The following is a 288,358-nucleotide window of genomic DNA, read 5'->3' on the forward strand; positions in this document are numbered from 1 at the left end:
AAACACTATTGTTACCTGTGCAAAAAAAAACTGACATTTTCCGCATTTAAAAGACATTTTTGCCCTTGAAACTTAAAAATCGATTTTCTCAAAAACTATAAGGTCTTTTTGAAAAAAAAATTTTCCTCTTATTCCCACTGATCCCCTTAATATACCCTGTGAATTTGGTGTTCCTAAATTTTAAGCAGGCTTTGCTATTAACCGTTAAAGTCGGCGGGTTTTTAAATGTATATATTTTTCCTTTGAAACTTTAACATCGATTTTCTCAAAAACTATAAGGTCTTTTTGAAAAAAAAAAATTCCTCTTATTCCTTCTGATCTCCTTAATATATTCTCCAAATTTGATGCTCTTAGCACTTAAGGGGGCTTTGCTATTAACCCTTAAAGTCGGCGGCTACCTAACATTGATCCATGCGTCAACTTTTCCGCTTGGCAGCATGACCTTACGCATTAATTGCTAGTAGGATTTTACGCGTAAGCCTATAACGTAATAACCTGAATTACGGTATACTTACGCGTAATTGCGTAAGGACTATGCGTAATTACAGACATGTACCGAAATTGAATGTCTATGCCGTAAGCGTAATTTCGTAATGCGTAATAGCGTAAAATTACGCGTAATGATCCGTAAGCGTAGTTTTTTCCATTACGACCAGCACTGGTCTCCCTTCTCCCTCCTTGCTTGCCGATTTGCTGCTGCGGGGCGGGGGTGTGTCGGAGGGATGACGTGCGCCTCCGCTATTGGACGGATGCCGTGGTTGGCCGGTTCCACCCCGCCACATTGTCATTGGCTGGTTGAGTCAACTTAGGCTCAATGAGAATATACTGTGGTGAGCCACGCCCCCTGAGGAAACGAGCACGGAGCTCGTGAAACATGTCGGGGCTATAGGTGGCATCACCGCATGCTTGTCCGACACTCTCTCTGCCTCCTTGCCTCACTGGAAGTCCCTCCACACTGGGATACCCTCGACCAAACTCCATGCCACAACGGTATTTGACTGCCCAGTCCTGTGAGCTCCAAGGACATATGAACTGCCATTTGGTAGGGTGAGCTACTGCATAGCCGCTTTGCACTGCAAGATTGCCAGCTGAAGGCATTTTGCCTGTACGTAAGGTACTCAGCTGTGGACTTTCCTTATGCTGCACTTTTGCTTCACGCTTTGCCAAATCTGATTAACTGCTGTGGACATTATGGGCTTATGCTCTGCGTTGCTGCAATAGTCTGCCGTGGCTCATAAGTGCTTTGTTTCCTGATGTTTGCACATTCAAAAGGGACTGTGATTACCATATTTTTGTGAGGAACTGCTAGAAAGTGGACATTTGCTACTACCATACACTGTGGAACTGTGATGGAATATTGTGACCCTAGGGTCTCCAGCAGAGACTTTCAGTTAATACATGTGACCGCACAATAATATATTTTTCTTGTTCCCTATGAGATCTGGGTGCAACTGGATTACTGGCCTTGTGCGATTGGGAGAGATGGATGTAGCGAGTGCTTGTGGGGCTTCAGTGTGTTGGGAGTCCAGGGCGTGGGGGCTATAGGGGAGTGTGTTACGGGACTAAGCCTCTTTTAATACTTTTGTCTTTTTTGATAAATAAAATGTATACAGTTTTTCATTAAATTCGTTTTTTGTGTTTGGTGTGAACCGTCCACCCTTCTACTTTCCTTCCTATCAGGTTTTTGCTATTAACTCAACAATTAGCCACATCCCAACAAACTATCCAGCATTTAAACAGTCTGAATGTGCATAGATTGCAAGCTCTTTGGGGCATGGTCCTCATTTCATATTTTTTTATGTAACAACCAGGGGAAGGTGGGGATGCCATACAGCAGTACCAGTTCCCTGAGGATGGCCCTGCCCTTAACCCTTTGGAGTGTAGAAGGCATATTCACTAAATTACTTTAGATTACTTTACTAAGCAGCACAGTAATTTCACAAATGACATAAGTGCATGATATGCTAAGTTGTATTATATACACAACACGTGCTTCACTATTTGCAACACACGGTGTGCATAGTTTGGGTAATTTGCTTATGCATGTTAAATAAACTATGTAATCTGCAATTTATGTAACAATACCTGTGCACCTTAATTTCCTAGTGTATTTTATTACTGCAGTATGTAGTGGCATCCACAAATCACATTGAATATATCTGCACCCATACAAACTGTGCTACACTGGGTTTCTCAAATATAGCCACACACCCTTCCCCACCACAACTATACTCTTCACACATGCCATAGATCCCACATAATGGTGTGCTGCCCCTGATCTAAGGTAATGCTGCTAGGGACACCATTTTACTGAGTAAGGCCCCCAGATATGCATTGGTAAGTGGTCTGTTGTATAAACTGAAATATGTGGTATTGTCTGATCAGCTTCTGGTATTTCTATACAGCCCCACATACTTTTTTTTTTCTTTTAACTGCCAAATTAAACTCCCCTTATTTCCATGTACTGATGAGAAAACCAAAATATTTCAGTTTTATTCATTATGGTGCTGAGCATTGCTGGGTGCAGTGCCTGACTGGAACTAGTATGCAGCTGCTGAGTCAGATACAATGATCTCCATAATGAGATAATCACATTAAACTTATTATTTCCCAGACTGTTTGCTGTACAACACAAGGATGCTATTAAGCAGATACTGTTTCATGTTGATAAATGGAAGGTGAGTTTTGTAGCCTTTCTTTTCTGAAGGGATAGGACAGATCAAGCAGCTAATCTGCTCATTGACTCTGCCTCAAGTCACCAGGTAACCTGGTTTGTCCCAAACAAACGGCAGCCAGGTGAATGTGATCCTTCCTGCACTACCACTCCCTGCAGGTGTACAAACTTCTAGCGGAGACAGACAAAAGGGGAGGGGGTGGAAGTGAAGGAAGTATAGAGGGAGAAGACTTTACAGAAAGGGAACGTGAATATAAAGGATTTTACGTGAAACTAAGTTTCTAATGTAGCCATGCCAGCCCCAGCTGCACCTCCTGCTGTCCCACCTGGGCCACCTCGCCTGCGTTTAGAGGACAAGGTGCTGTCTTTAGAGTTCCAGCTCCTGGATGCCCAGTTTAATGAACCAGGACAGTACAAGCTTCACCTGCTTGTGGAAAATCCATTGCTAGATAACTCTGTGGAAGAGGTCACAGTGAGGACCAACAATGGGGACATGATTCCAAGTAATCAGGCTGAGACTGATATTGTGGAGCAAGGAGATCTCACAGAAACGCTCTCATTTCAGAAGAATAGCTTTCTGTTTGTCCTGCCAAAAGGTAACGTGTGCTGCCTGCACTGAAACTGTGACTACCATTTATATATGTGGAGACTATGCCAGCATTTTTACTGAAAATGAAAAAAATGAAAAAATGTAATGTTTTTCACCAATGTTTCCTATGATGTAGAGGAGGTATTGTAAGATATAAATGCATAAGCTTTCTACCTCCATATTCTGCTATTGGTTTATAAAAATGCCAACTGTGATGTAAGATGAAGGCGCATCTTTTGGGCAACAGATTACATATAGATTTTGGAATCTTGTACCCTGCAATAAGATAGTTAACAGCCAGGGTCAGCCAGGGACAGGTAACAATCAGATCTGATTATTTGATGTTCTATGTCTATATCCTATGTGTATTTCGAGAAGAATAGGAGGTGCCCTTGTAATATGTTCGATGTTCCCTTATATCAGGAGACTTCACTTGGTGAAGAATTAGATTGTTTTATTGACATAAAGCACTTCGGACAACGCGTTTTGCGGTACAAACTGCTTCCTCAGGTCAAGTAACGGTGCTCCATCAGGTGACAGGTCAGGATCATCAGGTGACGGGGCAGGAGATCCTCAAGGATGACCAAATCTTTGTAACAACAAAAGATTTTATTTAGTGATATCACAGGCAACGCGTTTCGCGGGTCTGAGCCCGCTTCCTCAGGCCAATAGCAGTGCCAAACTAAGTGGTAGATTTAGCTGGGGGAGCCTCCTTGAGGATTTCCTGCCCCATCACCTGATGATCCTGACCTGTCACCTGATGGAGCACCTTTACTTGACCTGAGGAAGCGGTTTGTACTGCGAAACGCGTTGTCCAAGGTGCTATGTCAATAAAACAATCTAATTCTTCACCAGGTGAAGTCTCCTTATATAAGGGAGCATCGAAAATATATTACAAGGGCGCCTCCTATGCTTTTTGAAATACGACTTTGTATTACCCCACCAGTGGGGTTCTTCACGACTATCCAGGAGTGAAGCCTTTTTTTCAAATGAGCAGTGACCAATCCTCAAAAATACTGAGTGGGGATGGTACTTCCCTACATGCTATACAGAGTGGTTGCTTTTTTAGCAACCCACACTTGTGAGTATAACTACTATTTTTACTTTTAAGCCATTTGACCTGAAGATAATACACCAGAAGGGCTCCTGGTACCCCTGTGGTTTTTTTCTTTCTCTCCTTCTCTGTACTTGTTACAGCCCCCGAATATCCTATGCTGTAAAAAAAAAGGGCGCTGGAGAAAGCCGCTAGTAAAATATTGTTAAAATTACAGATATTCTACTAGTTAATTCTGATAGTAAATATTGGTAATCTTTTCAGATATTTTACTATTACCTAACCCCATCCTATCATGAGCCCTCCCTCTCGATGTTTAAAGGCCCATACACACGTCAGACTTTTGCGAACGACGGGTCGTTTGAACGTCCCGTCGTTCAGTCGTCCGCACGCCAAATCGGGCGTGTGCACAGACTGTCGTTCAGGTGATAAGACGGATTTTGAGCGATCCGCCTATCGAGTTTCATTTGGCAGTTAAAAGAAACAAAAAGTATGTGGGGCTGTATAGAAATACCAGAAGCTGATCAGACAATACCACATATTTCAGTTTATCCAACAGACCACTTACCAATGCATATCAAAGTCCGACGTGTGTATGGGCCTTTACACTAACTGATCCCCACTGACACTGCCTAAACCAAAGACCCCCACCACCACCACCGCAAAGTCTAACCTTAAAGCAGACCTGAACTCAGAACATCCTCTCTGCTCTAAAAGATACGCAACACCACGATAACCTTTAAAGAAAAACATTTCTTTGTTACAGCTGGTACAAATCCTGATATAAATCTGCACTGTTTCTACTTCCTGCTTTCATGGAAGCAGACATATTGATAACATCCTGTGCTTTCAAATGAGCTTATCTGCCTTATCTGTCTTTAAAGGGAAGGTTCAAGCAAAAAAAAAAATGAGTTTTACTTACCTGGGGCTTCTACCAGCCCCATGTAGCCATCCTGTGCCCTTGTAGGCACTCACTGCTGCTCCAGTCCCCCGCTAGCAGCTTTCTGACCTCGGAGGTCAGGGCCACATTGCATACATTTTTACGCATTCCAGCTAGTGCAGGAACAAATATTTACGCGTTGCACCACTAACGCGTAAAAATGTATGCGTTAATGTTCCTGCACTAGCGGGAATTTGTAAAAATGTACGCAATTCGGCCCTGACCTCCGAGGTCAGAAAGCTCCCAGCGGGGGACTGGAGCAGCAGTGAGTGACTACGAGGGCACAGGATGGCTGCATGGGGCTGGTAGAAGCCCCAGGTAAGTGAAACTCATTTTTTTTTTTTTGCTTGGACCTTCCCTTTAAGACCCACCTCCTGGCAGAACCTAACCCTAAACCCCCCTGGCAGTGCCTAACTTTGATCACCCCCACTGACGTTTAACAATAAGAACCCCCTCAAGCACCTGCCTAACCCTATCTGCCAACATTTTGTTAATAGCCGCAATAAGCAGCCATTAGTCAGAATATGTAGCGGGTGGTCTCTGGCATCTAAATTACCTCTAATAGCTGTTACTCAGGGATATTGACATTGCCACCTATGGCTGCACCCTTTTTACTGTGTCACCTCTGACGCCCTTTTTACCTGTTGTGACCCAGGTTTGTATTGTATCGCAAGACATTGAACATTTAGACGATTGCTAGAACAGCCGACCAGTGCTTGCGGCTTCCATCTGCAGCCATGTGATCATTGTACTTTTTCTTTTCTGGGCATCAAGAAGCATTCTAGGGGTGTTTGAAGTAAATGTTGAGTGCCCACTAATGGTGTCAAAAAAGGTAACTGGCTACTGGGATCCATCTGAAAATGGCGCCTGTGAATAATGGCGCATGCTGTTGCTGCTAATCCGTTTGCCGCTTATCGCTATTTAATGTTAAAGCCTTATTGTTGTTTAACGTGAAAGCCTTATTGTTATTTAGCGTTAACACACAGAACCCTCTCTACCTATCCCTAACCCCTAACCACCCCCTGGTGGTGCCTAACCCTAACCACCCCCTGGTGGTGCCTAACCCTAAGACTCCCCCCCCCCCCCCAGTGGTGCCTAACCCTAACTTTGACAGTGTTACATTAAATCCATTCACCGTTTTGCAGTTAAATAAAGTCTGCAGTTTGGCTTATGTAGGGTGCTATTGATAAATAACGTTACTGTGGGCAATAACCTCTGCTGTTTGGCAAATGAACGGCACTATTGATAAATAACGTTATTGTGTGCCACTATTGATAAATAACGTTAGTGTGTGCCACTATTGATAAATAACGTTAGTGTGTGCCGTTTTTCTTCTTTTTTTCCCTGTGCGCCATTATTATGCAGTACTAACGATATATAGCGATAAGCGTATCTTTTTAATGCGGCGCCATTTGTATGCATAGGCGCTGTGCGCCATTATTCACTGATCCGGGCTACTGAGGTAGGAGCAGATATACAGTAAATAATTTAGTCTGTAAAAGGATAATTTGTTCTATAAAAGGATGTAGACACAATAAATTGCTGATGCTCACGATGACCTCTCAATGATTAGGTGAACAATTCTGGGGGAGAGCACTGTACAGACATGCTCTTTGGCTGCAGGCAAACAGCATGTGCTGTTCTAAGGAGAGGGAAGGATGGATGACAGGTGGCAAACAAGCATTCTACAGAACTTGTAGGTAATGCACTTGTCCAGCCCATATAATTTAGCAATCTGCCACAGTGGTGCAGTTATACACACTCTAGATTCTCAAGCAAGACTACCCACAAAAATCGTTTTCTTTAAGGATCATCTATAGTGTTTAGGAGGTTTGAAACTCTGTAGATGATTTTGGTGGTAAAAACAATCCCCCCTCCCCCATTCCCAACTAATACCGATGGAAGTAACTCAAAATTGCATGGAGGACTCTATCCAAGACATTTCTTTAGATAATGGATTCCATATACTCTATAAACGGTATAAACGTCTAGTCTAGTTGAAATGTCTTAATGACACATTTTTCTACTTTGAAGATTTATTTTGTGTCCTGATTTATATCAAATGATCAATGTCATTTTGTCTTTTGATTTTCTTTTTCTGCTTTTGACACAGGACTGTGTAAAAACGATAAACACCATGATGTAAGACTGTCCATTGATGTTCTGAAGTTGTCAGCTGGCCCGCTTAAGTCAGGCAAGAAGGTTGGGCAAGCACTGTTTGCTATCTACCCCCGCACTAACCAGCCTCGCATTAGTCTGCGCGCTGCACCCTTCGAGCCACTCTACAATTATCATGGCATCCTGGCACTTCTAAGAGTTGGAGGCGATCATATGGCAATGCACTGTGGACGTCTAGCATACAATGTTTGCTTTAGAGAATACAAACCTCCAAAAATTGAGGAAACTCCTGAATCACCCACTCCCATACCTATCAACTTGAAACCTGGCAGCTCTAAGCCTGGAACCCCCCACAATGACCAACTGCAGCAAAGCAGTCACCAAATGGCCTCATCTAGATTACTTAGCAGTAGGTCCAACATCCTTCAGCCAGATAGCAGTAGATCAGTCCAAATCCAAACTGACACTTCAGCTCGAAGATCTCATCACAGTATCCCTGTTATAGCACTCAATCAAGATTTTGAGAACGATGAATCCTCAGATGATGAGGAACACATGTCATCTCCAGGGAGTCCTCTGGAAACTGAGGTAAGACGTTGTTTTGTGATGTCAGACTAAGGCTAAACGTCTGTATGTACAGGTATGTCTTCTAATCAAATGTTGTAGCAGAAACTTGTGTGAATAACCTATAACCTGTGCATAAACCTACTTTTTGCCTCTTCTTTTTAGTGTCTCCTGTATTTAACCACTTCAGGACTCAGCCTTTACCCCCCCTTAAGGACCAGCACTGATTTCTAAGATCTGTGCTGGGTGAGCTCTACAGCCCCCAGCACAGATCAAATACCAGGCAGAGCGACCAGATCGCCCCCCTTTTTTTCCCCACTAGGGGGATGATGTGCTGGGGGGGTCTGATCGCTCCTGCATGCGTGTGCAGGATTCCCCCTCTCCCTCTTCTCCCTCCCTGCCCCGGAGATCGGAGGCTGCACAGGAATGGATCATTCCTGTGCAGCCTCTAACAGGCTCCTGCCTGTCATGTGACAGCGATCCCCGGGCCCCTGATTGGCCAGGGATCGCTGATCTAGTACAACGCTGCTACTGTTAGCAGCGTTGTAAAAATGTAAAATTTATTTCCGCTTGTGTTTACATTTAGCCTGCGAGCTGCAATCGGCAGCCCGCAGGCTATTCACGGAGCCCCCCGCCGTGAATGGACAGGAAGCGCGAGCGGCTGTTTCCTGATTAATTAGCCTGGAGCCGGCGACGCAGATGTGCGTCGCTGGTCCTGCAGCTACCACTTTGCCAACGCGCATTATGAGTGCGCGGTTGGCAAGTGGTTAAATCCCTAGTTCTGTGGAATATATACATTTTTATTTATTAGGAATAGATTGTGAGCCCCTCTGAGGGACAGTTAGTAACAAGGACAATATATACTCTGTACAGCGCTGTGTAATATGTCAGTGCTGTATAAATACTTAAAGGGGCGCTATGGCGAAAAATTTTAAAATTTAAAATATATGCAAACATAGACAAAAAAATTATAAAATAAATGAGCCATAAATTACTTTTCTCCTATGTTGCTGTCACTTACAGTAGGTAGTAGAAATCTGACAGAAGTGACATGTTTTGGACTAGACCATCTCTTCATAGGGGATTCTTAGCAAGGCTTTTATTCTTTATAAAGATATTCCCTAAAAAGGATTTAAACAATGATGCTGGCCACCTTCCCTGCTCCCTACACAGTTTTTTGGCAGTTGGACAGAGTAACTGCAATTTACTAAGTGCTTTTGAAAATAAATAAATCCCTGAGAATCCCCCCGTGAAGAGATGGACTAGTCCAAAAAGTGTCGCTTCTGTCAGATTTCTACTACCTACTGTAAGTGACAGCAACATAGGATAAAAGTAATTTATGGCTCATTTTAATCTGGAAAAAAACGTACTTCTTATTTGTTTATGTTTACACGTAGTTAAAATTTAAAAAAATTTCACCATAGTGCCCCTTTATCAGGGGCGTAGCAATAGGGGTTGCAGAGGTTGCGACCGCATCGGGGCCCTTGAACCAGAGGGGCCCCGCAGGGCCCTCCCTCTACTACAGTACTAGCTCTCTATTGGTCCTGTGCTCATAATAATCACTTCTATAGATACTTTGAATAGTGGTGATCATTAACAGACTGTTCCCCATTCCCTTCTTGCACCTCTGACACTGTAGTTGCCATTGGCAGGTTTTGGTGCGCTGTTTCAATTGTTATGTATAGAGTGCTTGGGGGGCCCCATTGTAAAACTTGCATCGGGGCCCACAGCTCCTTAGCTACGCCACTGCCCTTTATATAAATAAATTTTTAAAAGTTTGCTGGTTGGCTTCATGCTGACATACTGTGTCAGTATCAAATGCTGCTTGGCTCGACTGAACAGCAGTCAATGATCCATATAAGCTCCTCTCCTTATCCCATCAACATCACCAACATTCATCACCAGCTGCTACCTGTCACTACCCATCAACCATTACTTACTGTAATTCATCATCATTATCCATTACCACCTGTCACCATGGCTGGCCTTTGACAGGAGCAACCGGAGTGGTCGCTCAGGGCATGCGGCTTTCAAGGGCGCACGTGCACAGCTGTCTCCACTCGCCGCAATGCGCTCCTGCACACACAGACCTGTCCGGCTGCATTAAAACAAGTTCCCCTCACTCGCGGCTCCCTCCGATACACCGCACCCAGACTGTCAGCCCTGTAGTTCAGCCATGGGCGACCCGGCAGCAGTGATGTCAAAGAGAGCCCAGTGGTGGCCCTGTGTACCTCAAATACAGGAAGTGCTCATTTCCTTAATGAGCACTTCCTGTATTTGAAGTATACAGCGTGGCTTCACTCGCTCTGTCATCAATGCTGCCAGGCAGCCCACCGCTGAACTACAGGGCTGACAGTTGGAGTGCTGGGGATTGGAGGGAGCCACGAGTGAGGGGAACTTGTTTTAATGCAGCCGACAGGTCTGTGTGTGACAGGAATGCATCGCCCCAGATCACCCAGAGTGCCGGGGAGCACAGCAAACCGCAAGCAATGGGGACTTTAGCACAGAGATAAGTGAGTCACTCATGGGGCTTTACATAGAGTAAATTGCAGCCCTAATGGACTGGACTTTGTGCAGCAGTCAACTAGTCGTTTTCCAATGGCATGCTGAACGTGGCTATCTACAGTCTTTCTCTCTCTCTCTCTCTCTCTCTCTCTCTCTCTCTCTCTCTCTCTCTCTCTCTCTTTCTCTCCATCCACCTCTCTCTCTCTCTCTCTCTCTCTCTCTCTCTCTCTCTCTCTCTTTCTCTCCATCCACCCCTCTCTCTCTCTCTCTCTCTCTCTCTCTCTCTCTCTCTCTCTCTCTCCATCCATCCATCCCTATCTCGCTCTCTCTCCAAATCCAAATCCAAAAAGCTTTATTGGTAGGACCAAATACGTTTAGCATTGCCAAAGCAAAACAAAACATTAACATTGGGGGGGGGGGGGGGGGGGGGGGGGTTGTGGGAGTAAGGGAACAATATAGGTATACAGTCCATAGGAGTGTGGAGGATGTAAGGGATGGTATGGGGGGATGAGATATATAGTCCATAGGGGAAGGGGGTATAGATATACAGTCCATAGGGGAGTATAGGGTTATACAGTCCATGTGGTATCATGTTCCTCTCAGTTTGTGGCAGGCAGTGATATATCGGGCTGCTATTTGCACAGTTTTTTCCTCTTCCCCCAGTAGGATGTAGAATTTTCTCTCCTCATCTGTGGAGGTGAAATCTGGGATGTGGTCAGAGAATCTCTGGAAGTGGCCGGTCCTCAACGGTGTGTATTTTCTGCAGTGTAGCAAGAAGTGGGCCTCATCCTCCAGGACCCCCTGGTCAAATTGCCTGCACAGTCTCTTCTCCCGGGGCTTCCATGTCTGTCTGCGTCGCCCTGTCTCTATCTCCAGGTTGTGGGCGCTCAGACGGTATAGGCTCAAGGTCTGTCTGTCTTTGTGGTGGTGTAGCCTCTCCAGATACAAGGCCATTGTGTACTTTCACTGCAGTGATTGGTAGACGGCAAGTTTCTGGGATTTCTTTATGACACTTCTCCATTCCTCTAGGTATCGGTCCTTGCAGCTTTCTATCGTCCCTTTTATTTGGGCTTTTGTCAGCCTGTGTTGGTGGTCTTGGCTTGGCTGGCTGCTGACGCTTTGTTTCAAAACGCATGGTATGGCCTCGCCCCCCTGGCTCAGTGAGGTTTTATGGTGGTAAGTGCTGGGGCTGCTGCTCTGTATATGCGCCCAGTATAAGAGCACCCTCAGCTGGATAGTCAGTCATAGTTGGAATTTGCCTAGCTCTGCCCGGCAACCTGAGTTCGAAGTGCTTCAATGGACTTGGAGAAGATACTTGCATAACTCTAGATGGAAGATTTCTGTTGGGCTGGAGTCCCATTTTGATTGGTCAGGGTAGGTGACCGGGCCCCATACCTCACTGCTATAGAGTAGGATTGGGGTGATGATGCTGTCGAATATCTTTACCCAGACTCTCACCGGTGGCTTTAGGTGGTAAAGTTGTCTTCTGATGGCATAAAACGTTCTGCAGGCTTTTTCCTTCAGGGCCTCTACTGCTGTTTTAAAGCTCCCTGTTTGGTTAATTTCAAGCTCCAGGTTTATTAGCCCAGGGTATATTAACTGTTAGTGGTCACCAGTGGGCAGCCATTTAATATAAATGAGGAGGTGGATGTTTTATTTACATTTTTCCTTTGGAACACTATCACTTTTGTCTTCTTTGGGTTGATGGGCAGTGCCCATGTGGTGCAGAAACTCTCCAGTACTGCCAGGCTATCCTGTAGGCCACTTTCTGTTGGGGAGAGCAGCAGGAGATCATCTGCATACAGCAGGAACTTCACCTCACGGTCATGCAGGAGGAGGCCTGGTGCTGGGGAGGATTCCAGGGCTACAGCCAGTTGGTTAATGTATATGTTAAAGAGCGTTGGGCTCAGACTGCAGCCCGGCCTGACTCCTCGACCCTGCTTGAAGAACGCGCTTCTCTTCCCATCCACTTTTACAATGCATTGGTTCCCAGTATATGAACTCTTGATGACATCATAGGTTCTTCCTCCTATTACACTCTCCAGGAGTTTTATCAAAAGGCCTGGGTGCCACACCAAGTCAAACGCCTTCTTAAAATCCACAAAGCAAGCATGTATTTTGCCACGTGAGCTGTTCACATGGGTCTTGATGAGGCTGTGCAGTGTGTAGATGTGGTCGGGTTTGCGGTGGTTTGGCATGAACCCAGTTTGGCTTTTGCTGAGTACGTCCTGCTGTGTGAGGAAGGAGAGGATCCTTTTATTGATGATGCTGTTAAACAGTTTCCCCAGCATGCTGCTGACACAGATTCCTCTGTAGTTTGCTGGATCATATCTGTCCCCATTCTTGTAGATGGGTGTTATGAGGCCTTCACTCCAGGCCTGAGGAAAGAAGCCTGCACTTAGGATGAGGTTGAATAGTCTTGCGAGTGCCTCATGTATGTCTGGGGTGCTGTATTTGATCATCTCTGGCAGGATGCCATCAGTACCGCTGGCCTTCTTACATTTTATCATCTTTGTTCTTTCTCTTATATCCTGCACCATAATTGGTGTATCCAGAGGGTTTTGAAAGTCCTTGATTGTCTCTATGTCCTTCAGTTTTGCGGCTATATGTTTCTGTTCCAGGGTTTGGGCATTTTCTGGGATGTCTTTGTAGAGGTCCCTGAAGTAGTGGAGCCAGATGTGGCCATTTTGGATGTGAAGAGGGCTTTTCTTGGGCTTTGTGCCAATATAGTTCCAAGTCTAACAGAATGAGTTGTCTTGGAGGGAGTCCTCCAGCTGTTGGAGTTTGTGGGAGATATGGTTCTGTTCTTTCCGCCTGAGAGTGTCTTTGTATTGCCTCTGTAGGTGGTCATGGGCTTCCCTTAGGTCCCGGTTGTTGGGGTCTCTGTGCTTTTGGTTGGAGGCTGCTCTCTCTCTCTCTCTCTCTGTATATAATGTATATATATATATATATATATATATATATATATATATGTATGTATATATATATATATATATATATATATATATATATATAATGATTGTATGTGTCTGTCTGTCTGTCCATCCCTCTCTCCCTATTCATCCGTCCCTATATTATCTATTCATCCCTCTGTCTATCCATCTATCCATCCATCCCTTTATCTGTCCCTGTCTGTGCCTTTCTCTCTCTCTCTCTTTCTCTCTCTCTCTCTCTCTCTCTCTTTCTCTCTCTCTCTCTGTGTATCTGTATGTCTATCCATCCCTATATTATTATTTTTTATTAATATTATTTATATAGCGCAGAGCCTCAGAGGACGCTCATACGAGCGAAACGTGCGTCAGGCAAGCCACCGCTCCCACTTCACCCCACCAAGCACTGGAACTGGTAGGAACGTTTTAAAGTGATTGGAAATTCATTTTATGTTTTCCCATGATATACAGCCGGATCCATTAAAGCTGTTTTTAAAAACAAGGAACTGCATGTGCCAATCCTGTGTATCTCCTATTGTGCTATATATATTGTGTATTCTGTCTGGATTTGAGCACGCTATCCTTGCCAGATATACACCAGACCAGTGCTGCAGCCCAAGATTATTACATCTATGCTGAACATCTGTTATTGCGGTGCCTGTTGGCCTCTCCTTTCGTCTCATTATTTATATAGCGCCAACATCTTCCATAGCGCTGTACATATATGTCTCCCTTCCCTCACTCTCTATTTATTTATCCCTCCATCCATCATCTATACCTACCTACCTACCTACATCTATCTATCTATCTATCTATCTATCTATCTATCTATCTATCTATCTATTTATCTATCTATTTATGCTGAGAAGGGCGGTGTCATCTGGCTAAAGGTAGCCCAGAAGGGGAATTACCTATACTGAAGGGGTGGCATGTTCTACTTATACTGAAGGGGAACATCTGGCTACCTATAATGGATGGGCTCCAGCCTCCAGTTTACTACACTTTCATCTGTTTACTGCACTAACATCTGGCTACCTATACTTAAAGGGGGTCAGTCATCTGGCTAACTTTACGGAGGGGGGACATCTCTGGCTACCTATACTGAAAGGAGGACGATCTGGCTGTATATGTATACTGGGCGCATCTGGCTACCTACACTGGGCAACCCAGCTGCTCTTGCTGGAATTATAAGGTTTGTGTTCATGCATATGTGTGTCTTGGTTGGGATACTTTTTCAGGAGCGGCTGGTGATAGTGGGCCTTGGGGAGCAAAAAGTACAAATAAGGCCCTGGGTGTCACAGAGATCTGAGCATTTGGCATGATGCGTCAAAGTTCCAAAAGGTTGGGAAACACTTTCCTAGGAGAAAAGGTGAATTGCATATGGGCCTGTGTGTGTGCATGCGCAGAGGGTGAAGGGGGGGGACCAAAATCAGGCTTTGCTCAGGGTGCTGTGAAACCTAAGGCTGGCCCTGCCTGTCACTACTCAAAACCCACCAATTGCACTTCCTTGTCAGCTTCTATCTGGCGCTGCTCATTACCCACTATCTACCACCACTTGTTACCCACTACATGTCACTACTTATTACCCAATATCTGTTGCTATTTATTTCCTACTACCAATCATAATCATTAGAATCTAGTGGCAGGCAGGTAGGGATTAGTGGATGTAAGAGTCAGGCAGGTAGAATATAGTGGCATGCAAGCAGTGATAGTTAGGTTCTAGTGGCAGGCAGATACTGACAGTTTCATACCAGTGGTAGGTAAGGCCATAGGGGAAAAGTATTAAATGGTAGGACGTGACAGATAATAGTAGGAGTGTATGGCGAATAGTACTGCCGCTGCGTGCCAAGTGGCAGATAGTGGTGTTATGACTAATGACAGCAGGTAGTGTGTGTGACAAGTACTGATAGACAGAAAAGGGCTGCCTGGCTATCAGCAGAATCTAACTGTCACTGCCTACACATCTAAGTGGATGCAACATTTTTCTGTAAGGCCCCTGGCAATGGGCTTACCCAAAGGGTTGACCAAAATTTTACACTCCTTAGAAAAGAAAGAGTGTTAAAATGAAGGATTTGCAAATTCCTTAGTTGATCCTTAGATGGGGGAAAACAAAAGTAGCAATGCACCTAGTTTTTGTGGGGGTCCTGTGTGCAAGTCGACCCCCTCCACAAGCAAACAACAAATTGTACCGGCATATATGTGTATATCATATATTTTTCACAGGATTTCATTGTCATAATTGGAGTATCCCAGTGGAACTATAAGGGTATTCTCCTATGATAAAAAAGAAAAATAGTTAATAGCAGGCAGCACCGTCCGCCCATGATGCCAAATGACGTCTGGCTGCGTGGGACGCAGGAGCCACAATCTCGCTTGCCTCCTGCCCACCCTACCTGCGGCCGCCGATCATATTACCTTCTCAACGGCCGCTTCCTCCAAAGTCTCCATCCTCTTTCATGTTGCCACTCGCCGCTAAACTGCAGGCCTCATATCAGAGAAACCCACTGCGTGCTGTAACAGAATAGCGGCTGCCATAGCAGTGTATATACAGTGCATATACAGGACGTAATTACTTCTTTGATATGCACTGCCCCCAGTGACTGGTTAGCAGGCACCGGAGGCAGCTAAACTACCTATAGTGGGGCAACTGTACTAGCTACAGTACCCATACTACTGGGGCAACTATACTACCTGTACTGGGGGCAACTATAATACCTATACTGGGGTATCTATACTTGCTACCTATACTACTGGGGCAACTATACTACCTGCACTGGGGGCAACTATAATACCTATACTGGGGCAATTATACTAGCTACCTATACTACTGGGGCTACTATACTACCTGTACTGGGGACAATTACACTACCTATATTGGGGCAACTATACTAGCTATCTATACTACTGGGGCAACTATACTACATGTACTGGGGCAACTATAATACCAATACTGGGGCAACTATACTATATATACTGGGGCAACTATAATACCAATACTGGGGCAACTATACTATCTATACTGGGGCAACTATACTACCTATACTGGGGGCAACTATACTAGCTACCAATACTGGGGCAACTTTACTGGCTACTAATACAGGGGCAAAAATATTGGCTACCTATACTGGGGGCAACTATACTAGCTACCTATACTGGGGGAACTATACTGGCTACCTATACTGGGGGCATCTATACCTGGCTACTCTATACAGGGGGCACCTGTACCTGGCTACATACCTACCTATACTGAAGACAAACATTTTTGATATAGAAAATGGAGTCACTTCAATAGTTTTTGGAGTGACCACTGTTTAAATCAAAGCAACCCTTTGATATTATCTGGCTGACTATTTGCAGCTGGCTTGGTATAATTTTCTACTTAGGATTTAAAGTTTTCGAAACTTGATACAATATTTTGTTCTTTATCATCACTTTTGGATCCTCCCATAGAAGGCATAGTAGGTTGTAGTTCTAATGATATACTGTATTTATTTTATAACATTTAATTACAAAATGACTTTACACATATTGGAATTTATACATTTATTTATTTTAATTTTATTTTTTAACAGATGGAAATTTTCAATGTAAGACCAAATTAAAGCAGAACTTTCCAGGAAAAAAAATGTTACTGATGCAAGTTCAAACAAGTTCAGTCTGATCCCAGGTTAATTCAAGTTGTCCATTCACTGGCAGAGCTTGGACATGAATTAATGTTAAATTTAACATAAACTGAAAGAGAACTAATCTTAAAAAGATCCATTGTACACTAGTCCCTAAAATGTTATCCCACCTGCAGATTGAAATGGAAAATTCATTTTAATTCCATTGATTTGCAAAATGGTTTGTGAACCATTGATGTATACTATATACCATTTGTTAGATGAAACTGAAGTAAGTGCATGAAACACTTGTGCCAACTTCTAATTTACTTCAAGGATGGTCACTGCTGTCTCCTCTCATAATATATTTAGAGAAATGTTACAAGTGTTTTCAGAAAATACTGCCATTGTTTATTTTGCCAACATCAGAAACAGCTTCACTTAGCAACCTAGTCCTTACATACAAACCCCAAACCTCACCTCTTGTTTATCAATCTTCACCAACTGACTGAATATATTCTCTCCACTTCCATCTCTAAATCCCATCCCATTACCTGCCCGCTTGATCCTATTCCCTGTCTCCTCATTACTCACCTTTCCTGTTCCTTCATAGATGCCCTAACCTCTCTCACCAACTTTTCTTGCCCCCCCTGGCCTCCCCAACTAAATCACATACAGGACTACTGAAGAAACAACCATGTCCTGATTGTTTCATGTCCTAATCACTGCAACTACCTCCTACCTGCTAACCACCTGGCCCGCTCTGCTCTGGCACATCTACTCTTGCTTCTCTAATGCTAATATGCTCTGACAGTCCCCCCCATTGGCTGCCTATCACACCAAGGATACAATGCAAGATTCTAAACCTTACCTATGAAGCATTTTACTGTCTAGCTCTTTTTTACTTAATTATATTTGTCTCCTCCATTAAATATCCACTCAACTAAAAGTATTCCTTTCTAGCCACTGCTTCTCATTCTTGTATATAAGACTTCTCTCAAATTTCCCATTCTTATCTGAACTCCTTTCCACAATCTCCAAGTGGGGGTGAGGTGAAGTATCTTCTTAGGAAAAAAAACACGGAGACAATGGGAGCCCAATAGCACAATATCTCACTATTTTCTGAAATGAATAAGTCAACATCAATCTGTACATGATTTGGCCACACTTCCCATTTTTCAACAATGAGTTCACACTTACCATCTTTAGGTGCAACCTGAAAACTTAATTCTTCCGGCAAGCATATACCTTACCTAAAACACTACCAACCACTACACTACCACCTGGTACACAGCTTCTTCTTACCAACAGTTGTACCCCCTTAGACTGTAAGATCAAATGAGCATTCATATATTGTTTCCCCTTATGTGTTATTACTGCTATGTAGACTGGGTGCTTTTTCCCACCTCTATTTATAATGCATTAACCAACCTGGCTAATGCCACTGTTAATAGTTTGCATTTTCTATTGAACTGCATCACAGATGCTGCCGGCACTATATAAATACACAATAATAATAATGATATGATGTGTTTAATCCAGGTTGGGTTTGGCTGATTTGTGAAAGCTTTCATATATACAGCATGCAGTCTGCTGAATTGAGTATTCAAGGGAAGTGATCCTCCTGGATATTCTCCATCTGCCTGTTAAGGCCACGAACCTGACAGGTTTACCTAGAGATTTTACTGCTCTCTAGTGGTCACAAATTTAGCATCTAGTTTGAGGTAATCAGACATTAATAACGCAGACAGAGTTTATGGACAGATTTGTGCATAAACAGCATTCTCTATAGCTATATATTGATTCATCACTTAATTAAAGTTGTGGTAAATGTCCCATAGGATTCTTATAGTATAGCATACAAAATATGAGACGTTCGTTCATTCGTAATTGACCCACTTTAACATACATGTGTGAAGGAAGGTGAGGAAAGAATTTTTAGGCTGCCTCGGCTGATCATTTAAAATGTTTAATGGGGAGGGGGGGGGGGGCATATTGGGGGGTGTTCAATATTGATCTTTTAGCGATAGCTCACTATATGCAGATTGCAGTGGCAATCCTTTGATAATTCCAATTTCTATGACTATTCCTGGTAGTTTATTCAGATGTGTTAAAGTGACACTTTACACACACAAAAACAAACTTATGATATAAAGTATTGTATGTGTAGTACTCATAATTAATATAACATTAGTAGCAAAGAAAAGTCTCATATTTTTATTTTCAGTTATATAGCTTTATTTTTATAACATTGCATTAATCTCTAATATCTGCAATTTACACACCATACTCTGCATTTTAAACCATGAAACAGAGCAGAGCTAATGACCCTTTGAACGTCCCTGCAGTAAAATCTTATCTGATCTTATTTGGTTTCTTTGATGTGTAAGTGTTCAGGCAATAGCATTTCTCTCTGACTAAATTAGTCAGAGAACTCAGAGAAGCACTTTTGCAAAGATAACAAGTGAAGTTTCTTAACTCTTCCTGTACTGGAAACAATGTGAGACTCATATCTGTGCTACTGATATTATATTTCTTAGCTGTACTACAAATACAAATCGTTATATCATACGTTTACTTTCACTTCAGATTCCCTTTAAAGCCAGGTTACCATTATAGCAAAGAAAATGGCATTTTCAGGAGGCCAGCAATATTTTCAGGAGGCCAGCAATATCATGGGATTTGTGGCTGTTGCAGGAAAAGCATGTCTGGAAAAATGATAGCTGGTGTGTTCATAGGTCTCTCATGTTCATAGGTCTCTCCTCTGCACTGCATTGTAGCAAATCCACTCCAGGATTTAGTGTTCTCCCTGAGGCAGGTGCTCAAGTGAGATAGAAAGGCTGATTCTGGCAGTCCTGTTCTGGGAGCCACATGTCTGTGGTGGACTGATTAACCACTTGCCGACCGCACGCTTATACCGTGCGTCGGCAAAGTGGCAGCTGCAGGACCAGCGACGCAGTACTGCGTCGCCAGCTGCAGGCTGATTAATCAGGAAGCAGCCGCTCGTGCGAGCGGCTGCTTCCTGTCAAATCACGGCGGGGGGCTCCGTGAATAGCCTGCGGGCCGCCGATGGCGGCTCGCAAGCTAAATGTAAACACAAGCGGAAATAATCCGCTTTGTTTACATTTGTACGGCGCTGCTGCGCAGCAGCGCCGTAAGGCAGATCGGCGATCCCCGGCCAATCAGCGGCCGGGGATCGCCGCCATGTGACAGAAGACAGCCTGTCACTGGCTGCACAGGACGGATAGCGTCCTGTGCAGCCCAGATCTCCCGGGGGAGCAGGTAGGAGAGGGAGGGGGGAGAATGTCGCCGCGGGGGGGGGCTTTGAGGTGCCCCCCCCCGCAAAATGCCTGCAAGTAGGAGCGATCAGACCCCCCCTGCACATCATCCCCATAGGGGGGAAAAAAGGGGGGCGATCTGATCGCTCTGTGTGGCCGCGGATCTGTGCTGGGGGCTGCAGAGCCCACCCAGCACAGATCCAAACAAACAGCGCTGGTCCTTAAGGGGGGGTAAAGGGTGGGTCCTCAAGTGGTTAAATTGTTTTTGGATATTAGGCTGGTAAATCACTGCTCTTCATGTCTGTTTGTTTTGGGATAGACATTAGATTTGCATCCAGTAAAGAGGATTTTCAGCTTTATGTTATTGTTAGTCGCTCATCTAATGGCAAGGTTTTTGTTTATGTCTTGCTTCTTTTTTTCCTGTATATAGTGTAAATAGCATGTACAGTACAAATACAGTTGAGGTGTTGGTGAACTTCAAACACTGTCTCTAGACTTGCTTTGCACCGTGCCTGTCCCAGAAGGCAAAAGTGCCCATTACCTGTCTTCTGGGATGACAGGGTATACATTACAGAAATGTTTGTGCTTGCTTGCTAATTCCTTTCAAATGCATGTATTTGATTGTTTATTACTATTTTAAGCAGTTCTTTCAGCCTGTAGTGTAATATTTAAGACTGTATCCATAGGTCATTCTGTCAAAGGCATTTTTGAGTGATGGCTCCCTTGACCTTGTGGTAGTAGCTGGTTAACCATGCCATACACAGACCAGGAGTAGTGAATGGCTAACAAAGGCAGCCTAGTGGTATCGAAAGCTTAATTCTGCAAGCCCCGAGGTACTGAAGGGCATCATCATAAAACAGAACTAGGAATGTTCTGGATACTCTCGAAGCTTACCTCCATGGCATATTATGACCCAGGACCAGAACAAGAGCTAAGCATCCAAAGCTACAGGGCCTGGTGAGTGTGGGGGTGGGGGGAGGGGGCGTTGTCTTCCCCAGTGCACATAGAATACTCGCTTTCACTGGAAATAGGCAGTTTGGAACTAACACATGCCCAGTTCAAAATCGCTTGTTCATTGGTGGGTGAAGATCCAGGAGGCTGTGGGTGAAGAGATCCTGAAAGGTTTTAGCTCAGATGTTATTACTGATTCCACACCATATCCTAAAAAAGACCACAATATTTCAGCTGTCTTCTTCCACCACACTGAGGTGCAAGCTATGAAGATGCACCATCTCTTTCTGCAAGATGGCTTCTGCGGTAACAGTAAAAAAGGGCGCAGGAGGCTAGTGGACAAATCGGGCGCCGCCATTTACTCCTATAATAATTATCGTTTAATGGGCGCCGAACAGGAAAAAAGGGCGCCCGAGAATAATAACGTTTTCCAACGGCGCCCGAAGATTTTTCATGTTTTATAACTGCTTGTGATGATTTACGTTTCTTATTTCAATAAAACATTATTTTAAATGTTATCCCTTACTGTTTGTAAAACATTATTATTCACAAAACAAAGCGATCAGTACGTAATGTAAATTGTAATATATTTTATCCCTTACTGTTTTTAAAACATTATTCTACACACAATACAGTGAGCACTAAGGAGGGTCTTAGGTTTAGGCACCAACAGGGTGGTCTTAGGTTTAGGCACCAACAGGGGGTCTTAGGTTTAGGCACCAACAGGGGGGTCTTAGGTTTAGGCACCAACAGGGGGTCTTAGGTTTAGGCACCAACAGGGGGGTCTTAGGTTTAGGCACCAACAGGGGGGTCTTAGGTTTAGGCACCAACAGGGGGGTCTTAGGTTTAGGCACTAACAGGGGGGTCTAGGGGTTAGGGGTAGGTACAGGGAGGGTTACTTAGGCACCAACAGGGGGGGGGGGTCTTAGGTTTAGGCATCAACAGGGGGGTCTAGGGGTTAGGGGTAGGTACAGGGAGGGTTACTTAGTAATTTTTTTTTTAAACGTTATTATACGTTTCACTATTTAAACGGAAGATTAACGTTTTTACAATTGCCGATTTAATGCACATTATTTAATGATTTATAACTTTATAAAACATTAATTTTAAACGAAATACAGTACAATACATTTTTAAACGTTATCCATGCTTATCGTTTAAAACCCCGCGCCCTTTTTTCCCAGCGCCCCTTTTTAACGTACGCGGCTTCTGCATCTCACCCCTCCCAGTAGTAGTAATTAAGGGAAGAAAAGAGAGGGGTCTTTAATTGGCATAGCCTCCTAGAGGGCACAATGTGAATGACCAGGGAAGAGCACAAGGAAACTCAGTCACTCATATTTACTATAGAATTTGGGAGAGGCTCAGATTGCAGAAGGGAAGAAGTGAAACCACATGTGGCCTTACTAGAGAGGTGTGCATTATTTCTCCCAGTTGTGTTTTTTTCTCTCTTTTTTAGCCTAAGAGAAAGTCTTTTACTTAAACGTGTTAAAAATAACTTACAATGAAACATTGATTAATAATGTAAACCACTTGCATTATTTATTTTACCTTTTTAAGATACAGAAATCTCAATCCAAGCATGTGCAGCATAAGCTATTACACTGTGATTATACTGACAGGTGAATAAAAAAATGGCGAACGGTACAAATCCCTGCTTGAATAATGTGTTTTGAAGCTATCTCTATTGGTTCTACAGGGTTAAACTGATCCTCTAAAGTTGTTACAATATCTCTGTTGATCTCCTGATTCCATCTGCAAGCACTGAGCAAAGTATATGGCTTCTCCTGACTGGTGTAATGTAAACATTACAGGAGATAACATTGCATTTTATAAGTCCAGCAATATCAGTAATAAAAAGTATATTGTATTATTGTTCAGTGTCCTGTTTTGAATCATTTGTATAATGATAATGTAATTATGCATGAGGAATTTATCCATGCCATGATATATTAAAACACTTAAATAAGTAAAAAACATTGAAATGAACTTCTATTTGTTGACCTCATTCAGAAAACATTCTTCACTTCCCAGCAGCCACCTTTGTTTAAAAAAATAACCATATATTTATGGATGATTCTCAGTTTAGCCTAGAGTTTAGTCAGAGATTCATTAACTACTTAAAGTGGATCCGAGATGAAAAACTAACGATTACAAGTAACTTGTCTATATATCTTATCTAAAGTTTAGATAGTTTACACAGCAAATCTAGCTGCAAACAGCTTCAATAGAATATGATTATTTCTTCCTGTGATACAATGACAGCAGCCATGTTGTTTGTAAACATTACAAACAGGCAAGCTTATCTGCATCTTCTGTGAAAAAAAACCTTATCCCCCTCCTCCTCCCTCTTCCTCTCTCCTCACCTCTGCCTCTGAAATCTCTGGCTAGTAATACCTTCCCCTCCTCCTAAGCTCCCATGAGCCCTTGCTACTGCCAAGGCTCTCTGAAAACCTGTGGGCGTGGCTTGTTTAGTTTATAGGGAATTAGAGTACTAAAACAAAAACAAAAAAAGTATTTGGCTTGAGGAATGCCCTATAAACAATAGGAAAGGAACACAATTATGCAATAAGTAAAAGTTCATCTCGGATCCACTTTAAGGACCGTCGTAGTTAAAATCTATGCCCTGTTTTGATGCTGATCTGGCTGCCAGGGCTTAGATTTCAATTACCGCTGCTGCGCGCATCCGCTGTTTTCATTGCTCCCGCCGGTCTCGCTGCTGAATCCCCGCCATCTCCCACCACAGCTCACTCGCTCTCCCTGTCTTTATGACGGCAGAGCCCTGTGAGTGGGTCAGGAGCCAATTTCATTGGCTCCTGGCCCTGTCTTTCAATGTAAGCAACTCTCATTGGCTTACATTAAAAGACAGGGTCAGGAGCCAATGAAAGCGGCTCCTGGCCGGCTCACAGGAACTCTGCCGTCGTAGAGACGGCAGAGTGGGTTGCCCAGGTTCCCGACGTGCGGCGGTGATGTCGGTTGCGGCGGGTATGTGCGGCTATTCGTCAGTGTTTCGCCGTTTCTTGTACCAGCGGTCTCTGGTCCTTAAGAGGGCAGAGACCACTGGTACTTAAGTGGTTAAGAAGGTGTTAATTGTTCAAGTGGCATGACTAATGGGGTAAAAGCTTTAAAAAAGGGTTAATAGCTGTTATTGGCAGTGGCATATTTATAGGAATGCAGAGGTTGTGACTGCACCAGGGACACCTGGACCAAAGTGCCCCACTTGTGGCCCTATTTCAACCAGCCGGTCCAGCCCTATTTTAACCACTGTATTTGTTTTTCATTGGTGCTACACTGGTAATAATAATGCTTTTGAATAGCGGTTTCGTTAACAGAAAGTTCTCCTGCTCTTTTTAAACCTTTCTGACACTGTGGCTATCCTTGGCAGGTTTTGCTGCACCAAATCAATTGTTATGTATAGAATGCCCAAAGTAAAACTTACACTGGGGTCCATAGTGCCTTAGCTATGCCACTGTAGAACATGTAGATGCCATTAAAACAATAAGCTGGTGGGGAGGATATATGCTGCCACAAATGAGCCTCTACTATGCCCTGGTGTGTTTTAGTGGAGATCAGGGCAGGGCCGGGCCGAGGCATAGGCTGGAGAGGCTCCAGCCTCAGGGCGCAGTGTAGGAGGGGGCGCAGAATTCATTCAGCTGTCATTCCTAATTGTGTTTGAAGCAGAAAGAAATAAGAAAAGGGGATACATGGCATTGACTGCAAGCCAGATAACTAGATATTAAGGTGTTGGGGAGGTTGTGGGCCCATGGGGGCCTCTTAGTCTAATAGCAATCAGTGTGTGACGACTGGGGTGGGAGGGATGGAGGGGCGCACTTTGGTGTCTCAGCCTTGGGTGCTGGAGGACCTTGTCCCGGCTCTGCTGACTTGGTGACCCAGCCAGCCCTGTTCTGTTCATGCTGTGTCTTTTCCCGTTCAATGTTATGCCTCCATGCCATATTCTTCCTGTGCTAGCAACACAGCCCTCCAAGTCCCTTAGTATATCATAGTGATATCATCACTATCAGGTGACTTCAGAGTAAACCTCCAAAACATAAAACAGGTTGTGTATATAAAAATGCATGCATTTTTTATGCCAAGATAGAGCATGCAACAAATTTTTGAACACACACACACACACACACACACACACACACACACATTACGTAAAACCGAACTGGTTGTGTGACTACAATTGAGAAACATACTAGTTTCATAAACTGTGACCCTAACAATGACAGGATTTGTGTACCTGTACATCAATCTAGAAACAAAAGTTATCTCACTTGAACAGTAACAGAGAGAAAAAGTTTAGTAAAGGCACAATCACTGCAGTCAAATCCTGGCTATATCATGAAAACAAACTGGATAAATGGTGTGGATGGTCAGGAATAATAGCTAAATAATTAATGTGATTATTGGAAGTTCCAAAGAAATGTATGAATGACTAACAGGAGTTAGTTACAGTGGGTTGCAAAAGTATTCGGCCCCCTTGAAGTTTTCCACATTTTGTCACATTACTGCCACAAACATGAATCAATTTTATTGGAATTCCACATGAAAGACCAACACAAAGTGGTGTACACATGAGAAGTGGAACGAAAATCATACATGATTCCAAACATTTTTTACAAATAAATAACTGCAAAGTGGTGTGTGCATAATTATTCGGCCCCGTTTGATCTGAGTGCAGTCAGTTGCCTTTAGACATTGCCTGATGAGTGCTAATGACTAAATAGAATGTATCTGTGTGTAATCTAATGTCAGTACAAATACAGCTGCTCTGTGATGGCCTCAGTGGTTGTCTAATAGAATATTGGGAGCAACAACACTGTGAAGTCCAAAGAACACACAAGACCGGTCAGGGATCAAGTTATTGAGAAATTTAAAGCAGGCTTAGGCTACAAAAAGATTTCCAAAGCCTTGAACATCCCACGGAGCACTGTTCAAGCGATCATTCAGAAATGGAAGGAGTATGGCACAACTGTAAACCTACCAAGACAAGGCCATCCACCTAAACTCACAAGCTGAACAAGGAGAGCGCTGATCAGAAATGCAGTCAAGAGGCCCATGGTGACTCTGGATGAGCTGCAGAGATCTACAGCTCAGGTGGGAGACTCTGTCCATAGGACAACTATTAGCCATGCACTGTACAAAGTTGGCCTTTATGGAAGAGTGGCAAGAAGAAAGGCATTGTTAACAGAAAGCATAAGAAGTCCCGTTTGCAGTTTGCTACAAGCCATGTGGTGGACACAGCAACCATGTAGTAAAGGGTGCTCTGGTCAGATGAGACCAAAATGAAATTGTTTGGCCAAAATGCAAAACGCTATGTGTGGCGTAAAACTAACACTGCACATCACTCTGAACACACCATCCCCACTGTCAAATATGGTGGTGGCAGCATCATGCTTGGGGGGTGCATCTCTTCAGCAGGGACAGGGAAGCTGGTCAGAGTTGATGGGAAGATGGATCGAGCCAAATACAGGGCAAACTTGGAAGAAAACCTGTTGGAGACTGCAAAAGACTTGAGACCGGGGCGGAGGTTCACCTTCCAGCAGGACAATGACCCTAAACATAAAGCCAGGTCAACAATGGAATGGTTTAAAACAAAACATATCCATGTGTTAGAATGGCCCAGTCAAAGTCCAGATCTAAATCCAATCGAGAATCTGTGGCAAGATCTGAAAACTGCTGTTCACAAACGCTGTCCATCTAATCTGACTGAGCTGGAGCTGTTTTGCAAAGAAGAATGGGCAAGGATTTCAGTCTCTAGATGTGCAAAGCTGGTAGAGACATACCCTAAAAGAATGTGGCAGCTGTAATTGCAGCAAAAGGTGGTTCTACAAAGTATTGACTCAGGGGCTGAATAATTACGCACACCCCACTTTGCAGTTATTGATTTGTAAAACATGTTTGGAATCATGTATGAGTTACATTCCACTTCTCACGTGTACACCACTTTGTATTGGTCTTTCACGTGGAATTCCAATAAAATCGATGCATGTTTGTGGCAGTAATGTGACAAAATGTGGAAAACTTCAAGGGGGCTGAATACTTTTGCAACCCACTGTATATTTTTATGTTTAGTGTTAATAGTATTGTATGCCTTGTTTAACTGTTTAATTATACCTCAGCCTTTTTTCTACATATGTATTGCTTAAAGGATGATGTAGGACCCAAAGCTGCTAGGCCTGTGCCTCGTTCTTCAGTGCATTCCCCACCACGTAAGATACCTGATGACGTTCCTTTAGTGCTTCCTTCATCTCCTAAAACACCCGCCACCACTCAGAAGACTCATGTGAGTATGCACTTTTCAATTATAACTAGCAGCAAGGGCCTATTATAAGCAGTGAAGGTTGCAAACTGTACCCTATGTTTAGATGATTGCTGTTTAAACTGATGGGTTTAAGCGACCCATTTCTTCTAAGCCTACAGGGCATGAAGCAGAACAAAAAATGAAATTTGATCTCATAGCTAGAAAAATTTATATTATTCATAATTCTGTATCAAATAACCTATTCTGCAAAAAAAATAGAACAACGATGACATTAGAATAGCATTTTTGTCCCATAGTACTCAAAGTGTTTAATCATGTCTCACACCAGTCATTGGTGGCAGGGTGGATTGTGCTACAGAGGTAAAATGTACATGCCCAAAAATGCAAGTCTAAACAGGTGACCTTTCAATCTGGATTTCACCTCTAAGGATGGCACTGTTTTGAGTGTGAAAGGGAGTTCTGAAAGGAAGGGGCAGTATGGTAAAGGGTCTGGCTCCGAAGGCTGTAATGTGGGGTGACTAAACTACTAGATCCTCATGATCATGATCTGAGGTTGGAGGTAAGGGGTGCGCTTGCAACAAATCCTTCAGGTATTCAACAGGACTGATAATGTACAGGGATTTTAGCTGGTAATTCTTAAAGACGTTTTTTAATTTTATGGGTTATGATTAGAGTGGGCATGACATCAGTATTATTACGCAATGGAATGGTTGGCTTGTTAAAAACCGGGCGGCAGCGTTCTGTACTAACTGCAAATGGTGCATTGTTTCGAAGGACTGTATAGCAATTATTGCAATAGTCTAGTCATGATCTAATGAAGACATAAACTAGGGTTGGAAGACCTTTTGGGTATGTGAAGAGTAAAAGTAGGAATATAGCAGCAGGAAATTCATTTCTGAAGTTTAACCACTTCCCGACCGCCTAACGCACAGAGGCGGCCGGGAAGTGGACGCCGCAAGGACCGCCGCATGGACAAATGGCGGCGGTCCTTGTAGGGGCATGGGCGGAGCGATCGCGTCATCCGTGACGCGATCCTCCGCCTGGCGCCGCTCACCCGCCGCAACATCCCGCCGGCCATACGGAAGCGCCGGCGGGATGTTAACCCGACGATCGCCGCATACAAAGTGTATAATACACTTTGTAATGTTTACAAAGTCTATTATACAGGCTGCCTCCTGCCCTGGTGGTCCCAGTGTCCGAGGGACCACCAGGGCAGGCTGCAGCCACCCTAGTCTGCACCAAGCACACTGATTTCCCCCCCCCCTGCCCCAGATCGCCCACAGCACCCATCAGACCCCCCCCTGCCCACGCCCCAGACCCCTGTTTGCACCCAATCACCCCCCTAATCACCCATCAATCACTCCCTGTCACTATCTGTCAACGCAATTTTTTTTTATCCCCCCCCCCCCCTGCCCCCTGTTCCCTCCTGATCACCCCCCACCCCTCAGATTCTCCCCAGACCCCCCTCAGACCCCCCCCCCCCCCATGTACTGTATGCATCTATCCCCCCTGATCACCTGTCAATCACCTGTCAATCACCCGTCAATCACCCGCCAATCACCCCCTGTCACTGCCACCCATCAATCAGCCCCTAACCTGCCCCTTGCGGGCAATCTGATCACCCCCCCACACCAATAGATCGCCCGCAGATCCGACATCAGATCACCTCCCAAATCCATTGTTTACATCTATTCTCTCCTCTAAACACCCACTAATTACCCATCAATCACCCATCAATCACCCCCTATCACCACCTGTCACTTTTACCTATCAGATCAGACCCTAATCTGCCCCTTGCGGGCACCCAATCACCCGCCCACACGCTCAGATTGCCCTCTGACCCCCCCCCTTATCAATTCACCAGTGCATTAATTACATCTGTTCTTCCCTGTAATAACCCACTGATCACCTGTCAATCACCTGCCAATCACCTATCACCCATCAATCACCCCCTGTCACCCCCTGTCACTGCCACCCATCAATCAGCCCCTAACCTGCCCCTTGCGGGCAATCTGATCACCCACCCACACCGTTAGATCGCCCGCAAACCCGCCGTCAGATTACCTCCCAAATGTATTGTTTACATCTGTTATCTTCTCTAAACACCCACTAATTACCCATCAATCACCCATCAATCACCCCCTATCACCACCTGTCACTGTTACCTATCAGATCAGACCCTAATCTGCCCCTTGCAGGCACCCAATCACCCGCCCACACGCTCAGATTGTCCTCAGACCCCCCCCCCCCCCCCCTTATCAATTCGCCAGTGCATTCATTACATCTGTCCTTCCCTGTAATAACCCACTGATCACCTGTCAATCACCTGCCAATCACCTATCACCCATCAATCACCCCCTGTCACTGCCACCCAACAATCAGCCCCTAACCTGCCCCTTGCGGGCAATCTGATCACCCACCCACACCAATAGATCGCCCGCAGATCCGACATCAGATCACCACCCAAGCTCAGCGTTTACATCTATTCTCTCCTCTAAACACCCACTAATTACCCATCAATCACCCATCAATCACCCCCTATCACCACCTGTCACTGTTACCCATCAGATCAGACCCTAATCTGCCCCTTGCGGGCACCCAATCACCCGCCTACACGCACAGATTGCCCTCAGACCCCCCCCCTTATCAATTCGCCAGGGCATTATTTACATCTGTCCTTCCCTGTAATAACCCACTGATCACCTGTCAATCACCTGTCAATCACCCATCAATCACCCCCTGTCACTGCCACCCATCAATCACCCCCTGTCACTGCCACCCATCAATCAGCCCCTAACCTGCCCCTTGCGGGCAAACTGATCACCCACCCACACCAATAGATCGCCCGCAGATCCGACATCAGATCACCACCCAAGCGCAGTGTTTCCATCTATTCTCTCCTCTAAACACCCACTAATTACCCATCAATCACCCATCAATCACCCCCTATCACCACCTGTCACTGTTACCCATCAGATCAGACCCTAATCTGCCCCTTGCGGGCACCCAATCACCCGCCTACACGCTCAGATTGCCCTCAGACCCCCCCTTATCAATTCGCCAGTGCAATATTTACATCCGTTCTCCCCTGTAATAACCCACTGATTACCTGTCAATCACCTATCAATCACCCATCAATCACCCTGTCACTGCCACCCATCAATCACCCCCTGTCACTGCCACCCATCAATCACCCGCTGTCACTGCCACCCATCAATCAGCCCCTAACCTGCCCCTTGCGGGCAATCTGATCACCCACCCACACCAATAGATCGCCCGCAGATCCGACGTCCGATCACCTCCCAAGTGCAGTGTTTACATCTGTTCTCTACCTTAAACACCCACTAATTACCCATCAATCACCCCCTGTCACTGCTACCTATCAGATTAGACCCCTATCTGCCCCTAGGGCACTCAATCACCCGCCCACACCCTCAGAATGCCCTCAGACCCCAGCCCTGATCACCTCGCCAGTGCATTGCTTGCATCTATTCCCCCCTCTAATCACACCTTGAGACACCCATCAATCACCTCCTGTCACCCCCTAGCACACCTACCCATCAGATCAGGCCCTAATTTGCCCCGTGTGGGCTCCTGATCACTCGGCCAAACCCTCAGACCCCCTTCCGATCACCTCCCCAGTGCATTGATTGCATCTATTTTCCCCTCTAACCACCCCCTGAGACACCCATCAATCACCTCCTGTCACCCCCCTAGCACTCCTATCCATCAGATCAGGCCCAATACAACCTGTCATCTAAAAGGCCACCCTGCTTATGACCGGTTCCACAAAATTCGCCCCCTCATAGACCACCTGTCATCAAAATTTGCAGATGCTTATACCCCTGAACAGTCATTTTGAGACATTTGGTTTCCAGACTACTCACGGTTTTGGGCCCGTAAAATGCCAGGGCGGTATAGGAACCCCACAAGTGACCCCATTTTAGAAAAAAAGACACCCCAAGGTATTCTGTTAGGTGTATGACGAGTTCATAGAAGATTTTATTTTTTGTCAAAAGTTAGCGGGAATTGATTTTTATTGGTTTTTTTTCACAAAGTGTCATTTTTCACTAACTTGTGACAAAAAATAAAATCTTCTATGAACTCGCCATACACCTAACGGAATACCTTGGGGTGTCTTCTTTCTAAAATGGGGTCACTTGTGGGGTTCCTATACTGCCCTGGCATTTTAGGGGCCCTAAACCGCGAGGAGTAGTCTAGAAAACAAATGCCTCAAAATGACCTGTGAATAGGACGTTGGGCCCCTTAGCGCACCTAGGCTGCAAAAAAGTGTCACACATGTGGTACCGCCGTACTCAGGAAAAGTAGTATAATGTGTTTTGGGGTGTATTTTTACACATACCCATGCTGGGTGGGAGACATTTCTATGTAAATGGACAATTGTGTGTAAAAAAATCAAACAATTGTCATTTACAGAGATATTTCTCCCACTTAGCATGGGTATGTGTAAAAATACACCCCAAAACGCATTATACTACTTCTCCTGAGTACGGCGGTACCACATGTGTGGCACTTTTTTACACCCTAAGTACGCTAAGGGGCCCAAAGTCCAATGAGTACCTTTAGGATTTCACAGGTCATTTTGCGACATTTGGTTTCAAGACTACTCCTCACGGTTTAGGGCCCCTAAAATGCCAGGGCAGTATAGGAACCCCACTAATGACCCCATTCTAGAAAGAAGACACCCAAAGGTATTCCGTACGGAGTATGGTGAGTTCATAGAAGATTTTATTTTTTGTCACAAGTTAGCGGAAAATGACACTTTGTGAAAAAAACAATTAAAATCAATTTCCGCTAACTTGTGACAAAAAAATAAAAACTTCTATGAACTCACCATACTCCTAACGGAATACCTTGGGGTGTCTTCTTTCTAAAATGGGGTCATTAGTGGGGTTCCTATACTGCCCTGGCATTTTAGGGGCCCTAAACCGTGAGGAGTAGTCTTGAAACAAAAATGACCTGTGAAATCCTAAAGGTACTCATTGGACTTTGGGCCCCTTAGTGCAGTTAGGGTGCAAAAAAGTGCCACACATGTGGTATCGCCGTACTCGGGAGAAGTAGTATAATGTGTTTTGGGGTGTATTTTTACACATATCCATGCTGGGTGGGAGAAATACCTCTGTAAATGACAATCTTTTGATTTTTTTACACACAATTGTCCATTTACAGAGGTATTTCTCCCACCCAGCATGGGTATGTGTAAAAATACACCCCAAAACACATTGTACTACTTCTCCCGAGTACGGCGATACCACATGTGTGGCACTTTTTTGCACCCTAACTGCGCTAAAGGGTCCAAAGTCCAATGAGTACCTTTAGGATTTCACAGGTCATTTTGAGAAATTTCGTTTCAAGACTACTCCTCACGGTTTAGGGCCCCTAAAATGCCAGGGCAGTATAGGAACCCCACAAATGACCCCATTTTAGAAAGAAGACACCCCAAGGTATTCCGTTAGTAGTATAGCGAGTTCATAGAAGATTTTATTTTTTGTCACAAGTTAGCGGAAATTGAAAGTGTCATTTTCCGCTAACTTGTGACAAAAAATAAAATCTTCTATGAACTCACCATACTCCTAACGGAATACCTTGGGGTGTCTTCTTTCTAAAATGGGGTCATTTGTGGGGTTCCTATACTGCCCTGGCATTTTAGGGGCCCTAAACCGTGAGGAGTAGTCTTGAAACGAAATTTCTCAAAATGACCTGTGAAATCCTAAAGGTACTCATTGGACTTTGGGCCCTTTAGTGCAGTTAGGGTGCAAAAAAGTGCCACACATGTGGTATCGCCGTACTCAGGAGAAGTAGTATAATGTGTTTTGGGGTGTATTTTTACACATACCCATTCTGAGTGGGAGAAAGATCTCTGTAAATGGACAATTGTGTGTAAAAAAAATTAAAAAATTGTCATTTACAGAGATATTTCTTCCACCCAGCATGGGTATGTGTAAAAATACACCCCAAACCACATTATACTACTTCTCCTGAGTATGGCAATACCACATGTGTGGCACTTTTTTGCAGCCTAACTGCGCTAAGGGGTCCAAAGTTCAATGAGCACCTTTAGGCTTTACAGGGGTGCTTACAATTTAGCACCCCCCAAAATGTCAGGACAGTAAACACACCCCACAAATGACCCATTTTGGAAAGTAGACCCTTCAAGGTATTCAGAGAGGGGCATGGTGAGTCCGTGGCAGATTTCATTTTTTTTTGTCGCAAGTTAAAAGAAATGGAAACTTTTTTTTTTTTTTGGTCACAAAGTGTCATTTTCCGCTTACTTGTGACAAAAAATAATATCTTCTATGAACTCATTATGCCTCTCAGTGAATACTTTGGGATGTCTTCTTTCCAAAATGGGGTCATTTGGGGGGTATTTATACTATCCTGGAATTCTAGCCCCTCATGAAACATGACAGGTGGTCAGAAAAGTCAGAGATGCTTGAAAATGGGAAAATTCACTTTTTGCACCATAGTTTGTAAACGCTATAACTTTTACCCAAACCAATAAATATACACTGAATGGGTTTTTTTTTATCCAAAACATGTTTGTCCACATTTTTCGCGCTGCATGTATACAGAAATTTTACTTTATTTGAAAACTGTCAGCACAGAAAGTTAAAAAAATCATTTTTTTGCCAAAATTCATGTCTTTTTTGATGAATATAATAAAAAGTAAAAATCGCAGGAGCAATCAAGTAGCACCAAAAGAAAGCTTTATTAGTGACAAGAAAAGGAGCCAAAATTCATTTAGGTGGTAGGTTGTATGAGCGAGCAATAAACCGTGAAAGCTGCAGTGGTCTGAATGGAAAAAAAGTGGCCGGTCCTTAAGGGGTAGAAAGCCCTAGGTCCTTAAGTGGTTAAGGGCCCGTTTCCACTTGTGCAGTGAGAATTGCATGCGGATGCGAATTTCGCATGTTGGTGCATGCGAATTTTCATGCAAATTTGCATGTGAATTCGCGTGGATGACGATGTATGCAAATTTAACCATGGCAGTGCTGTTGTGATTTTCCATTGTTTCTATGCAAATTTGCATAAAAATTCGCATGCCCAAACCACATGCGAATTTCCTATTAAATACATTGTATGTGATTCGCATAGCGTTATGCGGTATGCCAATTCTGATAGCTCTGCCATGCGATTTTTTTCTGCACAGAAAAACGCAAAGGAATCCTGACAAGTGGAAACAGTCCCATTCACTTGTATTGCTATGCAAATTTGCATGCGAAAAACGCATGCAATTCGCGATAGTGGAAATGGGCCCTAATTCCCCTTCAGTTAATACACCCAGACAATGTACAAGGTCAGAGCTACTTAGGTCTGAGCTCCCTACGCTCTGTGGTGCTGATTGACAGTGAAACTATTTTGATGGCAAATGCTGACTTCTGATGACAATAACCTTAGTTTTGTCAGCATTTAATTTCCGTCAGTTGTCATTCATCCATTCCTGTAGCTGAACAAATGTTTATTTTTGGACCGAGGGCATAACCAGAACACAGTCCACTGGGCAGTGGGCAGGACATAGGCCATTTGGCCACGAACAGATCAGACTATAGTTTACTACAGAGTTTGTGGTATGTATATAGAGTGGGATATAGTACTGTAGTAGCTAAGCCTGTTTTTAAAATTGAGTCTCAAGCAGCCAATCCTCGTCGGTGCCGAATAACCGAGACTCTACCTTAATAAGATGGACCTTCTGTATTCATCTCACTTCTGCAATTCAAAGCAGTGCGAGCTGGATCTTGAGATGAGAGAGAATGTACAGTACATTTGTGTATGTGGTAGAAATAATGTCATTGCTACAAGGAGTGTACTGTAATTAGGTATGAGGCTGCATTTGCCAGCAAATGAGTAGGTAAAAGTGCAAACTGGTGAAGCTGTGAGATTACAGTAAGGCACAGTATGTTCAATAAATTGGCCTTTGCAACAGTGCTAATAATCTAAGAGGAGAGATATAAGCTTAGATGTAAATACAGATAGCTAGAAAGTCTGAAACAGATCAAGAGGGAAAGGTCACTTAGATAAACAGTTTCAAGAGTAACACCAGCTTGGATTTGAATTTTATACCATTAATGCAAAATCTTAAAAATTAAATGAAATGCCATGTCTGTAATCTTCTGAATTGTTTTAAGAAACTTAGATACTGCTGCCGGTCTTCTCTATCTCTAACACTGCTCACTTTACTTCCTGATTAGCGGAAGTAGAGTGAGCGACGTTGGAGACATAGAAGAGCGTTGGCATGCGGAGCGCAATCATTGCATGGAACCCGGAAGAGGTGAGTCCTGTGTTGACAGCCCATGCCTGCTGCTCTAATTTCTAGAGTGGGGAGCGCTGAAGCGGGGCCTGAGGTGAGGGAGAAGCAGTGTGTTCTCGCTGCTCTCTCTTCTGAGCTATAATCCTGGGGACACCTATACCTGTCTACCTATATTGGGGGTACCTATATCTGGCTACCTATATTGGTGGCACCTATTACCAGGCTACCTATACTGGGAACACCTATACCAGGCTACCTATACTGGGGGCACCTACAGTGATGTGAAAAACTATTTGCCCCCTTCCTGATTTCTTATTCGTTTGCATGTTTGTCACACTTAAATGTTTCTGCTCATCAAAAACCGTTAACTATAAGTCAAAGATAACATAATTAAACACAAAATGCAGTTTTAAATGATGGTTTTTATTATTTAGTGAGAAAAAAAACTCAAAACCTACATGGCCCTGTGTGAAAAAGAAATTGCCCCCTGAACCTAATAACTGGTTGGGCCACCCTTAGCAGCAATAACTGCAATCAAGCATTTGCGAAAACTTGCAACGAGTCTTTTACAGCGCTCTGGAGGAATTTTGGCCCACTCATCTTTGCAGAATTGTTGTAATTCAGCTTTATTTGAGGGTTTTCTAGCATGAACCGCCTTTTTGAGGTCATGCCATAACATCTAAATTCTATTCAGGTCAGGACTTTGACTAGACCACTCCAAAGTCTTCATTTTGTTTTTCTTCAGCCATTCGGAGGTGGATTTGCTGGTGTGTTTTGGGTCATTGTCCTGCTGCAGCACCCAAGATCGCTTCAGCTTGAGTTGACAAACAGATGGCCGGACATTCTCCTTCAGGATGTTTTGGTAGACAGTAGAATTCATGGTTCCATCTATCACAGCAAGCCTTCCAGGTCCTGAAGCAGCAAAAAAAAAACAGACCATCACACTACCACCACCATATTTTACTGTTGGTGTGATGTTCTTTTGCTGAAATGCTGTGTTACTTCTACGCCAGATGTAACGGGACACGCACCTTCCAAAAAGTTCAACTTTTGTCTCGTTGGTCCACAAGGTATTTTCCCAAAAGTCTTGGCAATCATTGAGATGTTTTTTAGCAAAATTGAGACGAGCCTTAATGTTATTTTTGCTTAAAAGTGGTTTGCGCCTTGGATATCTGCCATGTAGGCCGTTTTTGCCCAGTCTCTTTCTTATGGTGGAGTCGTGAACACTGACCTTAATTGAGGCAAGTGAGGCCTGCAGTTCTTTAGATGTTGTCCTGGGGTCTTTTGTGGCCTCTCGGATGAGTTTTCTCTGCGCTCTTGGGGTAATTTTGGTCGACGGGCCACTCCTGGGAAGGTTCATCACTGTTCCATGTTTTTGCCACTTGTGGATAATGGCTCTCACTGTGGTTCGCTGGAGTCCCAAAGCTTTAGAAATGGCTTTATAACCTTTACCAGACTGATAGATCTCAATTACTTTTGTTCTCATTTGTTACTGAATTTCTTTGGATCTTGGCATGATGTCTAGCTTTTGAGGTGCTTTTGGTCTACTTCTCTGTGTCAGATAGCTCCTATTTAAGTGATTTCTTGATTGAAACAGGTGTTTGCAGTAATCAGGCCTGGGGGTGACTACAGAAATTGAACTCAGGTGTGATAAACCACAGTTAAGTTATTTTTTAACAAGGGGGGGCAATCAATTTTTCACACAGGGCCGTGTAGATTTGGAGTTTTTTTTCTCACTAAATAATAAAAACCATCATTTAAAACTGCATTTTGTGTTCAATTATGTTATCTTTGACTAATAGTTAACGGTTTTTGATGAGCAGAAACATTTAAGTGTGACAAACATGCAAAAGAATAAGAAATCAAGAAGGGGCAAATAGTTTTTCACATCACTTGTATATCAGACTACCTATATTGGGGACACCTATACCTTGCTATCTATACTGGGGGCACCTATACCAGGCTACATTTACTGGGGACACCTATACCAGGCTACCTATACTGGGGTCACCTATACCTGGCTACCTATACTGGGGTCACCTGTACCTGGCTACCTATACTGGGGGCACCTATACCTGGCTATCTATACTGTAAATATTTTGTTTTTGTTTTGTTTTTCAATATCCTGCCTGGCTTTCCTTTCCATTTATTTTGTTTGTTTTTTTTGGGGGGGGGATCCATCCAAAGTTTTGCAGGGGGCCCGGTGATTTCTAGTTATACCCCTGACTCCCACTACTATGTCACATTTCTACAGGGTTGATAGAGACCATCTATCAGCCCTCACTCCAGGAATATTAACATGTTTCCCTTGCAAAGAGCCCAAATAATTCTGTGTGGACAGTTGAGAGGTATCACCAAACATTTCCCTAATTTCAGTGCACTTTTTCAGCACTTCAAATAAACTTCCTGTTGCATTGTATACTGAAAGCTGTACAAACAAATGAAACCCATCGGCTGCCAATCAACTAGCTGAGTGCTGTATAAATTTAATCGGCTGTAATCTAATTGGTCAGCTGTTAGTGACTTTTATTTGCTAACATGGCTTCCACTTCTCTGGTAAATGTTAATTTGTTAGTTATGATGTTAGGAGAAATTTCCGTTCATCCTTATTATAAATTACTGCCAAAAATACTGTATTGTTGGTTTATAAATATGGCATACTTACATATCATATCAACCTTTGCATATTTCTTATAAATAGGACCTAGCTGTAGAGTGAGTTTATTTTTTTAAATTATATTGCTTGATAATATTATGTCTGCCTTAGGTTACAGAGAAACCTCCAGCACGAGGTGATCCCGTATATGGAGCTGACAGAGACGATAAACTCCTACCCTTTCCTGGAACAGAGAAAATAGTTGTCACCCTCCACTCAGCCAACCACATCCCCTCTACCAGTACTGGTTCTATACCATCCCCATATGTCAGCCTGTAAGTATGAAGCCTCCATATATGGGTATGGAGCTCTTATGACATGAATTAAGGAACAGACATCTCACTCTGCCATTATTAAAGAGGTGTTATCAAAGCACGAAAGGTGTGTGGTGAACAGCTCTACAGGTATCAAGGTACCTGTGTCTCTGCCGGTGTCCAGTCTCAGCCGGATTGCTCTAACGGCTTCACAGATAGCCAAACCAGAAAGAAGAGACGACACACAACTGACTGCAAAATGACTTGCTTGTATTCAGCGAACACGAACACTACATGTTACGGATGTGAACCATCCTTCATCAGGTGTAAAACCTGATGAAGGATGGTTCACATCCGTAACATGTAGTGTTCGTGTTCGCTGAATACAAGCTGGTTAAAGAGGTGTTACTTGGATTGCAGGGGATCTGAGCCTCTTGGGTTGTTTTGGGAATGGAAGGCTTATTGTGCACTCAGTATGCTTTATACTGTATATGAACGTGGAATCATCAAATGTCCATGTCTTCATACAGAAAGAAAGGACTCAGGATCCTGATCCTGAAACTATTTACCGGTATTTTCATCATAAAAAGCAACAAATTTTAGACGATTAAAATTTATTCAATTTATATATTTTTAAATATCTTTCAAGCTACCAGCAACCAAGAAAACATTCAATATCATTTTGATAGTACTTTTCACATACGGTACATTCTTGGTACTTTTTCAGTTGCAAAATGCAAAAACTTTATATTTTATAGAGAAGATAAAAATTATCTCCTAGGAAAAAACACAGGAGAAAAAGTAAATTCAATAAAGGTCTATGAGTTTTATGCACCATTCAGTAAGAATGCTGTAACACGCAAATAAATAAGCACATACTACATTTTGCGCACTTAGAAACCCTCGGCTGATGCTTCCGTGCTCCCGGCGGTCTCCAGGATGTGAGTGTGAGGCAATGGTGTCCTGGAGGATGTGGTGGCTGAGGGTTTCTAAGTGTGCCGGTGCTCGCAGCCTGCCGAACTGAACAGGTGCGACGTGTAATGCGCAGCACTGCTTCCGGGTCAAGGATAACGACCCAGGGGAGGGTCGAGGCCTGGTATGGGCTGTTGGAGGCAATTGGACGGGGATGGAGGAGGAGGACGCAGTTTGCGTCCCAAATACCTATGCAGCAAATAAGGTAAAAACTTTTATGCAGCTCTGTCGCCTCACTTATTGTTTAAAGTAATGGGTAAAATTAGACCTGCCAGAGTGAGTCTAACAGCACTGAAAAGCAACGTACTTCTGATGTGCTATGTGGTTATTTGCCTTGCAATACTGTCCCTATGGCTGCAGTTCCTACTGCAGAATGGCACTAACTAGGGTGCACATTGACAAACAACTACTACTCAGCTTGAGCATTGTTATCACTATTGACCTATATAGAACCATCATCTTCCGTTGTGCTACACAGAGTAAGAAGCACGCAAAGACAAAGAGGATTAGTGCTCAATCAATCACAGGGACGTTGTCCTTTATTGAATTTCAATGCTGTAAATACATACAATCTTAATAAGACTTGTATGTATTAATGCCACTTAAATTCCACTTAACTACTGCCACACCTGTACAATGCCAGCTTCTTTTTCTGTGCATTCAGAATATAACAAGTCCAACATTACAATTGCGTGGCTTTTTGTCAGTGTCTTCGCACTCATTCTTATTTATCACCTTTATGTTGTGCCTTCTCCATCCCTGCTAGTCAATTCTCTCCCAAGCTCAGCGGTCGGCTCTCAGGCCTCAAGCCTTAAACACTTTCCTTTCAGCAGCAGCTAATCCCGTCTGAAAATTGTTTGTGTGGTGCTGCTAATGGGATATTGCTGCCCCTCCTTTGCTTCTCAGGGGGTTCTGTTGGCATTAATATTTCATCCACAGCAAGCAAATCACATGGCAAAGACCCCTGTCCAGTTTCTCTCCCCCACTCATTTTGTCAGTCCCAACCTGATGATTGACAGCATGAAAAAAAAACCAGTAAAAATACACAATATATTTCATATAAAAAAGAAGTCCTGGACATATAATGACATAAATGACATTAACAGACTTTAGATAAGCAAAATCACTTCCCTATTTCCCTGACCATGTATGAAAATACTGTTTTATACCAACGATTGTTTGCTATTGCCTAACCATATATGGAATGATTATACAATAATACATTCATGTCTTTTTCTTTCTTTATTACCATTGGAAAGAATCGCTTATTGCTATATTTTGGGAAAATCATATACCGGTAACTAATTTTGATTGCATAGAATATTTATGTATATTTGTATATACTGTACTGTATGTCTGTCTTGTAGAATGAGCAGTGCAGATGAGAACAGAGGAACATCAGCACAAAGTGTTTCCCATGCTGCTCTGAGTCCAACTGAGAGCCCTATATGGGGGGAAACCCTGACCATGACAGTGACAGATGAAGAGGCCGACCAGGAAGGTACCTGCATAGTACATGCCTATCATTGCTCCCACCTTCTGTTATTTATCTTATTCTCAATGACAACCCTTTTCTACTGGAATACATTCTCTTCATCCACCATAAATGTAGATACTATAGGGCAGGTGCAGATGTGTAGTAGTTGATCAAAGTGACCAATCAGAATCCTTAATCAGGACATGTGCTTCATTTTTTCACCAGTCATGCTTCAGTTTTCCTGCACTGGTCTTGATAAACCTACCCCAAATTATATCACACAGACATCCCAAGATCCCCTTGCCTGGCAGTCTTTTCGCTGTTACTTGCCATCAGTTCAGCATATCGGTACATTGCCTATAGTACAAATTGCTGTTCATTCTTGGCATTTATTACATATCAGTCAAACTGGGCAGAAAGAAACACAGAATGCAACATATCAAGAAGCAATTGATTTGAATAGGGAGGATTCCTTAATGTAATTTCATTGAAAAAGGTTAGCACACCTGGTTCACACACCTGTACAACAGGTATAAAGCATAAGTAGCACGTGGGTGCATAAAGTTTGTAAACCGGACTGAACAAATAGCCCTACACATACATAGTAAATACTAAATGACTTGCACACCAGCAACAGGGGTCAATTGCATAAAGGTTTGTATTGAATCAAAAAGTACACAATATTGGCATAAGCCACAAGCAACAACAGCAGCCATTGAATAAGCCCACACTTATACCCTCTGACGAAGGGAAACCCCCGAAACGGCGCTGTCAGGGTATTAACCCCTAAGGGATAACCTTGTTCACTGTAATCTATGTGTTTACTCTTGCATCTGTTTGTATTGTCGTTTGCTATTATACGATTGTGTACATAGATTGTTGATATCTATCACTCTCCTGCTGTCTTACAAGGTTTATTACCCTATGGGGATACAAGATTTGCTCCCATCTCTTGTGTATATTCATGCTGTATATCTCTGCTTGCTTGTGGCTTATGGCAATATTGTGTACTTTTTGATTCAATACAAACCTTTATGCAATTGACCCTTGTTGCTGGTATGCAAGTCATTTAGTATTCACTAGGATTCCTTAATGTGCCACAAAAGTGTTTGTCACATTCCAGAGAACCAGTAGTAATAGACCAATCCTCAAAGCACAAACCACTTCTAGTGCCCATTCCACAGCTGATAAGCATGTTGAATGCATGATACATTACTACTAGTACTATGAACAACCCTGGTGAAAATGCCAGTGGTTAGCAGCAGGCCAGCAGCACTTACATATAATAGAGAGGTGGCTGGAATAGCTTTGAGAATTAAGCCTGTTACACACATCCAATATGACCAATGGCCAATTTTACCATCTCCATATAGTATGAGAGCCCTACACAATCGGTACACAATATTCAAATCATAATCTGTTGGCCCTCATACTACACTAGGTGGAAAAATTGGCCAGTGATTGGTAGTGTGCACCAGGTTTTGCCCTTACTCTACTGTTACATTAACTTAAAATAATTTTTAAATTGATGTTCATATTTTTACCAACTTACTTTTCCATGTTTTAATGATTGAGGCTGTTTGTACATCAGATATGCAGACAGCAGCACAGTAGATCAAATTCTGAAATTCCACAATAAATGAGGTTAATTCACTAGCAAAAAAAGAACAGCTGTCGTGAGTTTATTGAAGTTCATAAAAGTCACTGGTGCACAGAAGCACAATCACACATTGTTGTATACTCCAATGTACTCTTTATTCCAAGGGTTAACCAGTTACATGCACAAACTTTTTTGTTATCCCAGACCAGTTACATGAGGGTATTGCTTTACAATAGTTAATGCAAAACTATATTTTACTCACTTTATTTTTTTCATTTGCACAGGAATGTTAAGCTTACTCACAGTCATAATGTAAAAAACCACCCTGCATTCAGGGCAAATCATAAGAATTAAGCAGTAATATTGGCACTGTAATCTGTACGTAAACTTGTGCATTGCAGCATAATACTAGTGCATGCATCAACCTCTACATGAGATATTCACTATCTAAATATTTTGAGGATAACGAATTGGATGGTATAGACAAGGGCATAGTATGGTCAGCTCATAAGGCGGTGGTGAAGGGGATCTTTATATCCTTGGGAGCCAAAAAAAAAAAAGAAAGAGTATAATGGTAAAATTGCAGAATTATTATCAGAAATAGGAAAATTGGAATTACAACATAAGAGTTCATTAGATCAGAAAGCACTAGATAATTTGAACAGGGTAAAAATTAAATTGTCAGAGTTATTAGAGGGTAGACTGAGGGAAAAAATAGAATTTATTCTGCTAAATGGTTTGAAAATGCAAATAAAAGTGGGAGGTGGTGTGCAAGAGCATTAAAAGGACAAAGGAAAAGTGCATATGCATATATTCCAAGGATTAAGAAGAATGGGGGGGGGGGGGGGTGTTGGCTGCAGGTACACAAAATAGCGAATGTTATTAAGGAGTATTATTCTTCACTGTATGGACTTCCGAAAAATGAATCCAGGGATTTTGATAAAGGGATGTGGACATATTTAGAGGAATCTGGGATGGTGAAAATATCACCGGAAAACAGAGATATAATGGAAAAAGAGATTAGTGAAGAGGTGTTAGCTATGATAAAAGCTATGAAGGTGGATAAGTCACCGGGTTCTGATGGTTTCATAAAGCAATATTGTCACAGGAGCCCTGGTGGCTTACCGCAATTGGCCTTCTAAACGGTGCCAGCGCACAGATCGTGCGAGCTCTGGTCGCAGTCAATGCGCAGGAACCGCTAAGAATTAGCCGCAGACAAACCAGAAGGGAGCCTGTGAGATACGGGTGATTACAACTTCACACACTGGTTCAGGGTAGATCTGCCAGCACCGCGGTTACCATGGGACCGAGGAGCCCACTGACTGACTAATCCTGCGAATAAAACGGTTAAACACACGATATTCTGTCTAGCCAACAACAAACAAACAGTAGCGTATCTTCAGAGACCCGGGATCAGTTCTGTGTGTGCTGATAAGCAGGGTAGCGGACAGTGAATGACTTGGAGAAAGTCGTTTATTCACGCAATATAAATAATTAATATATACAGACAATTATTAAAATCAACAATTATTAAGACAGTAATAGCCAGTATGAAATAAAAAGGGAGAAAATACTTATGGTTTGTGGAAATATGTCCTTTTGTGGGAAAATCATAAAGTTCAAGCAAAACGGTTTCAAGTTCTTAAAGCTCTTGGTTTCAATCAAAGTTCAGCAGAATTCTTTGTTCCAGGTTACAGAAGATGGCCAATCAAGATGGCCGCTAGCACATGTGTCCTTTGTTTCAGAGCTTCATTCAAAGTTCAGCAAAATGGCCACCAGCCCTATGTCCTCTGGCTGGCAGCAGGATGTTCTCATATGGAGGGAATGGGAGGACTCGATGCCCGCCTGCTGGCCAGGTGCTTTTGATGAAGCTGGTTTGGGGGTTTGGCAATGCCGGCCCCTCTGAGTCACCAACCAATGACAGTTCATTCCCTCTGAGAGATTTTAGGGCTAAACTTATGAAATGCTGTAACTCCTGAACCATACACGTTATATTTAGGGGGGTAACAGCTTCATACTTGTTGGAAAATACAGATTAATATAATATCCGACATGGCTAGTGCAGCAGATCAGGTTCCTGAGAAGATTCATACCTGGGTTGTAGGGGCCCCGGGCCCCTCTCGACTGGTATCAAGAGATCCAGCATGACCCTACGGATCCAATGATACCGCTCTCATAACCACCCTATTTATTGTATTCTGTAAATGGGCAAAAGATTATATAGTACATTCATTTCTTCCTGCTAAGGCTGGAGCCAGGCTGGCTGGAGTCCAGCTGTGTCTAGCTTCCTGGGATCTCCCTCTATGAAAGGCCCTGTTGGCTCCTTTAATTAACATCTGAATGTGAGATCAGCTTAGACAAACTTTGAGCCAGTCTTCCTGCCAGCTGCTAACAGGTGAAAAAAAACTGCCTATTTAAAAAAACAGGAATGTCAGTCTCTAAATCGCTGGCCTGACTACAATCAAGAGAAATCGGCGCAATAAACTGATTGCGTTCTCGTTTCTCACGGCTGTTCCGTGACAAATATTTTTCCATTTTCAGTGATGTGTGTGCCACCAATGTGTAGATTATTTAATTCCCTCAAAGAGGGTAGAGAAATGCCTAAAGATGTGTTAGAGGCCCATATAACAGTTATTCGTAAGAGTGGAAAAGACCCAGATTTGTGTCAAAGTTACAGGCCTATATCATTACTGAATTTAGATATAAAACTTTTAGCAAAAATTTTAGTTGAAAGAATTAAGCAATGGCTGGGATTAGTAGTTAAAGGAGATCAGGTTGGGTTTGTGCCTGGGAGAGAAAGGAGGGATAATGTGGCAAGGGCAATGGCATTGTTTAAGTGGTCCTTAATGAAGGAAGTTCCTATGATGGTGTTGTCGACGGATGCGGAGAAGGCATTCAACAGGGTAAATTGGGACTTTATTATATCTACTTTGAGATTTATAGGATTTGGAGAGAACATGTTAAATTGGGTGGGTGCACTGTATTCTAGTCCAACTGCAAGGGTTAGAGTGAATGGTGCCCTGTCGGATGCCTTCTCCTTGTCGAATGGAACGAGACAGGGGTGTCCTATGTCACCGGTTATTTTTATTTTGACCTTGGAAGTTTTTTTGTGTACTATTAGGAGGTCTGGAAATATCCATGGAGTTAGAGTTGGAGATGAGGAACATAAGATATCGGCTTTTGCGGATGATATCTTGTTTTATATTTCGGAGCCTCTGGTGTCTTTGCCAAATTTGGTTAAAGAAATTTAGAGATATGGGTTTTTTCAAATTTCAAGATTAATATGACTAAGTCTGAAGCACTGAATGTGTCATTGACACCAGGAGTTGTGAAGTTGGTAGAAACTAATTTCTCATTTCCTTTCAGGAAACAGGCTATTATATATTTGGGAATAATGTTACCAAGTGATCTATCGAGGCTGTACTCCCTAAATTATCTTCCATTATAAAGTGTAATTAAAAAAGATCTGGAGGGATGGAATGGTATGGGGTTTTTAATGGTTTGGGTGTATAGATTTTATTAAAATGAATAAAGGGTGGTGTTCTGTATGTCCATGATCCCAATTTGTGTGCCTGCAGCTTTTTTCCGGTCTCTTAACCACTTAAGCCTAACTAGACGAAATTTCTCATCCAGTTAGGCTGTGCGCACTCCCGCGGTTCGCGCACGCTCCCGCGACCCCCCGTGCGTGCTCCCGCCACCGGCTGCTAGTCCAGCGATCAATGAAAGGGATTATAGATCCCTTTCATTGATTGGACCCCCCCAGAGAAAAGCCGACAGTGTCTCTTCAGACGCTGCGGCTTTTCTGAGTTAAAAAAGTTCCTGGTCTTCTTTCTTCTTCCTGGGAGCTTTGTATTTAATAAATACATTTTTAAACATTTAAAATCCCCTGTTTACCTCCCACATCAAAAAATACCCACATACAAGTTTTAATAAACAATAAAATAAAAAATTACAATTATTAAAAAAAAAAAAAAAGACATAAATTGTTACCTAAGGGTCTGAACTTTTTAAATATTCATGTCAAAGCAGTATATCAATATGATTTAATAAATTATGGGCTTTTAAATAGTGATGGATGCAAATTGAAAAAATGCACCTTTATTTTCAAATTAAATATCGGCGCCATACATTATGATAGGGACATAATTTAAATGGTGTAATAAGCGGGAGAAATGGGTAAATAAAGTACATGGGTTTTAATTATGGTAGCATGTATTAATTTCAAACTATAATGGCCAAAAGCTGAGAAATAATGATTTTTTTTCCATTTCTTTCTTAACCACTTGCCGACCGCACGCTTATACCGTGCGTCGGCAAAGTGGCAGCTGCAGGACCAGCGACGCAGTATTGCGTCGCCAGCTGCAGGCTGATTAATCAGGAAGCAGCCGCTCGTGCGAGCGGCTGATTCCTGTCAATTCAGGGCGGGGGGCTGGCGGCTCGCAGGCTAAATGTAAACACAAGCGGAAATAATCCGCTTTGTTTACATTGTACGGCGCTGCTGCGCAGCAGCGCCGTAAGGCAGACCGGCGATCCCCGGCCAATTAGCGGCCGGGGATCGCCGCCATGTGACAGAAGACAGCCTGTCACTGGCTGCACAGGACGGATAGCGTCCTGTGCAGCCCGGATCTCCAGGGGGGGCCAGGTAGGAGAGGGAGGGGGAGGATTTCGCCGCGGAGGGGGGCTTTGAGGTGCCCCCCCCCCGCAACACCCGGCAGGCAGGAGCGATCAGACCCCCCCCAGCACATCATCCCCCTAGTGGGGAAAAAAGGGCGGCGATCTGGTCGCTCTGCCTGCACGCTGATCTGTGCTGGGGGCTGCAGAGCCCACCCAGCACAGATCAGCTAAAACAGCGCTGGTCCTTAAGGGGGGGGTAAAGGGTGGGTCCTCAAGTGGTTAATATTCCTGTTAAAATGGATTTAGAATAAATTAATTCTCAGCAAAATGTATCACCCACAGAAAGCATAATTGGTGGCGGAAAAAACAAGATGTAGATCAATTCATTGTGATGAGCAGCGATAAAGTTATTGGCAAATGAATGGGAGGTGAAAGTTGCTCAGATGCAAAAAAAATCTCAACCCTGTGGGCTTAACCTTATTAGGTTTGTTTGGTAGAATAAGCCCTCAAGATTAGCGTATGAGATTTTGGTACGCCCTAAAGAAAATGGGGGGTGGGGGGGGGGGGCTGGGGGCTTCCAGATCTGAAACTTTATTATAGAGCCTGTGTTCAGGGCCGGATTTGTACTTCTTACCGCCCAAGGCCGACTATTACCAGCCGCCCCAACCGAAACCGTATCCTACCACCTCTCTCCACACACACACACACAAAAAAATTTGGGCCGCTGGTGTCCACTATTGTGGCTAGTGCCGAGGTCTCCATGGCAACGTGAAGTGAATCAATCACGTCACACGGGGGAACTGGTCAATCAAGCGATCTACAGGTGATGGGCGTGGTGGGAGTCGTCCACCACACACACATTGTCAAAAGTGGCTCACAATTGGACATTGGGTGGGGTCAGCAACACGTAAAAGTGAGTCCTGTACCCACTGCTGTCTCCAGGGTAACAGCGCTGGCCAATCAATAATTAAGAAATGGGTACTGTGAGAAGCTGCCTTCTGTATTCTGTACTATTTGCTGGTGCTGCCCCTGGTCCTTTCATCCCCCACACCAAGTGTGTGAGACCCGGCCTTCTGTAACTGCCTGCAGCTGCTGCTATGTCATTGGACAAGGTCTGGCTTTTTGCTAGTCACACACTGTTCACAAACATTTAATTAACGGACTGCAGCTGCCTGTAGCACTGCACAGGCAGATGCCAGCTGGTACTAATAGTGCAGTTATCCTGACCCCTTTCATTTGTTTGGCCACTTGCAAATAATGCCCTGCAAATAATGCCCACTGCCTGCAGGCCGCCCCTTGTTTATCTGGTGCCCTAGGCCATGGCCTATGTGGCCTTGCCAGAAATCCGGCCATGCCTGTGTTATGGTAAGGCTTTTTGATTGGACGTATGGGGGTTGAGGTAAGAAATGGGTAGATATTGAAAATAAATTGGTTGGATTGGATTTGGCAAAAGTTTTTTGGCTCCCGGGGAGGTTTAGAGATCTACCAAGATGGACACCGTCTTGGATTAAAAATGTATTTAAGGTGTGGGATGTTGTTAAAGAGACACTGAAGCGAAAAAAAAATATGATATAGTGAATTGGTTGTGTACTATGAATAATTACTAGAAGATTAGCAGCAAAGAAAATATTCTCATACTTTTATTTTCAGGTATATAGTGTTTTTTCTAACATTACATCATTCTATAATATGTGCACATTACACAACACTCAGCATTCAAAATGAGTCTTTCAGAGCAGTCTGTGAAGTAATGACCTCTCCTCTAGCAGAGGAAAAGTAAATAGTCCAGGAACAGTTGAGATAATAAAAGTCAGATAACAGCCCTCTCCACGACTAACTTAGTCGGAGAGCTTAATGGCTTGTTTGCATAGAGATAACAACTGGAGTTTCTCAACTCTTCCTGTACTGGAAACAATTACACTGATGTATCTGATCTTAATGTTTTATTTCTTAGCTGTGCTACACACACAAATCATAATATCATCATTTTTTTTTCGCTTCAGTGTCTCTTTAATAAAAAGGGGGGGTTGGTCTGTGGGAATTTCCTTGTTGACTCCTTTGGAGGGATTCTCCTATTTTTGCCAGGGAAAGAAAGGGTTTTTTTTTGGATCATGGGGTGAAAGGGGAGGTATAATGTTAAGAGATATTATAAATAATGGAAAAATTTAAACTTTGATCCAGTTGCGTGAGGAATGTGGGCAATTTCCATTTGATTTTCGGAGACATACTCAATTAAAACACTTTTTGCCGGAGAAGGGGAGAAATCTTTCCATTTGTAATGAATTCTCAGAATCTGAGAAATTGTTTGTGAAGGAGGCTCCTCCTATGCATCTGATATCATTTTTATATAAGAGTTGAATAAAATGAGGGAGGGAGAATTTCCTAAATATTTGAGTAGATGAGAGGAGGGCGCTGGCATCTCTTTAGACGATGGGTTGAAAAGGAAAATACGCATTTTGGCTCATGTTACATCAGTTAGCTCTAGAATTAAGGAAATTAATGTTAAATTATTGACAAGATGGTATAGAACACCGGATAGGTTGGCTACAATGTTTCAGGGGGTGAGTGATAGATGTTGGAGGAGGTGTGGAGCAAAGGGGTCTTTAATGCATTTAGTGTGGGAGTGTCCAGTAATATTGGGTTTTTGGAAGGGTGTGTTGGATTGTATTAAGGAATTATGGAAGATTGTGGAGATAGGGACCTAGTAAAGGTATTGCTGCATGGAACATCTATGTCTGTTGGTAAATATAAGAGATCTTGTGTTCCGCAGCTCCTGATTGCAGCTAAAAGTTTAATCCCGGTTAAGTGGAGATGCCAGCGTTCTCCTACCCTGAAAGAATGGGTTGAGAGGGTTAATAAGGTGAAGAGCACGGAGAATCAGATCGATTGGCAGCAGGATAGATTAGGAGCATTTAATGTTAAATGGGGAAAATGGAGAGAATTTCAAGATACTAAGGAGTATGAAGATATGGTGGAGATGTAGGGGAGGGAGCCTCCTGTAATTATAATTATAATTTTTGTAATTTTTTTAGTACTTTGGATGGTAATTGGTGGGGGGATCTTTGAAGAAGAAATTCTAATGATGTTGAATTATTTGCAAGGGTGTTGATCGAAAGATTGAGGAGAATAGAGGGTGGCATTTCTTTTCATTTGTTTAATATGTATTCTATAATTTTGAAAATGGAAGAAGAGAATATGATGATACGTTGTATTGAAATTGATATGAAAGATGGAAATATTCTTACTTCTTTAATAAATTATATGAAAAAAAGAGATATTCATTATCCACCAGACTGTGCCCTGACACTAAACTGATAATGGCCTGGGTGGGCTACTGACCTTTTTTCATGTATATTGTTTGCAAAACAATAAAATGATTTGTTAAAATTGGTAAAGGCCACACCTAAGGCTGGACTCACATTAGACTGCAGCCACACCATAGTCTGCTGTGCCTTGCTTTCCATCACCAGAATGGACACAATGGACATGTCAGAAAATGTAGTGGATCCTATTGCTAACATAGGATCTATTTGCAGTGCCGGTTTGGCCGTTGTGGAAAATGGACCAATTTATCTCCTGGTGTAAACCTAACCAGTGCTTTATGAGAAGTTCATATTCTGATCATGGTTTGCGGGAACTATTGCCTTAAGGATTGATTGTCTGGGCTCAGGAGGTTATAGGGAGGGGGGAAATGTTGTGTTTATTAACTGGATTGGGATTATACCTATAATATGCAGAAATGTGTAATATTTTACCTTTTTATCTTTGTAGAACTTATCCTTACAGTGGCTGATAATCCCTCCCAAGAATTTCTCCTTCATTACCGATTGCCTTTACAATTGCTGCAACCCTTCCATCCATATCATCTGTGTTTGGCAAAGGTACTACAGGAGTGTCCGTTTGCTTAAACAAGTCTTCACACAAGAACAGAGTTATATGCAAGGGCCTGTTCACTTGGCTTTAAAAAGTAGCTTGTACAATGTGTTATAGGCATATGAAAAATGATTTGACTTGTACACATTATTGACCTAAAGCATATCTATAGGCTAAATAGTACCATATTCTTGCTCCAGTTCTCCTCCTCTTCAACTAGCAGGCAACACCTGTTGTGTTGTACTTGTAACCCTCTCTCTTGTCCCAGCGACTAACTCAGGAAGAAGAGAACACCCCCGGCACCCCCAGCTAAGTGGGAAAAAAAAATAATATCAAAGAGGGGAGAAAAGCATGTTAGATGACCCCCATCCCCTTTGACTGCCATCCGTGGTACTGCTTAAAGGTGCCCATCAGTTGTACAATCTTACCAAATCTATGTGGTAGAATGGTAAACTGGGAGAATATGTCCCTCATATTATATAGAACTGGTAAGATTATACAATTACACAATCAAGATTGTATCATTCATAGACACCTTAACTGTAATTAAAGCCCTGACAAGGAGGGAGGATGAAACAGGGAGCTGAAAAGAGAAACTGAGGAGACAAAACAAAAACTGGTAAAGCAATAATTTTCCTTATTTACTACATCATTTATTTAAAATAATGTTTTGTTAAATGCATATAAAAATGTGTGCATGAACTTTGGGCTTTAAGTCCTGCTAAAGTTAAATGACTGAGTTTAATAGTGCTTACTAATTCAACACTATGTTACACATCTTAAGGCTCCACCCCTTATTTTCTCTAGATAGTGATATAGGAGGCTCTATCTTTTTCATTCCAGCAATGTCCCAACATAAAGATGGGACTATGTCATCTGTTTCTAGTTGCAGCTGGTTCTACCTAAGTCATAAGTCACACTGCTAATGTTCAATATACTATTCATTAGTGAGTGCAATAATAATTATGATGCTAACCACTTAACACTGTGTACATTTTTAAATAATTAAAATAGGTGGCATTCTTGTATAATTCCTTTTTTTTCTACCCTTGTTACTATCACTATTTTCCTTATATGCACCAGGCTGACACGAAAAAAAGTCATTTTGTTGTGTTAAACAATGACAATAAAGTGTTTGAATCGTGAATCTACTAGACCACTGTTTGGCAGTACACATGGATAACTGCCATTAAGGATGGAAGATGGCGCCTTAATTGGCAGCCATGGCCACAGGTTTCTGTTTTTTTCTGGTTTTCCTTCCCTTTTCCCTACCAATTCACCTTGTTTTCCCCCCTGAAGGTGTTCAGTGTGGTCCGCTGTAGCCTGGTAAATTGGTGCGGGTCGTTGGGAGTCTAGGACCTGGAGTTTTTTCCACCTTGCCGCTGCCTGGGTCTATTGTCTGTGCAGGTACAGGCCGTGTAGAGTCTTCCGCTGCTACCCAGGAGGTCGAGGCTCTACTGAGGTAGGAAGACACCTCGCTGATCGGGAAACCTTTGGCCTTGCTGAATGCCGGCTCCATTCATCCATATATCCATTGGCTGCCGCTGCTCCACTGCAGCAGGGACACCTCTGGCTCAGCCCCTCCATGATGCCAGCCACTAAACCAGAAGTAAGGGCCGCCACAGCCGGACTCTTCTTTGACAGCCAGATTATCTTGACCAGCCCTGCTGAATGCTGCCCAGGAGTCGGGACGTACACAGAAATTAACACTACTGCACCTTTTGAACTGGAATTCCTTTTCCAGAACTGACAGATGTCAGCAAATCGGGATTCTCAGTAGCATCAGCCATCACTACAGGTTTCTTTCATGAAGAACTGGATCATCATTGCTCAACCTACACCTCCCTCTGCGCCCCCCCCCCCCTTTTCTTATGGATGACAGATGATTGCCAAGTGTGGCTGGCGCTGCCATAGAATGGTAGTCTTGGCTCTTGGCTTTCGGACATTATCCCCCTCCCCCCACATCCTTCCAGAATATGTATGAGCCAAAACCAATTCCGGGTACAACCCCTGTTTGTACTTGGCGAAATACATGATTCTGATTCTGTTTCTGGATGGTAGCATTTAGAAAAGTGCTGATATTAATGGCTTACTTTTATGACTTTAGGGCCCAGGCACACTGTTGAATTGCTCTGCAACAAATTGCTCTGGTACCAGTGTCACTCTCTGTTGCAGCCCTGAACATATTAAATTCCACTGAGTGGGGCAGTACTTGGCTGCACACAGAATGCATGCAGGAGACAGTAGTGCGCTGTCAGAATGTACTGCTGCCCAGCACAAAGGTCAGATAGTGCTGCCTGATGTTTGTATATCGCACACTGTGGCATGTTACTGAAATCACCTCAGCAATGCAACAGTCTGTCCGACTCCAGGCCCTTAGGCAAGATACTAAAAAAAAAATGAAAAGGCATATGAGTTTTAGAGTCATGTCAGGGAAATGTGTTAACTGACAAACCTTTAAAATGCTGACAGCCGTAGGGAAGAGGTTAAGCGATCAATTAAGGTGGTATTTCTCAGTTGGATTGTGCTATGTCCCTTTTAATGCCAGATGTTTGCTATTTAATAAGAATGTCTGTATATGTTTATAAGCAAATATGTATAGCGCACATTTATCTAAGAGACCCAGAATGTTTTTTTAAAGGTTTATAATACGTTGGTTGGAATGTTTCCTATATGACTCATTATTTCCGAGAGACTAAATTGGGACTTATGAGTTTAATTTAACAAGCACAAATACTTCCGAAACCATTCAGAAGAATCCCTGCGGGTACATGTACTTTACTATTGGTTAAGGGACCATGTTTTACAATAATGATACATTTGCTCAGAGAATGAAGTAAAAGCAAGAAATACTCAGGTCTCTTGTAGGCTAATTCAAATCATGCTTAATTAACTTACATGGTTCAATTTAAAATAACAAGTCAATGAGGTTCACTGAGGATGAAAATACTAAAATACGCACTGCAGCAAAATTGGACGATTCTTGTATTTGCAAAGCTTTCCTGTCAAACCATCAGGATAGTTTCCTTTTTTTATAACATATAGTTAACTTCCTCCTGGTTAAAAAGAAAATAATGTGTGTAGGGGGGTGTCACTATACAGACAGTCACCTACTTGCAAATTACTTGAGTTATAATGTTTCAGAGATCCAACCAAAGCTGTCTTAAAGAGGACCTGAGCTCAGAACATTTAAAGAAAAATCATTTGTTTGTTACAGCTCAGACACATCCTGCAATAAATCTGTAGTGTGCCTACTTCCTGCTTTCATGAAAGCAGACATAGGGCTTGATTCACAAAGCCGTGCTAACTGTTAGCACACTGGTGAAGAGCCCATTATCACGCCTAAACGCAGTTTAGGCGTGATAAAATAAACTCGCGCGCAAAGTTTTGCGTGTAAAGTTTTACGTGCGTAAACTTTATGCGCGCAACGCCATTAAACCCTATGCGACGTTTTGCATGCACTGGACTTTGTGCGCAAAGTAGTTTTTCCCTCAAAGCGGTGCTAGCCTACTTAGTGCAATGCTTATCACACCCAAAAGTCTTTAGGCGTGCTAACTAGCTTAGCACCGCTTTGTGAATCAAGCCCCTAGGGTTAACATCCCATGTTTAGCTGCTCTGCTGAGGCAGCCTAGATTTCTGGTCAAATTACAACTTGTGACAGACGAGGGGGAATAGTCACAGATGAGGGGGAATTAGACAGGCTAAACTCTCTAAATACATACAGGGTGCATTTCTCTATGTTTACATTCTGTCCTGTGCAAGAGTTCAGGTCCACTTTAAAGTAAGACACTTTTAATTCTGTCATTTTTTTTTGTTAAATGTTACAACATTGTATCAACTGTTATAAGTAGTTAACTTTAGAACACTTTAAAAGCATATTTACAACAATAAAAAATTGACCAAATCCAGAGTTGTCCAAATGTAAATAATGTATCCACGTTGCACCATGTCAAACACAGGTCTCAACTTACAAACAAATTCAGCTTACAAACAATCTCTTTGACCAGAACCTGTTTGTAAGTACGAGGCTGCCTGTACATTGATTTTAAAATGGCACTGAAAAAATTTATCCCCTAGAGCTAAGTTAATAATAAGTCTATTCTAAAGCCTCTAGCTGATACGTTCTGATACTGACATCACATCATTTGCATTTCTCAGCCACACGGTCAGAGCCCTGGAGAATGCCATCTTTATGTCACCATTGAACGCAGAAGCAGCTCTCTAGTTCAGCATAGTGGATTCACTTACAGTGCGCTGCAGGTGAGTTACACATAAGTCAGCACTCAGCAACCGCTCAATCATCTCTCTATTAAGTTCCCATACGTAAGTCTAACAACTTCTCTGACAGGTTCTTCTTGTTGGGATAGAGTCTCCTCTTCAGGGTCAGTCTCAGCCTCTTTTGGTAGTGGCACGCATTGTTCCCAACTACAAAGATTACAGGTAAGATAAACAGTATTTCACTGATACAAATATCCAGGCAATGCTATCATCAAGGGAGATACAGGTGTTATTCAAGCACTGGGTCCAAGGTAGAGAGGCCCATACCTTTCAAGGGGTCCCCAGTATCTTGTATGGTTCCCAAAAATGTTTTATGGATTCTGATGGCAGCCCATCTTACTGACATTGTACATATATCAAATATCCGTATAATTTATAATTCTGATACATATCCTCTTATTCTTCTCATATTCTCTCTATGTGCCTATTCTTGCAATTGCTGCCAATGATAAAGATAATACAGTCCAAACCTCTAAATGTTCTTACAGAGCACTCCATAACCTTTGCCCTCCATACTTTTCCTTGTTTTAGAAACCATCTGAGTTGCAACTTCTGCTATACATGTTCGATTTTCCTATCTTCCACCTTGGTCACCACCTCATACCCTTGCTTTTCAAAAATTCCCACAAACTTCTCTGATATTGTTGAATTCTTTTCTTATCCACATCCTCAGACATTGATCTACTGCTGCTTTCAAATGCGCATACTGTAAAAATTCAGTTACCATTTACTTGCTGCCTAATGTCTGTATCGCCTATCTTTCAAAACGGTAAGCTCAAAAGGGCAGGGCTAATGTAATGATCGGTGAAGCACAGAGAGGGTCTGATTACCAGTGATCTGCAGAATCACTGGGAATACAGATGTATACCAGATTATACGTGATCTGCAGTATCACTGATAATCCGATATACTAGCTAACCTCTGTTCACCTGAGTAGAGTGTAGTGTTAGGTGTAACAGTAACACTTAGAGGACTAGGCCTCAGTGCAGCAAGGGGTACTGCACAGATTCCTTCCGCAGACCTGAGCTCTCCAAGACGGGAGGAGTCAGACTGACAGTAGGAAGGACAGACTGGAAGTAACCTTCAGGAGGAAGGATTACTAACAGAGCGAGGAACCGCCTCTAACAGTAAGGTCGGTTCTCGAGGTCGGACAAGCCAGGTCGAACACACACGGACAGATAAAGTACAAGATCAGGAGGCTAAGGCGGAGTCAAAGTACAGGCAGGGTTCAGCAAGGGGTATCAGATATATCGGGGTACAAAATCAGGAGGCAGAAGCAGAGTCAAGGAACGAGCCGGGGTTCGGCAACAGAGTATCAGAAATATTGAGGTACAAGATCAGAGTTCAGAAGGGTAGTCAAGGCAGGCAAAAGTCATAACAGATAATCACAATCAAACTAGTACTTTAGCTATCAACAGAATCTAGCTAAGTGTAGGATACAGCTCCAGCTGGTCCCGGCACACTTGCGGATCTGACTACGGATCTGGGTGCTCCCACATATGTGATCGCACGCCAGACAAAGAGCAAGTGAACAACCAGCAGTATATATACTCTAGGACCTTTCCAGGACCTCCCTAATTGCTGGTCCAATGAGAGCAGTGGAAATTGTCAGCTGACCCAGCTGGTCAGCCGACTCCCTTCTAACAGTTATTTAAACTCTGCCTCTGTGCTCGCGCGCGTGTAAGTCTGAATCTTGGTGGACCATCAGTCCCAGCCACACCAGTACTGTCATGCAATGTATCTAGTGCGGGGGCCGCCTCTGATGCGGATTCCGCCGTTACCAATGCGGATTCCGCCGCACTGCCTATGCGGCATGCGGCGTTTTTTCCGCGTTGTGACGCCATGCTGGACGCGGAAACAGCCGCCTCACCCTGAGAGACGGCGGCCTTTCCGCGTTTCCTTACAGTACCCCCCCCCCCCCCTGAGGAGTGGACTCCGGACAACTCCCACCAGGTTTCTCGGGGTGTAAGGCATGAAACTCTCTCACCAACTCATCCGCATGCATACGGTTCCCAGGTACCCATTGCCTCTCCTCGATGCCATACCCTTTCCAATGTACGAGGTACTGTACCGAGTTTTGTACCTTGCGAGAATCTAATATTTTTTCCACTTCATATTCGGGTTGGGTATCTACCAACACGGGAGGAGGAGGAGTGGGACCCACCTGGACTGCTGGTTTAAGGAGGGACACATGAAAAGATCTTACGCCCCGCATGCTGGACGGAAGATCAACGGCATAAGTGACGTCGTTGATCTTTTTGGTCACAGAAAACGGACCCACAAACCTGGGGCCCAATTTGGCAGAAGGCTGCTTCAGGGCCAAGTGACGTGTGGACACCCAGACTAAATCCCCTGGCCGAAACCTCCATTCCATGGAACGTCTCTTGTCTGCTTGACCCTTTTGACTTTGGAACGCTTTCTCCAAATTATCTCTAGCAATTCCCCAATTGTCCCTGAGTGACCTCTGCCAATCCTCCAGCGCTGGGAACGGAGAAGAGGCAACTGGCAAAGGGGAGAACTTGGGCGACCTCCCTGTCACAATCTGGAACGGGGAAAAACCAGAAGAAGAACTCTTTAAATTATTTTGCGCGAATTCTGCAAAAGCCAGAAACTTCACCCAGTCATTCTGTGCCTCCGCAACGTAACATCTTAAGAACTGTTCTAAAGATTGGTTAATCCGTTCAGTCTGCCCATTGGTCTGTGGGTGGTAGCCTGACGAGAAAGACAGCTTCATGCCCATTTGGTGGCAAAATGCCCTCCAGAATTTAGAGATAAATTGGACTCCCCGATCGGACACAATGTTCTCCGGAATGCCGTGCAGCCGGAAAATGTGGATGATGAATAGGTCAGCCAATTCTTGGGCCGAGGGGAGTCCTTTCAAAGGCACAAAATGGGCCATTTTGCTGAAGCGGTCGACTACCACCCAAATGACCGACATGCCTTCAGACCTGGGGAGCTCACCCACAAAATCCATGGACAAGTGGGTCCATGGTTCACTCGGGGCGGGCAAAGGCTGTAAGGTACCGACAGGTGCCTGCCGGGAGGGTTTACTTTTGGCACATACCGCACATTCCCTGACATATTCCTTGCAGTCTGCTGCCATAGAAGGCCACCAAGCACACCTGGCAATCAGATCCTGCGTTCTGGCAGCACCAGGGTGACCAGCACTCTTATGGGCGTGAAACATTTGTAAGACCTGTAGAGAAAAAACAGTGGGATAAACAAGACCCCCTCCGGTTTTCCCTCAGGGACATCCTGCTGAAAGGGACCCAAAACCTTTGTCCAATCCTCCCAGGTCTCTGTGGCTGCTAACACCAGCCTCTGCGGGATGATGGACTCAGGAGCGGGGGGCTGTTCTGTCTCTAATTCGAAACATCTGGACAGGGCATCTGCCTTGATGTTTTTGCTGCCTGGAGTGTATGTGATAATAAATCTGAACCTCGTAAAAAATAACGACCAACGGGCCTGTCGGGGACTTAGTCTCTTAGCCCCCTCGATGTATTCCAGATTCTTGTGATCAGTATACACCGTGATAGTGTGTTCTGCCCCTTCTAACCAGTGGCGCCATTCTTCAAATGCCAATTTAATGGCCAGAAGTTCCCGGTTGCCTATGTCATAGTATTTCTCTGCCGGTGAAAACCTCCGAGAGAAATAGGCACACAGGTGCAACCTCCCCTGCAGCCCAGAGCGTTGAGACAGCACAGCCCCTACTCCAACTTCTGAGGCATCTACCTCAACAATGAATGGGTAAGAGGTGTCTACGTGTCTCAATATGGGTGCAGAGCAAAACAATTTTTTCAAGTGAGAAAAAGCTGCCACAGCCTCAGGAGACCAGTGGTTGATATCTGCCCCCTTTTTTGTGAGACTGGTAAGAGGGGCAATCATCGTGGAGTATCCCTTTATGAACCTCCTATAGTAATTTGCAAAACCTAAAAATCTTTGCAGGGGTTTCAACCCCACTGGCTGTGGCCATTCCAGGACAGCTGTGACCTTGGCAGGATCCATTGACAGGCCTGAGGTGGAGATCACATACCCTAAAAATGTGACAGTGGTCACCTCGAAAATACATTTCTCCACCTTAGCATACAGCATATTTTGCCTCAATTTGTCCAACACGAATTTAACGTGGGCCCTGTGCTCGGGGAGGTTGTTGGAATAGATTAGTATATCGTCAAGGTATACTAGTACAAATCTACCCAACACCTCCCTGAATACCTCGTTGATTAATTCTTGAAAGACGGCTGGCGCATTGCACAACCCGAAGGGCATCACTAAGTACTCGTAATGCCCGTCGGGAGTGTTGAAGGCCGGTCTTCCATTCATCACCCTTTCTAATGCGGACCAGGTTGTATGCACCCCTCAGATCTAATTTTGAAAAGATCTTAGCGTTCGTGACTTGCGTAAATAAATCGTCTATCAACGGTAACGGATAACGATTCTTCACCGTGATTTTATTCAGGCCACGGTAGTCGATGCATGGTCGCAGCCCTCCGTCTTTTTTCTTAACAAAAAAGAAACCGGCCCCTGCAGGCGACCGGGAGGGGCGAATGAACCCTTTGGCTAAATTGTCACGAATGTACTCCTGCATCGCTATTTTCTCTGGTCCAGACAGATTATACAGGTGACCCCTAGGGGGCATACAACCGGCACGGAGATCGATGGGGCAATCGAAAGGGCGATGAGGAGGTAACTTGTCAGCAGCCTTGGGACAGAATACATCCGAGAACTCGGAGTATTGCTCGGGAACCCCCTCCACATGCAACTTGGTCTGACCTAAAGTCACCTTCCCTAGACACTGTTGGGAACAGAAGTCTGACCAACTAGTTAATTGTCCTGTAGCCCAATTAATATGTGGCGAATGGAGCTGCAGCCAGGGCATTCCTAAAACAATTGTGGAGGTGGTCATGTGTAATACAAATAAACTTAGACTTTCGTTATGCAGAACCCCAATAGTGACTTCCACCTCTGGTGCCTGAGACAGCGGACGGTCCCTTTGCAGCGGGGAGTCGTCCACAGCAGTAACCTGTATAGGTGGGTTTACTGGGGTGAGCGGAATGCCCAACTTTTCTGTGAACTCTGAGCTCATAAAGTTAGCCGCGGAGCCTGAATCAACAAAGGCCTCTGTGGCTTCAGATTTGTCCCCCCATGTAATCATACTTGGAAGGAGCAAACGTTTTTCGTTTAAGGGTATGAGCCGGGCACCTAGGGTGCTACCCCCTACCACTCCTAAACGGTAGCATCTTCCCGGCTTATTAGGGCAGTTCTGTACTATATGCCCCCCTTCAGCACAGTACAGACACAGCTGTTCGGTCATTCTCCGTCTTCGCTCTACCTGGGTCAATTTTGACCGAGCAATCTGTATCGGCTCGGATGGAGGCAAGACGGGAGAAGGTGAAATAGTAGGAGGTGGAGTCACTGGGACAGTAGTGTAAGATACCCCTCTGACACGGGAACTACCCCTGGTCTGTTTTTGGTAGCGCAGCCTGCGGTCAATTCGGATGGCCGCTGAGATGGCCTCATCGACTGTTCTGGGCTCGGGCTGGCTTGACATCAAATCAGAGACCTCATCGGACAGCCCTGACAAGAAACGATCTAATAGGGCATAAGTGTCCCACCTGGCCATAACTGACCACCTCCTAAACTCGGCCGCGTAATCTTCGACCGGACCTTCGCCTTGACGCAAAAGCTTGAGCTTCCGCTCAGAAGTCGAAGCAAGGTCCGAATCGTCGTAAATTACTGCCATAGCTTTAAAGAATTCCTCTACAGAGGTAAGAGCTTTGTCTCCGGCGGGCAGGCTATATGCCCAAGACTGGGAGTCGCCGGACAACAAAGTCTTTATAAACGTGACCCTCTGGGTCTCAGTACCCGAAGATTAGGGTCTCAACTCAAAATAGGACAATACTCTACTCCTAAAATTCCGGAAGTCAGATCTGTGACCGGAAAAGCTTTCAGGTACAGGCATACGTATGTCAGAGCTAGGAGAGGATCGCACATGATCCACTGATGTCTGGAGGGTTTGTACAGACCCTGATAGGGCATCAATAAGAGTCATGTGGGTGCCCAGTACTTGATTGATGTTGTCCATCGAAGTGGCAAGTACACCCAGACAATCAGTGTTTGCGTCCATTTTGTATTTGGTCTGGCGTTCTGTAACGATCGGTGAAGCACAGAGAGGGTCTGATTACCAGTGATCTGCAGAATCACTGGGAATACAGATGTATACCAGATTATACGTGATCTGCAGTATCACTGATAATCCGATATACTAGCTAACCTCTGTTCACCTGAGTAGAGTGTAGTGTTAGGTGTAACAGTAACACTTAGAGGACTAGGCCTCAGTGCAGCAAGGGGTACTGCACAGATTCCTTCCGCAGACCTGAGCTCTCCAAGACGGGAGGAGTCAGACTGACAGTAGGAAGGACAGACTGGAAGTAACCTTCAGGAGGAAGGATTACTAACAGAGCGAGGAACCGCCTCTAACAGTAAGGTCGGTTCTCGAGGTCGGACAAGCCAGGTCGTACACACGGACAGATAAAGTACAAGATCAGGAGGCTAAGGCGGAGTCAAAGTACAGGCAGGGTTCAGCAACGGGGTATCAGATATATCGGGGTACAAAATCAGGAGGCAGAAGCAGAGTCAAGGAACGAGCCGGGGTTCGGCAACAGAGTATCAGAAATATCGAGGTACAAGATCAGAGTTCAGAAGGGTAGTCAAGGCAGGCAAAAGTCATAACAGATAATCAAAATCAAACTAGTACTTTAGCTATCAACAGAATCTAGCTAAGTGTAGGATACAGCTCCAGCTGGTCCCGGCACACTTGCGGATCTGACTACGGATCTGGGTGCTCCCACATATGTGATCGCACGCCAGACAAAGAGCAAGTGAACAACCAGCAGTATATATACTCTAGGACCTTTCCAGGACCTCCCTAATTGCTGGTCCAATGAGAGCAGTGGAAATTGTCAGCTGACCCAGCTGGTCAGCCGACTCCCTTCTAACAGTTATTTAAACTCTGCCTCTGTGCTCGCGCGCGTGTAAGTCTGAATCTTGGTGGACCATCAGTCCCAGCCACACCAGTACTGTCATGCAATGTATCTAGTGCGGGGGCCGCCTCTGATGCGGATTCCGCCGTTACCAATGCGGATTCCGCCGCACTGCCTATGCGGCGTTTTTTCCGCGTTGTGACGCCATGCTGGACGCGGAAACAGCCGCCTCACCCTGAGAGACGGCGGCCTTTCCGCGTTTCCTTACAGCTAACCCCCTTTGTGTTGCATACTCTACAATACTTTGTACAGTGCCTGAGAAAATACTGCGATATAAAGTAATAATAATATATTCTTACTGCAGTCACACCAACAAGCCTCCTGGTATGAGTGGAGTGCCTCATGATACAGTTGCATTTCCAGACCCATCACCATCTGCTTTCCATGTACCACAGCGGGCCACGCAAGGACACCCACAGGTAATAAAGATGTGTTTAATCTATATGACTTTATATATACATTACATATACATTATATATATGATATAAATACATTTTGTTTGGTTTGAGGCCTTCATTTATTATCCAGCAGTCTAAAAGCATGGGTATGTTAGTAGACTTAAGGGCACATATTATACTTTTTATGTTTGGCAAACTCACCTCACAGACAAATGCCCTATTTCCACATTTTTCCACACATTTATGTTTGCCAGCGGCTTTTCTCAGACACCAGGCATATTGATGTCTTCCACAGCCACACAATGTAATTAACAGGACAAATGTGTAAGTTGTCAAGGAAAAAGCTACATTCTTCAACCCACAAAAATCATATTAGATGGAAACAGACCACCCCTTGATTTTTACATGGGTTGCCAGATCTAATGTTTTTGCATGCAGAGAAACACAGACGGTTAGATATACTGGAAATAGGACCTAAGATGACAATTTTTGTTTATTATGGTGAAGCATTAATATAAGATATTTTCCAGACCTAGTACCTGACAGTATTACTTGACAGCTTGGATTAAATACTTTTGCAATGTACATAACCAAAGCACAGTCATTGTGAAAGACCAGCATGTGAACCTGTGACTTGTGAGCGAAGCTGAGGTATGAACAAGAGACGTCCAGCTGTGGAAGGAAGTCATAAATCAACTTCAGCTGATTGAGCAGGATCATTACAGATATTCAGAGGCAAAAAAATAATTCTGGTGATAAGATTTATCACTTAGGGTCAGGAGGTTAGGATTAGGAAATTATTAGAAGAGATAGGCCAGAGGGTATGATGAGGCGAATTTTATCAGTTAGGGTTAGAAGCTGAGTTTTAGGCATAGGGTAGTGGTTCATTTTAAAGCATACCAGTAATTACATTCTTGCATAACACAATAAACCTGACTCATAGCTCTGTGGTAGCCATATACTTATCCTACCTGCCTTGGTCACAACATGGTGTGATAGCAGGTAAGAGCAGACATTATGGACAGTTTTTTTTAAAGTAAAGTTTATCTATTTCAAAAAATTGAATCCAGACAACAACATTATGTATAGTAAAGTTGTATCATACTTAGAGCGAGCTGAATATGTGAGGGGAAAAAAGCATTCTGTTGCTTACAATCAGTGCAGTTGAGCCCATGTGACTTTTCTTTTTGGATGTGTCTGTATGGCCAACTCCTTGTTCCACATTTGTATGTAGCACAGTTCCTATCAGCAAAATCACATGAAAAGGATCCAGGGAAAATTAACATTTTTAACTATTTCAGGCATGTTTTTTTTACTTTATTCATGGTGTAGGGAAATTATTGTAGCAAGTGAGAAATGTTAACTGCAATTCCGCTTTTAAGGATAGATGTTAAAGGACCACTATTGCGAAAATTGTAAAATTTAACATACATGTAAACACATACAAATAAGAAGTACTTTTCGTTCCAGAGTAAAATGAGCCATAAATTACTTTTCTCCCATGTTGCTGTCACTTACAGTAGGTAGTAGAAATCTGACAGTACTGTCAGGTTTCCGACTAGCCCATCTCCTCATTTATTTATTTATTGTATTTATAAAGCGCCAACATATTACGCAGTGCTGAACATTAATTTAGGTTACAGACAATATTTAGGGGTGACATACAGCAATATGACAATACAGGAATACAAGAAAACCAGATTACACAGCACAGTATGAGTACCAGGTAATGCTTAGTCAGTCACTGGATGGAGCATGGAGATTAGGCAAGTTAGGTTCACTCAGATGCATAGCATGGGTTCACAGTAATGGAGATGCATGATCAGGTAGGACACAAAAGGAGGAGGACCCTGCCCAAAGGCTTACAATCTAGAGGGAGAGGTAAGGACACGAACGGTAGGGGACCAGAGTTCAGCTGTAGGTTTAGAGCACTTGTGAGGGGTAGTAGGCCAGAGTGAAAAGGTGAGTTTTCAGGGCTTTCTTGAAGATGTTGAAGGAGGGGGCTGCCCTAATGGGTGGAGGTAGGGAGTTCCATAGTGTTGGAGCAGCTCTTGAGACATCCTGGAGGCGTGCATGGGACTGGGTGATGCGGGGGGTGGTTAGGCGAAGTTCATTGGAAGAGCGGAGTGAGCGGCTAGGTGTGTACCTCTGAGTAAGATTGGAAATGTAGGTTGGACAGGTTTTGTGGACAAATTTGTAGGTCAGACACAGTATCTTGAATCTGATTCTGGACTGGATAGGAAGCCAGTGGAGGGATTCTAGGAGGGGATCTGCCGTGGTGGAGCGATGGGAGCAGTGGATAATTCTGGCTGCCGCATTCATGATGGACTGCAGTGGGGCTGTTCGGGTCATAGAGAGACCAGACAGCAGGGCATTGCAGTAGTCAAGGCGGGAAATTATGAGGGCATGGATGAGGAGTTTGGTGGTGGCAGAGGTCAGGAAAGGGCGAATCTTACCGATGTTACAAAGGTGGAAGTTGCAGGACTTTGTGAGGTTTTGGATGTGGGAAGGGAAGGAGAGTGCGGAGTCCAGGGTGACACTCAGACAGCGGGCTTGAGAGGTAGGGCAAATGGTAGTGTGGTTAACAGTGACATGCACATCTGGGAGGTTGGTGGATGGCCAGGGTGGGAAGATCATAAATTCCGTTTTGTCTAGATTTAGTTTCAGGAACCTATCGGACATCCGGGAGGAGATGGCTGATAGGCAGGAGGAGACCTTGTCCATGGTAGTGGTGGATATGTCAGGGGTGTGAAGGTAGATCTGGGTGTCATCTGCATACAGATGATAGTTAGGACCCATGGAGGAGATAACCTTGCCAATGGAGGATGTGTATAGGGTGAACAGTAGGGGGCCAAGGACCGAACCTTGGGGGACTCCCACCGAGAGGTGGTTGGGGTTGGACGAGGACTCATTGGGCCTAATGCTATTCCAGGTGATTAGTAGCTTGCAGATGCGAGCTACTTATCACCTTGCCATCGCACGAGGATTACCGGCAAATCCTATTGCCAGTTTCACTCGTGCGATGGCCGATCATTAGGGAGCATTACTCAGGCGAAAGCCTGAGCGATGCTCCCTATTACCGGGCAATGGGGAGCGAGGTTTGCCCTGTGGTGCTGTCCATCAGCACCACGGCCTCGCTCCCCACACATGCGCACAACCCGCCGAACATCCACCGCCATCTTCCGCCGCTGCATCTGGGGGTCTCCTTTAATAAGGAGACCCCCAGAGCTCCCTGCCAGCCGCCGCTCGTCTCCGCAACCCCCCACAAAGCTACAAAGTTAATTGCTTAAATTTCTTACCGCCGATTTACACCCGTCGGCCGCGGCATCTCGCCGCAAGTCCCCGCTGTGTATTTACAGTGTACGAGTTAATGTAATTACACTCGCTAATAACAGAGTCCCGGCAAAGCATCTTTGAATCAGCCGCCGGGGCTCCCCATTGGTTCACAGGCTGGACCATTGAAAATGGCTCAACCTGTGAACCAATGGGGAGCCTCGGCGGCTGATTCAAAGATTCTTTGCCGGGACTCTGTTATTAGTGAGTGTAATTACAGTAACTCGTACACTGTAATTACACAGCGGGGACTTGCGGCGAGATGCGGCGGCCGACGGGTGTAAAGCGGCGGTAAGGAATTTAAGCATTTAGCTTTGTGGGGGGTTGCGGAACCGAGCGGCGGCTGGCGGGGAGCCGCCAGATGCAGCGGCGATGTCGTGCGTTAGCATGTTTAGACCTGCATTTTGCAGGTCTAAGCTAACGCTCATGTCTGCCGGGAAGCATCGCTTCCCGGAGGCATGCAAAGTGCAATAGGTTAGGGTGTAAGGAACTTGCTGGGCGATATTATCGCCCAAGCGAGTTCTTTTAGCACCCTGCCTAGGGCTCAATGCAATTGGATCAGGCGACTTTATAGTCGCCTGATTATCGGACTCACCAGCGTTTAACACTGGCGAGTCTGACAATTGCATCAGGCCCATTGAAGGCTGTCGTGAAGGAGCGGTTGAAGAGGTAGGATGAAAGCCAGGACAGGGCGAGATCATGAATGCCCAAGGACTGGAGGGATTGGAGGAGTAGGGGATGATCTACTGTGTCAAAAGCTGCTGAAAGGTCAAGGAGGAGGAGAATGGAGTATTTACCTTCAGCTTTAGCTAAGGCAAAGTCGTTGACCACTTTGGTGAGAGCAGTTTCGGTTGAGTGAGCAGGCCAAAATCCAGATTGCAGTGGGTCTAGCAGTGCATTGGCATTGAGGTACTGGGTCAGGCATCAAACAGTCTCAGGGGTTTGTTTATTTTCAAAAGCACTTAGTGAATGGCAGTTACTCAGTTCAACTGCCAGAATAGTGTGCAGCGAGCAGGGATGCTGTCCAGCATCATTGTATAAATCCTTTTCAGGGAACTACTTTAATAAGAATAAAAGCCATGCTGAAAATACCCCATGAAGAGATGGACTAGCCCAAAACCTGTCGGTTCTGTCAGATTTCTACAACCTACTGTGAGTGACAGCAACATAGGAGAAAAGTAATTTCTAGTTCATTTTACTCTTGAAGAAAAATACTTATTTTTATATGTTTACACGCATTTTACATTTTCGCGATAGTGGTCGATTAAGGATAGAGATTATAAAGAGGTTTTCCTTAGGTTAACTTTAAGAGGGCATATTAGAATAAGGTGTAAGGAAGAGAATAACATTAAGGACGGGGGGGTATGGGTCAAATGTCATAAAGTGGCAAGGTAAAGTTGACAATTAGGTGTTTGGAAGAGCTTAAATATTAAAGGGAGAGGTTAAGGTTGTAAAGCAAGTTTGGCCCGGTTCACATTGCGTTTTTTAGCCAAACGGATCCGGTAAGCGGTCTCCGCTTCACCAGATCCAGATGGCTCTGTGCAAACTTCAAAATGGAAAGTGAAAACGGATCTGATCAATGATTGATCGGATCAGTTTTCATTCAATTTCGGCAGCAAATACATACCTAATGCTCTGTAGCAGCCAGCAGTAGAGGCTTCCTCTTCTTCTGCTCTGACTACACAGCGAGTCATGTGACTAGTCACATGACCCGTCATGTAGTCACATGACGCAGAAGAAGATGGAAGCCTCTACCGCTGGCTGCTGCAGAGCATTAGGTATGTATTTTACCCTCCCTCACCCACCTGCTTGGCTTCTGCACCCTCCCTCACCCTCCCGTCGCTCAGGTTCGCGTCGTCACATGCCCCCATCGCCCGCGGAACGGTCCGTTTCTTCACTAGTGTGAAGAAACGGTCTGTTTTCCATTGCCCCAATGCTACAGCATTTTTTGTCTGGATCCGTTCCGCTGGGCAGAACGGTCCGGAAAATGAGGGCCTGCAGCAATTTTTAGATCCCGGGCCCAGAACGTACGGAAAGTTTCCATACCAACGGACGCATGTGAATGGATCCATAGATTAACATTGGATCCTTTCACATCCGCTCAGTTTGTACAGTATACGCTCCGGTTCCGATCCGCAAAAAAACTCTAATGTGAACCCAGGGCCGGCCTTTGACCTGAGCGACCGGTGCGATCGCTCAGGGCGCCGGCTTCCAGGGGGCGCTCCTGCCGCCTGTGTTTTAATGCGGAGCTGCGGCCCCGGCTGGGTCCATCTCGCTCCGCCCCCTAGTGCCGCTGCTGGGGGGCAAAGTTGGCAAACATGCTGCCCGTGATAAAGGGGGAGCCGCGGGGAGGGCAGCCCGACCTCTCCCTCCCTTCCTCTCCGGGCCGCCCTCCGTGCTCCCCCCTCCAATGCAAACTGCAAAGAGAACAACTCACCTCCCTGGTTCCGATCGCCGGCGCCTCTCACTTTCTGCTGGTCTCCTCTTCTACATTGTCACTGATGCACACTAAACTTCCTGCTTAACAGGAAGTTTAGTGTGCATCAGTGACAATGTAGAAGAGGAGACCAGCAGCAAGTGAGAGGCGCCGGCGATCGGAACCAGGGAGGGAGGTGAGTTGTTCTCTCTGCAGTTTGCATTGAAGGGGGGAGCACGGAGGGCGGCCCGGAGAGGAAGGGAGGGAGAGGTCGGGCTGCCCTCCCCGCTGCTCCCCCTCCACTATGAGGGGGAGGGGCACCTACCTATCTAATCTATACTGGGGGCAGCTACCTATCTAGCCAATACTGGGGCACCTACCTTTCTAACCTATACTGGGGGGCACCTACCTATCTAACCTATACTGGGGGGCACCTACCTAATCTAACCTATACTGGGGGGCACCTACCTATCTAACCTATACTGGGGGGCAGCTACCTATCTAACCTATACTGGGGGGCACCTACCTAACCTATTTTGGGGCAGCTACCTATCTAACCTATCCTGGGGGGCACCTACCTATCTAATCTATACTGGGGGCACCTACCTATCTAACCTATACTGGGGGGCAGCTACCTATCTTATCTATACTGGGGGCAGCTACTTATCTAATCTATACTGGGGGGAGCTACCTATCTAGCCAATACTGGGGGCACCTACCTATCTAACCTATACTGGGGGGCAGCTACCTATCTAATCTATACTGGGGGCACCTACCTATCTAACCTATACTGGGGGCAGCTACCTATCTAATCTATACTGGGGGCAGCTACCTATCTAATCTATACTAGGGGCAGCTACTTATCTAATCTATACTGGGGGCACCTACCTATCTAACCTATACTGGGGGCACCTACCTATCTAATCTATACTGGGGGTAGCAACTTATCTAATCTATACTGGGGGCAGCTACTTATCTAATCTATACTGGGGGCAGCTACTTATCTAATCTATACTGGGGGCAGCTACCTATTTAACCTATACTGGGGGCAGCTACCTATCTAATCTATACTGGGGGCAGCAACCTATCTAATCTATAATGGGGGCAGCAACCTATCTAATCTATACTGGAGGCAGCTACTTATCTAATCTATACTGGGGGCAGCTACTTATCTAATCTATACTGGGGGCATCTACTTATCTAATCTATACTGGGGGCACCTATCTATCTAACCTATACTGGGGGCAGCTACCTATCTAACCTATACTGGGGGCACCTACCTATCTAATCTATACTGGGGGCAGCTACCTATCTAACCTATACTGGGGGAAGCTACCTATCTAACCTATACTGGGGGCAGCTACCTATCTAATCTATACTGGGGGCAGCTACCTATCTAACCTATACTGGGGGCACCTACCTATGGTAGATCCCCCCCCCCCCTTAGTGTATATAGGCTACTAGTCTTGTAGATGTAGGCAGATTCCCCCTTTAGTGTATATAGGCTACTGGTCTTGCAGTCGCAGATCCCCTTTTAGTGTATTTAGGCAGCAGATTCCACCCCCCCCCCCCCATTAGTGTATGTGTGTGGTGCGCTCACACGCAGAGAGGATGAATTGGAGGGGGGGGGGGGGGGCGCCAAAATCTGGTTATGCTCAGGGCGCTGTGAAACCTAAGGCCGGCCCTGTGTGAACCGGGCCTTTCTGTTTGGGTAATTGGTACCATTAGCGGGGGGAGAAACTGAACTAACATACATTTTTTTTTTATTGTCATTATTATACTTTACACTTCTCATTAGTTTTTCCCACCACTCTCTCTCTAGCAGCCAGACATTTGTACTGAAATCCAATGGTGAGACAGAAATGGTGCTGCGCTGTGCTGTGCAGTTGTATATAACTTGCAGAGAGCACAACAGGGAGTGTGTTGTGATATGCTCTCTCCTGACCTCTCTCTGATAACTTCCCAACACCACAGGTGAAAGAGAGGTTATTACTGGAGCTTCCTTTGCTAGTGGAAGAGAACTAATGGTGGTCAGCATCTGTTTATACCTAGATGTCATTATTACACTTACAGTACACTGTCATCTCATCCTCTCACTATATCCTAGGAGAAGGTGAGCAGAATTGTGTGTTATATGGAGAGAAGCAGGCTTCATTACTGTGGACGCCACACTTGGTAACCAGTGGCGTAGCTAAGTAGCTGTGGGCCCAGATGCAAGTTTTACATCCCCCCCCCCCCCCCAATCACTCTATACATAGCAAATGATACTGCGCACCAAAACCTGCCAATGACAACTACAGTGTCTGAGGTGCAAGAAGGGGATGGGGAACAGTTAGTTAATAATTACCACTATTCAAAGTATCTATAGAAGTGATTATTATGAGCACAGGACCAATAGAGAGCTAATACAGTAGTTGAGGGAGGGCCTTTCGGGGCCCCTCTGGCCCAAGGCCCCCGATGCGGTCACAACCTCTGCAACCCCTATTGCTATGCCCCTAGTTAATACAGCCCTGATCCAATCTATAGCTGCATTCCCCAAGCAATCACTTATGTATATAGTCCAAATGATATGAAGTGTTTGTAGTCAAGATCTACTTTTACCACTGACACATAATAGCAATATTATCTGGCATATAGCCATCCAGTAAGAAGGTGGCATACAGGAAATCAAATCCCATGCATACAAGGATAATGACCGCTGAATTAGTAGGGAATCAAATGACAGAGAAGTTGCTCACTGCATCATAAACTGCCTTTATAAAAGGAATGTTCTGTGTCTCGAGGTGGATAAAGGAAGGGATCCTGTAAATTTTGAGAAGGAAGTGCCACCCCTTACCCTTGGCTTTGTTCAGCTCGCTGGTACTGTGTCCAGTCCTGCTTTGTAAAAATGTGTCATCCAAAATAGCTTGGCAAGCTTCAATCAGTGCCAGAATTTTGGAATTACAGAATGGAGGATTGTTTACATTTTGTTACATAATGTAACACAAAAGTATTTTGGTCTAATTTTTCCAACAAACATCACGCAACACACAACATAAACAATGTCAATAATCACTGTGAATTCCCGCTATGCTGTCACTATAAAAACACTGATGTTAAATGAAGGTTGAGCACTCCATCTCATTGGAAGTGGTTCAAAACCATTCATTACTAAAGGACCACTATTGCGGAAAATTGTAAAATTTACAATACAAGTAAATACATACAGATAAGAAGTATGTTTCTCCCAGAGTGAATTGAGCGATACATTACTTTTCTCCGATGTCGCTGTCACTTGCAGTAGTTGGTAGAAATCTGAAGTAACTGACAGATTTTTGACTAGTTCATATTTTCATGTGGAGTTCTTAGTTTTTCATTTTTTCTTAACAAAAGCACTCCCTGGAAAAGATCTATGTCAGAGTTCCCCAACCCTGTCCTCAAGGCTCACCAACTTCACATGTTTTGCAGGAAACCACAAACATGCACAGGAGAGGTGATTCGTGTTTCAGCAGAGCTGATTAACTGCCTCTGTGGATTTCCACAAAACATGCACTGTTTTTTCTTGAGGACAGGGTTGGGGAACACTGATCTATTTACAAAGATGCCAGAGGACCACCCTACCTGTTTGGACTTGATTCTGACAGTTGGACTAAGCAACTCCCATTCACCAATGCTTTTGAAAATAAAAAACCCGGAGGAGATTGGCTATTTCAAAACCTGTCAGTTCTGTAAGATTTCTAATATCCACTCTAAGTGACAGCAGCATAGGAGAAAACTAATTTATAGCACATTTTACTCTGGGTAAAATGTACTTTTTATTTATGTGTTCATGTATTTTGCAATTTTTTATGATAGTGATCCATTACTAAGAACCTCCTTGTTTCACTGTGAAGGATACAGCTGCAGTGAACTATTGTGAACTCCTTACCAGTTAGCAAGTTAAAAGTTAGAATGAAATTAAAAATACAAGTTTACCTGCAGTTCTGGTCTTTTTGGGCGAATGGCCCTATGGGCCTCTCTGATTCAATAAACTTTACTCCTGAGTATTACTAGCAAATGTAATAAAAAAATAAATACAAACTCAATTAGACTGCTAATACAGTAGTTTACAATGATAGAAATGATAGCCATCTTTCCTTGTTTCCCTCAGATTTCTTCTCCTGGGCTGCCTCCATCACACCCCATATGGAATTCCTCTTACCTCTTTCAAGGAAGGGATGGGGTGACCCTCTTCAGTGAAGGAGCAGCACTGATCCTGGAATATTACCCTGTCACTTCTGGTAAGCCTGGAAGCATTGTCTATTTGCCATTCACATCAATAAGGACAGTCTCAAACTATACACACTGCTTCAATTACTGAGAACAGTGAAAAAGAATTAAAGTAAATCTGAGCTAAAAATAAACATATGAGATAATTAGTTGTATGTGTAGTACTAATGGTGAATAGAACATTAGTAACACACAACTGAGTCTGATATTTTTTAGTTTTAAAGTAATCCTGAAGTCAAACTAATTTCAGGTTTGATACTTACTTAGAGGAAAGGCTCTGTGTAGCTAGTCGACATCTTGAACAAATGACTTCAGAACTCCTCGTGTTCTTCGGATCTAGTCAGGTCTCACGTCATTGTTTAAGACAATTTCTTAGTAGGACTTGTACTATGTGTACCTATATTTATTGCATTATGTCACGTCAGGTCAAGTTGCCTTTAATAACCTTTAATCTTTGGTAATAAGTCCATCACGTTACCACTGCTTGAAGGGTCTGGCATGTATGTTGCCTGAGAGGCATCCCAATGGCCGGATTTCAGGCAAGGCCACAAAGGCCATGGCCTAGGGCACCAGGAAAACAAGGGGCGGGCTGAGGGCAGCAGGGTGGCAGTAGTAGTTAGCTTGCCGAACATTCGTCCTGCTAAACAGTTTGCACATAGCGGTTGGCAGCTACCAACAGCCAGATCTGGCATGCAGGGGATGAAGGGGCAATTTACTTACAGTGATCTCTGAGCTGCCTGTCACTCACTAAATGTGCCACTCACCAAGGAGTTTACAATCTAATCCCTGCCAATGTGTCACTAACTGTCCTCATAGGAATTTATAGTGTAATCCCTGATATCACTTCACTTACTGTCCTCAGAGGAGCCTAAAATCTAAGGAGAGGAGTTTAGGATGCTGTCGGTCCATGGGCAGCTGGTGATAGTGGGCCTTGGGTGGTAAAAAGTATAAATCCGGCCCTGGGCATCCCATTTCACAAAGGTTAGTAAGGCTTAAGGGAAATGTGTGCCATCCCTGTGTTTTGTAAGGGCCAGGCTGTATTATGTATGTATAGCCTTACCTGCCTTCCTACTAAGAGGCTTCAGGAACTGTATCTGAAAAAAAATGTTCTCCTTCTTCATTTTCTGGAACGGGAGTATAGCCATGCCTCCACCCATTCACATGACCCTACACCAGGCAGAAACTGGCTTATGGTCATGTGTGCAAAGAAAACATGGGCATCTCTCACAGTGCCCCACGTCAGCCTAACATAAAGCCAGCCTCCAACAGTCAGGTGTGCAGACAGGGTTCAGCCAATATTCTGCTGAAGTGCAGAGCTACATATGGTTATTTGGTCAGGTGAGAACGGAGCATGACTTTGGTTGCATTTGAGGTCTGCCACAGCTCTCTGCAGTTCTCATTTTTCAAAACAAGCTCTATAGAGGGGATAGTAAGAGGATAGTGAGTCAGTATCCAATACACCCTTACCCTTAGTGACCACTGTGTCCAGTTTCATACAAGGTCACATTACTAATGAACACTAACAACCCGTGATAATCCTCTTACATACAGTCCAAATAACATTAGAGTATATTATGCATCTTTGTAATGTACAGATTGCAAATGTCTCTCTGCATTCTTTAAAGCATTGAACAATATGCTAGCACTATATAAATACAGGAAGTAAAATATACAGGACCGGATCTCTGGAAAGGCTAAAAAGGCCCAGACCTTTGGTGGCTGCAGCCTAAGAGGAAAGTTGGACTTGCTTAGAAGAGGAGGATAAAAATTGAAAAAGAAGACTGCAAATGGACAACAAGAGGTGCTGCTGTACATGGATAGAACACATGGAAATGGGAAACTGCGCATGGAATGGGGAGGACATGTACACTGTTGCACATAGAAGGGAATAGTTGACCTAGGTGTGCTAAGAGTAGAAATCTGACCTTGTTACTATATAACCCGGAATAAAGAGAAACTCTTTCCTAAAATGTTTAAATTGGAGAGTGTGTAAACAGTTTTCATAACTTCTTCTTGTCCTACATATAAAAGTTGCATGATCTGCTCAACAGGACCACAGAGGGAAGACAACACAGGACTGTTGTTCATGGATATTACATCTGAAATTGCAATAGTTTGTTAATTACACCATATTCTATTTATTGTGGATTAATCTGAGGTCCCTAGAATTAGCCTTTTACAATTTCCATTGTTTCATAGCTGACTATTATTTGCTAATTTCTGATCCATGAAAAAATAATCCAAAATATTCTAGCCAGCTATCCCAGAAATAATAGAGTTTTACCATCGGCATTCTCCCAAATCACTATACTATTGTACTATGAAGGGTAATTAAAGGCCATCTTTAAATAACCTCATTACAGATCAATCAGTCACCCTTCAGGAGCCTGAAGTCCTGGGCAGAAGGTTAACAGTAGTGCTGCTGATGTGATGCAGAAGTATACAAAGAATACCACATCTTATTGACAATTACTGGATTTATTAAGAGAGAGAGAGAGAGATATTTGAATGTATTAATCTGAAAGCAGAACTAAATTTTAATTACATGTTTTATTTAGAGTCAAAGCGTGTTCCATGGCACCTTTCTGAGGACTGTGGCTTCTCTGTCATCCCTTTGGACACAGAGGTCTATCATAAATTGATGTCAGGCAGTAGCAACAATGCTACCACATTAACCAACATACCCATAGAGGTAAGTCCAAGTAGAAAATAAACAGTTATGCACACTATATGAGCACATGATGGGGGCACAGGCTAGAGTAGGATCATCCACAAGGCAATCTAGGCAGGTGCCTGGGCCTAGTGGTTGCCAAGGGGCACCACTGTTACCTTCACTGACACCTCTCCAGACCTCATCTCAGCTTATCAAAAGAACCATAAGGCGGAGCCAAATCTAATACCTTATTTAGAGCTCCATTTCACCTTAATCCATCTCAGGCTGTATGTGGTAGATTATGTAAATATGATCTGGGGTAGAAGGCTGAAGATGTTATCTGCACGTGTTACAATGTATGTGCACATACTGATTGCATATGTGACATAGAGCAGTGTTCCCCAACCCTGTCCTCAAGACCCACAACAGTGCATGTTTTGTGGAAATCCACAGAGGTAGTTAATCAGCTCTGCTGAGTCACTAATTACCTCACCTGTGAATGTTTATGGTTTTCTGCAAAATATGTACTATTGGTGGGCCTTGAGGAGAGGGTTCGGTAACTCTGACATAGAGCACATGTGATGCTAACACATGGAATGGCTTCAGTATTACACTGGTGACTTTCCTTTACAATCTTGTCCACGGTTGTTGGTCCATCATCAGAAGAACATTGTGAGGAATAGTCCCAGTAGCTGCGTGTACTGCTGTATGGAGATGGAAAGAGGGACAGTGTGCTGCAGAGGGATGAGTAGTGTTCCACAGTGCATAAAATAAAAAAGGCAATGTGCTCATTCATTGTTAGTTAGATTGCTAACCTGTACACACGCTAGAGCCCCTGTCTAGATAGCTCAGAACCATCATCTCAACCAAGTTTTCTCGTGTGTGTGTGTGTGTACGTGGTGTGTGTGTGTGTGTGTGTGTGTGTGTGTGTGTGTGTGTGTTTGTGTGTGTGTGTGTGTGTGTGTGTGTGTAACCCCTTCCTTCCCAGTAACCCACAGAAGCCATTTTTTTTAAACCCTGTGGGCCAGAGGCTATTTTTTATACCTAACACACCAGAACCAATGTTATCATTTTGCAATATTTACTGTACATTTTGAACTGCTTTGTGTATTAACACAAGCACTGCAGGCAGGGTATTCATTTGATGATATTTTAAAACTACTTATTTTAATGTATACCTGTTATTCAACAAAACAAAGCTGGCAAAAATAACATAAACAGTAATTGTCTTTAATTTCTCTTATAAAGTGTTGTCAGTAGTGTCTGCCTAGATACAAGATTAAGCATATTCCTGTGTTTCTTCCAATTTCTGAGCTACCAAATATTATTTTGCATAATACAGGTTAATTATGCCCTCCCCAAATAAGCATAATATTCATTTTCATAAATGCTTTTAAGCAGCTGCCATTTAAAAAAAAATGCTATAAATACTGGTAAATGTGCTGAATTTATACCGTCAGACACAAACATGTATTTAATATTAAACAGTGTTAATTGCTCTACATGTTATTATTTTCTGCTTGTTTATGAATGAAAGATGTTTGTTTTTACATATGTATTTTTTTTTTTTTTTTTTTAGATTATTATTACAATTTATTTATTTTAATACTTTAAAGGGTACTTATCCGTTAGCCGGGCGCATCCTCTAGGTGGCGACAAAACTCCACCAGAGTTACATCTTTCTCTACTATCCATGGTGGCCTGGAGGGGGGATAGTAATTAGCGCCACCTGCCGGATGCGCCCAGCTAACGGATAAGTACCCTTTAAAGGGTTATTGAAGTGAATACAAATGGTTTAACTTACCTGGGCTTCTTGCAGCCCCCTGCAGTCATCCTGTGCCCACACTGTCCTTCTTAGACCCTCCAGCAAGCAGCGGCAAACCCCTCAAAGCTGGCCAGTCAAAGGCTGCTGTGCATGCACGGGCCCGAGCTGCATGCGCCCTGATCGCACTCCTGTTGTCGGGAGCATTGTGAACATGTGCAGTAGCGATTTTCCCGTGATGACGTGATGAGGAGGCGCGTAACCAGCCAGCTTTGTTGAAGTCACCACTGCTGGCTGGAGGGTCTCGGAAGGACGACATGGGCACAGGATGACTACGGGGGCTGCAAGAAGCCCCATGTAAGTTAATCTGCTTCTTTTTTTTTTCTTAAGGGGCCCATACACCTAACGATTTTCCTGCCGATATACGGCCAATTCGATCACTGTGATCGAATCGGCTGTGAAATCGCCGCGCACACCGCTGACCGAACGATCGATTTCCGTCCAAAATCGATCGTTCCCAACGATTCCCGTCGATCCGTCCGAGCGGAAGATTTTTCTCGATCGCTGATGGGTCGGGAGTGCGTCGATAGCGGCGGTCGAATGCCCGATGACCGACGCAATACAGCGGGTATACATTACCTGTTCCGGCCGGCGCGAGTCCCCTGGTCCCCGTTGTCTTCTTTCCGCGCTGGGTTCCGGACCGGCTGCAGCTACACAGAACTTCCTGTCCCGGAAGGAAGTTTAAACAGTAGAGCGCCCTCTACTGTTTAAACTTCCCCTGGACAGGAAGTTCAGTAGCTGCAGGAACGGTCTGGAGTCCGGAGCGGAAAAGAAGACAGCGGGGACCCGGGGACTCGCGCTGGTCGGAGCAGGTAATGTATGCAGGGGGGGGGGGGGGCGGCAGCAGCGGCAGCTCCACAGATTGTGATCGGTTTCGGGCTGAAATCGATTCACAATCTGTTTGCAGTAAAGATGGCCATACGATCCCTCTCTGATCAGATTCGATCTGAAAGGGATCTATCTGTTGGTCGAATCTGATGGCAAATCGACCAGTGTAAGGCCACCTTAACCTTAGATTTCCCTAAGGTACTCTTGTTTCTACCCACACAACAAGCAGAAAGGGATACATGCAGTGTGAAAAAACTGTCACAAAATCTTAGAAGTTTTCCTTCTTTTGGGCTGTAGGAGGGGGAGTGAATAATTGTTGCACTTGAGGGGCCTGGATGAATTATTGGCTGCAATGATGTATGCAGTACAATCATTAACCCCTCTTGCTCCCAAAGTGCAGCTGTTAATTCTTCCTGGTCCCCAAGTGCAGTCATTAACTTTTCGGTTTAGAAAAATTCCAAATTAAAAGGGTCAAATGTTGGAGTTGACTTGTACACGAGGTCAACTTGTATTTGAGTATATACAGTATTCAGGCTGGAGTGTGCATATGATGTCTCCTACAATGTATCACTGCAGAATATGCAAATAATCTCTTTATTGTCCCTGAAAGCTAAACACACCTTCAGAACCACTGGAATGCAATGATGTGTCAACTTGTTAATTATACAGAGCAATACTAGTACAGCATGGATGCAGACTGTTTTAGACTGGTTGACCTTCATAAGTGCATGGCATGGATTAATATGACTATATGGGTTAGGACTTGAAACACCCAGAGTTACAGATTGTCCAGCAAGCTCATGGTAAACAAGAACGCCTAGGAGTGTGTAAGGGCCTAAAAAGGACTGAAAAGCCCTCTTACTAAAAATGGTATGAAAAACAGAAGTTTGCCTTCTTAAAACAGAAGGTATTTGTGTTTATTCAGGTGGGCAATCTGAAACTCTGGGTGTTTCAGGTCCTACCCCATAGACCCATATTAATCCATGGCATGCACTGATGAGGATTAACCAGTCTGAAACAGACTGTATGCATGTTGGATTAATATGGCTCTGTATAATTAACAAGCTGACACATCATTGCATTCCAGCGGTTCTGGAGGTGTGTCAGAACCAAATATGAGCGCACATATCTGAATATGAACCGCAACACTACTAAGAAGCATGAAACCTAACTTTCCTTGGCCTGCATACGCTGTGAAAAAAGCATGGGATTCTATGTTCTGATAATTTCTCTGTGATTACTCAGAGCTCAGGCAGATAAAGAGACCTCTTAGCTGAATATTGCTGATAATGCTTAGCATATAGCAGCTAATGTATTATCGCAATCATCAGAAATATGTGAAATTGCTATTTCTGAAGAGTGGAAATGGTAATGATACTGTCTTACACCTTTCCTTCCCTTAGGGAACAGGACTGAAGTCAGTCTCTGGTGGAACTCCCACTGTGTCTCTCCAGTTGTTGCTACTGAAGTCGGAGGTGAGGGGTGAAATGTATTACCCTTCCTTTTACTTAGTATTTTTGCTGTTTGTTTATTTCTGTTTACTCATAATTTGTTTGAATTGCTTACCTATGTTCACTTCATTGTTTATCTCTTATTACTTTCATGACTGGTTGTCATGCTGTCTGTCAAAAGAAAAGGGTTATTTCTATTTGTGCCTTTCTGTGGTGCTTTGTGACTGGCTGTGGTAACGTTTTTTTTCACTTCTCACATCATGTAAAGGCTCAGACAGAAATGTTTATCACAAGTGCCTGAACAACTGGTGACAATACAGGATCCAACCACCTGTCAATCTCTCCCGCTCTCCTCCTCATGTTCCTCTGCTTCTCTCTCTTCTCTCATTTATAATCTGAACTAACAAGCTGTCGATATCTTTTCATATCACCCCTCAGGGCTAGTGGGAGGTGGACAAGGGGAAGCTTCTGCCTAATTTCCCCCATGAGACAGTAGGGGAAAAAAAGAGGAGGGGTCCTTTTGAATAATTCAGGGGGTTTCTTACCCTTGAGCTGCAATAAATAACCTCCCTCCTCCTCTAATGTCAGGCGCTGAATTAATTCACAGACACGCCACTTAAACTCAATTTCTCTCATAGTGAAAGATAAAATGAGAGTCTCGGAGAAAATGTCTATACATTTGGGGTGTTTATAAAGCTGGTGGGACATATAGGAAGGGTGCATGTATGGAAACTGAGGTCGATTTTTATGACTGTGACAGTGAGGTTATTACACAATTATGTAAAAAATAAGGTGAAAAAGACCGTGAAAATGGCAAGGAGACTGGGCTGATGAACTGTATATAAAAAGGGGATAATTAACTAGAGAACAACTGAATTTTGATCTAAGAGAGAATAAATAATGATGAATGTATTCTGTTTTTGGTCCCTTTAGTTCTGTGGCATGAGCTCCCATGTTAATCACTATCTAATGAGTGGAGCTCATGCAGAGACACACAGGCAATACATCCCAGATGTCCATCATTAGCCTCTATTACCAACTAATGTTCTCATTTTTAGGGACAGCATAAAGTACAGAGCAGTAAGATTGGTCATTTTACTGTTACATACTCTACACCCGCAAAGCTATACATCACTGTGCACACGTACTTTACATTGCATACATTTACATTCATAGTCTGTGATCGTTCGTGACCATTGTATTTATCTATGTTATCTGTAGCATAACAGTAATATCACTTGTTCCTCAGCATCCGGAGTTCTTTTTGACCCCATCAGAGATACGGACCTCTGCTGAATGGCAAACACAACATCAGCACTCTGCAAATAACACGACAGAGGTGCCAGGAACCCTCAGCAGGGATGAGGTAGGTCCATCAAAAAAGGTTGTGTTTTATTCTGTATTATATAAAAATGGAATATTCACCTACAACATTTCTCTAGTGGTGAGTGCTGCTTTGCCAACTACTGCAGAATGCAAGATCTAGTCGTTTATATTCCTTAATTACTTAGATGCAGTATTTGATACTCAATAAGATCACTGTCAGTGGTGTAGCAATAGGGGGTGCAGAGGTTGTGAACACACCAGGGCCCCTGGATCAGAAGGACCCAAATGAGGCCCTCCTTCAATTACTGCATTAGCATTTGAGTGGTGCCGTAATTGCAATAATCACCTTGTATGTGTTTTGAATAGTGGTAATAATTAACAAACCATTCATTTTCTCCTGCTTACACACAGTGGTGGTCTGTATTATGTGATTATTATACATACAGTAGTGGTGCTCAGCAGAGCTCGAATATTCGAGTAGCTCGAATATTCGAGCTCTTTTTCAGCTATTCGAGCTCGGTATTCGAGCTCCGAATAGCTGTAGCTATTCGAATGGGCTATTCGAGAACACTCGAATAGCCCATTCACTATTCGAGCTATTCGAGCAAACCGGCGCTATTCGAGCTCGGTACCGAGCTCGAATAGCGTCATAGCCCAGATTGATGTGCTTAGAGCCAATCAGAGGGCTCCCAGGCCCTCTGACGGCAGCCAATCACAGAGGGGGACCCTGGCCAGCCCCTACCCTATAAATAGCGGCCGCCATGTTCGGGTTTTCCATGCTTGCCTGAGACTTGTACAGAGAGAGATCTGCTCCTTTGTGCTTTGGCTTAGCAAGTGCTCTATTGTGTTCATTTACCTAGCGTTTTTGCTCACCTACACCTGCCATATACACCTGTATTGTTGTTATTTAGATAGACATTGTATTTTAGTTAGTAGCTTGTGTGTTACATTAGAGACAGGCAGCTGCTGCAAGCTTACAGGTTTAGGCCTCAGGGGGGCCTTGCCTCTGTGGGCAGCTGTCCTCTGTTTATTTCTCTCATCATCTATACCAGTATTTCTGCTGTCCTTTACTAATAGTATTGTAGTTATACTGTACTAGGAGTAGGACACTCACTGACTGTCACTGTTTATAGGCTACTAGCTAGCTCCTGCGTGTGTGCACTCACTCACTGTCTGTGTGTACACACACTCTATTTCCTTCTGATTACTGATTGATTATTGTTAGTTGTACTTACTTACTACTTACTCTTACTGTACCCGTAGGGACACTCACTGTCACTGTTCATATAGGCTACTAGCTCCTGCGTGTGCGCACTCACTGTCTGAGTGTACACACACAACACACACTCTATTTCCTTCTGATCGCTGATTGATTATTGTAATTAGTTAGTTCTACTTACTGTTACTACTTACTCTTACTGTACTAGGAGTCTAGGACACTCAGTCACTGTGTTCATAGGCTACTAGCTCCTGCGTGCGTGCACTCACTGTCTGAGTGTACACACACCCACACTCCATTTCCTTCTGATCGCTGATTGATTATTGTTATTAGTTAGTTCTACTTACTGTTACTACTTACTTACTCTTACTGTACTAGGAGTCTAGGACACTCAGTCACTGTGTCCATAGGCTACTAGCTCCTGCGTGCGTGCACTCACTGTCTGAGTGTACACACACCACCCACACTCCATTTCCTTCTGATCGCTGATTGATTATTGTTATTAGTTAGTTCTACTACTTACTGTTACTACTTACTGTACTAGGAGTCTAGGACACTCAGTCACTGTGTCCATAGGCTACTAGCTCCTGCGTGCGCGCACTCACTGTCTGAGTGTACACACACCACCCACACTCCATTTCCTTCTGATCGCTGATTGATTATTGTTATTAGTTAGTTCTACTACTTACTGTTACTACTTACTTACTCTTACTGTACTAGGAGTCTAGGACACCCAGTCACTGTGTCCATAGGCTACTAGCTCCTGCGTGCGTGCACTCACTGTCTGAGTGTACACACACCACCCACACTCCATTTCCTTCTGATCGCTGATTGATTATTGTTATTAGTTAGTTCTACTTACTGTTACTACTTACTTACTCTTACTGTACTAGGAGTCTAGGACACTCAGTCACTGTGTCCATAGGCTACTAGCTCCTGCGTGCGTGCACTCACTGTCTGAGTGTACACACACCACCCACACTCCATTTCCTTCTGATCGCTGATTGATTATTGTTATTAGTTAGTTCTACTACTTACTGTTACTACTTACTGTACTAGGAGTCTAGGACACTCAGTCACTGTGTCCATAGGCTACTAGCTCCTGCGTGCGTGCACTCACTGTCTGAGTGTACACACACCACCCACACTCCATTTCCTTCTGATCGCTGATTGATTATTGTTATTAGTTAGTTCTACTACTTACTGTTACTACTTACTTACTCTTACTGTACTAGGAGTCTAGGACACCCAGTCACTGTGTCCATAGGCTACTAGCTCCTGCGTGCGTGCACTCACTGTCTGAGTGTACACACACCACCCACACTCCATTTCCTTCTGATCGCTGATTGATTATTGTTATTAGTTAGTTCTACTTACTGTTACTACTTACTTACTCTTACTGTACTAGGAGTCTAGGACACTCAGTCACTGTGTCCATAGGCTACTAGCTCCTGCGTGCGTGCACTCACTGTCTGAGTGTACACACACCACCCACACTCCATTTCCTTCTGATCGCTGATTGATTATTGTTATTAGTTAGTTCTACTACTTACTGTTACTACTTACTGTACTAGGAGTCTAGGACACTCAGTCACTGTGTCCATAGGCTACTAGCTCCTGCGTGCGTGCACTCACTGTCTGAGTGTACACACACCACCCACACTCCATTTCCTTCTGATCGCTGATTGATTATTGTTATTAGTTAGTTCTACTACTTACTGTTACTACTTACTTACTCTTACTGTACTAGGAGTCTAGGACACCCAGTCACTGTGTCCATAGGCTACTAGCTCCTGCGTGCGTGCACTCACTGTCTGAGTGTACACACACCACCCACACTCCATTTCCTTCTGATCGCTGATTGATTATTGTTATTAGTTAGTTCTACTTACTGTTACTACTTACTTACTCTTACTGTACTAGGAGTCTAGGACACTCAGTCACTGTGTCCATAGGCTACTAGCTCCTGCGTGCGTGCACTCACTGTCTGAGTGTACACACACCACCCACACTCCATTTCCTTCTGATCGCTGATTGATTATTGTTATTAGTTAGTTCTACTACTTACTGTTACTACTTACTGTACTAGGAGTCTAGGACACTCAGTCACTGTGTCCATAGGCTACTAGCTCCTGCGTGCGTGCACTCACTGTCTGAGTGTACACACACCACCCACACTCCATTTCCTTCTGATCGCTGATTGATTATTGTTATTAGTTAGTTCTACTTACTGTTACTACTTACTTACTCTTACCGTACTAGGAGTCTAGGACACTCAGTCACTGTGTCCATAGGCTACTAGCTCCTGCGTGCGTGCACTCACTGTCTGAGTGTACACACACTAAATTTACTTGTGATTACTACTACTGATTATTGTAACTGCTAGTTGTACTTCCTGACTGTTAATACTTACTTACTGTACTAGGGGACACTCACTCAGTCACCTCACCAACCAACCCACTCCATTAAAGTACCCCACTTTTCACCCGCCCTTTTACAAAACTTTTGTCTATACGCCCAAAACATTGAAGATGTCTGGAAGTGGCAGCCAGCGCGGTTTGGGCAAGGGGAAGGGCAGCAAGGGAATCAGGAAGAGAGGGAGCAGCATTGTGGCAAGCCGCGGCCGCGGGCGCGCCACCATGCACAGTTCCGCAGCAGCAGCAGCAGCGTCAGTGGCTAACATTCCTCCCATAGCCACTGGCCGTGGACGCCTTGGGCGCCGCCCAGGAGGAGCATCTGCAACTCACGCTGCAGAGACACAGCAGCAGCAGCGTGTAGCACCTGCTCCCATTTTCCTCCAGCCGGGTCGGAAACGTCCCATTGAGGAAAAGGATGCAGACACTGTGGTGCAACTCATGACGGAGGATGAGCAGCCCGCCATCAGCTCTGCATCCGAGGCCTCCACCCTCACCACCACCACCACCACCACCCCTGTTCGCAGCAGCCGCCCAGCAGGGTCTGGGGAGGAGGCCAGTTCACCGTCAGTCGCCGACCTCTCATTCAGCACTCTTTTGACCCCAGGCATGATGAGTCAATTGAATGCTGTTGTTGGCGATTTGGAGGAGGAGATGCTGATGGGCACTTTGGGGGAGGAGGGATTGGACAGCAAGACTGTGGCGACAGTCAAGCGTCCCATCCATGCATCAGCAGAGGAGTTTGGGGGGTCATCATCAGAGCAGGACATGTTTCAGGAGGGGCATGATGATGATGACCCGGTGACAGACAGAGACTGGGTGCCAACACATCCAGAGGATGTCGTCCTCAGCAGCTCTGAGGAGGAGGAGGAGGATGCGGTTGTGGGCCTTGCAAGGAGGCGCATCATTGCAAGCATTGGCAGCGTCCCACAGCCTGCTGGTGTCTCAGGCTCAGCAGCAGCAGCAGCAGCATCAGCCAGTACCACCACCAGCCGCACCCAAGACCCCCCCCCCCCCCCAACCACCACAGGGAAACAGGCAGCAGCGCTTCCATGCCGTAGGGGGATGTTTTTGTCACCAATCTGGCGGTTTTTCACCATGCCCACAGTGTACAGCAAGTACGCCACTTGCAACCACTGTCAGCGGAAGTTGAGCAGAGGTGCAGACCCCTTGAAGTTCAGCACCAGCTCGCTGATCAACCACCTTTCTGCGAAACACTTCCACCAGCATGAGGAGTTCCAGAGGCTGAAGGCATCTGGTGCTGGCAGTGGCACCAATCCCATCACTGCACAGCCTTCAGCAGCAGCAGCAGCAACAGCAGCCACCCGCCCTCCTGCTCCTCCAGCAGCACCAGCAGGAGTGCGGAAACGCCCTGCTCCTCCCCCCTCTGCAACTCCTGCCGCCGACACTGAGGCCTGTTCTGGCAGCCAGTCCTCAGTGGCCTCCTCTGCTCCGTCTGCTGATTCCCGTGCCAGCAAAAAGGCACGCCAGAGCCTTTTGAGCGAGTCCTTCCAGGGGGTGGTTAGGGCTCTGCCTCCCAGCAGCCGTCGCGTGCGGCAGCTGAACGGCTTGCTGGCACGGGCCATGTGCTCCCAACTCCTGCCGTACACGCTCGTGCAGGAGGGGAGCGACATGCGGGCGCTGCTTGCTTGTGCAGCCCCAGACTGGCAGCTCCCCAGCAGACACTTCTTCGCCCGCAAGGCCATTCCTGCACTGCACCGCTTTGTGATGGCCAATGTGGAGCGAGGGCTGGAGCACGCGGTTGGTGAAAGGGTCCACGTCACCATGGACTCCTGGAGCAGCCGCTTCGGGACAGGCCGCTACCTGTCCTTCACTGTCCACTGGGTCAGCTTGGTGGAAGGGGGTGAGGATGGGAGAGCAGCAGCGGGCACAGCAGCAGCAGCAACACAGTGGGTGGTGCCACCCCGCAGGGTCAGGGGAACTGCAGCGGGTTCCTCCGATCCTCTGCCATCCTCCGCCACACCTGGCCAAACCCCCCGCCTCAGCAGCAGTGTGAAGGCCCGCCACTGCCAAGCGCTGCTGCACTTGGTCAGCCTTGGCAAGACCAAGCTGACGGCAGCCCACGTGTTGGCCAAACTCCAGGAGCAGGAGCGGATTTGGCTGACCCCCAGAGGCCTCAGAGTCGGAGAGGTGGTGTCCGACAATGGGGCCAATCTGGTTGCTGCCATAGACAGGGGAAACCTGACCCACATCCCCTGTCTTGCCCACGTGCTGAACCTGGTGGTGCAGAAGTTCCTGCGCACCTACCAGGGGATGGACGAGCTGCTGGAAACGGCAAGGAACGTTGTGCGTCACTTCCGGCGCTCGGCTGCAGCCTGTGCGAGCCTGGAAGACGTGCAAAAGGAGCTGGATCTGCCACGCCATCGGCTGATCATTGACGTTCCGACTCGCTGGAACTCCACCCTGGCGATGTTGGAGCGTCTGGTTGAACAGAAGCACGCTGTCAACCACTACCTTGCCCTGGCCACTGTTTCCGCAGCTCAGAGAAGGGACAAGACCAGCAACATCCCGTCCATCGTCCCCGATGATGACTGGAGGCACATGCAGCAGGTGTGCTTAGTGCTGGCTCCCTTCCTGCAGGCCACAAACATGGTGAGCAGGGACCATGCTATGGTCTGCGAGTGGGTGCCCCTGGTTTCTCTGCTGAACAGGGCACTCGATGCTTTGCTGGCACAGGGAGCGGCAGCCTTGGACCAGCAGGAGCGGCAAGCAGCTGCACAGTCCACCTCTGAGGGGGAGGAGGAGGAGGACTTGGTGGAGGTCCCTGACCTGGCTGCTGATGAGGGGGATCAGCGCAGTGCAGCTGAGTTGGTGCGGGGGTGGAGAGAGGATGAGGCAGCAGAGGAGGAGGATGAGGAGGACAGCACTGACGTCGATGTGCCAGCAGACGTGGCCCGCCTCTTCCCAATGGCAGCGCACATGCTGACGTGCCTGCGCAGGGACCCCAGGGTGATCCAGATGAAGCAGAGGGAGGACATCTGGATCAGCATGATGTTGGACCCACGCCTCAAGGGGAAGTTGAGCCAGTTCCTGCCGCCTGCAGGAGGAGACCCAGCGCAACAAATAAGGAGCTTGCAGCAGGCCCTTGTTGAGCGCTTGGAGGAAGCCTTCCCCCAGCCTTCCACCCCCACTGTCCAGCAGCCAGCACAGAGGCAGCAGCAGGTGCCTGCATCCAGCAGCAGCAAGCGCCCCACAGACCTGCTGTCTCTCAGCCACGAGCTCTACAGGACTGTAGAGGCTCCGGCAGCAGTGACTAGAGAGGAGATGCATGCAGCAGCATCCTCCTCCGGTCACAGCCAGCGCCTGACCCGCATGGTGGCTGACTACATGGGGTCCTACAGCGGGCTTGACAGCGATGCCCCTGTTGATCCCATGGAGTATTGGGTCAAGCGCATGGAGATCTGGAGCGAGCTGGCGCAGTACGCCCTGGAAGTGCTGTCCTGCCCCCCTTCCAGCGTGCTGTCCGAGCGCTGCTTCAGTGCAGCTGGTGGCGTGGTCACCGAGAAACGCTCACGTCTGTCTCACAAGTCTGTGGACAGACTGACGTTTCTCAAGATGAACCAGGCGTGGGTGGAAGGCGAGTTCCTGGCCCCTGTTGTCGGCGAGAGGGGGACATGAACTGGCTGCCGGAACTTAGTACCATCGTTAATGTGCCTTACCACCCTTTACCACCTCCTGGCTCCTGCTCACTAAGCCAGCCTGGTTCACTTTGACTATTACGTCGCCTGCAGCCACACATTTCACACCTACAGTGGGCTGCTGCTGTGTACTGCCCTTCTGCTGTCTGTCTGTGTTTCCCACTGCCAGGGTACACAGAATTACCGTCTGCTGCCACTCTGCCACCAGCTATTACGTCACAACAATAGCTGCTCACACTGCTCCTCCATTCCTCCTGCTGCTGCTGTCTGTCTGTGTTTCCCACTGCCAGGGTACACAGAATTACCTTCTGCTGCCACTCTGCCACCAGCTATTACGTCAAAACAATAGCTATATTGGTTGTAAAACCAAAACCAAAAAAAACCAATAAAAAAAAAAAAAGGTTTAATTTTTCTGAGGTGCCCGGGTTGAAAACTGTGTTGTCCCAGTTGTGTATTGGACACAATGTGGGCTGCACGACCGCTGTCTGGGACCTCCTGTTGTGTTTATTTACAGCCCTGGTATCACCGCTAGGTACCAGGGCTATTATGTCACGCTGCCTACCTGCTGCCACACTCACACTGCTCCTCCATTCCTCCTGCTGCTGCTGTCTGTCTGTGTTTCCCACTGCCAGGGTACACAGAATTACCGTCTGCTGCCACTCTGCCACCAGCTATTACGTCACAACAATAGCTGCTCACACTGCTCCTCCATTCCTCCTGCTGCTGCTGTCTGTCTGTGTTTCCCACTGCCAGGGTACACAGAATTACCTTCTGCTGCCACTCTGCCACCAGCTATTACGTCAAAACAATAGCTATATTGGTTGTAAAACCAAAACCAAAAAAAACCAATAAAAAAAAAAAAAGGTTTAATTTTTCTGAGGTGCCCGGGTTGAAAACTGTGTTGTCCCAGTTGTGTATTGGACACAATGTGGGCTGCACGACCGCTGTCTGGGACCTCCTGTTGTGTTTATTTACAGCCCTGGTATCACCGCTAGGTACCAGGGCTATTATGTCACGCTGCCTACCTGCTGCCACACTCACACTGCTCCTCCATTCCTCCTGCTGCTGCTGTCTGTCTGTGTTTCCCACTGCCAGGGTACACAGAATTACCGTCTGCTGCCACTCTGCCACCAGCTATTACGTCACAACAATAGCTGCTCACACTGCTCCTCCATTCCTCCTGCTGCTGCTGTCTGTCTGTGTTTCCCACTGCCAGGGTACACAGAATTACCTTCTGCTGCCACTCTGCCACCAGCTATTACGTCAAAACAATAGCTATATTGGTTGTAAAACCAAAACCAAAAAAAACCAATAAAAAAAAAAAAAGGTTTAATTTTTCTGAGGTGCCCGGGTTGAAAACTGTGTTGTCCCAGTTGTGTATTGGACACAATGTGGGCTGCACGACCGCTGTCTGGGACCTCCTGTTGTGTTTATTTACAGCCCTGGTATCACCGCTAGGTACCAGGGCTATTATGTCACGCTGCCTACCTGCTGCCACACTCACACTGCTCCTCCATTCCTCCTGCTGCTGCTGTCTGTCTGTGTTTCCCACTGCCAGGGTACACAGAATTACCGTCTGCTGCCACTCTGCCACCAGCTATTACGTCACAACAATAGCTGCTCACACTGCTCCTCCATTCCTCCTGCTGCTGCTGTCTGTCTGTGTTTCCCACTGCCAGGGTACACAGAATTACCTTCTGCTGCCACTCTGCCACCAGCTATTACGTCAAAACAATAGCTATATTGGTTGTAAAACCAAAACCAAAAAAAACCAATAAAAAAAAAAAAAGGTTTAATTTTTCTGAGGTGCCCGGGTTGAAAACTGTGTTGTCCCAGTTGTGTATTGGACACAATGTGGGCTGCACGACCGCTGTCTGGGACCTCCTGTTGTGTTTATTTACAGCCCTGGTATCACCGCTAGGTACCAGGGCTATTATGTCACGCTGCCTACCTGCTGCCACACTCACACTGCTCCTCCATTCCTCCTGCTGCTGCTGTCTGTCTGTGTTTCCCACTGCCAGGGTACACAGAATTACCGTCTGCTGCCACTCTGCCACCAGCTATTACGTCACAACAATAGCTGCTCACACTGCTCCTCCATTCCTCCTGCTGCTGCTGTCTGTCTGTGTTTCCCACTGCCAGGGTACACAGAATTACCTTCTGCTGCCACTCTGCCACCAGCTATTACGTCAAAACAATAGCTATATTGGTTGTAAAACCAAAACCAAAAAAAACCAATAAAAAAAAAAAAAGGTTTAATTTTTCTGAGGTGCCCGGGTTGAAAACTGTGTTGTCCCAGTTGTGTATTGGACACAATGTGGGCTGCACGACCGCTGTCTGGGACCTCCTGTTGTGTTTATTTACAGCCCTGGTATCACCGCTAGGTACCAGGGCTATTATGTCACGGCGAGCTGCCTGCCTCATTGACTGCCTGCTGCCACACACTCATCCTCCTCCTCCTGCTGCTGAATTTACCTCCTGCTGTCTTTGTGTTTCCACTGCCAGGGAGCACATACAATGGCGCTTCCAACATGCGTGCGCCCACCAGCTATTTGTTACGCTCAAAAATAGCTGCATTTCTTTAAAAAAAAATTTGAAAAGAGAAATACGTGAAGAAGAAGAAGAAGACGATATTGAAAAAGAAGGAGAAGGAGAAGATGAAGAAGAAGATGAAGAAGAAGATGAAGAAGAAGAAGATGAAGATGAAGAAGATGAAGATGAAGAAGAAGAAGAAGATGAAGAAGAAGAAGATGAAGAAGAAGATGAAGAAGATGAAGATGAAGAAGAAGAAGAAGATGATGAAGAAGATGAAGAAGAAGAAGAAGAAGATGAAGAAGAAGAAGATGAAGAAGAAGAAGATGAAGAAGAAGATGAAGAAGATGAAGAAGAAGATGAAGAAGATGAAGATGAAGAAGAAGAAGAAGATGATGAAGAAGATGAAGAAGAAGAAGAAGAAGATGAAGAAGATGAAGAAGAAGAAGAAGAAGATGAAGAAGAAGAAGAAGAAGATGAAGAAGATGAAGAAGATGAAGAAGATGAAGAAGAAGATGAAGATGAAGAAGATGAAGATGAAGAAGATGAAGATGAAGAAGATGAAGAAGATGAAGAAGAAGAAGAAGATGAAGAAGAAGAAGAAGAAGATGAAGAAGAAGATGAAGAAGATGAAGATGAAGAAGAAGAAGAAGATGATGAAGAAGAAGAAGAAGAAGAAGAAGAAGATCTAGAAGAAGATTAAGAAAGATAAAGAAGAAGAAGAACAAGTATATACAGTAACACTACACTACTGAACCAAATTAAGGACACAACTTCTCTTTCCACATTTTTTTTTAAAGGAACATCCCCACATAATCACTTGCTGTTGTTACTTGGAAAAAAAGATGTTTCTTGCATCATTCACCCTCAAAACAAGTGTTGGAAGCTATTTTGGGCCAATTCGAATAGTCAGCTCGAATAGTGAGCTCGAATACCGACTCGAATAGTGAGCTCGAAGTCCGAGGTCGAATCGAATAGTAAAAAATATTCGACTCGAATATTCGACTGACCTCGAATAATTTACTATTCGAATTCGACCAAATTCGAATTTTTAAAAGGGGTATTTGAGCACCACTGACATACAGTTCTGGAAAGAGGGGCCCAATGTGAACGGTTAAATTAGCAAATATAGTTTGAATCAATAACTTAGATCAGGGTTTCTTAACTCACTCCTCATGCTCCCCAACATTGCATGCTTTGTGGAAATGCATAGAGATAGTTAATAAGCTCTGCTGCATCACTAAGCTGGAAATCATACATTGCAGTCTGAGGACCTTGCACTTCTGAGCACCTTCTATATCATGCATTATGTGCATTGCTGGAATGTGCACAGCAAGGCACAAGTGGGGACACAGCCTAACAATCAGGATATATATATATCTCACGAGAGGGAGGGAGTGCAATAGCCAAGGCAACAGGAGCAGTGGTAGGTCCTTCTGGTTGGGTGTTGGGGGGCCCTCATCTATATGCTAGCATGAATGTCATCTTTACTCTCACTCTCATCAGCAGCAGTACCAGCAACTGCAGGATGTTCTCAGGCAGGTGCCCACAGCAGTGACACTTACCTGATCTACAATTTTTTGGGAGGACTGTTTGGCCCATACCCCTGCAGCAGAGGTGGTGTGTGGCAGTGGTGGATTGTGTCACACCTCCACCGCATCCTCAGACCTGGCTTCAAAGGGCAACAAAGCATCACCCAGTCACACTAAGCATTGGTCCAGAGAGGAGGACAGCATAGAGGACCTCTTGGAGGAGGCTTTGAGGGAGTCAGGGAGGACCCTGAGACTTGACTCCTAAGAACAAATGGCGAGTGGTGAGGAGAAGAAAGAACATATTCTGCCATCCCTTTCACCTACTCCCACAATTATCTCAGCAGGGTAACTGGGTTTAGCAGGCAGCCCCTTGCTGCCATCCAATTGCACCTAGGGGCCAGGGAGGAGCATGAGATCCTGTACTGAACACCCACAGAAGAATACTTTTACTAATTGTATATTTTAAACACATCTATGTACATTTGTTAGCATCATTTTTACCTTAAAAAAAGAAAAGTGTTTGTTTCCCTATTGACTTTAGTGCACTTCTTTAAAAAACATGAAAGCCTAAAATTCCAATTCCCAATTCCAATTTGCGATTTTGACCTGATTTTACATGCAATTCTGATTTGCGATTTTAAATCAATACTGCATGCTGTGTTTTTTTCTGCGTGTTTCTTCTTGTTTTGATAGCATCCATGGAAAATCAGAATTGCAAATCGGAATCGTAGTGTGCAGGCGGCCTCAGTCAGTGCAGTGCCATAACTTGTACAACACAAAACAAAGTAACAGCAAACACCAAAAACACTGTAATGTGTACGTGTGAGATCACCTTATAACCCAGTGCCAATGTGTGTATACAGAATTCTGTGCTGTATACCATGACATCAGTTTTATGTTCACGTTTTACATTCCAGTATAGCAGCACAATGCTATTAATGCAGAGTATTGTCAAGTCACTGAAGTGTGTCACACTACATACCGAGATATAATTGTTCAGTTCTAAGACACTGCTTCATAGCCCAGAGCTGAAACCTCCTCACTTTATGCTGTATATTAATATAGCTGCATTTTCAAGTGATGTGGACTGTGATCGGCTACTGATGTCTATCTATGGGAAAATAGCGATTCGGCTTGTGATCTTAACAGATTTCCAGTGACATTGACAAAACACACAGGAAATTATCACTGTGACTTAAAATATGATGGGAAAAATCTATTACACAGAGATGAGCTGAAAAAGGCAGAGGAGGAGACAGCAGCCATGCTTTACATAGCTAAGTCTCCCATCCTTGGGGTGCCTCCACATATGGATTAGTCCACATAAGCAAAGGATGAAAGCAATGGATGAAAGACAAACTGCAGCTTTTCTCCTTATCACCGGAGCCCAGAATTGAAACTGTATTCCTGCAGAGACCACTGAGACGTCTCATCTAGGCCTGGGCCTTTGAGGAAACTGCTGAGCCCAGTCTTCAGGGGCTGTTTAACTTTGAGATGTAATCCAGCTACTGTGTACATGCATATCCTGCTGCTGGGATATTATTTAGGCTCAGAACTCTGTTGACAAACACTCTCTATGCGCTCATAAACACTTTTATATTTATACTCTTTTGTGTGGACTGTAACCATATTACAGTCACTCTGATGCGGGGGGATTCTCCTGGCTGCAGGGCACCGTGAAAATGGTTCATCGTACACACTCACAAGCTAATTATTTTACTGATTAAGGTTTTTTTTAATTAGCCGACAGTTAATCAGGCAATCTGACTTTCATAAGGTAAATGTTATCCAAATATGAAGGAACTATCTGAGGGGTGTGTTTCTACATGTGATCTGTGGAATAAGTAACTGTTTTCTCCCCTGCATGCTGCACAAGATCATCTTGTGTGCTAAAAGGGAGTTTAGCACACAAAAATTAAACTTACAGCTAGACTGCATTATAGTCTTGCCACTTCGTGCCCCGCTTATTAAAATGATCCCCTGTTGAACTCTACAGATCCCTTGAGAAGCAGGCAGTTGCATGATTGTAGTAATGTTTGTACCATCTCTCCATCTGTCTGAACACACTGCGACCACTGCATATATGCAGAGGCTAAATGATGTAATTAGGAGAAGAGGCATGCCTACACCTCCATGCATACATTTAAAAGCACCACACACTTATTTGGGTGTGGCATAAACCGAAAAAAAATTCAGTTGAAAGGACAATAAGAAATTTTACATTGGCTCTTGCAAGCACTTTATACATAACACTTCATAAGGAGTACCAGAACCTCCCAAGGACACTCCAGTAACAGAAAGGTGGAAGTAGGATAGGGAAGAAGTTTGCGAAAAGTTCCCACTATTCAATGCATATATAGAGGTGATCATAAGCATAATAGCACATTTGAATAGCTAACACAGTTATTGATAGAGGACCTCTGGGCCAGGGGCCCCAATGTGATCACAAACTCTGCATGCTCTATTGCAATGGCTGGATAGTGTAATGGTTAAGGGCTCTGCCTCTGACACAGGAGACCTGGGTTCAAATCTCGGCTCTGCCTGTTCAGTAAGCTGCACCTATTCAGTAAGTAGTTTCTTGGGCAAGTCTCCTTAACACTGCTACTGCCTACTGAGTGCGCTCTAGTGGCTGCCTCGCAAGCGCTTTGAGTCCGACAGGAGAAAGGCGCTATACAAGTACTGCCATTATTATTATTATTATTATTGTGCAGCTCTGTACCTTTAAGATGGAGGCAGCCTTATTGGTAACAATCCCCCCAGACTGAGCCTCAGTGGAAACACATTGAGCAAAACGGCTGCCAGGCCTGTCAGTTCCCCACACCCATCATCTTGCTGCTGCACCCCTATCACAGGGTGGGTGGATTATTGCTAATAAAGCTACATTGCCAGAATGAGCAGTGGTAAAATGCAGGAATTCTCATTTCTTCTTGGCGGACTTAACAATTGTACAGTATCATACTCCAGCAGGTCCTGGTGTGTTTTAGGTTTGATACATACACTGCAGCTTACTCCCTTTTAAAGGACCACTATCGAGAAAAAAATTAAATTTAAGATACATGTGTGCGCATATTTATACGAATTATATTTATCCAAGATTAAAATACACTATAAATTACTTTCCTCCTGTGTTCCTGTCACATTAGGTTGTAAAAATCTTGACAGATCTGACAAGTTTTGGATTAGTCCATCCCATCATGGGGGACTCTTAGTATTTCCTTTATTCTTTACAAAAGCAATCACTAGAAAGGATTTATAGTGATTTGCACAGTATTTTGGCAGTTGGATTAAGCAACTACTGTTCATTAAGTGCTTTTGAAAATGAAGAAAAGTGTGAGACTCCCCCATGAGGAGATGGACCTGTCTGATCTATTTTTGCTACCTACTGTAAGCAACAGGATCATAGGAAAAAAAGTTATGTATAGTGCATTTTAATCTGATAAAAATGGGTAACAGCTGTTACCAGCCCCAATCACTGTGGCGGTTATGAATCAGAGCTTCCGGCAGCAGCTTAGGCTCTGATAAAAAAAAAAAAAACTCCCACGGAAACACAGTGTATATACTTGGTTCCCTGTTCTATTTAGAAAACGGAAGTTAGTGTAGCACCATCTTGTGGCCAGAAAGTAAATATTCAACCAAATACACTTTCCCATAGAAAAATTAAATACATTTTTATTATTTTTTTTAACTTCCAACCCTACCCCATAGTTACCAAAATAAAACACTTGTTAAAAAAAATTACATCATAAAAAAAACTACATAAATAGTTACCTTTTTTTTTAATATGTATGTCATGAGGGTATATTACTGTTGCTTTTGTAAATAAAGGCTTGTAACTATTATTATAATATAAAAAAGACACCTTTATTTTGAAATAAAATATTATTGCCCTTCCTTGTACTAGGGAGGCCAATTATATGTTGTAATAGCTGGGACACATGGGCAAATAAAATGTGTGTGTTTCATCGTCAATAGAACATTTTATTTTTAAACTACAATGGCTAAAAGTTGAGAAATTGAGATTTTTTTTTCTTCTTCTTCCCTGCAAAGTGCATATAAAATAAAATAATTCTTAGCAAAAAGTACTGCCCAAAGAAAGCCTAGTTTGTTCCGCAAAAATAATATATAGATCATTTCAGTGTGATAAGTAGCGATAAAGTTATTGGCGAATGAATGGGAGGAGCGTGATGTGAAAATTGCTCTGGGTTTGAAGGGGAAAAAACCTCTGGTCCTGAAGTGGTTAAACTGAGCAAGAAGTTGTTAGAGTCTTATGAACAGGAAAGTTTTCTGTTCCTCTTCTCCATAGAAGAAGCAACTGATACTTTTTATACACAGATTATTCAATAAAGTCTGTGTGTTCAATATAACGGCAATGCTGACAATTAGAGCTGCTTATTACTGCATTCCAAGCAACCTCTACATCTGCCAGTCCTCATTCAATGTTCTGCAGTGATTGGTTGCATCACTTTCCACCAATCACTTGAGAAAAATAGATGCACTTATGTGTGGATGACCTTCCGCTTTTTTCGAGGCCAAGGGCAATTTCCATTTATTAAAACTTCCCTCCTCCTGGGAGAGTACAACAGATAGGTTCAAGTATCATACAGGCTGTAGGGCAGCAGGGTCTTGCCTCAGGTGGGATACTAGGTACACACAGGCTGCCTGATACTAGTGCATGTCCAGGACCGATTTATGGCCCCTCAGGGGAACATGATTAAAAGCTGCTTCTTATTAGTTTGTAAACACAGAGGAGAATAATGAGAGAGAGAGATTTATGTTGATGAGGGGGAAGAAATCCACAGGAAGATGGGGACCTGGGAGGACTCCGGTTAAGGAAAAGGCTACAGCTAGAAATACAGTATCTACGTTAGGAAGAGAGGTTATTTATTCATGTCAGAGATTCTTTTATAAAATTCATTGAGTAACTTCAATATGTTTTAGTACCTCATGGGCCAACCTGTTAAAATATTCCATTTATCTAGCATTTATTACAAATATTACACCCTTTCATGCATTGCTGAGACTATTCCCTGCTTCTCATTTCTCATTATTAAAACACAACTGATTTATGATGTTGATAAGCCTTGGGCAAAGTTTAAATTACTGAGACGCCTACAATAATATATTCAGACATAGTTTTTCAGTTCTTCTGAAACAAAATGAATTCCTACTGGGTGTGAAGCCCTCACAGGGCGGCTGCATGTTGTTACAGAAGCTCACGCTGTGTGCCCTGGTCAGAAGATACAGAGCCAGCACCATATAATCTGTGAACTCATTCTATAGCACAAGGCTCGTAATAATAGCGGACATAATAACAGCCAACTAGAATGCATGATCTTATCAATGGCATGTTACTGTGTAACCTACTGGGGACCGGCTGCCTAACCACCCCCCCCCCCCCCCCTTAAGGACCAGGCCATTTTACATCATGCGGGGGGGGGGGCGCATTTGAGGGGGTTAGTTAACATTTGAGGGGGTAGTTAGCTAGGCATGGTGTCCCCAGTGTAGCCAGGTGTCCCCTGTATTGCCAGCAGCCTTTACTTACCTCCCAGGCTTCAGCGATGAGCAGCTCTAGCCCCATCCGCTCTGGCCGGCATTCCCGATCACACTGCCGCTAACTTCCGGGTCGTGGCTTGATGACATCATCAAGCCGGGACCCGACACTTAAGGCAGAGGGAGCAGAGTTGCCGGTCAGAGCAGAGGCATGCGACGATTGCCGGGGGAACATTAGGAAGGTGAGTCCTGTTCCTCTTCTTCCCCTCAGACCGCCGCTGCCATTAGTGATCACTACGATCGGCCGGTGATCATAGTGATCACAAGCCAATCGTGATGGCTCCTGATCACTGAGGGGAGATGTCAGCTGTCATATGACAGCTTAATCTTCCCTCTCGGGTGCACATGATCGCGTCAGGAGCGCAAATGGCAGGAGGCATAAATCCTAAGCCGCATCAGGGATAGGTAGCCACAAGTGCGGCGTAGGATTTACTACACGCGGTCCCCAGAAGTTTAATAACTATTAAGCAGGCATAATAGAATTGTATGAGGTGGGATGCAGAATTATTCTGCAATGCAGCGGACTTAAGGTGGCCACACACCATACAGTTAAACAAACCAATTTTACACCAATTTGATAAATTTGATTTGTTGTACCGAAAAATGAAAGTTTTTTTTTCTCATACATTCAATAAATCTGATTGAATTTCCCATTTTTAATCGATAAAAGAAGATTGAGAGTGTTGGATTTTTCTGTCCAATTTATGTGAAAATGGAATGGTGTGTGGTAGATTGACAATTTCTTTATGTACAACCCCAAGTATGTTTTTCTGAGTTTTCAATCATTTATATCATAATTGAGGAAACATTGAACCCATGTGTGTGGTACATTGGTCAGATTTTTGAAATGTTACAATCAATTAGAAAAATTGATTGCAATTCTTGAATTGGAACGATATTTAGAAAATTGAATGGTATGTTGCCACCTTTACTGTAAAAGGCCTTTTACACTAAATAAGTGGATGTCAGTTATAACGGAAATGACAACTGAAGTGCAGCCTAGCCATGTTTCCCTATGTGTCAGTTCAAATTATATGTGTTTAAACTGAAACCACAAGAACACTGTACATTTAAAATTGATGCCTTTTAAAGGGTACCTGAGAAATATAAAAAAATTATTCATACCTGGGGCTTTCTTCAGTCCCCTTCAGACTAACCGGATCCTCGCCGTCCTCCTCCGGCCCCTGGATCTTCCGCTATGTGTCCCAGCCGGCACAGGGATTGGCCAGCCGCGTGTGCTCCCTCATTCTGCTCCCAGCGACAGGAGTGCAACGGGGTGCATGCAGCCAGGCCATGCATGCGCACTACACCCCGACTGCCTGAAGTACCAGGGCCTGTAGCAGAAGATCAAGGGGCCAGAGGAGGACAGCGTGGGACCAATTAGCCTGGAGGGTCTATATACACCCAAACAACTCAACTGGTTAAAACTTGTCCTCTAGCCCAGGGCTTTTCAACCTTTTCACTAATTGTACCACTTTTATCGCCTGAAAAACGTCAGGTACCACCACTGCGCCTGCGCAGTAGATCTGACCCAATCAGGCTTGGCTGTTTCCACTGGAGCCCAAGCAGAGAGCCGCTGCTGTGCATGCGCTCACCTCAACAAGGAAATCTTCGGGGGGGGGGGGGGGGGGTCCAGCACTGGATCCTTTCTACTGAGGGAAAAGGGGGATGCCTATTTAAGATCCAGAGGTAAGTACCACCCAGGAGCACTTTCTTCTTACAGGTGCACTTTAAGAAAAGGGGGGCATATGGGAGAGCAATATCAGATATCAGGAGGCATTGGTGGGGCAAAGGATAAAAATTAGATTGTTAGCCTACAGATTACAAATATAGGCAATACTTCAGACCTCATATCAGTAGTAACCCGGCCGCAGCGAAGAGATAGCCAGGCGATTGGTGCAGTGACGCCACGTATACGTCAATTACAGGAACTAAGCAGTAATGTAACTTCCTGTATTTGAAGTATACCCGCTGTCATTGTGCACCATTTGCCTGGCTGTCTCCTCACTGCTGATCTGAGGTCTGAATTATGCTGCAGGGCAGACAAACTTGGAGTGTACCAACTGGTCAACAGCAAAGTACCACTGGTGGTACACGTACCACAGGTTGAAAATCCCTGCTCTAGCCCAACAGCAGTGCTTGTCTTCCATCCTCCTTTCCTGGTTCTCAGACGAGGCATTTTCTTCATTGGAAAAAGACTTAGCAGGTGGTGATCAGTTGATTTAATCATACAAAACTCTTCTCTAGTCTCTAGGCCCCATCCTGTTAGTTGTGTCTATATTTACAAGACCACTTTATATTGCTTAAGTAACATGCAATGTAAGGTGTACTTTTATGTAGTTCATTACTCAATTAGCGCAACTTGCTACACAATTAGCATAAACGCTGCTATTCTTAACATGCTGTCAGAAATCCTGTGCTTACCAACTAAGTTGCGGCTGCCACCACTGGCAGTGCATCTGGGACTTCCGGTGCAGCTGCTCGCAGTGGCAGAGATAGTGTCAGCAACGTTCCTGCGGGGATCCGGCCGCATGATACTCAGACTGTAAATGAGGGCGGACGCATGCACTGGCAACGTCGCTCCTCTTATGCCCTAAGGAAGTGTGTCAGCTGATCAGCTGTTAGCTGACACGCAGGACTCCACCTCCGGTTCCTGATTGGCCAAGCGGCTGGGGGGGGGGGGTGTTCTCCTGCTTACCCGGGCTATTTACGCTCTGTTCTGACACTTGCTCACTGTCTGCTCTAGCTAACACTTCGCAGTGAAGGCTTCAGACCTTAGTCAGTTCCGTGTGTGGCTTGAACCGGAAGGACCACGGGGATTCCATACTAGCTCAGCTATTACATATTGTATTACCTGTGTATTGACTTCTGCCTGTTTTTCTGACTACTCTCTGCCTGCCAATTTTGTACCTTTGCGAATCTGATCTGTTGCCGACCTCTGCCTGTTTACTCACTTAGATTTAGCCTGCCGATTCTGTACCTCTGCCTATCTGACCAGTTGCCGACATCGGCTTGATTACTCACTTTGTTATTGCCTGCCGATTTTGTACATGACCAATCTGATCTGTTGCTGACTCGATTGCCTGACCATTCTATATATATCTGTTTGTACTGCCTTCTACTGTCACTGTATGTAAGACTTTACCCTTTCAGGGAAAGTATATTTATTGTCTGTCTGCTAGTGCCCACACACACTAGCAGATCGTTACACATGTGCTATCTGCACAAATTACGATTAAAGTTCTTTAGTGAATCAACCACAAGAGGAGAAACAAGTTTGAATATGAAAGATTCTGTCACTTGGCTAAAGTTAGATTTTGATACAGGAAGAGGCATGTTCCTTCAGATTACCCTCCCAGTCCCTCCTTTTTCATGCCCCATAGGGGAGTGAATGGGGCGGGGTAGCAGAGGGAATGGGAGAGTGATAGGAGGAAATATTGCAACAAGCCTGTTTCTTCCTGCTAAAAATGTGACTTTAGCCAAAGTGAGTGATTACAGGGTCTGGGAGTAACGAAGAGAGGGATGGACAATGCACAGAGGTATGCGGATCCAGCATGAGCATACCTCTGTGCTTACCTTAGGTAGCCTTGCCTCTGGTCAACTTACTGTAATCCGCTTATTCACATTCAGGATACTCTACGCTTCTACAGTTTCCCCATTGTCTGTATTGAAATTAAATGCTTGTCATTAGGTTAAGGTTGTCATTTCCAGTCATGTTTCAGGTTGCACTAAGGACCATATCACATGGCTGCTGTAAAGATATGTAGAGAAGGTAAAGTCTGCAGAGACTCCAACATACCTGTAAAGTCTGCAGCATTTAGCTAACAACAGGCTAGCACCGATGCTTGAGACAGTGTCACAACTCACAGAAGGCTGACATCATTCAGCCTGTGAGCGAGGTGGAATCTGTACAAAGACTGTGTAGTGAAAATATGCTGGCTACATTGTGACACTATCCCAGACCTGGAAATGTTCTTGCTACAATGTGAATAAGCTTTACAATGTTTCTAATCTGTGCAGCTGCCTAGGAAGTGCACACATTACAGTGTAACTTGTTCAGAGGCGTAGCTAGGGTTTTCAGCGCCCGGGGACAAAGACTTTTAATGCGCCCTCAAGGTGAAGGTTGCGCCGCGCCAAACAAGGGGCGTAGCCAAATAAATGTGTGTGTGGTTATGGGTGGAGCCAAATGTACATGGAGGTTAGCAGGCTCACGCTCACCCACCCTCCCTCAGTATGTACCTTCCAGCATGTTCCAAGACAAATTCAGCAATCATGAGCCCCCCCTCCCCCCCCCCCCACACACACACACATCAAGACAAACTCAGCAATCATGAGCAAACATTAGGCCCCCAACATGACCAACTCAGCAATCATGAGGCCCCCAACAAGACAAATTTAGCAATCATGAGGCCCCCAACAAGACAAATTCAGTAACCATGAGACCCCCACCAAGACAAAATCAGCAGTCATGAGGCACATAAATAGACAGCATTTCACATAAATAGGCAGAATGTCCCCTTAATATGGTAGACACCTCTCACCTGGCAGCAGTTCCCCAAAATACATTCAATCTGACAGCAGTGGTTCCCCAAAAATAGGTAGCCCCAGGTCTATAGGTGTCCCCAGAATAGGTGTCCAGCAGTATAGATGTCCCCAGAATAGGTGGCCAGCGGTATAGATGTCCCCAGAACATATAGCCAGGGATAGAGATGTCCACAGAACAGGTAGCCAGGGGTATATGTGCCCAGTATATGTAGCCAGGGGTATATGTGCCCAGTATATGTAGTCAGGGGTATATGTGCCCAGTATATGTAGCCAGGGGTATATGTGCCCAGTATATGTAGCCAGGGGTATATGTGCCCAGTATATGTAGCCAGGGGTATATGTGCCCAGTATATGTAGCCAGGGGTATATGTGCCCAGTATATGTAGCCAGGGGTATATGTGCCCAGTATATGTAGTCAGGGGTATATGTGCCCAGTATATGTAGCCAGGGGCATATGTGCCCAGTATATGTAGCCAGGGGTATATGTGCCCAGTATATGTAGTCAGGGGTATATGTTCCCAGTATATGTAGTCAGGGGTATATGTTCCCAGTATATGTAGCCAGGGGTATATGTGCCCAGTATATGTAGCCAGGGGTATATGTGCCCAGTATATGTAGCCAGGGGTATATGTGCCCAGTATATGTAGTGAGGGGTATATGTGCCCAGTATATGTAGCCAGGGGTATATGTGCCCAGTATATGTAGCCAGGGGTATATGTGCCCAGTATATGTAGCCAGGGGTATATGTGCCCAGTATATGTAGCCAGGGGTATATGTGCCCAGTATATGTAGTCAGGGGTATATGTGCCCAGTATATGTAGTCAGGGGTATATGTGCCCAGTATATGTAGTTAGGGGTATATGTGCCCAGTATATATGTAGTCAGGGGTATATGTGCCCAGTATATGTAGCCAGGGGTATATGTGCCCAGAGTAGGTAGCAAGGTGTCCCCCTCCCCAGCAGGAGGGGAGCAGCGCAGAGAAGAAAGAGAGCTGTGAGCAGCGGTAGGGAAGGGGGCCATCTCCCCCCCTTCCCTCACCTTAGGGGGCTCTCACTCGCTCGCTCTCCCCTCCAGAAGTAATGTCCGGGTGGCTGGCAGCGGCGGACGGAACTTACCTCCGTCTCATCGCAGCGCGGAATGGATTTGCCGCTACTCTGGTCTGGTCCAGACCAGAGTAGAGGCTGCAGGACCCGAACTTCCGGCGCTGGAGCGAGACGGAGGTGAGTTCCGCCCGCTGCGCCAGACACCCGGACATTAATGGAGGGGACAGCGAGGGAGGGAAAGCACTGTAAGGTGAGGGAAGTAGGGGGGGAGATGGCCCCCTTCCCTACCGCTGCTCACAGCTCTCCCTCTTCTCTGCGCTGCTCCCCTCCCCAAACCCCCCCCCCCCCCCCCAAAAAAAAACACTGCAGTTTAGCTGGGCACCCTTGGGGACCCGGCGCCCGAGGGCACTTGACCTACCCCGACTCCCCTAGCTACACGTCTGAACTTGTTGCTTTCTTATGTGTTGTATGAAATAGAGAAAAAGTAATTCTAAATAGAAGTGACTTTGTAAAAATATGAGAAGGGTGTGGAGAAGTGAAACATACATCTTTTTTTCACCTCTTTCATTCAGAGATAAATTGTAATACATTTGTTTTTATAAATGTAGACTGTTTTAAATAACCCTGAAACATATTTTTTCATATAATAAAGTCTTATTTATTAGTTCAACACAATGTGTTATCTTTGCAAGGCCCTACCCCATCATTTGAATCATTAAAGCATTGTAATATTATTTTGACTCGATTTAAAAAATGTTCCACGGGTGATTGATATGCAGGATTTTACTTTCAGGCTTCTGAGCTATAATGTAATCAGGCAATGGGCGTTAAAGAGAAACCGTAACCAAGGATTGAACTTCACCCCAATCAGTAGCTGATACTCCCTTTCCCATGAGAACTCTTTTCCTTTTCTCAAACAAATCATCAGGGGGCTCTGTATGGCTGATATTGTGGTGAAACCCCTCCCACAGTGTGATGTCAGCACCATGGTCCTGACATCAAAATGTGGGAGCATTGTGGGAAATAACAGCTGTTTCCAGATGCCAAAAATGCATCATGTCTTATCACTGACATCACCTGCCAGCAGTAAAAATGTCACCATGTGATAAATGTCAGAACGTAAATCAGGGAGATGAAAGATTTTACAATGGGCAAACACTGACTAAATCATTTATAAATAATTATTGTAAATATTAAACACTTTTTTTATCACGTTATTTTCACTGCAGTTCCTCTTTAAGGTTCCACAGGCCTTTCCTGAACTGCTGGTAGCATATCTCAAGCAAGAACAACCATATGTCTGTAATAAGAAGTCACTTCAGATGCTTTTGAAATATCTTGTAACTAAATAATATTGTGGATCTGATTTACTAAGCTTATCTCAGAATGGATATATATGGAGAACATAAATGGTCTCAGAACTTGGGATGGATTTATTATAAAATGGCTGCTGACAATTTAGTATATTTTATTTTAATTCATCTTACACCTCCCAACCGTCTGAGAGTAAAAATACATTTTAGCAGAGACATATTTGGTCAAAAACACACCCACCACACCTCCAGTAAAGTTTTTTTTATAATTTCTTCAATCATGCCCTCACTACATCACAAGTCACATCTTCATCCCACACCTAGTTACACCTTTTAACCAAGCTCTAATCACACCTTCACCACACCTGAAGTCACATATTTACCACATCATCAGTCACACCTTCATCATACATCTAGTCACCCCTCTAACACAGCTCTACTCACACCTTTATTATACAGCTCTACTCACACCTTTAACCCACCTCCAGTTACACCTTTCCACACAGCTCCAGTAGCACCTTTATCACACCTCTATTCACACCTTCAGCATACATCCAGTGACACTTTTACTACACAGCTCCAGTAGCACCTTCATCACCCCTCTACTCACACCTTCATCACACATCCAGTGGCACCTTCACCACAGAGCTCCAGTAGCACCTTTATCACACCTCTACTCACACATTCAGCACACATCTAGTTACACCTTCACCACACAGCTCCAGTAGCACCTTTATCACACCTCTACTCACACCTTCAGCACACATCCAGTGACATCTTCACTACACAGCTCCAGTAGCACCTTTATCACACCTCTACTCACACCTTCAGCACACATCCAGTGACATCTTCACCACACAGCTCCAGTAGCACCTTTATCACACCTCTACTCACACCTTCAGCACACATCCAGTGACATCTTCACTACACAGCTCCAGTAGCACCTTTAATGCTGGGCATACACGGCTAGATAGTGCGCCGGTATCGAGCCAGAGCCAGCTGCTCGATGCCGGCGCGTCACCACTCACCACTCGTCCGTGCGTGCGGATCGATTCCCGCTTGTCCCCGCGGTCGCTTTCAAATCAGCGCTAATCAGCGCTTCGTTTTTTCTATTGTTCTGGCCGCCGGTATCGAGTGCGAAATCGATCCGGCGGGCAATCGGACCTGTCGGAATTGATCAATCGAGCCATCAGCGGCTCGATTGATAGGAAGAAACGAGCCGTGTATGCCCAACATATCACACCTACTCACACCTTCACCACACACCCAGTAACACCTTCACCGCAAATCCAGTCACACCTTTCCACACAGCTGCAGCAGCACCTCAATCACACCTCTACTTACACCATCACCACACATCCAGTCACATCTTCATCGCAAATCCAGTCACACCTTTCCACACAGCTCCAGTAGCACCTTTATCACACCTCTACTCACACCGTCAGCACACATCCAGTGACACCTTCCCTACACAGCTCCAGTAGCACCTTTATCACACCTCTACTCACACCTTCAGCACACATCCAGTGACACCTTCACCGCACAGCTCCAGTAGCACCTTTATCACACCTCTACTCACACCTTTAGCACACATCTAGTGACAAGTACACCGCACAGCTCCAGTGGCACATTTATCACACCTCTACTCACACTTTCAGCACACATCTAGTGACACCTACACCGCACAGCTCCAGTGGCAACTTTATCACACCTCTACTCACACCGTCACCACACATGCAGTCACATTTTCACCACACATCCAATCACACCTTCCCCGTACATCCAGTCACACCTTCCCCGCACATCCAGTCACACCTTCCCCGTACATCCAGTCACACCTTCACCATACAGCTCCAGAAGCACCTTTATCGTACCTCTACTCACACCGTCACCACACATCCAGTCACATCTTCACCACATATCCAGTCACACCTTCCCCGCACATCCAGTCACACCTTCACCACAAAACTAATCACACCTTCACCACACAGCTCCCATAGCACCTTTATCACACCTTTACTCACACCTTCACCACACACCCAGTCACACCTTCACCGCACATCCAGTTACACCTTCCCACACAGCTCCAGTAGCACCTTTATCACACCTCTAATCACACCTTCACCACACACCCAGTCTCACCTACACCGCACATCCAGTCACACCTTCACCGCACAGCCAGTCATACCTTTAAGAAAGTTGTTGGACTAGTAATGACTGGTTAACTCTTAACTGTGTTTACTGCTCTTTTCTGTGAGTGAGGTACATGAAGCCTTATATTTTCTACCAGGTGGCCATCTCAACCATAGCTACGACTTCATCAACTGTTTCTATTACCTGCTGTCCTGACCCTCAAACACTAACAATACATGGCAAATAAACATGCTACATGTTGTTATTATATGGTAGGTAGGAAACAGAAAACAGCAGGAGAGGATGATGGGTGCCTGGCGATAAGAGGAGCCCTTACCTACTATACATACAAAAACGGTTGTTTGTGTTTTCAACCGTAGGTTTTAAGGTTATTATTTTACTATACATTGTGTCATGCAGCTCCTACCCTATAGAACGCCTTGCCTCATTCAGTCAGAACAGCTCCATCCCAGACCAGATCAAAACTCACCTGTTAAGTCTGCCTTTTACAAACATATCATTCTTTCTGCTATGACAACATTCATCGTCATGCCCCAAAATACTGAACTCAGACATGTTATGCACTTTGGGCCTTACTGGAGAAAAGGACTTTTCTACAAGTGTTTTTTCTGACAAAGGCTGAATTTACTCAGTGTCTGTACCCTTTAAAGTATTTGTGTGGGGCAGGAACACAATAGGTGTGTTATATCTCCAGGCTGAAGGGGTCTATCCAGTTAGTCCACAGACTCTCACAAAATAACAACCATCTTTCCACAGCCATGGGCTCTGGCAGCCATTTTATAAGAACATATAAGAATCTTCAAAGCCACAAGTGTTCTTTGAAAACAGTGCCAGGCAGCAATGAGAATTTCTCAGTCATGGTTGTGAAACTGACCTTGCCTACAAACTGGCCAATCCCAACGTGATATTTTAACTTTAGGCAGAATTTCCATCACTGTGGAACATTATATTTGCTATTGACATTTAGTTCTGTTTACGGCTAGAAAACATTTATAAGAAACGTTTGCAAAGTTCACATTTTTCCTGCACTCCTCTCAGCTGTAAAATGTGAAGCTATTCAACCATGCCACGGCAATTTAAAATAATACCTACTAAAGTTAAACTAAATGCAAAATTGAAAAGGACAAATTTTCAAAGAATTTGTGTTGATTAGTACAAATTGTAAGTATTACCTTTGAAACTAAAACTAAAAAAAAAAATCCATTTTGTTGTGGTGTTTGCCTATAACTTTACAAATATCTCTACAGACTGAATACTTTTATTGAGCGTACTGTGAAAACAGATCTTTGCTTTTCATTTGTTCAAAATTACAAATCCACATCCTTATGCTGAAGTTGCGTGTTTTTTAGTGTAATGCAGGGATGCTGAGAAATGTAGTGTGTGATCTATTTTTCTTCCTGCTTTGGGTGACATGTGGTCACACTTGATTAAACTAAGTAGGAGGAGAAAAACAGTTGTAGTGGATTTTTTGTGGAAAGCAAGTGTGGCCCATAAAACAGGAGTTTTGTGCACCACTTTGCCTCTATACTCACTTATAATCCTGATTTCTATTGTCATTTGTTTAAGTTTGAATTCAATTGGGCACTACATTTGAACTAAATATTAAAAATAAAACTAATAAATTCCATCTATAGGATAGTTATGGAAGATAACAGTGATGCAAGTTTTTCTAAAATACTGTAAGATGATGTGTTCACTGATATCAAAAGGAAAATGCCCTGCGCCATGCAGCCATTAAGGACAGTGGAAAAAACAAGGGAATGTAATTGTGCTCTATCTAAAAGCTGCATGAGCGTCCCGGTGCCATGCGTTTCCTCCATCAAGCTTCCGTAGGCATAAGTAAAAACTGCTACTGTGCATGCGCAGACTGCTCCTGGCCCCGGGATCATGACTGAGGAGGTACGCGGCCTGTGCTGCGCATGTGCAGTAGTCTGCAGCTGACCAAGTCGGCCAGCTTTTTGAGGGGACAGCAACTGGGCAGAGCAGCGCAGAATGACAGCGAGAGACCAGGAGGGCTTGAGGGAGCTGGGAGAAGCCCCAGGTAAGCTAAACTGGCTGGTACCTTCTAAGGCCAAGTACTGGTTCATAGGCTAGGAATGGGTTAACACTTCATTACAGGAAAAGAAATTACTCTGACACCATTTTCCACTCTTTTTGCTTTTGAAGCCCTTAATAAATAATTACTTCTGTTTGCTACAGTAGCAATCATTCACTTTTAAATGGGAGCATGTGCATGCACCAGCTCGTCCATGTGCAGTATTGACAGCTCACCCTGCTCCTGCACAAACTCCAGGCATTGATTCCGATGTAGCAACTCAGGGGGACACGTCATTTACTTTTATTTTTACTAATTTATGTGGTACCCAGGTGAAACTGCGGTTGCTCAAATCAGATGCAGCCCTGGCACTGTCTGATCTGCGCTGCAACGAAATCAACTGGTTCACCAGCCTACCCACCCATGCCCCACCCCCAGGCTCCCATGGGGTATATCCACTTGTCTAGGCAGGGGTGTAACTAGAAATCACTGGGCCCCCTCTGTGAAACTTTGGATGGGTTACCCCTCCCTCCGCTTTCTGCACACAACCAATGTTATTCAATTGACTAGTGCACACTTGAATGTGCTTTCCCCATGCAGATAAAAACTGACAGCAGTGAAGCACTGCACACATTTTCTCTATCAATTACTTTAGCTTCTGTGACAAAATGTGCATGTTTTCACATACAAACACACATGGTGTATAGAATACACACACAGAAACTGACAAACGAGTGTTCTCCCAGCCACAGCTTATTACATTCACTCTGTCCATTACTGATGGAGCAGAACTGGCTCTGCAGACTTCTCCAGAACCACTACAGTGAGCACTTGGGGATGGGTAGAGATGTTGGAGGCTGGGCGCTGCACACTGAATAGAACTGTCTGCAAATCTTTGCACGATTCCTTGCCAGTGGCTGAGCAGATGCAGTCATCAGAACAATTGTGCAGAGAGCAGAACGTTTTTCTTCTCTCCATGCCCTTAGTTATCGGTCTTTCAGGACAGGGAAAAGAAACTTCTCCCCATGCTGCTTCTGCCCCCACTCCCCCCTGCGGCTGCAGCCCTTGCCGGGTCTATTGTTACACACCTGTTGTTAGCAGTCCACACATCGTTGTTGCACCATTTGGATTCCTTACTTAAGCTCTGGAACTGTATCCTCTGAAAATATAAAAATGCTCCACCAAAATGTTATCCAATGTGTGCTCTACACACCTACATGATCCCAGTGTGTGTTCTGTGGGGGGGGGGGGGGGGGGGGCTACCTGCACCATCCAGCAGACCTTACCATAAGTTGGATAGGAAATTGTACACATAGCTGGGCTTATCTGCAAGCTATATACAGCCTAGGTACACTTACTCAGGGGGTACTTCTAATGGGTCCAGAGGGTGTTTGGGCTTGACAAAGATAATAAAGAAAATATAAGAGTCTGAGCTTTAGAAAATCATAACTCAAATATGAAACTGAATAAATATGTTAATGAAAATGGTGAGGAATGTCTGGCAATCATTTATACACAATTCGGCCTACTAATAAATGTAAATGTGTCAGGGGGTACTTGAGATAATATTGCCCATAGTAAGTACAGGTAAGTACTTGAAAAGCACATGCTTTTATATGGGATACATATGAAAACACAGGGCACTCCATTGTCTGCTACTAGTTAAACCTGCTTATTGAAGGCTGAAAAAGTCTACACACTGTTTTTTTGTGATTCACAAAAAGAAGAAAAAAGCAATCCATTTCCTGAAAAGTGTGTTTATTTAGGACAGAATTAGTCTTTAGATAAGATTTTCTTATGTGTAGGTGGCTATAATATTGGTTTAACACTAAATTCAAGAGTCCCAGTCTACTTTTAGCAAGGGTCTTGTTGCAATCAAATTTGCACAGCAGGGAGTCTGCAGGCTTCACCAATCCTACAGACCATCTGTAGGAATTGTTTAGTGATAGTTTCTAGTTCTTTATTGATCTATCTTTAAATACAGGTATAAAACCTGCAATTGCTGCCTGTTACTTTGAAATGAGTCCAGGCTTTGCTGCAGCGTTCTGAGGCTAAAGGCTTCTAGCCCAGGCCCTTCCCTCATCCTCTTGGTCACAGTATCCAGGGAGATTCATTGTTGTGACAACTTGCATTCATAGTGAGTGTCTCTAAAGAATTAAAGAACAACTATGTAGGAAGACAGGCTGAAGGGCCACATTCTGTTAGAGAGAGGTTTAATTACACGGTCCGTAAAAGATAGAGTCCAAGAAAGATTTCAGCACTAACAGCTGAAAGTGGATACAGAAGTGAGGCAGGAGGAGGCAACCTAAGTGTGGCGAGTAGAAGTACTAGTCAGATAAGAGCAACCAAGGTCAGGGGATATATGTAAATAAGAAGCAGACTGGAGGGTGTGGATGTTTACCTGCACTTAATTCTGCCCTCAAGCCTTCTGAGCGTACGTCTTGTCCACACTGGCTGCATTACAACAGGTGAGTAGGATGCATAAAGTGAAGCAAGTGGTTGCTATTTGGTCTAAAGAGGAGGGTGTGTGTTTGGATGGGAAGGTAGCTGTGCAACAGTTATCTCTCTAGGATACTGTGTAGGGCTGGGTGCTGGTATCTGTCACTAGCATACCACAGGTATTCCATATACTGTATACCTTAGCATTAGATAGTATAGCACTGTGCAAAGCACAGCACAACATTTTTCTACAAAATAACAAAGAAAAGGATTACGTGGAACTGGGAACACAGACTTCCATTGACTTATTGGGTGTATACTTATACCTGTGAGCTATTTCTTGCAAACAGCTTAGGTTGTACTTGTTATAGCGTATCATATAAGTTCAGAGGATCTGCTTTCTTTCATGGATGGATAGTTTTTATAGACCATACTCCTCTTCTGTAAGTAATGATAATATTTTTTCTGTTTTCTTTGGTCTTATATAATTGTATGTTTTCTGACGTTCTTTTTTACATTTTAGCTACACAAAGATGGGCCATCGTTGCCCCCCTACAATGCACTGGCTGATATCCTTCCCAATCCATGGATCCAGCAGGCCAGAGAGCCGAAGGTGGCGGATCCTGTGGCACTTCCAAATCAGCTGAACACTCATCTATCTCAGCAGCTTCTCAGGTAAGTTTTTTTCACAGTTTACCTCAGTGTGTTTTATAATGAGACCCATGGTACTGATGCTATAGAGGCATTTCACTTTGCCTGGTTTCCCCTCACACATAGATAGGTCCAGGAGAAAAATCATTAACCATAATCAGAGTAAAAACTTCTTTCTTCATCCACACCAGAAGCTCTTCTGGGGGCTTTAGAAATGTCTTAGTATGGTGTTTCTGTAAACACCCCCTTTCACTTATACACTGTTTGGTATCTGTTGTGTGTAGTGTAGTCCATCTATCAGTATCCTTTTATAAACAGAATGTAAAAAACACTGCAAATTAACTAAACTTTTCCAAAGATTCAGCAAATGTAGATAGTTTTATTGTGATGAGTTTATGTATCATATTTGTGTCGGCTTATAGACTATAGTATTATCATAAGAAAGGGCCCTTCACTCCCTTAACCCCTGACTACCTTACACACCCTGACTACCTGAACTGAAATTGTGTGTCCTTATTCTCTTTTAGTAATAGTGTGGAAATGCCAGGTGACCCAGTAATGGAGCATCAGGAGCAGGTATGTACATGCTATGTACACTGTGTTCACATACTGCATGTGTATACTGATCTGTGCGCATGTGTTGTGCATGATTACCTTTTCAGATTAATAGACTTTACATAAAGCACATTAGATATTGCTTTCCAGCCTCAGGGTCTATGTGACCTTTCTGGTAGTGCATTGCCTCACACATTTCAGAGGTATACAACAAGATGCTAAGATACTACTATGTGTGTGTGTGTGTGTGTGTGTGTGTGTGTGTGTGTGTGTAGGTAGGGGCGTAGCAATAGGGGGAGCCACCATAGCACAGCAAGGCTGCAGCAGCCTCTCAGCCAGGGGCATAGCAATAGGGGTTGCAGAGGTTGCGACCACATCGGGGCCCTTGGGCCACAGGGGCCCTAAAGGGTCCTCCCTCAACTGCAGTATTAGCTCTCTATTGGTCCTGTGCTCATAATAATCACTCCTATAGATACTATGAATAGTGGTAATCATTAACAAACTGTTTCCCATCCCCTTCTTGCACCTCTGACACTGTAGTTTCCATTGGCAGGTTTTGGTGCGCCGCATCAATTCCCATTGTAAAACTCGCATCGGGGCCCACAGCTCCTTAGCCACGCCACTGTGTGTGTGTGGGGGGGGGGGGGGCGTAGCAATAGGGTGTGCGTTAGTATTAGCTCTCTATTGGTCCTGTGCTCATAATAATCACACTGCAATTTACATGTATTTTTGATACTTTTTTTTATTTTTTAGAAAAAAAGGGGGGTGAGGAACTATTTGAAAATATTTTTTTTCACTATGTTTTTCTGCATGGACAAGTGTTCTCCGTGCCTTGGTGTTGGTTATAAATAAATTTCGTTTTTAGAGAAAAAGTGGAGTATTTTTGTGTCTGGTTGGTATACTATGAGCATGTACAGATATGACATCCTAATTGTGCACTTTGAAATCAAACTGGGAGCCATACATTTATGCATTGTGATTGGCTACACTAAGCACAGGCTTGAAAATAAAGATTGGCTGGTAGTGTGGGTGGCTTATCCAAAATAAAGGCACTGCAATTGGATAATAATGTAATCAGAATCTGGTTTGAGTTAGGGGATTGTTTGGGTTAAACGTCCATTTTTTTTAGCCCTTTTATTGGCCCTGTTGGGGATTATTTATATTTGAAGAGTGCAGCCATGACAGCCTGCATTATAAGGTAAGGGATTTAGGGATATGTGGCAGCTTCATGTTGCAGCCAAAGTGTTTTTGGACAGTGATAAGTGGCAGCAATGTCCATAAGGTCATAACTAATGTTGCGGTGTTTGTGCTTTGCCAGATTTCTTAATTGTGGAATCGGCACTGATTTGCTGCCCTATCTCCTGTACCTCTTTGGTGTGCAGCATGTGCAGTGAGACTCCTGACCAGGATCAGTTCTAGACTTTTTTTCAGCCTGACTTGTGAGGATTCCCCCTTCCCGATTTGGAGTGATCACTCAGCACCCGAAAATGTTCACCCACAGTATAGGTAGTTAGTTAGCCAGGTGTAGGTGTCCCCTCTAGAGGATAGCCAGGTATAGTTGCTCCCAGTATAGGTAGATAGTATAGTTGCCCCCAGTATAGGTAGCATAGTTGCCCCAGTATAGTTAGCTAGTATAGTTGCCCCAGTATAGATAGTATAGTTGCCACAGTATAGGTAATATAGTTGCTCCAGTATAGTTAGCTAGTATAGTTGCCCCAGTATAGATAGTATAGCAGGACAGCAGCTCCTTGTAGTGGTGATGTATATTGCAGTATGCGCTGCTGTGACAGAACGTCTATGACAGAGCACACGCGGAGGAGAGGGGGTTGACGGGGACTATAATAGAGGAAGCGTCCGCCAGCTCAACCGGTAACACATGCGGCAGCCGCGAGGGGAGGGGGGGTGAGTGGCGGGGGCAGGGGGCGGAATGCCGCTTGATGCAAATGCATCACTTGGTGTCATGGGCCAACCGTCCCTGCTCCTGACAATCCTCATCAAGTTTTACTGTGTATTTTTTCAGTGCTTATATTGTTAGTAGATTTTATTGCTGTGTGTGTCATCGCTAACTGAAAGAATGGTGCATACTTGTAGTAGCTGGCTTTGTGATGTAATGTATTCATTTGTTTATGTCATATGAAGTGTATTTTTGTCAACTTCAGTCAAACTTGATTATTTATTTATTTATTTTATTTATTTATTTATTGTATTTATAAAGCGCCAACATATTACGCAGCGCTGATTATGTCTGGCTCATCTATACACTCCACCCCACTATCTTGTGGACCCCAACTTGCCTACCTGTCCTATCTAGAGTTGGGCCAAACCTCCGATTTTAGGTTCGCGAACCTGGTTCGCGAACTTCCGCGGAAGGTTCGGTTTGCGTTAAAGTTCGCGAACCGCAATAGACTTCAATGGGGATGCGAACTTTGAAAAAAAAAAATTTATGCTGGCCACAAAAGTGATGGAAAAGATGTTTCAAGGGGTCTAACACCTTAAGGGGGGCATGGCAGAGTGGGATACACGCCAAAAGTCCCCGGGAAAAATCTGGATTTGACGCAAAGCAGCGTTTTAAGGGCAGAAATCATATTGAATGCTAAATGACAGGCCTAAAGTGCTTTAAAACATCTTGCATGTGTATACATCAATCAGGTAGTGTAATGAAGGTACTGCTTCACACTGACACACCAAACTGTTCACTGAACAGAACAGGTATACAGTGGCGGGTTCACTGAACAGAACAGGTATACAGTGGCGGGTTCACTGAACAGAACAGGTATGCAGTGGGGGGTTCACTGAACAGAACAGGTATACAGTGGCGGGTTCACTGAACAGAACAGGTATGCAGTGGCGTGTTCACTAAACAGGTATACAGTGGTGGGTCCACTGAACAGAACAGGTATACAGTGGCGGGTTCACAGAACAGGTATACAGTGGCAGGTTCACTGAACACAACAGGTATGCAGTGGCGTGTTCACTAAACAGGTATACAGTGGCGGGTCCACTGAACAGAACAGGTATACAGTGGCGGGTTCACAGAACAGGTATACAGTGGCGGGTCCACTGAACAGAACAGGTATGCAGTGGCGGGTTCACTGAACAGGTATACAGTGGCGGGCAGGACCGGATTTGTACTTTTTACCGCCCAAGGCCAACTATACCGTCTTTATGGTTGCTATCTCTGTGTGCCCCAATGAGAATTCTCCTTACTTTCCATCATTGGTGTCACAGACAATAACTATTTTAGTAATACGTGTATAAATTATTAGTTATGTTTTCCTTAAGAACTTTTATGTTATGTTTGCCATCTCATTAATGATGGACCCATTGTGTCACCATGAGAGTTAGACTGATGTGTACCTGCAGGATAGAGCTTACAGGTCTTGCAAGGACGACACAAGTACAGGACAGAGAGTTCAAAGGATACAGCTGTCTTTGTAGATAGAGATGGCTGCATAAAACAGCTTTACTGCCCCTCACTGAGCCGCCCCTAAATTTCTGGTGCCCTAGGCCATGGCCTATGTGGCCTTGCCAGAAATCCGGCCCTGATGGCGGGTCCACTGAACAGAACAGGTATACAGTGGCGGGTTCACAGAACAGGTATACAGTGGCAGGATCACTGAACAGGTATGCAGTGGCAGGATCACTGAACAGGTATGCAGTGGCAGGATCACTGAACAGGTATGCAGTGGCAGGATCACTGAACAGGTATGCACTGGCAGGATCACTGAACAGGTATGCAGTGGCAGGATCACTGAACAGGTATGCAGTGGCAGGATCACTGAACAGGTATGCAGTGGCAGGATCACTGAACAGGTATGCAGTGGCAGGATCACTGAACAGGTATGCAGTGGCAGGATCACTGAACAGGTATGCAGTGGCAGGATCACTGAACAGGTATGCACTGGCAGGATCACTGAACAGGTATGCACTGGCAGGATCACTGAACAGGTATGCACTGGCAGGATCACTGAACAGGTATGCAGTGGCAGGATCACTGAACAGGTATGCACTGGCAGGATCACTGAACAGGTGTGCAGTGGCAGGATCACAGTACAGGTATGCAGTGGGCTGAGGGCTCACTGAACAGAACAGGTATGCAGCCAGGAAAAGCTAAGCCTAACTAATCTTTCCCTAGAGACAGACAGCAGCTCGCCCTACTCTCTCTAATGCAGGCACACGAGTGGCCGTAATGGCCGCCGCTGCCTGCCTTATATAAGGGGGGGTGGGGCTCCAGGGGCTAGTGTAGCCTAATTGGCTACACTGGGCCTGCTGACTGTGATGTAGAGGGTCAAAGTTGACCCTCAGGTGCATTATGGGGCGAACCGAACTTCCGCAAAACGTTCGCGTGCGGCACCCGCACGCGAACCACCTAAGTTCGCGCAAACCACGTTCGCCGGCGAACCGTTCGGCCCAACTCTAGTCCTATCTACCATCACTATATTTCCCTTCCAGTCTAGTCAACTGTCCTGCATACCAACATGTCTGCTACCCCCGCACCCTTCACCTCCACAACGTGCTCCAATCATCTCCTGCCCTAACCACCCCTATTAAATGCCAATAAACGCCAATGTTAAGAAAAACATAGGACACCATTTTCTGTCCAAACAGGATTTTGAAGGCATGCCTGCTTAGTTATATTATTTGGGTGACATGCTGTCTAGACATGATCTTAGCTTTCTAGAAGAGGGTGGAGAAAACTCTGGAGGAGGGCCCATTATTAATTTATATGTACACCCCTTCTAAGTTTGTGCACTTTTATGTTACAGTGATGTGAAAAACTATTTGCCCCCTTCCTGATTTCTTATTCTTTTGCATGTTTGTCACACTTAAATGTTTCTGCTCATCAAAAACCGTTAACCATTAGTTAAAGATAACATAATTGAACACAAAATGCAGTTTTAAATGATGGTTTTTATTATTTAGTGAGAAAAAAAACTCAAAACCTACATGGCCCTGTGTGAAAAAGAAATTGCCCCCTGAACCTAATAACTGGTTGGGCCACCCTAAGCAGCAATAACTGCAATCAAGCGTTTGTGATAACTTGCAACAAGTCTTTTACAGCGCTCTGGAGGAATTCTGGCCCACTCAACTTTGCAGAATTGTTTTAATTCAGCTTTATTTGAGGGTTTTCTAGCATGAACTGCCTTTTTAAGGTCATGCCACAACATATCAATAGGATTCAGGTCAGGGCTTTGACTAGGCCACTCCAAAGTCTTCATTTTGTTTTTCTTCAGCCATTCAGAGGTGGATTTGCTGGTGTCTTTTGGGTCATTGTCCTGCTGCAGCACCCAAGATCGCTTCAGCTTGAGTTGACGAACAGATGGCCGGACATTCTTCTTCAGGATTTTTTGGTAGACAGTAGAATTCATGGTTCCATCTATCACAGCAAGCCTTCCAGGTCCTGAAGCAGCAAAACAACCCCAGACCATCACACTACCACCACCATATTTTACTGTTGGTATGATGTTCTTTTGCTGAAATGCTGTGTTACTTCTACGACAGATTTAACAGGACACGCACCTTCCAAAAAGTTCAACTTTTGTCTCGGCGGTCCACAAGGTATTTTCCCACAAGTCTTGGCAATCATTGAGATGTTTTTTTAGCAAAATTGAGACGAGCCTTAATGTTCTTTTTGCTTAAAAGTGGTTTGCGCCTTGGATATCTGCCATACAGGCCGTTTTTGCCCAGTCTCTTTCTTATGGTGGAGTCGTGAACACTGACCTTAATTGAGGTAAGTGAGGCCTGCAGTTCTTTAGATGTTGTCCTGGGGTCTTTTGTGGCCTCTCGGATGAGTTTTCTCTGCGCTCTTGGGGTAATTTTGGTCGGCCAGCCACTCCTGGGAAGGTTCATCACTGTTCCATGTTTTTGCCATTTGTGGATAATGGCTTTCACTGTGTTTCGCTGGAGTCCCAAAGCTTTAGAAATGGCTTTATAACCTTTACCAGACTGATAGATCTCAATTACAGTACTTTTGTTCTCATTTGTTCCTGAATTTCTTTGGATCTTGGCATGATGTCTAGCTTTTGAGGTGCTTTTGGTCTACTTCTCTGATTTCTTGATTGAAACAGGTGTGGCAGTAATCAGGCCTGGGGGTGACTACAGAAATTGAACTCAGGTGTGATAAACCACAGTTAAGTTATTTTTTAACAAGGGGGGCAATCACTTTTTCACACAGGGCCATGTAGGTTTTGAGTTTTTTTTCCTCACTAAATAATAAAAACCATCATTTAAAACTGCATTTTGTGTTCAATTATGTTATCTTTGACTAATAGTTAACGGTTTTTGATGAGCAGAAACATTTAAGTGTGACAAACATGCAAAAGAATAAGAAATCAGGAAGGGGGCAAATAGTTTTTCACACCACTGTATGTCTATTATTTGGCACCGTCCACCAATTAGTCATGGCCATGTCCTCTGTTTGCTACACAATCCCCCCTTTGTTAGCACTCAGAGGGGGACCATTTCAGCTGGGATCCTGGTAATATCCCTGGTACATTTTACCTAGAAGGAGATTGCAGACACCAGGGAAAACGTTTACACTGGATATCTTGTGAACTATGGCAGCCCTGCCTACACATAACTGTAGTTGGCAGCTCCCTGCAAGTATAATCATGTGACCACAGATCCAGGAAAATGAAAGTAAGGATCTTTAGGTTAATTAGAAAAATAGTTTTTGCAATTATGTATCTTTAATGCTACAGAAAGTAAAAAAAAATATGTTTGACAAAAGAGTATTTTGTGCCTTTGTTTCTCATTTACCACACATCTCTGCATGTGCAGCCAAATGAAAATACTCTCCATGCTTGTTGCCAGGCTACCCTGTTTACTTGTTTAATGTTACATATAATACTAACCATATAGTCCTTTAATGAGTGGTTTTATCACATAAATATAGTGATTTGCCAAAAAATTATGCATTTGGCCTTTTCAATTTATTTCGGTTTAGTCAGTAGATCCTTACAGTGATCCTTCACATCAAATCTATACCATTGTATAAATATATACTGTAATAGCAATGAGTGAGTGAGAATGATCTGTATGGTATAGAATCTCCCTCTTCTGGCCACAGAAACATATTGCAAGTTACATCTGCTCAGCAAGCTATAAATATAGATACACATTCTACTTAGATTACAGAGAACAGAACAAAAAAACATAAATGTAATGTGTAATAAGTATGCAGCTTGGAATTTGCACAATCGATTACACTTCCTGTGGAATTATATTGACCCAGTTCCATACATTTTACATGAAATGGTCATGCAAGCCAGAATAAAGTGCATCTTGACCATATTTGGCTGTGACCAATCACTGGTCAGACACCAATATGATCAATGATCATATTTAAATGCAAGTCAAATATAAATGTCCATTGTTACTGCATCTCTTGTTTTCTTACCATGTTTCTGTGCTTTGTTGTCTCCTGTTACTTCTTTGCATGCCTCTCATCCTTTATGTCATCACGCACTTCACACCTTTGGTTAAGGAAATAGAAGTATTTAGCTCCCTATTTTCCTAGAATGTACCACTGGTGCATCAGTGTAGTTCAGTTTAGGCACTAGTATGCAAGTGTTGCCAGTCTCCACACAATCCAGGCAGACTGTTCTCTGTTAAGTCTGTTCCATGTTCCATCTGCTTTGTCTGGAACATGGGTTACCCTGCAATGCTGACACAGTTGCATGTCCAGTTTATTTCCTGCCTTGAATCTATGACCTGAATATTTTGATCACGCCTTGCATCTAAATAGACAGCTCCATGTTTAGCCTGCTTTAATGTCATGCCTTGAATCTTGAACCCAAATAATCCAGATTTAGTGACTTGTCCTGAACCTGTGCAGTCTTGATTTCCTGCTTGACCTCAGCAGCTGGTATAGTCAGGGTGTGAAGCCCCAATCGGTCGGAGCTCCACATTCTGGCTACCCCACCCTGCATGGGGACAAGGGGTTAAAAAGTTTCAGGAGGGGGGACCCCACATCATTTTTTTTTAAAAAATTCCCACACTCTAAACATTAAAAAAAAAAAATTGGGAAAATAGGAAAAAATGCCAGGGATCTTCATTAGAGATGTGGCGAACTGTTCGCCCGGCGAACATCTCAGGGGCTTTTACTACTTCCGGGTCGCACTGACCCGGAGTAGTACGCCTGCGCTGCCCGGCGGAGCGCGTCCTAGATCGCGCTCCTGTTGTCGGGCACTTTCTGCGCGTGTGCGGGGTGACGTCACGCACACGCGCAGAAAGTGCCCGGCAACAGGAGCGCGATCTAGGACGCGCTCCGCCGGGCAGCACATCTCTAATCTTCATGCAGCCATATTGCGGCTGTATAGCGATCCCCGGCCAAAGCGCTGCGGCTGCGTATGGACCCCCAGGAAACCCCGTCAGGAAATTTATTGCTCTTTCTTTTGATGCATGTAAAATTACACTACCGTTAGGTTTGCTACTAAAAGTGACATTTACCGCATTTAAAAGTATACTTTTTTCCTTCGAAACTTTAAAATCGATTTTCTCAAAAACTATAAGGTCTTTTTGAAAAATAGTTTTTTCCTCTTATTCCCAATGATCTCCTTAACATATCCTGCAAATTTAGGGTTTCTAGCATTTAAGGTGGATTTGCTATTAACCATTAAAGTCGGCAGGTTTTTAAATGTGTATTTTTTTTCCTTTGAAACTTTAAAATCGATTTTCTCAAAAACTATAAGGTCGATTTGAAATTTTTTTTTCCTCTTGTAGCCACTGGGGGCCCCTACAAGCTCTGGGCCCCTGGGGCAATTGCCCCCTTTGCCTCTGTAGTAGCGCCGGCCCTGCTTGAGATTCACTCCTGTGTCCTAGAATTTAATCTTTTCTATAGTTTAGATTCCTGCATCAAGGCATAAAGTACTAAGTTGTGATACTAATGCTTTAAATCCTTTTCTATACTATTATGTGCATTTTGTGAGTATTTTCACAACTTATCATTTTAAAGAACTCCCAATACTATGTGTTAACCTTTTGAACCATGGAACATGGTTTATTACATATACAGCTATTCAGTTCTTCATAATTTTCCCCTGCAGGAGTTGGCAAACTATCGCCTTGCTATGCAGAGGATGGCAGATGACATCATCACTCTACGCCGTCAGATGAGTGGACTGGAGGCAGAAAACAGTGCTCTTCGTAGTGAGCACAGTCTGCATCAGGATCTGGGGCGCAGTCTTCTCAGTGACACAGACATTGATGTTATGACCAAAGCTGAAATAGCTGATCGATTAGGTAAAGAAACAATTTTCACTTTCTGTTTACCCCCAGATAATGATTCAAAGACTATGGTGTCCACTGTACAAATTCATTAAAAACATGACTTTTCTCACCTTGGCCCTGATTCAATCTGCAGACAGAATTCACTCATAAATGTATGTACTTAACCACTTCACAACTGAGGGGTTTTACCCCTTCAGCATCCGAACAATTTTCACCTTTCAGCTCTCCTTCCATTCATTTGCCAATAATTTTATCTGTACTTATCACAATGAAATGAACTTTATCTTGTTTTTTTCGTCACTAATTAGGCTTTCTTTGGGTGGTACATTATGCCCAGAATTATTTTATTCTAAGTGTTTTTTAATGGGAAAATAAGAAGAAAATTGGAAAAAAAATCCTTATTTTTCAGTTTTCAGCCATTGTAGTTTTTAAATAAAATCCACGTAATTTATTTGCTCATTTGTACTGGTTATTACACCATTTAAATTATGCCCCTATCACAATGTCTGGCGCCAATATTTTATTTGGAAATAAAGATGCATTTTTTTCATTATGCATTAGTCCATCACTAATAACAAGCCCATCATTTATAAAGTAACAGTAATATATCCTCTTGACATACATATTAAAAAAGTTCAGTCCCTAAGAAAACTATTTATATATTTTTTTATTGTAATTTATTTTATTTTTTTTACAAAAAACAAATGTTGGTAACTATTGGTGAGTGTGGGAGGTAAGTAGTTAATTTAAAATGTAAAAATAGGCCTTTGCATTAAAAAAAGATGCTTTTAGATGTAGATTTACTATTTGGCCACAAGATGGCCTCAGTCATTTTTTTAAATGGGTCCTGTAAGCAAAATATGTACGCTTACAGGAAGTGTACTGAGGACGGGAAACTTTTCTTTATTAGAATGATTACGCAGCTTCTCATAGAAACCGCCGATCATTGCTACGGGGTCTTAGATTAATGAATGGGAATTGCTTTCCCATTCATCAATCTCCTGGTGAGCGGACGGCAACGTGAACGAGCGCCCAAGTGATTTCATTCAGCTCTAATAACACTAATAAAATGTATTCACTTTCTTATCTACTTTTCTGCATAACTTTTATATTCTTGTCTTTAGGAACAGAAATATGTTTTCGTCTGTCTCTTTTAAATATATTATTAAGTGTATGAAGAAAGGGGTTGCCAGTGGTATTCTGCTACAGCATGTGCTCCGGACAATAAGAATAGTCTATTTATCTTCCCATCATAGTGACTGTGAAACAGAAGCTAGCAAGTGAAACGTCCGAGCTTCGCAGCATGAGAGACCGGGTCCAGCAATTGCAGAATGAATTAGTTAGGGTAAGTACTGTATCTGCCAACAGTCAGTAATACTAATCATAATAAGCACAGGCATGACTGCCAAGGACCTCCCAAGTCACTCTTGCGCTAACAAAAACAGTGCAGATTGATGTAGTGATAATACCTCCTGCAGTGTTGCAAGCGGTTATAGGAAAACTCCATTTTCTATACAAAATATACAGCATGTGTTATATCTACAGCCATTTGTAATCTAATGTTGTTAAAATCACCATCCCTCCTCCACTAGCATCCAGTATGATTTTCTAAATTGGCCAGAACCTTCACAGTTTGCTTCCGTGTAATCATAGCAACAATACGTCACCAGGGCTGCATTGGTACTCATTAAATGTTTTGGGCTCAACACAACATTGCACTTTTTGGGATCACCCGTGGGAGGTAAACTTCTAGGCCTTGCACATTGGGCCTGGTACTACTGGTGTACTACTTGTGCCCCTTTTTTGGTGGCCCTGCAATACTCTATTTTGTATGTATGGTTTGTCATGATTGTCATTGACCTACTCAGAGAAGAAAAGCTCTGTTCATACAATGTGACCAGATATTTACTATCCTGATAGTTACTGAGAAGTCCTGCCTGAGAGGAGCACAAGTGATTGTAAGGTGGTGGAAGGACACAGGACACCACTGACGGAATACAGTGCATTCCCCTCCTAATGGCAAAGATGTTAATCACTCCGTAGAAAAGGACCTTGCTGACCCCACTGAACTTACCGTAATTGATGACCAGTACTTATTTGAAATCTAATTCTTATGGGGTTGGGGTGCTGAGAGTCCAACCCAAAAACTCTTGCACTTCCACTGGGATGTAAATCTTACACACCTTACTAGTAATAAAACAAACACTGTAAGTGAGTAGAAAATACAGTCTATAGCATTGTCAGATGAAGAGCTGCTTAACTAATGTTATAAAGGGGTTATTTTGTGTGGTGTCAATAGAGCAGCTGCCAAGTAATCTTATCAGCAAGCAACAGCCCTGGAATAACTGGAGCAAATGACAAGGTTTTTTGTCTGTGCTGTAGTTTGAGCTCCACAGCCGTGTTTTGTCTTCAGTAATAACCAGCTTATATACAAGCAAAAGTCAATAAGAATCTCGTTATAAATAATGCAGTGCTTTGGCTTAAAAAGGCAATGCACTCATATGGAAATCAGTGTATTGATCCATTATGAGCAAACTTTCTTATCTTAGCATCATGGAGCACTAATGTTATTTTCCAGAGAAATGACCGGGAGAAAGAGCTGCTTCTGCTACACAGAGCTCATCAACAGCAGCAGGCTGTGCTAAGCCAGTACCACCAGAGACTCGGCCGCTCAAAAGCCTTGCAGGACACTGTGAAGAAGCAGGAAAAGGTAGGGAGCCAATTCCAACATTGTAACCCTTTAAGTGTCAGTACATAACAATGCTTTAAAGCAAACCTGAGGTGAGGAATAAAAAATGTTTTATACATACCTGGGGCTTCCTCCACCCCCATTCAAGCTAATTGGTGCCTCTCCTCACCATCCTCCTCTGCTGCCTGGATTATACAGTGGGCGGGCCGGTAATCTCTCAAGTCGGGGTGTACTGGGCATACGCGGCCCAACCATGTGCACGCCCCCTATTGCGCTCCTGCTGCTGGGATAGTTCTGCACCTGCACAGTAGTACTGCACAGGCGCAGAAAGGTCCCGGCCGCAGGAGCACGATGGGGGAGCACACACGACCGGACTGCGCTTGCGCCGACTTGCAAGATTACTGGGCCGCCTATAGGACAATCCAGAGGGCAGAGGAGGATGGCGAGGGATTGATCAGCCTGAAGGGGGCTGGAGGAAGAACCAGGTATGTATAAAACTTTTTTTATTCTCATCTCAGTTACCCTTTAAAGAAAACCTGTTGCAAAAAAATTTTTTTAGATACTTACCTCAGTAGCAGGCAGCCACACTGGATGATCCGGAGGCTTCTCTGATCCTCCTCCACCCCACTGCTGCTTCTTGGGACCTTATTATTGTTTTCCAGTCCATGTCTGTATACAAGCCTCCCTGCTGGCCCGTAGCATCTGATCTCCAGAGTGCCGGGTATCTGCTGCACAGGTGCCACATCACTTACACACTCTCAGCAGATTAGCGGTGGGATCACCAGCTACACAAGAAGTCCTGCTTCCTATCTGACTACAGCAGCACCTCATGTGACCCGGCAGCACATAACAGGTCACATGAGGCACCACTGTAGCCTTGGATACAGGTTGTTGGACAGGTGGATGAAGATCTCATTGCTGGAACCCAGCACTGCTCTGCCCTCTGTTCAAGTCACAAACAGTGTGGCCCCTGCTGTGAGTGAGGCCCAAGTGGTCATGTAGATTTCCTGCTTTAGGGCGCAGGATCTTCTGCACCTACAGACTCCCAAGATATAAGTCCAGCCTTGGCTAACACACTTTCTACTTTTCTTGATACCGTGTGAAAATGCACATGTTACATAGCATGCTATGAAAATAACATGCATGTTTAACATGCGAAGTGTGCATTGTATTATGCCTACTTCGTAAAGTAATGAGTGTGGCCTCAGCCTAAAGTTCATTGAGTAGACTTCCCCAAAATGAGTTAATGTAGCTTGTTTAATTCTTTCTAAATAAACAAAAAAAGTGCTTCTGGCTTCTGAGCTATTCCCAGTGTAGGAATGTGCTAATCCTAAAGCTAAATCCCTTTCTGCGCACAGTACTGATAGAAGCATTTACTGAACCTTTTTATGCTCAGTATTCTAGAGCCTGACTTGTTCTGAGTGGTGTGCAGTAGAAGGCTGTAATGCCCTTTACCCTTACAGCCCACCTGTTTCACCAGGCATATTTCATTGGTTAACCTCTGTTCACCTGAACTTTACAAATGTCTGTTGAAGACTAATCGGTCAATATTTCTCATTTACCGTGTGGAATTATTTGTGAAGATAAAAAAGACATATAGTAGGATTATTCTCACTTCTGTCCATTTTCCCTCCTGTAAGCAGAGGCCATTTGCGTGTGATGGTAAATTTGTGTTGTCCTTGTTTTTATCTAGGTAATTGAGAAAATGGAAAAACTCCTAGACAATAAACTCAGGGATGAGAGGAGGAGTCGTACTGATGCAGGAGACAAAGGTGATATAATAGCAGGCATTTACCAATGTGCAATATTCTATAAGCTTAGCACTAAATGTTCTTCTGTTTTCACATCGCAAACTGAAACCTCCTTTTCCTAATATGCCCTCTGGTAGCTTAGCAAGCAGAGAGCCCAAATGTTGTTTATTTACTTCAAATTGGGCTTCTATAGCTGAAAATTCTTCGTAAAAGATTAGGTCATGGGAATCGGCTAAGCTAATCTTTAGGTTCTATGAGAGGAGCTGTTCTGCTGCTTGGCATCATAATGCTGCTGTTCACACTGTAGGCAAAGAAGCACAAACAGAACTGTGAGACAAAATTATAGCTTGCAGGTCTGGACAATTGTGTTGCAGGAAATAGCTGAAGAAACACCTCCTGAGCATTTACTTTAGAGGCTACCCGAGGTGGGAAAAAAGTGGAGTTGTACTTAACTGGCGCTTCTTACACCCTCCTGTAGTCTATCAGGTCCCTTGGAGTCTCCCAATCCCCTCCAGTGTACTGCTGTCTCTTCTGAAAGATCCACTAGTCGTAGTTTTTCCTTAATCATGCTTTCATGGCCGGGAGCTTTCTGTGCATCCACTGTTCATAGAAACTTAAACTTTGCATTCCCAGAACTTCTGCGACAATAGGAGTGCAGTCAAGTAGGCACGCAGCTGGGACTGTGCATGTGCAGTCATAATCTTTGGGAGGTGGACAGCGGTACAGTGGAGGGGATTGGGAGGACTCCATGGAACTTGATAGACTACGGGACCGGGTGGTTGAAAAAAGTCCTAAGTGCTGTAGGTAAAACTCCACTTTTTCAACTGCCTCAGGTTTTTTTTTTAAAGTGGCTTATTTGACATTAGCTAATCAAGGAGCTTATATGCAATACACATAGAAAAAAACCCTGGCCTTCCATGCATACTCAGTATTAGGAAAATATTTAAGCTTGGAGCTGGTCTTTTATAACCTACCAAGATTCAATATTTGGGGCTGAACAGGTATCAAGTAAAAGTAAATATCATCTACTAGGATGTTTGTTCTCCCTTGGAAACAGCAGGGGTCATACAGGGTAGCCAGTTACATTTTGGAGAACCTCAGTCACCAGGATTGTATGAAAGCAAAACTGGACAACAAACATTATTAGATCTACGGTTGACTTTGTACATGATCGCTATTTCCCTGTTTGAATTGTTTTCTTGCATGCACCACTAATTATTAATGAAATCATGTAAAATGCAGCCTTATCATTTTTTTCTAAATATACAAAAAAGTGGTTAAGGTTTTCCGGGATAGAGGGGAGGTAAAGTTAGCCGTTCGGGGGATGGTTAAGGTTAGGTATCGAAAAAGGGAAAGGTTATGTATGAGAATAGTGTTAGGTTTTGCTGTAGTAAAATATTGGTACATTTTACCGATATTTTACTAATGAAAAATACCAGTGTTGAATAGTAGAATATCAGTAAAATACCAATATTCTACTCTTGGCTCTTCCCGGGCGCCCAAATTTTATGATGCCTCTATTTCATGCACGTGGTGAACACTATGCTACTGAAAAGATTTGCATTTCATGGTGATTGTTCCTCTGTCAGGATCACCAAGAACTGGCCTAAGGGGAACCCTTCTCATTTGGGACACAGGCAAATGTGAATATCTGATGGATAATCTAATGTTTGCCATGAAACAGGTGATCGCAGACTGATCTGCCAAAAATGTACTCCCATTTAGAACCCATGTGAAGCACGGGCAACAGTTTTACATCAAATGATGAGACTGCAGATTGCTGTATCGGGCAGCTTTGTACTTGCTTCACCATCCAGTCTCTGATTATGACAATCGGAAAGCTCCTGACCTTCCCTAAAGGGGCCCATACACTCAACCGATTTCTGGCCGATCGATCGATCAAAATCGATTGATCGATTGGCCGATTGCAAATCGATTGACCAATCAGCCGATTTCTATTGACTTTTGGCAGGCTGGAAAATCTAGGTGGATCTGTTGAGATGGCTTATCATTTTACATTGGACCTAATGGAATGCAAAAAAATGCCATCAGATCGATTTTCAATAGATTTCAAACTGAAATTGTAACGACCGGTGAAGCACAGAGAGGATCTGATTACCGGTGATCTGCAGTATCACTGGGAATACAGATGTATACCAGATTATAAGTGATCTGCAGTATCACCGATAATCCGATATACCAGCTGACCTCTGTTTACCTGAGTAGAGTGTAGTGTTTGGTGTAACAGTAACACTTTGAGGACTAAGCCTCAGCGCAGTAAGGTATACTGCACGGATTCCTTCCGAAGACCTGGACTCTCCAAGACGGGAGGAGTCAGGCTGCGAGTAGGAAGGATTGTCTAAAAGTAACACTCTGGAGGAAGTGTCACTGATAGAACGGGGAACCGCCTCCAACAGTGAGGTCGGTTCTCGAGGTCGGACAAGCCAGGTCGTACACACACGGACAGATAAAGTACAATATCAAGAGGCAAAGGCGGAGTCAGGTACAGGCAGGGTTCGGCAACAGGGTATCAGAAATATCGAGGTACAAGATCAGTAGGCAGAAGCAGAGTCTAAGGACGAGCCGGGGTTCGGCAACAGGGTATCAGAAATATCGAGGTACAAGATCAGTAGGCAGAAGCAGAGTCTAAGGACGAGCCGGGGTTCGGCAACAGGGTATCAGAAATATCGAGGTACAAGATCAGTAGGCAGAAGCAGAGTCTAAGGACGAGCCGGGGTTCGGCAACAGAGTATCAGAAATATCGAGGTACAAGATCAGAGTTCAGGAGGATAGTCAGGCAGGCAAAATGTCAAAACAGATAATCACAATCAAACTAGTACTTTAAGCTATCAACAGAAACTAGCTAAGTGTAGGATTACAGCTCCAGCTGGTCCCGGCACACTTGCGGATCTGACTACGGATCTGGGTGCTCCCACGTATGTGATCGCAACGCCAGACAACCAGCCACTGAATAAGCAGCAGAATATATAGTTGCTGGACTCTGCTGCCCCGCCCGAATCATTCAGCCAATCATGAGTCCTGCAGGAATCAGCTGACCTTCCTGATCAGCTGACACTTCCTCTGCAGGTATAAAGGTCCTGAATTCAGGCCCGCGCGAGCATAGCTCTCCATCTGCCTAGGTGCACTAACAGACCCAGCCACACCAAGCACATGCTGCTGCATGCAAACAGCCGCTTTGCTGTCAGGACATGCGGCGGCTTTTCCGCGTTCCACCACACCACCAGATGCGTGCAAACCGCCGCGTAGGACGCGGAGTCAGCCGCCTAGCTCTTGGCACACGCGGCGGCTTTTCCGCGTTTCCTCACAGAAATCTATTGGAAATCTGTTCCTAGTAAAAAATGTTCCTAAACACATCAGATAGATGAAAAATCTATCTTATGATCTATCTGCTGCTAATCTAACGAGTGTATGGCCACCTTAATTCTGCCATTTGGCATCACCTTCATTCTAGGCAGGAATTGAAATTCCTATTCACAATAATAACAGTTATCCTGTCTTGCACTTTACTGGTTTACGTGATGAACAGTGCCAGTGATTGCTCCATTTCAAGGTGTTATTTTTTATCAAACGTTATTCTTTCCGAACCTTAAGTGTTTGTTCACATTATACGTGACCTGACTTGTTTTTCATAAAGTGTCTGAATCGTGATGAACAATGTCATGCATTTTCTCCTAGAAAGCTCATGTTACCATTCACAAGTGCGCTGTGATACAGTGCGGTATGATAAGCATTCCTGTCCGATACTGTGCATTGCTTCACTCAGTGTAATTGATTGGGGTCTGAAAATGCACACAAAAATGCATGCTAAAGTGAGTTGCCTTTAACTATGCATTTTGTACTGTGGGTGGTCCCTATCAGTCTGTTGTTCAAAATAATAATCATCATAATAAAAAACAGGATATGACTGTGAAAGAAGAAAAGGTGCTTTATTTTGCAAAAAAAATACTGTATTAAGCAGCAGCTATAGGTGTTCTTTCTGCTTATGCTAATCCGGAACAGGTGCCCCTCCTGCTTTCTCTTCCTGTAATTAGGCCTATGAATGCCCATAGTGACAATGATCTGATCATATGCTTGACCTGAACCCCCATGTAAAGTTCAGGCCAGAACATTTTGGAACTGGACTTTGTACACACTAGTGTAGTTTAGGTATTTATAGTGATTATCTTAACAGATAATTTTTACTGAAAATATCTGTTGCAAAGAAGTACATCAAGTGATACTAGAAATCTGGAACCAGGATGATTGTGGGAGGTATTGAGGTGCATGCACAGCCTCCTGGTGTTTATGTCAGTTCCCTTCCCTGGTATATACCGGCTCTGATCAGGATGAATTATGGATTCAATACATTTGTTGGCAAGGACTATGGCAAAAATGTTTGCATCAGAGGTTATGAGCAACATTGGCCGTTAGGAAGGGCAGAACTCAGGATCCTTACCAGGCATAAGAACAAGAGTTATCATATGGGTCATTTCAGTTTTGTTGCAAAAAAAAAAACACAACTGTACAGCTAAATCCCTGTCATTCCCTTTAAGACAATCACCTCTCTGATCAGTTATGATAGAATCGCCTCTTGGTCGAGCTCAGGCATGGGCAAACTCGGCCCTCCAGCTGTTGCGGAACTACAAGTCCCACAATGCATTTGCCTTTATGAGTCATGACTGTGGCTGTCAGACTCCTGCAATGCATCGTGGGACTTGTAGTTCCTTAACAACTGGAGGGCCAAGTTTGCCCATGCTTGGTCTAGCTGGTAACAGTAACAAGATGTATGCAGTGAATGTATATGGATACACTGCAACTCAGTGACTTAGCTAAGGAGCGGTGGGCCCAGTGCAAGTTTTAGATGGGGCCACCAAGCACTTAAATGACATGGAGCCTAAAACCATCCACGAACCTCTGTAGTATAAGAGGTGCCATCAGAGGAGGGAAACCATTTGTTAAAGGACAACTGAAGTGAGAGGGATATGGAGGCTGCCATATTTATTTCCTTTTAAAAATACCAGTTGCCTGGCCGCCCTGTTTGATCTATTTGGCTTCAGTAGTGTCTGAATAACACCGGAAACAAGCATGCAGCTAATCTAGTCAGATCTGACAAGAATGTCAGACAGATCTGATCTGCTGCATGCTTGTTCAGGGTCTATGGCTAAAAGTATTAGAGGCAGAGGATTAGCAGGGGTGCGAGGCAACCGGTATTGTTTAAAAGGAAATAAATATGGCAGCCTCCATATCCCTCTCACTTCAGTTGTCCTATCATGATATTACTATAGAATGCACATATAAAGAGTGATCATTATCAGCAAAAAAAACAGAGGGAAGCTAAAAGGATGGATGAAGGATGGTCCCTAGTGGGCCCCTCTAGTCCCGGTGCCCCTTTACAGTAACAGCCTCTACATCCCCTATTGCTGCACCACTGCTGCATCTTATACAAGTACATCTTGCTGACTAATCTCAGAGTGGAAATAAAAAAATCTTGCCTGAACTGGATTTTCTAGGGTGACAACTCATTTTCCTGAGGTAATTTGGCTCTAGAGATGTCTGCCACCTGCATCAATACACACATTTAGCCAAAACAAGCATCTATATTTATGGAAAAACATTTTTTTTTATAAGAAATATCTTTCTTACCTGCCAACTAATGTTGGGCCTGCTTCGTACACAAGCCTTTACCTTCAGGCACTCCTGAGGTCTGGCTGGGCATTCGTTTTTCAAGCGCATGAAATGCTAAAAACTGCAGCATGCTATATTTCTCATCCGGCAGTATCTGCCACAGTTATGATTTGTTAGAAATGTTTATATCAACAATATTTAGCTAGAACAGCTGTAAGATATAGGAGCTGCTATAGATGGATGAAAGGAGATATTATTGATCCCAAACCAGAAGGGAGTCCCTGGGTATCTTGAGAGATTGCAGTCATAAGGGGTAATACAAATGAATGAGAACATGGAAAGTGACAGCTGGAAGTGACCGCATTAAGAAGCATGTGGCTGCAATGAATACATCATTGTAAATTCACATCTGACACGTGAAAGATTTCTCATCCTGCACATTTCATTCACTTCCTCATTGAACACCGCTGACTACTTAACCTAGACAGCTCACCATACATCTTATAATGTCATCTGTGATGCATTATAGACCAAAAGAAAAAAAATCACTAACAATAGCAACAAATAAAGCAAACATGTCACTGCTTAGATGGGTTAATGCAGGTGGCCAGCAGTAACATTAGCATGCTAGGCAATATTGCTTGCTCAGTTTATTCAGAAATATCAGTAGCATGTAAAGCTTCTGTTACAATCCATCTCTGGCCACAACGTTCTTCCTAGTCGTGTGTAGGCCCCCAGTGGTAGAACTTGGTATCATCAGTGTATAAGCCCTCTGTTACCTGATGCTGAATCATTCACAAGCACAGCACTTGGCTAGTAGGACTCCTTTCTTTCACATACAGGTGCTATGATCCCAAAAAGAACTGGGCTGTATGCAGGACAAAGATGACTGCAGTACATCGGCTGGAGACATGTATATCACTTCATCCTAAGAGCTCTGTCCTGTATATGCGCCAATCAGAGGCGGCCTTAGAGTATGCGGGGGCCTGGGGCGAGTGTCACACGCGGGGCCTAGAGCCATAAGTGCTAGTATAGTGCCCAGTATACAGCTAGTATAGTGCCCCAGTATATAGCTAGTATAGAGCCCAGTATATAGCTAGCATAGTGCCCAGTATATAGCTAGCATAGTGCCCAGTATATAGCGAGCATAGTGCCCAGTATATAGCTAGCACAGTGCCCAGTATATAGCGAGTATAATGTCCAGTATATAGCGAGTATAGTGCCCAGTATATAGCGAGTATAGTGCCCAGTATATAGCTAGCATAGTGCCCAGTATATAGCTAGCATAGTGCCCAGTATATAGCGAGTATAGTGCCCAGTATATAGCTAGCATAGTGCCCAGTATATAGCTAGTGTAGTGCCCAGTATATAGCTAGTATAGAGCCCAGTATATAGCTAGCATAGTACGCCCAGTATATAGCTAGCATAGTGCCCAGTATATAGCTAGCATAGTGCCCAGTATATAGCTAGCATAGTGCCCAGTATATAGCTAGCATAGTGCCCAGTATATAGCTAGCATAGTGCCCAGTATAGAGCGCGTATAGAGCCCAGTATATAGCTAGCATAGTACGCCCAGTATATAGCTAGCATAGTGCCCAGTATATAGCTAGCATAGTGCCCAGTATATAGCTAGCATAGTGCCCAGTATATAGTTAGTATAGTGCCCAGTATATAGCGAGTATAGTGCCCAGTATATAGCTAGTATAGTGCCCAGTATATAGCAAGTATAGTGCCCAGTATATAGCGAGTATAGTGCCCAGTATATAGCTAGCATAGTGCCTAGTATGTAGCTAGTATTATGCCCAGTATGTAGCTAGTATACAATAATTATGCTCCACCAGCCCCAGTGTCCCGCCCAAATTTACTAATTAGCTAGCGGCCCCACAAATAATCCTCCTACTTAGTACCGGAGTCGGACCGGTATCTGCTCTGCCTGGCCTCCGTCCGGGGCCGGTGGCTGCTGCTGCAGACAGTGGCTCCTGCTCGCTCAGTCCTGGTTGGATCTTCAGGTCGGGCTGCCGCAGGGAGCGCTCTCTCTGCGCATGTATATGACGTCATTCGTGACTTCACCGCAGAGCGCACCCAGCAGCCGGGCAGCAGAGGAGGGAAAGGATGCCGATGCGCTCCACACATACAGGAAGCGCATCGGGTCAGTGAGCGATCGGAGGCAGTGGCCGCCCGCGCAGCAGACAGTGAGTATTAAATTAGGCCGGCTCCGAGTGGCGGTGCGCGGGGCCTCTTCAAGCGCGGGGCCTGGGGCGATTGCCCCACTTGCCCCCCCCCCCCCCCCCCAAAGGCCGGCTCTGGCGCCAATGGTGACTGTAGCAGATTGGCTGGGGATGTTTAGCCAGTAAATTACTGTTCTCTTCTCTTAGTGAAGCTAATAATATGCTGCCACACTCACAGTGAAAGTGAAAAACATGTAAGATGTAAATTGTCAGTGAGTGAGTGAGAACCTGAATGTAAACCACTTACACAGCCCTGCATGTTAGCAGAAATAACCCTGGTGGATAGTAACAGAAGGAAAATCATTTTTATAGAGATTATGAATACTGCCATGGTGGATATAATTAGTGAACAAAAGATAGAATAGATTGATTCATACTGGAACTTGAGTAATGCAGCGTGAAAACAGGATGCAACTTCCAGTCCGATCGATGGGAATCGGATGATTATTTCAAACCTGACCTATGTATCTAGGTTTTTTCTAATCAATAAAAGGATTGATTTTGCGAAGTTGTCATCGGAAAATCGATCCCTTTATTGAATGGGAGCAGTTTGGACATGTACAGACAAAACAACTTCACCATCAGATTACCCATCGGTCGGGTGGGACATTGCATCATGTGTTCCCAGCATTATGCTTTCAGAATACAACACTGAGGCAGACATAGGAGTATTGCGTTAGAGCAAGTGTGACAACAACTCACTCTACATTAGGACTCGGAGCTGGACAGGCAGCAGAGCGGGTGGCGGTGGGAAGAAGAGGAGACCAGACACGGCGAGAGCAGATAGATGTATTTAAACAGAGAAGTGTAGTGGACCCCTATAGCCTGGAGGGAGGGGGTGTGGCTGTCTGTTAGCTGCCGAGGGCCCTGTGAAGGTTGTGTTTGCTGGGGGGCCTGGAAGAGTATAGCTATCCCCCCCCCCCTCCTGCTTTCACGCATCAGTGGTGTCTAAGTCCCATAGCTGAAACAAGCATGCAGCTAATCCAGTCACACTTCAGAGAGAACATTTGATCTGCTTGCTTGTTCGGGATCTATGGCTAAAGGTATTAGAAGCACATGATGAGCAGGACAGATAGGCAATCAGGGGACAGATCAGGGGCATCACGTGATTCAGAAAGCAAAATCTTGGGGGTGGCATTTAGACAAACAGTTTGGACAACCTGGCGCCTGCCTCTTCTCCGCTCTCCTGCCCGCCATCATGGCACAAATACTACCCTCCTCATCCACTCACCCCGAATCCCCGTCTTTATTCCACTGGTGGCACCTGCCACCGTTCCCTATAACATCATAAGCAGGTGAGGTGTCGATATATGCCTCTTTTCAAGGTATGCTACGGTAAAACCGCATCACCAGCGAGAGATTACCATGGCCAGTAAGAGGGGAATCTTTTGCATGCGCCAGTGACATCTGATAAGTCACTGCTACTGATCAAGTGCAGTGACTGGCGCGATGACAGTGCCGTGGTCCCGTCCACGAGACCATCTGCACTAATTAGTGTTTAGGGGGCTGGGAGGGGGCAACGCATCCTCTGAAGTTTGCTTCAGACAACATAAAGTCTAGGACTGGCCCTGCAGTTAATATTGTTTAATAGGAAATGCATAGGTCATCCTCCATATCCCTCCATGTTGTTAGAAGAAATAAGGCAAAATAACTTTTCATGTGGTCAGGCTGAATTATTATTGATAGAGATACTTTTCATTGCATCCTGAAATTCTGAGCCTCAGACTGGTGTATGGGTGTCCTCTGTGCTTGGGCCTGACTTCAGTTGCTGCCTTTGCTCCTTTAGAAGAAATCAGGTCAGAGCAATGCATTTCTAATGATCTCTTACCCAATTTTCTCCCTCTCTTATATGTTGTGCCTGTAATAAATCCTTTGAGCAGCCTAGAATTTAGAGTTTTTCATCTTAATTATATTCTATTTACCTTATGCAGTGGAGGAGGGAAGCAGAGACAGAAGATTCTTGGAAACAGTCCATAAACATTTCACATTCACTTATTGTTTTCTGCTTATAATGCTTTCAGGGACTCGAGTAGAGGCTCTTCAGGGAGAGATTCATGCTGCATTACTTGCTGAAAACTCACGTTTAAGGGAAGAACTGGAAAAATCTCAAACATCAACAACAGTATTGACTCAGATCCAACCTGTGAGTAGAGTATGTGAACCTGGTTATGTCTCTCGGTAACAAGGAATAATGTAAACATTATGTTAACAAAATAAATAGGTATCTTTTGTAAACAAATAGGTATCTTTTGTAAACTTGTCAAATTATGAAAATTTGAACATATGAAACTTTTAAACGCAAATGTATTACAAAGATAGCAGAATACTATGCCCACTGGACTATAGGTTGTACTGGGATCTTGTATACATTTAAGGCCCTTTCACACCGAATCATTTGCGTTATGGTAACATCGCAAAGCAACAAAGCAAAAAAGAGGAATTGGGGCTGTTTAATTAACTGGATATAGGTTTACTTTAAACAGCTAAAGGATAATTAACCAGAACAGATATCAAGAGCAATGGTTTTGTACTATGTTTCCTCCTTAAAACAAAGTACAACTACTTTTTCTTCAAAATGAATCAATGGAAAGTTACCATTTCCTAGTATAAGGGTCCTTTTACATTTAATGTGTTGGTATGGGTTAGTGTACATTAGTATGTGTTAGTACCCATTGGTACGTGTTTTTTCCATAGCAGTGAATTGTGAAAAAGCTTTCAGTTAAAATGCGTATAGTGGGAACTGAGCCATAGGAAAACATGGGCATTACTTTGAAAATCAGTTATAACTGAGAGCAACTGATTAAGTGTAAATGGGATACACACTGCTGCGCTTGCGCTACTTTTTTAAAAATCGCATGTGATTTTTAAATCGCAAAGCCTTCATGAAAATAGAAAAATCGCATCGCACCAGTGTGTACAGGTCTTCATGATTTCATGATTTCTCAAAAGACCTTGCGATTAAAAAATGCATGCGATTTTAAAAGCACAGCGCAAGCGCAGCAGTGTGTACAGGCCCTAAGTGTATAGTTAGCATGCGCCCTCCCCTTCCCTCTTGACCATAATTCTCACTGGTTTGCTTTAAATTCTTGGTGTTGGGATACCTTCCTTTATCTATCTGACCCTCACAACTCACTACATGTTGCTTGTCTTCAACTTAATTATTGAGATGGGTGAATACTGGTCTCTTCATCAACTGGAGTGAGTAGGCCTAGATGACCCAAATGTATCTGCCTCACCACTACCATGCACACTCTGATGGTTACGGCATCCCCAAATGTTATTACTCAGACAATGTTGCTCCTCTACTTCCTCTAATGCAATCTAAACTCACAGCTTGGACCAAATTATCACTATCTGTGATGTGGCAAGTTAATGTGCTGGAAATGGTTCTATTACCTAAAATCCTTTGGGCTCGATCCAATTCACTTTTTCACCTAAGTTTTCTCCTTGGAGATATTTCACATCTTATCAATACAATGCCTTACAAGCCACCAGTCCAGCAAGCCAGAAAATAGTCAGAATAATTTTGCCAGTACTTACACCTACTTGTTAGTACTTTTCAGTTGCAGAGTGCTGAAACATTATTTTAAACAGAAGATGAAAATTATCTCCTAGGAGAAAACTCAGGAGAAAAGCTGAATTATGTCTTGGAATTATATATTGTCCACAACTCCCGTGTATTTCCCCATGTGTTTCTTTAAAAATAAAGGCATTATTGTATGGCATAAATCCAGGACTATGCTTAGATACCAAATACTACAATGTCCCATGAAAATTATTATTTATTATTATTGATTTATAAAGTGCCAACATATTCTGTGGTGCTGTACAAAGTAAGAAACAAACATGGGGTACATAATACAGACAATGGAGTACACCGCATATAGTTGCAGAATGCTGAAACGTTGCTTTAAACACATGATGATCTCCTTGGAGAAAATTTAAGAGAGAAAGTAAATTGTATCAGTGATTAAATATTGCCCACAACTACCCTTTGTATATCACAACGTCTTTCTTTGTAAAAAAACAAACATGGTGTGCATAATAATACAGACAATGGTGTACACCAATATAAACATATAGGATTATGTTTGTATTTTATTGCCACATTTCTATGCGTAATACTAAGTAATGTGTCTACCTGGTTCTTTTATGACTATAACTGTGATCGACTATTTATTCACTTTCCTATGTGAATTGTGTGGAACTTAATATGCCCCACTTCCTCTTTGATTGTTCTATTGATATGCATTTATTTTATCAATAAAATAACCTTTGGTCAATTAAAAATAAAATTCTTAGGGTTGTTAGTCAAGTGTAAAATACCAAGACCAGAAATGAAATAAATCTTCTGAACAAGACTACAGACACGAATGAAACCGTGACAGGAATTCTTTTTTTTTCTTTCAGGTTCATGACCCATTCACAGACAGTGAAAAGTTTTCTCTTCTTAGCAAATTAGAAAAGTCTCAAGCAAGAGTTCAGAGTCTGGAGAAAGAGGTGAGAGTCCACTCTATGGAACTGATTTACTTCGCTATTCTGGGGTTGGAGATCATTGGGGATCATACGTTATCTGGGATTCTGGATCACATATATTTCACAACAGCCCAGGAAGCCAGTTACAGATGTATAGCAGCACGGTGTGGCAAGCAGTTGATTACTTCCTTATCAGAAGTCAATCTGGTAGTAGTGATCGGTGATGTACCATATTGCTCCACTTAATCTCAATCAAAAATTCATCACCATTCCTAAATACCATTTTGATCAATAACCTGTCCATGATTGAACAGAAGTTTGCCAGTTGAATGTGTTGGGCTCAAGAGATCACTGGCAGATCTGAGGAAAGTGATTTAATAGACAGCAGAATCAACCTTTATTTGTGAACCTCTGTGCTGCAATGATTCTGATAATTTGATTGTGTGTTCTTCTGTCACTCTATTACCTGTCCTACTGGCAGCTGGAAGAGGCAGCTCGCCGATGGGGCCGTGAAAAGCAGCAACTCCAGACACAGATCTCCGAGCAGCAGATGGGGTTCAGCCGGACGCAGACTACTATCCTGCATCATTTTCCTGTTGTAAGGAATTACAGTAAACATTATTATTTCTTAATTCATTTTCTGCTTTTTTCACTGATCTTCTGCTTTTTCACTGAAGATAGGGCCTGATTTACCCTGAACTGAAGAATATTGGGAACATGCACACATCTTCAGGTAGAACAGGCTTACACAAAAATAATAATAAAAATAAATTTAAAAAGCAATAGCAAATCACTAATTGACAGCTTGCTATGGACCAAAGGGTCTGATGCATGAAAGGTTAGTAATTTAACCTCCTTGCCGGTTATCCCGAGCTCAGCTCGGGGTAACCTGCGTAGAAGGATTTCTCAGGCCCTGCTGGGCCGATTTGCATAATTTTTTTTCCCTACACGCAGCTAGCACTTTGCTAGCTGCATGTGGTACACGATCGCCGCCGCCACCCGCCGATTCGTCGCTACCCGCCGAGCCAAGCGGCCCCCCCCCTCGTCCCAGACCCCTGCGCAGCCTGGCCAATCAGTGCCAGGCAGCGCTGAGGGGTGGATCGGGATTCCCTGTGACGTCCCGACGTCCATGACGTCAGTGACGTCATCCCGCCCCGTCGCCATGGTGACCGGGGAAGCCCTGCAGGAAATCCCGTTCTGAACGGGATTTCCTGCTTACTCTGATCGCCGGAGGCGATCGGAGTGGGTGGGGGGATGCCGCCGCTCAGCGGGTATCATGTAGCGAGCCCTGGGCTCGCTACATGATTTAAAAAAAATAAAATAAAAAAAAAAGTTCTGCGCTGCCTCCTTGCCGGCGTGAATTGAACCAGCAAGGAGGTTAATTTTGTTGGTCCTAACACCAGGAGAGCAGCAGTCAGTACTCTATTAGTACTATAGTAATGTGCGTGGTGCTAATAGAGTAATGGGCAGTGCTCCCATGGCATTCATTTTTAATGCTTTAGACCAGTGGCCCTCAAACTACGGCTCGCGGGCTGAATAAAGCCAGCTGAGGCTTTTTCACTGGCCCCCCCCCCAAACACTATTACTTATACTGTAGATGCAGCTCACTGCACTTTTCAATATCGACAGCCTGCATATAGAATAGCAGTGCTGGCACCACCCATCCACATACTGTAGAAGCCAGTGAGCAGTCATTTGCTGGCTTCCAATCCAATTCTGCATCAGGTGACACTGCTGCCCAGCAGGTTGTCACCTGGGTATGCTTCTCTATCTGGTGCAGGATGTTCTTCGGGCGCCGCATGACTGAATGGCTGCTGCTGGGAGTTCTCCTCCGGGCTTGATTGAGGGGAATCAATGCCTAGATTCAATGTAATGTTTTCAACATCATTGTATGTATGTTCCGGCCCCCCAGCAGTCTGAAGTATGTTGACCCGGCCCTTGACTGAAAAAGTTTGGGGACCCCTGCTTTAGTCTATAGATAGACATTTAATGACAATACCAATTTCATGCTAGATACACACGATACAATTTTCTGGCAGATTTACCTGCCAGATGGATTTTTTCCAATATGTCCAGTCTGAATTGTGATCGATTTTCTGATCAATTTTCTGATCGATTTTCCGTTCACTTCTATGGAAATTGATCGGAAAATGGATCAGAATTCAGATCAGACATGTTGGAAAAAATTGATCTGGCAGGTAAATCTGCCAGAAAATTGTATCTGTGTACCTAGCATAAGGCCAATCATATATATATATATTTTTTTATACTGATCAGAACTAACCTCATAGTATGTCCCTAAAGGATTTCACAATGTAATGTAGTGACCACCTGGAGGATGCCAATTAGCACACCAATACGTTTTTGGCATGTGCCAGGAGAAAAACCACACAAACATGGGAAAGCCATTCAGTCTCCATCCATGCAGACTACATCTTGCCTGGGAAATGGACTTGTTATTCTAGTGTTTACAGCCACTGTGCTGCTCATTTATGTTCTCAAATGTTCTTTAGCTTAGGATAACCATAGTAAATCAGAACCAGGGTATCCTCTATTTAAACATATTTCCTAATGCCTCCATGGCAGCACCTACGGGTAGTTGCTCCGCCCACTCACCCCTTATAGGACCAGTAATTAGATAAATTAAAGCCACCCACTTTGCCTACCTGTCTGTTTTTTTCGTCCCCACTTCGGACAACAGTAACAAAGGTGCATCCTGCCGGCCGTCTATTGATGGTTTTTCTTCCCAGGTTCAGCCTCTCCTGGTGAGCTCTGTGTGTTCCAGTGGTTCACCTGTAGCAGACCCCCATTCTGCTTGGTCTTAGGGGGTCACTTGCATGGCTGCTGATGGGGCTGTCAGGTAAAAGCTAATAGCTTTTCTTTCTTGCAGCATGCTAAACTAGATGTACGCGGATAGGACTAATAGTCCATAGCGGGCGGGTCACAGGAACGCTGGCTGCGTTCCACGCGCTCTCTTCCTCCTCCAATCCCCTTCCGGCTTACAGTGGCCCCGATGTGCTCCACCACCAGCCACTTCCGCAACGTCACTTCCGCCGGCAACGCGATAGGCGCGAGGTGACTGGGAATGCCCAAGGGGAGGTACCTGGCCCATATACGGAAGCAAACTCCGGCTTCCGCGTCCTCAAGCGTGGAGTTGGCTGTGCAGGACGCGGCGAGCGAGCACAGGAGTTACGTGTTAAGGTAGGAATCTTTTTAACAGACGTGGTACAAAAGGGTGGCGGGGGGAAAAACCCTCTACTTAGGTATTTAGCCATAGCTATTGTTATATTTTTTCTTTTGACCTACGCACAGATGGAGGAGGAAAGAGAGGAAGCTACCTCACAAGGTGAGGAGGCGGAGGATCAAGACGCACAGTTAAAAGACCAGCAATATGTAGAAAGGTAAGGGTGCACTAGGTAAGTATTTAGTATAGGTCTAGAAAAGAGTGCAGAAGCTAAAGGACATTTTCTTGTCCCCTGACAGCCCCAGAAGACAGAATAAAGAGGCAGACTATCAGGACTACTACAGAAAGCCTCGATCGCCTGAAAGATCACGTTCATATTACTATGAGTATAGATCAAGAAGCAGATCGCCACGGGATTATGAACGTTATCGATATCACCATCATAGATCTTCAAAGCACTGCTGGGCATGTGGAAGGACCGCCCTGCCGGGGAAACTTGTATGTCATAGATGCTTTTCACAGATGTCAGCAGAACAGCAGCAGCCGATAGAAGTATCAGAACTGATTAAAAAGGCAATCCAAGATTCCATGGCAAGCTATGTGGCTAGTATGCCTCACACATCCCAGACAGAGCAGACCCCGTCACAACAGGAACTTGAAGAAGAAGAGGAAGGACTGACAGGCTTTGACTTCGCACTAGTAGAACCTTACATTAAGGCAGTAAGACAGGCCATAGAATGGGAAGAGGAAGAAGAAAACCCGGAGGCCAAGCAGAAAAAAACGTATTATAAACATTTAAAAAAGAGTAGCACATTCTTCCCTTTTATGGAGGAGATCGGAGATATCATCCAGGAAGAATGGAGCAAGGTGGATAGGAAACTCAATATGAGCAACCGTCTGAATAAATTATACCCATTACCGGGAGAGAAAGTTAAAAACTTGGAGGAAGTCCCGACAGTAGATGCCTCAGTCATGAGACTGGCTAAACACGTCACGCTGCCAACTGAGGACGCAGTTTCCTTTAGGGACCCTAATGACAGAAAGATGGATAGCGACCTAAAAAAAAGTTTACGCAGTTACAGGAGGAGCCTTAAAACCGGCGATAGCGTTAACGTCAGTAAGCAGAGCAGTAAAGGCTTGGACAAAAAACCTACAGATGGCCATAGCAGCGGATACGGACAAGAAAACACTAATAAGGTCACTTCAAGAATTCAATCTAACAGCCGATTTTATAGGTGAGGCCGCCATTGATATAGTAAGAAGTTCATCAAGAACAATGATGTATGCAGTCACAGCACGCAGAGCTAGAGTTGAGCCGAAATTTTCGTAATTTCGCATTACTAAAATTACGCATGCGAAATTTGCGATTACGATGCGAAATTACGGTAGCGTAATTGCCATTAACATCATAATTCAAAATACCGTAAGCGTAATTTACAACGCGTAATTTCGCGTTTCGTTCATGCCTGTAATTTCGCATTAAACGCTACCGTAATTTCGCGTTAAACCGTAACGCTCCGTATAATATAAAAAAGCCGCCGACTTTAAGGGTTAATAGCAAAGCCCCCTTAAATGCTAAGAGCCTCAAATTTGGAGAATATATTAAGGAGATCAGGAGGAATAAGAGGAAAAAATTTTTTTTCAAAAAGACCTTATAGTTTTTGAGAAAATCGATGTTAAAGTTTCAAAGGAAAAATGTAAACATTTAAAAACCCGCCGACTTTAACGGTTAATAGCAAAGCCTGCTTAAAGTTTAGAAACACCAAATTCCCAGGGTATATTAAGGGGATCAGTGGCAATAAGAGGAAAAAATTTTTTTTCAAAAAGACCTTATAGTTTTTGAGAAAATCGATTTTTAAGTTTCAAGGGCGAAAATGTCTTTTAAATGCGGAAAATGTCAGTTTTTTTTGCACAGGTAACAATAGTGTATTATTTTCATAGATTCCCCCAAGTGGGAAGAGTTTTACTTACTTCGTTCTGAGTGTAGGAAATATAAAAAAAAAACGACGTGGGGTCCCCCCTCCCAGACCTCTTTAACCCCTTGTCCCCCATGCAGGCTGGGATAGCCAGAATGCGGAGCACCGGCCGCGTGGGGCTCCGCACCCTGGCTATACCAGCCCGCATGGTCCATGGATTGGGGGGTCTCGGAAGGGGAGGGGGAGCCAAGCTTTCCCCTCCCCCTCCGAGCCCTTGTCCAATCCAAGGACAAGGGGCTCTTCTCCACCTCCGATGGGCGGTGGAGGTGGAGGCCGCTATTTCCTGGGGGGGAGGTTCATGGTGGAATCTGGGAGTCCCCTTTAAAAAGGATTCCCCCAGATGCCCACCCCCCCTCCCAGGAGAAATGAGTATAGAGGTACTTGTACCCCTTACCCATTTCCTTTAAGAGTTAAAGTAAATAAACACACAGACACTTAGAAAAAGTATTTTAATTGAACAAAAAACATAACCACGAAAAAAGTCCTTTAATATTCTTAATTAACCATTAATACTTACCTGTCCCTTTAAATAAATGATCCCTCGCAATATCCTCGGAAATGTTCTATCAGTTACAATGTAACAAAGTTATTACAATGTAACAACTTTGTTACATTGTAACTACGCCGCACCCGACGTCACTCGCCGCCGCCGCTGCGTCTGTGCTGCACGGACCCGACAGAGCTCTGAGCTATAGCTCAGAGCTCTCTAAGCATCTTTGTATTTGGGCTCCAAGGAGCCCCATTGGTCCTTAGCAGACCAATGGGGTTCCTTCTGATTTAAAGGAACCCCATTGGTCTGCTAAGGACCAATGGGGCTCCTTGGAGCCCAAATACAAAGATGCTTAGAGAGCTCTGAGCTATAGCTCAGAGCTCTGTCGGGTCCATGCAGCACAGACGCGGCGGCGGCGGCGGCGAGTGACGTCGGGTGCGGCGTAGTTACAATGTAACAAAGTTGTTACATTGTAATAACTTTGTTACATTGTAACTGAGAACATTTCCGAGGATATTGCGAGGGATCATTTATTTAAAGGGACAGGTAAGTATTAATGGTTAATTAAGAATATTAAAGGACTTTTTTCGTGGTTATGTTTTTTGTTCAATTAAAATACTTTTTCTAAGTGTCTGTGTGTTTATTTACTTTAACTCTTAAAGGAAATGGGTAAGGGGTACAAGTACCTCTATACTCATTTCTCCTGGGAGGGGGGGTGGGCATCTGGGGGACCCCTTTTTAAAGGGGACTCCCAGATTCCACCATGAACCTCCCCCCCAGGAAATCGCGGCCTCCACCTCCACCGCCCATCGGAGGTGGAGAAGAGCCCCTTGTCCTTGGATTGGACAAGGGCTCGGAGGGGGAGGGGAAAGCTTGGCTGCCCCTCCCCTTCCGAGACCACCCAATCCATGGACCATGCGGGCTGGTATAGTCAGGGTGCGGAGCCCCACGCGCCCGGTGCTCCGCATTCTGGCTATCCCAGCCTGCATGGGGGACAAGGGGTTAAAGAGGTCTGGGAGGGGGGACCCCACGTCGTTTTTTTTTTATATTTCCCACACTCAGAACGAAGTAAGTAAAACTCTTCCCACTTGGGGGAATCTATGAAAATAATACACTATTGTTACCTGTGCAAAAAAAACTGACATTTTCCGCATTTAAAAGACATTTTCGCCCTTGAAACTTAAAAATCGATTTTCTCAAAAACTATAAGGTCTTTTTGAAAAAAAAAAATTTTCCTCTTATTCCCACTGATCCCCTTAATATACCCTGGGAATTTGGTGTTCATAAACTTTAAGCAGGCTTTGCTATTAACCGTTAAAGTCGGCGGGTTTTTAAATGTTTACATTTTTCCTTTGAAACTTTAACATCGATTTTCTCAAAAACTATAAGGTCTTTTTGAAAAAAAAAAATTTTCCTCTTATTCCTCCTGATCTCCTTAATATATTCTCCAAATTTGAGGCTCTTAGCATTTAAGGGGGCTTTGCTATTAACCCTTAAAGTCGGTGGCTACCTAACATTGATACATGCGTCAACTTTTCCGCTTGGGAGCATGGCCATACGCATTAATTTCGTAATACCGACTGTAATGCGAAAATTACGTGAAAATTACGCTTACGCGAAATTTTGCGAAATCCTTCTGCATTACGATTATGTACTTACGGCCATAATCGTAATTACACTAATTACGCGAAATTTCGCGAAATCGTAATTAGATCATTACGCTCATCTCTACGCAGAGCCCTATGGCTCAGGTCATGGTCAGCAGATTCCACCTCCAAACAAAATTGGTGTAGGATTCCGTTCGATGGGAAGACGCTATTTGGAGATAAGATGGACTCCGCAATTTCTAAAGTAACAGGAGGAAGATCAGGCCTTATTCCCCAGGATCGGAAGACAAAGAGGTTCTTCCCGGGGCAACAATACAGGTCTCAGCAGGCTAGGTTACGAAATTCAAAATCTTACAAACCTGGAAAAGAGTTCAGGAGGAACTGGCAAGGAGGCCAAGCCACACTTCAGAGGCTGAACAAACAAAGACCAACAGCCCCTACACCAAGCACATTGAAGAGCTTTTGATGGTGTCTCCGTCCAGCTGTGCCCAGTTGGGGGAAGACTCCGCCACTTCAGACACAGGTGGGCGGAACACATCCACAACCCTTGGGTTGTAAACACCATAATCAAGGGTCATCGGTGGAGTTTCAAATCAAATCCACCGGAAAATCTATTTGTCCCAACAAAGATCCCATCCTCACAAGACAAACAGGAGATATTGAGATTGTACATAGAAGATTTAATCTTGAAGAAAGCTGTCGTGCCTGTCCCGCACGAAGAACGTGGCAAGGGCCTATATTCACCCCTATTTTTCGTGAGGAAAAAGACAGGAGACCTAAGACCAGTCTTGGACCTTCGAGAGCTGAACAAACACATAAGATTACACAAGTTCAAGATGGATGTAACGATTGTGGAATCGTCTTCGTGGTCAGCGCACCAGACGTGCGCTGACGCGGCGGATTTCCTCCACAAGCGTATAATTGAGGACACCCAGGCTAGGTGCTATGCACCCGCAGAGGGCAATTCCCACCGGCAGATGGTGCTGTGGAGTGCAGGCGAACACAGCCGCTGCACAGCCTCAGATGCCAAAGGAGAATTGTACAGATCCAGGACAAGGTACAATCAGGCAGGGCTGGATAGCCCACAGGGAACAGAGCAAAGGGACAGAACCAATGTGTGCCCACCAAACTAGTCGCCACCCAGCAACGGCGAACACACAACGGCGGAAACGAAGTAGGAAATGCAATCGCAAGAATGGCGATTGCCAATAGTGACACAAGACTGAGCAGGACAGAGCACCAGGGTAGCAAAGGCACAGTAAATCATACAAAGAGAAAGATAAGGAAAATAACAAACGCTAGCTGAACGCGAACACCGCACTCATTCGCAACAGTGCACGCGTTCGTGCGCGGTCTCCACGTGATAAGCACAATAGAGACAAGCACGCCTAACTAACCAAGACAAGACAGACACCACACAAACGCGCTTACTACACGGTTGCCTTACCGCAGGCACAAGCAAGCGCACGCAAACAGACAGACAACGAGAATCGATCAAACAGGAACCACTGCTCTTACCGTCAGAGCCAGTGCGAACCAGGTATCAGAAAGATCCACTGCTCTTGCTGTCAGAGCAGTGTGATCCAAGCACACGACAAACAGAAGGAGTAACCAGCAGCGACCGCAGCCGAGGTTAGCTCGAGGATCCAGACCAGAGGAATCCACTGCCACTAACGCTAGGGCAAGTGCGATTCAGACAGACAGAACAGAAGGATCCACAGCACTAGCGAAAGTGACTAGCGCGATCCAGGAAGACAGAACAGAAGGATCCACAGCACTAGCGCAAGGCGAGTGCGATCCAGGTACAGAGTAGCAGGACAGAAGGATCCACAGTACTAGCAAAAAGAGGCTAGCACGATCCAGGGAAACAGAACAGAAGGATCCACAGTACTAGCGAAAAGAGGCTAGCACGATCCAGGGAAACAGATCAGAAGGGGCTACCAGCAACAACCGCTGTTCCGGTTAGCACCCAGACACACAGAACGACTTCCTATCGACCACCGCTGGGAAAGGACAGTCGCAACTGACGAACAAACAGATAAGCAATCCTGACGGCACTAAAGAAACTGCCTAGTGCAGTCCTCAGAATTACTCCAAGATAACTTCAACAAGAAGTAGCATGGCTGACACTCTCTAGGAGTGTGTACTACAAACCCTGAAGGAATGACCAGCAAAGGACTGTGGGTAATCCTAACCTTTATACTGCCAGTCATCACAGGAGGCAGGTAGGGGATTTGCATAACGAATGTATGCAAATTCCTCAGTAGCAAGCTGCAATACAGACAAAAAGTCTCTCTTAAAGAGACCTGCAGAATGCAGACCTGAACAGTGGTCAAAAAGCTGCCCGTCTGCACAGGCAGCTGAGCAGATTCTCACAATGGAATCACTACATTCAATAATAACATCAATGAAGTGTGCAGATTGGATATTATCAGTCGACCTGGAGGACGCTTACCTCCACATACCCATTCATCACAAATTTCAACGTTTCCTAAGATTCTGTGTAGGAGAACTACATCTACAATTTGTATGCCTACCATTCGGTATAAATACGGCCCCTCGAACCTTTACCAAGGTCCTTGTACAAATTATAGCCCTACTACGATTAAGGGGGCTGAGAACACACCATTACTTGGACGACATCATTCTGTTGGCCCAGGACAAGAAGGTCATAATACACCAGAGACAGATCCTGCTGGAGCCGCTGCAGACATTTGGCTGGATGATAAGCTGGCGAAAGAGTCAACTGACCCCATCACAGGACGCAATATTCCTAGGAGCAAGATTCCAGACTCTCCTCAACTCGGTAGGACTACCAGAGGACAAAAAAGATACTATAATACAAAGAGTACGAGAAGCCAAACGAATATCTCAATATCAAGCGAGACAATGTCTGAGCCTGCTAGGAGTCCTAACCTCCACCATCTTCATGGTCCCATGGGCTCAGTGGCATACGAGGAGGTTCCAATGGGAATTCCTCACACAGTGGGACGGAACCAGCATGAATCAACAGATTCAGGTCACAGGCAATATGAAATCCAGCCTAGATTGGTGGGAGAACAGACACAATCTCTCCAGAACACAGCCCATTGTCCAGGAAACTCCCTTAATCATAACAACAGATGCCTGCACCAAATGATGGGGGGCTTTTCTTGGTTCCAAAACAGCACAAGGTTATTGGAGTCAGGGATTCTCCAGACAACCCTCAAATATTCTGGAACTGAGGGCAGCCGGCCAAGCACTGCAACAGTTTTTGCCGAATGTGAAGGGCAGGGCAGTACTTCTCAGAATGGACAACAGGACAGCTGTTGCGTACATCAACAGACAAGGAGGAACAAGGAGCTTGAGATTACTCCAGGAGACATCACACATAATGAAATTGGCGGAGGAACACCTTATCAGTCTTCGGTCTACTTACATTCCAGGGAATCAGAACGTGAAAGCAGACTTTTTGAGTCGCAACCGCTTATCCAACAACGAGTGGAAACTCAGCCAGGAGATCTTCGACGACATATGCAAACGATGGGGCCACCCAGAGGTAGACCTCATGGCAACGTCCCGGAATTCGAAATGCCACAGATTTTTCTCGAGACATCCGGACCCCTTAGCGGAGGCCACGGATGCAGTAACGACGAGATGGGACTTCCGATTGGGGTATGTTTTTCCCCCTACTCTGATGATCAGCAGAATCCTCGACAGGATATCATCAGAGAGGATAACAGTCATAGCGATAGTGCCATTCTGGCCGCATCGACCCTGGTTTCCCCTGTTATGGAATCTGAAGGTGGAGCCTCCCTGGCCACTACCAGCGACCGACAACATACTTCACCAGGGACCAATATTACACGCGAGTCCACGGAAATTGAATTTGACGGCCTGGTTATTGAAGGGAACAAGCTAAAGAGAGTCGGGTGTTCCGATAAGGTTATAGATACACTGTTAAGAGCTCGTAAGCCATCGACAAACAGAACCTATCACAACATTTGGAACAAATTCATCGAGTTTGCAAATTCAAAACAATTTGACTCAGCCCATCCACAGGTCCATCAGGTTTTAGATTTTTTACAATCAGGACTAGACAAGCACTTGAGCTACTCCGCTCTCAAAGTACAGGTCACAGCTATTTCAGCTCTGACAAGTCAAACATGGGCAAAGAACCCTCTCGTTATCCAATTCCTAAGGGGAGCAATGAAGATCAAACCACCTAGGAAAAACATTTTTCCCAAATGGGATCTCCCTCTAGTGCTAGATGCATTAACAAATACACCATATGAACCATTGGACACTTGCTCTCTATGGAATCTAACTCTCAAAACAACTTTTCTCCTAGCAGTGGCATCCGCGAGAAGGGTGTCAGAGATACAGGCCATTGGAATAAAGGAACCTTCGCTAACATTCTTCCCCGATAGGGTAGTCATAAGACCTGTGCAGCACTTCTTACCAAAGGTATCTACCTCATTCCATTTCAACCAGGACTGGACACTACCTACTTTTCATGAAAAAGACTCAGAGGGACTCCACAAACTTGATATGGGTCATTTACTGAGACACTACTTACAGGTCACCGAGCCTTTCAGGAAATCCGAAAAATTATTAGTAATACCAGCAGGTTACAGGAAAGGGGAACCGGTGTCATCAAGGTCTATATCATCCTGGATAATTAAGGCCATCCAATCAGCTTATAGAGGGTCCGGATTGGAGCCACCCCGAGAAATCTCGGCACACTCCACCAGATCCGTCGCCACATCATGGGCGGCATATGCAGGAGTCTCAGCAGACAAAATATGTCAAGCTGCCAACTAGGAAAACTGTACATACTTTTATGTATCACTATAAGGTAGACCCTGCTGCCAATTCTTCTGTTGAATTTGGTAAAACAGTCTTATCATTGCAAAATTTGCAGAAAAATGATTAATTTACTGGCTGTAATGACTAGAGATGGGACGACGAATCCGGCGAATCCACGAATCCCTCGAATATTGGGAAATATTCGAGATTCGTGGATTCGAATCCCGACGCCATTTTCCACTTTACGAATCCGCCGAATCCCGACGCTGCATCGCCGCGCATCCGCCGCTCGCACTCGTCCTCCTCCGACCCGCGCCTCCTCCGACCGCCCAGCGCCTCCTCCGCCCGCATACTTTGTATCAACTCACCCGTCCAGTGGAGCGCAGACAGAGCGGCAGACCTCTCGCTGACTTCCTGGTTCCCTCTAGTGACGGCTTTTACAATGACGTCATCAGTAAAAGCCGGTCCGGCCACTAGAGGGAACCGAGAAGTAAGGACGAGGTCTGCCGCTCTGTCTGCGCTCCACTGGACATGTGAGTTGATACTTATGCAGGGGTGAGCGAGGAGGCACGGGGGATGGAGGAGGCCATGGGGGTGAGCGGAGGAGGCACGGGGGGGGGGGGAGCGACACCTACCTACCTACCTACCTACCTACCTACCTACCTACCTACCACTTTACCTACCTACCTGCCACTATACCTACCTAAAGGCCCCCTATACGTACCTACCTACCTACCGGGCACTATACCTACCTACCTACAGGCCCCTATACCTACCTAAAGGTCCCCTATACTACCTACCTACCACTATACCTACCTACCTACAGGCCCCTATACCTACCTAAAGGCCCCCTATATGTACCTACCTACCTAAAGGCCCCTATACCTATCGAAAGGCCTCTATACCTACCTACCTAAAGGCCCCCTATACGTGCCTACCTACCTAAAGGCCCCTATACCTACCTACCTAAAGGCCCCTATACCTACCTACCTACCTACATACCTACCTATACTTAAGGCCTTATACCCTGCTACCTATACTGAAGGTCCCTTTAACTACCTACCTACCCACAGGACACTATACCTACCTACCTACCGGCCACTATACCTACCTACCTACCTACAGGCCACTATACCTACCTAAAGGCCCCCTATACGTACCTACCTACCTACCTACCTAAAGGCCCCTATACCTACCTACCTACCTAAAGGCCCCTATACTTACCTACCTACCTACCTACCTAAAGGCCCCTATACCTACCTACAGGCCTCTATACCTACCTACCTACTTAAAGGCCCCCTATACGTGCCTACCTACCTAAAGGCCCCTATACCTACCTACCTAAAGGCCCCTATACCTACCTACCTACATACCTACCTATACTTAAGGCCCTATACCCTGCTACATATACTGATGGTCCCTTTAACTACCTACCTACCTACAGGACACTATACCTACCTACCTACCGGCCACTATACTTACCTACCTACCTACAGGCCACTATACCTACCTAAAGGCCCCCTATACGTACCTACCTACCTACCTAAAGGCCCCTATACCTACCTACCTACATACCTACCTATACTTAAGGCCCTATACCCTGCTACCTATACTGAAGGTCCCTTTACCTACCTAAAGGCCCCTATACCTACCTACATACCTACCTATACTTAAGGCCTCTATATACCCTGTTACCTATACTGAAGGCCCTATACCCTGCTACCTATACTGAAGGTCCCTTTACCTACCTAAAGGCCCCTATACCTACCTACATACCTACCTATACTTAAGGCCTCTATATACCCTGCTACCTATACTGAAGGCCCCTATACCCTGCTACCTATACTGAAGGCCTATATACCCTGCTACCTATACTGAAGGCTCATATACCCTGCTACCTATACTGAAGGCCCATATACCCTGCTACCTATACTGAAGGCCCATATACCCTGCTACCTATACTGAAGGCACATATACCTTGCTACCTATACTGAAGGCCTATATACCCTGCTACCTATACTGAAGGCACATATACCCTGCTATCTATACTGAAGGCCCCTATACCCTGCTACCTATACTGAAGGCCCATATACCCTGCTACCTATACTGAAGGCCCCTATACCCTGCTACCTATACTGAAGGCCTATATACTCTGCTACCTATACTGAAGGCTCATATACCCTGCTACCTATACTGAAGGCCCATATACCCTGCTACCTATACTGAAGGCCCATATACCCTGCTACCTATACTGAAGGCACATATACCTTGCTACCTATACTGAAGGCCTATATACCCTGCTACCTATACTGAAGGCACATATACCCTGCTATCTATACTGAAGGCCCCTATACCCTGCTACCTATACTGAAGGCCCATATACCCTGCTACCTATACTGAAGGCCCATATACCCTGCTACCTATACTGAAGGCCCATATACCCTGCTACCTATACTGAAGGCCCATATACCCTGCTACCTATACTGAAGGCACATATACCCTGCTACCTATGCTGAAGGCCTATATACCCTGCTACCTATACTGAAGGCCCATATACCTTTCTACCTATACTGAAGGCCCATATACCTTGCAACCTATACTGAAAGCTACCAATATTGAAGGCACCCATACCTAGCTAGCTATACTGAAGGCACCTTTACCTCGCTACCTATACTGCGGGCAACTATACCACGGATCGCACAATTCGTATGTGCAGGATTCGTTAGATTCGGGATTCGAAAGGTTCGAGATATTCGAGAACCTTTTTAGATTCGGATCCGGATTCGGATTCGAAGAAATTGTGGATTCGTCCCATCCCTAGTAATGACTATAATTTCTGTTTATTAAAGATTGTGTTTATGCACCGGCAATTTGACCCACCCTTTTATTTCTTGAAGGGGATTTTCTAGTTAGATCCCGTATGTGCTGCCATGGAGGCATTAGGAAAATGGAAAATTGTATACTTACCTATCGGTAATTTTCCTTTCCTGATGCATCCATGGCAGCACATAGGACCCACCCTACTGCTCGGTGAGGTCGAAAAGGAGTAGACAGGTAGGCAAAGGGGGTGGCTTTAATTTATCTAGTTACTGGTCCTATAGGGGGTGAGTGGGCGGAGAAACTACCCGTAGGTGCTGCCATGGATGCATCAGGAAAGGAAAATTACCGATAGGTAAGTATACAATTTTCCGTTATTTACAAATGTAATCTAAAGGACACCAAAACTGAGGCTGCCATATTCATTTCCTTTTTAATACTAGTTGTCTGGCTGCCCTGTTGATACCCTGAACAAGCATGCATGGCAGATGTTTTTTTACTTCAGGGCCCGTTTCCACTATCGTGAATCCGCATGCATCGCCCGCATGCGGATTCGCACAGCCAATACAAGTGGATAGGCCTGTTTCCACTTGTCAGTTTTGCTGTGCGTTTTTCTGTGCAGGATTTTTCTGCATGGCAGAGCCCTCAGAATTCGCCTGCGTGTGGAATGCAGGCGAATCGCATGCAATGTATTTAATAAGGAAATCGCATGTGTTTTCCCCATGCGTTTTTTGCCGCGAATTCGCATGCGATTTCGCATAGGTACCCATGTTAATTCACACAGGCAGTGACATGGTTAAAATCGCATCACCCTAACCTATGCGAAATCGCATGCGAAATCGCGGCAAAAAACGCATGCAGAATCGCACCCGCATGCGATTTGCCTGCGGTGATTCGCCGGCGATTCCGCAACGCTATAGTGGAAACGGGCCCTCAGTCTGACTGGATTAGCCACATGCTTGTTTCAGGTGTGTGGTCCAGATACTACTGCAGCCAAAGAGATCAGTAGGACTGCCAGGCAACGGGTATTGTTTAAAAGGAAATAAATATAGCAGCAACCATATCCCTCTCAGTTCAAGTGCACCTTAATCTAAGGTTAAGATTTTACAACTCTCAGTATATATGATATATACAATATAGTGTATCACCAAAGACCACAATATAATCAAAAAACTACAAGTCAAATAAAGCTACTTTGTAAAACACTGATACACGTCCCGCAAGGGGCCCGTCTTCATGCACCTTTTTAGCATTTCATTGGTGCTATACTGGTAATGAACACCTCTATGGGCTTGATTCACAAAAGGATGCTAAGTTACTTAGCACGCCTAAAAGCCCCTCAGCACGCCTAAACCCCTTTAGGATGTGCAAAGTTTTTCACGCTAAGTTAGCACGCAATAAGTTTAGCGCTGCGCGCGAAACACGTTGCACCGGGTGCCTCTAAAACGTCACACCGGGTGCACCCGAAACATTTTGGGCGCACCCGATGCGACGTTTTAGGGGCACCCGGTGCGACGTTTTAGCCGCGCCCGGTGTGACATTTCGCACGCAGCGCTAAACTTTTCGCGCAATCAATAAAAGCTTTGGCGTGCTAAATGCTTAGCACCCTAGTTAGCACGCCCAAAGCTTTTCGACGTGCTAACTGAGTTAGCACCCTTTTGTGAATCGAGCCCTATATGTGCATTGAATAGTAGTGATCCTTATCTAACGGTTCCTTACTCTGATTACACCTCTCTGACACTGAAATTTCCATAGTAGATTTGAGGCTTCATATCAAGAGTGTATGGGGCCCCATGTAAAACTTGCACTGAGGCCCCAAGCTGCTCAGGTATGCCACTGGCCAGGGGGGTATGTTACTGGTATGTGAGGTGTGGAATAAGTTGGGAAGTGATATGACTGCGCTTGTAAACCTGGAACTCAAACCAAACACTAACACTGTGTAGAACCCATTAGTGAAAATAGCCTGGGCTGTGGAGGTGGCAAAGCTATATAGCAGGGGTCTCAAACTCGCGGCCCGCGGGCCATTTGCGACCCTCGATACAATATTTTGTGGCCCTCGCTGGCAAAAGCTTCCTTATAGTTCGCTTCAGTGCTCCCAAGTAATCCGCCGCATCCCCGCCACTAAACGAGGGCTGCAGAGCCCCCAAATTGCCCGTGGGGCAATCTGCTGGCATTTCCTGGAAGGGGCAGAGCTTTCAGCTTCAGCTCTGCCCCTCCTGACGTCAATCGCCGCACGGATTGCCGCCTCTCCCCGCCCCTCTCTGTGAAGGAAGAGTGAAGGGGCGGGCAGAGGCGGCGATGCGCCGCGATTGTGAAATTCCTTATGCGGCCTAGCCTCATCCTGACTTTGCCTCCTGCGGCCCCCAGGTAAATTGAGTTTGAGACCCCTGCTATATAGCAACCTTGTATTAATGTGGCTGTCATGTGACCCTCTACACAATTGCTTCAATAGACTGCATTTTTTCTAATAAACACAAGCCTAAGCAAACCCAAGTCTTTTAGTCTGTCTAGATTCACAGTCTGACAAGCGTGGCTATGTTTTACTATTATTTAATTACCAGAATCAAATAATGAGAAAAACACACATCACTGTGTAGAGGTACTTACTTTATTTCATCTTTACTTTGCAGACGAACCCAGACCCACCTACTAAAAGACACATCAAGCTTGATCCTCTAATATGACTTTCTAATGAGTACGATACTGAAAATATTGCACACAGCATTGGACAGATACCGTATACGGTATATTTTTTATCAAGGCCTTGTAACTGGAATTGAGCCTATGTGCATGAAATGCCAGGAGATCCAGGAGAGAGCTTGTATGTGATCATGAAATAATTCTGACATCTCATCAGGAAGAAGGAAAATGCTGAGCAGGCATGGATAACATACACTGGCAAGCAAGCGAAATAGACGGCATTCATTATATTTAAATCCACGTTAAGGGAGATAAAACAGTTCTTTACTGTATGATGCTTTTAGAACATATACTGTATCTCCTTATTTTTGCAGAATGTTGTATTGTTTGCTTTTTTATGTAAATATTAAAATATTTTTTCCACTGAATGTGTACTTTACTTTTTAGGATTCAGAACGTTTCAGTACCATAGTAAGTTAACTAAAGCCCTAAGGGGTCTAGATTAGTACAATACCCTTGCCAGGACCCAGGTGTCCTAAAACAAGCCAAGAGAAATAAATAAATTAGCTTTATACGTTTTCTTCATTGGGATAATTTACTGATGGGTTTTGGTTAACTACCTAAAGACCACCCCACGCCAATGGGCATGGACGCGGCGGCAGCCCCAGGACCGCCTAACGCCAATTGGCTTCAGGTCCTGGAGCCGGCTACTGAAGGAGATCGCGTGCAGGATGCGCACGCATCTCCTTCTCAGGGGGCGGAGCTCCTCCCGGCCTTCAGTGCTCGGGAGAATGTTAGACGGCGTAATCGCCGTCTATTTACATGTACAGCGCTGCGATAGACAGCAGCGATGTACTGGGGACAGCCGTGTCACACTCCACAGGCTGGACAGTGATCGGCTGTCATAGGCTGAAGCCTATGAAAGCTGATCACCCTGATTGGCTGACGGTGGGAGGGATCAGGGGAAAATAAATTTAAAAAAAAAAAAAGGCAATTTTTATAAAAAAGGAAATAAATATTTATATTAAAAAAAATAAACAAATGTGGAGTGATCAGACCCCACCAACAGAGAGCTCTGTTGGTGGGGGGAAAAGGGGGGGGATCAGTCGTGTGCTGTGTTGTGCGGTCCTGCAGCTTGGCCTTAAAGCTGCAGTGGCCAATTACGGAAAAAACACAGGCTGGTCTTTAGGGGGGTTTAACCCTGCGGTCCTCAAGTGGTTAAATTGGTTAGCTCAATGTGCCCCAGTGTTTTGTTATTTTTCAAATCTTACTTTTGCAGCTCCTAGTGTACAGGTCAGTGGTAGGGAGGGGGCTTGGAGAGGGGTACCTGCTCCCTGCTGGTCACATTACCTACGATTGTGTGCGACTGACCTCTCTCTCCTGTCTATGGCCATCCATCTCAGCTCTTGCTAGATTTGGTACTGCAGGCAAACACAGACATAGAACATTTATATTGCGCTTTTCTCCTGGCGGACTCAAAGCGCCACACCGGTGCAAGTATCTGCACTTTTTATGGACTGACAAGGCTGTCTGTGGGCCAATTTAAATGGCGAAGTGCTGTAGTCGCTTCTTTGTGTTTGACATGTTAACTTGGGAAACACAACACAGGTCAGTATGTAATCCTGCATCTCTCTTCAAGCAAACCTGCCACATAATTGGGTAATAAAATCTAATCATATATTAAGCCATAAATAATCAAAGGTTAGGGTAAAGCAAACTTAACCTAAAAAAAAAAGTTAGTCAAAATTAAGTCAAAATAAACATACACATGTCATACTTTACTTACCTCCAAGGTAGTCTACTCATCAATCTCTTTCTCCTTTCCTGCGTCCTGTTTGTCCACTGTGACTGATGGAATTCCCCGCCCTCCAGTTTAAATATGATGATGACCCCATAACAGCTTCCGGGGCACTACTCTGTTAAAGAGTAACTGTCAGGCTGCAGAAGCTAATTTAAACCTCTATTCTCCTGTGTTAAACAGTTTAGACGGAAGCCAAAAAGGCAATAGTGAAGATAAAAATCTCTCTTACATTTGATGTGTGCTTATCAGCAAAGCTGTCAGACCCAAGAGGACGCAAGCCGCATACCATACTGCAAAGCATTCTGGGGCCCTCCCCTCGGCTGCTAAGGAGAAGTTACAGTATCAAGTTTCAGCAGCTTCTAACTCAGTCCAGCGCACAGCACTGAAAAATCTCCGGGCAGAGTACACTGCAGGAGTCCGCTATTGTTCCTAGCCACATGGCTAATTAATATTCACTGCACACTAGTGTTATTCAGTAGGAGCTTTTCTGTGATCAGGAAGCAGGCAGGACATGACGACACATTTGGCTTCATAGGAGACAGACAAACATGGAACCTGCCATGAGCTGTCAGGAGCATCAATCTCTGCATATACTATATACAAATTCTGTGAAGTACAAACGTGGACAGTGAAATGCATATGTAATGTAAGTACAGTCAATCTTTAGCTACTGATATATGTGTTTATTTTCTCTGAGACCTTATACCTAACAGCTCCTCTTTAACCTGTAATATCGCCCACTTGAGAAACATGAACATTACCTTGCACATCAGTTGTCCTTTCAGTTATAACTGACTGCAACTGATATAGTCGAAAAGGGCCCTATGGCTTCCAGTTCTTAGTAGATCTAGTCAAAACTGGAAGAATATTATTGTTAGAAGAAAATGGTGAGCTTCTGGGAGGAACTGATGGTGAGGTAAGTATGTAATATAATAATATATGTCAGTAGTTATAAAGGTACATGTTGCCTCTCTATTGGCCAAAGAAGGCATCCATGAAAGTGTACCCAAAGTGATATAAAATTAAAAACAATCAACCAGATTGTTACCTAAGAAGAGGGAAGCCTATGAATCCTGCAGAGGACTCCCATGTCCTCTTGGACCCGACCATTGCCAGTAGCGAACCCCTGGAACAGTTCCAACAAGAGCTTGTTGGAAATGTGATTGTGACTGCGCTTTTCTTCATGCACAAGTGCAGTTGTTACGGTCTGCATGAATACGGCTATGCTTGTGTAGTAAGCCGGAGAACTCATGCATGAGCAAATCCATGCTACTGCAAAGCATGAGCATGGCCATACTGCACCTGTATGAGTATGGCCATGCATGCACAGTAAGTGGGAGCACTCATGCATGAGCAACTCCATGCTACTGCAAAGCATGAGCGTGGCCGTACTACACCTGTATGAGTACGGCCATGCCTGCACAGTAAGTTGAAGCACTCATGCATGAGCAAATCCATGCTACTGCAAAGCATGAGCATGGCCATACTGCACCTGTATGAGTATGGCCATGCCTGCAAAGTAAGTCGAAGCACTCATGCATGAGCAACTCCATGCTACTGCAAAGCATGAGCGTGGCCGTACTACACCTGTATGAGTATGGCCATGCCTGCACAGTAAGTTGAAGCACTCATGCATGAGCAACTCCATGCTACTGCAAAGCATGAGCATGGCCATACTGCACCTGTATGAGTACGACCATGCCTGCACAGTAAGCGGGAGAACTCATGCATGAGCAAATCCATGCTACTGCAAAGCATAAACGTGGCCGTACTGCACCTGTATGAGTACGGCCATGCCTGCACAGTAAGCGGGAGCACTCATGCATGAGCAACTCCATGCTACTGTAAAGCATGAGCATGGCCATACTGCACCTATATGAGTACGGCCATGCCTGCACAGTAAGAGGGAGCACTCATGCATGAGCAACTCCATGCTACTGCAAAGCATGAGCATGCTCGTACTGCACCTGTATGAGTACGGCCATGCCTGCACAGTAAGAGGGAGCACTCATGCATGAGCAAATCCATGCTACTGCAAAGCATAAGCGTGGCCTTACTGCACCTGTATAAGTATGGCCATGCCTGCACAGTAAGAGGGAGCACTCATGCATGAGCAACTCCATGCTACTGCAAAGCATGAGCATGCCCGTACTGCACCTGTATGAGTACGGCCATGCCTGCACAGTAAGTGGGAGCACTCATGCATGAGCAAATCCATGCTACTGTAAAGCATGAGCATGGCCATACTGCACCTGTATGAGTATGGCAATGCCTGCACAGTAAGTGGGAGCACTCATGCATGAGCAACTCCATGCTACTGCAAAACATGAGCATGGCCGTACTACACCTATATGAGTACGGCCAAGCCTGCACAGTAAGCGGAAGCACTCATGCATGAGCAACTCCATGCTACTGCAAAACATGAGCAGGCATTGCCGTACTCATACAGCTGCAGTACGGGCATGCTCATGTACTGCAAAACATGAGCATGCCCGTACTGCAGCTGTATGAGTACGGCAATGCCTGCACAGTAAGTGGGAGCACTCATGCATGAGCAACTCCATGCTACTGCAAAACATGAGCAGGCATTGCCGTACTCATACAGCTGCAGTACGGGCATGCTCATGTACTGCAAAACATGAGCATGCCCGTACTGCAGCTGTATGAGTACGGCAATGCCTGCACAGTAAGTGGGAGCACTCATGCATGAGCAACTCCATGCTACTGCAAAACATGAGCATGCCTGTACTGCACCTGTATGAGTACGGCCATGCCTGCACAGTAAGTCGAAGCACTCATGCATGAGCAACTCCATGCTACTGTGAAGCATGAACATGGCCGTACTGCACCTGTATGAGTACGGCCATGCCTGCACAGTAAGTCGAAGCTGCTCGTGCATGAGTGGCTCCATACGTGTAGGCACAGCCATATTTGTGCAGGTACAGTATGGCAGCACTCATGCATTAAGAGAAGCATGGTTGGAAACTTCCAGAGGGTACCAGACAGTGGTGGTAGGGATGAAGAGGACACAGGAAGCCTCTGGAGGATTCAAAGGCTTCCCTCTACTTGGGTAAGTATCCCATTTTTTGGCTTCGGTTTGTCTCGGGTTTACTGGAAGCCACCCATCACAATAAAAAGAACGATGTAAGAAAACTCAGTAGGCTGTAGGCTTTTTAAGAAAAGTTCAACATTCAAAGGTCAGAATGTACATGTTATTTTCACCATCTATACCTCTGATATTATCGATTGTTTTGACTTAAAGCTTTTACTAAAAGCTTTTACTAAAAGTAGTCTCTAATTCTTTTTTTTTTTACTCACCTACTCAGTTTAACCAGTTCACCCCAAGGGTTTTTACACTAACGGACCAGAGCAATTTTCACCTGTCAGTGCTCCTCCCTTTTATTCCCTAATTACTTTATTACAACTTCTCACAAGAAAATGATCTATACCTCGTTTTTTTCGCCACCAATTAAGCTTTCTGTGGGTAGTACATTTTGCTAAGAATTTTTTTATTCTAAATGCGTTTTAATGGGAAAAATACAAAAATAATGGAAAAAAAATCATTATTTCTCAGATTTCAGCCATTATAGTTTTAAAATTAAACATTCTCCAGTGGATAAAACCAACTTATTTTATTTGCCCAGTTGTCCTGATTATTAAACCGTTTAAATTATGTCCCTATCACAATGTATGACAGCAATATATTATTTTGAAATATAGGTGTTATTTTTCTGTTTTTGTTTTTTTTTTTTGTTGTTCTGGCCATAATTACAAGCCCCTATGTAATAAAGTAAAATACATTTTCCCACATAAAATATAGATTGAAAAAAGCGGAGTCCCTAAGGCAACTATTTATTTATTTGAAGCTGATTTTTTTTTACAAGGGTTTTTTTTGGGGGGGGGGGGGGGTTGGAAGTGTCATGTATTAATTTATTAATACTGTGTATGTTCATATTATGTATGTGCACATATACTTTTTGGCCACAAGATGGCGCTAGTGAACACTCTCCGTAATAGAAAGTGATCACTTTTTTTTTTTTACACTTTATTAAACCTGTAACAATTTCCTGTTTTTGTGAATGGACGTAGCTGCCGTTCGTGGTTACGTCCATTCACTCCAGGCACTGCGATTGGGTAGAGGACCGCTCGGTCCTCTTCCCCAATCACATAGCACGGAAACCCGACGGTAAGGGCGGCGGTAGCGGCACGGACACGTGCGGAGCGGCGGCGGGAACGCGCAACGTATTAGAAACGTCATGTTGCTGTTAATAGGCTAAAGCATGACGTTTTAATACGTATGCTTGCCATTAAATGGTTAAATAGTCTTGATTTGACAAAAGGGGACAGACTTAAGTTTTGCAGCTTATATCTACAGTTTCGAAACTGTCTAGGCTAGATATGCTGGATAAGGGACTCTTTTTTTCCTCTGTAAAATCTGTGAAAACTTACCAGTAGCCTACTGATGGGGATTGCAGCACTGCTTTATTTCCTGACTAGCTACGGCTCCAGAAATGATGTTAGTGAAACCTTTCTTTAAAGTGAATACAGGCTCCGCTGAGCGACAGCATAAGAAGCTTGGCTAGCACTGTTAAGCCTTGTAATGGTGGCCTTCAGGTACATTATACAGAGTTCTACGTATAAAGAAAACAGACCTTCAACAATCCTATCCAGCAGCTTTACATGCCACAGGCCTAAGTGCCATCGTCCATTTGAAAGTTCTGATGCTTACAGTTTCTAAGCAACAGGCTCTAGAATGCAACTTCAGTTGACAATGACATTTATTTATACTCTGTAAACTGAAACAGTTACCATATTCCTTTGTGTACTGCATATAAGGAAATATAAATATTGTTTATTTTTCCAAGAGCATGCAATAAGTCTATTATATATCATAAAGTGCTATTCCTTTAAAGGCATAGAACACGGGTCACTCGTTATAAGAGATAATTGGCATTCATAATGAGATGCCTGGTTGACAATGCACATAGTAACATACAGTTAACACATTGGTTGAGCAATATGCTTCAAGCTAGCATCTTTCATTACATTTTAATATTTAATAGTATTAATAGTGTATGCATACATTTGTTTACATTACACCCCTAAAACTCCAGAATCAACATTGCACCATTAGCTGTGCCAAACTTAACAAATAATTTAAGCCACGGAATTTTTTTTTCCAGCTGTGTTTTTCAGGTCCTGCAAGTCATTTTGCATATCTGTGGCATCAGTAAGGCAGTCCAGACATTGATTTGTTATAATAAGCAAGTTCAAGAACAGACATGTTAGGAAAGTCTTTCAGTAGCATGCAGGGGACGTAGAGTTAATTGTATTGGTTTGGAAGGGAAAAGAATTAGTTTAAAAGTTGTTCCCACCTCCACCATACGATTTACTTCAATCTTAAAATGCTCCAGAATCTGAAAAATAAAGAATATATTTTATTTGAAATGAAAGGAAAATTTTATAAAGACAGTGCCAATGCCATCACATATTAGCATTGAAATTAAAAGTGGCACTTTGTAATTTCTACAGTTCTGTACAGTCAGTGAATGTTCTCAATAACATGCCCTGGATATTGCTTATAGCGTGTAGCGATCGGTGTCAGCACACAGAGAGAATCTGATTATTGGTGATCTGCAGTATCACCAAGAATACAGATATATACCCGATTATTGATGATCTGCAGAATCACCAATAATACAGATATAGTACTAACCTCTGGACACCTGTATATAACGTGAGTGTTTGGTGCAACTGTATGTACTTTGAGTAATCCACCTGATGAGCAGGTGGTCTTTGACAGTATGGACAATACTGCTCTTTAGAGAAGCACGAGAACCCTCCAGCAGCCTGAGATCTCCCAAGGGGTGGAGTCTCAGGCTGAAGTAGGCAGGGCCAGAGAGTGAGTGACACCTGAAGGTGGATGTCACTAACTGATCTGGAGACTATCTCCTGAAGAGGAGAGATAGCTCTCGAGGTCGGGCAAGCCGGGTCGGCAACACACGGACAAATAAAGTACAAAGACAGAAGGCTGGTTCGGTATCCAAGACAGGCAGGGTTGGCAAAAGATAATCAGATATGCGTGGTAGCGAATCAGCGAGCGGAGGGATAGTCAGGAAAGCAATAGGTCTTAACAGATATCAAACAATGCCTAGTCTTGGGTGTGAGGTCCGTGGTCTCTACACCCTGGAAGTAGTCTGATGTATAACAGAACGATAACACAAGTTCCCTAGTCTTGGGTGTGAGGTCCGTGGTCTCTACACCCTGGAACTAGTCTGAAGTATAACAGAATGGTAACACAAGTTCCCTAGTCTTGGGTGTGAGGTCCGTGGTCTCTACACCCTGGAACTAGTCTGAAGTATAACAGAATGATAACACAAGTTCCCTAGTCTTGGGTGTGAGGTCCGTGGTCTCTACACCCTGGAACTAGTCTGAAGTATAACAGAATGATAACACAAGTTCCCTAGTCTTGGGTGTGAGGTCCGTGGTCTCTACACCCTGGAACTAGTCTGAAGTATAACACAATAATAATACAGTAGTAATCTGGCTCAGTGTGAATTCCCAGGTCCTCCTGGTTCAAACACACTGTTGGATCTGACTAAGGTCTGAGTGCTTCCACGTAGTGTTCGCAACGGCAGACAACTTGTGAGTGTCCAGCCGTAACTATATATAGAATAGCGCTCTCTGGCGCCACCCCTAATTGATAAACCAATAGCCACTAGCTCTGAGGTCAGCTGACCAGCCTGGTCAGCTGATCCCCCCTTGGCCATCATAAAAGTTCTGCCTCTCAGCGCGCGCGTATTCCTGAATCTGTGTGAACTAACAGACCCAGCCACACCAGCCGCATGCTGCTGCATGCAAACCGCCGCACTGGACGCGGAACCAGCCGCCCCGCTATCAGTACATGCGGAGGCTTTTCCGCGTTCATTCCCAGTACCAGGCGCATGCCTCTGTGTGCAAATCGGCGCGCTGGATGCGGAATTAGCCGCCTTGCTGTCAGCACACGTACTCTCCCCCCCCCCCCTCAAGGAGTGGACTCCGGACACTTCCCACCAGGCTTTCCAGGATGCAAATTATGGAATTCCTTCTTTAATTCCTCTGCGTGCATACGACAGTCTGGCACCCAAGTTCTTTCCTCTATGCCATACCCCTTCCAGTGAACCAAATACTGTACGGAGTCCTGCACAAGCCGTGAGTCCAGAATCTTTTCAATTTCATACTCAGGTTGGTCATCAATCAACACAGGGGGGGGGGGGAGCGGAATCCACGTGCACTGCCGGCTTGAGCAAGGACACATGAAATGATCTCACACCTCGCATGCTGGCTGGGAGATCGACAGCATAGGTGACAAGATTATCCTTCCTGGTCACTGGGAATGGTCCTATGAATGTAGGACCCAGTTTGGGTGATGCTCGCTTCAGGGCCCCATGCCGAGAGGATATGTACACCATGTCCCCAGGGGAAAACTCCCACTCTACAGACTTTCTCTTATTAGTCTGATTTTTCTGAGTCCGGGGTTTCCTTGACACTGGTAAATGTTGTAAAGTACCCGGTGAGGTCTGACTAGATGTTTTACCCTCTAGAATGTCTCGCTGGCAAGGGCCCAGATTAGGCATCCAGTCCTCCACCGTGTCCGCAGGTGCCCTGACCACCTTCCGAGGTAGGCCCGCCTCAGGCTCGGAACATTTAATTAAAGCTTCGGCTTTGACCTGCACTGCCACTTCTCCGACCTGTATCTTGGTAGCACCAACCCCAACTCTCCCCAAACAATGCAGATGACAATGGGCTGACCATTTCAGTAACTGTCCTGAAGCCCAGTCAATCTGTGGGGAATGGATTTGCAACCAGGGCATACCAAGAACAATGGTGGAGGTTGCCATGGGCATCACCAGGAACTGTAATCTCTCTTCATGTAACGCCCCTCAACAACATGACAACCAGGGGGTTTGGAAGAGAGTATGACCACTCTGCAATGGAGAATCATCCACTGCAGTGACCAGAATCTGCCGGTATAATGGGACAAGGGGTATCCTCAATTTTTTTACAAAATCGTAATCTATGAGGTTTGCTGCAGAACCGGAGTCCACAACGGCTTCTGCGGAACTAGTCTGACCCTCCCATGTAACAGAACAAGGAAGGAGCAGACGATCATTGTTTAGAGGTAACGACTGCTCGCCTATGGTGTTGACCCACCCCAGACGGCAGCATTCTCCTGGCCTCTTAGCACCATATAGAAAGCGCTTTCTTGGCCTTCCGTGATTCCTCTTCACCTGACTCAGCCCTGAATATCCGATTTGCATCGGCTCGTCAGAGGGTGACGAAGATCGAGAAAAGTCGTCTGAGATAGACCTTACAGCATTCCTACCACGAATCTGTTTCTGGTAGCGCAAACGGCGATCTATCTGCACGGTCAAAGAAATTGCCTCATCTACAGATTTGGGCTCAGGATGTCCTATCATTACGTCATGGATTGCATCTGACAATCCTGCCAAAAAACAGTCTAACAGTGCAAATGACCCCCATCTCGCAGATACTGCCCATTTCCTGAACTCAGCAGCGTAATTTTCAACCGGACCCTTGCCCTGCCGCAATGTCTTGAGCTTCCGCTCAGCGGTAGAAGCAACGTCCGGATCATCATAAATTATAGCCATTGCTTTAAAAAATTCCTCAACCGAGGCTAGGGCCTCACGCCCTGTCGGGAGACTATACGCCCAGGTCTGAGAATCCCCTGACAACAGGTCTTAATAAACGTAATTCTCTGTGCCTCGGTTCCAGATGAATTAGGCCTCAACTCAAAGTATGACAACACTCTATTTCTAAAATTCTGAAAGTCAGATCTATGGCCAGAAAACCTTTCGGGTACGGACATACGGATGTCCGTGACTAGAGGAGATCGCACTGAGTTTATAGCTGATTGAAGTTCCTGAATAGCCCCAAATAACTGGCTGATCTAGGTCTGTTGGTTCAGAACTGTGCCGGAAAGATTGTTTACTGCGGCAGTCAGGACTTCAACATGGCTATACAGTGCGTCCATTCGGTTTTGGTCTGCCGTTCTGTAACGATCGGTGTCAGCACACAGATAGAATATGATTATTGGTGATTCTGCAGATCATCAAGTAAGATACAATTTATTGGCTAACTTTATGGAGTAAACTTTCAGTCTAAAATACCTTCCTCAGACTCCATGGCCCTGATTCACTGAACTGCGGTAAGATTGCAGTGCGCAGGTAGCACACAGTAATTTGACAGTTACTACCAATGACAGCGTATGGCAAATTGCTTATGTAGCATTACCTAAGTAATGTGAGCATTACTAGGGTAACAAGCATTACAATGCAACTTCCCCTACGCTGCCAAAAGTAGTACCGGTACAATTGCAGTGTTCACGGCAATCTTACCACATTTATAAATGCACCAGGCTCCTTATACTTTGCCGAACACAATCTTAGAAAGCACAGCTTATGTACATTTAGACAACAGAAAGAGGCACATAGGGTTTTTTTTTTTTGTTTTTTTTTTTTTGTTAAACAAATGTCATTAAGATGATTAAATACAACTAGACATCAAAAGAGTGCAAATAGCATATTTGATAATCAATACTAGCCTACTGTGAATTTCACACATGCTTAGGAATGTCTGACCTGGCCTGGAAACATCAGCAATCCGGGATTAAACTCAGATAAAATAGTTACATAAAGCAGATACAATATAATTTCAGACTTAGTATTAATATATTCAGCCAAAATTATACAAGCATAAAATAATTGTGATCTCTATACAATCCATGATCTACAGTTTTGAGCTGCTGTATGTATTTGGATTCCCTCGTCACCCTATTCTTCTGTGATTTGAAGTTACCCATAAGTACAGTAACCTAAAGGAACTCAAGTGTTGGCAAGAGAAATGTTGGAAAGAGAAATGTGCTGCTACTGGATAGTCAGTTAGTAGTGAACCTGCGCATGGCCATTCACTGGTGCACCATTTGCCCTGTTCACTTATATAAAGTCTTGTGATCAGGTATACAGACAAGGCTTAAAAAGGTATAAATCCTAAACTACAAACTATTAATAACAATCAAACTGATCTTCTAGTCCAGTAGCAAACATTTTTCTCATGCCAAGGAGTTTGGGACTGGGTATATTGTTGACACGCGTATGAATCAGCCACCGGGAGACTTGGGAGCAGGGTAACGCCGATAAACGGCTTACCCTGCTCCTGCACAAGTCCCTGTGCAGTTAATTAATATTTCCCCTCCAGGCCAGCATGGATAGTGGGGGTGAAGTGTAATTTGGTTTCCAGCTATTGCTGGCAGCCAAATTACATTGTTTTTGTAGTCATTTGTGCTCCATATTTTGATGGCCCCAAATCACTCACTGAGTGAGTGCTGCTATGGTCGTAATTCCTATTACTGCCTATAGTGGTGTTGGCTTCGCCCAAATCTCCTGCGTTGTTTTCACAGCATTCGATCTGTAGGGCCTGCTATTGTATTGGTACCCTGTAGTATTACCCCCATTTTTTACCTCGGCATCAAAGGTGGGGAAGAGCCAATTTTTTCTCAATAGTGGATAAGAATGCTTAGCAAGGGGAGGGAATTTTACCCACAAAACACGCAATGGAACTTAGTAGATGGGAGTAGAGAGGCCAAGCTGCTCTAAATTCTGGGCCAAACTGATTCTCTTACCAAGCACATGGTGCTAAAGTTTTTAATGTCCCTGTCCTTTTTTAAATGCTGATGGAGCAAATCATTGTTTTGCCAAGTTATGAAACGCACTGATAGTAGAGGTGCTCTGACCACACCTTGCCGTGGGCTGCTACAGTTCCCACATAACTAAGATCTCGGCTCTTAGAAACCCCTGGGTAGGAGTAGTTTCTGGTCGATTAAAGTGTCCAATAGGATGCCTGCAAACAATAACACAGTTTCCAGAGTCATCTGCCAATCTCAAGATGCTGATGGTTGATGCAGTGGAACAAAGCACTATGGGAAAGCTTGCTAAGGATACCAAATTCAACCCACAAACATGGCAGTTGCTTGGGTTTGTTACTTCCAAACTGAAAGACTGATCTTCATGTTAAAAATCTGAACAGTAACACTAATTATGTTTCTTTAAAGCGAATCTCCAGCCTAAAGTAAAAATCTAGCAGGCTACCTGTAAAAGAAAGTTGTAGGTACTTGCGCTGCTTTGTCTGTATTTTCCAAGATACAAAACAACAAACTGTTTGATCGGTTTACACCGGGGCAAAATACAGCTTGTTGTTGTATGCAGAGATTGTATGTATTTGCAAATGTTTATAACTACTAAATCTAATTGTTTTAGATTATAAACAAGTAACTGGCTTTCAGTAAGCAAACTAACGGACTCTATTGTACAAACACTGAATAACACTCCCATGGGGCACTTTCATTGCTAATTATGAGGTGAGTAAACAGCTGATGTTTAGTGCCTTTGCTGTGCTAAGTAGGTGGATGTGCAAGATCAGAAGCAATGTTCAGAACTTTGTTTTTCTTACCAAAGCATCATGTTTAGCTGCATTTTTAGCCAAGCTGTACCCATCAAAGAAAACTGCCCAGGCTTTTTTCCCCTGCTGCTGTGCAAAGCATGATGGGATTTCCTATGCTGTTATTCATGTTGCCTAGCAACTGGGAGGGGTGATCAGCACACAGGGCAGTTGGAACTGTGTCTCATGCACCCTGTCACCTCCTTTCAACCAAAAGGATGGCTGCCCTCATGAAATCAAACATTTGCCTGTTCTTTTAAAACATGCTGGGTAAGAGATTATATTACCTATCTATTTTAATTAACATAACTAATGTAACTTAATGACAGTATGTTTGTTTAGGCTTAAGTTCCTCTTTAAAGAATAATTTGAGAAATTTATAGTTGTGTCACAGTACAAGTACATTTTACTTGATTTAAAGCAGTATGAACCTCAAAAATACAGTAGTTTTCTGCTCTAAAACCTTAAACACAGCAAAACAGACAACATGAAAACACTGATTTCATGTCATTCCAAGGCATAGCTAACTGATAAGTTTGTTGGTTGCAGGACACATTATCAGATTGTCTTGTACATAACTAATTGCTGGGCAAACAAAGTAGAAAAAAACCTTGGTACACACACCCTGACCACCATCGTTACAATACAAGCATTCCCCTATGGTTAGCGATGAATGATGTTGGAGCATGTTTGGATTCAGCGATGGCACAATGATGATCTGTTGTTTGGATCAGTAGCAGAAGCGCTAAAGTAAGGACCCAGAAATGCAGAACTAGCCACACCTGAGTACTTTTAATGGAGCGATAGTTTGTAGTCATTTGATACAAAGGACTAACAGTGATTATAGTCCAAATCGATCCACCAGGTTGGATCAGGCTACATGGATGATAATCGCTGTCTTTTACCGTCATTGGGACACTGTTTTTTTTTTTTTTAATGATTCTCTTTTTTTATTTCGAGTGACAGTGGTCGAGTGTGTGTTATCTGTTTCCCCCTGGATTCAGCAGAAGCTATTCTGCATTCTTTCCACAGCTAAGCTCAAGTTAAGACAAGACATTCAACATTTATATTGCACTTTTCTCCTGATGGACTTAAGGCACTCCCCCGAGGAGCTTTGCACAAAGACTGGTCAGAGGTTTGAGCCCTACATCAAAGGTAACAACTTTAAACAGTTATCAATTAACTTTTGAGTGAAGTAGCAGTCTTAGTATCAACCATTCCAGTAACTTCCAAACCATTTACCATTTATATTTTTTTGCTGTTAGTTTTATTCTGTGTTTAAGGACCATAGATGAGATTTAGGTTTCATCTCACTTTACTACTCTTTCTTGGCACCTTTTCAACATCTACATTCTACAGTCCCTATTTATAATGTCATGTTTTGGTGCAGTCATAGCTTAGGGAAGGATTGTGACTACAGATGTATGTAACTAAGGCACAAACTTAAATATTATTTTAGATTAAAAGAGTAATATGCTCTGTGCAGCCTGGAAGGAAGTGAACTGTTAAATGTCTATTTTATCCAATCCCCTAAACTTGCTGTACGTACATGAATCAGAAAAAGCTGCATCTCCATCTCTGCTATCCTTCTTCCAATACATTGTCTTGGTCCAAATCCAAAGGCTAGATTTCGAAAGTACGTTGATTCACCACCCATCCACCGCTCTGGAGAGAACCTCTCTGGTGAAGGAAAAATGTCTGGATTTCGGCCCATTGCATACAGTCCAACCTGTACCAGTGTCTAAAATTAAAATTGAAAAGAAGAAATTGTAAGTAAAATGACAGCTTGCTGATGTAGTCCTTTCTTACTCTAAGAAGTTTCTCCTTACCCCCCGTGGTATTAAGTAGTTTCTGATAACTGTGTCCCGCTTTGTGTATCTTTGTAATGTGATCGCAACAGGATGCAGCCTGCATGAAAGAAACATAAATGGCAGGAAGTTTGCTTTACATAAAATCTAACTATATGCAAATCGTGCAACGGAAAATAAAATATGTTGAACCTGTTATTTTACCTGAGCGTTTCTTTCAAAGCTGCTTTAACCATAGGAATCTTCTTCAACAAAGCATTAAGGTCATTCCCATAAGCCTCCCTGGCAGCTTTAACTTCAGCCCTGAGTTTCTCCTGTACACTTGGGGCACGGGCCAGCTCATACATGGCCCACTGTAAAGTCATAGATGTCTGACACAGGATAAAAAGAAAGATGTTGCATGTCAAAACACTGCAACAACACAAAAAATAGAGAGCAATAAGCCCCAAAATAGAGCAAGCGCCATGGACCTGTAAACTCCTATAAATCCAAGAAAAGTGTCCATCTAGGCTACCATAATAATAAGTCATCAAGCCTCCAATTGATCACATAATACTTTAATTAACCTCCTTGCCGGTTATCCTGAGCTCAGTTCGGGGTAACCTGCGCAGGAGGATTTCTCAGGCACCGCTGGGCCGATTTGCATAATTTTTTTCCCTCCACGCAGCTAGCACTTTGTTAGCCGCGTGTGGTACGCGATCGCCACCGCTACTTGCCGATTCGCCGCTACCCGCCGAGCCGCCCCCCCAGACCCCTGCGCAGCCTGGCCAATCAGTGCCAGGCAGCGCTGAGGGGTGGATCGGGATTTCCTCTGACGTCCCGACGTCCAGGACGTTGGTGACGTCATCCCGCCCCGTCGCCATGGCGACCGGGGAAGCCCTGCAGGAAATCCTATTCTGAACGGGATTTCCTGCTTACTCTGATTGCCGGAGGCGATCGGAGTGGGTGGGGGGATGCCGCCGCTCAGCAGCTATCATGTAGCGAGCCCTGGGCTCGCTACATGATTTGAAAAAAAAAATGAAAAAAAAATTGCTGCGCTGCCTCCTTGCCGGCGGGAATTGGACCGGCAAGGAGGTTAAGGACTTATCCCAGCAACAAAAAAAATAAATAAAAACAATTAAAACCATCCAGTGCACAGATTGGTCAGCAAGAGCCATATCAATATATAGTCACATATCAACAAAAACAATGTCCTCACATGGGCACCAGCTGATGTTAAACTGCCACATTTAATAGCAAGGTTTGCAATAGAAGGGACAATGTTGTACAGTAGAATGTATCCAATCGCAATACATCACCATTCCATCGGATAATACCACCCACAGAGACCTGTCCGGTCGACAATTGTTTCGCTAAAGTAGCTTTCTTGTGGACCGCTGCTCTCCGCGGCGGGGATAAGGCTCAAACGCCGCAGAACGAGTGAGCGCTTAAAGTATACCATATTGCGCACGCCCACTACGTCCTCCCAAGCCAATGGCAAGCCCAAGTCCTCCAGCGTAGGCGCGCGTCATTTCTGAGCGCAGCCTCACGCTGGTGGCAACCTTGGTCACGTCACCACGCTCCGCGGCGCTATTCAAGCGTCGCAGTCTTGGCAACTTACTAGTTTCCTAGTTACGCTGCGTCCACCCGGAAGCCAGTCTAAGACCGCCCCCGTCGGACGCAGCAATGTGTACCATGCAGTGGGCTTGACACAGGGAAAGGAGGACGAAAATCCAGACCGCACAGAGCAGGATGGCCAGGGGGAACCTTGAATGTAGAGACATCCATGCATCACTTGAAGGGAAAGATCCCATAACCAAGGTAAAGGAATTTGCACATATATTAGGGTTAATTATACTTTTAAGGACTAGAGAGAGATACACCAGAGAGTGACACCCCAAAACCAGATACAGACAAGGAGAATACAAGCTGCAAACATCCTAATATTAGACCATACTAATATTTTTGCAGAAAAACACTAAGTTCATTTCTGTCATTAAACCCCAATGGGCCTATTGCGTCAGTCCTCGAGATCCAGGTCAATTCCTTTTGAGAGAGCAGTTTCTCTCTATCTCCCCCCCTTCTCGGGGTTACTATAGAGAACAGTCCCACCATCTTCAACTGTGTGGGGTCACATTGATGCACCTCTTTAAAGTGCTCCACAAGTCTTGGGACTCCACCTTTGCCCTTCCTAGTAAACCTGATGTGTTCTACTAACCGTTCCCTCATTGGCCGGGTAGTTTTACCTATATAGAAAAATAAACAGGGACATACTACAAACTCAGTTCTACAGGTTATGAAATCCTTAATTTGAAAATTTATGTGGCCCAATCTCACATTCTTAGTTTTTTCAATGTGATCACATGTGGGGCAATGTCCACATGGAAAACAACCCTGCACTCTTTTCGTGCCTAACCAAGTTTTAGTCTGTGGTTTTACAAACTCACTTCTAGTTACAAAGGACCCCAATGTGGGGCCTCTTCTATACGCTAGCGTTGGAGGACTGTGGATTCTAGGACCGAATCCACAGTCCTGCTGTAAAATGTACCAATTTTTATTTATGATTTCCTTAACCCTATCACCCATGGGTGTGAAATCAAATGTCATCACAAACCTATCCTCTTGCTCTGCTATTTTCTCCTCAAGAAGACAATCTCTGTTCATTCCTCTAGCCCTATCCAAAGCTGACTCCAATTCATGTATATTATAACCCCTCTCAACAAATCTGTTGGTCATCTCCACTGCCTGGGACTCAAAATCCAGATCCCTAGAATTGTTCCTTCTCAGTCTAAGATACTGGCTATACGGAATTGCCGCTTTTACATGGGAGGGATGATAACTCTGGTGATGTAGAACCGAGTTTGTAGCTGTCGCCTTCCTATGTCCCCGAGAGATCAACACACCATCGTGTACCTCCAAGGTGAGGTCAAGAAATTGACCATATCTCCACCCCATTCTCCTGTAAACAGCATATTTCTGTCATTTTTGTCCAAATATTCCATAAAGGAGTTGAAACGGTCCCTGGTGGAACTCCAAATGACCAGCACATCATCAACATACCTGGACCATGCCCTCAGATCGCATCTATAGGGATTACTATCCCCATAGATGTATTTCTCCTCCCACTTAGCCAAAAAGATATTGGCAAATGTGGGGGCAACTGCTGTCCCCATTGCCGTCCCTGATATTTGGCTGTACCAGACATCACCAAATTTGAACGCATTATGTCCCAGAACGAATCTAAGGCATTCAGCCAAAAACTCACTTTTCGATTGTTCCACCAATTTTGGTGGCCAATAACATCTCTTGGACTACCCAAACTCCCATTTCTTGTGGTATCCTGTTATACAGGTTAACCACATCAATGGTCGCAAGGCTGTCCCCTTTGTGCCATTTGACTTGTTCAACCATTCTGAGGACATGTGTTGTGTCCTTCATATACGATGGAACAAAGGACAGCAGAGGTCTAAGGGCATGGTCCAGGTACTTTGAGAGGGGCTCTGTTATGGAGCCCCTCCCGGAGACAATGGGCCGGCCCGGGGGATCCACCAGGGACTTGTGGACCTTAGGCAGGAAGTAAATTACAGGCCTCCTTGGATACTCAGGGAATAAATCGTCTCCCAATTTTTTATCCAAGAAGCCTGACATCACTCCTCCACGTAACAAATTTCTCATTTTTTTCTGAAAGGTAGAGGTAGGGTCTGCAGATAATTTAACATAGGTAGTGGAATCTTCTAACTGTCTCATAGCTTCCCTAATATAATGTTGTGTTGACAAAACTACTATATTTTCTCCCTTGTCGGCCTTTTTAACTGTGAGATCTGGACGGGATTTTAACCATTTTATGGCTTTCTATTCACTCGGTGAGAGATTTCTCTCCACCTGTGGATAAATTAAAGCCTTAGACCTGTTTAAAGTTGGCATTGGTGGAGTCATCCATGGGGCTATCATTTTCAGCAAGTAAGGGCTGTAGTTCACTTATAGCAACGCTGTCTTGAAAGGACAAACTTGGTAAAAAATGGCCCTATCTTTGGTTGAATTGATTCCATGGGATTATCCCCAAACATCCTGTAAAGGTTGATCTTACAAACATTTTTGTAGAGGTCTATTTCAAACCTAGTGAAATCAAAGGCTGTGGTAGTAGCAAAATTCAGTCCCTTTTGCAAGACCTTGATACAAGGGTCTGACAACTCCCGATAGATTCAACACCTGTAGTTGGTTTGACTCCAGGGCTCGCTCTAAGCAAAACCCTCTTGGGGCATCCCCTTCCAGGACACTTTCTTTGCACATAATTCCTTGTTTTCTTCTCCTCCCTCTCCTTGTTTTTTCTTCCCAAAGGGGATACCTTAGATTTTTTCCCTTTTCTCTCAACCTCGGACTCTGATCCAGAGTCAGAGGTCCAGTAACCTTTTTTCTTTGGTCTACGTGGTTTTCTCCTTTTAAATATGTTTTTAGGTTTGGGCTCAGAGCGTGCCCAATCAAATATATGGCCCGTTTTGAAATCTTCCTGGTCTCGAAGATATTTGTTGAGCTTTCTCTCCTTGACCTCTCTCTGGATAGGTATCAATCTCCTCTCAATCTTACTCTCAACTTCCTTCGCCTTATCCCCTGTAGCTACTGCAGACAACCGGTCTTTCAAGTCGTCAATCTCTGTGACCACTTTCTCGTGTTCTTGTTCTGATCTTTCTAATGCCAGTTCTGACAGAACTTTAGCATGATTCAGATGAGCAGTGTTCCACTTTTCCATAAACACGGGCAGGGCCGGCCCGCTCATGAGGCGGGGTAAAACTTTTGCCTCAGGCGGCAAAGTTCTAGGTGCGGCATCCGCCTGTCCGTGGGTGAGGGAGGGCCGGCTGCCGAGCTGGAGGGGTAGCTGGCAGGACGGGGGTATTGGGCCTAGCGATGGGGAGGGGGGTCGGACCCCCCCCTCCCTTGCCTGGGTCCCCCGATCTGCGCTCCCCTCCAGCTTTAAATGTAGCGTAAGCAGCCGACAGTAAGAGGCAACGGGCGGGGATCACTCACCTCTTCCTCGTTCCAGCGTGCGCTCCACTGACGTCACTTCCTGCAACGCCGCCCACTGTATTGTACGTGGCCGGCGTTGCAGGAAGTGACGTCAGTGGAGCGCATGTTGGAACGAAGAAGGTGAGTGATCCCCCGCCCGTGCCTCTTACTGTCTGTCGGCTGCTTACGCTACATTTAAAGCTGGAGGGGAGCGCAGATCGGGGGACCCAGGCGAGGGAGGGGGGGGTCCGACCCCCCTCCCCACCGCTAGGCCCAATACCCCCAACCTGCCAGCTACCCCTCCAGCTCAGCGGCCCCTCAGGCGGCAAAGAGTCTAGGGCCGGCCCTGAACACGGGGTCATCACTGCACTCTGCAGGGGGTTAGTACAATCGGAACCCTCGCGATACATAACCCTTATCCTTGTATCTTTTTAAAGATGCAACAGTCCAGAACACTCGTACCTCTTTCTCAGATGCCCTGAACAACTTCTGCTCTATGCGTCTGGTGTTCAGGTCTCTGTGGGTGGGAGTAGCTGTACTGTTGTCCGAAAAGTACGTTTCCCAGTCAGATCACTCAAATTTAAAGACATCCTCTTCCTCCGCTTCTGCGGATAGATGCATAGATTCAATAAGCTCTTGCTCTAAAGTGGATGCTTCCTGCATTGGTGCAATCGAAGACAGGCAGATACTAGTAACACACAGTTCATAAGCCTTTGAAAGATAATGCACACAATACGTTCTGGCTGGTTAGACAATCTTGCAAATCCAGCTTGACAAACCATAAGCATGTGCCTCCATGTGCATCAGAGCAGAGGAAAACTTGTCAACAAAAACAATGTCCTCACATGGGCAACAGCTGATGTTAAACTGCCACATTTAATAGCAAGGCTTGCAATACAAGGGACAATGTTGTACAGTAGAATGTATCCAATCTCAATACATCACCATTCCATCGGATAATACCACCCACAGAGACCTGTCCGGTCGACAATTGTTTCCCTAAAGTAGCTTCCTCGTGGACCGCTGCTCTCCACGGCGGGGATAAGGCTCAAATGCTGCAGACCGAGTGAGCGTTTAAAGTACGCCATATTGCGCACGCCCACTACATATGGTCACATATATAGTCACATATAATCATTGTGTGCAAATACTGGCAAAAAAAAAATAATTTACCTATAGCAGGCTAAGCATTCCATAATTGAACCTTCCGTAGTGCCCAATGTATATGTAAAAGGATGCCGCTAATAAAGATTAGTAGGCTTACTCAGAACTGCAGATGTAAATGGTCCCGCTGCCTGTCTGTGCCACCTCACGCGTTCCGTGACCCAGTCACTTCTCCAGTATTTGCACACAATGACTATATGTGACTATATATTGATATTGCTCTTGCTGACCAATCTGTACACTGGATGGTTTTAATTGGTTTTATTTATATTAAATAAATTAAATAAAGTATTAATTAAAGTATTATCTGATCAATTGGTGGCTTGATGACTTATTATTATAGTTGCCTAGATGGACACTTTTCTTGGATTTATAGCATGTCAAAATACTGACACTGTGTACTTACTATATAACAAATTAACACATTTCATTCTACTTGTGTTTGTTGTATATTCACTTGATTTCACTTTGCATTTCTGACATATAAAGGTTTATGCAATAGCTGCTGTATCAGCCAGATGCTTGCTAGAATAGCAGACACATTTAGAACTAACATGGTTGGTGAGCCATTTACGCCTTGTTTTTTTGTCGCCTCCAACTGGTCCAGATTTTGTACATATACAACATAGTACTGCAGACCAACTCTAATAGCACAGTTGCTAAGCCTCTTTCCATTTTTCTGCCTTTAACCTCCCCTCCCCAATCAGATCCTAAACTAGGCATGAGCAAACTTGGCCCTCCAGCTGTTAAGGAACTACAAGTCCCACAATGCAATTGCCTTTTTAAGTCAAGACTGTGACTGTCAGACTCCTGCAATGCATTGTGGGACTTGTAGTTCCTTAACAGCTGGAGGGCCAAGTTTGCCCATGCCTGTCCTAAACAAACAGTTCACCTTTATTCTATATTTAAAAATATTAAAAAAATCTACATTCCAATGTTTTTCCCCTCCGATCTGGTGTAGGAGTAGCGTTGCCTCCTGCTACGAGAAAGATTAGCTGAGCTTTCACCCATACCCAAATCATTCATGAAAGGGAGGCGTGGCCAAGCTGACCCCTAAACTCTTATGTCTGAAAGAGAAAGGCTCTGTCAGTTGCAGATTTCATGAAACTATAAAGTGAGTTATGTTAGGGTGCTAATCTCCCAATAAAGGTGTAACAGTGGACAATTAACTCCACTCATCATCAAAATATTTAAAATATTTAGTCTTTCCGTGGTCTGACTGAGGTGAGGATGGAGTGGACAAAGCAGGGCAAGAAACGTGATTTTCCTATACTGCACTGAGAAGAGTTAAAAAGCTAACTAGTTAAAAATAACCAACTAAAAGAAAACCATCCTGTAAAATCACCCATCATGAGAGCTAAAAATGCCAGGCATGCAGGAAGCAGTGGAATGAACTACCGTATATACTCGAGTATAAGCCGAGTTTTTGGGCCCAAAAAAGTGGCCCAAAAGTGGGGGTCTCTGCTTACACTCAAGGCACTACTTTGTATAACCCCCCAACGCCTCCCTACTGCGCCCCCGGAGTGGTCCCTGTGCCACATGCGGGTGCATAAAGATGCGGAGCACTAGGCATAATGATGCGGTCACCCCCGAGTCTCTTTCTAACTGCCACCTGATCCCTCACCAGAGTGGAGCGAGATGCTGCCTTCGGTTTCCCACGGGCCGTTCTCCGGGCCACCGCTCAACAGCAATCTATTCTTTTGCTCCCCCGCCCCCCCCCCCCCCCCCCGCTGCTATCTCCCCGTCAGGCGGCATATGCAGTGAAGCGCATAGCGGAGCGTTCACCCATCCATCCACGCCGCCTGTCGCAGTCTCGTATCTATGATGTCTTACAATTGCACGCGTCATAGATACAAGACTGCGACAGGCGGCGTGGATGGATGGGTGAACGCTCCGCTATGCGCTTCACTGCATATGCCGCCTGTCGGGGAGAGAGCAGCGGGGAGAAGCCAAAGAATAGATTGCTGGTGAGCGGTGGCCCGGAGAACGGCCCATGGGAAGCTGAAGGCAGCATCTCGCTCCAATCTGGTGAGGGGTCAGGTGGCAGTTCGAAAGAGACTCGGGGGTGACCACATCATTATGCCTAGCGCTCCACATCTTTATGCACCCGCATGTGGCACAGGGACCACTTCGGCACTGGGAGAAGCTATGCCGTATCTGCACATTCTGGGGGCTAGAATGAAAAGAGATATTAAAGGTAACAGTTAAATACTGACTAAACATTAATATGAATTTGTGTACAGTGTGAAATTTTGCTGGCATTAAAGGTCACATGAAATAGATTTTATGCTTACTGTGCATTTGTACATTTCGGTATGGGAGATGTTTGGCAGTATAGCTATAATGGGATGATTCTGTCTGTACAGCATACTTTGCTGCACAATACAGATTCTGATTTATTTATAAAAAAATATTCCAGGGCCAATTTCACAGTATCATCTTTGGCAACTGGAGAGTGAAATCCTTGTCCTCCTGAGGTTATTTTAGTCTTCTGTATGTCTGAGGACTTAAGCTGCGTACACATTTAGGATGGTTCTTGGCAGCCGGTGGGTTGGAATTTCCTACCCCCGGCTTATACTTGGGTCACACATTTTTTCCAGCTTTATAAGGGAAAAGTTGGGGGTCGGCTTATACACGGGTCGGCCTATACTCGAGTATATACGGTATGTTGTTTTTACTTCTGGGTTCTTGTGCTTGCTCAGGGGTGTAACAAAAATAGTCCCCATGACCCCCACCATTGCAGGACACGGCAGGGGCTGAGAGGGGGCAGGGGGCTCCTGTAACGAAAAATCTGCAACGTCGGATGGATTGCGGAAATATGGTCGCATCCAGTCCGGCAAGCGGACCTTCCAACGCGGGATGCGGAAATTCGTCCGCATCCGCTGCGCACACCCGTCCGAGCACTCTGCTCCAAACTCACCAACATGCTGTTCACCAGGGTTCTGCCATCTTGCCTCTAGGGGGTGCGGCCGCACACCAGACACGCCTTTATACTCTTAGAAAGCGTGTCAGCTGACCTGGAGGTCAGCTGACATTTTAGCCTGCTCTGATTGGTTGCTGCCTGGGGTGGAGACTTCTCTCCCAGGCAGTATATAAGGAAGTGCTTTTCAGTCACACTTTGTCTGTGTTTGCGATACCCTGTGTCAGCACTCAGACCTTAGACTAGATCCCAGGTGTTGAAACCAAGGACTTCACACCTAGACTAGGAGATTATTATTATTGTTATTGATTCTCTGTGTATGATTCTGTGCCTGTCTTGACTTCTCTTCTGCTTCCTGATTCTGTACTCTGCCAGCCCGTACCGTTAACGACTATTGGCTTGGTTCCTGACTATTCTCTCGTCTCACGTCTCTGTACTGTTGCCGCCTGTACTGTTGCCGAACCTCTTTCTGTCTGACCTTGCTCCCTTCAGTGGAACGTCTCCTACTGTTGGGTTATTATCTGAGGCTTGCCTCCCTGAGACGCCGGCCCTAGCAGACCGTTACTGCCAGAGGCCGAGATTCCTCCACTGCCACTTTGGGGGATCTCACACACGGGGTTCCCATTCAGAGGTAACCACACCTCTGAGGAATTGCCGTGTGGTGGATATTTCCACAACTTTGTGAATATTTACTGCTTTGTATATTTTCATGTTGTTCGTGTGTCCACTGCTTTACATCTACCCGCATTATTAGCAATTCCGCAGATTGCTATATAATCGGGTCTATCCTTGTATTATTGGCGATACTGCGGATCCCCAATAATCAAGGTTCGGGGTGTGACACTGGTCTGAGTAGATCATTTCAGGCACTTACCGTGTTAGTGAGCCTTCCGCTGATTTACCATCAGGAAGATACTTACTATTTCACTCTAACATATCTGCATTAGTGGTGATTCTGTATATCACCACTTAATCAGATATTTGTGCCTCTTGCTGACACCAATCGTTACAGAAACACAGACCATAAAGAAGTAAGATGGAGGGGGTGATAAACCAGCTTCAGACTGTAAGGGCAGAGTTAGAACAGCTGAAGATTACTGTAACTGCACAGCAGGCTCAGATTACTCAGTTAAATGAGACTGTCCAAAGGTTGCAATCACCACTTAACGTTCTACCTCCCCCGGCTCTTAGCGAGCCTAAAATGAACATTCCTGAGAAATTTTCAGGCACAAGGTCAGATTTCCAGAATTTCCGTCACAGAGTGCTGTCTTACTTTGAGATGAAACCTGTGTCCTCGGGAACCGAGGCTCAGAAGGTCACACTTATCAAGACTCTATTGCATGCAGATTCCCAGACGTGGGCTTATGGCTTACCTGATGAGCATCCTGCTCTGTCTTCTGTCCAGGAGTTTTTTAAGGCCATGGCGGTCATCTACGATGATCCAGATAGTGCCGCCACGGCCGAACGTAAGCTCAAAAACCTTAGACAAGGACGCAGTACTGCTGAGGAGTATGCGTCAGAGTTTAGGAAGTGGGCTGTGTCCTCTAGATGGGAGCGATATGCACTCTTGGATAGATACCTAGATGGGTTGTCAGAAGCAGTAACTGACGTGATGGTTAGTCATCCGGAACCCAAAGATCTAGATGAGGCTATTACGCTGTCTATTAAAATAGATAGGCGTCTGAGGTACAACAAGAAGGGCAGGTACCCCATGTACTCTAGGACTTCTGGGGCCAGTAGCTCGGCAGCAGTTGAGACTGAGGAGCCGATGCAGTTAGGCCACGGGCGCCTCACGGAGGCGGAAAGGTCAAGAAGACGCAGAGAGGGTCTTTGCATGTACTGCGGGGAAAAGGGCCACATTGCACAAAACTGTGGTAGGAAGTCGGGAAACTCCTCGGCTTAGGTGTGGTAGGGGGTACCACCCTAAGCGGAATTGTTTTACCTCCAAAACAAGAAAAAATTTTATTGCCCTGTTCCCTAAATTGGGAAGGGAAGAACTTTCCTACCACAGCATTTGTAGATTCCGGGTCAACAGCTAACTTTTTAGATTTAAGCTTTGCTTTAAGTTTAAATATCCCTGTACTTCCGGTAGGAAGACATTTATATGTTACAGCGATTGATGACACTCCTTTGCAAGGAAAGTCCCCACTGTGTCAGACACCTCCCCTCTCGCTGCAAGTGGGAGCTCTGCACAGGGAGGTCATACAGTTTTTCGTTTTAAAGATGTCTACCTCTACGGTGATACTAGGGTTGCCCTGGTTACGATTACATTCTCCTCAGTTTGATTGGGGGAATGGGCAGTTGACTACTTGGTCGCCTTATTGTACACAACATTGTTTACAGAATGTAGTTTTGTGTTCTACTAAGATTCAAGTGGAAGGAGTACCTCCACAATATCAGGAATATGCTGATGTCTTTTGTCCTAGGGCAGCAGATCAATTACCCCCCCATAGACCTTTTGATTGCCCAATAGATTTGAAACCAGGAACCATGCCACCCAGGGGCCACCTATACAACCTCTCGTCCCCGGAAAAATTGGCCATGGACGAGTACATTCAGGAGAATTTGCAGAAGGGTTTCATCCGCCCTTCAAGATCTCCTGCAGGAGCGGGATTCTTTTTCGTTCAGAAAAAAGATGGTGGTTTGCGCCCCTGTATTGACTACAGGGGTCTAAATAAGATCACGATTAAGAATCGGTATCCACTACCGCTAATCGACGATTTATTTACACAGGTTCCCGGGGCTTCTGTTTTCACTAAGTTGGATCTAAGGGGGGCCTACAATTTGATCCGTATCAGGGAGGAAGATGAATGGAAGACGGCATTCAACACTCCCAAGGGGCATTACGAATACTTGGTGATGCCCTTTGGGTTGTGTAACGCTCCTGCAGTTTTTCAGGAGTTCGTCAACGAGATTTTTAGGGAGGTACTGGGTCGCTTTGTAATCGTCTACTTAGATGATATCTTAATATTTTCTAAAAATATCACGGAACACCGCCAACATGTGAAGTATGTGTTACAAAGACTCAGGGAGAATCAATTGTTTGCGAAATTAGAGAAATGTGTTTTTGAGGTAAAGGAGATTGCCTTTCTTGGTTACATTATCTCTACATCAGGGTTGTCCATGGATCCCAAAAAGGTCTCTGCTGTAAGGGATTGGCCACAACCATCTGGGCTTAAAGCACTACAGAGATTCTTGGGATTCGCAAATTATTATAGAAAATTTATCAAGGGGTTCTCTTCGGTGGTGTCTCCACTTACTAATTTGACAAAAAAAGGGGCTGATGCCACTCATTGGTCAGAAGAAGCAGTTGTGGCATTTTCCTCTCTGAAAGAGGCATTCTGTTCTGCTCCCATATTACGTCATGTAGATGTTGCTTACCCATTTATAGTGGAGGTGGATGCCTCGGAGGTTGGAGTAGGAGCAGTATTGTCTCAACGTTCAGGACTTCAGGGCAAGCTTCATCCCTGTGCTTTTTTTTCCAGAAAATTCTCTCCTGCCCAGAGAAATTATGATGTTGGAAACAGGGAATTATTAGCCATCAAGCTTGCTTTTGAGGAGTGGCGCCACTGGTTAGAGGGGGCGGAGCATGTAATTACTGTGTACACGGATCATAAAAATTTACAGTACATTGAAAAAGCTAAAAGACTCACCCCCAGACAGGCTAGATGGGCTCTCTTTTTCTGCCGTTTTAATTTTATAATTACATTCACACCAGGGAGTAAGAACGTTAAAGCGGACGCCCTTTCTCGTTGTTTTGAACCTGAAACTGCTCCATCTCCTTCCTCAGAAAGTATTCTGTCGAAAGAGATCATCCTGGCAGCCACTGAGATAGTTGAAGACCTTCCTAGCCTCTTAAGTCCTTTTCAATTAGAAGTGCCAGAAGGGAAACCAAGAGGGGTTCTTTATGTCCCTTGTACTTTACGTCCCAAAGTGCTGCAGTTGTTTCATGGACACAAGAATGCTGGACACCCTGGCATTACCCGAACCCAAGAATTGTTGTGTAGATCTGTCTGGTGGCCATCTCTACAACAAGATTGCAAGGAATTTGTTAAGACCTGTACCGTCTGTGCCAGGAGCAAACCCTCCCGACTGGCTCCAGTTGGAACTTTGCAGTCTCTGCCCTCCCCTCAGGAGCCATGGACACATATTTCCATGGACTTCGTGGGAGAACTTCCAGATTCCAATGGAAAGACTGTCATATGGGTGGTCACAGACAGATTCAGTAAGATGGCCCACTTTGTGCCTTTGAGTGGTTTCCCTACTGCTCAAAAATTAGCAGATCTTTTTATTCAAAATATCTTTAAATTACACGGCATTCCAGAGAATGTTGTCTCAGACAGAGGGGTCCAGTTTGTCTCTAGGTTCTGGCGGGCCTTCTGTAAGGGGATGGGTATGTCGTTGTCCTTTTCATCAGGTTACCATCCACAGACCAACGGCCAGACAGAGAGGACCAATCAATCTTTGGAACAGTTCCTGAGATGTTATGTGGCGGACGCCCAACACCAGTGGGCGGAGTTTCTACCATTTGCTGAGTTCGCACATAACAATCTCAGGAATGAGTCCTCTGGTTATGCGCCTTTTCAAATTGTCAATGGGAAATCTCCCAAATTTTCTCCTTTGCCAGTGTCGACCTCTCCATTCCCTGTCCTGGAGGAGTGGCAGGAATCTTTCAAGAGGATTTGGGCTAATGTCGGAGAAAATTTAAAAAAGGCTTTCATCATACAGAAGAGGCAGGCAGATAAGAGACGGTCTGCGGAGTGGGAGTTTAAACCAGGAGACAGAGTTTGGATATCAACTCGTCATATAGCTCTGAGGCAGCCATCCGCGAAACTGGGGCCCAGGTATATTGGACCATATCCAATTTCCGAAAGGGTTAATCGTGTTACTTACAGAGTCAGGTTACCGCAGTCTCTAAAGGTGGGGAAAGCCTTTCATGTGTCACTCCTGAAACCAGCTGTTCAGGTGGATTCCCCCCCTCCTCACCCTGTCATGGTTGATGGTGAGCCTGAATGGGAGGTTGAGGAGATCTTGGACTCCAGACGAGTTCAGGGTTCAGTGCAGTATTTGGTGCATTGGAGAGGGTACGGTCTAGAGGAAAGATCCTGGGTCAAAGCAGGTGATTTACATGCTGATAAACTTAGGAGACGGTTCCATGAGCTCCATCCTGACAGGCCAGGTGGGACGTGTCCGGAGTCCACGCCTAGAGGGAGGGGTACTGTAACGAAAAATCTGCAACGCCGGATGGATTGCGGAAATATGGTCGCATCCAGTCCGGCAAGCGGACCTTCCAACGCGGGATGCGGAAATTCGTCCGCATCCGCTGCGCACACCCGTCCGAGCACTCTGCTCCAAACTCACCAACATGCTGTTCACCAGGGTTCTGCCATCTTGCCTCTAGGGGGTGCGGCCGCACACCAGACACGCCTTTATACTCTTAGAAAGCGTGTCAGCTGACCTGGAGGTCAGCTGACATTTTAGCCTGCTCTGATTGGTTGCTGCCTGGGGTGGAGACTTCTCTCCCAGGCAGTATATAAGGAAGTGCTTTTCAGTCACACTTTGTCTGTGTTTGCGATACCCTGTGTCAGCACTCAGACCTTAGACTAGATCCCAGGTGTTGAAACCAAGGACTTCACACCTAGACTAGGAGATTATTATTATTGTTATTGATTCTCTGTGTATGATTCTGTGCCTGTCTTGACTTCTCTTCTGCTTCCTGATTCTGTACTCTGCCAGCCCGTACCGTTAACGACTATTGGCTTGGTTCCTGACTATTCTCTCGTCTCACGTCTCTGTACTGTTGCCGCCTGTACTGTTGCCGAACCTCTTTCTGTCTGACCTTGCTCCCTTCAGTGGAACGTCTCCTACTGTTGGGTTATTATCTGAGGCTTGCCTCCCTGAGACGCCGGCCCTAGCAGACCGTTACTGCCAGAGGCCGAGATTCCTCCACTGCCACTTTGGGGGATCTCACACACGGGGTTCCCATTCAGAGGTAACCACACCTCTGAGGAATTGCCGTGTGGTGGATATTTCCACAACTTTGTGAATATTTACTGCTTTGTATATTTTCATGTTGTTCGTGTGTCCACTGCTTTACATCTACCCGCATTATTAGCAATTCCGCAGATTGCTATATAATCGGGTCTATCCTTGTATTATTGGCGATACTGCGGATCCCCAATAATCAAGGTTCGGGGTGTGACACTGGTCTGAGTAGATCATTTCAGGCACTTACCGTGTTAGTGAGCCTTCCGCTGATTTACCATCAGGAAGATACTTACTATTTCACTCTAACATATCTGCATTAGTGGTGATTCTGTATATCACCACTTAATCAGATATTTGTGCCTCTTGCTGACACCAATCGTTACAGCTCCTCTTCCTTCTTGAATTGTAGAGTAAGCTCAGGGAGCGCTGTAATATTTACCTGTCAATGCCACATCAGGTCTCCTCTTCCTTCCAGCAGCTGTGTGCTCTGTGCTGCTCTCCTCAGGATTTGGCGCATAGAGCGATTGGCTGTTGGGAGGAAAATAACTTCCGGTGCAGCATCGTCAGTTAAATATGCTCTGCTGCCCTTTCTCAACCGCACGCAGGGGGCATGTGGGGGACACAAATCTTCACGGGGGCCCATGATTATTTTGTGAGTGGGTGGGGAAGGCCAGGGGACATTGTTATGCCCCTGGGCTTGTATCTTTCTCCTGATGGTATGTGCCATGTGTGTGCCATCTATATACCTATGCTTTTTTTCCCTCTGTATACATAATTTACAAGGGACTATTCAGCTGTTGAGCTAGCCCATTAAAGGGAAGCATAGAGAGGTCCAGGAGTAGAGGGCAGTGACTGTAATAGACGTGCTCCTAAGAGATTTAATCCCAGCAATAAGTTATTTTAAATCGATAGTGTGACCTCCCATGTTTCCACGGTTACCCAGCCTATGGGTATATGAGGTGCTCTAAGAACATTCAATGGGCTTGATTCATCAAGCTGCCAAAGCAGTGCAGCTTAATGAGAGGAGCGTGAGCTCAGCACACGCTATGGTGCGGTAGTGCAGTGTAGTGTGCGCTGGTAACTTACGCTCGCTCTTTGTAACTAACGGCCGCTCCACTTGTCCCACCCTGAGCCCCGACGGGTCCAGTGGCTTTGTAGGACGTGATCCCAGGGCTTTGATTGACCCAATAGGCTGCCTGTCAATTGTTAGTGGGACTTAAATACATGTTTAGGAAACTGGTCTAGTAAAGTCACCTAATTAAAGCTCCAGGGTCACTTTCTACGTTCCAATCAATTATACAATTTCCTGGTAAAAAAAAACCTTATTCATTTATTTTAATATAAAACTAATTTATGACAGAATATTCAATCAAAAAAGCGACATATTTCATATCTTTATTTCCTGATGGCAATGATCGCTGGGGGTCTGACTGTTCTTTGCAGGTCACCCTAATATTGTTCCTCTTTGCATCAGTTTTTACAGATGATGCTGTTTTTATTAGCCACCCACATAACAGTGTGCTACAATCCCGCAGCTTTCAGAAACCTACATTCACTGCGCTGCATTGCTGGCCCAAATAAACTCCCTTCAACTAATTCCTTCATCAACAAAAACGATGTGGGAAGAAATGGCAATTATTTTTTCATTTTTGCACGCATCTCAGACTAAGCTTTCCCAGCATGCAGCTTGGCCTATTGACAAGCAGCGTGAACACTAATAATACAGAAAAAGAAGCAGATTTTCTGAGCATGCTATTCTCTAGACTGCTTCCATAGAAACAGAGAAATTGCAAAATATACTTAGTGAACAAACTGAACATCATCAGATTAAAGAAATATTATGGTTTAAACAAAATTCTAATGTCTGAAATGTAAGAAATCTCTCTGGTTGTGTTTTTGGGCAACATTTTATACATAAGATGCCAACACATAGGCTATGGCAGTCACCTTATTAGATGGTGCAGATGGTTCCTAACAAATGTTTTTCAGAGAAATAAGTGAATGGACAGATTATAAAACCTGATCTGATATCTCCTATTCCCTATGATATGCCATTTCCCCTTATTTCCCTGTCCTCTGCATTGACAATGTTATACATGTTATAAATATGTATACAGGAGCATTAGCTTGACTACATGTTTGGCTTCTTCCACATTCTGTGGACATGCATATAGTCTTTTGTGGCTAAGATAATACAAAGGGCAGCAATGAATATAACTCATTAAGAATGCAAATTATATCTGTTTAGTCAGAACAGTGAAAAATGACTACTGATTGATTTGTAGGTGGTTGTTATTTACATTGTTCTATGTTTCACTAAATCAGTTTGAATTATTATTAATTAATCTTGGCTAATCCTGGCATACAGTGCTCTGTTATATTATAATTGTTATGTTCCGAGGCACTCTGAGCTGTGATGCTTAGTTCATTTTGGTATTATCACTGGCCTGATGAAGTGGGCACGTCCAACGAAACGCGTTGCCCATGCTAGTAAAATCAATTTTTTCCTATAACTGTGTCATCCTGAGAAGTAAGCCACCTCTAATTTTTTTCCGGTTTTATGTGTTTTTAACCTAGTTGTATCTTATCCTGAGCACCTCTTTACTCCCGTTATATTATTATGTTGTATACCAACTATTAGCGCTTCCCTTAACACATGCATTAAGGTGCGTACACATGCTAGTCTAAACTCTTTACATATTAAACTTATATTCTAATTATTGGCTTGGCGCAATTCGTGAATCATTGCTCAGTTTTTCAGGAGATGGAATAGGGCTGAAGGAAAGCATATGACAACACTTTCAAAATCCTATTGCAGGTAGTGCAATACGAGAGGAAACAATACCCTTACTGGAGGGATAGAAGAAAATATAGAATGCCATGTGAAGCACGCACGTTTCCATGTCTGGATGTCTAGATTTCCATCCTTCCAAACTTGGGACCACACATGCAAAGTGATGGGCCGAATATCAAATTTTGGGCTCGCGAATTTTGAATCTGAATCTCCGCAAAATTTAGCGAATCTGGGGAATCTTCATCGACTTCAATGGGCAGGAGAATTTTAACGTGTACAAAGACTGTTTCTGGCCACAAAAGTGATGGAAAAGTTGTTCCAAGGGGCCCAATACCTTACCGGACGGAGATCCATGGCAAAAGTCCCACCAAAAATTACGGAGTTGAAGCAGAGTCGTGTTTTAATTGCTAAAGGGCAGAAATCACATTACATTCCTAAATTGGTGGAATGAAGTGCTTTAAAACATCCTGCGTGTGTACATGGCAATCAGGTAGTGTAAAGGTTACGCCCGCTTCACACTGACAGACAAAATGCCACGTTTAACACACCACAGTCCGCAAACAACCGCAAAGACCTTTAGTGATTTCGTCAGGTGAGCATATCTTTGTTTTTTCTAGTTGACACCTCCAGGGCATAAATGTTAGTCCTCTCAGTGGCAAACTTTGTGTAGTGGTGTGTAGTGGCTGCCGTGCTTGTACGCACAATTGTGGGAGTGCAGGCGATCGCAGTTTTCCAGCCTCTATGATCAAGCTGAGGTAGTTCAATGACAGTTATGTGACCAAAAAAACACTGATTCTGCACTGAGGCCTTATACAGGGGGGCAGTAGTGGATACTAGATGCCAGTAGTGGTGGTGAAGGATTATTGGGTTATGGCCGGTGCACTACTAGGACCAGCAGAGCAGACCTGTCTCCAACAGCACTGAGGTCTTATACAGGGGCCAGTAATGGATGCTAGATGCCAGTAGTGGTGTGAAGCATTACTGGGTTATGCTTGGTGCACTACTAGGACCAGCAGACCTGTCTCCTACAACACTTAGGTTTTACATAGGGGCCAGTGGATAGCAGATGCCAGTAGTGGTGTGAAGGTGGGTTATGATCGGTGCACTACTAGGACCAGCAGACCTGTTTTCAACAGCTAACTTGTGCACTGGCCACAGAAGAGCAATACAATAGCAAGAAAAACAATGTATCAGCTCTGAGAAGGGCTTAGCTGTTCAGGACAATGTGGTAGCAGCAAGAATCTGCACTGAGGATACAGAACACAGGCCTACCTAACTCTCTCCCTGTCACAACACACTTTCCTTTATCTGCCTAGCACTGAAGCCAAACACAGTCTGCAAAATGGCTTCTGTGCTGGCTTTCTGATAGGTGGTGGTGGTGGGGGGGGGGGGGGGGCAGGTGGGAGGGATAGCTGATTGGCTGCCATGTGCCTGTTGACTGTGAGGTAAGGGGTCAAACTATTTATTAGTTTCTGCAGTCAGGATGAGGACTATAATCTAGTAATGTCACTTGTAGAGATGCAAATAATGCTTACTTGCATGCATATTTTGTATGCTACTTGAATCTGGGCCAATTAAATGCTCTGACATGTTGTGGCCCAATTCCACACTTGCATTACATTTGTATCCAATATGAATTTACAGTAAAACCTTGGATTGAGAGTAACTTGGTTTATAGTACCACTTTCGCGAAATTCATAAAAAATAAAACTAAAAAAGATTTATATTGAACAGAATGCTAGTAGAAATGATAGTGAAGGGTTAAGAATTAGTTAAAATATAAATCACACTGCTCTTTACACATTCATGACAGCGTGAATGTGAGAGGGTCTTACCAGCAGGTTATGGGAGGCTGTACTGCAGGCTGCTAGCTGTCCAACAGCATTTCAGCTAGTAGTAAAACTGTCTCATGATCTTAGCCAGGCAGATATGGGCGGCACCAGGGGGGTGCTTTGGGGTGCTGAAGCACCCCCAAAGAAGTCAAAGCACCCCCTGAGCACCCACAGCGGCTCGCCACCCCGTTCTCTCTCCCTGCTCCTGTAGTGCTACAAGAAAATGGCCACCGCTGTCTATGTGGACATCGGCAGCCATTTTCTTGTAGCTATCTAACTACAGAGGGAGAGGAAGTGGGGAGAAGCAGGAGAATGACGCAGGAAAGGAGGTGGCGGCGGGAACGGGGATAGAGGTAGTGGCCGCCAGCTCAGAAGGATACACGAGTGGCGGCCACGGGAACAGAGGGGGGAGCAGGCTGGGGCAGCTCTACTACCTACACTGGGCCAGCTACATTACCTACACTGGGGCAGATATACTACCTACACTGGGGCAGCTACACTACCTATACTGGGGCAGCTATACTACCTACACTGGGGTAGCTATACTACCTACACTGGGGCAGCTACACTACCTATACTGGGGCAGCTATACTACCTACACTGGGGCAGCTACACTACCTATACTGGGGCAGCTATACTACCTACACTGGGTTAGCTATACTACCTACACTGGGGTAGCTAAACTACCTACACTGGGGCAGCTATACTACCTATGCTGTTTTTTGTGAAATTGTGACTTGGTATACAAGTAACATCTTGATACACGAGAAAAAAAAAGTATCCATGCATCAGGTCATCACAGCTGAGCCGATAGTTCTTCTCCGTTTGGCGCTGCAGGATTGGACTCTGAGTGTAGAGACTGAGCAAAGCAAAGTCACATTTCCTGAAATCCTCAAAAGTAACTTTCATTTGATAAGTTCCTTGTTAAAGTCACACAGAAAAAAAAAGGTTGGGGTGAGCCAACAGATGGCAATGATTCTGTCAGTTATAGTGAAAGTCTTGTTTACATTTTTATGTTATACTATTTTAATTGAACTGTTTCTGAATTGTGGAACAAATTAACTGGGTTTCCATTAATTCTTTTGGGGAAATTTGCTTTGATATGAGTGCTTTGGATTACAAGCAAATTGTGCTTGTAAACCAAGGTTCCACTGTATTTGCGTCTCATTAACCATCTCTAGTCACTTGAAAGCTGGAAGCTGGAAGCACACTTGGCAGTGCAGAAAACCATGCATTTTCTGCGCTGTTCGTTTTTCATTTTTTGCTGCATTTTTTGTTTGCGCTTACGATTGCATTTCGCATGTGCATTTTTCATATGTTTTTGGTGTGTTTTCCATTTGCGTTTTTAATTTTATTTACCTAATCAATGGTAACATATTTTTTTCTTTTAAAGCATGTGTTAAACACTTTAAAAACGCTTCTTTTAAAGTATGTGTTTTCTGTTAAATGCATTCCCCTGTGTCTCCATTGAGATACATTATGTGCATTTTACATGCGTTTTTGAAAATGCAGCAAGTTGTTCATTTTCAAAAACGCACAATGTAAAATGTACATATATGCGTTTTTATATGTGGCCCATAGACTTGCATTAGCGGAAAAAACGATAGCGTTTCTGCCTGATGTGTTTCCTGCAAGAGGGTTCCTAGCTCTGCTACTTACCGCATCCACACCTCCAGCCCTCAGCTCCGTCACGCTAGCCTTGATGTCCTCCCACTCTGCCACTTACCGTATCCACACCTCCAGCCATCAGCTCTGTCATGCTAGCCTTGATGTCCTCCCGCTCCTCCACTTACTGTATCCACACCTCCAGCCATCAGCTCCGTCACGCTAGCATTGATGTCCTCCCGCTCTGCCACTTACCGTATCCACACCTCCAGCCATCAGCTCTGTCATGCTAGCCTTGATGTCCTCCCGCTCCTCCACTTACTGTATCCACACCTCCAGCCATCAGCTCCGTCACGCTAGCCTTGATGTCCTCCCGCTCTGCCACTTACCGTATCCACACCTCCAGTCATCAGCTCAGTCACGCTAGCCTTGATGTCCTCCTGCTCTGCCACTTACTGTATCCACACCTCCAGCCATCAGCTCTGTCATGCTAGCCTTGATGTCCTCCCGCTCTGCCACTTACTGTATCCACACCTCCAGCCATCAGCTCTGTCATGCTAGCCTTGATGTCCTCCCACTCTGCCACTTACCGTATCCACACCTCCAGCCATCAGCTCTGTCATGCTAGCCTTGATGTCCTCCAAAGGGGATTGGCCCTGGAGAAGAAGACTGGAAAGTACTCCGGAGTATGTGTTATCTGGTCGCTGCCGTATTGAGCTGTAAATTCCCTGTATACAACGATCAGCTATGGAGGAGAGAGGCAGTGATTAGAGATATTTCTTTGTTTTCCTGTTCTCGAGGCATTAAGTCTCTAAGGTACACTTAATAGTAAACTTTTCTTTAGCAATACAAAGTGACATTTTTTACCTGTATTAAATGATGTAACAGTATCTACAGATAGCTGAGAGCTGTCTGTAAGATTTGCATCCTTTTATGAAAAGTGGATGCAAATGTGTACTTTTCAATAAACTTAGACATTCCCTATGGTACTCTACCTATTGCAAAACTGAAACGCACTGTTTGTGAGAACCTCTGACTTGCTTTGGTTGCAAACCGCAGAAATGTGTGCTGAAGCAAAAAACATGAATGCCTATTCTAATTTGCAAAATATCAGATAATTACTGAACCTCAAAAGGGTCTAATTTGGCGGCATTCAATAACATCAGGATGTTCAGTTATGCACAGTACAGCCTGTTTAATTGAAAAAGGAAAATCAATAAAATTGAGACAAGCAATAATGACATCGCCAGTGATTCCTTACTGCCTTTATTTATTTAAAATACGTTTAATTTAAATTTAGAGTAGGCTTCTGCTTAAGATCCATAATATAGATATATTTTCTCCTGTCATATAACCATGTTTGCCTTGTGTAGTGTTATCTGTTGCTTCAATTTCTGTAAATAAAATAATCATCAAACAAAATAATGTGTATTTTGTACAATTCATACAGTTGTTTTCTTTGTTTCCTTTCAAGTAACACAAAATATTATTTTGTGCATGGTTTGTACTCTATCGGCAGGCAACTGTTTTTGGTTTTTAGTTCCCCCTACAGTAGGCATGGGTTTGAACTTCTATCTGCATTTTATTGCTGTCTGTGTCTTCATATTAACTCAGCTAAAAACATAGGAAGAAAAGGTATTTCACCAGTGGAGACGCAGACAGCAAGAAACAGTTTAACAAAGGTTGTAACCAAGGTCGGTTCTCTCATGAAGCAAGGAGAAACATTTGCATCAGGCTCAGAAATTACAGGGGCAGCAGGTTTGTACTGTGTTTATGCTAACAGCATACAATCAGAGTAGGAGGAGAAGTGAGAGGAGAGCGAGTTGAAGAGGTCATCATTGGGGAAAACCAGCTTGTTGTGCTGTGTGAAGAGTCTAACAGTGAGTGAGGGTTCAAATGGGGGGACATCGTCACAAGTTTGTCTCAGGCAGCGATAAGTTTAGAACCAACCCTGGTTGTGACCCTTTTCCCACTCCATTAAAATAAATGTGTATACTGTTGTGTCTCATTTAGTTGGGATGAGCTTCAGACCTGGGGTACATGTAAAATTTGATCTGAACAAGATGTGAGTCCAAACTCATTTAAGATGAACTGAGAGAAAACCTATACTTATCTTGTACTCTACTAGTGCTGCTGTCAATTACTCGCACGTGGTGTGGAGTGTACTGTGCGCAGGCAGCCTGGATATTCCCTTCAAGATGCCTTAAATGAAACAGGACATCTAAATGTACGTACACACATCTGATTTTCCCAGTTTGAATGACAGTTTGATGTGTGTACGTTCAATCGTTAGACTAATAGCAGAAGTTAGCCAGTAAATGGTATCAACCTGATTCAAAACGTCTTGCTTTTACTGATGGCTAACACGGTACAATACTTTACTGATGGTGTTGGGGTTCATTGGTGCATATGGAAGGGGTAACTTGCACATCTGGTAAGGCACCATTGATGATGAATGATATACATAAAGCCTAGGAAAAACATATGCTACCATTTATTTTTTAGGTATAACCTTGCTTAATTCTGAAAAAAATGCCAACCAAATTCTAACCCAATTAAACCAGCATGGCTCTGTAGGAAAAGAATCCTGGTGCTAGTCCAGCCATATACCTGTATCACCCACTGAAAACATATGGGGCATGATGAAAATAGAAGAAGAATAAGAGACCCCAAATTGTTGAGCAGTGGAAATCCTGTATCAGGATTCACTAGGACAACATTTCACAAATGAAACTACAGCAATTGGGTCTTCTCATTTACAGGATGCTGTTAAAAAAAAGTTGATGCTATACAGCAGTAGATGCCTCATCCCAAATTTTCTGTCAAATGTTCCTGATATCGAATTCAGAATAAACATATATTTTTCCTAAAACAATAATATTTTTCAGTTTCAATCCCTACTGCATTATCTTTGTGCTATTTTCAATTAAATCTAGGGTCTATCGCATTGCCTTTATTTACATCTTACTCAGCATCACAGCTGGTAATGTGGTTGTAAAACACTGCCAAGTTACATGAATAGTTCCAAGCATCTCAACTTGCAAACTTGTTAAGGTGTCAAAACAATCGGTTGTGTCCATTGACGGCCGAATTTCCCGCTAACCAATTTTATCAAATCAATGGAATAGATCCGAAATACAGATTGATTCCATTAATTTTGTTTCTTTAATTTCCTCCTCCAGCTCAGTTGTGGTAGCGTGCCACCCATCCATCGGCACCCTCTTGGTATCAGTTACCTTTCACATCATAGTTGGTTATGCAAACTATTATCTGATCAAATTGGTTAGCAGGAATTCAGCTGTTAATGGACACGACGGATCATTTTCGATCGATTACCATGGCGATCAAAAACGGTCGATCAGCTGTGGCATTGTACCATAAATGGCCACCTTCAGATATGATTAGGTATGGTCAATTAGATGCTGACCATTAGAAGCTGATGCAAATGTTATTCTAATTTTATACAAGTTTATGCAGTTTGAAAACAGACAAAATAATTGTTGTAAAGTTTGTATAAATATATATGTCTATACTGTATATACACACACACACAGATACATATATTACCATAAATTAGCAAACAATTTTCATCAACTCAAAATTATTAGCATCTCATTTAATACCTCTATATATGAATAACTTAACCAACAATATTCTCCTTATAGAGAAGTAGTAGTAGTAGTAATAGTAATGGTGGTGGTGGTGGTAGTGATGGCGGCAGCAGTAGCAGTAGTAGCAGTAGTAGTAGTAGTAGTAGTGATGGTGGTGGTGGTAGTGATGGCGGCAGCGGTAGCAGTAGTAGTAGTAGTAGTAGTAGTATTAGTTGTAGATAAACAATAATCTCTAGATTGTGGTAGGGCTCTAAGTGTACAATGCAATTGCCTTATAAGCTATAGCTTCTATAACGTTTGGAGTGCCGAAAAATATAGTCAGCTGTTATTGTATACTTACCATGGTTGAAGATAGAGTCCCAGGCCTTTACATGGTCTGTCCATATAGATGAGTTGGTGAGCTTGAACAGGCGTGGGGGGATGAACAACATTGGGATGGTGGTGTGGAACATTAGTGTTACTGAGTCTATAAACTCTTGAGATTCAGGGTTGATGTAGTCCTGCAGAAGACCAAGCCGCTGTCCATACAGCACATAGGAGACAGCTGTCAGAGTATTACATTTATGCATTAGCACACTTATAAAAGTTTTAAACAAAATACAGTTGGATTTATTGCAATATTACAATACTATAAGCACAGAAGTCTGAATATAATTATAAGCCTTGTATTGTTGAGTTTATCAGTATACTGAAAGTGTGTCGCTTTTATTTCTTTAGTAAAGGTGACCATATATCTAGTGATTTGGTTGTACAATCGACCATTTGATTTGATCATTTTATAGAATTGAGAGAGAGCCGAGTGTGTTCCAGTATGCCCAATCGATGAAAAGTGGCTTATATTGGGTTGAATTGAACCAGCTTAGTCGATCAAGCAGGATGCAAGATATCGGTTGATTGCATAGGAATCGGCTACTGTTCACTTGTCATTTGATCGACTCTGAATCGAGTTTTGCATTCAGAGCATGTAGACTCAATATCGGTCAGATCTATTAGTGAAGGTTAACCGCATAGGATATTGTTTGCAGTGTGTGGGCCCTTAGTCGATCGACTTTCGATCAACCATACTGAAGTTGATCGATTAATAAAGTTGCTTTGTCGGTTGAATCAGAATCACTTGATGTATGGCCACCTTAACTGCTGTATAACAGAAATGCCATACTTATTCTTTGACCGTTCTGTTTCCTGTCCTGAAATGAACTTGTCATTGTTTGTAAGTGATAGCAGCATTTGGCATCCATACAGAAGCCTCCAGGGAAGTGTGAAAGGATAAAGAGACCTTTGTGGCTGATAATTATAACTATAGGTAGAAGGCAAAAGAGAACACCGACCCTACAAATGTAGGCAAGCTTAAAGTGGGTGTGTCCTGATTATAAAAGCTGTATAGAATGCCTTTAATAATGACCTCTCATTATTCAGTAAACATGCCTGGATAAAAAGCTATTCAAAATGAACACTGTTCCCCATAGCTACAAAAGCCATTGGCTCTATGGTAGTAGAATCGCAAGTTAGGTTAAGATTGAGTGACTTTTTACTAGGAAAAATAGAAAAGAAGAGGATCAATATCTAATTGGTCTGTACACAGGATTAAGTTATTTGTAGACACACATCCTGTACTCCCATTAGACTTTGGCCAAAACGTCATTCTAGAATGTTTCGGTTCCAACTCTGATGTGTCTATAAGCATTCCAAATCTTCTGTGCCCTTTAATAATACTCTGGTGACTAGCAATCAGGGACTGGTTGGGATGGTGCTGCACTTCATTATGCAGAGTCTTGTAGTGTGTCCCAGCTTTGGCTCTCTCAGTGAAAACTCAGATAGTAACCTCCATTTAGAAACTTCAATGCTGGGTTGCTGGGTGGGTTAAATGTACATTAACCTAGCAGCAGTGTATACTCAAGACAGCGTGCCTGACCAGCAAATTGTTGGCTGGAGTGCCCTCTCATTTAATAAAAAAAATACACTAGTTTCATACAAACAGCAATAAGAGATATCAACATAAGGACCAGGCAAACATACAGGTCTGCTGGTTACGCAGGCCTCCCCTCCATTCTACCACTTTGCTTTCCTTTGTAGCTGTGCCTTATGCCAGTCAAATAGAAGCGAAAATGTTCTGTCCTATTCCATGCTCCCTGCTTGTCTGCACACCCGCCTGACCGTGGAGCATTGTAGACATACGCACTTTGGAAATGCTACTCTCTCATGTACAAGTGGCACATCTTAAGTGCAAATGCCTAGAAGACTCCAGACCGCAACCACTGCATACAGCTGGACAAGTTGCATGTCCAAACAGGGTGCAGAGTAGAACAATGCATGGCTTCTGTCAGACTGATGAATGAGTGGCAAAGTAATAGTAGGAAGTGGAGACCAGTGTAACCAGGGGACTTGTAGGTAGCATGACCCTAAAATAGAAACATAGCACCCCAAGACACACACACACACACACACACACACACACATATACATACACTGCTCTTCTCTCAGCCAGCCAGCCAGCCTGTAGAAGTTGCATAAAAACTTTCCCTACACCTACAAGGAAGAAAACCTGTACCATGCTGCTGTACTTTTCCAACCCTCACTCTCTTACGTGTGCCGCTGATCTTCACACTGAGCTGATGCTTTTCTCACCTGATGCTGCCAAGCCATCCTGGATAGAGCTGCAGGGTTTTGCCTACGTGGCCGCTGCACAGTTTTATTTTAAACATTTGCTTGATTTGCTGGCCCCAGCATGCAGTGTTGATGTAAGGGGAGGCGGCAGCACCGACACCATGGCAATGGGAGCTGGAAGGATTCAGGACACTACCGGTAGTATGAACACTTCGTGCCCTGACAACCGGGGCACAGTGGGCAGAAATTCCGAGAAGTGCCTCAAATGCACCTGGCCTAACATATTCATACATGCATTCTTTATTTCTTTACTTACACTCCAGTGCGAATCGAAAAAGCTCATTGGTCATGTCAGCTGTCCATCTACCCCGACCACTTCTCTCCACCTGAGTGTAAACTCTGCGGACAAAGTCTTGCCCTACATCATCCAGAAGAGGCAGAAAACGATTCATCCCTGCTACTGACAAGACTTCTCGATTTAGCATCAGTCGCTGACAGCGCCAGTCCTCTCCACTCCTTAAAGACCATAAAAAAAATAGGTTGAAACAAAACAATAGTATGTTCGGTGTTTTAAGTTATATATAGAAAGATCAGTTTTAAATGATGTTAAAAATCTGGCTTGTTGCTCCTGTGAGTAATTTATTTGGTACAAAAATCATTGAACCTCATTGGTACAGACATAAAGAGCACGACAGGCCAAGAGGACATAGGCAGATAAACCAGTAAACACCAAGGCATGCAACTGTACAAAATACAATAAACGACCCTTCTTCAATTCACTTTTCTCCAAAGTTTTTTCCTAGGAGATAACATTTCATCTTCTGTTTAAAGAAACTTTTCAGCACTCTGCAATTGAAAAAGTACCAAAAAGTAGGTGAAAAGGTACTATCAAAATTATTCTGAGTATTTTCTAGCTTCCAAGTGGCTTAACCCTCCTGGCGGTCTAATGATTTTCGCCAGGAGGCAGCGCAGCAGTTTTTTTTTTTTTTTTTTTTTTTTAAATCATGTAGCGAGCCCAAGGCTTGCTACATGATAGCCTTCGGCGATCTCCGATCAGGAAATCCCGTTCAAAGAACGGGATTTCCTGGAGGGCTTCCCCCGTCAGCGACGTCGTGACGTCATTGGGAGTTCCGATCCACCCCTCGGCGCTGCCTGGCACTGATTGGCCAGGCAGCGCACGGGGTCTGGGGGGGGAGGGGGCGCACGTCGCGACGGATAGCGGCGATCGATCGCGGGGTGGCGACGATCGGTGTGCTTCCCCCCCCCCCCCCCCGTTCCTCTCTGGTTCCCTTTAGGAGGTAATTAATTGTATGTGTAGCAGTAATGGTAAAAAAAAATTTTTAGAGCCTAATATTGTAATTTTCAAAGTATGGGCTAAAATTGAACTCTAAAAGTGTGCACAGCAGCCATGTTAGTGTGATGTAAAATCTGGTTCATTCGGCTCTGAACAAAAAAAAGTAATGACGTTTTCAGCACTATCTTGCTATCAGGATTGTTTATAATGCTAGATACAAGTGTTTTAACTTATATTTTCCTTTTAGGAGAGTTGACCCTGCATTAGACTGTAATTAGGCGCTTCATATGTGTCGGTAAAGCACTGGGATTATTTATCCTTGCAATGAAAAAAAATAGAAAGTAAACACAGGTACATTTCTATGTATACTTAGTACTATATGTTTCCATGTTTAATTCATCCTTCCACATGTCACTTCAGGTATACTTAAGGCCAGTTTCTGATATTATTGCGACTGTCCTGTGGCAGGAGAGCCTGAGGCAGAGCTATCGCACCACGCCAAGCTTATTAGCTTCCTACGTCCAATAATCCTCCAAGACACATAGGTATAATGGATTCCCCCAAGATACAGGAAACCTTCATTCATGTAACATAAATTCCAGGACAGAGGACCAGATGATGCAATACACTAATAAGTTGTAATGATTTGCTCAGCTGCCTGTGCAGGCAGGCAGCCTTTTGACCATTGTGTAGGTTTGCATGCTGCAGGACTCTGGAAAGAAGAGCTTCTGTCAGTTTTGCAGCTTGTGCTTGCTGAGGAATTTGCATACGTTGTCATGCAAATTGCCTGGCCACATTCATTGGAGGCGTGTACTATAAGTACTATGTCTTTCCCACAATGCTTCGCTGGTCATAAGGATTTCGTCCTATGTAACACTCCTGGTGGGGTGTCAGCCTTACTCTCTGTTTGAAGATCAGCTTAGAGTAATTCCTGGAAACTGTGCTAGGCAGATTTCCCTAGTGCAGTTAGGATTGTTTATCTGTTTTGTTTGTCTGTTGCGATTGTCCTGTCCCAGCGGTGGTCGATAGGAAGTCGTTCTGATCTCTGTTCTTGGAGCATAGCTGGTGCAGCGGTTGCTACCAGCTATCTCTTCTGTTCTGTCTCCTGGGATCATGCTAGCCACTTTTCGCTAGCGCTGTGGATCCTTCTGTTCTGTCTCCTGGGATCGCGCTAGCCACTTTTCGCTAGTGCTGTGGATCCTTATGTTCTGCTACTCTGTACCTAGATCGCGCTAGCCACTTTTCGCTAGCGCTGTGGATCCTATCTCTCGCTTGTCCCTGTTTTCGTGTGTCTGTCTTGTCTGCTATGACCGCTTGCTGGAGGCTCGGTGAGGTAACCGTTAAGCAAGCGTTCGCGTCCTCTGTTTCATGTTTGTCTGTCGATGGTTAGTTAGGCGTGCTTGTCTCTATTGTGCTTATCACGTGGAGACCGCGCATAACCGCGTGCACTGTTGCGAATGAGTGCGGTGTTCGCGGTTAGCTAGCGTTTGTTGTTTTCCGCATCTTCTCATTGTATTATTTGCTGTGCCTTTGCTACCCTCGTATTCTATTCTGATCTGCCTTGTGTCACGTCTGGCGATCGCACCTCTCGCGATCGCATTTCTTTTTCGTATCTGCTGTTGTGTGTGTGCGGTCGCGGGGTGGCGACTAGATTGGCGCACACACATACAACCTGTCCCTTTGCTCGTTCTCATTCGCAATCGCTTCTCTTGCTATTGCGTTCTGCGCTTCGTACAATTCCTGTCTGGCATTTGTGGAGGTACAGAGGCTTGGTTCCTCTGCACTCCCCAGTGCCATCTGCCGACAGGAATTTCCCTCTACGGGTGCGTAGCACCTTTTGCTGGGTGCCTGCAATTATACGCTTGTGGGGGATTTTCACCGTATCAGTGCACGCGTTGTGCGCTGCTCACGGAGAAAGTTCCACAATCGTTACAGTATGACCAGCCCAACCAAAAAAACCCCAGTGTAGACGGAAATTCCGATTTGTACGATTTTGTCGAGTTTGGGTCCTGTGTCTTTAGGAGCTTTAAAAGGCTTAATTCAGAGACCAAGGCGGAATTTCTTTCTGAATGTGTGAGGTTTTGCCTGAATCCCACCTTTCAGATTTCTGATCCGTCCATGTCGGCTCTTCTGTTTGCCTATGTGCTCTTAAAAGACGATTTGTTCACCTGGACGTATGATCTGTTAAAAATCAATTCTTGGAATGGTAATCTGTATCAGTTGCTTGCAGTGATATTCTCTCACTGGTTTAAACTGCCTGGCTTACCACCTGCTCTGATTGAGTGTGTAGCTGCTGATAAGTCAGCTGATCTTTCCCTTCCATGCAAAACTTTTCAGTATGACAATCAGTTCAATGTGTCTGTTGCCACTTCAGGTTTTAAACAGCAGACATGCAAAGTGGCTAAAAAGAGAAAAACTAAAAAACGCAAGCATCGGAATAAAACACTCCCTATTGATGTTTGTAATGATGTTGTTCCGTCTCCGGCTTTTTTGCCCCAATCCAAAGCTCATGTGGATCCTGCTATAGGTAGGATCGCACACTATATTAAAGCAGTTAAAAAATCTGTTCTTGTTCCTGAACTCCACCCCTATGGAGATTATTTGGATACTGGCCTGTTTGAACCCCCATTTGCTTCCTGGGATATTGGGGCCTTGCTGGAAGAATTCGATGTTGATTGGAAAGCCTTTTGCGATTTTTACATCGCAATAAGCGAAAATGTCTTGAATGCTTGTCTCGATTCAATGTACCTTCTGATTGATTCCGATGAATGTGACAAGGATGATGTGGATCTGGTGATCTATGTATGGCAAACGATTTTGGATGAGTTGCACACACACCAACCAATTGATTCCAATAAAGAGACATCGTTGTCGGATGATTGTTCCTGCCTTTCTGGGGTAAAGCATGAGAGTCTTGACTTTGTGCAATCTGAAATGAATGAGTGTGCCGCTGTGGTTGATTCCTGTGCGAATCCTGAAGGATTCTCTCCTGACAGTGTGCAGTTTGAATCTGTGTGATCTGATGCCTGTTTCTCGGATGTTCCTGCAGATTGTGATCGGCATGAGTCTGCCGGTTTCCTCAAGGATGTGTGGGATCCTTTGTCATTTAGTAACAGATCTTTGAGATCTTCCGTCTGTGACCCTGCTATGGGGAAAAGTTCTCGACTATACAGCGTCAAAAGTAAATTTAATATGCCTAATAAAGTTTGTCCTGTTGATGTCACTATTTCTTCTGCAGATGAGTCTCTGTCTCACCCTGTTCACACCTGTAAGGGCCCGTTGCCTGGGGACAGTTGCTCCAGCGTTTCGGTCCTAGATGCCTTACAGTTTGCTCCGCAGATCGCGGAGGTTTGCGCTATAGAAGCGTCAGTTTCACAACCTAAAGTGAATTTTGATTCGCAGGTTTTGCGTTCTGATTCCTCGGATTCGACATTGTTAGCCGAATCTAAGAGTGAGACAGCGCTTCGGTTTTGCGAATCTGATGCTGAACCCTCTTTGCCTTATTCAGAGACACTTTCTCTGAACCTGCCCTGTACCATGAATAAAAACATGTTTTCCTTTCACACTGACGTTTGTGAGCCCCTTTCTTGCTCTGAGGGAAGTTCTGACTCTCCACCCTGTACTCTGGATGAGTCAATATTGCCTTGTACAATATCTCCTGCCCTGCCCCTAGAGGCTCGTCTAGGTATTGCTGCTATTTTTACCTGTTTTTCTGCAGTTTTGGAGTTGCAAGCTAGTTTGACTGCTACGCAGAATTCTGGGTGCAGTGAGATTGAAGTTAGGGAGTCAGTGTGTGTTCCAATAAATATACCTGTACATTCCCCTCATGATGATGAGATCCAGTCTCAGTTTGTGGTGGAACCTTCCCTGGGACATCTGCCCTGTTCACAAAATAAAGTTCCAGTTTTGCCCTGTAACATGGATAGTACAGAATCCTTCTTAGAAAACTTGAAAAATGATGTTCTGGAGGTCTCCGAGTTCCTCCCAAAGGGTGCAGAACGTGTAGGAGATGTCTCCTGCCCCCCAAGTCCTTCTGAGGTGTTGCCCTCTTCCGTAGGCATTGCTGCCTTGCTGGCTACCTTTTCAGCTCTGGTGGAGCTTCAGTCATGTGTAGTCAATGATGATATTGCAGTCACAGAAATTTCTGAATTTGTATCCGAGTCTTCTTTTGAAAGTCCAGTGCCTGTGACCTCCACTCATGATGATTCTCTGCCCGGTACTGGTTTTGGTCTTGTCGTGCCGGACTCTGAGGTTGGCAGTTCCCCGACATGTCCTGAGGTTTCTCCTGTGCTGGTGTACCCCAGTGTGCTCTGTGACCCAGAAAGCCCAAGTGTGCCTCGGTTACCAGCGTACTCAGATGCTTCCTCGGTGGAGACATGCTCTGATATGGCCTGCCTGCTTGCATGCCCAGAAGTGTTCCCTGAAAGTTTTGATCTTGATGGGTGTCCTCGTAATTCTGAATCCGGAATTGTCATTGATTCCATGGGGGTTCTTGGTAATTCTCCATGTGAGCCTAGTGATTGTTCTGCCCTCTTGGGATCTCTGTGGAGCTTCAAAAGGTTCTGGGAGATTCCGGGAGAAATTTTGCTTGGTACCCTAGAAAAGATCAACGGTGGCTTTTGTGTTGTAAGGGACACTTCGAACAGGTTTTGTGGCAGATTTGGTATTTTCGAACGCTCCTTGGAAGGTGGTGGGTATTGTCTGGAGGATTTCGGTAGCTTCTTCTCTGGTATCCACAGTCCTGATAAGTGTTACGCTAAGACTTGTAGTGCTGATGGGCATGTTTCGGTGGCTTCTGTTTCCGATGAGGTCGGTTTCGGGTGGACTGACTCTGGAATTGGACCTTGTCGGGCTGCCCCGACCTTCATGAGTCTTCAGTTTGAGTCTGTTGCTAATAGCAGTTTTGAGGGTCGTCTGGAATTCGACCCTGGAGGGGGGGGGGGTACTGTGATGATTTGCTCAGCTGCCTGTGCAGGCAGGCAGCCTTTTGACCATTGTGTAGGTTTGCATGCTGCAGGACTCTGGAAAGAAGAGCTTCTGTCAGTTTTGCAGCTTGTGCTTGCTGAGGAATTTGCATACGTTGTCATGCAAATTGCCTGGCCACATTCATTGGAGGCGTGTACTATAAGTACTATGTCTTTCCCACAATGCTTCGCTGGTCATAAGGATTTCGTCCTATGTAACACTCCTGGTGGGGTGTCAGCCTTACTCTCTGTTTGAAGATCAGCTTAGAGTAATTCCTGGAAACTGTGCTAGGCAGATTTCCCTAGTGCAGTTAGGATTGTTTATCTGTTTTGTTTGTCTGTTGCGATTGTCCTGTCCCAGCGGTGGTCGATAGGAAGTCGTTCTGATATCTGTTCTTGGAGCATACAGTGGAGGAAATAATTATTTGACCCCTCACTGATTTTGTAAGTTTGTCCAATGACAAAGAAATGAAAAGTCTCAGAACAGTATCATTTCAATGGTAGGTTTATTTTTACAGTGGCAGATAGCACATCAAAAGGAGAATCAAAACAATAACCTTAAATAAAAGATAGCAACTGATTTGCATTTCATTGAGTGAAATAAGTTTTTGAACCCTCTAACAATAGAAGACTTAATACTTAGTGGAAAAACCCTTGTTTGCAAGCACAGAGGTCAAACGTTTCTTGTAATTGATGACCAAGTTTGCACACATTTTAGGAGGAATGTTGGTCCACTCCTCTTTGCAGATCATCTCTAAATCCCTAAGGTTTCGAGGCTGTCTCTGTGCAACTCTGAGCTTGAGCTCCCTCCATAGGTTTTCTATTGGATTAAGGTCCAGAGACTGACTAGGCCACTCCATGACCTTAATGTGCTTCTTCTTGAGCCACTCCTTTGTTGCCTTTGCTGTATGTTTTGGGTCATTGTCGTGCTGGAACACCCATCCACGACCCATTTTCAGTTTCCTGGCAGAGGGAAGGAGGTTGTCGTTCAGGATTTCACGATACATGGCTCCGTCCATTTTCCCGTTAATGCGATTAAGTTGTCCTGTGCCCTTAGCAGAAAAACACCCCCAAAGCAAAATGTTTCCACCCCCATGCTTGACGGTGGGGACGGTGTTTTGGGGTCATAGGCAGCATTTTTCTTCCTCCAAACGCAGCGAGTTGAGTTAATGCCAAAGAGCTCTATTTTGGTCTCATCAGACCACAGCACCTTCTCCCAGTCACTCACTGAATCATTCAGGTGTTCATTGGCAAACTTCAGACGGGCCTGCACATGTGCCTTCTTAAGCAGGGGGACCTTGCGAGCCCTGCAGGATTTTAATCCATTGCGGTGTAATGTGTTTCCAATGGTTTTCTTGGTGACTGTGGTCCCTGCTAATTTGAGGTCATTCACTAACTCCTCCCGTGTAGTTCTAGGATGCTTTTTCACCTTTCTCAGAACCATTGACACCCCACGAGGTGAGATCTTGCGTGGAGCCCCAGAGCGAGGTCGATTGATGGTCATTTTGTGCTCCTTCCATTTTTGAACAATCGCACCAACAGTTGTCACCTTCTCTCCCAGCTTCTTGCTAATGGTTTTGTAGCCCATTCCAGCCTTGTGCAGGTCTACAATTTTGTCTCTGACATCCTTGGACAGCTCTTTGGTCTTTCCCATGTTGGAGAGTTTGGAGTCTGCTTGATTAATTGATTCTGTGGACAGGTGTCTTTTATACAGGTGACTAGTTAAGACAGGTGTCCTTAATAAGGGTGACTAATTGAGTAGAAGTGTCTAACCACTCTGTGGGAGCCAGAACTCTTAATGGTTGGTAGGGGTTCAAAAACGTATTTCACTGAATGAAATGCAAATCAGTTGCTATCTTTTATTTAAGGTTATTTTTTTCGATTTTCCTTTTGATGTGCTATCTGCCACTGTTAAAATAAACCTACCATTGAAATGATACTGTTCTGAGACTTTTCATTTCTTTGTCATTGGAAAAACTTACAAAATCAGTGAGGGGTCAAATAATTATTTCCTCCAATGTAGCTGGTGCAGCGGTTGCTACCAGCTATCTCTTCTGTTCTGCCTCTCTGGATCGCGCTAGCCACTTTTCGCTAGCGCTGTGGATCCTTCTGTTCTGTCTCCTGGGATCGCGCTAGCCACTTTTCGCTAGCGCTGTGGATCCTTCTGTTCTGTCTCCTGGGATCGCGCTAGCCACTTTTCGCTAGTGCTGTGGATCCTTCTGTTCTGCTACTCTGTACCTGGATCGCGCTAGCCACTTTTCGCTAGTGCTGTGGATCCTATCTCTCGCTTGTCCCTGTTTTCGTGTGTCTGTCTTGTCTGCTACGACCGCTTGCTGGAGGCTCGGTGAGGTAACCGTTAAGCAAGCGTTCGCGTCCTCTGTTTCATGTTTGTCTGTCGATGGTTAGTTAGGCGTGCTTGTCTCTATTGTGCTTATCACGTGGAGACCGCGCATAACCGCGTGCACTGTTGCGAATGAGTGCGGTGTTTGCGGTTAGCTAGCGTTTGTTGTTTTCCGCATCTTCTCATTGTATTATTTGCTGTGCCTTTGCTACCCTCGTATTCTATTCTGATCTGCCTTGTGTCACGTCTGGCGATCGCATCTCTCGCGATCGCGTTTCTTTTTCGTATCTGCTGTTGTGTGTGCGCGGTCGCGGGGTGGCAACTAGATTGGCGCACACACATACAACCTGTCCCTTTGCTCGTTCTCATTCGCAATCGCTTCTCTTGCGATTGCGTTCTGCGCTTCGTACAATTCCTGTCTGGCATTTGTGGAGGTACAGAGGATTGGTTCCTCTGCACTCCCCAGCGCCATCTGCCGACAGGAATTTCCCTCTACGGGTGCGTAGCACCTTTTGCTGGGTGCCTGCAATTATACGCTTGTGGAGGATTTCCGTCGTATCAGCGCACGCGTTGTGCGCTGCTCACGGAGAAAGTTCCACAATCGTTACATAAGTGTAGAATGTTAATTCAATGTAATAAACACAATTACTCACATTGAAGTGAACCTCCGGACTAAAAATCGACTCAGCAGCACTGAAAAGGCTTGGTGTTTCTTTAACAGTTTCACAGCATCAGAACTTTGTTTCTCTTATACAAGCCTCATTTTTAGCTGCACAGAAGAAAACTGCCCGGGCTTTTTTCCCCTGATTCTGTGCAAAGCATGATGGGATTTCGGATGTTGTTGTTCTCATTCTGCTGTTTTGGTGCAATTTTTTTTTTAACATTTTGAATTTGACATTTGAAGCCTAGCGTGTGCAGCTGGGAGGGGAAATCAGGACACAGGACAGTTGGAACTGTGTCTCCTGCTCCTTGTCACCTCCTTTCAATCAAAAAGATGGCTGCCCCCATGACAAAGATAAGATGGCAGCCCCCATGAATCACAAACATTTGCCTGTTCTTTTAAAACAGGGTGGGTAAGAGATTATATTACCTATCTATTCTAATTAACATAACTAATGTAACTTGATGACAGTATGTTTGTTTAGGCTGAAGTTCCCCTTTAAGGGTCCATATGAAGAATGGTCCTTGTAACTAGAGATGGGCCGAACCTTCAATTTTAGGTTCGCGAACAGTGTTCGCGAACCTCCGCAAACGTTTGCGAACTTGTGAACTTTCACGAACCGCAATAGACTTCGGGGAGGCGAACTTTGAAAACTAGAAACATTTATGCTGGCCACAAAAGTGATGGAAAAGATGTTTCAAGGGGCCTAGCATCTGAGTTTTTGCATGGATGAGTGGGATAGACACCAAAAGTCCCGGGGAAAAATCTGAATTTGACGCAAAGCAGTGTTTTAAGGGCAGAAATCACATTGAATGCTAAATTGCAAGCCTAAAGTGCTTTAAAACAATCAGGGAGTGTAATTAGATTACTGCTTCACATTGACACACCAAACTCACTGTGTAACGCACCGCAAACAGCTGTTTGTGTTGTGACGGCAGTGCTGGGCTGGTGCGCACCATGGCCAGAGTGCAGGCGATAGCGGTTTTCAAGCCCATATGGTCGCCAGGCTGAGGTAGCTCAACGACAGAACAACAGTGATTGTCCAGCTGATCGAATTTGGTCTGTCCACAATGAAGCAACAACCTTATTATCTTGGGTATGCCCCCCCCCCCCCGCCCACCGAGACACTCATATAGCCGGCGGTCATTGCTTCATTGTGATACGCAAGCCCCTTCACCACGGCAAGGTGACGATCACAAAAGGGAATTGACACATTTACATGCCTTTTGTTTTGTTGTTGCAGCCACAGTGCAGGCAGAAAAATTAGACAGGCATGTACACGCACCAGAAAAATTATTATAGCGGCCGCTGCTGGCAGCAGCCTTAAAAATTCAGGAATCCGCCTGGAGTCCTGGTGGACCCTGTTGGTGGTGGCGGAGAAGGCAGTCAAGCGGCCTGCGGGCAGAGATGCTATGTGGGGAGCGACTTAGTCTTGGGGCAGGCAGTCACACGGCGTGCAGGCAGAGATACTGTGTGTGGGGACTGACTTAGTCTTCGGGCAGGCCTGAGCGTGCTTTGCAGACCAGGCATCCGTGGTCAGACGGACCCTTGACCCAACGCTGTGTGCCAGAGATGTCACCACTTGCCTTTCAACATCACGGTACAGTTTAGGTATCGCCTTTTTGGGGAAAAAATTGTGGCCTGGTATCTTCCACTGCGGTGTGTGGATTTGCTTTTGTGTGCTTCTTTTCCTCAGGTGGTCATCCCATTGCAGTTTGTGCTTTGTAATCATGTGCCTTCGTAAGGTAGTTATCCTTACGCGGGTCTTGGTCTTTCCAGAGCTCAATTTTCGGTGGCAGAGAGTACAGATGGCATTGCTCTCATCTAAGGCAGACACACACAAAAATGTCTACACTGCTGAGCCCTGGAGTGATGGCACTTTGGTGGTGGCGGCCGACTGAGTGTTAAGTGGGGTGCCAGAATCAGAGCAGGATGAGGAAGATATGTCACGCTTCCGTGCGGAAGGTGAGAAAGATGAGGTGTTCTGTGTTAAATAGTCAACTACGTCCTGACAATATTGGGGGTTGATGGCACGTGCCTTCTTCTGAACACTGTGCTTTGGTGGCGGGCCGCACGAAATCACAACAGCGCAACCTCAATCAGGCCTGCAAGGTGGCTTGCCTCTGCCTTTTTGTTTTGTCCATATTGGGGGGGATGAAGTGAAAGGTATGCACTGACTTGACTAATACAATGTGCAGTCAGTCACACAGGTGCAGTTAACAGGTATGCACGGAGTGGTATATCACACTGCGTGCACTCACGTAGGTAGGTGGGTGCACTGTGAACAACAGGTAGTAGGTATATGCAGTACTGGGTATTACAATGTGCACCTGTCACACACACAGGTAGTCACTGAATGTGCTGGGCCTGGCAGTGGCACACACACAGTATGGATTATCAAGGCTGTCTATGCAACACAAGTGTCAGTGGGACACACACACACACAAAAAAAATACATCACAAGAACAAGATTAGCTCTCAAAAGAGCTGTTGTGGGGTGCTATTTTAGCAATAATAATCAGCAAGGAGCAAGCTAACAAGCCTACAAGAGCCTAACTAATCTTTCCCTATGAGAGTCTGCACTGCAGCAGCTTTCCCTTCTCTATTTACTGCAGGCACACGAGTGAGTATAATGGCCGGCGGGGCCTGCCTTTTATAAGGGGGGGAAGTGGCTCCAGGAGTGAGTGTAGCCTGATTGGCTACAATGTGCCTGCTGACTGTGATGTAGAGGGTCAAAGTTGACCCTGATGGTGCACTATGGGGGCGAACCGAACTTCCGGAAAAGTTCCTGGTTCGCCGCGATCGCAAACCACGGAAGTTCGCCGGGAACTGTTCGCCGGCGAACCGTTTGGGCCATCTCTAATAGTGAAGTGGCCAAAAGGCATGTATGAAGTCTGCACCTTAGCTGGGAGATTTTAATTTTTATTCTGGCTAATATTAAGAAAACCTCAATTTTTCAGCGCACTTTTACATTCTGTGAGGATTAGTGGCAATTAATTAGGCAATTAGGATTAATTGTCTCGATTCCTTTCTTTTTTGCACATATAAAACTATTCAAGCATTAACATGGAAACTCAAAGACAGTCGCATGGCAACAGTACTCAGAGTCAATACAGTACTATTTTCATGGGCGCAAACAAGAGCAATTTTATCTTACAGTCAGTTTTTGAAATTTGTCGTTGGTTGCAGATTAAAAGAGTTTTTAAATTGCAAAAAGACTTGTGCAACTCCAATCTATGATTGACTCAGGCTCGGATTTACTATAAAGACACTAAGATTCAAGACTACAGGTGCCTGGTGGTCAAGAGGCAGCTCCTTCTCCTCCCTTGAGTGTCCCCCTCCTCTCCATCCCTCACCCCATGCAAACGTGTGAGCAGGCCATGATGTTAGGCAAGGTCACATAGACCCAGGCCTAGGGCGGCGGGAGAGAAGGGGAAGTGGGCACTCAGGCAGTTAACAACCCAATATGCACAAAGATGAGGTGCTCTGTGTTAAATAGTCAACTACGTCCTGACAATATTGGGGGTTGATGGCACGTGCCTTCTTCTGAACACTGCACTTTGGTCGAGGGCAGCACGAAATCACGACAGCGCGACCTCGAACAGACCTGCCAGGTGGCCCGCCTCTGGCTCTGCCATTTGTTTTGTCCATATTGGGGGAGATGAAGTGAAAGGGTTGCACTGACTTGACTAATACAATGTACCGTTACACAGGTGCAGTGAACAGGTATGCAGTGACTGCTGGTACAACAATGTGTGGTTACACAGGTGCTGTGAACAGGTTGCAGTGACTGGTATTACAAATGTGCAGCTGCCTGTCACACACACACACAGGTACCCTGAACAGGTGCAATGACTGGTGGTATTAACAATGCGTTCGCTCACGTAGGTATAGGTAGGTAAGTGCACTGAACAGTGAACAGGTGCAGTGATTGGGATTACAAATGTGCAGCTGCCTGTCACACACACAGGTAGTCACTGAATGTGCTGGGACTGGCAGTGGCACAGTAGGAATTAAGGTGCCAAAGGCCAGCTGCGACTGACTGACAAGGCTGTATATAATGTAAGTGGGCCACACACACACAAAAAAAAAAAATAGATCACAAGAACAACATTAGCTCTCAAAAGAGCTGTTGCGGGGTGCTTTTTTAGAAATAAGAATCAGCAAGGAGCATGCTAACAAGCCTACAAGAGCCTAACTAAGCTTTCCCTATGTGCGTCTGCAGCAGCTCTCCCTTCTCTAATTACTGCAGGCACACGAGTGAGTCCAATGCCTGACGCTGCCTGCTTTTTATAAGGGGGGTGGGGCTCCAGGAGGGAGTGTAGCCTGATTGGCTACAATGTGCCTGCTGACTGTGATGTAGAGGGTCAAAGTTGACCCTAATGATGCACTATGGGGGCGAACCGAACTTCCTCAAAAGTTCGTGGTTCTCTGTGATCGCGAACCACGGAAGTTCGCCGGGAACCGTTCGCCGGCGGACAGTTCGGGCCATCTTTACTTGTAACGTAATAACCTATAATAGTCTGGAACGCCATTGCTCTGTCACATCTCCCTACATGTGAACAGAACCACAATACTAATTGGATATTTATGTAGTGCTGACATATTTCACAGTATTTTTTCAAAATACATAATCAATTCACTATCTGGACACTCAAAGGAGCTCACAATCTGTTTTCCACCTTTTTTTTCTTGAAAAAAAAATAAAAAGAGGAGCTCACAATCTATTCCCTGTCATAGTTTTAGACTGTGTCCATTCCAAAAGGCCTGTAAACACACTAGATGGATGTCATCCGATGGGGATCGAAGACCTGATCCCTCAGGCAAAATTGCTGGGCCGAGACTCTACAGGGCTAACAACCTGTTCTTCTGTTGCAATGCTGGGGGGCTGAGGGTTAGTGAAGCGGTGCAGATGTGACGTCACATGGCAAACAGAGAGAACAAAGCTACTGTCCACCTGTATTTTTTGGAAACCAGACTGCCCATAGGAAACCCATGCAAACAGATGTCCTGGTCCAGATTCAAACCTGGGACTCCAGCACTGCCAGCCAAGACTGCTACCTGTATTTTCAGAAGTTATTTGATAATAATAAAACTTTTTTCTAAAGAAATAAATGAGGATGCTTCAGTGAACAGAGGATAATTCAAAACAAGTTTTAATAATTGAGTCCTGCTGTTAAAAAAGAAAAAAGACAGAAAGACAAAAGACAGCTTAATCACTTTATGACAGCATAATTATGGGATGAAAATCTTCACAATTGATTATTAAAATCAGTAGGAACTGTAGAGCTCTGTAAGGAAAGATCTTATACAAAAAAAAAAAGGTATTGTGGGGACTATTGATGGAATCTGGGAGCCCCCTTTAAATAAGGGAACCTCCACATGTCCACCCGTAACCCTTTACATAGATAGAGGCATTTTTGTCCCCAATCTATTAAGTGTTAATGATAGGTAATCAAACTTTATTGAAGAATAAAAAAAATGTTTTTCTCCTTTACGGCTTGTTCACATTAGGGACGATTTCAGGTTTTTTTTTAGCGCTTGCGATTTTAAAAATAGTCTTAAAAACGCTTGTGTAATGTTCACTTATGTTAGTATTCTCGCATGGATGAGCTTTCTATCAAATCGCAAACACGGCTCCTGCACCATTTTCAGAGCATTTGTGATTCAATAGAAAGGATAGGGAAATCGCTAATGGCTTGAAAAAAACGCTTTCGAAAAGCGATTTCCTGAGCGATTTTAATGAATGAATACATTGTAATTATTCATTTACGTGGCAAAGAGTTCACTTCCTGACTGACGTAAGGAAGTGCAAAAAAATGCTACACAAAAGCATTTGGAAAAGCGCTTTTCTAAGCGAAAATTGCCCTGAAAGTGCCTAGAACAGCGCTTTCAAAATCGCTCATTAAATCACTCAGTGCTTGCGATAGCGCTGTCGATTTTATAACGTGAACTAGGCCTTAGTCTTTTTTTTTTCATCTGTACACTTCTATCTTCTGACATCATCTTCATCTGTATACTTCTGTCTTCTGACATCATCCTCATCTGTATACTCCTGTGTTCTCACATCACCTTCACCTGTATACTTCTATCTTCTGACATCATCTTCATCTGTATATTTCTATCTTCTGACATCATCTTCATCTGTATACTTCTGTATTTCTTTTCTTTCAAACTTAATTAGATAACCGCCACCCCCTCCTCCCGATGGGTCACATGATGAGAGACACCACCAGAGCCCTAGAAGGGACACTGGATAAAGAGAGATCTCATCGTTGGAATACTGAGAGGTGAGTTCACTATTCTGCATGGGGAGGGGCAGTGGCGTAGCTAAAGAGCTTTGGGCCCCGGTGCAAGTTTTACATGCCCCCCCCCCCAAAGCACTCTATACATAACAATTGATACGGTACAGTAAAACCTGCCATGGACAACCACAGTGTCAGAGGTGCAAGAAGGGGATGGGGAACAGTGTGTTAGGGATTATTACTATTCAAAGCATCTATAGAAGTGATTATTACAAGCACATGACCAATAGAGAGCTAATACTGTGATAGAGGGTGAACCCTTCGGGGCCCCTCTGGCCCAAGGGCCCAGATGCAGTCGCTACCTCTGCACCCCCTATTGCTACGCCACTGCGGAGGGGTAGGGGAGGCACATCTGCTACCTATAGTGGCAGAACTGCCTAATACTGGGGGGCACATCTGCTACCTATGGTGGGGGAACTGCCTAATACTGGGGTGCACATCTGCTACCTATGGTGGGGGAACTGCCTAATACTGGGGGGCACATCTGCTACCTATGGTGGGGGAACTGCCTAATACTGGGAGGCCCATCTGCTACCTATGGTGGGGGAACTGCCTATATACTGAGGGGCACATCTGCTACCTATGGTGGGGGAACTGCCTAATACTGGGAGGCACATCTGCTACCTATGGTGGGGGAACTGTCTAATACTGGGAGGCACATCTGCTACCTATGGTGAGGGAACTGCCTAATACTGGGGAGCACATCTGCTGCCTATGGTGGGGGAACTTCCTAATACTGGGGGGCACATCTGCTACCTATGGTGGGGGAACTGTCTAATACTGGGAGGCACATCTGCTACCTATAGTGAGGGAACTGCCTAATACTGGGGAGCACATCTGCTGCCTATGGTGGGGGAACTGCCTTCTACTGGGGGGCACATCTGCTACCTATGGTGGGGGAACTGCCTAATACTGGGGGGCACATCTGCTACCTATGGTGAGGGAACTGCCTAATACTGGGGGGCACATCTGCTACCTATGGTGAGGGAACTGCCTAATACTGGGGGGCACATCTGCTGCCTATGGTGGGGGAACTGCCTATATACTGGGGGGCACATCTGCTACCTATGGTGGGGGAACTGCCTAATACTGGGGGGCACATCTGCTACCTATTGGGGGGGAACTGCCTAATACTGGTGGGCACATCTGCTACCTATGGTGGGGGGAACTGCCTAATACTGGTGGGCACATCTGCTACCTATGGTGGGGGAACTGCCTAATACTGGGGGGGGGGCACATATGCTACCTATGGTGGGGGAACTGCCTAATACTGGGGGGCACATCTGCTACCTATGGTGAGGGAACTGCCTAATACTGGGGGGCACATCTGCTGCCTATGGTGGGGGAACTGCCTTCTACTGGGGGGCACATCTGCTACCTATGGTGGGGGAACTGCCTAATACTGGGGGGCACATCTGCTACCTATGGTGAGGGAACTGCCTAATACTGGGGGGCACATCTGCTACCTATGGTGAGGGAACTGCCTAATACTGGGGGGCACATCTGCTGCCTATGGTGGGGGAACTGCCTATATACTGGGGGGCACATCTGCTACCTATGGTGGGGGAACTGCCTAATACTGGGGGGCACATCTGCTACCTATGGTGTGGGAACTGCCTAATACTGGTGGGCACATCTGCTACCTATGGTGGGGGAACTGCCTAATACTGGTGGGCACATCTGCTACCTATGGTGGGGGAATTGCCTAATACTGGGGGGGCACATCTGCTACCTATGGTGGGGGAACTGCCTAATACTGGGGGGCACATCTGCTACCTATGGTGAGAGAACTGCCTAATACTGGGGGGCACATCTGCTGCCTATGGTGGGGGAACTGCCTAATACTGGGGGGCACATCTGCTACCTATGGTGGGGGAACTGCCTAATACGGGGGGCACATCTGCTACCTATGGTGGGGGAACTGTCTAATACTGGGGGGCACATCTGCTACGTATGGTGAGGGAACTGCCTAATACTGGGGAGCACATCTGCTGCCTATGGTGGGGGAACTGCCTTATACTGGGGGGCACATCTGCTACCTATGGTGGGGGAACTGCCTAATACTGGGGGGCACATCTGCTACCTATGGTAAAGGAACTGCCTAATACTGGGGGGCACATCTGCTACCTATGGTGAGGGAACTGCCTAATACTGGGGGGCACATCTGCTGCCTATGGTGGGGGAACTGCCTATATACTGAGGGGCACATCTGCTACCTATGGTGGGGGAACTGCCTAATACTGGGAGGCACATCTGCTACCTATGGTGGGGGAACTGTCTAATACTGGGAGGCACATCTGCTACCTATGGTGAGGGAACTGCCTAATACTGGGGAGCACATCTGCTGCCTATGGTGGGGGAACTTCCTAATACTGGGGGGCACATCTGCTACCTATGGTGGGGGAACTGTCTAATACTGGGAGGCACATCTGCTACCTATGGTGAGGGAACTGCCTAATACTGGGGAGCACATCTGCTGCCTATGGTGGGGGAACTGCCTTCTCCTGGGGGGCACATCTGCTACCTATGGTGGGGGAACTGCCTAATACTGGGAGGCACATCTGCTACCTATGGTGGGGGAACTGTCTAATACTGGGAGGCACATCTGCTACCTATGGTGAGGGAACTGCCTAATACTGGGGAGCACATCTGCTGCCTATGGTGGGGGAACTTCCTAATACTGGGGGGCACATCTGCTACCTATGGTGGGGGAACTGTCTAATACTGGGAGGCACATCTGCTACCTATGGTGAGGGAACTGCCTAATACTGGGGAGCACATCTGCTGCCTATGGTGGGGGAACTGCCTTCTACTGGGGGGCACATCTGCTACCTATGGTGGGGGAACTGCCTAATACTGGGGGGCACATCTGCTACCTATGGTGAGGGAACTGCCTAATACTGGGGGGCACATCTGCTACCTATGGTGAGGGAACTGCCTAATACTGGGGGGCACATCTGCTGCCTATGGTGGGGGAACTGCCTATATACTGGGGGGCACATCTGCTACCTATGGTGGGGGAACTGCCTAATACTGGGGGGCACATCTGCTACCTATGGGGGGGGAACTGCCTAATACTGGTGGGCACATCTGCTACCTATGGTGGGGGGAACTGCCTAATACTGGTGGGCACATCTGCTACCTATGGTGGGGGAACTGCCTAATACTGGGGGGGGGGCACATATGCTACCTATGGTGGGGGAACTGCCTAATACTGGGGGGCACATCTGCTACCTATGGTGAGGGAACTGCCTAATACTGGGGGGCACATCTGCTGCCTATGGTGGGGGAACTGCCTAATACTGGGGGGCACATCTGCTACCTATGGTGGGGGAACTGCCTAATACTGGGGGGCACATCTGCTACCTATGGTGAGGGAACTGCCTAATACTGGGGGGCACATCTGCTACCTATGGTGAGGGAACTGCCTAATACTGGGAGGCACATCTGCTGCCTATGGTAGGGGAACTGCCTTATACTGGGGGGCACATCTGCTACCTATGGTGGGGGAACTGCCTAATACTGGGGGGCACATCTGCTACCTATGGTGAGGGAACTGCCTAATACTGGGGGGCACATCTGCTGCCTATGGTGGGGGAACTGCCTATATACTGGGGGGCACATCTGCTACCTATGGTGGGGGAACTGCCTAATACTGGGGGGCACATCTGCTACATATGGTGGGGGAACTGCCTAATACTGGTGGGCACATCTGCTACCTATGGTGGGGGAACTGCCTAATACTGGTGGGCACATCTGCTACCTATGGTGGGGGAATTGCCTAATACTGGGGGGCACATCTGCTACCTATGGTGGGGGAACTGCCTAATACTGGGGGGCACATCTGCTACCTATGGTGAGAGAACTGTCTAATACTGGGGGGCACATCTGCTGCCTATGGTGGGGGAACTGCCTAATACTGGGGGGCACATCTGCTACCTATGGTGGGGGAACTTCCTAATACTGGGGGGCACATCTGCTACCTATGGTGGGGGAACTGTCTAATACTGGGGGGCACATCTGCTACCTATGGTGAGGGGGCTACTCAGTACTGCAGGCACATCACGCTATCCATTTTCTATCTTTACTGGGGAGCCTACCTAATTCTATGGGGGCGCATCTGACTACCTAATATTATTTGGGGGACACACTACCTAATACAAATATCTAGTGGCATACCTGGCTACCTAATACCTGATACTACTGAGAACATTGAGTTCTCGGTAGCAGTGTTGCAATCTTTTGTTGGCAATGGTTCTGCTAAAAGAATGTGTGCATCAGTGGGGTTGAAATCTGGGCACCATTATCTAGATTGCACTGATTGTGATGCTGCATACAAAACCTGCATTTTCACAAATGTAAAAAAAAGCACAACAGACAGAAAAAAGTGTGTAAAACACATGCATTTTTGTAGCTGACTAGTGTGAATGCAGCTTTGTGATTTAAGTGGCAGATTAAGCACAGACAGAATAACAGATAACGTTTGTCCACTATTTTATTTTCTTTGATTTTTTTCTCATAACAATACTTAGATTATATAAAAATAATACGAGTGAACTTTTTACCAAGAGTCCTTGCCTATAATGGAAAAATAAAAATGGATAAAAGGGAAATAGCAGCACCTGGTGGCCATTTTTGGATTTGCAGCTCTATGATAAAAAAATAAAAATTAACTGGTTACGATATGAAAAATAAGAGCCATTTTTGGCAGACAGCCAGGTAAGGGATTCTAATTTCTCATATACTGCCATATAAGGGATTCTAAATCTCTGCTAAATAACATTACACATAGTTTCCACTATAATCTTTTTAGAACCAGTTTGAACTGAAGTTAAGCACTTATAGCAGTTCATGATAAACAGCGGTCCTTAAGCTCTTGAAATGATTACCATGTATTTTAGCCTTTTTAGCTGGCCCTAGTTAGGCATAAGTATGGAGTATTAGTCCAGAAGGTCTTTCAAAATCATATTACCCTTTTTAAGGATTCATTAACCTCTTTGTAATGATCGCTGCTGCAGCAGCTATTACTGGAAGTAGTAGTGCTGCAGCTCAGGCAGTTCTGATCTATTTCCATGCAAGTTGCATAGCTTTGTCTGTCTTTCCCTGCTGTCAGCTTGTGACTGATTATCATTCACCTGTGTGGGAATCTGCATGTCTGCTCCCATTGGATGACCTCAGTATAAAGATCTGCTTCCTGCAGGGTTTCCTTGGGTTTTCATAGCTTCAGCTTAAGCCTGCCTTGCTGTCGCTTTAGCCCCCGATCGTGTTTCTTGTTATAAAGATACTTTGCTGGTCTTTGCATCATATATTGGTTCATTGCCAATATATATGCATACCAGCACGTTTATTATTTTCCTTGTATTTGTGTTACGTTGATACATCAGTGTCGCTGATGTATACGTACACGAACTGTTTATATCCTGTGTGCAGTTAGTCAGCTTTCCAGCACGTTTTGGTAGGTTGCGCGTACCGTGACCACCCGTGCTGAGGTAGTTACCCTGCTCCTGGTTCTGTTTGTGGATTGCGTTCATCTCTGCGAAGAGATAACAAATCCTTCTGAATCCTGTTCTGTTACCGTTTGTGGATTGCGTTCATCTCTGCGAAGAGATAGCGAATCCTTCTGAGTCCTGTTCCCTGTGTTACTCCATTCCTAGTCAGCGTTCCTGCTTATGTCATATATCGGTTCATTGCCGATATATACATATGTTATTTAGACGTTACAAATAGTTTCATTGATAGCTGTAATTGTAATACGCTAGGAAAACATACTTCTTGTATATTTATCTGTGTTACGTTCATCTATCTTAATCCTGCTATTTTCTGACTATCCTGTCCTGTCTTTGAGAGGCACGCCATCGCCGCATCGCATTGGCTGCCTCATTCCAGTCTGTCTGGTTTTGGACGCTTGCTGTCGCTAAGTAGCCGCTAGCTAGCAAGCGTTCATTCTGTCTACCTGTCCTGATCTCCTCAGTTCTGGTTTATGCGCTCAGCGCTACTTTGCGCTGAGACGTTATAACGAAAGCATTGTTTGTGGCTGTCAGATCTGCACCGGCTCTGTGCGCCACAATCTCCTATTGGAGTCAGTCCTCCCCTCCACTATACTAGGGATAGCCTGTTTCCTTGTGCTAGTGTGTGTACCTCCTCCACGCCAGCTCATGCGTTGCATGCTGACTGTGGAGAATACACCACCAAGCCTTACATTATGAAAACCCCATTACCAATCCCCATTGTGGGGGGGATTCCCAGAAAGTATGACACTGTTAATTATGGTTCCTGTTCCTTTAAGAAATTTGAAGAACTTAGCTCTGAAACAGAAAATGAGTTTTTCTCTGAATGTGCCAGGTTCCTGACCAATCCTGATCTCCAAGCGACTCCTGTTTCAACCTGGGCACTCCAACTAAGTTATATTTTGTTTAAAGGGGAATTATTCCAGTGGGCATTTGATGTTCTCAATCATTCCGATTTGAAAGAGACCGCTGGAATTTCTAGCGTTTGTGATCCATAACTGGTTGCGCATAGATCCATTGCCTTTTCCTCTTAATGAACTCCTGGCAGCAGGTCAATCAGCTACTCCTTCAATTGCTTGCAAAAATGTTCAGCAAGCAGAAAGTGTTACTGATAATTTTCCTGCAGCCTTGAATAAATCACCAAGAACAGCAGGGAAAACAGCAGGGTCTAAGGCCAAACGCAAACGTTCTAAGAAACGTGTCCGATCTGCAGAGTCGTTATCCTTAGCGACTGAGACCTATAATGAGATTCTGCCATTAACAGATAATGAAATGCAATTGTCTTTCAGGGGAGTTAAATGGACTTATGAAACTACTAATGAACTTTCCTCCCTGGCTAGGGAAAATAAAGATTTTTGTTTAAAAGAATTATCTGAGTATGATTATGAGGAGATATTACAGAGTATTGAACAAATCAACTTATTTGTGAAGCAAGGAAAGTTTGCATACACTACAGTTCAGCACTTGCTACAGGTATTGGAGATTCTTAGGAATAAGGAACCTGCCAATCACCTGCTAATTAACCCAATATATGTCCCTGCTACAATCATATCTGCAAACCATGATCTGCCTGTTAAGTATGCTTGGAATCCTCCATTTGAGAAAGGAGAGATGGAAGCTCTGGTCAATGAATGGAAGAATGATTCAAGTTCATTTTGTCAATTTTACAGTGCAAAAAGTGAATTGGTATTGAATGCATGCATTAAGTCTGCCTATAACCTAATAAAAACTGGTGTGTGTGAGTATGACTTTGTGGCTCCATTGATTGATGTGTGGGAACTGATTTTGGATGATTTTTTTTGTGACTCCGAAACCGCAAATTTGGCGTTCTGACCCGCCTGCTTCAGCACCTTTGGCTGATTCAGCAGGTGATTCGGAGCTCTTTTTGTGTGAAATTGAAGTTCCTGCAATTCCACCCTGTACCATGGATAACTCAGTGTTACTTCCCAGTAAAACAGAAGCCACTGATACATTCTTAACCTTGCCCTGCGCAAATTTCTCAGCAGAGAATCCAGAGGTCCTGCTGACTTCCGAGTCCAGCCTAGCCAGTACTCATGACTCTTTGTTTAGTGAAACAGACACCAGAAAAATCTTGCCTGTCTCTGCAAACACTTCTGCAGAAATTACCTGTGTTAATAAAGTTCAACTCCTGTCTGATCCAGCAGATGCGCAAACATTGTGTCTTGATCTTCCTGTTTCTACACCTCGCTCTAGTTTCATGAATAGCTCAGAGCATCTGCTATGTGAACCTGAAATCGCAGAATTATTACCTTGTTCAGAAAATGTTCCAATAAATTTGCCCTGTACCATGAATTGTGCAGTAGATCTCTCCAATGAAACTCAGGTCACAGAATCATTATGCTGTCCAGCAGGTGCTTCCATGGTTTTGCCCTGCAATATGGACTGTTCAGTGATCCTGTCCAGTGAAGCTGTGGTCGCAGAGTCTTATGCTTCACCCAGTATTTTGGATACTTTAAACCCTCTAGCAGAGGAGGCTGAAGCACTGCTTACCTCAGTTGGTGTTGCAGTAATATTCACTTGTCTAGCAGCTGTTTTGGAATTAGTCTGCTCTAATAAAACTTGATGAATTTCTGCCCAGCAAAGCAGAAGCCATTGAAATATTGTCCTCGTCAGCAAGTGTGTCAGATACCTTGCCCTGTACACAGTCTGATTTAACCAATGTTGTTGAGTCCCTCTCCAGTGTTGTAACAGCCGAGGAACTCCAGCCCTGTCCTCTGAATGTTTCAGAAGTCTTGCCCTGTAACATGGATAATTCTGATTCTCTGGTCAAAATAATAGAAATCTCAGAATTTCAGTCCGGTCTGATGAGTGTTCCTGAAACCCAGCCCTGTATCCTGAAAGATTCTAGTTCTCTGGCCGCTGTGGCAGAGGTTCCAGAGTCCCCTTCCTGTCCAGGGAATTCCTCAGTTTTGCCTAGTCCAGTGGGGGCTGCTGCAATACTTACTTGTTCTGCAGCGCCTCATGAGCTCCAATCCAGTGTATTAAATGAGTCTCTGTCCAGTCCAGTGGTTGCGAAGTTTAGTCATGATGATTTTTTTTTGGCCAGTCCTGGTTTTGGTCCTGTCTTGGCTGACCCTGAGGCTCACAGTTCCTTGACATGCCCAGAGGTTTCTCTTGTGCCGGTGTGCCCAGATGTTCTTTGTGTGCCAGAATGCCCAAGTGTGTCTAAGGTGTTAGCGTGCTCTGATGCTTCCTTAGTGGGAACACGTTCTGATGTTGCCAGTCTGCCTGCATGCCCAGAGATGGTTCTGGTCCCTGAAAGCCCTGATATTGATGTTTGTCCTTGTGGCCCTGACTCGGGAATTGCCCTAGGTTCCATAGGGGTTCTTGATAGTTCTCCATGTGAGCCTAAGGGGCGTTCTGACCTATGGGGATCTCTTTGGAGCTTCAAGGTGTTCTGGGAGGTCTCTGAGAAAACCTGTCCTGGTGCCTTGGACTGGTTCAACAGTGGGTTTTGTGTTGGTAAAGACAGTACCGGTGGGCATTGCAAAGGCTTTGGCGTTTCTGAACGGTTCCTGGAAGGCGGTGGGTATCGCTCAGGGAATTTCGGAGGGCTTTCTTCTGGAAATCATGGTTCTGATGGGTGTCACACTGGGGCTTGTGGTACTGATGGGCGTGGTTCTGTAGGTTCTGGTTCTGATGGGTCCAGTCTTGTGAGGACTGATTCTGGAATTCGGTCTTGCCGGGCTGTCCCGGTCATCATGAATTATCAGTCAGACTGTTTTGTTGGGAATTTCGGTTTTGAAAAGCGTCTGGAATCCGCTTTTAAAGGCGGGGGTACTGTAATGATCGCTGCTGCAGCAGCTATTACTGGAAGTAGTAGTGCTGCAGCTCAGGCAGTTCTGATCTATTTCCATGCAAGCTGCATAGCTTTGTCTGTCTTTCCCTGCTGTCAGCTTGTGACTGATTATCATTCACCTGTGTGGGAATCTGCATGTCTGCTCCCATTGGATGACCTCAGTATAAAGATCTGCTTCCTGCAGGGTTTCCTTGGGTTTTCATAGCTTCAGCTTAAGCCTGCCTTGCTGTCGCTTTTGCCCCCGATCGTGTTTCTTGTTATAAAGATACTTTGCTGGTCTTTGCATCATATATTGGTTCATTGCCAATATATATGCATACCAGCACGTTTATTATTTTCCTTGTATTTGTGTTACGTTGATACATCAGTGTCGCTGATGTATACGTACACGAACTGTTTATATCCTGTGTGCAGTTAGTCAGCTTTCCAGCACGTTTTGGTAGGTTGCGCGTACCGTGACCACCCGTGCTGAGGTAGTTACCCTGCTCCTGGTTCTGTTTGTGGATTGCGTTCATCTCTGCGAAGAGATAACGAATCCTTCTGAATCCTGTTCTGTTACCGTTTGTGGATTGCGTTCATCTCTGCGAAGAGATAGCGAATCCTTCTGAGTCCTGTTCCCTGTGTTACTCCATTCCTAGTCAGCGTTCCTGCTTATGTCATATATCGGTTCATTGCCGATATATACATATGTTAGTCAGACGTTACAAATAGTTTCATTGATAGCTGTAATTGTAATACGCTAGGAAAACATACTTCTTGTATATTTATCTGTGTTACGTTCATCTATCTTAATCCTGCTATTTTCTGACTATCCTGTCCTGTCTTTGAGAGGCACGCCATCACCGCATCGCATTGGCTGCCTCATTCCAGTCTGTCTGGTTTTGGACGCTTGCTGTCGCTAAGTAGCCGCTAGCTAGCAAGCGTTCATTCTGTCTACCTGTCCTGATCTCCTCAGTTCTGGTTTATGCGCTCAGCGCTACTTTGCGCTGAGACGTTATAACGAAAGCATTGTTTGTGGCTGTCAGATCTGCACCGGCTCTGTGCGCCACAATCTCCTATTGGAGTCAGTCCTCCCCTCCACTATACTAGGGATAGCCTGTTTCCTTGTGCTAGTGTGTGTACCTCCTCCACGCCAGCTCATGCGTTGCATGCTGACTGTGGAGAATACACCACCAAGCCTTACACTCTTGAGGAAGCAATTCAGCACTTCACCGTTTAACCGTTCATTTCTCGGTCATACAACTTAGCAACCAAATTATTTTACCTCCTTTTTTCCCACTAATAGAGAAGTCTTTTGGTGGTCTCTGATTGCTGCTGCGATTTATTTTATTTTTTTATTAATAAAAACAAATTATGAAAAAAACATTCAAACGTTCAGGCTTTTTTATTATTATTTATATATTATTATTATTATTTAGTATTTATATATAGTGCTGACATCTTCCACAGTGCTGTAGAGAGTATATGGTCATGTCATTTAACTGTACCTCACAGGAGCTCACAATCTAATCCTACCATAGTCATATGTCTCTGTATGTATGGTTTAGTGTATGTGTTGTATTCTAGGGCCAATTTAGGTGAAGCCAATTAACGTATCTGTATATTTTTGGGATGTGAGAGGAAACTGGAGTGACTGGAGGAAACCCACACAGACATGGGAGAACATACAAACTCTATGCAGTTAGAGTCCTTGCTGGCCTTTTGAGAACATTCACATTTTTTTAAATTTACAAGGAGGTTCCACTCTGGGTGGTATACCGTAAGTTAGAGGCAAAGTAAAGGGTTAAACTTACACAGTGGGGTTTAGAGGGGATGATAACCAATTCCCCTGGTGATAGTGAAGGCTGGCTGCACAATGAATAAAGTAAAATCGCTTGCATTTTATTTATTTTCCAAATCTAAAGCTCAAGAGCTTATAATACAGCCCACATACTTTAAAATACCGTAAGTTTTGTAGTGTGAGACCACATCATTTAAAGGGTTTTCTAATGCCTGGCAATGTGGTGAGGGTCTGTACATCTAACAGTTAAAAAAGACATAATAGTGATATAAAACAAATATTGGTATAAAACATTGATGAAGCACTATTGGGCAGCACGGTGGCGTAGTGGTTAGCTCTCTCGCCTTGCAGCGCTGGGTCCCTGGTTCGAATCCCAGCCAGGGCACTATCTGCAAAGAGTTTGTATGTTCTCTCCGTGTCTGCGTGGGTTTCCTCCAGGCACTCTGATTTCCTCCCACATTCCAAAAACATACAGATAAGTTAATTGGCTCCCCCTAAAAAATTGGCCCTAGACTACAGTACTTACACTACATAATATAGACATGTGGCAATGGTAGGGATTAGATTGTGAGCTCCTTTGAGGGACAGTTAGTGACAAGACAATATATACAGTATATACACTGTACAGCGCTGCGTAATATGTCAGCGCTATATAAAATACTAAATAATATAATAAAGCACTATTGTGGGCCAAATCAGAGATTTAGCACAAAGGCTATGTATCTTCTATAAAGCGGTGTAACTAGTGGTAATGCCAGATGCATGTTTCACAGCCAAATAATGTTGCTTCCTCAGAGGCCCAGCATGTCCAACCAAAGCAATGTCAAAGAAATAAGTTGTTGCGGCATCAACCCAAAAAATCTTATGTGTCTAAATTAGGCTCAAAGATCAACACAGGTGATAGGTCAAATCAATTAATTTCATTTTGTTGCCTGTGAAAAAAGGGAAAAGCATAGTGAATAGAGATGGCCCGAACCTCTGATTTTTTCGGTTCGTGAACTTCTGCAAAAAGTTTGGTTCACGTGAACTTCCGTAAACCGCAATAGACTTCAATGGAGAGGCGAACTTGGAAAACTAGAAAGATGTATGATGGCCACAAAAGTGATGGAAAAGATGTTTCAAGGGGTCTAACATCTGAGTTTTTGTATGGATGAGTGGGATAGATGCCAAAAGTCCCGGGGAAAAATCTGGATTTGACGCAAAGCAACGTTTTAAGGGCAGAAATCCGATTGAATGCTAAATTGCAAGCCTAAAGTGCTTTAAAACAGTCAGGGAGTGTAATTAGATTACTGCTTCACATTGACACACCAAACTCACTGTGTAACGCACCGCAAACAGCTGTTTGTGTTGTGACGGCAGTGCTGGGCTGGTGCGCACCATGGCCAGAGTGCAGGCGATAGCGGTTTTCAAGCCCATATGGTCACCAGGCTGAGGTGATTGTCCAGCTGATCGAATTTGGTCTGTCCACAATGAAGCAAGGACCTTATTATCTTGGGTGTGCCCCCCGAGACACTCATATAGCCGGCGGTCATTGCTTCATTGTGATACGCAAGCCCCTTCACCGCGGCAAGGTAATGATCACAAAGAGGAATTGGCACATGTACATGCCTTTTGTTTTGTTGTTGCAGCCGCCGCAGTGAAGCCAGAAAAATTAGGCAGGCATGTACACGCACCAGAAAAATTTGTATAGTGGCTGCTGCTAGCAGCGGCCTTAAAAATTCAGGAATCCGCCTGGAGTCCTGGACCCTGTTGGTGGTGGTGGAGAAGGCAGTCAAGCGGGCTGCAGGCAGAGATGCTGTGTGGGGAGCGACTTAGTCTTGGGGAAGGCAGTCACACGGCGTGCAGGCAGAGATGCTGTGTGTGGGGACTGACTTAGTCTTCGGGCAGGCCTGACTGTGCTTTGCAGACCATGTGGTTAGATGGTCCCTTGACCCAAAGCTGTGTGCCAGAGATGACACCACTTGCCTTTCAACATCACGGTACGGTTTGGTTATCGCCTCTTTTGAGAAATAATTGCATATCTTCCACTGCGGTGTGTGGATTTGCTTTTGTGTGCTGCTTTCCCTCAGGTTGTCATCCCATTGCAGTTTGTGCTTTGTAATCATGTGCCTTCGTAAGGTAGTTGTCCCTACGCGGGTCTTGGTCTTTCCATGACTCAATTTTTGGTGGCAGAGAGTACAGATGACATTGCACTTATCTGAGGCAGACACACAAAAAAATGTCCACACTGCTGAGCCCTGGGGTGATGGCACTTTGGTGGTGACGGCCGACTGAGTGTTAAGTGGGGTGCCAGAATCAGCTCAGGAGGAGGAAGATATGTCACGCATCCGTGCGGAAGCTGAGAGAGATGAGGTGTTCTGTGTTAGTCAACTACGTCCTGACAATATTGGGGGTTGATGGCACATGCCTTCTTCTGAACACTGTACTTTGGTCGCGGGCTGCACGAAATCACAACAGTGCGACCTCGAACAGACCTGCCAGGTGGCCTACCTCTGCCTTTTTGTTTTTTTCCATATTGGGGGGGATGAAGTCAAAGGTATACTTGACTAATACAATGTGCAGTCACACAGGTGCAGTTAACAGGTATGCACGAGGTGGTATATCACACTGCGTGCGCTCACATAGGTGGGTGCACTGTGAACAACAGGTAGTAGGTATATGCAGTACTGGGTATTACAATGTGCACCTGTCACACACACACAGGTAGTCACTGAATGTGCTGGGCCTGGCAGTGGCACACACACAGTATGGATTATCAAGGCTATCTATGCAGCACAAGTGTCAGTGGGACACACAGAAAAAAAATACATCACAAGAACAAGATTAGCTCTCAAAAGAGCTGTTGTGGGGTGCTATTTTAGCAATAATAATCTGCAAGGAGCAAGCTAACAAGCCTACAAGAGCCTAACTAATCTTTCCCTATGAGAGTCTGCACTGCAGCAGCTGTCCCTTCTCTATTTACTGCAGGCACCCGAGTGAGTATAATGGCCGGCGGGGCCTGCCTTTTATAAGGGGGGAGTGGCTCCAGGAGGGAGTGTAGCCTGATTGGCTACAATGTGCCTGCTGACTGTGATGTAGAGGGTCAAAGTTGACCCTGATGGTGCACTATGGGGGTAAACCGAACTTCCGTAAAAGTTCCTGGTTCGCCGCGATTGCGAACCACGGAAGTTCGCCACGAACCGTTCGGGCCATCTCTAATAGTGAAGTGGCCAATGTATGTATGAAGTCTGCACCTTAGCTGGGAGATTTTAATTTTTATTCTGGCTAATATTAAGAAAACCTAAATTATTCAGAGCACTTTTACATTCTGTGAGGATCAGTGACAAATATTATTTCGTCTCGATTCCTTTCTTTTTTGCACATATAAAACTATTCAAGCATTAACATGGAAACTCAAAGACAGTCGCATGGCAACAGTACTCAGAGTCAATACAGTACTATTATCATGGTCGCAAACAAGAGTAATTTGATCTGAGGCCTGGTGCACACCGAGCGGCTTTTGTCACGTTTTCAGATCCGCTTGCGGGTGCGGATCCGCTAGTATTTCAATGGGCTGGTGCACACCAGAGCGGGTGGCGTTTTGCAGAAAAGCATACTCCCGGGCTTCAGCATTTTTTGGATTTCAGAGGTGTTTCTGCCTCCAATGTTAAGTATAGGAAAAACGCAAACCGCTCTGAAAAACGTTAGATCAGAGCGGTTTTCCAGGCGTTTTTGTCACAGGAGCTGTTCAGTAACAGCTTTTACTGTAACAATATATTAATCTGCTACACAAAAAAGCTCCAAAAAACGCTACACAAAACCGCAAAACGCTAGCAAAACGCTTCATAATAACAAGAAAAAGCGTTTCAAAAACCGCTAGCGTTTTGCGGATCTGCAAGCGGTTTTGGTGTGCACCAGGCCTTACAGTCAGTTTTTGAAATTTGTCGTTGGCTGCAGAATGAGATTAAAAGAGTTTTTAAATTGCAAAAAGACTTGTGCAACTCCAATCTATGATTGACTCAGGCTCGGATTTACTATAAAGACTAAGATGCAAGACTACAGGTGCCTGGTGGTCAAGAGGCAGCTCCCTCTCCTCCCTCGAGTGTCCCCCTCCTCTCCATCCCTCACCCCATGCAAACATGTGAGCAGGCCTGGATTTGTGGCAAGGCCACATAGACCCTGGCCTAGGGCGGCAGGAGAGAAGGGGAAGCGAGCACTCAGGCAATTAACAACCCAATATGCACAAAGACCTGGCCAATCAGCAGCCGTCCTGCTCTCTGTACACATGACGGATGGCTACTCACTGCTTCCTGGAGCGGAGCCTGCTGAGGTGAGTGACTGCTGCTCATGTCTCGGGGGGAATGGTATTTGACTGCCTATACTGAAAGAGGTGGTTGATGGCATCTGGCTACCTATACAGAAAAACGGGGGGGTCATCATCTGGCTACCTATACTTAAGGATAAGGTGGCATCTGGCTACCTATACTGAAGGGGGAGGTCATCTAGCTACCTTCACTGAAGAGAGGGGGAGCATTTGGCAACCCATACTGGTGGTCAGAAACATATTTAGACCCTACCACTGCTGCATGTGACCCTCTTCTTCTTCATGGCTGCGCTCGTTTTTCGTTTGTGTAAAAGCGCCACTGTACTGGGCATGCTCAAGTACGGTCCTCCCATTCCCAGTAGAACAAAGTCACTCAAGCACAGAGGAAAAAGCCATGCATCAGTGGCTTTGTAAAGGGGATGTGCAGACCATATATTTGTGCACGCCCAGTACAGTAGCACTTACTCACACACAGGAGCACAGACAATGCTACAAGGAAGAATAGGGCCCTGGTGGTGTCTGAATATGTTCAGAGGGTCCCTGTGCTGAATAAAAACGGGCACCAGGAGGATCTACTAAGGTAAGTATTTTTTTTACTATGCTTCAGGTTCACTTTAAGATTGTTTGTTTGCACGGGAATAAGTGTGTATAAGGCTGGGGCAGTTACTCACATCCAGAATTCTATCTTCATGGTAACAGCAGAATGACATTCATCATGTGACCTGTTACATGAAGAGTGAAGCACCATTGTAGTCATAGAGATGGGACTCTGGAGGTGCAGCTGAAAAGGGATCCCAGGAGGCAGCAGTGGCATGCCGAGAGCTGGGTGAGTAATTTTTCCGATGCCCTGATTGCCACTCTGCATAAAGAGGGTGGGAGCCACTAATATATGTACTATGTATATTGGGAGGAATTGCCTAATTCTGGGGGCACACCTACCACCTATACTTGGTGGGACGGGTGGTACTTAGTACCAGAAGCACATCTGGTTATCTACAGTATAGGGGGGGGGGGGGCATATCTGCTACCTAAACTGGGGGTCTACCTAATACTTGGGGCACTTCTGGCTTCCTATACTGGGGAAGGCATAGCTGCTATCCATACTTCAGGTGAGGGTTACGTATTAATGGGGGCACATATGACTATCTATACTGGGAGAAGGCATATGCTACCTAATCTTGGGGCCTAGCTAATACTGCAGGCACGACTGGTTTCCTGTAATGGGGGAGGTGGCACCTGCACATAGGCAGCCTTTACCATAGGGGCTACTAATACTGGGTGTGGCCTGCTGTGTTAAGGGGCTGAGTTTAGTGTGCCTAAACACCTGTACAGGTTCCAGAGTTGTAAATCTGGTCCTAACGATTGATTATGGCAATTTTCTAATGAAAATTGAGTTACCCCTTACAACGTCTTACTAAGCTAAGCAAACAAATCATGTAAAACATGCAGAGGTAAATGAGACTGTCATCCAATGACTTATCACAAGTCAAAATCAACAGACAATTAAAGACATATCCAGATGAAACACATACTTTAAAAGAACTCCATATTTTTTGTTGCGATAATCCCGATAATCAAACCAAGGCTGGACTTTAAGACGTTCTGGATGGATCCCTTCCACCTGAAATAATGTAGCAGCATCTTCTGGGTGCTGAATGTAAACACTGCAATATTTCCCTAGGGTCTCCCTGTATGAACAAGAAATATGACATTAGCATTCAATTCAACTTCACGCATGACCACCAGAGATTTCCAGCAGGTGGAAGCATAGGAATCAGAGGTGTTAGTCAGGGCCGTTTCTACCCCCGTGCGGGGCGTGCCGCCGCCCGGGGCGCTGTTAGGAGGGGGGCGCTATAATGGAGGGGGGAGCCGGAGCCGCGGGGAGGGCAGCCCGACCTGGTCTGTCTCCTCTCTCTGCATACTGCGGATACACGCGGCTTCCTGTTTAGCCGGAAGCCGCGTGTATCAGCATGTATGCAGAGAGAAGAGACAGACCAGCGGCGAGAGAGCAGCGCTTGGAGCCAGGCAGGTGAGTTGCAAACAGCGCTTCCCGGCTGCTCGCTCTGCATCTGAGGGGGGAGCACGGAGGGCGCCCGGGAGAGGGAGGGAGAGGTCGGGCTGTCCTCCCCGCGGCTCCGGCTCCCCCCTCCACTATAGGGGACAGCTAGCTATCTAACCTACGCTGGGGGCACCTACCTAATCTAACCTACGCTGGGGGCACCTACCTAATCTAACCTACGCTGGGGGGCACCTACCTAATCTAACATAGGGGCACCTACCTAATCTAACCTACACTGGGGGGCACCTACCTAATCTAACCTACACTGGGGGGCACCTACCTAATCTAACCTACACTGGGGGGCAGCTACCTATCTAACCTTCACTGGGGGGCAGCTACCTATCTAACCTTCACTGGGGGGCAGCTACCTATCTAACCTTCACTGGGGGGCAGCTACCTATCTAACCTACACTGGGGGGCAGCTACCTATCTAACCTACACTGGGGGGCAGCTACCTATCTAACCTACACTGGAGGGCAGCTACCTATCTAACCTACACTGGGGGGCAACTACCTATCTAATCTATACTGGGGGGGCACCTACCTAATCTAACCTACGCTGGGGGGGCACCTACCTAATCTAACCTACGCTGGGGGGCAGCTACCTATCTAACCTACACTGGGAGGCAGCTACCTAATCTAACCTACACTGGGGGGCAGCTACCTATCTAACATATACTGGGGGCACTTATTTAACCTGTATTGGGGGCACCTACCTAGCTAGCCTATACAGGTGGCCACTATACTGGCTACCTATATTGCAGGCACCTACCTAAATAACCTGTACTGGGGCACCTACCTATCTAACTTATACCGGGGGCGCCTGCCTATCTAACCTATACTGGGGGCAACTATACTGGCTACCTATACTGGAGGCACCTACCTGGCTAACCTATAGCGGGGGCAACTATACTGGCTCACCTATGCCTGGCTACCTATACTGGGGTACCTATTCTTGGCTACCTATACTGGGGGGGACCTATACTAAGTGCAACTAGACCTAGCTAACCTATACTGCGGGCACCCATACCTTGCTCGCGGGGGGGCGCAATTTTTACACCCTCGCCCTGGGTGCATTTTAGCCTAGAAACTGCACTGGTGTTAGTGTGCATCTGCATTAAGGTAACAACAATTAAGGAAACAACCATTAACTCCATAAAAGGACAACTGTATTGAAAGGTATGGAGGCTTCCATATTTATTTCCTTTTAAGCAATACCAGTTGCCTGGCTAGCCTGCTGATCATCTGACTCTAATACTTTTAGCCATAGACACTGAACAAGCATGCAGCAGATCAGGTGTTTCTGACATTGTCAGATCTGACAAGATTAGTAGCTGCATGCTTGTTTCTGGTGTGATTCAGATACTACTGAAGCCAAATAGACCAGCAGGGATGCCAGGCAACTGGTATTGCTTAAAATGAAATAAATATGGCAGCCTCCATATACCTCTCACTACAGTTGTCCTTGAGGGCCTTTTCACCCCGGGGCAGTGCAGTGGGGTATTTTTACCCCACCTCACTGCCGGGCAATGAAAGTCTATGAAGACTTTCATACTGCCACATTACGGCATGACGGAAGTGATGTTTTTGCCGCATCCCTGACACAGGTCCAGAACTACATTACCGCATGGTCTCTGCATCGAGTTGCTGTGATTTGTGTCGGCCCAGAGGTCATGTTAGTCTATGGCAATTAAGGGATTCTTAACAAATTACAGTTTGGCCGTCGTGGGGTGCATGCACGGAAGCATATTTTTACAATACGCTTCTGTGCACTTCCGCATACCCCGAAAGCAGGAAGTGACCGCAAGCATGCGTCACTTCTTGCTTGGCCCAAAGCCCGATGGGGAATACCACGTAGTAACGCGGTAATCACCGAAGACCTGTTTCTGGTGCAGCGATGCATTGCGGCATTGAAACCCCTTTCACACTGGTGCATTGTGTTACTCTCTTTTTACTGCAGGATAACACTATGCCAATGAAAGTCTATGGGGTATTTCATACCTGTGCGATGCGATGCGTCTTGCCGGAAGTAATGTTTTTGCCACACGGCCAACAGTAGCACAACAGCTCGTTGGTGGGTAACTTGCTAGGCGACGTGTGGACAACCAGAAGTCATGTAAGTCTATGACGATGCATTTTTTTTTTTACATTTGCATTGTGGCATGCATTTACAGAAATTTATTTTGTCCATACACTTCCGCGCAATTCGCTTTTCAGCCACAGTAAGTGAGCGCTAAAGAGCCCAACTTCCTGCTTGGCTTTCATCCAGAAGGGGGATTACCGCATATTAACGTGGAAATCCCCTACGGCTATTTTTAGAGTTGCGGTGCGAGTTGCGGTTGCGGCTGAGTTGTGTGAAACCGGCCTAATACTACATGGAAGTGGTAAACTTGGCCAATCATTGACCAATTACATTTGGATGTTTACACACACCCTTCCCTTAACTCTCATTCTATATGAAGGTGGTAAAATTGGTCAGTGATTGGTCGATAGAAATTGGGTGTGTGTACCAGGCTGCTAAACACCTTAAATGATTGGCCAATTTTACCTCCTCCATGTAGTATGAGGGTCAATAGATGATGAATGTTATGAACAAATTGTGCAGGTAAGCTCGCATACTACATGAAAGTAGTAAAATTGATCAGTGAATGGCCAATCAAAATTGAAGATGGGTGCCAGGCAGTCATGTTTTCTGCACCTAAAGCCTAGTTTGCACTTTAAATTATGATTGGCCAATTGCTGACCAATTTTACCACCTCCGTGTATTATGATAGCTTATCTGCACAATCTGTTCATAGTATTCAAAATCTGTTGGCCCTCATACTACAGGGAAGTGGTAAAATTGGCCAATTATTGGCCAATCAATATTGAATGTGTACACGCTTACTAAAGCCGCACATCCAATTGTGATTGGTCAATTTAGACATCAAAAAGAAAAAAGAAAAAAAGAAAAAAGGCTGGTCTGGCACTGTAGCTTTAATGGATGTCAGCAGGTGTACAATAGTAAAGGCAGTGGTGTAACAAAAAGTGGTACACAAATGTAAACAGGTACTTATCATGCTGCTGCTGTGCACACAGGCCTCCGAAGAAGCAAGGTTCACCCCACTGCGAAACGGTCGTAAGGCCGTGCACCCACTGGCGCCCACAGACGTCTCCCTCACCCCAGCAGCAGCACGATAAGTACCTGTTTACATTTGTGTACCACTTTTTGTTACACCACTGCCTTTACTATTGTACACCTGCTGACATCCAATAAAGCTACAGTGCCAGACCAGCCTTTTTTCTTTTTGATGTTTATCCATGACCCTGCTCTACAACGGTCTAGAGCACGCAGCATCTGCTGAGGGGGAACACCATAGCCGCTGATGAATCTGTCAGCACCCACGGGTTGTTATTGAGTGCCTGCCTTATCTTTCTTACGTTCGTATACATTGGTCAATTTAGCACTGGGCAGTTGGAGGTACTCTGTAACAGGTCTGTATTTAATTTCCATGCACAAAATTTTTTTACATTCCAGTCTCAGCACACATAAATATAGCTATGGAGTCCCCAACTTCTAAAAAAGGTTTCATTCTGGGATGTTGTTTGTAAGTTGAATTTGTTTGTAAGTTGATTCCTGTGGTAAACATGGTGAAATGAGGATGAATGTTTTACTTTGGAGAACTCTGGATATATAGTATAAACTATATTTTTCTGTTGTTTTCAATGTGCTTTTAAAGCTTTAAAGTGTTTAAACTATTTACAACAGTTTATACAATACTGTGACATTTAACAACAAAAGTATGTAATAATAAACAGTATTGTATGTTTTGTACATGAAGAAAATGTTGTGTCTCTGAAACATTGTAACTTGAGCCGCTTGCAGGTAGGGGACTGTCAGTACTTGTATTATTATTTCTGGTTAAGTGACGCATCACTTCAAAGACCTTATTAGGGCCCGTTCACACTGCACGCGTACCTGTGCGGTCCGGGAACCCATGCTGGACGCAGATTTTGCAAAAACGCGCGGCTGTCCCATTCACTTTTCAGTGATAGGATCAGCCACGCAACGCACACAAACGCGGATGGCGTGCGTTCGTACGCGTTGCGTTCCGCACGCATGGCCATCCGCATTTGTGATCTGAACGGGCCCTTACTGTACCGTATGTTTATTTAAGTAAGTCAGCAGAATATGACAATGTAAATAAAGCTTGCTATCTAGCTTACTTTTCCTTCAGAATCTCATGTCCAATGGGCAATGAGGAAATTTAGCATATTGCCATTGAGAAGAAACAGATAGCTGAGCTAAAGCTACTGAGCAGTTTATAAACTTTTGTAGATAGCAGTAGGCAGCTGAGTGCACAGCAAAGGACAAACTCCAAACACTGGGCACATCCAAAATGCTAAAACTCTGCAGTGCAGCAGAACAAGATATGCAAAAACAACACATTTTGAGTGCTCAACTATAATGCATTTTTGGTGTTTCCATTAAAGCTTCAACAAGGGACCTGAGAACAGATGATTTGTTTAGACTAGAAACTCATTTTTATTGCAGATATGAAGCCTTTCCAAGGCAATGTAAAGATAAGGAACATAGCTATATAGATAACAGAGAAATTCACAGAGCAGAACTTAAAAAGAACACACACATGCTGTACCTAATGATATAGCCCCCCCTCCCTCTGTAACTCTTCCCATCTTCTCCCAATTTTCTCTCTACAATTCTTTATGTTCTACCTGTTTATTTCTGTTTGACATGCAAACCTGCATACACACACTTGGATACACATGCCCACACATGCATATACACACGTGCACACTCATAAAAGCAAATGCATACACACGTGCATATGCAGATGTACAAACACCCCCTCCCTCTATACTTATTTTGAAATTTGTAGGTCAGCTGACTTATTCTTTTCAACAGATAAGATGTCTGGCATATGCTTTTCAGTGTACAGCTGGGTGAATAGGTGCCAGCGAGCACACTGTTGTGAGAGCATTGCATTCGTTTTCAATGGGTAAACACACAGGCATGTGGACAAATCCACTTTAAGAAACGTGCCCCTCATGACGAGATAGTAACCATCTAATTCTACCTTCTCACTATATTTCTTTCCTATGTCCCTAATGTTTCTATATACAATATGCTCAGCTACAACTTGCCAGTCTGGTATCTTTCTGTATTAAATTTGTTACATTCAGGCATGTTTACCTTTGTGCTCTGATTAATGCTTACAGTTAAGCTGTAAGGTTCCATACTAATTATTACCCTTTGTACAAAATCACAAGCCACAGGCCAAACCCTTTGCCGCAAACCTCCCACCCCTCTCCTCAAGGAAAATACAAAAAATGGCATCCTGCCTGTATATTGGTCCAAAGCGTTGGAAATTTTCCTCCATGAGGTGATGAATGTTATGGAACCCATCCTTCCTCCGGAATTGTAACAAATTTTTCCATCCATTCTTCCAGTCACCAGGTAGCTGATTGTAGGAAAGAGGACTTGCTCCAGTTTGGCTATTGACCACTGCAGCAGTCTCCCCCACCACAGAGTGGTAGTTCAGTAGCCCAGAGGCTGGAGGGAAGAGAAATAATCGACGAGAGAGCATCATGGTGTCTGTCGTTCAGGACAGTGGGGCCTCTCTTATAGAGCTGCAGAAAACATGAAGGACACAAGGAGGAGAGTGAGAGAGAGACATGGCCCTGAACAGAAGAATATTTCAGGGCTACAGCTGTGTACAGAGCAGGGTGGAACTTTCTCTATGAGTAATAAAGATTTTAATGTTCAAAGAAAAACAATAAAAGACTATAATGTCATAATTGATCCTAGATAACACTAAAAAAAGTTAATAAATTACATTGCATATGAAATCCTTCACCTCAGAAAACAAAAACTCAGAACTATATGTCTGCCTATGGTGGTTCTGTGTCATACAATAAATATTTTACAGATCCGTCATGGCTTCATTCCATAAAGTATCATACAAAACGTTGTTTGAGTTATAGTTATAGATGTTAAGTATTCAGATATCTCTTTAGTGTTTTTGAGGAAATTAATTCTAACATTTTCAGAAAACAGTCATCTATAGCATTTACAGCAGTTCAGTCATCTCTGATTGACCTCCATGAATTCTACTTCCTGCTTGTCCTTCACAATAATGTCATCATATGTGCATTGGCCGGTGGGACACACAGGGGCCCTGGAGGGCCCCAGTAAGTAGGTGGGGGTTGGGCAACATTAGGAATAGGAAAGTAGGATAGGACAGCTGCTCAGATACATCCTTATTAAGTTTTTGAGAGGTTTGGGAGTCATTTGAGGTAGAGTAGTGATAAAGAAAATGAGTACTGTTTTGAAAAGTGTAAACATGTCTTCTGCTTAGGAATTCTTCATGGGCTGCATGAAGAGGAAATAGCAGTAAATGGCAGTCTGCTAGTTCAGCAGATGGGCTTGGAAAACAAAAAGACTACCTCTCAAGGGCCTCATCAAGCAATTCAGAAGAATGCAATCAACACAGGATTATTCCTTTTATCAACAAGATAGGAGACACACTACAATTAAATATGCTGATAACAATGGGATCCCTGAGAAGAACCCTACTTAAAAAATTAAATAATAAAACAATTAAATAATAAAAATTAAATAATAAAATTAAATAATAAAACAATTAAAATCTTAATTAAAATTCTATACTATTTGCATATTTAGGCCAATGTGTAAAGGATCTTAGAAGAACCCTACACAAAACAGCTTTTGAGAGTTAGCACCATAAACCTTTGCTCCTATTACTGGGCACCCTACCAGACAAGGAAGTTTGTCTGAAAACCCATTGAGCCTATAGAGCTAAGGAATGACAGAGAAAGGGTGGGGGGGGCTATGTCGCTCCTCCATGCCCCCACTATAGGTGTGTGTGGTCCTCTTCAAAGGTGGGGCACCATGGAAATCCTCTCATACTGCAGTAGTTGAATGGGAACATTAAATCCTGCATAGCATTTAGTGTAGTGTCATGGAGAAGAGCTGTGGACTGGCTACTTAAGCATTACTGGAGTTTAGTGCATTAGGGTTGGTTCCCACTATAAAGGGAAAACAGATTTTTTTTTTGTCCATTTTACCGCATCCGAACACTGACAGTCAATGGATCCTATTTTATAAACAGGTTCCGTTCACACTTGTCAGTCTGAAACACATCCATTGGATCCATTGCGGCAAATGGAACACACTCTTGTGCAGTATGTGATTTTTCCCAGAGAGCATATGTAGTAATAAATAGCCTATGGTGGAAACACATCTGCTCCAGGCATGACCTGGACCACAATGGACTACTGGAGCAGACACTAAACTGTCCACTCCTGCTGGCCGCTGGAGGCTCCCCTCTTGCTGATGGGCTGCAAACTGCACTTTATCTTTCCGGCACTTCTTCCTTCACAATCTAAGTTCCAGCAGTGAAGGAGGAAGTGTCAGGAAGATGGAGCACAGCAACAAGAGGTACAGGTAAGTTGGCCCTCTCTGCTGCAGCTCCCTCCTCAAACACACGTGGGTAAAGTTTTGCTTCAAGCAAAACTTTGCTTGCTCATCCTTAGTCTACTCCACAAGAATCTGTAATTTCAAAATTGTTAGTGGGAAAAACATTTGATTTTTTTCAGAGATGTAACAATAATAGCAAGCTAGAAGCCAAAAGGGACTCCATAATGGGCATCTGTCACTGTGCCCTCAAGTTTTTCATGTTAAAATTATTTTAAATAATCAGCAGTTTGGTTTTATTTATTAATACTTACACTTCTTTAATTATTATTGGGGGAGTTGCTGCCTGCAGTATAGTAAGCTGTGTACAGGAGTGCAAATACTTGATGACCCCAAACATCACCCTTTTCCCCCAGGTATCCCCTGTGAATAATCCACCCCAATTACACCCCTCCTTCCCAAACCTCCACATCTAGCTATTCTTTACAGGAGTCTTATGAGATCCTTAAATATTTACGCAATGTGTTAAAGTTAAACTCAACAAAACACTCAGGAGGTTGTCATATTTTATTCTGTGTAACTTTCTAAAAGCCTTTGGGGTTCTTCTCTGGGACTCTTGTCAGTGGTGTAGCTAAGGAGTTATGGGCCCCGGTGCAAGTTTTACATGGGGGCCCCGAAGCACTCTATACATAATCATTGATAAGGCACACCAAAACCGGCCAAGGATTTCCACAGTGTCAGAGGTGCAAGTAGGGGATGGGAAACAGTTTGTTAATGATTACTACTATTTAAAGCATCTATAGAAGTGATTATTACCAGCACAGGGCCAATCGAGAGCAAATATTGTTCTTGAGGGAGGGCCCCTCTGACCCAAGGGCCCCGATGCGGTCGATACCACTGCAACCCCTATTGCTACCCGACTGACTCATGTCTTCATCAGCCACTTTGCTAGCAGTCAGCTCTTCTTCCATGTTGATGGTAAGCTCTTCTCTAGTTGATTGCAGTCCTCTTTCCCTGCTGATTGCTCTGCCTTCTCAGTTTCCAAGAAGAGTCTCTGGACACTGTCTGTCCTCTTCAAGCTATACAGCTCAACTAATTTTCTGCCACCAGCTTCTTCTCTGTTTGCGGACTCATCTAATCACATTGCCCAGCTACATCTATAAGTATTTGAATGCTTAAGACCTATAGGAAGTTACAGAGAATCAAATATTGCAACTTCTTGTGTATTGATGTTATCATTCACATTGACAAATGTGTAAGTAGTCTTAGGAGACCCCTGCATACATTATCCAAAGCAGGGGCACTTATCTAATTGCCCTAATTTTGTGGGAATTGGAAAAGCACTATAAAGCCTTGCTACTGTTACTGAGCACCTCACAGGGTTGGGGGGTTTACCTTGAGAGAATCTGTGTCCACTTATGGTGGGCGTGTACTCTGAGAAATGAAGTGGGAAGCTATGTGACCCCTCCGTTTCAGGGCCACACTAGCATTGCTTCTAAAGCTGGCCACTAACGGTCCAATTTCTAGCGAAAAATCGGTCGAGCGATCAGAAATTCTGATCGGATTGGTTGTAAATAATCTCTGTTGGTTCGATTGGATTTTCATCGAACCAAAATTTGGATTTTCTTGTTGGTTGTGATAGATAGAAAACAAAGATTGGTTCGTTGAAGGTGTAGTGAACGATTTCACTTCCGATCAGAATTTCTGATCGCTCAAACGATTTTTCACTAGAAGTTGGACCGTTAGTGGCCACCTTTAGCCTCATGGTTGGTTGTTTATTTATTCACTTTGGTAAAGAAAAAAGCTAACTTGCAGGGCAGTCTATTTTACATCACAAAAGCGCGGCACTATTGTAGGTTAGCAGTACATGACTGCTGTGTAAAGGTTTTTACAAATCACGCAGCAGTTCAAAAAATGTTAATTTATGTGTATATGATGAGAAGAGAGTGAATGTATTTACATAATTAGATCCTAAATCAATGCAAAATTTGGTTGTTACATTTTTAAAATTTGGAGGTAAAGTGGAAGCAGCTACATACAAATTAGCTACAGTGGTATTTGATAGTTTGTGAACCCTTCAAGCACCTCTGCATAACAGGCATTAATCGGGAAGTTTGCTGAATCAAGCCTCTTGTTCCATGCAGCTCAGTATTCTTGCAGCAAGGTGGAAACATCTGGAGAGACTCACAGCAAACTGTACTCCTTCCAAACTACAGTTAAGGGCTGGTTCACATTGCATGGATTAAAACTGATCCATGTAAAAACTGATCCATCAAAGGGATCAATTTTTATTGGGCATCAGGTTTTCAACCATAACCCTCCATTCCATTCGCACGGTGTGGTCAATGCAACGTATTCTTTGATCCAGATAATTCGCAGCCGTCCCAAACTTGCACTTCGTTTGACAGAATGGGCTGGACTGATCCATTTGAAAGGAGCAATGTGAACGGATCTTATTGATTAACATAGGATCCATTCACATCTGTTAGGATCCGGTGCGTTTAGTTCCGCTAAACTGACCCTTTTTTATGCCAGTGTGCATCGGCCCTTACAGAGAGTATATAGTCATTACAGTGGCAACGAAGAACAATTTAAGCTTACTGACACTTTTTTTTTCCTTCTTAGCTGATTGTAAAACGTATTGCACATGTGCTTTATCGATCTGTGTTTTTTTTTTTTACAATTTTCTAATTTTTTTAAAGTGACATTTCCTTGACAAACCCCAGTTTAGACACAGTTATTTTATGCATTTAGTAGAACATTATTCTAGATCAATTATGTATATAAAAGTAGTTTTTGTAAAACGAAGAAGAAAAATACCTGCTGTCACAATAGATGTTCTCTTTAGATCCCTACAGCTACTGACATCCAGGCAGTGGTACAGACTTCCAGCGTAATCACCTGTGTACAGGGGAGAGTGTTATTGCAGTGAAGTCACTCCATGCTGATTTGTAGACTTACGGAGAGCATGAAACGCCCAATGCTCATAGCATTGTCTGGGCATGTTTACAGTTATTTATATAATGCTGAGAAATTAGCCTATATCATCATAAATGTAAGAAGCATGGGCTACAATTTCACATGCAGTATATTACACAATGCACGACATGCATATGGTGGATGTCCTCTTACCGGAAGGATGAGGGGAGTGAGCAGAGAGCTGGAGGTTGATGAAAATGAGCTTTCCCTGCATAATTCATTTAAATAATTTTATAATAAATACATATAAAATATGTGTGCCAGGGAAGTGACGCTATGTTTGCATCCATGTGTATGATATAATTTTTTTTTAAAAATGGGATCTCTTCATTGGAATATTGTGCAATACATTTGCTATGCAAGCTGCCAAAATGATGTTGGCAGGAACTTTATATCTGTCCTTATCTACATTTTGATCATGATCATGAAAATAACAGCAGTTTATTGCGTCGATATTTATCTGATCTATGTAATTTCTCGTCCCTTGCTTATTTTATCCAATCAATCTGTTCAGCTGCCAGATACAGTGGTGCAGCAACAGACCTTGGGATCCCAATGTGGAATTTTGACTGCCCCTCCCACACTCACACACACACACACACATTAAATAATGTGCTCCCTCGCACACCAGTTTAGTAGCCAGGTGTGCCCCCACCACAGTATGATAACCTGATAGGCTCCTCCCTCCCCTCCCCAGCAGGGTAGCTACACAAGGAGGGAGGGCCCTGCCAAAGGCTTACAATCTAGAGGGAGAGGAGGTGACATGAAAAGGAGGGGGGGGGGTGCACCAAGAGGTTCTCGGCAGAGAGAATTAGGGCAGCATCGAGGTGGGGTAGGCCTCCTTGAAGAAGTGAGTTTTAAATACTTTTTTGAAGGTGTTGAAGGAGGGGCAAACCTTATTGGCAGTGGGAGGGAGTTCCACAGGATGGGGGCAGCTCTAGTGAAATCCTGTAATCTTGCATGGGAGTGCGAGATACGTGTGCTGGTTAGGAGGAGGTTGTTAGAGGAGTGAAGTGGACAGCTAGGAGTGTAACTGCTGACCAGGTCAGAGATGTAGGTCGGGCAGGACTTGTGTATAGATTTTTAGGCCAAACATAAGATATTGAAGCTGATTTTGAAGCAAATTGGAAGCCAGGGAAGGGATTTGCATAGGGAAGTAGTGGAGACAGAGTGATGGGAGGAGTAGATTAGTCTGGCTGCTGCGTTCATGATGGATTGCAGGGGCAGGGGCGCCTCTAGACATTTTGTCACTCCAGGCAAGAAATCCTGTGGCGCCCCCGCCCTGCCCCCCCCCCCCCTCCGGTGATTGCTCCCCAGCCCCATACCCCCACTCCCGTGGTGAACACCACCCCTGTGGTGAACCCCACCCCCAAGACCCCCGAAAATAATCATAATGCAGCAGCGTTTCACCAGAAAATCAGAAAATACACTTATTGCGGCATGGGTTCACCAAAAAACAGTTGTAATGCAGCAGAGCGTTTCACCATAAAATATACTTATTGCGGCATGCACTCACACACACCACACACAGTACACACACACTATACACACGCACCACACACACTATACACACACACACACACACACACACACACTATACACACGTGCATACACACTATACACACGCACACACACTATACACACGCACACAGTACACACACACACACACTGTACACACATGCACAGTACACACACAATATACACACACGCACACACACTATACACACGCACAAAGTACACACACACAACACACACACTATACACTCACACACAGTACACACACACACTATAGACACGCACAGTACAAATGCACACACACTATACACACTATACACACGCACACACACTACACACACACACACTACACTACACACCACACACACACACTATACACATGCCATACACAGCACAGTATACACAGCACACAGTAGACACACACTATACACACACACACACACACACACACACTATACACATGCCATACACAGCACAGTATACACAGCACACAGTAGACACACACTATACACACACACACACACACACACACACACACTATGCTGCTACCAGGGGAGGACTGGAACCTTTTGGCCTGGGGGGAAACAGACTAGAGGCCCATTATCATGGCAGCCTCAGCCCAAATTATGTCACACATTCACCCCAAATCTTTTTATTAAAAACTTACAAACATAATATTTACAAAGTATACAAAATATTTACAATCATCACAAAGAAAGACATTCAAACAAAACTCAATACATTAATATTTCTCCAAAGCACACTTCTATGATTAATGTCTTTATCTTTCTGATATACTCTCTTTAAGCTGCCATGAATATCTATCCTTATGCTCTGCACAGGTATCACCTCCTTATTAATAGACAGACAGCATCTTGCGCACCACAGATGGTACAAACAAACCAAATTAATTATATACAAAGTACTTCTATTGTATTTTTGTAATTATGGAGGAAACTCTCCATACTCCATACCATTCACCCCATGTCGTTTATGCCAGTAATCACGTGGAGCGCCAATGTGGAAATACAGCAAGGACACTCTGTGAACAGTGTGACAGGTAAAGTACAGGCATCAGGGGGCATAATACATTTTGAGGGACAACGGCCGGGGTTTCCGCCTTGACTATAATTCGTGGTTATCGCACGCCGTGATTATCGCACCTGACAACCTCATTGGCCTGAGATTTCCCAACATCTCAGATTGATACATTTAACCAATTTCCACGCTAATATCAAAACGGTTGGTCGATCGGCTGTCAAGTCAACAGAAGTATGGCCACTTTAATTCCCTCAAGGCCAATCCCCCCCACACACACACACACCTACCTATGTCCCCCCCCCCCCCTTCACCACCATCTCTACTGATCCCTGTTTTCGCTACCTTGTAGTGTGAATGGGCCCTTATAGTGTGGCTGAGCCCTTATGCAGAGAAATAGTGAGAGAAAAGCTGAAAGAGAGGGAAGAAGATATTTGCCTCACCAGGATTTCCTGTATGACAAGAAGACACAAACACACAACACTAGGAAAAGAGGGAAACAAAGACGAATGAGGGAGGGCTGGTGCACACCAAGAGAGATTTGAAAAGCGCTGGGCTAATGTTACCCTATGAGGGTGTTCCCACAGCAGCATTGTGATATTTTCAAAATCGCAAACACGCTGCAGGTAGCATTTTTTGGAGCGATTCTCTTAAAAATCGCTTCACAAAGTCGCATTTGCAAATTGCTAGCGATTGCTATTGTGATTTTGTCGTGCACTAGCCCAGAGAGAGGAGGAGTGGAGTGAGACTGAGAATAGCTGAGATGGAGCAGAGCGCTAATCTGTATTGCAGTCTCACATCACACAGTGGCTACTTGCCTGTAATAGGACTGTTGTCCCTGCCGGTCTCTCACACAAGTCAGAAAGCAGCCCTCCTGGAGTCTAGGGACTGTCAAAAATGTATTTAACTTATTTAACACCATATCCGCACATGCAGTCATTATAACAATGGGGAGAGACAAGACAGATGTTTGCCCACGGACCCTCCAGGCAAGCTCTGCATCATGCTGTGTATATTTACAAGCTTGCCTGCCCTCTAATAGCTCTTTTATCAGCCAGCCAAGTGTTTCACATTGCCTTACAACAACAAACCTGAATACACCAGCCACAGGACCAGCCCTAAATCACTGAATAAAAGGCGGTGGGGGCAGTCCATGCCTGGCTGCTACACTCAGTCTCTACATCCACGCAGTTACCAGTAGCAGAAAGAGAGGAACTGAATGAATCAGTGAATCAGTTATGAGTCCAGTCAGGCGCTGCTGTTAGCTGCTGCTGTAAACTTGATCCCTGAGTGAGCTGAGAGGCATTTCTTCTCTCACTACTCAGTGCAGCAGCGCCCTTCCCTCCTCCTGCCGCTCTAGGCAAGAATTTATACCTGCCTGGTAGTTGAGACAGCTGTGAAGGGGGGTGATGCGGTTTTGAGAAAGGTCTGACAGGCAGGTGTTGCAGTAGTCCAGGTGGGAGATGATGAGGGCATGGACAAGGAGTTTAGCAGTGTCTGGGTCAGGAAAGGCCAGATCTTGGAGATGATGCATAAATGGAAATTACAGGCCCTAGCAATGGTTTGGATATGGGGGGTGAAGGAGATGGCAGAGTCCAGGGTGACATCCAGGCAGTGGGCTTGTGTGGTTGGATAATTGTGCCGTTGACAGTGACATAGATGTCCATGGGGGGGGGGGGGGGGTGAGACTGCATGGTGCGGGAAGATTTATGAATCAACTTCTATGGCCCTTATGCAAATATCTTTTTCTTCTGAGTTTTCTCCTGGGAGATGTTTTTTTCATCTTTTGTTTAAAATAATTTTTCAGCACTCTACAATTGTAGAAGTAGCAAAAATTATGCAAAAAAGTACTGTCAAAATTATTCTGAGTATTTTCTTGCTTGCTAGTAGCTTATAAGGCATTTTTTTTGATAAGGTGTGAAAATATGACCTAGGAGAAAAAGTGAATGAAATAAGGGCTCAGACACACTATAGGTGCTTTTCTGAGCACTTTTTAGCCGTCAGCACTTTCTGAGGGCTTTTTTAAAATGCTCCTATTGACTTACATTAAACTTGTGGTAAAATTGCGATAGCAGTAACATCATGCGATTTTACCTCAATCGCGATTGTACTGCGATTTTACCACAATTTTACCGTGGTTTTAATGTAAGTCAATGGGAGCATTTTTTTAAAAAGCTCTGATGGCTAAAAAGTGCTCAGAAAAGCATTTATAGTGTGTCCGAGCCCTCGAGCCCTATGTGTGTCGCTTTGCTCTGCATTGCTGCTTGTGTATGCACTGCGCACACAATTGTACTAGTAAGTTCACAGCTTTGTGTTGTAACAGACCATGTTATCCTAATGAACGTTCAGCTCGAATATTCGAGTAGCTCGAATATTCGAGCTCTTTTCCAGCTATTCGAGCTCGGTATTCGAGCTCCGAATAGCTGTAGCTATTCGAATGGGCTATTCGAGTACACTCGAATAGCCCATTCACTATTCGAGCTATTCGAGCAAACGGCGCTATTCGAGCTCGGTACCGAGCTCGAATAGCGTCATAACCCAGATTGATGTCCTTAGAGCCAATCAGAGGGCTCCCAGGCCCTCTGACGGCAGCCAATCACAGAGGGGGACCCTGGCCAGCCCCTACCCTATAAATAGCGGCCGCCATGTTACGTTTCTCCGTCCTTGCCTGAGACTTGCATAGAGAGAGAGTTGCTCCTTTGTGCTTTGGCTTAGCAAGAGCTCTATTGTGGTCACTTACCTAGCGTTTTTGCTCACATACACCTCCTATACACACCTATATTGTTGTTAGTTAGTTAAACATTGTATTTTAGTTAGTAGCTTTTGTGTTACATAGAGACAGGCCAGCTGCTGCAGGCTTACAGCTTTAGGCCTCAGGGCCTTGCCTGTGTGGGCAGCTGTCCTCCTGTCCTCTGTTTATTTCTCTCTATTCTATACCAGTATTTCTGCTGTCCTTTACTACTGATTGTATTAGTATTGTAGTTATATACTGTAACTGTACTAGGACATTCACTGTCACTGTTCATAGGCTACTAGCTGCTCCTGTGTGTGTGCACTCACTTTCTGTGTACACACTACACACACTCTATTTCCTTCTGATAACTGATTGATTATTGTAATTGATTATTGTAATTAGTTAGTTGTACTTACTGTTACTACTTACTGTACTAGGAGTCTAGGACACTCAGTCACTGTTCATAGGCTACTAGCTCCTGCGTGTGTGCACTCACTGTCTGTGTACACACTACACACACTCTATTTCCTTCTGATAACTGATTGATTATTGTAATTAGTTAGTTGTACTTACTGTTACTACTTACTGTACTAGGAGTCTAGGACACTCAGTCACTGTTCATAGGCTACTAGCTCCTGCGTGTGTGCACTCACTGTCTGTGTACACACTACACACACTCTATTTCCTTCTGATAACTGATTGATTATTGTAATTAGTTAGTTGTTTGTACTTACTGTTACTACTTACTCTTACTGTACTAGGAGTCTAGGACACTCAGTCACTGTTCATAGGCTACTAGCTCCTGCGCGTGTGAACTCACTGTCTGTGTACACACACCACACACACTCTATTTCCTTCTGATAACTGATTGCTTATTGTAATTAGTTAGTTGTACTTACTGTTACTACTTACTCTTACTGTACTAGGAGTCTAGGACACTCAGTCACTGTTCATAGTCTACTAGCTCCTGCGTGTGTGCACTCACTGTCTGTGTACACACACTACACACACTCTATTTCCTTCTGATAACTGATTGATTATTGTAATTAGTTAGTTGTTTGTACTTACTGTTACTACTTACTCTTACTGTACTAGGAGTCTAGGACACTCAGTCACTGTTCATAGGCTACTAGCTCCTGCGTGTGTGCACTCACTTTCTGTGTACACACTACACACACTCTATTTCCTTCTGATAACTGATTGATTATTGTAATTGATTATTGTAATTAGTTAGTTGTACTTACTGTTACTACTTACTGTACTAGGAGTCTAGGACACTCAGTCACTGTTCATAGGCTACTAGCTCCTGCGTGTGTGCACTCACTGTCTGTGTACACACACTACACACACTCTATTTCCTTCTGATAACTGATTGCTTATTGTAATTAGTTAGTTGTACTTACTGTTACTACTTACTCTTACTGTACTAGGAGTCTAGGACACTCAGTCACTGTTCATAGTCTACTAGCTCCTGCGTGTGTGCACTCACTGTCTGTGTACACACACTACACACACTCTATTTCCTTCTGATAACTGATTGATTATTGTAATTAGTTAGTTGTTTGTACTTACTGTTACTACTTACTCTTACTGTACTAGGAGTCTAGGACACTCAGTCACTGTTCATAGGCTACTAGCTCCTGCGTGTGTGCACTCACTTTCTGTGTACACACTACACACACTCTATTTCCTTCTGATAACTGATTGATTATTGTAATTGATTATTGTAATTAGTTAGTTGTACTTACTGTTACTACTTACTGTACTAGGAGTCTAGGACACTCAGTCACTGTTCATAGGCTACTAGCTCCTGCGTGTGTGCACTCACTGTCTGTGTACACACTACACACACTCTATTTCCTTCTGATAACTGATTGATTATTGTAATTAGTTAGTTGTACTTACTGTTACTACTTACTCTTACTGTACTAGGAGTCTAGGACACTCAGTCACTGTTCATAGGCTACTAGCTCCTGCGTGTGTGCACTCACTGTCTGTGTACACACTACACACACTCTATTTCCTTCTGATAACTGATTGATTATTGTAATTAGTTAGTTGTACTTACTGTTACTACTTACTCTTACTGTACTAGGAGTCTAGGACACTCAGTCACTGTTCATAGGCTACTAGCTCCTGCGTGTGTGCACTCACTGTCTGTGTACACACACTACACACACTCTATTTCCTTCTGATAACTGATTGATTATTGTAATTAGTTAGTTGTACTTACTGACTGTTACTACTTACTTACTTACTGTACTAGGGACACTCACTCAGTCACTGTTCATAGGCTAGCTCCTGCGCGTGTTTGCGCGTGCGTGCACTCACTGTCTGTAGTGTACACACACTAAATTTACTTGTGATTACTACTGATTATTGTAACTGCTAGTTGTACTTCCTGACTGTTACTACTTACTTACTGTACTAGGGACACTCACTCAGTCACCTCACCCACCAACCCACTCCATTAAAGTACCCCACTTTTCACCCGCCCTTTTAAAAAACTTTTGTCTATACGCCCAAAACATCGAAGATGTCTGGAAGTGGCAGCCAGCGCGGTTTGGGCAAGGGGAAGGGCAGCAAGGGAATCAGGAGGAGAGGGAGCAGCATTGTGGCAGGCCGCGGCCGCGCCACCATGCACAGTTCCGCAGCAGCAGCAGCAGCGTCAGTGGCTAACATTCCTCCCATAGCCACTGGCCGTGGACGCCTTGGGCACCGCCCAGCAGGAGCATCTGCAACTCACGCTGCAGAGACACAGCAGCAGCAGCGTGTAGCACCTGCTCCGATTTTCCTCCAGCCGGGTCGGAAACGTCCCATTGAGGAAAAGCATGCAGACACTGTGGTGCAACTCATGACGGAGGATGAGCAGCCCGCCATCAGCTCTGCATCCGAGGCCTCCACCCTCACCACCACCACCACCCCTGTTCGCAGCAGCCGACCAGCAGGGTCTGGGGAGGAGGCCAGTTCACCGTCACAAGTTGGCGAACCAGCCTGGTTCACTTTGACTATTACGTCGCCTGCAGCCACACATTTTACACCTACAGTGGGCTGCTGTGTACTGCCCTTCTGCTGTCTGTCTGTGTTTCCCACTGCCAGGGTACACAGATTTACCTTCTGCTGCCACTCTGCCACCAGCTATTACGTCAAACAATAGCTATATATCTGTGTAATTTGTTTTACAAACAAAACCAAAAAACCATTAAAAAAAAAAAAAGGTTTAATTTTTCTGAGGTGCCCGGGTTGAAAACTGTGTTGTCCCAGTTGTGTATTGGACACGATGTGGGCTGCACGACCGCTGTCTGGGACCTCCTGTTGTGTTCATTTACGGCCTGGTATCACCGCTAGGTACCAGGGCTATTATGTCACGCTGCCTGCCTGCTGCCACACTCACACTACTCCTCCATTCCTCCTGCTGCTGCTGTCTGTCTGTGTTTCCCACTGCCAGGGTACACAGAATTACCTTCTGCTGCCAGTCTGCCACCAGCTATTACGTCAAACAATAGCTGCACACATAATTACTCCTCCATTCCTCCTGCTGCTGCTGCTGTCTGTCTGTCTGTGTTTCCCACTGCCAGGGTACACAGATTTACCTTCTGCTGCCACTCTGCCACCAGCTATTACGTCAAACAATAGCTATATATCTGTGTAATTTGTTTTACAAACAAAACCAAAAAACCATTAAAAAAAAAAAAAGGTTTAATTTTTCTGAGGTGCCCGGGTTGAAAACTGTGTTGTCCCAGTTGTGTATTGGACACGATGTGGGCTGCACGACCGCTGTCTGGGACCTCCTGTTGTGTTCATTTACGGCCTGGTATCACCGCTAGGTACCAGGGCTATTATGTCACGCTGCCTGCCTGCTGCCACACTCACACTACTCCTCCATTCCTCCTGCTGCTGCTGTCTGTCTGTGTTTCCCACTGCCAGGGTACACAGAATTACCTTCTGCTGCCAGTCTGCCACCAGCTATTACGTCAAACAATAGCTGCACACATAATTACTCCTCCATTCCTCCTGCTGCTGCTGCTGTCTGTCTGTCTGTGTTTCCCACTGCCAGGGTACACAGATTTACCTTCTGCTGCCACTCTGCCACCAGCTATTACGTCAAACAATAGCTATATATCTGTGTAATTTGTTTTACAAACAAAACCAAAAAACCATTAAAAAAAAAAAAAAGGTTTAATTTTTCTGAGGTGCCCGGGTTGAAAACTGTGTTGTCCCAGTTGTGTATTGGACACGATGTGGGCTGCACGACCGCTGTCTGGGACCTCCTGTTGTGTTCATTTACGGCCTGGTATCACCGCTAGGTACCAGGGCTATTATGTCACGCTGCCTACCTGCTGCCACACTCACACTACTCCTCCATTCCTCCTGCTGATGCTGCTGTCTGTCTGTGTTTCCCACTGCCAGGGTACACAGAATTAGCTTCTGCTGCCACTCTGCCACCAGCTATTACGTCAAACAATAGCTGCTCACATTACTCCTCCATTCCTCCTGCTGCTGCTGCTGTCTGTCTGTGTTTCCCACTGCCAGGGTACACAGATTTACCTTCTGCTGCCACTCTGCCACCAGCTATTACGTCAAACAATAGCTGCACACATAATTACTCCTCCATTCCTCCTGCTGCTGCTGCTGTCTGTCTGTGTTTCCCACTGCCAGGGTACACAGATTTACCTTCTGCTGCCACTCTGCCACCAGCTATTACGTCAAAAAATAGCTATATCTGTGTAATTTGTTGTAAAAACAAAACAAAAAAACCCCCCAAAAAAAAAGGTTTAATTTTTCTGAGGTGCCCGGGTTGAAAACTGTGTTGTCCCAGTTGTGTATTGGACACAATGTGGGCTGCACGACCGCTGTCTGGGACCTCCTGCCTGCTGTGTTTATTTACAGCCCTGGTATCACCGCTAGGTACCAGGGCTATTATGTCACGCTGCCTGCCTCATTGACTGCCTGCTGCCCCACATACTCATCCTCCTCCTCCTGCTGCTGAATTTACCTCCTGCTGTCTGTGTGTTTCCACTGCCAGGGAGCACATACAATGGCGCTTCCAACATGCGTGCGCCACCAGCTATTTGTTACGCTCAAAAATAGCTGCATTTCTTTAAAAAAAAAAATTTGAAAAGAGAAATAAGTGAAGAAGAAGACGATATTGAAGAAGAAGAAGAAGAAGAAGAAGAAGAAGAAGAAGAAGAAGAAGAAGAAGAAGAAGAAGAAGAAGAAGAAGAAGAAGAAGAAGAAGAAGAAGAAGAAGAAGAAGAAGAAGAAGAAGAAGAAGAAGAAGAAGAAGAAGAAGAAGAAGAAGAAGAAGAAGAAGAAGAAGAAGAAGAAGAAGAAGAAGAAGAAGAAGAAGAAGAAGAAGAAGAAGAAGATGAAGAAGAAGAAGATGAAGAAGATGAAGAAGATGAAGAAGATGAAGAAGATGAAGATGAAGATGAAGAAGAAGAAGAAGATGAAGAAGAAGAAGATGAAGATGATGAAGAAGAAGAAGATGAAGAAGATGAAGAAGATGAAGATGAAGAAGATGAAGAAGAAGAAGATGATGAAGAAGAAGATGAAGAAGAAGAAGATGAAGATGAAGAAGAAGATGAAGAAGATGAAGAAGATGAAGAAGAAGATGAAGAAGATGAAGAAGATGAAGAAGAAGATGAAGAAGATGAAGAAGATGAAGAAGAAGATGAAGATGAAGATGAAGAAGATGAAGAAGATGAAGAAGAAGAAGATGAAGAAGATGATGAAGAAGATGAAGAAGATGAAGAAGATGAAGAAAAAGAAGATGAAGAAGAAGAAGATGATGATGAAGAAGATGAAGAAGATGAAGAAGAAGAAGAAGACAATATAAAAGAAGAAGAAGATATAGAAGAAGATATAGAAGAAGAAGATATAGAAGAAGAAGATATAGAAGAAGAAGAAGAAGAAGATATAGAAGATAAAGAAGAAGAAGAAGAAGAAGAAGTATACACAGTACTGAACAAATTTCTGGACACAACTTCTCTTTTCAACTTTTTTTTTTCTTAAAGGAACATCCCCACATAATCACTTGCTGTTGTTACTTGGAAAAAAAGAGGTTTCTTGCATCATTCACCCTCAAAACAAGTGTTGGAAGCTATTTAAGGCCATTTCGAATAGTCAGCTCGAATAATGAGCTCGAATACCGACTCGAATAGTGAGCTCGAATTCCGAGGTCGAATCGAATAGTAAAAATTATTCGACTCGAATATTCGACTGACCTCGAATAATTTACTATTCAAATTCGACCTAACTCGAATTTTGAAAAGGGGTATTTGAGCACCACTGTTCTAGAGTGCTATTTTCTATGTGTACAATGAGCATGCTACATAGCAGATCTTTATGCCATGAAAAATAATATGCCAACTGTAATGTGCAGATGGGCGTTACACAACACACACAGTGTGAACTTAGGCTAAAGTTATTGGCCTTGACAAAAGTTGAAAGCCATGTGGCTTTTTTAGATCATAAATGTGGCTGATCTGTTTCCAGATATAGTCATAGTTAAAATATTTTTCTTGGAAGTTTTTCTCCTTGCCAGCTACTCAAATTCATACTTAACAATTATGTAAGCTTCCTCAAAGAGAAGCCGAGGTGGGTTCTAAGAATCCTAATAGCAGACAGAGGCTGGGTCTGCATATCCTGCCCAGCCTTTGTTGCTATACAGCTTCCCCGCAGCCCCCCTCTGCGCTCTGCTATGCTCCCATAAATCATCAGCCGAGCTAGTGACACATAGCCTGTGGACAGTCGGCTGTTTACCTTTGTAATGCCAGTCTCGCCGCTCCCCCGCCCCCTGCCTGCTGATTGGAGGGAAGGGACGCGGGCGGGGACCGGCGCTATGGAGGAGGCGGGGAAGTGGCGAGACTGGGATTACAAAGGTAAACAGCCGGCTGTCCACAGGCTATGTGTCGCTAGCTCGGCCGATGATTTCTGCGGGCATAGCAGAGCGCAGAGGGGGGCTGCGGGGAAAGCTGTATAGCAACAGAGGCTGGGCAGGATATGCAGACCCAGCCTCTGTCTGCTATTAGGATTCTTAGAACCCACCTTAGGTCTCTTTAATTAAAAAAAATAAATAAAGGATAGTGGGGAATGAAATAATGTTCTTCATAACAAGTACACTATCATTCACATTCTAAAGTAACTGTGATAATCATAGCCAATCAATCATTCGGAGAACTGCTTCTATCAGCAAGATTCCTCTTAAAGTGTACCTGAACTCTTGTACAGGACATAAGAAAAACATAGAGAAATGCACCCTGTGTGTATTCAGAAAGTTTAGCCTATCTAATTCCCCCTCATCTGTGTCTAATCACAAGCTGTAATTTGATCCCTCCCCTGTGTCACCTGACTGCCACAGCATATAAGGCAGATAAGCTCATTTGAAAGTACAGGATGTTAACATAACAATATGTCTGCTTCCATGAAAGCAGGAAGTAGAAACAGTGCCAATTTATTGCAGGATTTGTATCGGCTGTAACAAAGAAATGTTTTTCTTTAACCTCCCTGGTGGTCAATTAAAACCGCCAGGGGGCAGCGTAGCACAATTTTTTTTTTATATAATTTTTTTTAAAATCATGTAGCTAGCCTAGCGATAGCTACATTACAGCCGCTGTGCAGCGGCATCCCCCCACCCTCTCCGATCAAGCCCGTCCGGAAATCGGCGCGGAGTGGCGGCGATCGGGATGTACACGCAGCTAGCAAAGTGCTAGCTGCGTGTACCCCAAAAAAATTATGCAAATCGGCCCAGCAGGGCCTGAGAAATCCTCCTGCGCGGCATAGCCCGTGCTCAGCACGGGCTTACCGCCAGGGAGGTTAAAGGTAACTTCTGAGTTCAGGTCCACTTTAATGGTGTACAAATGGGCTGCATTTGCCCCAAAACTTGCATTGGTTTGGCAACCATTTTACATGTGAGCACATGGACTTGAATAATAACCTCCACTTCCTGCAAACAGAGCCAATCACAGATGCTCCAAAAAAGAAAGTGAGGTGTGTTTAGGGTGCGTAGTCAAGGGACAATATTCTCGAGGGGCATGAGGTGAGAAAGGGGGACTTTTTGTTGGTGTTGTGGTGCTGATCCTGGCTGAGTAAAGGTGGCCACTAACGATCAAATTTCTAGCGAAAAATCGTTTCAGCGATCTGATAATTCTGATCAGAATTGAAATATCGTGATACATCGTTCAGTACACCATCAACGAACCAATATTTGCTTCCTAGCTACCACAACCGACAAGAAAATCCAAATTTTAGTTTGACGAAAATCCAATTGGACGGCTGTTTTTATAATCATTCGTAATCGATTGTGCCCATCAATGGAGATTATATACAACCAATCTGATCACATCCAATCAGCATCTGATCCCTTGAATGATTTTTCACTAGAAATTGGACCCTTTGTTGTCACCTTAAAGTCATTGGGAACGTTATAAAAAAAAGCCAGATACTTACCTAAGGAGAGGGAAGCCCCTGGGTCCTAATGAGCCTTCCCTCTCCCGGTGCCCGTTCCAGTGCAGGATCCCCCATAGCAACATTCGACTAATTCGGTCAAATGCTGCTGTCTCCGCTGCTGAAGGGAGGCTTTGGAAGTCTTCGGGAGCCCTAGTGCTCCCGAAGACAGGCCGCTCCATACTGCGCAAGCGCGAGCACCCTCTCTTGCGCACTCGCACATGTGCAGTATTCAGCCACCTGTCTCCAGGAGGACTCGGCTCCCGAAGCCTGCCAAAATCCTCCTGCAATGGGGAATTTAAACGGGGAAACCAGCGCTGCACCGTGGGCACCGGGAGAGGAGAGGAAAGGCTCAGTAGGACTCAGAGCCTTCCCTCTTCTTAGGTAAGTATCTGGCTTTTTTTTAATATATGATTCCCAATGTTTTTAAGGATGGGTTGGTAATGTCGTCTTTGGCATGTGCAGAAGACCCTGACTGACGCAACTGAACCAGTTACCAGGGCTGATTGCGGCTGAACGTCAGACTGGGGGAGGACGAGGAGGGACTCAGACGTGCTTATGGGGCTGGAGGAAGCCGCGAGTAAGTATCAGTTATTTCTATTATTTTCTCTCTGGTTTTCTATAAAGCAGTCTTGGAAATTTATACTACATTTTAAAGGATATATCCGAGGAGGTTGAAAATAAAAAAATCCACTTACCTGCAGCTTCCTCCAGCCCGTGGAGCTGTCTCCTGCGCCCTTGCCACAGCTTCGCTCCACGCTGGTGGTCTGGGGTCCCCTCTAGTGCAAGATGCCGACTGTGCCTGTGCAACCGTCTCTCAGAGTCATGCTGACATCATCAATACTGTACTGCACAGGAGCAGTTGACTGCTCGAATGACATCAGTGCGACTCAATGAGCTGCACAGTGGAACACAAAAAGATGGCGGAAGATGCCGAACTGGCGAGGTCGGCCTCTGCACCGGAGGGGACTGGGAGCCAATGGAGCTGCGGCGAGGGCACAGGTCGGTTGCCAGGGGCTGGACCTTCCCTTTAAGGACACCTTAACTAGCTCAATTCATTACCTGCAGGTGAGCCAGAGTACTGCAAGATCTATCTCCAGACAAGATGGGGCCACCTTCCGGTGGCAGGTATGCCAACCATCATCCTTTGAATGGGCGGTCCATCCAAATTACTGTAAATTTGCGCTGTCTGTGATACCTGTCCCTTTAATACAGGTGTCTATGAAAAAAATGTGCTAATTGCCGCAATCTTGTATGCGCATGTGCGCACCTCATACACAGGTGGTGGCCAGTCCAGGACAGCCGCACCAGAAAACATATGGCCTTCTCCTCTTGCTCTGCTCCCTCCAATCAGTAACACTGTTTTTTATGTCTGTGCCTCTCGCTAGCTAATGAAAAAGGTAAAGGCAGCTGAGCCAAGACCACCCCCACAACCCACTTCAGCCCAGCAGAAGCAGCAGGAGAGAATGCCAGCCTCCTCCTCATTGATCTCCCCAGCAGCAGGCAGTGAGAGTGACTCACTCCAGTCCCCACAACAGACTGGTGACACTGCAGGAAAGAAGAAGGAAGAAGAGAGACGCACACACACAGTGACAGCCTCAGGCTCATGCCAGGTACTAACTGAGTCTAAAGACAAAAGTTATGCACCCAAATGCTGCACTAAATATGACTTGTGGCAATAAGGAACAGTTTGCATCTATCCTTCACTAATCTATCACTTTTCAATAGATACTCCAAAGTGACTCTGCTAGAAAAAACAGTGTAAATAGGATTTTACAGAAGCAACCATTCCCTGAATCTACTGTCCTATGCTAGTTTCAGAGCTGAGTCTAACAGCTGTACAGCCCTGGAATTAGCATACTCACAATGAGCTGGGTAAAAGCTTCTTCCGTTAAATCTTTATCACACATCTGCTTTGTGATGGAGTTCCCTATTTCAGTATATTGAGGAATATCAGCTACACACTTATATAGATTCAAATTTGATACCTTCAAAATACAATAATACAGTCTGTATGCTGTAACTGAAGGTAATATACCAGTACACATAGGCAGGGATGCTCGGATGTGCCTCATCCACGAATTCGGAAATCCGCGTGGTTGCAAAAAAAAATCCGCATTCGGCCCCGCCGCATGCGGATTTTCGTCCGCGTCCACGCAACCACGCAGATTTTTTCCCGTGAATGGCGTAATCACGCGCGGATTCACGCCCGGAGGCGGATTTTCTTTTAACGTTAATAACAAAGCCCCCATACATGCTACAGTCCCCCAAATAGCATGGATTATCGAGGTGATAAGGGGCAACATAACTTCAACATAAAAAATTCCCCCCAAAAATTTTTTTCTAGAGAAAACGGATTTTAAAGTGAAATCAACACTTTAAATGGGGCTATTAATTGGTAATAAGTGGTTTTAAAAAGGGATATACGCGTTAAGCAGTCAAAGAGGTGAAGGCGAGTTCCAATGGCACTTGGCGGCGAAGGTACCGCTGGAGGAGGATGAGTGGCTGACGGCAAAAAGGCTCCAGAGAGGTTTTTGTAATTTTTTTTTTTGTTTTTTTTGCAGCAATTAGCAATGACATCGCAGCAGAGTTGTCAGTGGACACGGGCAGTGTGAACGCAGAGTGCAGTGGTGGTAGCGACTGAGTCAGGAGAAGGACTATGCGGGCGGCACAGAAGGACCACGGCAACATACTGGTGGTAGTAGTAGCAGCACAGCGTCATAGTGCTGGCCCAAAAATTAAATGCACCCGGCGACCCGGGCAGTGTGAACGCAGAGTGTAGTAGCGACTGAGTCAGGAGGACAAAGCGGGCGGTCAGTTCAGCAGCAGCAGCACAGTAGTAGTAGCACAGCGTCATAGTGCTGGCCAAAAAATTAAATGCACCCGGCGACCCGGGCAGTGTGAACGCAGAGTGTAGTAGCGACTGAGTCAGGAGGACAAAGCGGGCGGTCAGTTCAGCAGCAGCAGCACAGTAGTAGTAGCACAGCATCATAGTGCTGGCCAAAAAATTAAATGCACCCGGCGACCCGGGCAGTGTGAACGCAGAGTGTAGTAGCGACTGAGTCAGGAGGACAAAGCGGGCGGTCAGTTCAGCAGCAGCAGCACAGTAGTAGTAGCACAGCGTCATAGTGCTGGCCCAAAAATTAAATGCACCCGGCGACCCGGGCAGTGTGAACGCAGAGTGTAGTAGCGACTGAGTCAGGAGGACAAAGCGGGCGGTCAGTTCAGCAGCAGCAGCACAGTAGTAGTAGCACAGCGTCATAGTGCTGGCCCAAAAATTAAATGCACCCGGCGACCCGGGCAGTGTGAACGCAGAGTGTAGTAGCGACTGAGTCAGGAGGACAAAGCGGGCGGTCAGTTCAGCAGCAGCAGCACAGTAGTAGTAGCACAGCGTCATAGTGCTGGCCAAAAAATTAAATGCACCCGGCGACCCGGGCAGTGTGAACGCAGAGTGTAGTAGCGACTGAGTCAGGAGGACAAAGCGGGCGGTCAGTTCAGCAGCAGCAGCACAGTAGTAGTAGCACAGCGTCATAGTGCTGGCCAAAAAATTAAATGCACCCGGCGACCCGGGCAGTGTGAACGCAGAGTGTAGTAGCGACTGAGTCAGGAGGACAAAGCGGGCGGTCAGTTCAGCAGCAGCAGCACAGTAGTAGTAGCACAGCATCATAGTGCTGGCCAAAAAATTAAATGCACCCGGCGACCCGGGCAGTGTGAACGCAGAGTGTAGTAGCGACTGAGTCAGGAGGACAAAGCGGGCGGTCAGTTCAGCAGCAGCAGCACAGTAGTAGTAGCACAGCGTCATAGTGCTGGCCCAAAAATTAAATGCACCCGGCGACCCGGGCAGTGTGAACGCAGAGTGTAGTAGCGACTGAGTCAGGAGGACAAAGCGGGCGGTCAGTTCAGCAGCAGCAGCACAGTAGTAGTAGCACAGCGTCATAGTGCTGGCCAAAAAATTAAATGCACCCGGCGACCCGGGCAGTGTGAACGCAGAGTGTAGTAGCGACTGAGTCAGGAGGACAAAGCGGGCGGTCAGTTCAGCAGCAGCAGCACAGTAGTAGTAGCACAGCGTCATAGTGCTGGCCAAAAAATTAAATGCACCCGGCGACCCGGGCAGTATGAACGCAGAGTGTAGTAGCGACTGAGTCAGGAGGACAAAGCGGGCGGTCAGTTCAGCAGCAGCAGCACAGTAGTAGTAGCACAGCGTCATAGTGCTGGCCAAAAAATTAAATGCACCCGGCGACCCGGGCAGTGTGAACGCAGAGTGTAGTAGCGACTGAGTCAGGAGGACAAAGCGGGCGGTCAGTTCAGCAGCAGCAGCACAGTAGTAGTAGCACAGCGTCATAGTGCTGGCCAAAAAATTAAATGCACCCGGCGACCCGGGCAGTGTGAACGCAGAGTGTAGTAGCGACTGAGTCAGGAGGACAAAGCGGGCGGTCAGTTCAGCAGCTCAGAAGGAGGACCATGGCAACTTACTGGTAGTAGTACCATAACACCAAAAAATTAACCAAGGTAGGCACTAGGCAGGTAGTAAATGTCTTTATAAAGGCAGGCAACAGCACATGCAGCAGCCACTTCATGTCCCCCTGTGTCCGACAATAGGGGCCAGGAACTCACCTTCCACCCAAGCCTGGTTGATTTTCAGGAAGGTGAGTTTGTCCACAGAGGCGTGGGAGAGCCGAGAGCGCTTTTCTGTGACCACGCCACCGGCCGCACTAAAGCATCTCTCTGAGAGGACACTGGAAGGAGGGCAGGATAGGAGTTCCAGGGCGTACTGGGAAAGCTCGCTCCAGATGTCCAGTCTCTTGACCCAGTACTCCAAGGGGTCCACGGGGCTGTCGGTGTCATTGAGCCCGCTGGATGACCCCATATAGTCAGACACCATGGTGGTCAGTCGTTGCTTGTGCTGGTTGGTGGTGGATGCTGTGGCGGGCACCTCTGTTCTGGGGTGCTGCACTGCATACAGGCTCTTGCTTAGGCTCTTCAGGTCTCCGGGGCGCCAGTTGCTGCTGCTGCTTCTGGTGGTTGTTGTTGTGCTGCTAGTGGCAATGGCAGGCACCTCTTGCTGGCTTGGCAGAGCAGTTACAGTGGGGGTGGAAGGCTGGGGGAATGCTTCCAGTAGTCTGCGCACAAGGGCCTCCTTCAACTCCCTTGTGCGTTGCTTGGTGGTGGATGGTGTCATTAAGTCTCCCAGCTTCCCCTTCAGACGGGGATCAAGCATCAAGGTAATCCAGATGTCCTCCCTCGAACGCATCTGGATCACCCGGGGGTCCCTGCGAAGGCAGCGCAACATGTGCACAGCCATGGGAAACAAGTGGGCCCTGCCAGCAAGATCTTCCTCGTCCTCGCCATTGTCCCATAACGCATGCCTGTCCTCTTCCTGTGCCATGTCGTTGTCCTCCTCAAACCGCCATCCACGTACAACGCCTGCTGCACTCTGCTCCTCCTCCTCCTCCTCATTCAGGTTAGGGACCTCCAACTCTTCCACTACCTGCTGTGAGCCCTCCTCTGAGCTGGACTGTGCTGCCATCTGCTCCTGTTCTTCCAACTGCCTCAGGGCTTCATCCCCACGCTCAATTAAATTGTCCATTGCCTGCTCCAGTAGACAAACCAAGGGCACCCACTGGCACACAGAGGCCCGCTCCTCACTGACCATCTTGGTTGCCTCCAGGAAGGGACTCAGCACCAGGCATACTTGCTGCATCAGTGTCCACTGAGTGGCAGTAATCATGGGGACTTGCTGGTTGCTGGGGACACTTGGGTCTAGCATGTAGGCCCTAAGAGCCAGCCTGTGCTGACACAGCCGCTCCAACATGGCCAGAGTCGAATTCCAGCGAACTGGCATGTCGATGATCAGCCGGTGTTGTGGCCTTCCATACTGCTGCTGTAAGGTGGACAAGAGTGCAGAGGCAGTGGCTGACAGGCGGAAAAAGCGTACCACCGCCCGGGCATCCTGCAGCAGCTCGCTCATCCCCTGGTAGGTGCGCAAGAAGCGCTGCACCACAAGATTGAGCACGTGGGCCAAGCAGGGGATGTGCTGGAGGTTTCCCTGCTGCACTGCTGCCACCAGGTTGGCCCCGTTATCGGCTGCCACATACCCCACTTCCAGGCCTCTGGGGGTCAGCCACCTCCGCTCCTGCTTCCTGAGGGCAGCCAGGACGTTGGTGGCCGTAAGCCTCTCCTTCCCCAGGGTCACCAATGTTAAAAGGGCTTGGCAGTGCCGAGGCTTGGCGCTGCTGCTGCCGAGGTGGGCTTGCTTTCCGGGTGCTGAGGGAGTGTCGTGACAGGACCCTTCTGCATCCCCCCTGATCCCGCGTGGTGGCACCACTAGCTGGGCTGATGCGCTCTTGTCCTCCCTCCCTTCCATCAGTGTCACCCAGTGGGCCGTAAAGGACAGGTAGCGACCTGTCCCAAATCTGCTACTCCACGAGTCCATGGTCACGTGGACCCGCTTGCCCACAGAGAAGTCCAGGGAACGGGCCACGTTTTCCACCGCAAACTTGTGGAGTGCTGGGATCCCGCTCCTGCTGAAATAGTGGCGACTGGGGACTTGCCACTCGGGGATGCCAAATTGGAGCAGCGTCCGCATGGCGCTCCCCTCCTGCACCAGGGAGTAGGGAAGCAGCTGTGATGCCATGGCCCGGGCCAGCAAGCCATTTAGTTTGCGGATCCGCCTGTGGCTTGGAGGCAGAGGCTTGGTCAGACCCTGAAAGGTGTCGCTCAGCAAGGTCTGACGACGCTGGGATGCAGGGGAGACAGAGGAGAGAGACGAACACTGGCTGCCAGCCTCAATGTCTGTGTCCTGAGCAGCCGAGGTGGAAGAGCGCTTGCGTGCTACTACTGCTGCTGCTGTGGGGGATTCACGACCCTGAGGGAGGGAGGATGCTGCTGCGCTGGTGGGCCTTCTGCTCTCAGGAACCCCTGCCAGCAGTGCCTGCTTCCTCTTAAAGTCTGCATACTCGCGGCAGTGGCGGCTTCTCAGGTGGCCCTGGAGGGATGAGGTACCCATCTTGCTCAGACTTTTCCCACGGCTCAATCTTTTGCTGCATAACCTGCACACTGCATACCTTTTGTCATCAGTACATTCCTCAAAGCAATCCCACACTGGTGACTTTAATTTACTGCGGCCCCCACTAGCAGAGCGTGCAGCGGAGAAATGTGTGGTAGTAGTTGCGGGGGGTTGCATGGTGGTGGTGCCGGCTGAAGCAGTGTCCTGTCTACTTCCTCCACGCCCACTGCTGCCGATGCCCCTGCCCCTGCCTGACGTATGGCGATATCCTTGCCTAGGCCGAGGTGACTCGTCATCCTGCTCTGACCATTCTTCCACGGACTCAGCAGGCTGCACATAGTTAGGGTCCACAACGTCATCATCAGCAGCAGCAGCATCATAATCCAGCTCTTCCTCTGACTCCCCCGCCTCCTCTTCTGTCCCTACATCCCCAGACACAGACCCCTCTTCTTCATCACCAGAACTCAACAACGCTTGTGATTGTGGCCCGATCTCAATCTCTGCCACATCAGTCCCCCGTAAGTCCTGAGCTTCTTGCATCAGCAGGTTCCCAGATGCCGGACTGAGGGACAGAACGCTGTCATCCTGGGAGGGCAGCTGACCAGTGGGTGCTGGGGTGGATGTCACAACAAGCGTGAGATGTTGGCTGCTGCTGCTACTGCTTGGAGTGGTGCTCACAGTAGAGGTCTGGGAGGAAGTCATGATGTCCATGAGTACGTCAGGTTCCATTTGCTCAACCACCACACGGGGACCAGAAACTTTAAAATATTTGGACAATGGCGTCCGCTGACTCGGCCCAGGCTTTGCTGCCCCCTTTTCTGCTGCATCACGACCACGTACAGCTGGGCGTCCTCTCCCTGGACGTGGAGCAGTCCCAGAAGTGGCTGAGGCAATTGAACTCCCTTTCCTCTCACCCCGCGAAACCCTGCCAGACATGTTGCTAGTAATGAATCACTGGATGCAGTGGGCACAGTACAAGGTCACTGAAGGATGCAGTGGGCACAGTACAAGGTCACTGAAGGATGCAGTGGCCACAGTACAAGGTCACTGAAGGATGCAGTGGGCACAGCAGTGGGCACTGGATATACAACTAGGTCACTGAAGGATGCAGTGGCCACAGTACAAGGTCACTTAAGGATGCAGTGGGCACAGCAGTGGGCACTGGATATACAACTAGGTCACTGAAGGATGCAGTGGGCACAGTACAAGGTCACTGAAGGATGCAGTGGGCACAGTACAAGGTCACTGAAGGATGCAGTGGGCACAGTACAAGGTCACTGAAGGATGCAGTGGGCACAGCAGTGGGCACTGGATATACAACTAGGTCACTGAAGGATGCAGTGGGCACAGTACAAGGTCACTGAAGGATGCAGTGGCCACAGTACAAGGTCACTGAAGGATGCAGTGGGCACAGCAGTGGGCACTGGATATACAACTAGGTCACTGAAGGATGCAGTGGGCACAGTACAAGGTCACTGAAGGATGCAGTGGGCACAGCAGTGGGCACTGGATATACAACTAGGTCACTGAAGGATGCAGTGGGCACAGTACAAGGTCACTGAAGGATGCAGTGGCCACAGTACAAGGTCACTGAAGGATGCAGTGGGCACAGCAGTGGGCACTGGATATACAACTAGGTCACTGAAGGATGCAGTGGGCACAGTACAAGGTCACTGAAGGATGCAGTGGGCACAGCAGTGGGCACTGGATATACAACTAGGTCACTGAAGGATGCAGTGGGCACAGTACAAGGTCACTGAAGGATGCAGTGGCCACAGTACAAGGTCACTGAAGGATGCAGTGGGCACAGCAGTGGGCACTGGATATACAACTAGGTCACTGAAGGATGCAGTGGCCACAGTACAAGGTCACTGAAGGATGCAGTGGGCACAGCAGTGGGCACTGGATATACAACTAGGTCACTGAAGGATGCAGTGGCCACAGTACAAGGTCACTGAAGGATGCAGTGGGCACAGTACAAGGTCACTGAAGGATGCAGTGGGGACAGTACAAGGTCACTGAAGGATGCAGTGGGCACAGCAGTGGGCACTGGATATACAACTAGGTCACTGAAGGATGCAGTGGCCACAGTACAAGGTCACTGAAGGATGCAGTGGGCACAGCAGTGGCCACTGGATATACAACTAGGTCACTGAAGGATGCAGTGGCCACAGTACAAGGTCACTGAAGGATGCAGTGGGCACAGCAGTGGGCACTGGATATACAACTAGGTCACTGAAGGATGCAGTGTGCACACAAGGATGTCACACTGTGTAATGAGATGCTCATATGCCAGCGAGCGAGCGAGCAGTGGGCACTGGGCACGGCACAAGGTCACTGACAGAATGAATGAACAGCGCTGGCAGAGAGTGGCGGCGCCGGCGGTGTGACTGGCTGCCTGCAAATAGTACAAGTGTATAACTGTCACTGGAATATACAAGTGAACACTGCAGCTGCACTAACCTGCCTGCCTGCACTCTACACACAGATAATCCCCACTCCCACTACACTGCAGCACTGAACCTGCCTGCACAGCACTACACACAGTTAAATAATCACTAGACTCCCACACTCCCACTACACTACACTGACTACAACTAACTACAGCAATCACTCACTGACTAGCTAACTGTGTACAGTATAAGAGCAGTGTTAGCAAAAAAAACGCTTTGTTTTTAACACAATAAATGCACTTGCTCAAACAACAATGGCCTGGAGATAATCCTCTCAGCACCACAGTCTAACAAGGACAGAGCTTTTCCATCATGGCCGCCGCTTTATATTCAGGAGGGGAGGGCATAGCTCCCCTCCTGTGATTGGTTGCTAGGGCCTGGCTGGGGCACTCTGATTGGCCTGCAATGTGTCACTTCCGCATAGTTTGACGCATTTCCGCAAACCACGACTTCAGCACCGGGTTTCACGAGCGTGAATGCGGATTTCTGTCCGCATTCACGCGAAGCCGAAGTAGATTTTCGTGGTTGAAAATCTATTCACGGATTTTCGTGTCCGAGGCGGAATGCGTCAAAATGGTCGTGAATCCACGCGTAAGCGTGATCAGGACCTGGCGGTGAGCACCACTGCACATAGGCAAACGCAGGGGGGAATTACAGCTGCCCAGAATCCCCCTCAGACCAGGGCCAGTGCAGTGTCTGGGGACGGACACAAGTTGACACACCAGAATATCTGCAGGCATCCTGCAGCTTACAGTCTGCCCTCTTTCTTTCCCTGCTACAGTTGACTTTGGATGGAGCAGCAGCGTGTGTACAGAGCATGAAGCAGCTCTGGGGAACTTGACAGTCAGTCAGTCAGTCAGGCAGGTATGAGCACAGCCCTGTGCCCTGCTGTGTGTGAATGTTGAATTCTCCACTTCATTAGCAATGTCTGCTGTCCTCATTATTATCTGTATCTAAAATCCTGTTGTCGATCGGGAGCAGATCGGACATTTAGGAAATAATTGTCAGATTCTGGCAGTCGGACGGGAAATTGCATTGTGTGTACCCACCAGCATGATGTCCTACCATATTATTATATTGTATTGCGCGTGGCTGAGTGAGACCTTTAAGGAATCCCACACACCCCGCCCCCCCCCCCCCCTGAAAATCCTGGGTTTTCCCCTGGTACATTTCTTTCATTCATTAGTTATACAAGACAGAAATGCAGAAGTGCCAAACCCTTATTTAAAATGCTAAAAATACATTTAAAAACATTTAGTCTCCAATAACCAGGTGCTTAACAAATGCTCTTAGAGTACACTTACCTCTCTCCTTGTTACCTGCACAGATCAGTTCACCAAAAAATGAATATAATATCCAGATTCTTCTTTTAAGATGTTTTCTCATTCATCAGTGATTCTACTAAAGTAATAATGGCAGATACTTTTACATTTAGAACATCATTAGTCACTTTTCCTTTTGTTTTAAACAGGAAATTAGGAAAGCCACATCATCAGCCTTTCTGCCTCTTCTCACTATGCTTTCCTCCTTTCAAAACGTGTCTTGGGTGGCACTTCCATCTTTGGGTTAAACCTTTAAAGGGACATGTAATTGAAAAAGAAAATTGCCCAGTTTCTTACCTAGGTTCTTTTTTTTCAAGCCCCCTGATGTTTTCCTGCTCCCTTGCCTTGATTATGGAGGAGGACAGCGGGTTCTGCAATTACCGATGTCCCCCTCTATAAGCCAGACGACTTGGTGAGTCACCCTCTCCATAAGCCAGACAACTTGGTGAGTCACCGGCCGCATGCCTCCTCCACCATGGCCAGGAGCATTCTCAACATGTGCAGCAGCAATTCTTGCTTACTGTGCGAGTGCAGAGCACTCACAACCACAGAAACGCATTGGTACACCCTTTACCATGATACATATTTACCTTTTCTCAAATAGATCATCAGGGGGGTTGTATGGCTGATATTTTGGTGAAGCCCCTCCCACAGTGAGATGTCATGACCTAGGTCCTGACAGTTTCCTGTCTGTGAGTCTTGTCGCACTTAGGGAAATAATGGCTTTTTCCAACTGCCAAGCAGCCAGTATCACCCTACATGCATATGTACAGTATATTTATAGTAAAAAAAAACTTTTAGCCTATCGCATTTTTAGGGGGTATGGTTATAGACAATGGCAGTTGGTGCTGTATGTTTTTTTTTTCATGTCTGCTAGTGGTAAAGATGCAGTCTGATTGTGAATCAAACAATATGAACAAGTTGCATGGCAAATATCAGCCGTTTCTTGATCTCTTTTCTATTTTTTAACTTGTCACTTTGCAATGTATTGATTTATTTTTACCCCTTTTTCGCTTAAGTTCCTCTTTAAAGTATACCAGAGCTGAACTATTTTATTAAAATGAGGGGAACAGGCATGTATTAGATGCCATCCTCATGCCCACGGCTCCCCCGTTCTCCTCCATTCCCCTTGTTTGTACCGTAAATCCTCCGCCGCAGCTTAGTCCAGGTCGCCCAAGTCAGGCGGTAGTGCACAGGCGCGCAGCCAGGAATGCTCTGTACATGCCTGTTTTTATATAATACTACAGCTCTGGTATCCTTTAGGTCGCATTCACAGTGGGACGTTATGGTCGCACGTTATAAAGTCTTATAACGCAGCTTACCGCACTGCAATGCTAATCCTATCTGCTGTTCACAGTGCGACGTTAAAGTCGCATAAAAAATATTGCGTTGTGGTAACTCACTGCTTACAGTGTGTTACCTCTTAACGCTGACACGTTGCGACTTTAACATTGCATTAAACCTCACCGTCCCACTGTGAATACAGCCTTACAATTTCCTTTAACTTCCAGCTGTATACAATTCATATTAAAAAATACATTTTTTTCCCTCCTGCTTGCATTGTTCTTTGTGAGTGATCGGTTATAACTTGCTGCTAGAGAACTGATCACAAGACTCTGAGTTAGCCTCTTGAAGCAAACCTGAACTAAACTCTAAAGCTAGCCATACATCAAATGATTATGATTCAATCGACAAAGCGATCGACTTTATTAAGGAATCGACTTCAGTATGGTTGATCAAAAGTCGATCGACTAGTAATCCACACACTACAAACAATATCCTATGCGATTCACTTTCACATTCAATCTGACCGATGTTAATGCAAAAATCGATTCAGAGTCGATCGAATGACGTGAACAGTAGCCGATTCCTGTGTTGTCGACCGATATCTTGCATCCTGCTCGACTGACAAGGCCAGTCGACTGGACATGAAATCAGCCATTTTTCATCGATTGGGAATTCTGGAACACACTCGATTTTCTCTCGATTCTATAAAATGATCAAATCGAGTGGTAGATTGTACAGCCAAATCGCTAGATGTATGGCCACCTTAATTCAGTTAATCTCACCTCTACCATGTTCTTTATTCCTAAATAACATTTGTTTTACTAATAAATATAGCCTCCTACCTCTGTTCTGTGACCTACCTAAGTTTTTAGTAGACAAGAATTTGAAGAGCCTTCTGCTTCTGCTCAGCCTTCTACCATTGCAGCCTCTACTTTGAGGCAAGGCTAATTTTTAAGAAGTATCTCTCCTATTACCTGTAATATTAGGCCATACTTTTTTTGAAAAAGGTAAACCTCTCCAAGGGCCCTCTGCCTCCAGTCTGAGACCTGGCTATATTTTGTGTACCCCTAGACGGGCATTTTGCCTCTACTCTGAGGCCTGCATAAATTAGTAAAGGATCGCTGACCAGAGGCAAGGCTACCTAAGGTAAGCACAGAGGTATGCTCATGCTGGATCCGCATACCTCTGTGCATTGTCCATTCCTCTCCTCATTCCCCCAGCCCCTGTAATCACTCTTTGAAAAATGTGAATTTTGGCTAAAGTAACTTTTTTTAGACAGGAAAAGGAAGGCTTGCTGCGATGTTCCCTCCTATCCCCCTTCCATTCCCTCCTCTTAAGGGGAGTGAATGGGGTGGGGAAGAGGATGCACGGTGTACGGTGTAATCTGAACAGCAAAGAAGTTTTTAATTGGATTGTGATTACCTATCGAACTTTGTAAAGTGAAATTTGCAATAAAAGTATATTTGATTTTATGTGGAATTGAATATTGTTACAGAAAACCCCTAATTTGTCTTTATATTGAATACAATAAGTGAACCCATTGCCCGAGAAAGTGGAGATGAAGACATTAAAGCCAAATCAATGTGTTGTACCTACTACCTATAACGATGACCAGGCTGCCCCCAGTGTACCTGGAAAAAGAGAGTGCAATTACCTGAGGGGCAACTCACACTAAGATGGATGCATATGTATATAAATATTTATAAATGTATGTATATAAATATTTATTGAAAGACACTATAATAGCAAAGGTCTGTGTGTCATAGGCAAGAAGAGCTGGCCAACATTAAGCTACCTCTAGTGATCACTTCTTATATGTTGTGAAAGTATTTAGAATTCAACAGTCCCCTTGCATCATCTATTTTCACTACACTTTTAAAATAATTGCTACCTCTCAAGCAATAGCCAAAGTGCCCTTCCTCTGGTACCCCAGCCCTGACACTGACTATCTATACCCCCCCCCCACACACCCCCCACCCCCACCCCCCACACACACAAATTGCTTTTCTTCTTGGCTCCATGACTTTGTTTAAACACGTTATTGAAATTCCATCCTGTGTGCACCTCCTCCACCACATCCTTCACTTTATTAATTGCTCTCTAAAATCTTTACTAGCATAAAATCCTGAGAAGCAAGGTCACATCATCTGTATGTGCGCAGAAAGCCAAGATATGGAAATACATTTGTAAATGAGAACACATGCACACCAGTTATTACAGTCCAACTCCAGGAAAAATATTTTAGTTTTAGATGGTGTGGAAAGAGGTTTGAACCACTTATGCATTTGTAAGACCATCTGCAAACATTTCTCTTATGACTTGTCCTGACAGGAGGGGGCTAAGGCTAGATTCACACTAACATTCAAAACCTTGGAAATGGATAAAAGGCCCTATTGTCATTGTTGCACATTTGACCATTAGATTTAGGCCTCATTCACACCTATAAACAAAAACGCAAACGCGTTTTTGTGCGTTCCCCCCTCCTCCTGGTGCTCCACTACGCGCTTGGTAAAAGCACTTTTCTAAGCGCTTTTCCAGAGCGGTTTTGTCATTCACCCCCTAACGCAAGACTGGAAGTACTTTTAGCACTGTCTACGATTCCTACTATTGACTAACCATAGGCTGAACACAGAAACTGCGGACAATGCACACTGAAATAGGCAAAATTGCCTGCAAGAAACTGCAGGAGTTTGCAGAGAATCTAGTGTAACCCCTGCTGATCATTCTGGTATCAGTATCAGCTGTATTAGTATTAGCGTAGCAATTGGGGATGCAGTCCTTGTGACCGCATCGGGGTACTTGTGCCAGAGGGGCCATTCCTCAATCACAGTATTAAGGAGAACTTTAGTGAGAGGTATATGGAGGCTGCCATATTTATTTCCTTTTAAGCAACACCAGTTGCTTGGCTATCCTACTGATCCTCAGCCATAGGCCCTGAACAAGCATGCAGCAGATCAGGTGTTTCTGACATTTTGTCACATCTGACAATATTATCTGCATTCTTGTTTCTGGTGTGATTCAGCCACTACTTCAGCCAAATAGATCAGCAGGGCTGCCAGGCAACTGGTATTTCTTAAAAGGAAATACATATGGCAGCCTCCATATACCTCTCACTAAAATTCTCCTTTAGTTCTCTATTGGAACTGTGCTGGTAATAATCACTTCTGTAGATGCTTTGAATAGTTCTGCTCCTACTTGCAACTCTGACACTGTGGTTGTCCTTTGCAGGTCTTGGTGTGCAGTATCAATTGTTTGCCATAGTGTGAAACCAGGCGGTATTGAGGCTTCAAGTCATGCATGATTTTCATCATCCAAGACATACACTCATGACTGCCTCATGTGAAAACCTAGCATGAGTCCACATATCCGTTGATGTTATTGCACTCGCAATCCTTCTTTGCCAATTTCAGATTCCACTGTAATTGTCCCCTAAATATTGATAGTGGTTCTCAGCTTCGTAGAATTCAAGAGAAACCTACCTTGATCATTGACAGCTTTTACAACATTCAGTTGATCGTCTGTGAAATCCAAGCAAAAGCTAAGTTAAGGTTCTATAAGAGGACAAGTAATTCTTCAGGCTTGGTGACCAAGTTTGGCGGTCTGCCACCAACCTCAACTGTTCATCAAAGAAATAAGGCCCAATGTTTGATGGACATTTCTCAATCAAAAAGATTCTTAAAGGACAACTTTAGAGGGCTATAGAGGCTGCCATAATTATTTCATTTTAGAGAGAATCTGTACTCTAAAATTCTTACAATAAAAAGCATACCGTTCTATTCATTATGTTCTCCTGGGCCCCTCTGTGCTGTTTCTGCCACTCCCTGCTGCAATCCTGGCTTGTAATTGCCAGTTTTAGGCAGTGTTTGCAATCAAAAGACATGGCATGTGATAGGCTGAGAGGAGCTCAGTCTGTGACTCACACAGAGCCTGCAGGGGGCATGGAGAGGGTGTGTATAGCTTCTATCCTATTAGAAACAGAGCAGCAGATCCCAGCCTGAGTGCTTGAGCCCTGTCAGAGGAAAGATTAGATTATATAACAGAGATAATACAGCCACTGTGCAACTAGGAAAGGCTGCAGTAAGACAGACCACGTTAGAATAGGTATAGCAACTTATAGGATAGAAGAAATAAGGCTGAACATTTTGTTACAGAGTCTCTTTAAGCAATTTCAGTTGTCTGGCTATCCTGCTGATCCCCTTTCTCTATTGCTTTTAGCCACAGACCCTGAACAAGCACATGCAGATCAAGTGCTTCTGACATTATTGTCAGAACTGACAAGATTATCTGCATGCTTGTTTCTGGCGTTATTCAGACATTACTGCAGCCAAATAGATCAGCAGGGCTGCCAGGCAACTGGTATTGTTGAAAAGGAAATAAATATGGCAGCCTCCATATTCTTCTCACTTCAGTTGTCCTAATCCAGTGGAAGTGTAACTATTCTTACCTTCCTCTATTAAGGTCCACCCCATGTTTCATGCGTCTTTCGTGCCTGAAACAGCAACCACCTCAATATATTCTAGTAGTGGGAAGAATTTTCAGTTGAAGCCTACTTAATTTTTGGAAATATGTAGGTAGAATCCAGTATTTCAATAAATGGAAGGGGTATAGCCCAGAGCAGAATTCTTGAGAACAAAACAATTAATGTCCATTCAACAGCCTTGCTCCTTGCACCATAAACATCCAGATAGACCCGCATCTCGTGGCTCTCTTTAAATGCAGGACAATAATGTAATGGTTCCCCTGGCATAACAGATCTGCCGCAGTGCAATACTCTACAGCCGTAAATATAGTCATACTAGAAGCTGGGTATGCAACAAGGATCACTGTAATCTGTTGTCATTTTAAATTAGTTTTATTGAAAAAAAATATTCTGTGTTTTCTATATCAGTGTTCTTACTATATCTGCAAGATCTCACTGCCTGCACCTAGCCTGAGACTTCATCTGCATAAGGTGCATGCATTTTCCAGTTCCACTTGAAGCACTAGGTAACATAGTGCTCTGAATCTAGGAAAGAGTTTCTGTAGTAATTTCACAATATATTCTGTATCATGAAGAATGTCAAGGAAAGAACATGCCCTTGAATCCTGCCTCTATGTCTGGATATGTAAAAATGCCTGCAATACTGAGTTGACAGTAAAATCCCTTAAAATCGCATAAAAACAAACTATTCAAATGTTATTTCCAGTTGTAGAAGCCAATGAAACATTTTCAGCTGAAATATTTTAGCAACAACATGGTAAAATTACTGTGTGTGAAGCTGCCCATGAAATCATCAACAATATCTGTACTTTGGGATAAAAGGCATACAAAGCAACTGAAAGACGACTTTGAGATCATTATAACTCTTACTAACATTTCACATTGTTTCCCAGTTAGATTTATACATTTTTTACACCTAATACAGAAACCACTCACATTATGAATAACCATATTACAAGACATCATGAGTATGGTTTATATAATGGTCACAAATCAGAATCATTCTTGCATATTTACACTATATTCCATCCAATGTTTTCCTTTGTACTGTGCAACAGTTAACAATCTTACATCTAGACTTTTGAGGCCTTAATAACAGACCTCCTCAAATAATCTATCATATAGACTAATTTTTTTGGGGGGAGGGGGGGTGTTAATGTTAGGGTGTCGGCCCAAGTGTGCGCATAACTCGCGCTCCTCTAATTAAGCTGTGCTGCTTTAGTAGCGCAGCTTAATGAATCAACCCCAATGTTGAGCAGGAAGGTTAAGGAGGACAACAATGCCTTGACATGCATTTGGTCAAGATGATCTAGCACTACTTTTCTCTTGCAAAATGATACAAGAGATTTGCAATTTGGTTCCAAGACACAAAACAACTTTTAAAGTTTAGCTAAGTATAGCACATGCCATATAGGAACTTAGTTTTATTGCACTTCCGTTGGCATAAATAGCCAGCAGTAAATAATTATGAAGGGCTTTAAACCATTTCTTCTCGGGCAAACCACCCACATCCTCACACTAAGATTGGTACACCTCAGTCACTTTATTAGAAACTATATTAGAGACAGGGATCAATAACATTATAGATGGTTGAAAATGAAATGAACTCCTGAGATCTTCATCAGTAACAACTTCCAAACATTACGATGAAATGAGAAAACATGCTGCACTTGTAAGTATTGAAATATTCCGTTACTGGAAAAGTTAAACTTCTCCTTACATTAATTAAAGTTCAGGAATGTGCTGCTGGATTAGGAAAAAAAATATTATAGGACTGTTGTAAAAAAATCGGTCTGTTTGCAAAGAAGGAAACTAGATTTCAAAAAAGGTAAAAGGCGTACGGCCAATTGCTATCTTTCTTTCTTCTCTGTTTGTTGTGACATTTTTAAAGTGAATCTAAGGTGGGTGTGATATGGATGCTGCCATATTTATTCCCTTGTAAACAATACCAGTTGCTGGCAGTCCTGTTAATCTTTTGACCACAGTAGTGTCTGGATCACAACCCTGAAACATGTATGTGGCTAATACAGTCAGGCTTGAGTCAGAGCACCTGATCTGCATCCTTGATCTGGGTCTGTAACTAAAGTATTAGAGGCACAGGATCAGGAGGGAAGCCAGGCAATTTGCATTGTTTAAAAGGAAATAGATACAGTGGTTTGCAAAAGTATTCGGTCTCCTTGAAGTTTTCCACATTTTGTCACATTACTGCCACAAACATGAATCAATTTTATTGGAATTCCACATGAAAGACCAATACAAAGTGGTGTACACGGGAGAAGTGAAACGAAAATCATACGATTCCAAACATTTTTTCTTTAAATAACTGCAAAGTGGGGTGTGCCCCCTGAGTCAATACTTTGTAGAACCACATTTTGCTGCAATTACAGCTGCCAGTCTTTTAGGGTATGTCTCTACCGGCTTTGAACATCTAGAGACTGAAATCCTTGCCCATTCTTCTTTGCAAAACAGCTCCAGCTTAGTCAGATTAGATGGACAGTGTTTGTGAACAGCAGTTTTCAGATCTTGCCACAGATTCTCGATTGGATTTAGATCTGGACTTTGATGGGCCATTCTAACACATGGATTTGTTTTGTTTTAAATCATTCCATTGTTGCCCTGGCTTTATGTTTAGGGTCATTGTCCTGCTGGAAGGTGAACCTCCGCCCTGGTCTCAAGTCTTTTTCAGACTTGGTTTTCTTCCAAGATCACCCTGTATTTGGCTCCATCCAACTTCCCATCAACTCTCTGACCAGCTTCCCTGTCCCTGCTGAACAGTAGCACACCCAGAGCATGATGCTGCCACCACCATATTTGACAGTGGGGATGGTGTGTTCAGAGTGATGTGCAGTGTTAGTTTTCCGCCACACATAGCGTTTTGCATTTTGGCCAAAATGTTCCATTTTGGTCTCATCTGACCAGAGCACCTTCTTCCACATGTTTGCTGTGTCCTCCACAAAGCTTGTGGCAAACTGCAAACGGGACTTCTCATGCTTTTCTGTTAAGAATGGCTTTCTTCTTGCCACTCTTCCATAAAGGCCAACTTTGTGCAGTGCATGACTAATAGTTGTCCTATGGAAAGTTTCCCCTACCTGAGCTGTAGATCTCTGCAGCTCGTCCAGAGTCACCATTAGAGTTGGGCCGAACGGTTCGCCTACGAACGGTTCCATGCGAACTTCAGTGGTTCGCGTTCGCGTCCCGCAGGCGAAGTTTTGCGGAAGTTTGGTTCGCCCCATAATGCACCATGAGGGTCAACTTTGACCCTCTACATCACAGCCAGCAGGCTCAGTGTAGCCAATTAGGCTACACTAGCCCCTGGAGCCACTCCCCCCCTAATAAAAGGCAGGCAGCGGCGGCCATTACGCTCACTCGTGTGCCTGCATTAGTGAGAGTAGGGTGAGCTGCTGCAGACTGTCTCTCATAGGGAAAGATTAGTTAGGCTTAGCTTGTTCCTACCTGGCTGCATACCTGTTCTGTTCAGTGAGCCCACCATACCTGTTCTGTTCAGTGAGCCCACTGCATACCTGTTCAGTGAACCTGCCACTGCATACCTGTTCTGTGAACCCACCACTGCATACCTGTACTGTGAACCCACCACTGCATACCTGTTCAGTGAACCCACCACTGCATACCTGTTCAGTGAACCCACCACTGCATACCTGTTCAGTGAACCTGCCACTGCATACCTGTTCAGTGAACCCACCACTGCGTACCTGTTCAGTGAACCCACCACTGCCTACCTGTTCAGTGAACCCACCACTGCATACCTGTTTAGTGAACCCACCACTGCATACCTGTTCAGTGAACCCACCACTGCATACCTGTTCAGTGAACCCGCCACTGCATACCTGTTGTGTTCAGTGAACCCGCCACTGTGTACCTGTTCTGTTCAGTGAACCTGCCACTGTATACCTGTTCTGTTCAGTGAACCCGTCACTGTATACCTGTTCTGTTCAGTGAACCTGCCACTGTATACCTGTTCAGTGAACCCGCCACTGCATACCTGTTGTGTTCAGTGAACCTGCCACTGTATACCTGTTCAGTGAACCTGCCACTGCATACCTGTACTGTTCTGTGAACCCGCCACTGCATACCTGTTCTGTTCTGTGAACCCGCCACTGTATTCCTGTTCAGTGAACCTGCCACTGCATAACTGTTCTGTGAACCCGCCACTGTATACCTGTTCTGTTCAGTGAACCCGCCACTGTATACCTGTTCAGTGAACCTGCCACTGCATACCTGTTCTGTGAACCCACCACTGCATACCTGTTGTGTTCAGTGAACCCGCCACTGTATACCTGTTCTGTTCAGTGAACCTGCCACTGTATACCTGTTCTGTTCAGTGAACCCGCCACTGCATACCTGTTCTGTTCAGTGAACCCGCCACTGTATACCTGTTCAGTGAATCTGCCACTGCATACCTGTTCTGTTCAGTGAACCCGCCACTGTATACCTGTTCTGTTCAGTGAACCCGCCACTGCATACCTGTTCTGTTTAGTGAACCCGCCACTGTATACCTGTTCTGTTCAGTGAACCTGCCACTGTATACCTGTTCTGTTCAGTGAACCAGCCACTGCATACCTGTTCTGTGAACCCGCCACTGTATACCTGTTCTGTTCAGTGAACCCGCAAGGTACCACTGCCACTAATCCTCCTCCCGTGTCCACGCAGTCAAAGACAGGCCGCTCCAGCGATCTCATGGTGATGTCGGACATGTGGACATTCTTTAGTCCAACGCCTCGCCGTAGCCCTTCCGGATCCACCCTCCACCAACACCTGGAACGGCAGGTAGCCGACTACCTGGCCTTAAGTGTGGATGTAGACACTGCTGTGAACAGCGATGAGGAACACTTGAACTACTGGGTGCGCAGGCTTGACCTGTGGCCAGAGCTGTCCCAATTTGCCATTCAACTTCTCTCCTGCCCTGCCGCAAGCGTCCTGTCAGAAAGGACCTTCAGCGCAGCTGGAGGCATTGTCACTGAGAAGAGAAGTCGCCTAAGTCACAAAAGTGTTAAGTACCTCACCTTTATCAAAATGAATGAGGCATGGATCCCGGAGGGCTGCTGCCCGCCCCAAGACTAAGTCAGTCCCCGCACACACAGCATCTCTGCCTGCACGCCGTGTGACTGGCTGCCTGGCCTGCCCCAAGAAGACTAAGTCGCTCCCAGTCCCTCCACACAGCATGTCTGCCTGCAGGCCGCTTGACTACCTTCTCCGCCACCACCAACAGGGTCCGGGACTCCAGGCAGATTGCTGAATTTTTTAGGCCGCTCCTAGCAGCAGGCGCTGTAATAATTTTTCTGGTGCGTGTACATGACTGCCTAATTTTTCTGGCTGCACTGCGGGCAGCTGCAACAACAAAAGAAAAGGCATGTACATGCGCCCATTCCCCTTCGTGATCATTACCTTGCCGTGGTGAAGGGGCTTGCGTATCACAATGAAGCAATGACCGGCGCCTAGATGAGTGTCTCGGGGGGCACACAAAAGATAATAAGGTCGTTGCTTCATTGTGGTCAGACCAAATTTGATCAGCTGGACGGTCACTGTTCTGTCATTCAGCTACATCAGCCAGGCGACCATATGGGCTGTAAAGCCACCAAAACCTGCACTCTCGCCATGGTGCGCACCAGTCCAGCACGGCCGTCACTACACAAACAGCTGTTTGCGGTGCGTTACACGGTGAGTTTGGTGTGTCAGTGTGAAGCAGTACCTTAATTACAGTACCTGATTGATGTATACACATGCAAGATATTTTAAAGCACTTTAGGCCTGTCATTTAGCATTCAATGTGATTTCTGCCCTTAAAACGCTGCTTTGCGTCAAATCCAGATTTTTCCCGGGGACTTTTGGCGTGTATCCCACTCCGCCATGCCCCCCTCCAGGTGTTAGACCCCTTGAAACATGTTTTCCATCACTTTTGTGGCCAGCATAATTTTTTTTTTTTCAAAGTTCGCATCCCCATTGAAGTCTATTGCGGTTCGCGAACTTTAACGCGAACCGAACCTTCCGCGGAAGTTCGCGAACCTAAAATCAGAGGTTCGGCCCAACTCTAGTCACCATGGGCCTCTTGACTGCATTTCTGATCAGCGCTCTCCTTGTTCGGCCTGTGAGTTTAGGTGGACGGCCTTGTCTTGGTAGGTTTACAGTTGTGAAATACTCCTTCCATTTCTGAATGATCGCTTGAACATTGCTCTGTGGGATGCTCAAGGCTTTGGAAATCTTTTTGTAGCCTAAGCCTGCTTTAAATTTCTCAATAACTTTATCCCTGACCTGTCTGGTGTGTTCTTTGGACTTCATGGTGTTGTTGCTCCCAATATTCTCTTAGACAACCTCTGGGGCCGTCACAGAGCAGCTGTATTTGTACTGACATTAGATTACACACAGGTGCACTCTATTTAGTCATTAGCACTCATCAGGCAATGTCTATGGGCAACTCACTGCACTCAGACCAAAGGGGGCTGAATAATTGCGCACACCCCACTTTTCAGTTTTTTATTTGTAAAATGTTTGGCATCATGTATGATTTTCATTCCACTTCTCACGTGTACACCACTTTGTATTGGTCTTTCACGTGGAATTCCAATAAAATTGATTCATTTTTAAATTTCTGCACTAGCCGCACACGTGCGCCAGGGGTCATGCATGACGTCATGCATGACCCCTGGCGCACATGTGCGGCTAGTGCAGAGAACTGCGTCTATGGAGGCGGCGACCCAACGAACTCCAGCGGCTATTATGCAGATGACCCAGCGGACTCCAGCGGCGATTATGCAGATGCCCAGTGGACCCCGGCAGTGTTTATGGAGATGGCCCAGCGGACCCCGGCGGCTCTGCACAGCGGTAGGCGGACGGTGTCCCTGCCTACCGCTGCCACTGAAGAGGAACACGCTGCGGGACCCAGGATGAAAGAAGGATGCTGAAGAGGATCGCCGACAGCCGGGGGGAGGATCGCGGCTGCAGGATCAGGTAATGTATGAAAGTGTATTGTAGTGTATTATAGTGTAGTTAATTGGACTGTATTTTAGTGTAGTGCAGTTAATTGGAGTGTAGTTTAGTGTAGTTAATTGTAGTTTAGTGCAGTGCAATGCAGTGTAGTTTAGTTTAGGTGTAGTGTAGTGTAGTGTATTGCTGTATAGTGTATTGTAGTGTAACTGGTGGGGAAATAGGGCATAGTGTAGTGTAACTGAGCAGTGTAGTGTAGATAGAGTAGCTTAAAACATTTTTTGGGGGGATAAATGTCCATAAGACGCATCCTGCAGTATAGACGCACATAGGTTTAGTTTTTTGTTTTTTTCCCGATTTTTGCCCTCTAAACCTAGGTGCGTCTTATATGCCGGAGTGTCTTATATTCCGAAAAATACGGTAGTTCACAGATCTGTCAGTGACACTCCACCATTGGTGTCACTCTCACTCTGGTCCTTCCCACTCACAGCCTGACTCCGCCCCTTGGGGAGCCTCAGGCCTTTGGAAGGAGCCTGCTCTTAGGGCAGTATCCCTTACTGCCTTGCACCCTCTATACGGGGGCTCTTCTCAAAGTATTACTGTTGCACCAAATACTCATATTACTCAGGTGTCCAGAGGTTAGAGATATATCTGATTATCGGTGATACTGCAGATCATCAATAATCAGGTATATATCTGTATTCTCGGTGATACTGCAGATCACCGGTAATCAGATCCTCTCTGTGTTACACCGATCATTACAGAACGGCAGACCAAACCCAAATGGACGCACTGTATAGTCATGTTGAAGTCCTGACCGCCGCGGTAAACAATCTGTCCGGGGCAGGTTTGAACCAACAGACCCAGATCAACCAGCTATTTGGGTCTATTCAGGAACTTCAATCAGCTATAAACTCAGTGCGATCTCCTCCTAGCACAGACATACGTATGCCTGTACCTGAAAAATTTTCCAGTCACAGATCTGACTTCCGAAATTTTAGGAGTAGAGTGTTATCATACTTTGAGTTGAGACCTAATTCTTCAGGAACTATGGTCCAAAGGGTTACATTTATTAAAACTTTGTTATCAGGTGATTCTCAGACCTGGGCGTACAGTCTTCCTGACGGAGACTTGGCCCTAACCTCTGTAGAGGATTTTTTTAAAGCCATGGCTATAATTTTACGATGATCCAGACATTACCTCGACTTCTGAGCGGAAGCTCAAATGGTTACGTCAAGGCAAGAGTCCGGTGGAAGATTATGCTGCTGAATTTAGGAAGTGGTCAGTATCAGCCAGGTGGGACACCTTTGCCCTGTTAGATTGATTCTTATCAGGGTTGTCAGATGAGGTTTCCGATCTTATGTTAAGTCAGCCTGAACCTAAGTCCATCGATGAGGCCATTTCATCGGCCATCAGGATAGATCGCCAGCTGCGCTATCAGAGGCAGACCCGGGGTAGTAGTCATGTGAGAATGGTATCCCACACTGCGCCCCCTGTGACTCCACCTCCTCCCGTCTTGCCTCCACCTGAGCCAATGCAGATTGGTCGGTCAAAATTGTCACAGGTGGAGCGGAAACGCAGGATATCAGAGCAGCTTTGTCTTTATTGTGCAGAGGGGGGTCATGGAGTACAGAATTGCCCTAAGAAATCGGGAAACGCTGCTGCCTTAGGTGTAGTTGGGGGTAGTACCCTAGGCGTGCAATTTTTACCCCTAGATGATAAACGTTTGCTTCTTCCTTGTACTATTTCGTGGGAGGATAAGTCTGAGGTCATTGAAGCCTTCATTGACTCAGGCTCAGCGGCTAATTTTATGGATTACGAATTTGCAAAAAAATTGGGTATTCCGCTCACCCCGGTAAAACCACCGGTTCAAGTTACGGCAGTGGATGATTCCCCTCTGCAGGGTAACAGTCCCCTGAGGTGGGAGTCGCTATCGGGGTGCTGCATAAAGAAAATTAGGGTTTTTTTGTGTTACACATGACAACCTCCACGATCATTCTTGGCATGCCTTGGTTACAACTTCACTCCCCTCAGATAAATTGGGCCACTGGTCAGCTAACGAGCTAGTCGTCCCATTGCTTTCATCATTGTTTAGCGAAGGTAACCTTGGGCCAGACCAAGATTCACGTGGAGGGAGTGCCAGATCAGTATTCTGAATTCTCAGACGTGTTTTGTCCTAGATCAGCCGATAAACTTCCTCCACATCGCCCTTTCGATTGTCCCATCGATCTCTCCTGGAGCAGGTTTCTTTTTTGTAAAGAAAAAAGACGGAGGCCTTCGACCATGCATTGATTATCGGGGTCTGAATAAAATCACAGTAAAGAATCACTATCCATTACCTTTGATAGACGATTTATTTACTCAGGTCACCAATGCTAAGATTTTTTCAAAATTGGATTTGCGGGGTGCATACAACCTGGTACGGATCAGAGAGGGCGATGAGTGGAAGACGGCCTTTAACACACCCAATGGGCATTACGAGTACCTGGTGATGCCCTTCGGGTTGTGTAACGCTTCGGCCGTCTTTCTGGAACTCATCAATGAGGTGTTCAGGGAGGTTTTGGGTAAATTTGTCCTGGTATATCTAGACGATATACTAATCTTCTCAGCTAACCTCACAGAGCACAGGGCTCATGTCAAATTTGTGTTGCACAAGCTAAGACAAAACATGCTTTATGCTAAGTTGGAGAAATGCATTTTTGAGGTACCATCTGTCGCCTTTCTGGGGTATATAATTTCTACCTCGGGCCTTTCTATGGACCCCGCCAAAGTCTCTGCTGTCCTAGAGTGGCCTCAGCCAGTGGGACTGAAGGCTCTCCAGAGATTCTTAGCGTTCGCAAATTACTATAGAAGGTTCATAAAGGGGTATTCCACAGTCATTGCACCCCTCACCAGTCTCACAAAGAAAGGGGCAGATATCAACCACTGGTCCTCCGAAGCTCTGGCTGCTTTCTCCACTCTGAAAGAGTTGTTTTGTTCAGCACCCATTTTGAGACACGTCGACACCTCCTATCCCTTTATCGTAGAGATGGATGCCTCAGAGGTCGGGGTCGGGGTTGTGCTGTCTCAGCGTTCTGGGTTGCAGGGAAGATTACACCCCTGTGCCTATTTTTCGCGTAGGTTTTCACCAGCAGAGAAAAACTACGATATAAGGCAACAGGGAGCTCCTGGCCATTAAATTGGCCTTTGAGGAATGGCGTCATTGGCTAGAGGGAGCAGAACATACGATTACAGTTTACACTGATCACAAACATTTGGAATACATTGAGGGGGTTAAGAGATTGAGTCCCCGTCAGGCTCGGTGGTCACTGTTTTTCTCGAGATTAAGATTTGTAATTACGTATACGCCGGGTAGTAAAAACATTAAAGCAGATGCTTTATCCAGATGCTTTGAGCCAGAGACCGCACAGTCCTCAGACCCAGAGACTATTATACCACAGAAAGTGGTATTGGCTGCCACAGAGACCTGGAAGAACTGGATGGAGACTTTAAGTCCCTTCCAGCAGGATGTCCCTGAGGGAAAACCTGAAGGGGTCATGTTTGTACCATTGCCGTTTCGTCTCCAGGTATTGCAGATGTTCCACTCCCACAAAAATGCTGGACACCCTGGGGCCTCCAGAACACAGGACCTTGTTGCTAGGTGTGCTTGGTGGCCTTCTTTGGCAACTGACTGCAAGGAGTATGTGAGAGAATGTGCAGTATGTGCAAAAAGTAAACCCTCCCGTCTGGCACCTGTGGGAACATTGCAGCCTTTGCCCACCCCGAGTGAGCCATGGACCCACTGGTCCATGGATTTTGTGGGTGAACTCCCGAGGTCTGAGGGCATGTCTGTCATTTGGGTGGTAGTCGACAGATTCAGCAAAATGGCCCATTTCGTGCCCCTGAAAGGACTCCCCTCGGCCCAGGAGTTGGTCGATCTTTTCATCATGCACATTTTCCGGTTACATGGCATTCCGGAAAATATAGTGTCAGGTCGGGGAGTCCAATTTGTTTCTAAATTTTGGAGAGCATTCTGTCATCAATTGGGCATGGAACTGTCGTTTTCGTCGGGCTACCACCCACAGACCAATGGTCAGACCGAGAGAATTAATCAGTCACTGGAACAGTTTCTAAGGTGCTATGTGGCGGATGCGCAAACTGATTGGGTCAAGTTCTTGCCGTTTGCAGAATTTGCACACAATAATTTGAAAAGTGCTTCCTCTGGATTCTCTCCATTTCAGGTGGTAACCGGAAAGTTGCCTAAGTTCTCCCCACTGCCAGTAGCTTCTATTCCATTTCCAGCTTTGGAGGCTTGGCAAAAGTCATTTAGGAACATTTGGGGAATCGTGAAGGAGAATCTAGAGAAGGCTTTTCAGAGTCAGAAAGGTCAAGCTGACAAGAAACGTTCCATTGAGTGGAGGTTCCGGCCAGGAGACTTGGTCTGGGTGTCCACTCATCATTTGACTTTAAAACAGCCTTCGCCCAAGTTAGGACCCAGATTTGTGGGTCCTTTTTCCAGTAACTAAGAAAATCAACAATGTTACTTATGCCATTGACCTTCCTACCAGTATGCGTGGGGTGAGATCGTTCCATGTGTCCCTGCTTAAACCAGCAGTGCATGTAGATTCCACTCCTCCTCCCCCTGTGATGGTGGATGACCAACCTGAGTATGAAGTGGAAAAGATTTTAGACTCACGTATTGTACAGAACTCAGTACAGTATTTAGTTCACTGGAAGGGTTATGGCATTGAGGAGAGAACATGGGTACCTGATTGTCGCATGCATGCGGACAAATTAAAGAAGGAATTTCACACCCTACATCCTAAGAAGCGGGGTAGGAACTGTCCGGAGTCCACTCCTCAGGGGGGGGGGGGTACTGTGAGAAAACGCGGAAAAGCCGCCGCGGGTGCTCAGAGCAAGGCGGCTGATTCCGCATCCAACACGGCAGATTGCGCGCATGGACCTGCATCTGAACGCGGAGTAACCGCTGCATGTCCTGAGAACAAGGCGGCGGATTCCGCGTCCGACGCGGCAGGTTGCACGCATAGGCCTACATCTGGCAGTATGGCTGAACGCGGAGGAACCGCCGCATGCTCTGATAGCTGTTCGGCTGGTTCCCGCGTTCAGCACAGTGGATGGTTTGCAGCACAGGTCTGGTGTGGCTGGGACTGATAGTCCACACTGGTTCAGAAGGACGCGCGCGCGCGCTGAGAGGCAGAACTTTTATGACAGCCAGAAGGGAGTCAGCTGACCAAGCCGGTCAGCTGACAATTCCACCACTTCCCATTGGTCCAGCCCTTAGGGGAGGCGCTGGAGAATGCCTTGCTATATATACTAGGTGCTGGTCATTCTCTGGTTGTCTGCCATTGCGATCACTACGTGGAAGCACTCAGACCTTTTTTTCAGATTCTGTGTTATTCTTTAGACCAGTTCCAGGGTGTTGATGATCACGGACCTCACACCCCAGATTAGGAATACTGTATATTATCTGTGTTATCTTCAGACTAGTTCCAAGATGTTGATGACTACGGAGCTCACACCCAAGACTAGGAATTAGCTTTAACATCCTGTTATATCTTCAGACTAGTTCCAGGGTGTTGATGATCAAGGAGCTCACACCTTTAGATTAGACTATTGTATATTATTTGTTATGACCTTCTGCTTTCCCTGACTTCTCTTCTGACCTCTGTTTTGGTACCTCGCTATTTCTGATTCTCCGTTGCTAAACCTTGCCTGCCTTAGGATTCCGCATCAGTCTCTTCCTTCTGTATCTGATCTGTCTGTCTGTTGCCGACCTGGCTTGTCCGACCTCGAGAACTTTCTCCTCTGTTTAGAGATAGTTCACAGATCTGTCAGTGACACACCACCATTGGTGTCACTCTCACTCTGGTCCTTCCCACTCACAGCCTGACCCCGCCCCTTGGGGAGCCTCAGGCCTTTGGAAGGAGCCTGCTCTTAGGGCAGTATCCCTTACTGCCTTGCACCCTCTATACGGGGGCTCTTCTCAAAGTATTACTGTTGCACCAAACACTCATATTACTCAGGTGTCAAGAGGTTTGAGATATATCTGATTATCGGTGATACTGCAGATCATCAATAATCAGGTATATATCTGTATTCTCGGTGATACTACAGATCACAGGTAATCAGATCCTCTCTGTGTTACACCGATCGTTACAAGAACGTTCTGACCTGTTTCTTGGTGTGAGGTTGGGGCCATTCTTTAATTGCTTACTCCTTCTGGGCTTGTGGTTTAATGAGACCTTTCCCAATAATGTAGCCCAAATACCGGGCTTCCTCAAGGCCTATGGCACATTTCTTTGGGTTAGCTGTTAACCCAGCTTGTCGGATTGAATTTACCACTGCTTGAACCTTGGGTAAGTGACTCTTCCAGTCCTGGCTAAATATAACCACATCATCTAAGTAGGCTGATGCAAATTGTTGGTGTGGTCTGAGGATTTCATCCATTAACCTTTGGAATGTGGCTGGGGCCCCGTGCAACCCAAACGGCATTCTAACATATTAAAACAGGCCTTGTGGGGTGACAAATGCCGTCTTTTCTCTAGCTGCTGGTGTAAGCGGAATCTGCCAGTAATCCCTGGTTAAATCTAGAGTAGTAATGTATCTTGCCGGCCCCAACCTCTCAATTAGTTCATCCACCCGTGGCATGGGGTACACATCGAACTTTGAGATGTCATTTAGTTTCCGAAAATCGTTGCAAAATCGTAACGATTCATCAGGTTTCGGCACTAACACGATGGGGCTGCTCCACTCACTATGGGACCTTTCAACGACACCTAAGTCCAACATTCGTTGCACCTCCTCAGCCACTGCCTGTCTGCGGGCCTCCGGTATCCTATATGGTTTCAACTGGATGCACTTTTGAGGGTCCGTGACAACGTCATGTTCAATGACATGGGTACAACCAGGTTTATCCGAGAACATATCAGAATTCCTAAGGAGGAACTCCCTTACTTCCTGAGTTCGAGGACCCGTCAAAGCTTCAGACACTTTTACATCAGGGATTCCTCCCTGCTGTGGGATGCTGAGCAACTCAGCCGCCATAGCAACTGGTGGCTCCTTCCAGGCTTTTAACAGATTTACATGATAAATCTGTTCCTTTTTTCGCTTATTGGGCTGGTAGACCTTGTAATTTACATCATTAACTCTTTCTATGATTTCATAGGGCCCCTGCCATTTTGCTAGAAACTTACTTTCTGCAGTGGGCACGAACCAATACCCGATCCCCTGGGTGAAAAACCCGAAGTCGGGCCTCTTGATTATAAACGCGGCTTTGAGCCTCCTAAACCTGTCTCATATGTTCTCTCACGATTGGCATTACTGATGAAATGCGATCCTGCATCTGTAGGACATGCTCCACCACAGACCGATGGGGAGAGGGCTCTTCTTCCCAGGACTCCTTAGCTATATCCAAGAGTCCCTGAGGATGTCGCCCATACAAGAGCTCGAATGGGGGGGCGGAGCGTGCCATGGACGGGTAAGGACGTGTGGACACTGAGCTCCCGACCACACACTGGAATATAACCGGTTTCACTACCCTATTTCTCTATATCTTGAGCCCACCGGGGTATGGCTAGCAAGCATAAACGGCAAGGCAGGCGACAGAAGACTCAGAAGACCGAGAAAGGCCCCTTAGATAACTTTTTCTCCCAGCGTGTCACTCGGAGCAGTACCTCCAAGATGGCGGACACGCCGGCTTCAGGCCCCTCTTCAACCAGCTCCCCGAGCACCTCGGATAGAACATCGGCCTTGGAGGAGATGTGGGCATATCTGAAGGGGATGCCCACTAAAGAGGACATGCTTCAGCAAACCGAGCGGATTGTACGCTCTACTAGGGAGGAGATTGCCGCGTTGAGAACGGATATAGCAGCTACGACACAGCGGGTCACAGGCCTGGAGGCCATGGTGAGAGACCTGCAGGCAGATGTAGCCTCCTTAAAAGAATCTAGAGATAAGCAGTCCCTTCTTCAAAGCCATATGCGCACTCAGCTTGAGGATCTACAGAACCGGAGCTGGCGCAACAATGTGCGAGTACGGGGACTCCCAGAAGCCACGAGACAGGAGAATCTCCAGTCCTCCCTGCAGGCTATTTTCAATGGCCTGTTAAACAGACCAGTTGACACCATTATCAAAATGGACAGGGTCCACCGTGCGCTGCGCCCTTTACCTCGCAACGCAGAACCCCCCCGTGATGTTATTTGCCGCATACATGACTTCCCCGTCAAGGATGCTATTATGACAGCGGCACGATCCGCCGGCCCGTATGACTTTGATGGAGCAACTATCACCTTCTATCAGGATCTGGCGCCATCCACTTTGACACAACGCCGAGCCTTAAAGCCGATCATAACAGCCTTACAACAAGCAGGAGCTACATACCGTTGGGGCTTCCCCTTTTATCTCTACGCAAGCCTGAATGACACCTCTTTCACCCTAAGACATCCCAGAGATCTCCCGGAGTTTTTCTCGACCCTAGACATCGCACAGGTTGCTGTTCCAGAATGGGACCCAGACTCCTCAAGTATACCTAAACCACCACGAACAAGGCGTCAGAGAAACTCCGCTTCTTCCACGAATGATTCAACTTCGTAAGTGATGATGGAGACCCTTTTTTCTTTCTTTCCCCTTCTTTTTATGCACCGGTAAGACTTCAGGATCCCCTGATTTTGCACTAGTGGCTTGGGGCCTTTCCTGTTCTCTCCCGTCTCCTCCCTGGGACTACTGTCGGTATGCAGCACCTTCTAGCCCCCAAGATAATGTTCCTTCGCTGAGCACTAACTTAAACTCCTTCACGGTGTGACTTCCCCCCACAAGGTGTTTGAACGGGTACTTTTCTCACTACATAATAGCCACTTTCTCCCTATAGTGGACGGCGGTTGCACTGGAGACATCACAGACCTTTGCACTGGCACATGTGCCCTTCCTCTCACGTTTTTGCTCTTTCTCTCTCCCACTTAAC

The 288,358-nt window shown here is 45.0% G+C and overlaps 2 protein-coding genes across 8 annotated transcripts; one reads left to right on the forward strand and one right to left on the reverse strand.

Moving 5' to 3' along the window:
- The first annotated feature begins 2,880 nt into the window (after nt 1-2,880).
- On the forward strand, nt 2,881-156,481 carry CCDC33 (coiled-coil domain containing 33). Of its 5 annotated transcripts, XR_011029964.1 has the most exons (25): nt 2,881-3,270; nt 7,371-7,963; nt 27,360-27,494; nt 38,507-38,670; nt 40,989-41,122; nt 51,084-51,193; nt 55,344-55,445; nt 55,534-55,625; nt 62,811-62,925; nt 72,783-72,912; nt 75,460-75,593; nt 79,608-79,679; nt 80,905-81,021; nt 111,940-112,091; nt 112,595-112,643; nt 121,670-121,865; nt 123,110-123,198; nt 124,432-124,563; nt 126,236-126,314; nt 136,168-136,289; nt 138,557-138,646; nt 139,104-139,220; nt 139,300-139,355; nt 141,935-142,023; nt 142,106-142,177. XR_011029964.1 is itself a non-coding variant. In XM_068272576.1 (24 exons), the coding sequence occupies exons 1-23, from the start codon at nt 2,967-2,969 to the stop codon at nt 139,318-139,320; spliced, it is 3,249 nt and encodes a 1,082-aa protein (XP_068128677.1). In that variant the 5' UTR covers nt 2,881-2,966; the 3' UTR covers nt 139,321-139,355; nt 156,115-156,481. The 5 variants fall into 5 exon arrangements, 4 of the variants coding, with proteins under 4 accessions (XP_068128677.1, XP_068128676.1, XP_068128679.1 ...); XM_068272576.1 differs by lacking the exons at nt 141,935-142,023; nt 142,106-142,177 and adding an exon at nt 156,115-156,481; XM_068272575.1 differs by lacking the exons at nt 139,300-139,355; nt 141,935-142,023; nt 142,106-142,177 and adding an exon at nt 156,115-156,481 and having other exon boundaries at nt 2,883-3,270.
- A 6,204-nt stretch (nt 156,482-162,685) lies between these two features.
- CYP11A1 (cytochrome P450 family 11 subfamily A member 1) lies at nt 162,686-242,136 on the reverse strand. 3 transcript variants are annotated; one of them, XM_068272579.1, is made up of 10 exons: nt 242,019-242,136; nt 237,104-237,391; nt 231,235-231,390; nt 199,044-199,243; nt 196,464-196,667; nt 193,103-193,257; nt 171,434-171,600; nt 171,251-171,329; nt 170,971-171,162; nt 162,686-163,342 (listed from the first exon to the last, which is right to left on the reverse strand). In XM_068272579.1, exons 2-10 carry the CDS (start codon nt 237,349-237,351, stop codon nt 163,211-163,213), a joined length of 1,533 nt encoding a protein of 510 aa, XP_068128680.1. In that variant the 5' UTR covers nt 237,352-237,391; nt 242,019-242,136; the 3' UTR covers nt 162,686-163,210. The 3 variants fall into 3 exon arrangements, with proteins under 3 accessions (XP_068128680.1, XP_068128683.1, XP_068128681.1); XM_068272582.1 differs by lacking the exon at nt 242,019-242,136 and adding an exon at nt 240,015-240,033; XM_068272580.1 differs by lacking the exon at nt 242,019-242,136 and having other exon boundaries at nt 237,104-237,392.
- Nucleotides 242,137-288,358: the final 46,222 nt, after the last annotated feature.

Source organism: Hyperolius riggenbachi, chromosome 3 (assembly GCF_040937935.1).
Source record: "Hyperolius riggenbachi isolate aHypRig1 chromosome 3, aHypRig1.pri, whole genome shotgun sequence".
In the NCBI taxonomy this organism is placed as follows: Eukaryota; Metazoa; Chordata; class Amphibia; order Anura; family Hyperoliidae; genus Hyperolius; species Hyperolius riggenbachi.

Coding starts and splice junctions, on each gene's coding strand:
- CYP11A1 (XM_068272579.1), bottom strand. CDS start 237,351: ATGATGCTCTCTCGTCGATTATTTCTCTTCCCTCCAGCCTCTGGGCTA. Junction 196,668..199,043: donor TTTTCGATTCGCACTGGAGT/GTAAGTAAAGAA, acceptor ATACTCTGACAG/CTGTCTCCTATGTGCTGTAT. Junction 163,343..170,970: donor TGCAGCTTTTTCTGATTCAT/GTACGTACAGCA, acceptor TTTATTTTTCAG/ATTCTGGAGCATTTTAAGAT.
- CCDC33 (XM_068272575.1), top strand. CDS start 2,967: ATGCCAGCCCCAGCTGCACCTCCTGCTGTCCCACCTGGGCCACCTCGC. Junction 3,271..7,370: donor TCTGTTTGTCCTGCCAAAAG/GTAACGTGTGCT, acceptor CTTTTGACACAG/GACTGTGTAAAAACGATAAA. Junction 112,092..112,594: donor CTATCTCAGCAGCTTCTCAG/GTAAGTTTTTTT, acceptor ATTCTCTTTTAG/TAATAGTGTGGAAATGCCAG.